Below are 288,358 nucleotides of genomic sequence, written 5' to 3'. Positions count from 1 at the left end.
CTTCCGGCTCTCCTGCTGCTGCCGACACGCGCAGCTTCCCGGGCACTGTGCTTAGGGCGCACGCACGCTCCCTCCCTCTTAAAGGGGCTGCGCGCGCCGTCCTAAGGAGTCCCCGGCCTTCTCATATAAAAGGCACCTCCTCCAAAATGGAGGTGCCCGTGCAAAGTTGTAGCTTTGTGTTCTAAACTCTGCTTCAGCCCTCAGGTCCCGCTGCTAGCCTGACTACCAGTCCAGTCTGCCAGCCTGACTACCAGTCCAGTCTGCCAGCCTGACTACCAGTCCAGTCCGCCAGCCTGACTACCAGTCCAGTCCGCCAGCCTGACTACCAGTCCAGTCCGCCACCCTGACTACCTGTCTCCGCCAGCCAAGTGCACTCTCCAGCCCGACGGTCTGCCTAACCCCCCAGTCTGTTTATGGGCCAGGCTTGCCTGCCTACCCGGAGAACGTACCTGTTACCTGCCGTGCCTACCAGCCAGCCTACCTGGAGGCTCCTACCAGTTACCTGCCGTGCCTATCAGCCAGCCTACCTGAAGGCTGCTGCCAGTTACCCATGGGAGTCACCTGCTCTCCTACAAGGACTGGCCCAGAGTAGCACCTGGTCCCTCTGCTCGGTCCTTCCCTGGTTCACGGAGTCGATTGAGCCGCCGTGCGACCTTGGTCACTCGGAGTTGATACCTAGTTACGCCCCTCTGGTCCCTCCTTGCACCGCAGCACAGAGGTTCCACCACTCAGATCCATAACAATAAGCCAGACATTTATATTTGCTAATCCAAGAGAAATACACTATTATCTTTCTGTTGACTTCTGAATGTATGTGTATTTTTGTGCCTGGTCAATAAGACAAACCAGTATTTGTATAACCCTGATTGTTATCTCCTCTTGGATTTGGAAACAATTATGTTTGCTAATATGCTAATTACATATTGTACTAAAAGCCAGCTAGATGTTTATTTAAAGAGCCCACTGTATACCAACTATGTAAATTGATTAGCTCAAACATTGAGACCTGAGTGAGCCCTACACCTTTACCCCTGACCTGTGACTGCTGACCTTAATATGTAAATATAAAAAGGGTTTTTCTATCCTGCTGCTAAGAGACTTAAAACAGAGAATCAAGGAGAAGCAAGAGGACACTCAGACTCTCTGAGAACATCAGTTTGGAAGTATGGCTTTACCCAAAGAGACACAGATTTGGATTCTACATGATTCTGGTCTAAGGGTATATAGCTCTGACTGGAAAGATACGGATCTGCTCCATTAACCATCAAAAAGACCATGGATACATTTGGGGAGACTAGGTTGGGACAATGAAGTCATCTGGCCTCATGGATATGTTATTTGGGATTGCCAGGAGGGACCCACCGGTTGCCTGGAACCCATGCAGACATTCGGAGAAGCCAGATTGGGACCAGCAGGTCATCTGGCCCCATGGAAACTCTCAGAGAGGCCAGGATGAGACCCTCGGGTGGACTGCTAGCTTCCTAAGCTTGCCGCTATATTCTCTCTGTGGGGGCCCACCAGAAGCCCTTAAGTGCAACCTTGCGCATTAAGTGCAGATCTCGCGGTTAACCCCTTGAGCGCCAGAACTTGCACATTAAGCACAGAACTTGTGCATTAAGCGCAACCTCGCGGTTAGCCCCTCGAGCGCCAGAACTTGCGCATTAAGTGCAACCTTGTGTATTAAGCGTGTTAAGAGCAGAATTCTCGCATTAAGCGCAACCTCGCAATCAACCCTTCGAGCACCAGAACTCACTCATTAAGTGTATTAACCCCTCGAACGTCAGAACTCACACATTAAGCCCAACCTTGCAGATAACCCCTCGAGCGCCAGATTTCATGCATTAAGCGCATTAACCACTGGAACGCCAGAACTCGTGCATAAAGCGTAACCTCGCGGTTAACCCCTCAAGCACCAGAACTCGCGCATTAAGCCCAACCTTGCAGTTAACCCCAAGAGCGCCAGAATTCATGCATTAAGCGCAACCTCGTGCAGTAATTGCATTAAGCTCAAAACTCACGCATTAAGTGCAACCTCACGATTAACCCCTCGAACACCAGAACTCGGGCATTAAGTGCAACCTTGTGGTTAACCCCTCGAGCGCCAGAACTCCGGCATTAAGCGCAACCTCGCACATTAAGCGCATTAAGTGCAGAACTCGCAAATTAAGCGTAACCTCGCGGTTAACCCCTCGAGTGCCAGAACTCGCGTATTAAGCCCAACCTTGCGGATAACCCCTTGAGCGCCAGATTTCATGCATTAAGCGCATTAACCCCTCGAATGCCAGAACTCGCGCATTAAGCCCAACCTTACAGTTAACACCTCGAGGGCCAGAACTTGTGCATTAAGCGCAACCTCGTGCCGTAAATGCATTAAGCGCAGAACTCACGCATTAAGTGTAGCCTCACGCATTGTGCGCAGTTAACCCCTTGAGCGCCAGAACTTGTGCATTAAGTGCAACCTCGCGCAGTAAGTGCAGTAAACGTATTAAGCGCAGAACTCACGCATTGGGTGCAACCTCACGCATTAGGTGCATTAAGCGCATTAAGCTCAAAACACGCGCATTAAGTGCAACCTCATGATTAACCCCTCCAGCACCAGAACTCTTGCATTAAGCGTAACCTCGCGCAGTGAGAGCTTAAGCGCAGAACTCGCACATTAAGTGCAACCTCGCGGTTAACCCCTTGAGCGCCAGAACTCACGCATTAAGCACAACCTTGCACATTAAGCGCATTAAGTGCAGAACTCGTGCATTAAGCTCAACCTAGTGATTAACCCATTGAGCGCCACAACTCTCGCATTAAGTGCAGAATTCGTGCATTAAGCGCAACATCGCGGTTAACCTCTCGAGCGCCAGAACTCACGCATTAAGCACAAATATATAGATTCGGGCTTCTTGCCCCGCCAGCTTCAAGCGGGACAAGAGAAGATCGCATGTAGAAATGCTCAAATATTTGAGCAGCCACGGTTACACGAAGGCGATGGTGGGAAAGCGAAATTACTGTCGCAAGAGGTGGATGATGATGGTGAGAACCAATTGCCATAAAGTCAGGAGGAGGACCAGGATGCGGAAGTGAAAGACAAGGTGGTGGACGATGAAGTCATTGACCCAACCTGGCAAGGGCGAGGACAGCAGCACACAGTGGGAGGGAGGCATAAGCATCCTAACAGGTAGGAACAAGCAGTGTGGTGGCCACAGACCGGAACACCAACACAATGGAAGTTGCCAGTACAATTGTTAGATCTTCCCGAGTCTAGATGTTTTTTAAAGACTGTCCAGATAACCCCAAAAAGGCCATTTGCAACATTTGCCAGGCCAGCATCTGCAGGGACAGCAAAACTATCAGCCTGACCACAACAAGCATGCTCAGGCACATGACAGCTAAGCACCCGACTAGGTGGGCTGAATGCTAGTGTCCAGAAACAGTGTCTGTGGGTGACACCACTGCTTGTTCCACTGTTGTGCGTGCAAGCCAATACCCTGGCCAATGCGCATGTGAAGATGCCTCACGCCTTGCACCTGTCGTTGCACACTCACAACTACTACCATCAGGAACCACGCCCACGTCCTTGTCCCAGTTCAGCGTTCAGTTGTCCCTACCCCAGTCCTTGGATCACAAGCGCAAATATGCAGCCACCCACCCACAGGCCACAATACTAAACTCACACATTTCGCAAATTCTTGCGCTGGAAATGTTGCCTTTTAGGCTCGTGGAGACGGGAGCTTTCCGCAACCTGATGGCGGCGGCCGTCCTTCGGTACTCGGTCCCCAGCTGCCACTATTTCTCCTGGTGTACCATCACCGCATTACGCAAGCACGTGTCCCACAACATTAGCCGTGCCATCAACAATGCAGTTACTGGGAAGGTCCACCTAACCATGGATATGTGGACAAGTGCTTGTGGGCAGGGAAGGTACATCTTGCTGATGGCACACTGGGTTAATGTAGTGGAAGCTGGGACCCAGTCAGACCTTGGGACGGAACACGTCCTCCCAATGCCGAGGATTGCGGGCTCTGGGTCAATCAGGGTTGTCCCCATATTCTACAGCTCCTGCACCTCCTCCTCCTCTTCAGCCTCCATCTTCGAAATGACCAAATCAGTCAGAATCTGGAAGCACTGCAGTGCTGCTTCGGCCAAGCGGCAACAGGCTGTGCTGAAGGTAATATGCTTAGGTGACAAACCGCTGTTGTTGATAGCTCTAAAAGAGCAGGCAGATCTGTGGCTGTCACCACTGAACCTACAGCCAGGCATGGTCGTGTGTGACAATAGCCGGAACCTGATGGCGGCTCTGAAGCGAGGCGAGCTCACACACGTACCATGCCTAGCCCATGTGCTCAACCTAGTGAGTTAGCAGTTTCTCAAAACCTACCCGGATCTGCCAGATCTGCTTGTCAAAGTACGCCGCATGTGTGCCCATTTTAGAAAGTCATCTACAACTTCCGTGTCCCTTGCCGTGCTTCAGCAGCATTTGTAGCTTCCAGTTCACTGACTGGTGTTGTCACACCAGGTGTGAGTGCAACACAGAAGGGAAAGGGAGCCCAGACACTAGCGAAAGGAGGAAGAGGTGACCTCCTAATCTGAACTAGTGTCACCCTGTCTCCCCCTAACGTCCCTATACACCCTCCACAGCTGTCGCCGATCACGTGCCTCACCCTACTATCCCTGGCGTAAGGCTATAGCTGAGGAAGGAAGGAGATGAGCACTAGTCAACCTCTGCTAGCACTCTAAAGACAAAAGGGGAAGATAACACAGGGGAACAACAACTCAGCTTTAGAAGAACTCTAACAGGGCACACGGCCTCAAGACTCCAGGGAGGACGTGATGCTGCTCAGCCAAGTTCCAAGTAGAAATGAGTATAACCGGCGACGCCCACCTAGCCACACCAGGTATATATACTCCCAGACTAAAGGGAGGTAGTCGCTGGGTCCTAAACACAGCATCCTATCTAGGCAGCTGTCTGCATTGCCAAACGTGGAGATCTCCTGCAAACCATTGCAAGGCGACTGTCTGTCACCTCTGACACACCCGTGACAGGTGTGTGATGTCCCCACACGTTGGAACTCAACATTGCATATATTGGGAAGGATTTGTGAGCAGCAAAGGGCAGTTGTTGAGTACCAGCTTCAAAACATCCGTCGGTATTCAGGTCAGCCTCTGCACATAAGAGGTCAGGAGTGGGCATGGATGTCAGACATCTTTGCCGTCCTCCAAAACTTTGAGCACTCCACCAAGATGGTGAGCGGTGATGACGCCATAATTAGCATCACTATCCCGCTTCTCTGTCTTCTGAAACAATCGCTGCTCACAATTAAAGAGGAGGCATTGCAGTCAGAGCATGATGAGATAGAGCAAGGAAACATACAGGGTGATTCCACACAGCCCAGCCTCTACTCATCCCAACGTGGACTGGGTGATAATGAGGAAGAGGAGAAGGAGGAAGAACAGGAGCTAGTTTCCTGCGTTATAGACGGTATTACCCAACCAACTGTCATACCGTCTATTCAGCGTGGATGGCCTGAGGAGAGGGAGGAGGAGGAGAGCATGGTCACTCGTCCTCTTGGTGAGGACACGGAAGTCTTGCCTATTAGCAGTCTGGCACACATGGCTGAGTATATGTTACGCTGCCTTTCCCATGACCCTCGCATTCTCTAAATTTTTGATGACAGTCAGACCCATGCTACAAGGAGAACTTTCTATCTCTCATTCCTGCGGCGGACAGGTCTACTAAAATGGTGCAGTACCAAAAGGCCCTTTTTGCAGAATTATTAAAAAAAAACTAACTGAAAACGCTGGCGGCAGAGGTCACAGTTCGTTGGACAACCAAGGAGCACAGGTGAGAGACACACAAATACGATCCAGCAGAAGCAGGGGAACACTGTCAAAGGTCTGGGAGAGTTTTCCCACCAGACTCTCCCATCACACAGGCCCTGATGCGCGGGGTACTCTCACAAGGAGGGATAATTTTACGAAGATGCTGAAGAAGTACCTTGCCGACCGTACCAAAGTCTTCCGTGATTCCTCTGTGCCTTATAATTATTGGGTGTGACGATACAGCCTAAAATCATAATTATACCAGACATACTGTCTGATGGCAAGAGCAGTATACCTTTATTTTTATGTTGTCTTTTTAACCTATGTTTTTCTTTAGTTGATTAATACAGACCAGTATTTGTATAACTTTAATTGATGTCTCCTCTTTTATTCTGAAACAATGATGTTGATTTAAAGAGCCCCCTACTATACCAACTATGTAAATAGATTAGCTCAAATAATGAGAGCTGAGCCATGTGAGTAATGCCCTCCCTAACCCCTTACATGTGTATTTGCAAGGACAACTGTAACTATTTTTAATGGATATGTGTTTCTGTAGCAGTCAGACTTGAGACTTGAATTAAGGAGCATCAGAAAGACTTTACAAGGAGAATGAGAGACATCCTTCAGGACAGCAGATGGATTGCATGGCATCTTCATCCAAAGAAACACAGATTTGGATTCTTATATATACCTAAGGGTATCGGCCCTGACTGGAAAGATACGGATCTGCTCCATTAACCATCAGAGAAAACTGAAAATATGTCTTATATTCTAGATTCTTCAAAGTAGCCACTTTTTGCTTTGATGACTGCTTTGCACACTCTTGGCATTCTCTTGATGAGCTTCAAGAGGTAGTCACCGGAAATGGTCTTCCAACAATCTTGAAGGAGTTCCCAGAGATGCTTAGCACTTGTTGGCCCTTTTGCCTTCACTCTGCGGTCCAGCTCACCTCAAACCATCTCGATTGGGTTCAGGTCTGGTGACTGTGGAGGCCAGGTCATCAGGCGTAGAACCCCATCACTCTCCTTCTTGGTCAAATAGCCCTTACACAGCCTGGAGGTGTGTTTGGGGTCATTGTCCTGTTGAAAAATAAATGATGGTCCAACTAAACGCAAACCGGATGGAATAGCATGCCGCTGCAAGATGCTGTGTTAGCCGTGCTGGTTCAGTATGCCTTCAATTTTGAATAAATCCCCAACAGTGTCACCAGCAAAGCCCCCCCACACCATCACACCTCCTCCTCCATGCTTCACGGTGGGAACCAGGCATGTAGAGTCCATCCGTTCACCTTTTCTGCGTCGCACAAAGACACGGTGGTTGGAACCAAAGATCTCAAATTTGGACTCATCAGACCAAAGCACAGATTTCCACTGGTCTAATGCCCATTCCTTGTGTTCTTTAGCCCAAACAAGTCTCTTCTGCTTGTTGCCTGTCCTTAGCAGTGGTTTCCTAGCAGCTATTTTACCATGAAGGCCTGCTGCACAAAGTCTCCTCTTAACAGTTGCTTTAGAGATGTGTCTGCTGCTAGAACTCTGTGTGGCATTGACCTGGCCTCTAATCTGAGCTGCTGTTAACCTGCGATTTTGGAGGCTGGTGACTCGGATAAACTTATCCTCAGAAGCAGAGGTGACTCTTGGTCTTCCTTTCCTGAGGCGGTCCTCATGTGAGCCAGTTTCTTTGTAGCGCTTGATGGTTTTTGCAACTGCATTGGGGACACTTTCAAAGTTTTCCCAATTTTTCGGACTGACTGACCTTCATTTCTTAAAGTAATGATGGACACTCGTTTTTCTTTACTTAGCTGCTTTTTTCTTGCCATAATACAAATTCTAACAGTCTATTCAGTAGTACTATCAGCTATGTATCCACCAGACTTCTGCACAACACAACTGATGGTCCCAAACCCATTTATAAGGCAAGAAATCCCACTTATTAACCCTGACAGGGTACACCTGTGAAGTGAAAACCATTTCTGGTGACTACCTCTTGAAGCTCATCAAGAGAATGCCAAGAGTGTGCAAAGCAGTCATCAAAGCAAAAGGTGGCTACATTGAAGAACCTAGAATATAAGACATATTTTCAGTTGTTTCACATAATGAATTGGGGTGGAGGGGGCATGTAAACATACTGAATCAGTGAAACGCTAGGTACAGAGTGGAGGACATTGAGGATGCAGGAGTGTGACTGGTAATGAACTGGGGAAAAGATTACAGGTGCTAATTATTTTATGTATTTATTAGGTGGGGAAAGTGGCTGTGATGAAACAGCAACAGGGAGACCCCGCAGAATCTCGCTGTTGCCACCGCTTGTGATGGATCCACACCCCGCCTCCCGTCTGACGTCACAATTATGTCAGACGGAGCACATGGTACGGACCTGCCCTCTGAACCTACAGGATGTTCTGCACCCCGTCGAGGATGCGTAAGGTCAGATTGGTACAGTTCTGCACAGACACCTCCTGTCTGTACGGGTAAAGGGAGGCACCAGGGAGTGAGAAGAGGTGGCACCACACTTGCCCACATCCCTGACAGGCTGAGAGGCTCAGTTCGCTAGCTCCAGTGAAGCAGAGCCTGGTCGGCCTGGGAGAGCTGCCACCAGTTTCTATTTGATATAACAGACTTATATTGGGCTAGAAACCAGCCCGTTAGCGTGTTCGTTGGACCGAACAAATGATGTGAGGATCGTGCATTGAGATAAATAAACAGCCCAAGGTTAAATTATATATTTAATCGCCATAAGGGTACACTAAACTATACACTATATATACATAAGGGTTACACATACACAGTGGTCAGAGGTGCAGACACAAAAGCATGGTTACAAAAGATATAAAGCAGTTGTTACAAGTCAGTTACTGGTTTAGATGGAAAGGCCTGGCTTTAGGGGGATGGGCTGCCACATGGGAGGCGTGCGGGCCCTCTGGTTGTTGCAGGACTTTCCCCACACAACTTGACGTCCCGACTTCCCCAGGGAAAGAAAATAGGCTCTAGCTACAGAGACCTTTAAACTCTCTGGGTCACTCCCCCTACTACCCCCTGCTCAAGCTCAAGTCTCCACCCCGGTTCTCTCCCAGCAACAGATTCCCAAAAACTAAAATGGGCTATACCTCATTACTGGACGATCAAGCATTCCGGTCGTACCATCACTTCTGGTCGGCCTGCGCTAGCGTCATATTGTCGTGCACCAGCTGCGCTAAGGCCTGCATTTTGTCACGGAAGCGCATAACATATTCGATGACCGACACTCCAGGGGTGGTGTGACGATACAATCATAAAATCTTAATTATGCCAGACATACTTTCTGATGGCAAGAGCAGCATACTTTTATTGTTATGTTGACTCTTTAATCTGTGTTCTTCTTTAGTTGATTAACACAGACTATTATTTGTATAACCCATGTTATCTGCACTTTGATTCTGAAACAATGATGTGTATTTACAAGAGCCCCTGTGATACTAACTATGTAAATTGATTAAGCTTGGTGTGGACTCTGTGGCTTGTTGACTCACCAGACAGGAGGACAGACTATGTAAATAGATTAGCTAGACTAATGATTGTTTGCTAGATATGTTACATTCCCTTGTAGGGTGTTTGCCAGTCAATCTTGGGGGAAGAGCTGTGGATACTTGAGCCCTGCACCTTTACCTCTTACCTGTGCCTGATGACCTCACACAGATGTAAATATAAACAGTAGTGATGAGCGAGCATGCTCGCTACTGCTCGGTGCTCGTCCGAGCATCTCACTGCTCGAGAAGCTCGGTGCTCGCCGAGTATTTCCGGGGTTGCTCAGCGGGAGCTCGGGTCCCCTCCCTGCATTTTTGGCGCTCTTTACAAAGCCAATGAACATGCAGGGATTGTCTGCCACTCACTGTAATGCCGCAGCCATGTTGGTTACAATAATTGGCTGGCCGCACAGCATCATCAGGCCTATATCAGACCGTGCGTCGCCATGCTCGTCACAGTCACTCCGGAATCAGACAGTGTAGGGAGAGGTGCTGCTGAGCTAGGGAGAGATTTGCTTGTTTCTAGTTAGTGTAGGTATACCAAATTATATTAGAGACACATATCCATCTCAGAAAACAGTCCTTCTGAGGACTAATCAATCTGCAGAGATATCAGGCAGGCAGTGTATATAGGCAGGCAGGGTATATAGTAAGGCAAGCAGTGTATATAGCAGACTGCAGTGCACATAGCACAAGAGGCTCCATTCCAGGTTTGACTGCTGCTGCTGTTAGATATTTCTAGACATAGCCCCAGGTCTCAGGGGCCAGAAATATTTTTTTTTGGGATCTTAATCCTTATTATTTGCTTAAAAAGCAATCCAGAGAACAACGTTTTTCTGCACTATTTGCTTGTTTGCACTGCAGAATACAGCCAGGTACTTTCCATATTACAGCGTTAAATATCCAGCTATTTAAAACTGTGGTTTGTCTGTCACCCGGATCACATATAATTGTGCTGAAAATACTGCCATTTCTGGCCTCCATTAAAAATTTGTTTCAGTGTGTCAGTGAAGCTATTTACACCAGTTTGCTGTTCAAAATAGTTACCTACAGGCAAGGTATTTAAAACTGTGTTTTCTCCGTCACACGGATCACATATACGTTTTCCAAAAATGCTGCCATTTCTGGCCTCCATTAAACATTTGTTTCACTGTGTCAGTGATGCTATTTACACCAGTTTGCTTTTCAAAATAGTTACCCACAGGCTGTTACGCTCACGCCCGGACTGACTGGCGTGAGCGTGGTTAGTGGTCCCACTGGGCCATGAACCGAGGAGTGCCTGGAGGAGCATGACTAGGGGCCTCGCCAGATCCGACCACGCACACACGGTGGATTAATCGACTCCGTGGTCTGAGGATGGACGTGGGAGGTGGCCCAGGTGCTACTCCAGGACAGACCCCAGTGGATGATATAGTAGCTCACCCAACCTGGTTGGAGGACATGCAGAGCAACTAGAGCAGCACACAGGGGGAGGGAGGCAGTGCACCCCAACAGTCAGGAAGAAGCAGTGTTGTGGCTGCAGACAGAAGGCAGGCAACCGTTCCCCGTAGCACCAACACGAAGGAAGTTGCCAGTACAACTGTTAGGTCTTCCTGAGTCTGGTTGTTTTTTATAGACTCTACCGATAACCCCAAAAAGGCCATTTGCACCACTTGCCAGGCCAGCATCAGAAGGGGTGGTAAAAAAACCAGCCTGACCACCACCAGCATGATCAGGCACATGGCAGCAAAGCACCTGACTTTGTGGGCCGAACCCCAGGGTCCAGGAACAGTGTCTGTGGGTGGCACCACTGCTTCTTCCGCTGTTGTGTGTGCAAGCCAATCCCCTGTCCATTGTGCATGCTAAGATGCCTCCTGCCCTGCACCTGTCATTGCACACTCTCAAGTAGCAGCATCAGGAAGCACGTCCACGTCCTTGTCCCAGCGCAGCGTTCAGTTGTTCATACCCCAGTCCTTGGAACGCAAGCGCAAGCCTATGCCCCACAGGCTGCACTACTAAACTCCCACATTTGGCGACTGCTCGCGCTCGAAATTTTGCCTTTTAGGCTTGTGGAGACGGAAGCTTTCCGCAACCTGATGGCGGCGGCCGTCCATTGGTACTCGGTCCCCAGCCGCCACTATTTCTCCCGGAGTGCCATCCCCGCATTACACAAGCACGTGTCCCAAAACATTAGCAGTGCCCTCAACAACGCAGTTACCGGGAAAGTCCACCTAACCATGCACACATGGACAAGTGCTTGTGCGCAGGGACAGTACATCTCGCTGACGGCACACTGGGTTAACATAGTGTAAGCCGGGGCCCAGTCGGACCTTGGGACAGAACACGTTCTCCCGACGCCAAGGATTGCAGGCCCTAGGTCAATCAGGGTTGCCCCCACAGTCTACAGCTCCTGCACCTCAACCTCCTCAGCCTCCTCCTCCTCTTCAGCCTCCATCTCCAAAATGACCACATCAGTCACAAGCTGGAAGCACTGCAGCACTGCCTCGGTCATGTGGCAACAGGCTGTGTTGAAGCTAATATGCTTAGGTGACCAACCACACAATGCTGAAGTTGTGGACAGCTCTGAAAGAGCAGGCAGATCTGTGGCTCACATCACTGAACCTACAGCAAGGCATGGTCGTGTGTGACAATGGCCGGAACCTAGTGGCGGCTCTGAGGCGAGGCGAGCTCACACACATACCATGCCTGGCCCATGTGCTTAACCTCGTGGTTCAGCGATTTTTCAAATCCTACCCAGAGCTGCCGGATCTACTTGTTAAAGTACGCCGCCTGTGTGCCCATTTTAGAAAGTCACCTACAGCTTCTGCCGCCCTTGCCGTGTTTCAGCAGCGTTTGCAGCTTCCGGCTCACAGACTGGTGTGTCATGTCCCCAAGCATTGGAACTCTACACTGCAGATGTTGGGAAGGATTTGTGAGCAGAAGAGGGCAGTTGTTGAATACCAGCATCAACAAGGCCGTCGGTATTCAGTTCAGACTCCACATATAAGACCTCAGGAGTGGACATGGATGTCAGATATTTGTACCATCCTCCAAAACTTTGAGGACTCCACCAAGATGGTGAGCGGCGATGAAGTCATAATTAGTGTCACAGTCCCGCCTCTCTGTCTTCTGAAACGCTCTCTGCTCTCAATTAAAGAGGATGCATTGCAGGTGGAGCACGATGAGATGGAGCAAGGAACCATACAGGGCGATTACACACAGCCCAGCCTCATCTCATCCCAACGTGGATTGGGTGACAATGAGGAAGAGGAGGATGAGGAGGAAGAACAGGAGGTAGTTTCACGCGCTATAGACGGTACTACCTGCATAACTGTCATACTGTCTGTTCAGCGTGGATGGCCTGAGGACAGAGAGGAGGAGGAGAGCATGGTTACTCGTCCTCTTGGTGAGGACACGGAAGTCTTGTCTGTTAGCAGTCTGGCACACATGGCCAGGGTGGATAAAAATCAATGTTTTTTTTAAAAAAAATCAAAAAAATCTGATTTTTTTGATTTAAATCGGATTTTTTTGATTTAAATCGGATTTTTTTCAATAAACTGCTTTTTGAGGAAAATATTTTACCATCCAAAGGTTCTTCCATCATGAGATAAAGCTGAGTTGTTTAACTCAGTAGAATAAAGGCTGTATATGTGTAACATTCACAATGCCATGCTCTTCCAGAGGTTTCTGTAGGATTAGTGGGCAGTTTCTCTCCTATATTATCACAGACGCTCGCTTTACTTACGCAGTTCTCAAAACTGAATTTGACTCCGCAGAGGTCCCAGCCTCTTCTTCACGGCAAAAATGTTACAACATGAACAGAGTTGAGAAAAAGACCTTAATCCTATTGTTCTACAAACTTATGAATACAGAATCAACCCCTTCAGTGCCAAGTCCAAGAAGTTAGACAATATGTTTCTGATTGTTTGGAGTGGAATAGATCTGCACAACACAAGAAGAATGTGAATCTAAGTGTGAGGAGGAGGAAGGGCAAGCAGACAAGAAAATGAAAGTGAAACTTTGAGCACAATACTGCAGCATAGCCACAGACAGACAAGTCTGGATCTGTTTGTGCGTACGATCTGAGGTTTATTACATTCTTTCCTTATAATGGTAGCAGGCCGTAAAAGAGACCCAGTTTGGGAATATTTTAATGAAGCTCCTTCGCCTATCGGTAAGGCAGGCATGCGTGCAAAATGCAAACGATGCAACAAAGAGATGCAAGGCCTGGTGGCGCGAATGAGGCAACATCATGAGAAGTGCGGTGATGAAGATGACCAAAGAAACACTTCTGAACAGGCCGGATCTGTTGGTAAACATTTTTATTGAATCCTGTTTCTAAAGACTGAACTGTCATGTGTGAGAAAAATTATATTTCTTATTATTACTGCATGTTACTGTCATTTGGTACAGTTATGAAGAAAAACAAATATTCCTTTTGGGGCAGGGGCAGTGATGTGTTGTGTACAATAAGCAGAAATTGTATAAACAATAAAATAACAGCATTGACTTTTTTCGTTTAGGGGAATTCATGGATTCTGGAAACTATCCACCTCCAAGATCACCATCATCCTGTTCTACAGTTTCAGAGTTATCCATCCAGGATAGTGCTTCATTAGCAGCAGCATCATCATCAGACACCCACAGCCACATATCACCATCACCCAAAAGGAAGAAAAAACCTTTACCTCCTGGAACCACCAGAGATAGGTTTGTGATAAGAACTAGCAGATTAGAAAAAGAGTTGATTGATGAAAAAATTGCCCAGTTTATTTATGCAACAAACTCTTCTTTCCATCTGACTGAGAACCCACATTTCATTAATATGGTTCAGTCACTGAGACCAGGATACAGTCCACCCAGCAGAGCTGATGTTGCAGGGAAACTGCTGGATCAAGTGTATGACAGAGAAATGGAGCAATGTGCAACAGCTCTGGAGGGTAAAATTGTTAACCTAAGTATTGATGGGTGGAGTAATGTCCACAATGATCCTATTGTATGTGCTTGTATAACAACAGAAGAAGGTAAAGTCTTCCTTGCACAAACAACTGATACGTCAGGAAATGCACACACAGCAGAATACTTACAAGAAGTGGCAGTAAAAGCTATAACAACATGTGAACAAAAATTCAAATGTCTAGTACGCAGTTTGGTCACTGACAATGCTGCAAACGTATCCAAGATGAGAAGAAATTTAGAAGAGCAGGGAGGGAATACAAAGCTGCTAATAACATATGGTTGCAGTGCTCATTTGCTGCACCTCTTAGCCAAAGACTTAAGTGTTCCAGAAATAAAGGCTAATGTTGTTGAAATTGCTAAATACTTCCGTAATAATCATTTTGCTGCAGCAGCTCTGAAAAGGATGGGTGGAACCAAGCTAACGCTCCCTCAAGATGTTAGATGGAACTCTGTGGTGGACTGTTTTGAGCAGTATATCAAAAACTGGCCTATTCTGATGACACTTTGTGAAGAAAATCGAGATAAGATAGATGGCACTGTCACGGCCAAAATCCTCAACATTGGGCTTAAGAGAAATGCAGAACATATGCTGAGCTTCCTGAAACCCATCTCTCAAGCTTTAAACAAAATACAGAAAAATAGCTGTTTTATTGCGGATGCTGTTGAAATTTGGAAGGAACTGAGTGAACACTTAAAAACAGAACTACACATGGACAGAATTAAATTACAAGCAGTAAACAAACGAATGGGACAAGCACTGACTCCAGCTCATTTTTTGGCAAATATTGTCAATATCCAATATCAGGGTCAAAACCTAAGTGCTGAGGAAGAGGAGTTAGCTATGACATGGGTATCCAGCAATCATCCATCTTTAATGCCAACTATAATAAACTTCAGAGCTAAGGGGGAACCATTCAAGAAATATATGTTTGCTGAAGATATTTTAAGGAAGGTCACACCAGTAAACTGGTGGAAGTCACTTAAGCGCTTGGATTTAGAGACTGTCCAAGTAATGATTTCACTTTTAACAGCAGTAGCTTCTTCTGCAGGCGTTGAAAGAATATTCTCTTCCTTTGGACTCATTCATTCTAAATTGAGAAATCGGTTGGGACCCAATAAAGCAGGAAAGCTTGTTTTTCTTTTCCAGATTATGAATAGGAACAAAGAAGAAGATGATGATGAAGATGACGACGAGTGAGCTACAGAGGACAGCAGGGACAATAGTATTTAAGTTTTTCATGTGTCGGCTGGGCTGACAGTCTAAGTTTCTTAAAATATATATATATTTTGTTTAGCCAAATTAGTTAACAAACATGGATGTTTGTTTAAGCAAATAACTTATGCTGTAATGTTGTTATTGTTTCAGTTGAATAAATCTATTTAAATTGTTATTAAGGTCAGGATTATTTTTCTCCTTCCTAAGTACAACAGAACAGTGGTGTCCAAATATGAATGATTAACCCATTAAACTGGGGAGAAAAAAGTAATATAAAAAGTGATTCTAAAAATCTTCATCTACTTGCATGTTAAAGTAAAGTAGCAAGAACTAGTTTAGGTAGAAACTTTGATTTAAATCACTGATTTACATCACATCAAGCCTTACTGACTAGTGATTTAAATCAAATCCACCCTGCACATGGCTGAGTTTATGTTACACTGCCTTTCCCATGACCCTTGCGTTCTCAAAATTTTGGATGATGGGAGAATTTTCTGAGCCCCTCCCATCGCACAGGCCCTGAGGCGGGGGTACTCTACCAAGGAGTGCAAAGTTTGGGAAGATGCTGAGGGAGTACCTTGCCGACCGTACCAACATCCTCCGTGATTCCTCTGTGCCTTATAATTATTGGGTATCCAAGCTGGATACGTGGAATGAACTGGTTCTCTATGCCTTGGAGGTCCTGATCTGCCCTGCCGCCAGCGTTTTATCAGAGCGGGTTTTTAGTGCCGCTGGGGGAATTATAACTGATAAGCGCATCCGCCTGTCAACTGAAAATGCTGACAGGCTGACTCTTATAAAAATGAACAAGGGCTGGATTGGGCCAGACTTCTCATCACCATCGAATGATAGCAGCATAACATAAGCTCAAATCCAGTGTCTTTTTTTGGGAGGTGTATTCCCATGCACCTTTTCACACCCACACATGGGTATATGCTTCCTGATTTTGGCTATTTGCTCTTGTGCTCCTTCTCCTCATCCTCATCCTCCACCATCATATCACCAAGGTGACCGTGGTCTGTGATGCAACACCCACATAATTTTTAAATGGTGTTTATGATGCCCGTAAAAAATTTTTTTTATACAGTATGTTCATGTATACCCCCCAGGGGTAAATGTTTGTCAGCCCATACACTTAGTGCATGGGCATTACAAGTATAGGGGACCCGCTCCTTTCTAATGGGAACATTTTTTTATGAGGCCCTCCTCCACGTCTCTTCCAAGGGACATTGTAGTGTCTCCCAACTTTTGGCAGCCCCTGCATTCACTTCATAGGCCAACACTATGGGAGACCCACTTCCTAATAATGGGAACATTTTTTCATGAGGCCCTCCTCTACGTCTCTTCCAAGGGACATTGGAGTGGCTCAAAATTTTTGGCAGCTTTTGGATTCACTGCATAGGCAAACAATATGGGAGACCCACTTCCTAATAGTGGGAACATTGTTGTTAGGAGGCTCTCTGACCTCTACGTCTCTTGCAAGGGGCATTGGAGTTCCTCCAATTTTTTTGCAGCCGTTGCTTCACTGCATAGGCCAACAGTATGGGAGACCCTCTCCTTTCTAATGGGAATTTGTCGTTACTGTGGCCCTACTCTATCTGCCTTTAACCCTAGAACGCATACCTGGGACCTCGCAGGCCCGCCCTGTTAATTGTTTTCTATTTTCTGCAAGATTACTTTAGTTAGACTTTTGAAACTCTAGGTATTCCTCAGGTATATAGTTGTTTGTCATTTGACTTTGAGTTATTCCATGTTATTTGCACACGGGCCTAAAAGGCCCCAGGTATGTGAAAAAGTAGATTTTTATGGTCATGCGTTCTAGGGTTAAATTGTTAGTGGGGTTTTTCCTAAATTTTGTCAGCCGTTGGACTCACTGCATACCCTATAACTGTATAGCACACCCGCTCCTTTGTAATGGAAGTATGTCATTACTGTGGCCCTGCTCTATGTGTCTTTAAATTGTATATGGGGTTTTTCCCAAATTTTGGCAGCCCTTGCAGTCACATCATGGGCATTACCACTATAGGAGACCCTCTCCTTTCTAATGGGAATTTCTCATTACTGTGGCCCTGCTCTATGTGTCTTTAAATTGTTAGTGGGGTTTTTCCCAAATTTTGACAGCCGTTGGACTCACTGCATACCCTATAACTGTATTGCACACCCGCTCCTTTGTAATGGAAATATGTCATTACTGTGGCCCTGCTCTATATGTCTTTAAATTGTTAGTGGGGTTTTTCCCAAATTTTTGCAGCCCTTGCAGTCACAGCATGTGCATTACCACTATTGGAGACCCGCTCCTTTATAATGGGAACATTTTTTTTACTGAGACCCTCCTCTATGTCTCTTCAAAGGGGTATTGGGTTGCGTCCGAATTTTTGGCAGCCATCGTAGTCACTGGATACGCAATAACAGTATAGGAGACCCACTCGTTAATAATGGGAACAACAAAGCATAGCCGGCTGATGGATGTGTCTGATGATGTGTCACACACCACATGGCCAGATAAGGTTGTAAAATGTTAAAATGACATTTCCCGGTGAATGCATTTGTCTTAAAAAATAATGTAAAAAAAACAAAACACTAGGATCTTTCTTTAGTATAAAAAAAACCGAGTCGCCAATGTAACCTCAATGTAATCACATTGTTCAGCTCCTGCACCTCCTCCTCCTCCATCTCTGAAATGATCACATCAGTCACAAGCTGACAGCACTGCAGCACTGCCTTGGCCAAGCGGCATCAGGCTGTGCTGAAGATAACATGCTCAATACTTAGGTGACAAACCGCCCAGCGCTGCAGAGTTGTTGAAAGCTGTAACACAGCAGCTTGATCTCTGGCTCTCACCGCTAAACATACAGCCAGGCATGGCCGTGTGTGACAATGGGCGGAACCTGGTGACATAGAAATGACAGCCGGAGTAGATACTGTTTCCCTCTATACCAGTCCTTTCACCGAGCTAAAGAATATGGCTGTAGTGAAATACAACTCTCAACAAAAAAGCTGTGGACTGGCTCCGTACCGTCCCTGGCCACATTCACTTTACCACGTGTTTGTGGTTAGGCGGTCCTTCCCAGTAAGTGTACTGGGGAGGCCACGGGTAATGTTGTGGGACCCGTGCATGTGGAAGGCGGAGATGGGACTGGGAGAAATAGTGGCAGCTGGGGACCGTGTATGGACACCCGGCCACCGCCGGCATGAGGTAGTGAAAAGCTTCCACCTCCACGAGCCTAAACGGCCACATTTCAAGTGCAAGTGACTCGCCCCCAGGGCCGTGGGGTACTCGGCAGCTGGGCCTTATGGCTGCTTTTGGCGGAGATCACGGTGGCTGGCCCGGTCCGTGACCCAGGGCGGTCAGTGCAAAAAGGGGATATTTATAGGGGATTTGTCGTGATGCCACCTGTGGTGTCTGGTGAGGATCACCAGCGCAGCGACAGTCCTCTGAGGCATTTGTTAGGGCAGCTGGAGATGGAACGGCTCCCCACATGTGGAGCAGGTCTCAGGGCAGTGAAAACGATGCAGGTTGCGCTGGGCGTTGTGGTGCAGGGGGAGCGATGGTGCAGCAGAAGTAACGGACAGAGACAGGGGATTTGCTTCTTTACCTTTACTGGTGCTGCTGTTAGGTATAGCCCAGGGTACTCCAGGTGAAGGGCGCACTTTTGGACTTCGCCCCAGTGAGCGGGTATAAGGCCTCCTGATCCGTGTTTGTCTCTGTGTATGCTCCTGGCCAGCCTGCAACTGGGCCTAGCTTATGTGTCCTGCTTTTACTTAACCTCTTGTGGAGAAGTCCATCCATGCACCCTTCTGGGTTCTGTGGCACCAATGCACAGCAGGGTGCCACATTCCCCCCTAGTAAAACTCAGTACTCCTGGACTGAAGCATTTTTTTCAGAAACAGGTTAACAATGATAATAACAATTACAATAATAACAATATGGTTACAGCAAGTCCCGTAACCTGGTGTCCTTTTCACCGAAAGTGGATGAGTAGCATGAGGGACCCGTCCAAAAACCCTCAACGTAGGCCCTGGGCGTGGCTGCAGGGCATAAGTGATCCAAGTGATGGACCACGTCTTCGGCCACGCCAAATGGGTTTTTGTTCAGTGGTTACTTACAAGGCACTCCAAGGAGTGCAACTATGTACATGAACAGTTTTTGGGCTGCTCACAGTCCTGAGCCACAGAGTCTTTTTATATATACCCTTATGGGTAACTAAATGCAATGCCAAGTGTCCATGTCACCTAAATTGTCCATTGTAAGGCAAAAACAAATCAATAAGTAAATACATGAAGATTATACACGAATAACATACCCCAGGGGCAACTATTTATACTATCAGAATTTCTCTTTTTACTCTCTGTATCTGAGAGGGGTCTGACCTTGCATGCTACGTGTTGACTTACGTAGTACTGGGATGCGTGTGGTACTGGTGTTTGTACTACCTCCCAATCTGTCAGTTCTAGGTGTGAAGGGGCTGCAAGACTGCCTTAACCTCTCTACGGGACTGGCAAGTGTACCATTGGCTGGGCCTTCTTGCTCTGCTCCAACTGGGGATCCTTCTTCCGGGGATTCTTCCTGAGCAGGCTCTTCTGGGGCACTTACAGGTTCTATTTGCTGTGGAGGGTCTTCTGGCTGTTGGTAAAAGTGGATCACAGGTAGTATCACTGCTCCTCCTACTTGGGGCCAATCTGACGGGAAATCTCCTAATTCAGTATGTATTACTGCTTCTTTAGGCTCCTCCGGTACGATGAGAGGCTCTTCTTCCTGGGGCTTTAGCAGACCTGGACACAACTTCAGATGGTCTCTAGATACCGTTGCAGTCGTTCTTCCTCCGTCCTTGGTAATTAAACAGGTCTTCCTGTTATCAAATCTTGAATTTAACACAGTGTAGGGTTCCCTCTTCCACTGGTCATCAAGTTTGTGGTTTCTTCTTTTTCTCTTTAACACAACCTCTCCAGGTGAAAAGGGTTCTGCTGGTGCACTCTTGTTGTACTGTGCTTCTTGCTTGTCTCTTACCCTATTCAGACTGTCTTCAACACAGGCTTGTACTCTTCTGTACTGCTCCTGTCGAGTCGTATCCCAGTCCTCAGTGGACATATCTGCTTCGGGTTCTACTACACCAAGCTCCAGGTCCATGGGCAACTTTCCGGGTCTTGCTCGCATGAGATATGCTGGAGTACAATTGGTGGAACTCACAGGTATGTGGTTGTACAGATCTACCAGGTCAGGTAGCTTGTCTGGCCACTGGTTTCTTTCTTCTAGCGGTAAGGTCTTCAATAGGTCGATGACGATGTTATTCATCTTTTCACATAACCCATTGGTTTGAGGGTGGTACGGTGTAGTCCGGATCTTCTTACACCCGTACAGATGGCAGAACTCCTTGAACAATTCGGCTTCGAAGGCAGTGCCTTGATCTGTCAGCACCTGCTCCGGGTATCCATGGGGCCTGCAGAAGTATGCCTGAAATGTCTTCGCCGCAGTTTCTGCCGTCAGATCCTTGACGGGGGCGACCACCAGGATCTCCAAGGGTCGAGTTGTCTTGATGGGTTGTAGGGGTGCCTTCTGGCTGGTGTAGTCTTTTCTTCTGAGGCTACAGGGTCCACAATCCTGGCACCATCTCTCCATGGAACTGCGCATTCCAAACCAATAAAACTGACTTTTTAGCAGGGTTTCTAGCTTCTTCCAGCCAAAGTGCCCCGCTTGATCGTGGTAAGCCTCCAACACCATCTGGATGTCCGTCCTGGGCACTACGATCTGCCACACCATCTCATGGGTCCTCGGGTTGATGTACCTTCGGCACAGCTTCTCTCTATAGATAAATAGCCGGCTTCTCTCATTCCACAGCTGCTTGGCTTGTGGAGACGCATCCTTCTCCAGGGAGGAACCTTCTTGGGTTATCAGCTACTTGATGCGGCTGACAACCGGGTCGCTGTCCTGGGTCTCCTTCCAGCTGTGGTGAGGCAAAGGGTTTAATGTCTTACCACGATGCCTCCTGGAGGCTCATTGCTCGTGGACCATTCCATTACGGTGGAAGGCAGGTAACTCAATCTCCTCCAGGTCATCCACTTCTTCTTCAGTGTCCGACTGGTGAGGCATCCTGGACAGGGCATCGGCATTTTTGCGGCCTGCCCGGTACTTAATGGTGAACTGGTAGTTTGACAGTCGAGCCATCCATCGTTGTTCCATGGCTCCTAACTTGGCTGTTTCCAGATGAGTCAAGGGGTTATTATCAGTGTAGGCAGTGAACTTACTGGAGGCTAGGTAGTGCTTGAACCGCTCAGTGATGGCCCAGACCAGGGCCAGGAACTCCAACTTGAAGCTGCTATAGTTCTCTTGGTTCTTCTCGGTCGGGCGGAGCTTTCTGCTTGCATAGGCGATCACCTTCTCTCGGCCATTCTGCTTCTGACTTAACACAGCTCCTAATCCCTCGTTGCTGGCATCAGTGTACAGCAGGAACGGTTGGCTGTAGTCAGGGTAGGCTAGGATCTCTTCGCCGGTCAGGATCTCCTTCATCACCTCAAAGGATTCAGCTTGCTCCTTACTAGAGATGAGCGTTGTTCGACTCGAACTGTTCGCCAATCTCAAATTCGAGCTGTTTTGGGCGGTGTTCGAGCCGTTCGGCGAACACGAACGATTTGAGAAAAATTCGGCTGTTCGAGGTTATGTTCGATAACTGTTCGTGCACCAAAATCATAACTGGATTTTTTCTCAGTAATGATGAAAATTAATGTTAATACGCAGTTTGAGTGTACAGCGGGGTGGGGGGAGGGGCAGGGGATGGATCTCTGCAGGAATAATGAAGATCTCCATTTTTTTTTCTCTTTCCCGCATTTACAGTGGGGAGGTGCAATCTGTCAGCCTATCAGCAGCGCACACACGGAGCGAAGTGCTTTTTTTCACACAAGCAAGGGCATGTGTCATTGGCAGTGTATGTCACATGCCCTTGCCCTATAAGACCCAGCCATTTTCCCCGTCGCCACCAGTTTCTCACTGCTGCAGCTGCGTGTTAGACGGCACCGCTGTTGCTGTGTGCGCTATACCTTGTTAATTTCAAGCCAATTTTCGCACAAATCTACAGATAGCTTGGGAGTAGGGAATAGTTGTGATTGCAGTCCTTTTAAGGACTAGGTTACAGCATTTCCTACGACTTTTATCAGGCAGGTCTGTGCTCTTAAATAGATAGATTGTGGGAGTAAAGACTAATTGTAATTGCAGTCCTTTTCAGGACTAGGTTACATCAGTTCCTATCAGTTTTTGCCAGGCAGGTCTGTGCCAGTGCTGTGCAAGTTTTTTTCACAGCATTTGGCTGAATCTAGCAAAGCTAATCCTTTTTGGCCTATTGCAGAGTGTGTTAGTCAGTGGAGTAGCCTATCTGTGTTGCAAGATATACCACCTGTGTATAGAATACCAATTTTTTTACTGCACCTAGTGAAGTAAAATCTTTTGGGCATAGCATCATTCTATTAGTCCATCTATACTGACCTCCATCAGGTTGCAAATTGAATATAATTTTTTTCTGCATCTAGCTCTGAAAAAATATTTGGGCTTCTAGCAGTGTGTGGGACTTGTTCTATTAGTCCATCTATACTGACCTCCATCAGGTTGCAAACTGAATATAATTTTTTTCTGCATCTAGCTCTGAAAAAATATTTGGCCTTCTAGCTGTGTGTGGGACTTTCTCTATTAGTCCATCTATACTGACCTCCATCAGGTTGCAAATTAAAAATAATTTTTATCTGCATCTACCTCTGAAAAAATATTTGGGCTTCTAGCAGTGTGTGGGACTTTCTCTATTAGTCCATCTATACTGACCTCCATCAGGTTGCAAACTGAATATAATTTTTTTCTGCATCTAGCTCTGAAAAAATATTGGGCTTCTAGCTGTGTGTGGGACTTGTTCTATTAGTCCATCTATACTGACCTCCGTCACGCTGCAAATTCAAAATAATTTTTTGTCTGCATCTAGCTCTGAAAAAATATTTGGGCTTCTACCAGTGTGTGGGACTTGGTCTATTAGTCCATCTATACTGACCTCCATCAGGTTGCAAATTAAAAATAATTTTTTGTGTGCATCTAGCTCTGAAAAAATATTTGGCCTTCTAGCAGTGTGTGGGACTTGTTCTATTAGTCCATCTATACTGACCTCCATCAGGTTGCAAATTAAAAATAATTTTTTGTCTGCATCTAGCTCTGAAAAAATATTTGGCCTTCTAGCAGTGTGTGGGACTTTCTCTATTAGTCCATCTATACTGACCTCCATCAGGTTGCAAATTGAATATAATTTTTTTCTGCATCTAACCCAGCCAATAGTTTTGGCCTAATACCACAGTTTGGCCACTCAGCTCTGCTCGGTTCCCATCCATTGTTTTTTTGTGCAAACAACTCCAGAGTTGTGAATTAGTTAACCACCAAAATGAGTGGAAAAAGGCCTGCTGCTGGTGGAAAGGGGAATAGGCGTGTTGGGAAGGGGAAAAAAGGTTGTGTCCGTGGGGTAGGTGCAGAAGAAAGACCATCTTCCAGCCAAACTAAAATGTCTACTTCTTTTAGCGGACAATGTGATACGATCCCTTTCTTACGGCCACGCCAATCGCTACAAATTTCAGATGAGGCACAAAAACAGCAGGTGCTTCAACGGATATCAAGTGCTCCTTCAAGTGGGCTCTCCTCCACATCAACTTCAACATCACAAATACTCCAGTCCTCAAAGGTGTCACCCCAATCGCACTTGATTCCTCACAGCTCCCAAATCTCCAGCTGCCCGTCTGAGTATGAGGTAGAACAGATGGTTGAGTCTGCAGAGCTGTTTACTCATACTATAGCCTGGGAATCAGAGGTCGACTCCAGCGCTTCTGTGAATCCAGACGAGGAAATGATCTGCACTGATGCCCAGAATCTTTATGAGTCGGATTCAGGACCAGATGAAGAAGGTTCTGACCATAATGTAGACCCTCATTCCCAAACTAACTCCTGTTGGTGGAGACAATGAGGAAGACGATGATGAGACTCAAATACCTGATTGTAGCGACAACTTTAGTTTTTTGTCAGGGCAGGAACAGGTTGGCTCTGAGGACGACGGGTGTAATAACGCACAGGGTGATGATGATGAGGTTGGAGATCCCACTTACTGTCAACCCACAGTCAGCCAAGAGATGAGGTCAGCAGAGGAGGTGGAGGAAGATGCTAGTGACGACGAGGTCAGGTTGCGCCTTCCTGGACAGAGACGTAGTACTGGAAGCACGTCAACAACTGCATCCTCAACCACAACTCTGCCTCTCACCACAAGTCGTGGTGGCTCTTCAGGTCGCATGGGTGCTAAGCCTTGCATAGCATGGGCATTTTTTCAGATCGATAAAGATGACCCAACTCGTGTTATCTGTAACATTTGTCAGCAAAAGCTAAGTAGAGGCCAAAAAATACATAGTTTGAGTACTTCATGCATGAACCGGCACATGGACATGAAGCATAAGTTGCAGTGGGAAGCTCAGTGTGCTACAATGCGGCCTAGCCGGCCGGGCCAACCACCGTCTGCCATATCTTGTGCATCCGCGGCCTCTTCATCCTCTGTGACTGGGGGGACAGCAGTCACACCTGTTTTGGGGCGCAGACCTGCCACCTCTTTACCCGCAACAGCCAGCGTGATTGGCAGGTCATCATTTTCTTTGGAAGTGGTAACACCAGCTGGTGTTGAGCGCTGTCCGACATCGATAGCACCACCTTTGGATCAAGGCAACCTAACATGTCCGCCTGCATCTTCCTCACAGACCGGCAGTTTGCCGGGGACACCCTTATCAACCCCGTCTAAGCACAATAGCCAGCCCTCAGTCCCTCAGATGTGGACAAGTAAAAGACCATTTCCTCCTAGCCATGAGAAAGCTAAGAGGTTGAATTTCACCATCTGCAAGCTCTTGGCTACAGAAATGCTGCCTTTCCGCCTGGTGGACACAGAGGATTTTCGAGACCTTATGTCCGTCGCAGTGCCCCATTACCAGATGCCCAGTCGGCACTACTTCTCAAAGAAAGGTGTGCCTGCGCTCCACCAGCATGTCGCACACAACATCACCGCTTCTTTGAGAAACTCTGTGTGTGACAGGGTGCATTTCACCACAGACACTTGGACGAGTAGGCATGGACAGGGGCGTTACATGTCGCTGACTGGGCACTGGGTAACTATGGTGACAGCAGGACAAGGGGCTGCTGTCCAAGTCTTGCCGTCCCCACGAGTTGTGCGTCAATCCTCTTTATGTCAAAGTTCCTCCACTGCTTCTGCCTCCTCAACCTCCTCTCGGTCTTCCACCTGCACCCAAAGCCTGTCTGGTCATGCCACAAGCTTTCTAACTGCGCAGAAGGGATCCTGCACACCTCCTTACTATGCTGGCAGTAGGGCTCAACGTCATCAGGCGGATTTTACTTTGAAATGTCTGGGAAATGTGAGTCACACAGCTGAGGAGTTGTGGTCAGCTCTGGAGAACCAATTTCATGAATGGTTGTCTCCACTGGACCTGAAACCAGGGAAGGCCGTGTGCGACAATGCTGCAAACCTGGGTGCGGCCCTTCGCCGGGGCAATGTCACACACGTGCCTTGTATGGCTCACGTGTTGAACCTGGTTGTCCAGCAATTTTTAGCCCACTATCCCAGACTAGATGGCCTTCTGCAGAGGGCACGGTCGCTGTGTGCTCACTTCCGCCGTTCGCATCCCGCAGCTCAGCGACTTACATCTCTACAGAAGTCGTTGGGCCTGCCACTTCACCGGCTAAAATGCGATGTGCCTACCCGGTGGAATTCAACTCTGCACATGTTGCAGCGACTGTGGCAGCACCGACAAGCCCTGGTGCAATACATTCTGACGTATAGCCTGGGCCAACGAGATCCAGAGGTGGGGCAAATCACGCTGGAGGAGTGGTCTCAGATCAAGGACCTATGCACCCTTCTGCACAGTTTTGAAATGGCGACGAAGATGTTTAGTGCTGACGATGCCATTATCAGCATGACTATTCCGGTGATTTACATGCTGGAGCACATGTTAAACAGAATTCGGAGTCAGGTGGTGGCACAAGAGGAGGTGGAGGAAGTAGAGGAGGAGGAGTTGTATGCGGAAGGGCTAACATCTGCAAGGTCCAGACGGTCGGCAGCACCAAGGCGGCAGGCATGTGAGGGTGGGGGAGATGGTTTAACCAGGGCGCATGGTAGCAGCCAAACTAGTGAGGAAGGTGCAGGAGCCCAGGAAGAAGTGGAGGACGAACTGATGGAAGACTCATCAGATGAGGGAGACCTTGATCACATTTCTGTTGTGCGAGGTTGGGGGGAGAGGACAGAGGAAGGAAGCATGATTGTTACCTCGCCACCAACACAACAGGGACTTGGTGCTCCTGGATGCGCAACACACATGAGTGCCTTCTTGCTGCACTACCTGCAACATGACCCTCGAATTGTGAGAATTAGAAATAATCCTGACTACTGGGTTGCCACACTGTTAGATCCCCGGTACAAAAGTAAATTTGCAGAAATTATTCCTGCCATAGAAAGGGATGCACGCATGCAGGAGTATCAGCAGAGACTGTTGCAGAATCTTACATGTGCTTTTCCACAAAATACCAGTGGTGCACGTAGTGAATCTCACAGTTCCAACTTGCCAACCGTGGGACCGTCAAGTGTTCAGCACTCAAACCGTAACAGAACCACAGTATCTGCTGGTAACATCAATTTTGCGGAATCATTTCACCACTTTTTTAGCCCATCCTTTGCAAGGCCACAGGAGACAAGAAGTCTGACACATAGTCAACGCCTAGAGACGATGGTACAGGAGTATCTCCAAGTAAACATTGAAGCCACAACTGTGTCACTGGACCCTTGCTCTTTTTGGGCTTCCAATCTGGATAAATGGCCGGAGCAAGCCACTTACGCCTTGGAGATCTTTTCATGCCCCGCAGCCAGCGTTCTGTCTGAACGTGTGTTCAGCGCTGCTGGTGGTGTGCTGACAGATAAGCGCACGCGGCTCTCCACTGATAATGTAGACAGACTCACGTTCATAAAGATGAACAAATCATGGATCCGAAACGACTTTTCTACCCCTGTGTCATCCTGGGGAGAGTAAAAGCTTGATGATTGGTTAAAATCACCCTACCAACCGTTTTAAGCTTTCAAATTACTAATCATGTTTATCTGTATCTTGGCTGGAAAATAATTTGGGCTTTGTAGCAGTGTGCAGCACTGATCCTATTAGGCCATCTATAATAAGCTCCACCAGATTTAAAATTAATAATAATTTTTAGCTGCATCTAGCCCGGAAAATAATTTTGGGGCTCCGAGATGGGCAAGACACATAAGTGCCTTCTTGCTGCACTACCTGCAGCATGACCCTCATATTGTCAGAATTCGAAGTAATCATGACTACTGGGTTGCCACACTCTTAGATCCCCCAAACTTTTCGATCAACCTTTTCATTTTAATAAAGACCAAAAAAATGGTCATTTTTGAAATTATAAGCATTAGCAGGTTATTAGAAACTGAAATCAAACAGTTTTCAACTCAAAACTTTATTCTAGGTGATGTTACATTTTCACATAGGACCCCTTGTTCGAAAGGAGCTTCTGAACTCTCTCGTCCATTGAATTTCTCAGGTTTTGGATGGTTTCTGCTTCAATTGTTTTGCATGAGGACAGAATACCCTCCCAGAGCTGTTGCTTAGATGTGAACTGCCTCCCGCCATCATAGACACTCCTTTTAATGATGCTCCAAAGGTTCTGAATGGGGTAGAGGTCAGGGGAGCATGGGGGTCACACCATAAGTTTGTCCCCTTTTATGCCCATATCAGCCAGAGATGCAGATGTTTTATGTGCAGCATGAGATGGTGCATTATCATGCAGAAAAATGATCTTGCTGTGAAATACACGGTTCTTCTTCTTGAACCATGGCAGGAAGTGCTGTTTGAGAAAATCCACATACATTATGGAGTTCATCTTTAGCGCCTTCAGGGATCCTAAAGGGGCCGACAATCTCTCTCCCCATGATTCCAGCCCAAAACATTACTCCACCTCCTCCTTGTTGGCGCTGTAGCTGTGTTTGCGTGGGGTGTCCATCAACCAGCCATCCTCCACTCCATCCATCTGGACCATCGAGCGCTGCACGGCACTCATCCGTGAACAAAACAGTTTTGAAATCAGTCTTCATGTAATGTTTGGCCCACTGGAGCCGTTTCTGCTTGTGTGAAGTGGATAGAGGAGGTCGACAGGATGGCGTATGCACAGCTGCAAACCTCTGAAGGACCCTGCATCTTGTTGTTCGGGGGACGTTGGAGGCACAAGCAGCTTCAAAAACTTGTCTGCTGCTATGACAAGGCTTTTTTGCCGCTGCTCTTTCAACCTGACGTAATTGCCTGTAGGAAAGAGTCCTCAATTTGCCCTTATCAGCACGCACACGTGTGTACTGTGAATCAGCTACATACTTCTTGATTGCCAAGACACTTCATCCTGATCATCGCACAATGTTGATTGTAGTCATGCCTTGACCTAAACACTCCACAATTTGTTGCTTCTCAGCAGCCGACACATCCTTTTTCTTTCCCATTTTGGCAGAAAATGTAGGCTGCTTAATAATGTGAGAGAGCCTTCTTAAGTAGTCTTGCCTTTATTGGACACACCTGCCAAACTAATTAGCACAGGTGTCTGCAATTGCTTACAGTGATATAAAGAGCCCTGACACACATCACCATCAATGAGTTTAACTGACAAACAAACAAATTCTTCCCTTATCACTCCTAAACACTTTTTGCATAATAATTTGGAACGCAGTGTACATGTGCTTTTCCACAAAACACCAGTGGTTCACGTAGTGAATCTTACAGTTCTAACTTGCCAACCGTGGTCTGTATGGAATTGTTCAATAAAGGGCCCAAAATTAAGATAACATAGACGGGAGAGGTCTCTATGAATAGGAATTCCTAAGTATTTGATACCCTGTGAGGGCCAGGCAAAGGGAAAGTTGGACTGGATGGAATCCTATATGGATTTGGGGAGGGAGACATCGAGGGCCTCAGACTTCGCTGCATTGATTTTAAAATTTTACCATGTAACAAAGTGATCTATTTCAGCCATAACAGCATGGATGGATATATGTGATTGAGTGATATATACTAGGACATCATCAGCAAATAGAGAGCACTTGTACTCGGTGCCTCCCACCTCAATCCACCTAATATTGGGGTTATGGCGAATTGATGAGAGCAGGTGCTCCGTCACTAGGATGTATAAGAGAGGGGACAGAGGACATCCCTGCCTTGTCCCATTGGTGATTGTGAAAGGTGATGAAAATGTTCTGATGCGCCCCCTGGGCCTTGGGACACCCGGAGCCGGACCCTTTTTGGTGGATGCTGGTGGTTGTAGTCTTCGTGGCGGCGACCCGGTTCCGTGGCTCAGGGCGGTCAAACCAGTGGCGGAACTATTTATGTGGTTTTGATGTTTAAATGTCCGACTACGCCACCCGTGGATTGCGGTCAGAGTGAACCGCCGCTACAGGGCAGACCGCTGAGGCTGGTGTTGTGGGTGCAGCAGAGCGTAGCATAACTCCCCACGGGAGGAGTATAGCCTCAGGGCAGTGTATGCGGAGGATGGGGGTGATGGTGCAGGGCAGCAGCAGTAACGACACGGAGTCAGTGATGCAGTCCAGGGCCTTTACTCACAGTTCTTATTATCCAGACCACGTCTGCAGGTAACGGCTGCCCACGTCGTACTGTGCTCACCAGGTGAGGGGCTCAGACAACTCCCAGATAACTTTGGAGCGCTTCACAGGACCCCCTTTGTGTGTCCTTTGTCTGGCCTTTCTTACCAACCCTTCTGTCCGGCTGCCTCGGGCCTCCTCTTGGTAAACTTGGCGCCAGTTTCCCTGACTTTATGTGGTGCCTTCCTAGCGGGTGTAGCGAGGGGCTGCACCACATAAAATGTCACAGCCTCCGGTTTCTAGCTGAGGGTCGTTTCCTGCCTCCACTAGTTTCGGGGACCGGTCTCCCCCTTTGGCCTGACCCCTCCACGCAGGTGGATTCGGGCGTGCGGTGGCGACTCGCCCGTCCGCACCCCTGGGATCCCTTCATTCCTCGTTCCTGGAGCCTTCTCCGCTCCTCTTCCTTCCTTCTCCCTCTTCCAGGCCTGGGCCTCTGTTACTAGGCCCGCCTCCGGAGCAGAGCTCATGCAGAGCCCCTGCTCCCTGCCACTTCTGCTCAGACTTCTCTGCACTGAACTAAGATGGTGCCCACCTTTTATACTCCCTTCTCAATGCACCCAGGAACTGCTTCCTCCCTGCTCCTGCACTACAGGGTTCCCCTTCCTCAGTGTTCCCTCCCCCCACTCCAGCCAGGGACAGGGACTGTCGTGCCCATCTCAGGGGCATATTGGTCGCCCTGCCCCACGGCAATGTGGTGTAATGCATGCAGGTGTCGGGTCCTGATCCACACTCCATCCTTACCTGACAGTGAGATATCACACCTCTGGGTGAGGTGCAATACCTCTGTAGCAACCGAGCCCTCAGGGTGCTACAGTTCCATTTATCTTCAGCCTAGGTGACGTATTGTGATACAGGGCCGTGATTTTGGCTATAAAAGGGTCCCCTAGACCCCTACCCCAAGCTTTTTAAGAGAATCATATATGGCGTGCCAGGAGACTCTATGGAATGCTTTCTCAGCATCCAACGAGAGTATCTAATTACAAATTTTTAACTGCATCTAGCCCAGGAAATACTTTGTGCCTAGTAGCAGTGTCTGCTAGTCAGCGGATTATCCCGGCTGTTAAGCAAGCTACACCACCTGTAGTTTAGACACTTAATTTTTTCAAAGGAAATGCTTCGGGACCATGGGATACTCAGTGAAGAGCATCAGGAGGCACCCCAAGGCATAGGGGCTGGGACTGGCAGTAGGATGCCTTGCGGTGGACAGCCGAGCTCGATCCTTATAAAAGCTTTTTAACTGCAGCAGCTTTAGTGGACGCTACTGGAGCTGGAATTACACGGCTGCTGGCATGAGACTTGCCCTCCAATAGATCCTTGTAAATGGATTTAAAGTGTATTCATTCAAATTAGAGAGACAATTTAAATTAAAAAGCTTAGAGCTGCCTCCACCACAGGGGGGCTCGCTCGACCCACCAGCGGACAGGCACCAGTATTGGGAGAGGGGGGCTGGCCATCAGGGTTCACCGCGGCTCTGGCACAAACCCTGCGACACGGAGGTGGCACGGGCAGGAGCGGACTGGCCGTGTCGGCTTCTCACTTTTTGGATTTTAGAAGGGCATGACATGCCAATGTAGCACCCTGAGGACTCGGCTGCTACAGGGGTATTGCACCTCACTCCAGAGGTGTGGTATTCCACTCCCGGGTAAGGATGGAGTGTGGGACTGAGCTCAGTAGGCTGCATGCACTACATACATCCCATTTCCGGGGGACAGAACTACGGTACTCCCACCAGTTAAATGTGCAGGTACGACAGCGTCTGTCCCTGGCTGGAGTGGGAGGGGGGGTGGAACATCCCAGTAGTGTAGGGGCAGATAGGGGGAGTACTCTGGGTAAAGCTAGGAGCCCAGTGGGTGCTGGTCACCTGGGCTCACACATAGAGGGAGTATATAAGGTGGGCACCATCTAGAGATAGGGTCTTTTTAGTCAAGTTCAGCCTGAGGAGAAGCAGAGCAGAGGAGCTCAGCCAGGAGGGCTGACAGGGAGCTGTGGCTCCGGCTGGGCCCAGCTCCAGGGCCAAGCATGAAGAAAGAGGAGGAAGAAGGACCCAGAGAGGCAGAGCCAGAGGGAACCCTAAGATCCCAGAATCAGACCAAAAAGGGTGAAGGGTTGGCAGAAAAGGGCACCGGATCCCAAGCTGGCGGAGGCAAAAGTAACCCTTAGCCAGGAACCGGAGGTCGTGGGCAAGCTTTGCCACGACCCTCACCACATCCACCAGGAAGGTACACCAAGAGTAGGGTCAGGAAAGCCAGAGAAGGTTTTGCCATCAGAAGGCCCAAGGGAACCGGACAAAGGTGGATCCCTGGTGGGGACGGCCAGCAGAAAGAGAGAGAGAGGGGAGCTCAGGACCACGCTCCGGAACTGCCTGGGGGTTAGCCGAGCCCCGCACCTGGTGGACGCAGCACGGCTCGGGTGGTCACTCAAGGCCAGAGTGACTAAAGCAACATCAGTGAGTAAAAACCCTGAAACTGCATCCCACGACTCTGTGCCTCCTTACCGCACCATCACAACTTCCATCATCTACTCCTGCTGCCCTGAGGCCATACCCCTCCCGTTGGGGGTTATACCATCCCTGCTGCACCCATACCACCGGCCTCAGCGGACTGTTTTGCAGCGGCGGCCTTGTGACCGCAAATCAACGGGTGGCGTAGTCGACATACATTCTAACATCTACTGCTAATAGACTCGCCGCTTAGTTTGACTCCCTGGGCACGGACCGGGTCACCGCCACGAGACTACTACCCCCATCTGATCCGGCTCCGGGTAAGCCCCCGTGCGCGCGATGCCGCACGACACAGAAGGCCCAGGGGCGCGTCAACATTGGCGTAGTCGGCAGGATCACATGCCCGCAACCACCGGGTACTGCGTGCCTGAAGAAAAGTTTATCTGTACCGTAAAAAGAAGTCTCCCGCCAATTCCGGAGGGTCCCCGCCATCGGACGTCGTCCGGAGTCGTTTCCCGCCGGTTGCCCGCCATCTGCAGTCTTTTCCCGCCATCCACAGAGTTTCCCGCCATTGGGAAGCGGTTCCCGCCATCTGAGACGATTTCCCGCCCTGGCAGAGCGGACGCCATTATGGGCGTGCCAGAGGGTGGCAAGAGGCCACCTCCCATCGTGGGCCAGGACCAAGAATGGCGCCAAAAACGAAGACCGCCCCCACCAGCAGAGACTGCAATGATTGAGATGTCCGTCAGCGTGGGGGGTCTGCCCCTGGAACTGACAATCACCAAGTTGCCCCAGGACCGCCCTCAAAGTAGGCGGATCAAGAACAAAAGAGAGAGGATGGGTGCAGCCTGGAGGAGTCTGGAGAAGCCGTACCCGGAGATGGAGGGAGAGTCAGGCAGCACCGACCCTGAGGTCAGGAGCCTGTTGCAAGCTACCACCCCACAAGACCTGGTGGAGATCCTGGCACAGCTCCCCCGAGACCGGGAGCGTGCACAGACCGCGCTGGAGGGCCTCGCACGGAGGATGGCCCAGGTGCAGCAAGAAACGCTGACTGCGTGGAGCAGGGAGATGGCCCAGCAGGCTGGAACCCGCCCGCGGAGCACGCCACCCGAGACGAGGAGTCTGACCGCCTCTGAGGATGGTGCGGGAGGAATGAAGGCCGGAGACGACGCCGTGGAAGGAGCTGAAGAGACGGAGGCAGGTAAAGGGGACGTCACTACCCCAAGCCTAGAAACCGCGAGCCTGCCCCAGCTCCCCGTCACAGAGCCCGAAATTTCCCCTACCGTGCCCGTCGCTGCACCGCCACCGCTCCAGACTAGGCCTCAAGCAGGAGCCGCGACCACGCCCCCTGTGACGTCACGCGCCTCAACTCCGAGCGCGACCAAGCAGGAGACGCCACCGGCCTGGTCGCAGGGCCGAGTACCCCCGGGCGCCGCCGTCCCCGCTGTGCCCTTTACCTTCAGGGTGCCCCCAGCCTGGTCGCAAGGCCTGGTGAACCCGGACGCCGCTGCCACCACCGCGCCCTCAACCCACAAAGTCCTACCCCTGGGTGAAGACTTGTTCACCCAACATACTTGCCCGGATGGGCAGCCCTTTGAGTGGCCACCGGAGTACTACCATCCCCGACTCCGGAAGGAAAGGCCCCTGGATGAGCCCCTGATTCCGGCTCCGGCGCCTGTCAAGATCGTCCCGCTCCCGCTGGAGGAGGCCCAATTTGAATGGGACCCCACCGGGGAAAACCTCATCGGCTTCACCCAAGAGACCCGGGCGGCCGCAGCCCAGCGAGCAGAGTGCTGCCGGCAACAGCTGGAGGTCTTCGACCGGGAGCGGCGAGAGAGGCGGGTCCGCAAGGAGCGGCTGCAAGTGCAGAGTGCAGAACAGAAGAGCCGGACCCGACAGAACCCCCGTGCAGCCCACGGTCCCCGTGCCACCGGGACTGTAATCAAATTCCAACTGCAGCACGGATGGGGCTTCATCCGGGATCACCGCACCCCCGGCGACGTCTTCGTGACCCGCAGAGATGTCGAGTCCCACCTGCCGGAGGGACACAGAGGACGAGATCTGTACCTGGGTGATGAGGTCACTTTCAGCCGGCATCAATGTGCCAAAGGTCCATATGCTCTCCATGTACACCGACTGACCGAGAGAGAGCTACAGTGCGAGGAGGAACAAGAGAACCCGGACGGGTTTGAAGGTCACCCGCGAGAAGGAGCAGGAGGATGCCGTTACTGAAGTACGGTAAAGTGGAACTGTACATAGTTACCCGTAAGGGTACAAGAACTGTTACAAGTACTGCTGCTAAGTAAAGTATAGTCCCCGTTGGGACCAGCAAACTGTTACCCGTGTGTCCCTATCCCTTAACAGGCTGAGGACTGTGAGCAGCCATCCCTTATCCCCACTGGCTGAGGACTGAGAGCGGCCATACCCCTTGTAGATAGTTGCGCTTCCTAAAGCGCCCCCTACTGGTTTTATAGAAGAACTGTTTTTCTTCAAGTGACTGTTGCACTTTTACCTGGTCACAATTTGCACAGTGGCCAGGAAGAACAAGAATATTTTATAAGAAGAGTTTTATATCAAAAAGTCTTATAATATAAGAAGTTACCTGTAATGTTATGTTGCTGATAATGTTTATAATGTTTTATATATTCGTGTATGTTTTGAAAAAATTTTGTATGTTTGCATGTTTTGCTCTTTTACAGCCCGAGGACGTGCTGTGATTTACCAGGGGGGAATGTAGCACCCTGAGGACTCGGCTGCTACAGGGGTATTGCACCTCACTCCAGAGGTGTGGTATTCCACTCCCGGGTAAGGATGGAGTGTGGGACTGAGCTCAGTAGGCTGCATGCACTACATACATCCCATTTCCGGGGGACAGAACTACGGTACTCCCACCAGTTAAATGTGCAGGTACGACAGCGTCTGTCCCTGGCTGGAGTGGGAGGGGGGGTGGAACATCCCAGTAGTGTAGGGGCAGATAGGGGGAGTACTCTGGGTAAAGCTAGGAGCCCAGTGGGTGCTGGTCACCTGGGCTCACACATAGAGGGAGTATATAAGGTGGGCACCATCTAGAGATAGGGTCTTTTTAGTCAAGTTCAGCCTGAGGAGAAGCAGAGCAGAGGAGCTCAGCCAGGAGAGCTGACAGGGAGCTGTGGCTCCGGCTGGGCCCAGCTCCAGGGCCAAGCATGAAGAAAGAGGAGGAAGAAGGACCCAGAGAGGCAGAGCCAGAGGGAACCCTAAGATCCCAGAATCAGACCAAAAAGGGTGAAGGGTTGGCAGAAAAGGGCACCGGATCCCAAGCTGGCGGAGGCAAAAGTAACCCTTAGCCAGGAACCGGAGGTCGTGGGCAAGCTTTGCCACGACCCTCACCACATCCACCAGGAAGGTACACCAAGAGTAGGGTCAGGAAAGCCAGAGAAGGTTTTGCCATCAGAAGGCCCAAGGGAACCGAACAAAGGTGGATCCCTGGTGGGGACGGCCAGCAGAAAGAGAGAGAGAGGGGAGCTCAGGACCACACTCCGGAACTGCCTGGGGGTTAGCCGAGCCCCGCACCTGGTGGACGCAGCACGGCTCGGGTGGTCACTCAAGGCCAGAGTGACTAAAGCAACATCAGTGAGTAAAATCCCTGAAACTGCATCCCACGACTCTGTGCCTCCTTACCGCACCATCACAACTTCCATCATCTACTCCTGCTGCCCTGAGGCCATACCCCTCCCGTTGGGGGTTATACCATCCCTGCTGCACCCATACCACCGGCCTCAGCGGACTGTTTTGCAGCGGCGGCCTTGTGACCGCAAATCAACGGGTGGCGTAGTCGACATACATTCTAACATCTACTGCTAATAGACTCGCCGCTTAGTTTGACTCCCTGGGCACGGACCGGGTCACCGCCACGAGACTACTACCCCCATCTGATCCGGCTCCGGGTAAGCCCCCGTGCGCGCGATGCCGCACGACACAGAAGGCCCAGGGGCGCGTCACCTATATCTGTGTCTCCCCCTCCTTTTACTCCTCCACCTCTTTTATTTTCGCATGACTATATGTACTTGTCACTTTTCCATGTGTTAGTTATGTCTTCTGAGCAGTTTGTCAGCTTTTGGACACCTTTGAAGGTGTTTTCTATGTGTTTCTATGTGTTTTTGTTTGCCTGCCATTGGTTTTAACGGTGTTCGAAGGTGTTCGACGAACAGTTCGACGAACAGTTCGGCGAACACACGGGTGTTCGACGAACCGAACCGAACTCGAACACTACGGGGGTGGCTCAACACTACTCCTTACCCCACTGGAACGGGGGGTTTCTTCCTCTCCCGGACTGTCCTACCAGGAGATCTTGCAAAGGCGCCACTTTCTTGGTATAGTCCTTCACAAACCTCCGGTAATACCCGACTAGTCCCAGGAACTGACGTACCTCCTTGAGGCTCTTCGGCTCCGGCCATTTCTGGATGGCAGTGACCTTCTCTGGGTCCGGTGCTACTCATTCTGGACTGACGATGTGCCCCAGGTACTGTACCATTCGCTTGAGCAGGTGGCACTTAGAGGGCTTCAGCTTCATCCCATACCGGGACAGCGACTCAAATACCGCTGCCAGGTGATTCAAATGGTCCTCATACGTTTTGGAGTACACTATCACGTCATCCAGGTATAGCAGTACAGTCTCGAAGTTGCGGTGTCCCAGGCAGCACTCCATCAATCTCTGGAACGTTCCAGGGGCATTGCAGAGTCCAAACGGCATACTGTTGAACTCGCAGAGTCCCATCGGGGTAGTGAAGGCCGTCTTCTCCCGATCCTCCTCAGCAACAGCTACTTGCCAGTACCCACTAGTGAGGTCAAGGGTGGAGAAGTAATTTGCAGACTTTAATGCAGCCAGGGATTCCTCTATACGTGGTAAAGGGTATGCATCCTTGTGTGTTATGCAATTTACCTGTCTGTAATCTACACACATTCTCATGCTTCCATCCTTTTTCCTGACTAGGACCAGGGGAGCTGCCCAGGGACTACAGCTATCCCTTACTACCCCTGCCTTCTTCATGTCGTGCAACATCTCCTTCGCCTTCTGGTACTGTGCTGGTGGTATGGGCCTGTAACGTTCTTTGATCGGTGGATGGTCACCTGTGGGTATATGGTGTTGTACCCCTTTAATCCTCCCAAAGTCAAGTGGGTGTTTACTGAATACCTGCTTGTATTCCTGAACCACCCGGTGTACACACTGCTTCTGATGGGCAGGAGTGGTGTCTGTCCCAACATGGAGCTGTTGACACCAATCCTCCACCTGGGTTCCCGGGTCATTATCCTCCACTTCGTCTGGTGAGGTTAAGGACTCCGCCGTGTGTATGGAGTTGTTATCTACTGTGTACAGTTTGGCAACAGTGGCGTAGCGTGGTAATCTAATCTCGTCCTCCCCATAGTTTAGGAGGCGTACATCCACTACCCCTCTGGCAGTCAAGAGTGTAGGTCTATGCTCCGAGCTAAGGGGCTCTACTTCCGCTCCGTCCTTTGAGACCTATTGCTGCTCTGCACCAAATCAGCATCTCACTCATCGGGTGGATCACAATGGGTATCGGGTCTGTCACCGGTACATTACCAATCTCACCACCTGTTAGCTTTACCTGTTGCTGGTACATAAGGGCTCGGATCTCTTTCTGGAGCACCCTCCTCTGCCCTGGTTTGGCAGTGTCGGCCACCTGTTGGAGCAAGAACAACACTTCTCCCAAACAGTTACCGACAATATTTGTGCCAAGTACCATATACAAGTCTGTATCATCAGGATTAGTCTCTACTACAATTAGTCCCTGGTCCTTCAGTTCCACTCTTCCCACTTTTACTGCAACATCCTTAACCCCGACTAGGTTAAGGGGAAGGCCATTGGAGGCATACACGGAAAGGTTTGGAGCTGGGGGGTGAAGTTCGTCTATGGACCAGAACCTTTTGTAGAGGACATCAGGCATGATGGTTACCTGAGATCCTGTGTCCAGCAGGGCAGGTGTCGCGATGCCGTCCAGCACAATGGACAGGAAAGGTCTTCCTCCCACGAACCGGCAGTACCAGTTTGATGGGCCTGGTGGGTCTACTCCTGGGTGTCGGCCCTCGGCCCCAGGGTTTCCTCTTTTAAAGGGCAGGTCCGCGTGGTGTGGCCTGCTTTATGGCAGAGGTAGCAGATGAAGTCTTCTGGAGGGCGCCGTTGGTCGTTGGTCCTCCCACAGGGTGGCATTGTCCTCCTCCGGGGCGGCGTTGTCCTCCTACGGGGTGGCATTGTCCTCCTTCTTCTTCTCATCCAGGGGACATCCTCAGGGCTGTCGGCTAGCAGGATCCTTCCTTCCGGCTCAGGCTCCGTCTGTAGCTGCAGGGTGCTCATGACAGTGGCCAGGGTTTTATTTAACTGGCGCACTTCAGAGCGTAAGCTGTCCAGCTCGCTAGGGGGCACTGTTTGCATCCTTGTTTCAACCATTAATGGAGGAGCAGTGGGTGCTGCAGGCACTGGGGTGGCCCCACCCTGGTAACGCTGGATAGCAGTGTCTGTTGTTTCCAGGGACTGCAGGCCCTTTATAGCCATGTCCTTAAGGGTGTCAAAGGTGGCATCTGGATGGTCTAAGGCCCACCACCGTACAGTTCTGCTCTCTTCCTGGGACTTCAACCCCCGGATGAATTGTTCTGTCAGCATTTTATTTTCCTCATGGATGCTGGCTGGACCAACTTGTTTCAGGGCCCGCAGGGCCTCCTGTAAGCGCCAGGCATAGTCCCGGATACTGTCCTCGGGTTTCTGGACACACTGGTAGAACCTCATCTGGAGATCTGTCTCAGTGCGGTTTTCAAACGCTGTTTGCAATCTTTTAAAGATGATGGACACTGATTCTTGGTCTGCGGCTGGCCAGGTTTCAACTTCTCGCTCAGCGGCACCAGTCAATTGTCCTAACACTACAGCGGCTCTCTGCTTGCCAGTCATAGAATACATATCCAGTATGCCGCATATTTTCCTCTTGAATACAGACAGTGTGTCTGGTTTACCATTATACTGGGGGAACCACTTTGCTCCAGGGATATACGGCAGGGCCATAGGTATCAACGGAGTTACGACCCCTGCTGGTGGAGCGGCCGCTACGGCCTGTGCGGCGCCATGCGCAGGTTGGGGCTCACGAGCGCTAACCGGCGCTCCGGCGGCTTGCTGGTCGTCGGCCATGGTTGCGCCCCCCCTAGTGAACCGGAGCCTACCTTCTTCACTTTCTTTTCAGGTAGGCCGCAGATCCGCGGGCGACGGTCTTCTTTCAGGACCTTGCGTCGCTCACGTCTGACGTCAGAGCGTCCTCTGGCTCCTTCCAGGACCTGACGCTTCCTGGTACGACGTCAGGGGCGGGGCGTGTCCTCCACTTCGCGCGCTTCCAGCGGTTACAGAAAAATGGCGGATAATGGCGGGAAACCTCAGGAATGGCGGGAAAACTTCACCACAGTGAGTATTACAGTCTCTTAAGGCGCACAGTACCCGGTGGCTACGGGCACGGGATCCTGTTCGTGACGCCAAGATCTGACTCGCCCCCAGGGCCGTGGGGTACTCGTCAGCCGGGCCTTATGGCTGCTTTTGGGGGATATCACGGTGGCTGGTCCGGTCCATGACCCAGTGCGGTCAGTGCAAAAAGGGGATATTTATAGGGGATTTATCGTGACGCCACCTGTGGTGTCTGGTGAGGATCACCAGCGCAGCGACAGTCCTCTGAGGCAGGTGTTAGGGCAGCTTGATGTGGAACGGCTCCCAACAGGTGGAGCAGGCCTCAGGGCAGTGAAAACGATGCAGGTTGCGCTGGGCGTTGTGGTGCACGGGGAGCGATGGTGCAGCAGAAGTAACGGACAGAGACAGGGGATTTGCTTCTTTACCTTTACTGGTGCTGTTGTTAGGTATAGTCCAGGGTACTCCAGGTGAAGGGCGCACTTTTGGACTTCGCCCCAGTGAGCGGGTATAAGACCTCCTGATTCGTGTTTGTCTCTGTGTATGCTCCTGGCCAGCCTGCAACTGGGCCTAGCTTATGTGTCCTGCTTTTATTTAACCTGTTGCTCCGAAGTAGGACCTCCGGTTGGTAACCACTTTCCCTGGACGTCGGGGCCTTCGTGGTTCCTGGTCATGTATGTGTCTAGCTTCAGGTTTGCCAGGGACTTGTAGTCCTCCTGGGATTCCGGTTATCCCTACTGGGTGTGAAGAGTCCCTGTAGGCTCGGACCCGGTGTCCAGTTTGTATAACGGGGTGAGCTTACTATGCTCCTCTATCCCCTTAGCTCCACTCTCCTTTTCTCTTCGCCGTCGACCACACTCGGGGCCCTCACTTCTCGGCAGCTGGCGTGCTGCGTCTTCACCGATCTCTGAGCGTTGGCACGCTTTCAGACACCCTCTGTCTGACTAGCCACTAACTCCAACTGAGCTGCCTGGCTCCACTTTCCCTTTTTATATCCCTAACGGGCTGCCTCTGCTGGTATGAGGTGGAAGGTGGAGGTGTGTGAATGTAGTGAGGGCCTCCTGTGGAGAAGTCCATCCATGCACCCTTCTGGGTTCTGTGGCACCAATGCACAGCAGGGTGCCACACAAGCAGTTTTAGAGGACTTCCTGGGAGAAATGACATCTGGAGTAGATATGGTTTCCCAAGTCCTTTCACCAAGATACGGTTTCCCTCTATACCAGTCCTTTCACCGAGCTAAAGAATATGGCTGTAGTGAAATACAACTCTCAACAAAAAAGCTGTTGACTGGCTCCGTACCATCCGTGGCCACATTCACCTGTCCACATGTTTGTGGGTAGGCGGTCCTTCCCAGTAAGTTCACTGGGGAGGGCACGGGTAATATTGTAGGACCCATTCTTGTGGAAGGCGGAGATGACACTGGGACAAATAGTGGCGGCTGGGGACCGAGTATGGATACCCGGTCGTCGCCTCCATAAGGTTGTGGACAGCTTCCGCCTCCACGAGCCTAAAAAGCCACATTTCAAGTGCAAGCAGCTGTCAAAAAATTGGCAGTATAGTATTGCAGCCTGTGGGTGGGTTAGGGTTAGGGAGTCAGAGATGCTTCCATGGTCTTCCCCATGCTGTTCCCATGTCTTTTCAGCACTGTATGCATGTGTCTGATGTGTCACACACCACATGGCCAGATAAGGTTGTAAAATGTTAAAATGACATTTCCCAGTGAATGCATTTGTCTTGGTTGAAAGCAATGCAAAAGTGAAAAAACGCATCAAAAACGCTACATGTGAACATAGCCCAAGGTGTGGAGGAGTATTTTTGGTTTTGGTTATTTATTTTGCCTTATATACAAGTCATTACCCTGGAAAGGATGTTCCTTCACTTATTTCCCAGGAAAATCCATTTTGGTTTCGTTTTTGTATGTTTTATTGTAAGTCCATAAAAGTGGCCTAACCCTAACCCTAATACCTCTGACAACGTTGTTGACAGCAGTGACCTGAGAGTCAGAAATGCTTCCAGGGGTCTTCCCCATGCTATTCCCATGTCATTTGAGCACTGTTCCCATCGATTTGGGCAATTTTTAAGCCCTCTGCAGACCGCCGGGGGGAGCTGCCTGAAAAATGCTCGAGTTTCCCATAGATTTACATTGGGCTCGTTGCTTGGGTCGAGCACCCGAGTATTCCAATGTGCTCGACCTGAGCATCGAGCACCCAAGCATTTTAGTGCTCGCCCATCACTAATAAACAGGGTTGTCTGTAGTGCTGTGGGACAGAGAATCAGAAGGACTTTGGAAGGAGAATGGGAGACATCCTTCAGGAAAGTAGATGGATTGCATGGCATCTAAAGAGACACATATTTGTATTCTACATGATTCTAGTCTAAGGGTACCGGCCCTGACTGGAAAGATTTGGATCTGCTCCATTAACCATCAGAGACACATGAATACATTTTGGGGAGCCCAGTAGAGGACGAAGAAGTCACCTGGCACCATTGATATGTTGTTTTGGGGTTGCTAGGAAGGACCCACCGGTAGCCTAGAACACATGGAGATATTTGGAGTTGCCAGGAGGGACCCACCAGTCGCCTGGCCCCATGGAAACTCTCGGAGAGGCCAGATTTGGACCCTCGGGTCTCCTGGTCTTGTACCTCGATGGACTGCTAGCTTCCTAAGCTTGCCGCTACCTCCTCTCTGTGGGGGTCCGCCAGAAGCAGGGGGCCACTGGTTGAGGTAGTCGGTCCTGGAAGTCGTAGCTGTTCTATCCCAGGCGGGCGGAGTGGAAGGGTGAGACTGTGTAATGTTGTACCATCTTGGGTATTTGCTGGGACTATTGTGTGTGTTTATTGTCCGCTTTGTGGTTCAATAAAGTATTGCCTCGCTGTTTCACCCTCACCCTGCGTTGTCTGAGTAGCGTTACGCCCATGGAAGACCCCAGGTCTTCACAGGTGGCTAAGTCCCCTTCCCAGACCTCCTTCACCAGAGCCAGAGGGTCCCGTGCACGCCGGCCGTATAGGAGTTTAAAGGGAGAGAACCCCGTTGGGGCCTGTGGAACCTCTTGGTAGGCAAATAGCAGGTGTGGGAGGTACCGCTCCCAGTCGCACCCGTGGGAGTCGACCAACATCTTAAGCATCTGCTTCAGGGTACCATTGAACCATTCGCACAGGCCGTTGGTCTGTCGGTGGTACGAGCTGGTCACCAGATGTTGCACCTGTATTTGCTTACAGAGGGACTCCATCAGCTGTGACATGAACTGGGTCCCCCGGTCCGTGAACATTTCCTGGGGAAAACCCACTCAGGAGAAAATCTCCAGTAAGGCGGTGGTCACCTTGTCAGCCCGAATGGACGACAAGGCTACCGCTTCCGGATACCGGGTGGCATAGTCTACTACCGTCAGTATGAAGTGTTTCCCGGAGCTGCTGGGAGTGGCCATCAGGCCAATCAAATCCACAGCCATCCACCTGAAAGGCTCTTCAATGATGGGCAGAGTTAACAGTGGGGCTTTGGGGCGTCGCCCCGCCTTCCCCACCGCCTGACAGGTGTCGCACGACAGGCAGTAGGCAGCCACCTCGGCCCCCTTTCTTGGCCAGTAGAAATGCTGGGCTAACCTGGCCTTGGTCTTATGGATCCCTAAATGTCCAGCCATCAGAATCTCGTGCGCCATCCGCAACAAATTTGCCCTGAACGGATAGGGTACCACTAACTGTCGGTCCCTTGGCCACACCTCCGGTGAACCTCGCGGGACCTTTACCCGGTACAGCTGTCCTTGATCCCAGACCACCCGCTCGAGGTCTGATGGAGGCTGTGCTGCCTGCTCCTTAAGAGCTTTCAGGCTGTCGTTAGTCTCTAACGCCGCCTGAAACCCCTGACTGGACGTGGTCAGAATAGACAAAACTGCCACGTTTTCTGTCAGTTCCCTGGGACCTGTCTCCTGACCTCCATCTGACCCGACAGCCACTTGGTCGGAAGGGGAAAAGCCATCAGACTCCCGAGGGGCCCCTGGGGCCTGGGTGCCACCACTGCGCGTGACAGCGGCCACGGCCGATGGGACCGCGGGTAGTGCCCGCTTCTCCTCCACTTCTGACCAAACCTCCGGTCTAAGGACTACTCTGGTACCCTGAAATCCCAGTTGTGGGGGAACCCTGCCATGCGGCCTTTCCTGAGAGACCTACTTTTCCTGGGACTGCCCTGCCCTCCATGGCATGCTCCTCCTCCGCATCTGTTTGCCCCCTGTCTGTCACCTCTATGACAACTTCACAGGACAAATTGTTCCAGCCTGCCGGCTGGCCACCCTCTAGTGCCTTATCACAACCAACTTGATTAATCTCCCCCCCCCCCCCGGAGGGGAGAGGGACACAGTACATCACCTACCCCCACATCCCCATCAGTAGGCATGTTGATAACATTAGCAGCAATAGGGGTGGACATGACATTGCCTGGAGAGTTATGCCTTGGGGGTTCAGTGGCCACATAGTGGAACACTAGCCGCCCCAAGTCTCTCCCAAGTAAAACACTTGGGAATGTTCGGAGTTACCCCCACCTCCCGCACTCCCCTCCCGGCGCCCCAGTCCAAATACACCTTGGCGACAGGCATCGCCGGCTGACGCTTCCAATCCGGAGATGGCAAGAGTCTTCCCAGGTATAAAATCCTGGGGTGACATCAGTTCAGGCCGCACAAGAGTCATCTCAGCGCCAATGTACCTCAGTCCCATGGCCCTGGCCAGGCCTATAGTGACCGTCTGAAGGTTGTCAACGGACCTCCCACTAAACCCACTCACACCACAAAACAGTCGACAGTTTCTGGGACGGGCCCTTCTGGCGCTGGGGACACATGGCTTTGAAGTGGCCCGGCTGTCTGCAAAGGTGACACAGTTGGGGTTCCCCTACTGGTGTTGAGAGGAAAGCATGGGTGGGTGGCCCCTTGGGCCGGGGGGCAGGGACAACAGGCACTGTGTTTGTCTTACTCCCCCACCCGCCAGCAGGTTTCTTGGCCTCTGGAGTCTTGTTGTTGAAGTACTCATCAGCAAGTGTCGCTGCTGCAGAGGTCCCCTTTGGCTTCTGGTGACGGAGGTACTGTTGGAGGTCCTCCGGGCAGTTCCACAGAAACTGCTCAGTCGTGATGAGCTCCTTCAGCTGCTGGACGCTGGTGAGCTCCAGTCTCGTGGTCCATTGATCAACGGCTCTCAATGGGGCTCACATGTGATCAACGCAGCTGACTGTCGGACCCCGCTGCAGACTCCTGAGCTTCTTCCGTTACGTCTCAGGGGTCAAGTTGTACTGCCGGACCAGAGCCTGCTTGATGTCCTCATAGTTCAGGGTGGTCTCACTGGGCAGGTACCCAAAGATTTCCAGGGCCTTACCCCTAAGGCGAGGGGTTAAGATCTGGACACACTGGTCCTCAGGCAGATGGTACTGATGGCAGGTTTTTTCAAATGCCAGCAAGAACGTGTTCAAGTCCCTCCCTTTGTCCTGCAGGGGAAGTCCTCTGCCCGTAGCTTCGGTACTCGGATCTCAGGGCACTCGCGACTGGCTGGGGCCTGCAGCTGGAGCTGAAGCATTTTCTCCTGTTGCTCGCGCGCCCGCTGAAGTTCTGCTGCGGCCGATGCCTCGCGACGTTCCACTGCGACTGTGAGGGCCTCATAGGTGGCCTTGTTCCCAGCCAAGAGACGGGCAAAGGCAGCTTGTACAAGGTCATCCAAGCCTGCCTGGCTGGGGAGATGGGCAGTTGGTGGGTGGTCCACTGCGGGACCAACCTCTAGCGACTCTCTCCCTGGGGGCCTGAGTTGGACTCCCCTTCTCTTACAGCGACCTCGTCTTCCACCTCCTCAACACCATCTGGAGCACTGGACATCTCATTGGATTTGCTCCTGGTGCCACTGGCCATCCTTGCACTCTATGGTAACTGACAAGGAACTGCAACCTGATACACCCACACACCTTACAGTATTTGCACTCTGACTGTCTAGTGCTGAGCTAATATTAAGACCCCAGCAGCAAAAGCTACTACTGGCAGTCCTTATTCCTTGATCCAACACCGCTTGCCACCAATGTGATGAAACAGCAACAGGGAGACCTCGCTTGTGATGGATCCACACTCCGCCTCCCACCTGACGTCACAATTACTTCAAAAGGAGCACGTGATACGGACTTGCCATCTGCACCTATGTGATGTTCTGCAGCCCCTCGAGGACGCGTAAGGTCAGATTAGTACAGTTCTGCACAGACACCCCCTGTCCGCACGGGTAAAGAGACGCACCAGGGAGTGAGCAAAGGTGGTCCACTCAGTCACTGACGTGGCACCACACTTGCTCACACCCCTGACAGGATGAGAGGCTCTGTTCGCTAGCTCCAGTGAAGCAGAGCCTGGTCGGCCTGGGAGAGCTGCCACCAGTTTCTATTTGATATAACAGACTTATATCGGGCTAGAAAGCAGCCAGGTAGTTTGTTCGTAGGACCGAATAAATGATGTGAGGTCCGTGGATTGAGATAAAAGAACAGCCCAAGGTTAAATTACATATTTAATCGCCGTAAGGGCACACTAAACTATACACTATATACATAAGGGTTACACATACACAGTGGTCAGAGTTGCAGACACAAAAGCATGGGTACAAAGATATAAAGCAGTTGTTACAAGTCAGTTACCAGTTTACATGGAAAGGCCTGGCTTTCGGGGGATGGGCTGCCACATGGGAGGCATGCAGGCCCTCTGGTTGTTGCAGGACTTTCCCCACACAACTTGACGTCCTGACCTCCCCAGGCAAAGACAATAGGCTCTAGCTACAGAGACCTTTAAACTCTCTTGGTAACTCCCCCTACTGCCCCCTGCTCAAGCCCAAGTCTCCACCCCGGTTCTCTCCCAGCTACAGATTCAAAAAACCTCCTTTCTGGACGATCCTAGGGAGCCGGTTCTGGTATGCTACGGGTGGAGACCAAACTCAGTGGCTGTCACGCTGTCTCTGTGTACTGGAGGTAGGGGGCCTAAGCTGACCCTAAGCTGGGGCCCTGACTAATCCCTCTACCTGGAGGTACTGTTAAAGGTACAGAGGTCCAGGCCGCCAGCGTAACCCCTACCTCCTGAGGATCCCTGCACCTAAGTAATCTAGTCCTGAGAAGGACCCCGATCACAACAAAAGGGGACAGGTAATTATATGCCAACACTCAGTACTTAGACGAACGAGACAGTACAAGGGTAAAACCAAAACCACCTTGCATACAAAAACTACACAACAACAACAGAGGGAACACCAACGGGAAAGGAGATAAATGATAAAGCGAGGAAGGGAAAAAACACTCCAAATACACTTAGCTCTGAAACTCCAAATACCACGATCCGCTCTGTTAGTCTGCATGAAATGCTTTCACCGACAACTTCCCTAACAGATCAGCAGACATATGAAGGAATCTCACTATTGCAGAATTGATTGCAGCTGGGTGAGGCTGGACCTTGTCTAGCACAGAGAGAGAGAGTTAACTCCCTCACTGCCGAAAAGCACAAAGCACCAAAAACTCAGCTGCGAGAAGTCAGGCTGTGCAATCGTGACGATCTTCGTGGCGACACAACCATGACAGTACCCCCCCTTCCACGAGGGGCCTCCGGACCCTCAGGGCCAGGTTTATCCGGGTGAGTCGTGTGGAAGGCCCGAATTAACCGGTCTGCATTAATATCTGACGCAGGAACCCACATCCTCTCCTCAGGACCATACCCCTTCCAATGAACCAGGTACTGAAGGGACCGACGATTAAAGCGTGAATCGATGACCTTCGATACTTGGAACTCCAAGTTACCATTGACCACCACTGGAGGCGGAGGTAAAGGTGACGGTATCACCGGCGCCACATACCTCTTAAGCAACGATCTGTGGAACACGTTGTGAATTTTAAACGTAGGGGGGAGATCAAGACGGAATGCCACTGAATTAATTATAGAACTGATCCTGTACGGCCCGATGAACCTGGGACCCAGTTTCCAGGAAGGAACCTTAAGTTTTATATTCTTAGTAGACAACCATACCAGATCGTTCACACTTAGGTCCGGACCAGACACTCTCCTCCTGTCAGCCATACGTTTGTAACGGTTCCCCATAGTACTCAGATTATTCAGTACCCCTCTCCATACAGAAGCGAGTGATGACGAAAATCGTTCCTCCTCAGGAACCCCCGAAGAGCCCCCTCTACTGAAAGTACAAAACTGGGGGTGAAAACCATATGCCCCAAAAAACGGGGACTTACCAGTGGACTCGCTCCGCCTATTATTAAGAGCAAACTCCGCCAGAGGTAAGAAAGAAGCCCAGTCCTCCTGGTTCTCGGACACAAAACACCGGAGATATGTCTCCAAACTCTGGTTCAGACGTTCCGTCTGACCATTGGTCTGAGGATGAAAAGCCGATGAGAACGACAAATGCATCCCCCGCCGAGTACAAAATGCCTTCCAGAACTTGGACAAAAACTGAGACCCCCGATCCGACACCACATCGGAGGGTACCCCGTGAAGCCTCACAATCTCCCCAATGAACACCTGCGCAAGAGTTTTAGCATTAGGAAGAGCAGGAAGAGCGATAAAATGTGCCATCTTGCTGAACCTGTCCACTACAACGAGAATGACAGTTTTACCCGAAGACGGCGGGAGGTCTGTAATAAAGTCCATAGACAGATGAGTCCAAGGACGCTCCGGGATCTTCAAAGGTAAGAGGGCCCCAGACGGACGGGTATGTGGGGTCTTAGAGCGCGCACAAACCCCACAGGACGCAACAAAAGTTACCACCTCCTTATGTAAATTAGGCCACCAAAACCGACGCGAGAGGAGATCCACAGTTGCTTTACTCCCTGGGTGTCCTGCTAAAGCTGAGTTATGGTGTGCCTCGATCAGCTTTTGTCGTAGCTGATCTGGAACAAACAGTCTCCCTGGAGGTCCAACAGGGGCGTCCCCCTGAGCCTCCAATACCTCCTCCTCAAGCTCAGAGCATACTGCCGACACCACCACCCCCTCTTGAAGGATAGGAACCGGGTCATCCGTATTCCCGGCCCCAGGGAAACTACGAGATAAGGCATCCGCCTTCACATTTTTTGACCCAGGACGAAACGTAACGACAAAATTAAACCTGGTAAAAAACAACGACCACCTGGCTTGTCTGGGATTCAGACGTTTTGCGGACTCCAGATAAAGCAGGTTCTTGTGATCGGTGATGACGATGACCGGATGGACTGCCCCCTCCAAAAAATAGCGCCACTCCTCAAAAGCTAACTTAATGGCCAAGAGTTCCCTATTGCCGACATCGTAATTCCTCTCGGCGGACGACAATTTTTTAGAGAAAAAGGCGCACGGATGCCACTTACCAGGGGACGAACCTTGTGACAACACTGCTCCCACCCCTACCTCAGAAGCGTCTACCTCTACAATGAATGGCTGTGACGCATCAGGTTGAATGAGTATGGGTGCCGAGGCAAAACATTTTTTCAAGGAGGAGAAAGCTTGACAAGCCTTGTCAGACCACCTAGAAAAATCCGTCCCCTTTTTTGTCATGTCAGTGAGAGGTTTAACCATGGACGAGAAATTACGAATGAACTTCCGGTAATAATTAGCAAACCCCAGGAAACGTTGTAGTGCCTTAAGATTCTCAGGCAGATCCCACTCAAGAACTGCCCGCACTTTCCCAGGGTCCATACGAAAACCGGACGCTGAAACCAGGAAGCCTAAGAACTGGAGTTCCTGTACGGCGAACACACACTTTTCCCATTTAGCATACAGTTTATTATCCCGCAAGATCTGTAACACCTGCCTAACGTGCTCCTGATGAGACACCAGATCAGGTGAGTAAATTAAGATATCATCCAGATATATGACAACAAACTGTCCCACCAGGCGGCGAAAAATGTCATTAACAAAGTGTTGGAACACCGCTGGGGCATTAGTCAGACCGAATGGCATGACAAGGTTCTCATAATGCCCCTCCGGAGTGTTAAACGCCGTCTTCCACTCATCCCCCTCCTTCATCCTAATCAGATTGTACGCCCCTCTGAGATCCAACTTAGAGAACCATTTGGCGCCCACGATCTGATTAAAGAGATCGGGAATAAGTGGGAGCGGGTGCGGATCTCGGACCGTAATCCGATTAAGTTCACGGAAATCCAGGCAAGGGCGTAGGCCTCCATCCTTCTTCTTCACAAAGAAGAACCCCGCGGCCACCGGGGAAGATGAAGGTCTAATATGCCCCTTAGCCAGACTTTCAGAAATATAATCCTTCATGGCCTGCCTCTCAGGACCAGAAAGGTTATACAACCTAGATTTAGGTAACTTGGCCTCAGGGAGCAGTTTTACAGAACAGTCATACTCGCGATGAGGAGGTAGTTCCTGACACCCTTTCTCCGAGAATACATCCTCAAAGTCCACCAAAAATCCAGGTAAGACCCTAGGAGTGACAGCACCGACGACCGTATTCATGCAGTTTTTATTACAGAAATTACTCCATTGGCTTATCTCTCTGGATTGCCAATTAATAACCAGGTTATGCTTAGTTAACCAAAGAAGGCCCAACACTATAGGAGTGGGAAGACCCTCCAACACGTAGCAAGACAACAGTTCTTTATGTATCGCCCCCACTTGAAGTTTTACGTTATGCACAACATGCAAAAAACTTCCCTGACCGAGGGGCCTGGCATCGATCGAGAATATGGGGATGGGTTTAGCCAACTCACTCAAATGCATACCTGGAACCCAGGCAAACCAAGCGTCCACCAGATTAGCCCCGGCCCCACTATCTAAAAGAACAGATATCTTCTCAGTTCTCGTACCCACCACCACCTCCGCCGGTACGAGAAACTGAGATCACCCTAGGGACGAAATACCTACTCCCAGATTGCCGTCCACCACACAACCTGGGATTAAAAGTTTTCCGACGACTCTTTACTCTGCAAAGGACGGGATGGACACCCCCCAATAAAATGTCCCTTTCTCCCGCAGAAGAAACACCTTCCAGTCTTGTGGTGTGCCACCGGTCCCCTCCCCCGAAATGATGTCCCTCCTAATTGCATAGGCTCCTCTGGACTGACCAGGGGAACCACCATATGAGGGGACCTTGTAGGAGGTGGAGTCATCACAGGGGGTGGAGTTATCTCGCACCTCTCCCATAGCCGTCTGTCAATGCGAATAGCAAGGGCCATAGCGGCTTCCAGTGACGCGGGAGAGTCATACTGTGCCAACACATCGTTTAATTTGTCGGATAAACCTTGACAAAACTGGCTCCTAAGAGCCGGGTCATTCCACTGGGTGTCAGTGGCCCACCTACGGAACTCCGAACAGAATTCCTCCGCCGGACGATCTCCCTGCTGGATCCTACGTAACTTAGATTCAGCAAGGGAGATCCGATCCGGGTCATCATATACAAGACCCAGAGCAGTAAAAAACCTATCCACTGACTGGAGAGCCGGGGAGCCCGGGGGAAGAGAGAACGCCCAAGATTGTGGGTCCCCTTGTAGGAGCGAGATGACAATTCCCACCCTTTGTTCTTCACTCCCCGATGACCGAGGCCGCAGCCGAAAGTACAACTTGCATGCCTCCCGGAAAACAAAAAACTTGTCCCGCCCCCCAGTGAACCTGTCAGGGAGAGCTACTTTAGGTTCTGGTCCGGCTTGCTCCTGGGGATGCAAAACCTTGGACCTAACGTCCGCCAGCTCCATGGACAAACTCTGCAACTGCCGAGCTAGACCGGCTACTGGATCCATGGTAGCTGGAGAAAATCTAAGTGGTCGGTGAAAATGTCACGCTGTCTCTGTGTACTGGAGGTAGGGGGCCTAAGCTGACCCTAAGCTGGGGCCCTGACTAATCCCTCTACCTGGAGGTACTGTTAAAGGTACAGAGGTCCAGGCCGCCAGCGTAACCCCTACCTCCTGAGGATCCCTGCACCTAAGTAATCTAGTCCTGAGAAGGACCCCGATCACAACAAAAGGGGACAGGTAATATATGCCAACACTCAGTACTTAGACGAACGAGACAGTACAAGGGTAAAACCAAAACCACCTTGCATACAAAAACTACACAACTACAACAGAGGGAACACCAACGGGAAAGGAGATAAATGATAAAGCGAGGAAGGGAAAAAACACTCCAAATACACTTATCTCTGAAACTCCAAATACCACGATCCGCTCTGTTAGTCTGCATGAAATGCTTTCACCGACAACTTCCCTAACAGATCAGCAGACATATGAAGGAATCTCACTACTGCAGAATTGATTGCAGCTGGGTGAGGCTGGACCTTGTCTAGCACAGAGGGAGAGAGTTAACTCCCTCACTGCCGAAAAGCACAAAGCACCAAAAACTCAGCTGCGAGAAGTCAGGCTGTGCAATCGTGACGATCTTCGTGGCGACACAACCATGACAGTGGCCCTAGGGGCTTCTGAAAGGCTGTGCCGCATATCTCCCTATCCTTGCTTGCTGGGCGGTGAAGAAAGGAATGATGAGATTCTCCATTCTTTTATTTTTCCAAAAATCTATTTTATGAATCACTGAGACGTATTGTCTTCCCATAGCTCGCTGTTGAATTATGTTTCTTAAACAAAGGGAGCACATGGTTGGGGGATGGGCCGTCCTGTGCCACTCACTGCTGCTGTGAGGTATCTCACTCCCTGCTTCTCAGCCCCCCCTCCCTCCTGCTCCCTGCAAGAGGTGTCAGATTTGCATATGTAGAGCTCTGTAAAACCCACCTGCCAGTGCACTTTGATTGACAGGGGATTACCTTGAATATCTTCACAGTGGCTATTTATAGTTAGTGGGGGAGCACTGTTGGAGTACAATTTATATTTGGAATGGAGGGTTGCATAATAATTAATTATGTATTGTGACGATACAGCCTATAATCTTAATAAGCCAGACGTTTAGATTTGTTAATCCAAGAGAAATACACTATTATCTTTGTGTATTTATGTGCCTGGTCAATAAGGACAGACCAGTATTTGTACAACCCTTATTGTTACCTCCTCTTGGGCTTGGAAACAATGATGTGTGCTAATATGCTAATTACATATTGTACTAAAAGTCAGCTGAATGTTGATTTAAACAGCCCACTGTATACCAACTATGTAAATTGATTAGCTCAAACAATGAGATCTGAGAGCTTCCCTTTCCCCCAACCTGTGACTAATGGCTTTACACAGATGTAAATATAAACAGGGATGTCTGTAGTACTGCAAACAGAATCAAGGAGAATCAGAAAGACTTTACAAGGAGAATGAGAGACATCCTTCAGGACAGTAGATGGATTGCATGGCGGCTCCATCCAAAGAGACACAGATTTGGATTCTACATGATTCCGGTCTAAGGGTATCAGCCCTGACTGGAAAGATATGGATCTGCTCCATTAACCATCAGAGAGACCATGGATACATTTGGGGAGACCAGCTTGGGACAATGAAGTCATCTGGCCTCATGGATATGTTATTTGGGATTGCCAGAAGACACCCACCGGTCGCCTGGAACCCATGCAGACATTCAGAGAAGCCAGATTGGGACCAGCAGGTCATCTGGCCCTATGGAAACTCTCAGAGAGGCCAGGATGAGACCCTCGGGTCTCCTGGCCTTGTACCTCGATGGACTGCTAGCTTCCTAAGCTTGCCGCTATCTTCTCTCTGTGGGGGCCCGCCAAAAGTGGGGGCCACTAGTTGAGGTAGTTGGCCCTGGAAATCCCAAAGTCACAGCTGTTCTATCCCAGGAGGGCGGAGCATAAGGGTGAGACTGTTTAATGTTGTACCATCTTGGGGATTTGCTCGGACTGTTCTATGTGTTTATTGTCCTATCTTGTGGTTCAATAAAGTATTGCCACACTGTTTTACCCTCACCCTGTGTTGTCTGAGTTGTGTTACGCCCATGGAAGACCCCCGGTCTTCACATATATTAATGGTGAATGCACGTCTGTATTCAGCTGCGTAGTATAGAAGTTGGGTAAAAAGTGGGGAATGTGCTCTAGATAACTGTGTGTTATTTTATGCAGAGACGAGTCCTGGCTGGAAGAAGTGATGGTGGTCTGTGCTGGATGAAGGAGAAACCCGGCCCCACTATCAGTATTTGGTCAGTATTTTTTCTCAGGAGTGGGTGATAAATGCCGAATTGGTGACTTGTTTCTATTATACATTTTCTTTGATTGTTCCTCATCTGGTTTTGGCTCCCACTCCTGAAAAAAATACTGACAAAATACTGATAGTGGGGCCGTGGCTTAACCTGTACACTGACACTACACACTATGTACAGAGCTCCTGTGTATAATGTCACTCGTGATCACTGTATTACCTGTACACTATACACAGAGCTCTTATGTATAATGTCACCAGTGACCATTGTATTACCTGTACACTAACACTACATACAGAGCTCCTGTGTATAATGTCACTGGTGATCACTGTATTACCTGTATACTGACACTATATACAGAGCTCCTGTGTATAATGTCACTGGTGATCCCTGTATTACCTGTACACTGACACTATATACAGAGCTCCTGTGTATAATGTCACTGGTGATCACTATATTACCTGTACACTGACACTATATACAGAGCTCCTGTGTATAATGTCACTGGTGATCACTGTATTACCTGTACACTATATACAGAGCTCCTGTGTATAATGTCACTGGTGATCACTGTATTACCTGTACACTATACACTATATACAGAGCTCTTGTGTATAATGTCACTGGTGATCACTGTATTACCTGTACACTGACACTATGTACAGAGCTCCTGTAACATCCCTGGTGGCGTGCTTGCATAGTGCACCACCTCCCACTATGCAAGACCGCAATCTTACCTGTCTGTCCTGTCTGCTATTCCTGCTCCAGTTCATGCTGTGTGCATGTCCCTTGACTGACTGCTTAGGGCGACGGCCCGGTTACTTCCTGATTCTTATAGCTGCTGTGGGCGCACCCCTAATGCGTCTCCAGCCCATTGCTGTGAGTCACTGGATATTTAAACCCCCTCCACCCGGTAGGAGGTGCCTGAGCAACTACTTCACTCAGTTTGTCTTTGCAACTGTATTGCCAGGTCCTGTCCTGTTATCTCTGACTTCTAGTCTGTTTCCGCCACTCTGGGGGCTGCATTCCCAGACCTGTTATCTCTGACTTCTAGTCTGTTCCTGCTACTCTGGGGCCTGTATACCCAGGCCTGTTACCTGTGACTTCTAGTCTGTTTCCGCCTCTGGGGGCCTATTCTTGTATCTCCTTGCAGTAGCAGTTCCTGTCTGAACTACATCCTAGCCTGTTATCTGTTTGTCTCTATGTCCGTACCTTCCCTTTTCCTGCAGTGTCTGAACCTGCACCTAACTCCAACTTGTTGTCTCTGTACTTCTATTTGTGAGTTTTGTGTCCACTCGCTACTTCATAGTAAGTACCTTGTGTGTATCTGGTTCTGCTTGTCCCTTTTCCCTTCCTCCGTATCTTTCTGTAATTTCCAGTCTGTTCCATGTGAACAGAGCCCTGTCCTCTCTGCCTTGTCCACTGCACCTGCGGTTTCGCTCCGCTCTGTCTTGCCCACCACTCCGGCGGTTTCTCTCTGCTCTGACTTGTCCACCGCTCCGGCGGTTTCCCTCTGCTGTGACTTGCCCACCACTCCAGCGGTTTCTCTCTGCTCTGACTTGCCCACCGCTCCGGCGGTTCCCCTCTGCTCTGCCTAGCCCACCGCTCTGGCGGTTCCTCTCTGCTCTGCCTTGCTCACTGCACCTGCGGTTTAGTTCTGCTCTGCTTGCTCACCGCTCCGGCGGTTCCCCTCTGCTCTGCCTAGCCCACCGCTCCGGCGGTTCCTCTCTGCTCTGCCTTGTTCACCGCACCTGCGGTTTAGTTCTGCTCTGCGTGCTCACCGCTCTGGCGGTTCCCCTCTGCTCTGCCTAGCCCACCGCTCCTGCGGTTCCTCTCTTCTCTGCCTAGCCTACCGCTCCGGCGGTTCCTCTCTGCCCAGCCTTGTTCACCACACCTGCGGTTCTGCTCTGCTCTGCCTTGTCCTCCGCTCTGGTGGTTTTCGCTTTACTCTGCTTGTCTACCACATCTGCGGCTCTGTTCCTGCCTCCCAGTCTGTACTGGACTCTATCCAGCCTGCGCTCCAACCTGCTAGTACCCCCCTGTCTGCATACCAGCCGTGCTTGCCAGCACCCACCTGTCTGCATACCAGCCGTGCTTACCAGTATCCACCTGTCTGCATACCAGCCGTGCCTGCCAATATCCACCTGTCTGTATGCCAGCCTAACCTGCCTGTTCCTGCATTCCTCGGCGTGGGTCAACAGCTGTGACCGGGGTCTGACCTGGAGTGGCACCTGGTCCCTCTGCTCGGTTCCTCCTTGGTTCACGGAGTCGTTAGCCGCCGTGCGACCTTGGTCAGATCAGGTAGATACTTAGTTACGCCCCTCCAGTCACTCCTCGGTTCATGGTACAGTGGGATCACTAATCACGCTCACGCCAGTCAGTCCGGGCGCGAGCGTAACAGATCCTGTGTATAATGTCACTGGTGATCACTGTATTACCTGTACACTATATACAGAGCTCTTGTGTATAATGTTACCGGTGACCACTGTATTACCTGTACTGTACACTGACACTATGTACAGAGCTCCTGTGTATAATTTCACTTATGGAAACATTAGTATTGTGTTTTTTTGTTAATGATTAGTGATAGGCACTAAAATGCTCGGGTGCTTGATGCTTGGGTCGAGCAAATTGGAATGCTCGGGTGCTCGACCCGAGCAACGAGCCCAATGTAAGTCTATGGGAAACTCAAGCATTTTTCAGGCGGCTCTCCCCAGCGGTCTGCAGAGGGCCTAAAAATTGCCCAAATCGATGGGAACAGTGCTCAAATGACATGGGAACAGCATGGGGAAGACCCCTGGAAGCATTTCTGACTCCCAGGTCACAGCTGTCAACAACGTTGTCAGAGGTATTATGTCACTTTTACGGACTCACAATAAAACGAAACCAAAATGGATTTTCCTGGGAAATATGTTAAGGAACATCCTTTCCAGGGTAATGACTTGTATATAAGGCAAAATAAATAACCAAAAACAAAAATACTCCTCCACACCTTGGGCTATGTTCACACGTAGCGCTTTTGACTCGTTTTTACATTTTTGCATTGCTTTCAACCGTGACAAATGCATTCACCGGCAAATGTCATTTTAACATTTTACAACCTTATCTGGCCATGTGTTGTGTGAGACATGATCAGACACATCCTGTTTCATTTATGAAGGAGGGACTCTGAAAGTCACAAAGCCTATTTTTATAGGGCCATCAGACGGCCTTTACTATTCTTAAAGGGACAGCAGTCAGCCCTCACTATGGTTAGAGAGCCATCAGCCGGCTATGCTTTGTTGTTCCCAATACTAAAGAGTGGGTCTCCTATACTGTTATTGCGTATGCAGTGAGTGGCAGGGCTGGCCAAATTTGGATGCACCCCAATACTACTTTGGAAATTTGGTCACACCCCAATACCCCTTTGAAGAGACTTAGATGAGGGCCTCCTGAAAACAATGTTCCCATTATTAGGAAGTGGGTCTCCCATACTGTTTGCCTATGCAGTGAATTTAAGGGCTGCCAAAAATTTGGACCTACTCCAATGCCCCATGGAAGAGATGTAGAGGAGGGTCTCCTGAAATAAGATGTTCCCATTAGTAGGAAGTGGGACTCCCATTGTGTTTGCCTATGCAGTGAATGCAAGGGTTGTCAAAAATTTGGAGGCACTCCAATGTCCCTTGGAAGAGAGGTGGAGGAGAGTCTCCTGAAAACAATGTTTTCATTATTAGGAAGTGGGTCTCCCATTGTGTTTGCCTATGCAGTGAATGCAAGGGTTGCCAAAAATCTGGAGGCAGTCCAATGTCCCTTGGAAGAGACATGAAGGTCAGAGGGCCTCTTGAAAACAATGTTCATATTATTAGGAAGTGGGTCTCCCATAGTGTTGGCCTATGCAGTGAATGCAAGGGCTGCCAAAAATTGGGAGGCACTCCAATGCCCCTTGGAAGAGACGTAGATGTTAGAACCCTCCTGTTTGTTTTTTCCATCTTGTGTTTTGCGGTCACGTGACCATTTGCCTTTATATTCCAGCTCTGCCCTTTTGGCTGTGCTGGACTTCAGTGTTGTTTGACTGTTTTGCTAGCCAGGTGCTTCTGTGCCTATCTCTGTCAGTTTGCTTGGTCCTTCTGGGACCTCTAGTACCTTTTTGTCTGTTTATCTTTTTGTGTTCTGCAACAACCTTCTCTGTTCAGGAGGTGTCCCATTTTGTTCCAGTCCTTAGTTCTTTTAGGGACCCCTTCCCTTTATGCTATAGGTCTTCGTTCAGACTAGCTGAGGACTAAGGCTGGTCTGTTCGCAAGGAACAGGCAGCCCGCTACATCGTAGGGATTCAGCTTAGTCTTACTGTAGGGACAGCTTTCTCCTTTCTTTCCTTAGTACTTGTTGCAGATCATAACAGTAGAGGGCCTCATGAAAAAATGTTCCCATTATTAGGAAGTGGGTCTCCCATAGTGTTGGCCTATGCAGTGAATGCAAGGGCTGCCAAAAATTGGGAGGCATTCCAATGCACCTTCGAAAAGACGTGGATGAGGGCCTCATAAAAAAACGTTCCCATTAGAAAGGAGCGGGTCTCCTGTACTTGTAATGCCCATGCACTAAGTGTATAGGCTGACAAACATTTAACCCTGGGGGGTATACATGAACATACTGTATAAAAAAAAATTTTTACGGGCATCATAAACACCATTTAAAAAAGTTATGTGGGTGTTGCATCACGGACCACGGTCACCCTGGTGATATGGTCGTGGAAGATGAGGAGAAGGAGGAGGACAAGAGCAAATAGCCAAAATCAGGAAGCGTTTACCCATGTGTGGGTGTGAAGAGGTGCATGGGAATACACCTCCCAAAAAAAGACACTGGATTTGAGCTTATGTTACGCTGCTATCATTCAGTGGTGTTGAGAAGTCTGGCCCAATCCAGCCCTTGTTCATTTTTATAAGAGTCAGCCTGTCAGCATTTTCAGTTGACAGGCGGATGCGCTTATCAGTTATAATTCCACCAGCGGCACTAAAAACACGCTCTGATAAAACGCTGGCGGCAGGGCAGGCCAGGACCTCCAAGGCGTAGAGAGCCAGTTCATTCCACGTATCCAGCTTGGATACCCAATAATTTTAAGGCACAGAGGAATCACGGAGGACGTTGGTACGGTCGGCAAGGTACTTCTATGACGCGCCCCCTGGGCCGTGGGGTACTCGGTAGCCGGGCCAGTCCTGTATCGGGGTAGTCACGGTGGCAGTGACCTGGTCCGTGACCCAGGGTGGTCAATTAAAGGGGGTAAAGTAAAAGGGGAATAAGTTTTTTTAGATAATGTTCGTGACGCCACCTGTGGTATGCAGCTATATGGGGCCGCCGCTGCAGTGCAGATCCTCTGGAGCTGATGGTGACGCAGCAGAGTTGGTTCAGCTCTCCACAGGCAGAGCTTAGCTCCAGGGCAGGATATAGTGATCCTATGAGGTAGATGTTGCTATGCTGTGTAGAGCAGGGATGGTGATGGCACAGCAATAATTCGAGGACACAGTGGGGTGCAGTCTTCAAGATTTACTCACAGTTATCACGCTGCTCCAGGTTACAACTGCCAGCTTATAACCACCCACGTCATCCTGCGTTCACCAAGGAAAGGGTTCAGCAGCTCTCAGGTATTTCAGGAGTACTTAAACGGGACCCCGTTCTATGTTCCTTCCTCAGTCGTCTTCCTGCGCTGGCTCTCACCATCCTGCCCTGCGCCTCACAGTCAGTGTCCCAAGCCGGTAGCCTCGGATCTTGTCGGGCGACCTGCAATCCCCTGTACTCTATGCGGCCACCTTTTCGGCGATATAATTGTGGTAGTGGGCAGCTGCACCTTGAAAGTACAGTAGCCTCCGGTTATCTAGCTAAGCCTGATTCTTCTCCACTAGTCTAGGGGCCAGTCTCCTCTGCGGCCTGATCCCTCCATGTCCGTGTAGATTCGGACGCACGAGTGGCTTCCTGCACTCACCATGCCCCTGGGATCCCCTCTGTCTCTGGAGCCTTCCCTCTGCTCCTGTCCTCTCTCACTCTCTCTCCTGGGCCTCTCAGACTAGGCCCGCTCTCCTCTCTCTTGAACAGAGCTCCTTCTGAGCTCCCACTCCAGCTCTCTCCTCAGACTGCATTCCTGCTCCCAGCACTGGAGCAGGAGACTGGCCTGTTCTAGAACCTTCTACCTTCCTTTTATACTCCTCCCTGACGGTGCTCCCCTGATCTACTTCCTCCACCGACACCCACTACATGGTTCCCCCCCTTCCAACCAGAGACAGGGCTCAGCATTGTACACGTGCATCTTGCCCTGCCTGCTGGTCTGGAGTGGTGTAGTGTTGGATATAGGTGGGTGGGTCCCGGGTAGTACTCCCTCCTTACCTGAGAGTGGGATACCACACCTCTGGGTGAGATGCAGTACCTCTGTGGCGACTGAACCCGCAGGGGCGCCACACTCTCTCAGCATCTTCCCAAACTTTTCACTCCTGCGATGGGAGGGGCTGAGAAAACTCTCCCAGAAGTTTGACAGTGTTCCCCTGCCTCTGCTGGATTTGAGTTGTGTCTCTCTCGCCTGTACTCCTTGGTTGTCCAATTAACTGTGACCTCTGCCACCAGTGTTTTCAGATGGGAATCTTTTTAATAGTTCCGCAACAAGGGCCTTCTGCTACTGCCCCATTTTTGTAGACCTGTCCGCCTCAGGAATAAGAGATAAAAAGTTCTCCTTGTAGCGTGGGTCTAGAAGTGTCACCAACAAGTAATGACTGTCACCCAAAATTTTGAGGTGATTTACGAGGGTGACAGGAAAGGCAGCGTGTAATATCCCTGGCGGCGTGCTTGCATAGTGCACCACCTCCCACTATGCAAGACCGCAATCTTACCTGTCTGTCCAGTCTGCTATTCCTGCTCCAATTCATGCTGTGTGCATGTCCCTTGACTGACTGCTTAGGGCGGCGGCCCAGTTACTTCCTGATTCTTATAGCTTCTGTGGGCGCACCCCTAATGTGTCTCCAGCCTATTGCTGTGAGTCACTGGATATTTAAACCCCCTCCACCCAGTAGGAGGTGCCTGAGCAACTCCTTCACTCAGTTTGTCTTTGCAACTGTATTGCCAGGTCCTGTCCTGTTATCTCTGACTTCTAGTCTGTTTCTGCCACTCTGGGGGCTGCATTCCCAGACCTGTTACCTGTGACTTCTAGCCTGTTTCCGCCTCTCTGGGGGCTGCATTCCCAGACCTGTTATCTGTGACTTCTAGTCTGTTTCCGCCTCTCTGGGGGGCTGCATTCCCAGACCTGTTACCTGTGACTTCTAGTCTGTTTCCGCCTCTCTGGGGGCTGCATTCCCAGACCTGTTACCTGTGACTTCTAGCCTGTTTGTCCGCCATTCTGGGGGCCGTATACACAGACTCGCTCCTGTATCTTGTTGCAGTGTCAGTTCCTGTCTGAACACTCTCCTAGCCTGTTTGTCTCTGAGTCCGTACCTTCCCTTTCCCTGCAGTATCTGAACCTGCACCTAACTCCTACTCGTTGTCTCTGTACTTCTGTTGTGAGTTTAGAGTCCACTCGCTACTTCATTGCAAGTACCTTGTGTGTATCTGGTTCTGTTCGTCCCTTCCAGTCTGTTCAGTGTGAACAGAGCCCTGTGCTCCCTGCTCTGCCTTGCTCACCGCTCCGGCGGTTCCTCTCTGCTCTGCCTTGCTCACCACTCTGGCAATTCCGCTCTGCTCTGCCTTGCTCACCGCTCTGGCAGTTCCTCTCTGCTCTGCCTTGCTCACCGCTCCGGCGGTTCCTCTCTGCTCTGCCTTGCTCACCGCTCCGGCGGTTCCTCTCTGCTCTGCCTTGTGCACCGCTCCGGCGGTTCCGCTCTGCTCTGCCTTGTTCAACGCTCCGGCAGGTTCCTTCCTGCTCTGCCTTGCTCACCGCTCCGGCGGTTCCTCTCTGCTCTGCCTTGCTCACCGCTCCGGCGGTTCCTTCCTGCTCTGCCTAGCTGACCGCTCCGGCAGTTCCGCTGTGCTTGGTTTTGCTCACCGCTCCGGCGGTTCCGCTCTGCTTGGTCTTGCTCACCGCTCCGGCGGTTCCTCTCTGCTCTGCCTTGCCCACCGCTCCGGCGGTTCCTCTCTGCTCTGCCTTGCTCACCGCTCCGGCGGTTCCTCCCTGCTCTGCCTTGCTCACCGTTCCGGCGGTTCCTCTCTGCTCTGTCTTGCTCACCGCTCCGGCGGTTCCTTCCTGCTCTGCCTAGCTCACCGCTCCGGCGGTTCCGCTCTGCTCTGCCTTGTTCTCCGCTCCGGCGGTTTCGCCTTACTCTGCTTGTCTACCGCATCTGCGGCTCTGTACCTGTCTCCCAGTCTGTACTGGACCCTATCCAGCCTGCGCTCCAACCTGCTAGTACTTCCCGGTCCGCACTCCAGCCGTGCTTGCCAGTATCTCCCTGTATGCATACCAGCCGTACTTGCCAATACCCACCTGCCTGTATGCCAGTCTACCTGCCTGTTCCTGCATTCCCCGGTGTGGGTCAACAACTGTGACCGGGGTCTGACCTGGAGTCGCACCTGGTCCCTCTGCTCGGTTCCTGCTTGGTTCACGGAGTCGTTAGCCGCCGTGCGACCTTGGTAAGATCGGGTAGATACTTAGTTACGCCCCTCCAGGCACTCCTCTGTTCATGGTACAGTGGGATCACTAATCACGCTCACGCCAGTCAGTCCGGGCGCGAGCGTAACACAGCGTAACATAAACTTAGCCATGTGTGCCAGACTGCTAATAGGCAAGACTTCCGTGTCCTCACCAAGAGGGCAACTGACCATGCTCTCCTCCTCCTCCCTGTCCTCAGGCTATCCATGCTGAACAGACGGTAGTACCGTCTATAGCGCATGAAACTAGCTCCTGATCTTCCTCCTCCTCCTCCTCTTCCTCATTGTCACCCAATCCACGTTGGGATGAGATGAGGCTGGGCTGTGTGTAATCACCCTGTATGGTTCCTTGCTCCATCTCATCGTGCTCCGCCTGCAATGCATCCTCTTTGATTGTGAGCAGAGAGTGTTTCAGAAGACAGAGAGGCGGGACTGTGACACTAATTATGACTTCATCGCCGCTCACCATCTTGGTGGAGTCCTCAAAGTTTTGGAGGATGGTACAGATGTCTGAAATCCATGTCCACTCCTGAGGTCTTATGTGTGGAGTCTGAACTGAATACCGACGGCCTTGTTGATTCTGGTAGTCAACAACTGCCCTCTTCCGCTCACAAATCCTTCCCAACACCTGCAGTGTAGAGTTCCAACTTGTGGGGACATCACACACCAGTCAGTGAGCTGTAAGCTGCAAACGCTGCTGAAGCACAGCAATGGCGGCGGAAGCTGTAGCTGACTTTCTAAAATGGGCACACAGGCGGCGTACTTTGACAAGCAGATCCTGCAGCTCCTGGTAGCTTTTGAGAAACAGCTGAACCACGAGGTTAAGCACATGGGCCAGGCATGGTACATGTGTGAGCTCGCCTCATCTCAGAGCCGCCACCAGGGTCCGGCCATTGGTACATAAGACCATGCCTGGCTGTAGGTTCAGCGGTTACATACATAGTTACATAGTTACATAGTTTATAAGGCCGAAAAAAGACAAGCGTCCATCCAGTTCAGCCTATTTCTTGTGCACTGCAGCTATTCCGCAGCGTTGATCCAGGGGAAGGCAAAAAAAAACCCATGCGGTATAGGCCAATTTACATCATTGAGGAAAAATTCACTTCCCGACACCAATCTGGCAGTCAGATTAAATCCCTGGATTAATTAACTATCACTAAGCATAAGATGTAATTTTATTGTTCTCAAGAAAGGCGTCCAGGTCTCTCTTGAACTCATTAAGTGAGTTGGACATCACCACTTCCTCTCCCAGAGAGTTCCAGAGTCTCACGGCTCTGACCGTAAAGAATCCCCTTCTATGCTGGTGCAGGAACCTCCTTTCCTCCAGACGCATAGTGTGCCCCCTCGTCTTTGTCACCATCCTTGGTATAAACAGGTCATGGGAGAGATCTCTGTACTGCCCCCTGATGTATTTATACATGTTTATCAGGTCTCCCCTAAGCCTTCTCTTTTCCAATGTAAATAGGCCTAATTTTGACAACCTCTCTGGGTATTCTAGTCCCTCCATTCCCTTTATTACCTTAGTCGCCCTCCTTTGTACCCTCTCTAGCTCCAATATGTCTTTCCTGAGCACCGGAGCCCAGAACTGTGCACAATATTCTAAGTGCGGCCTTACCAGCGCTTTATACAGAGGAAGAACAATGTTCTCATCATATGCCCCTATTCCTCTACTGATGCATGCCATGACTCTATTTGCCTTCGCAGCTGCTGCCTGACACTGGGCACTCCAATTTAATTTGCTATTAACCAAGACGCCCAGGTCCTTCTCCATGTCAGATTTCCCCAACGGTTTCCCATTTAATATGTATGGGTGACTGCTGTTTTTCTTTCCCATGTGCATGACCTTACATTTATCGGCATTGAACCCCATTTGCCATTCTTTGGCCCAACTCCCCAATTTATCTAAATCCTCCTGTAGCTGTGCCCTATCCTCATCTGTATTAACTATTTTACAAAGTTTAGTATCATCTGCAAATATTGCTATTTTACTATGCAACCCTTCCACTAGATTATTAATAAATATATTAAATAATATAGGGCCCAAGACAGACCCTTGAGGCACCCCGCTAGTAAGCCACAGATCTGCCTGCTCTTTCAGAGCTGTCCACAACTCTTCAGCCTTATGCGGTTTGTCATCTAAGCATATTAGGTTCAGCACAGCCTGTTGCCGCTAGGCCAAGGCAGTGCTTCCAGCTTGTGACTGATGTGGTCATTTCGGAGATGGAGGCTGGAGAGGAGGAGGCTGAGGAGGATGAGGTTCAGGAGCTGTAGACTGTGGGGGCAACCCTGATTGACCTAGGGCCCGCAATCCTCGGTGTGGGGAAGATGTGTTCTGTCCCAAGGTCCGACTGGGTCCCGGCTTCCACTATGTTAACCCAGTGTGCCGTCAGCGAGATGTACCGTCCCTGCCCACAAGCACTTGTCCACATGCCCGTGGTTAGGTGGACTTTCCCTGTAACTGCATTGGTGAGGGCAATGTTGTGGGACACGTGCTTGTGTAATGCAGGGATGGCACACCGGGAGAAATAGTGGCAGCTGGGGACCGAGTACCAAGGGACGGCCGTCGCCATCAGGTTGCCGAAAGCTTCTGTCACCACAAGCCTAAAAGGCAACATTTCGAGCGCAAGTAGTCGCAAAATGTGTGAATTTAGTAGTGTGGCCTGTGGGGCGTTGGCTGCATATTTGTGCTTGCGTTCCAAGGACTGGGGTATGGACAACTGAACGTTGCGCTGGGACAAGGACATGGACGTGCTTCCTGATGCTGCTACTTGAGAGTGTGCAACGACAGGTGCAGGGCAGGAGGCATCTTCACATGCACCATGGACAGGGGATTGGCTTGCACGCACAACAGCGGAAGAAGCAATGGTGCACCCGCAGACACTGTTCCTGGACCCTGGGGTTCGGCCCACAAAGTCGGGTGCTTTGCTGCCATGTGCCTGATTATGCTGGTGGTGGTCAGCAGGCTGTGGTCAGGCTGTTAGTTTTGCTACCCCTGCTGGCCTGGCATGTGATGCAAATGAATGAGAAGACTCCTGAGGGTCATCAGCCAGGTCATATAATTATTAACTTTTATTATTCCTTCCACTATTCTTTGATCACTCTTATTCTCTTATGCTTCAGATGACCTTCTATTTTTATGGTCTTATGGAGGTGCTAGCATCTTGTGATTCAATTGATTGCACTTTATATGAATGACAGCTTATTTGCACACTGGTTTATATTCACTTTATATGAATTATATTCTGCACTTGCAATATCTGTGGCCTTGAGAAGGTGCTTGCATAATTTGCACTATTAATTGCACCTTGAAATTGTAGCTCATTTGCACATTTGCCCACATGCACTTTGTGATTTCTTTCTGCACTTGCAGTATTTGTGGCCTCGAGGTGGTGCTTATTCTCTTTGCACTATTAATTTGCACCTTATATAAATGGTAGTTGATTTGCACTATAGCCAATAGCACTTTATGTGATCTGATTTGTTTATATATATATATATATATTTATATTGGTAAATTACCTAGTATATTTTTCAATTCCTAAAATCTAATATATTTAATCAACATAATGATGGTTCAGTGATTTTTGTGATTTAGAGCACTTGCTCCATATGGTGGACATATCATGACATGACTGGTTTGTGTAGTTTTTTCTGTTCTAGTTTCTTTCCCACTTTTTATGTATTTTATTTGGATTTTAATTATATGTCAATAAAAATCTATTTTATTCTACTGGCGCTAATCTTCCAATTGTTTATAGGTTGATAATGCATTATATGGAAGTGCTTTTGAAACTTTTGGGCTAAAAAATCTTTTTCGGATTATTTATACAGTTTTAAATATCTGGATTTCTATCGTGTAATATGGAAAGGACCTGGCTGTATTCTGCAGCGCCAACAAGCAAATGGCGCAGAAAAAAACGTGTTCTCTGGATTGCTTTTTAAGCAAATAATGAGGATTAAGATGCAAAAAAAGTATTCCTGGCCCCTGAGACCTATGTCTAGAAATATCTAACAGCAGCAGAAGGCAGAACTGGAAGCCTCTTGTGCTATATGCACTGCAGTCTGCTGTATACCCTGCCTGCCTGCCTATATACACTGCCTGCCTGATATCTCTGCAGATGGATTAGTCCTCAGAAGGACTGTTTGTTAAGATGGATATGTGTAATGTACGGTTTTTCTCCTTACACTACCTAATACACAAGCAAATCTCTCCCTAACGCAGCAGCAGCAGCTCTCCCTACACTGTGTGATCCGGAGTGACTGTGACGAGCATGGCGGCGCCAGGTCTGATATACACCTGATGACGCTGTGCGGCCAGCCAATCACTGTAATGCCACAACCAACATGGCTACAGCATTACAGTGTGTGGCAGGCAACCCCTGCATGTTCTAAAGAGCGCCAAACATGCAGGGAGGGGACCCGAGCTCCTGCCGAGCAACCCCTGCAAGTGCCAAGCAGTAGCGAGCATGTTCGCTCATCACTATTAATGATCAGTATTGCAGTATTTGGTCACTATGTGGTGGTAATATGTGGTCATAGTGTGGCGGTATTTGTTCTTTGTATGTGATATTATTGGTCATTTTAGAAAATCTGTGACAGGAGCGGACACTGGAACACCTCATTACTGTAGAGATACGGCTGTTCTGCACCAGTCCAGGTCATTTCTCTCCAGGTCTGACAATTTGGATCCCGGTTATTTGGCTCTAGTCCTAACAGCAGCAGTCCCGGTAGTTTGTGCCCACACAGCAGAGCTCCATTATTCCTCCAGTACGACTAAGTGCAGCACAGTGGAGGACGGATACAGTACATACGATAGAGCGGCAGGTGGCGCTCGAGAAGACTAAAGAAAAAGGAAAACCAAAGCACGGGGCGTGTCTGTACGGGGCGTGTCTGTACGGGGCGTGTCTCTACGGGGCGTGTCTGTACGGAGATTGTCTGTACGGGGTGTGTCTGTGCGGGGCGTGTCTGTACGGGGCGTGTCTGTATGGAGATTGTCTGTGCGGGGCGTGTCTGTACGGAGATTGTCTGTACGGAGATTGTCTGTACGGGGCGTGTCTGTACGCAGATTGTCTGTGCGGGGCGTGTCTGTACGGGGCGTGTCTGTACGGGGCGTGTCTGTGTGGGGCGTGTCTGTACGGAGATTGTCTGTACGGAGATTGTCTGTACGGGGCGTGTCTGTACGGAGATTGTCTGTGCGGGGCGTGTCTGTGCGGGGCGTGTCTGTACGGGGCGTGTCTGTGTGGGGCGTGTCTGTACGGAGATTGTCTGTACGGAGATTGTCTGTGCGGGGCGTGTCTGTACGGAGATTGTCTGTACGGAGATTGTCTGTACGGAGATTGTCTGTACGGAGATTGTCTGTACGGAGATTGTCTGTACGGAGATTGTCTGTACGGAGATTGTCTCTATGGAGATTGTCTGTGCGGAGATTGTCTGTGCGGAGATTGTCTGTACGGAGATTGTCTGTACGGAGATTGTCTGTACGGAGATTGTCTGTGCGGAGATTGTCTGTACGGAGATTGTCTGTACGGAGATTGTCTGTATGGAGATTGTCTGTACGGAGATTGTCTGTATGGAGATTGTCTGTACGGAGATTGTCTGTACGGAGATTGTCTGTACGGAGATTGTCTGTACGGGGCGTGTCTGTACGGAGATTGTCTGTACGGGGCGTGTCTGTAGGGAGATTGTCTGTACGGGGCGTGTCTGTACGGAGATTGTCTGTACGGGGCGTGTCTGTACGGAGATTGTCTGTACGGAGATTGTCTGTACGGAGATTGTCTGTATGGAGATTGTCTGTACGGAGATTGTCTGTACGGAGATTGTCTGTACGGAGATTGTCTGTACGGAGATTGTCTGTACGGAGATTGTCTGTACGGGGCGTGTCTGTACGGAGATTGTCTGTGCGGAGATTGTCTGTACGGAGATTGTCTGTATGGAGATTGTCTGTACGGAGATTGTCTGTATGGAGATTGTCTGTACGGAGATTGTCTGTACGGAGATTGTCTGTATGGAGATTGTCTGTACGGAGATTGTCTGTACGGAGATTGTCTGTACGGAGATTGTCTGTACGGAGATTGTCTGTACGGAGATTGTCTGTACGGGGCGTGTCTGTACGGAGATTGTCTGTACGGAGATTGTCTGTATGGGGCGTGTCTGTGCGGGGCGTGTCTGTACGGGGCGTGTCTCTATGGAGATTGTCTGTACGGGGCGTGTCTGTACGGGGCGTGTCTGTACGGGGCGTGTCTGTGCTGGGCGTGTCTGTACGGAGATTGTCTGTATGGGGCGTGTCTGTGCGGGGCGTGTCTGTACGGAGATTGTCTGTACGGGGCGTGTCTGTACGGAGATTGTCTGTACGGAGATTGTCTGTGCGGGGCGTGTCTGTACGGCGATTGTCTGTACGGGGCGTGTCTGTATGGAGATTGTCTGTACGGAGATTGTCTGTACGGGGCGTGTCTGTATGGAGATTGTCTGTACGGAGATTGTCTGTACGGAGATTGTCTGTACGGGGCGTGTCTGTATGGAGATTGTCTGTACGGAGATTGTCTGTACGGAGATTGTCTGTACGGGGCGTGTCTGTACGGAGATTGTCTGTACGGAGATTGTCTGTACGGAGATTGTCTGTATGGAGATTGTCTGTACGGAGATTGTCTGTACGGAGATTGTCTGTACGGGGCGTGTCTGTACGGAGATTGTCTGTACGGGGCGTGTCTGTACGGAGATTGTCTGTACGGGGCGTGTCTGTACGGAGATTGTCTGTACGGAGATTGTCTGTACGGAGATTGTCTGTACGGAGATTGTCTGTACGGAGATTGTCTGTACGGGGCGTGTCTGTACGGGGCGTGTCTGTACGGAGATTGTCTGTACGGAGATTGTCTGTACGGAGATTGTCTGTACGGGGCGTGTCTGTGCGGAGATTGTCTGTGCGGAGATTGTCTGTACGGAGATTGTCTGTACGGAGATTGTCTGTATGGAGATTGTCTGTATGGAGATTGTCTGTACGGAGATTGTCTGTACGGAGATTGCCTGTACGGAGATTGTCTGTACGGAGATTGTCTGTATGGAGATTGTCTGTATGGAGATTGTCTGTATGGAGATTGTCTGTACGGAGATTGTCTGTACGGGGCGTGTCTGTGTGGGGCGTGTCTGTACGGGGCGTGTCTGTACGGGGCGTGTCTGTACGGAGATTGTCTGTACGGAGATTGTCTGTACGGAGATTGTCTGTACGGAGATTGTCTGTGCGGAGATTGTCTGTGCGGAGATTGTCTGTACGGAGATTGTCTGTACGGAGATAGTCTGTGCGGAGATTGTCTGTGCGGAGATTGTCTGTACGGAGATTGTCTGTACGGAGATTGTCTGTACGGAGATTGTCTGTACGGAGATTGTCTGTGCGGAGATTGTCTGTGCGGAGATTGTCTGTACGGAGATTGTCTGTACGGGGCGTGTCTGTGCGGAGATTGTCTGTACGGAGATTGTCTGTACGGGGCGTGTCTGTACGGAGATTGTCTGTGCGGAGATTGTCTGTACGGAGATTGTCTGTACGGGGCGTGTCTGTGCGGAGATTGTCTGTACGGAGATTGTCTGTACGGGGCGTGTCTGTACGGAGATTGTCTGTACGGGGCGTGTCTGTACGGGGCGTGTCTGTACGGAGATTGTCTGTGCGGAGATTGTCTGTGCGGAGATTGTCTGTACGGGGCGTGTCTGTACGGGGCGTGTCTGTACGGAGATTGTCTGTGCGGAGATTGTCTGTACGGAGATTGTCTGTACGGAGATTGTCTGTGCGGAGATTGTCTGTGCGGAGATTGTCTGTGCGGAGATTGTCTGTACGGAGATTGTCTGTGCGGAGATTGTCTGTGCGGAGATTGTCTGTGCGGAGATTGTCTGTACGGAGATTGTCTGTACGGGGCGTGTCTCTATGGAGATTGTCTCTATGGAGATTGTCTGTACGGAGATTGTCTGTACGGAGATTGTCTGTGCGGGGCGTGTCTGTACGGAGATTGTCTGTGCGGAGATTGTCTGTGCGGAGATTGTCTGTGCGGGGCGTGTCTGTACGGAGATTGTCTGTGCGGAGATTGTCTGTACGGAGATTGTCTGTGCGGGGCGTGTCTGTACGGAGATTGTCTGTACGGGGCGTGTCTGTACGGAGATTGTCTGTACGGGGCGTGTCTGTACGGAGATTGTCTGTACGGAGATTGTCTGTGCGGGGCGTGTCTGTACGGAGATTGTCTGTGCGGAGATTGTCTGTACGGAGATTGTCTGTGCGGGGCGTGTCTGTACGGAGATTGTCTGTACGGGGCGTGTCTGTACGGAGATTGTCTGTATGGAGATTGTCTGTACGGAGATTGTCTGTACGGAGATTGTCTGTACGGAGATTGTCTGTGCGGGGCGTGTCTGTACGGAGATTGTCTGTACGGAGATTGTCTGTACGGAGATTGTCTGTACGGAGATTGTCTGTACGGAGATTGTCTGTACGGAGATTGTCTCTACGGAGATTGTCTGTGCGGAGATTGTCTGTGCGGAGATTGTCTGTACGGAGATTGTCTGTGCGGAGATTGTCTGTATGGAGATTGTCTGTACGGAGATTGTCTGTGCGGAGATTGTCTGTATGGAGATTGTCTGTACGGAGATTGTCTGTACGGAGATTGTCTGTACGGAGATTGTCTGTACGGAGATTGTCTGTACGGAGATTGTCTGTACGGAGATTGTCTGTGCGGAGATTGTCTGTGCGGAGATTGTCTGTGCGGAGATTGTCTGTACGGAGATTGTCTGTACGGAGATTGTCTGTGCGGAGATTGTCTGTACGGAGATTGTCTGTACGGAGATTGTCTGTGCGGAGATTGTCTGTACGGAGATTGTCTGTGCGGAGATTGTCTGTATGGAGATTGTCTGTACGGAGATTGTCTGTACGGAGATTGTCTGTACGGGGCGTGTCTGTACGGAGATTGTCTGTACGGAGATTGTCTGTACGGAGATTGTCTGTACGGAGATTGTCTGTGCGGAGATTGTCTGTACGGAGATTGTCTGTACGGAGATTGTCTGTATGGAGATTGTCTGTACGGAGATTGTCTGTGCGGAGATTGTCTGTACGGAGATTGTCTGTGCGGAGATTGTCTGTATGGAGATTGTCTGTACGGAGATTGTCTGTACGGAGATTGTCTGTGCGGAGATTGTCTGTACGGAGATTGTCTGTACGGAGATTGTCTGTGCGGAGATTGTCTGTACGGAGATTGTCTGTGCGGAGATTGTCTGTACGGAGATTGTCTGTGCGGAGATTGTCTGTATGGAGATTGTCTGTACGGAGATTGTCTGTACGGAGATTGTCTGTATGGAGATTGTCTGTACGGAGATTGTCTGTGCGGAGATTGTCTGTACGGAGATTGTCTGTGCGGAGATTGTCTGTACGGAGATTGTCTGTGCGGAGATTGTCTGTATGGAGATTGTCTGTACGGAGATTGTCTGTACGGAGATTGTCTCTATGGAGATTGTCTGTGCGGAGATTGTCTGTACGGAGATTGTCTGTACGGAGATTGTCTGTACGGAGATTGTCTGTACGGAGATTGTCTGTACGGAGATTGTCTGTGCGGAGATTGTCTGTACGGAGATTGTCTGTGCGGAGATTGTCTGTACGGAGATTGTCTGTACGGAGATTGTCTGTACGGAGATTGTCTGTGCGGAGATTGTCTGTACGGAGATTGTGCGGAGATTGTCTGTATGGAGATTGTCTGTACGGAGATTGTCTGTGCGGAGATTGTCTGTATGGAGATTGTCTGTACGGAGATTGTCTGTACGGAGATTGTCTGTACGGAGATTGTCTGTACGGAGATTGTCTGTACGGAGATTGTCTGTGCGGAGATTGTCTGTACGGAGATTGTCTGTACGGGGCGTGTCTGTACGGAGATTGTCTGTACGGAGATTGTCTGTACGGAGATTGTCTGTACGGAGATTGTCTGTACGGAGATTGTCTGTGCGGAGATTGTCTGTACGGAGATTGTCTGTGCGGAGATTGTCTGTATGGAGATTGTCTGTACGGAGATTGTCTGTACGGAGATTGTCTGTACGGGGCGTGTCTGTACGGAGATTGTCTGTACGGAGATTGTCTGTACGGAGATTGTCTGTACGGAGATTGTCTGTGCGGAGATTGTCTGTATGGAGATTGTCTGTACGGAGATTGTCTGTATGGAGATTGTCTGTACGGAGATTGTCTGTGCGGAGATTGTCTGTACGGAGATTGTCTGTGCGGAGATTGTCTGTATGGAGATTGTCTGTACGGAGATTGTCTGTACGGAGATTGTCTGTACGGAGATTGTCTGTGCGGAGATTGTCTGTACGGAGATTGTCTGTACGGAGATTGTCTGTGCGGAGATTGTCTGTACGGAGATTGTCTGTGCGGAGATTGTCTGTGCGGAGATTGTCTGTGCGGGGCGTGTCTGTACGGAGATTGTCTGTGCGGAGATTGTCTGTACGGAGATTGTCTGTGCGGGGCGTGTCTGTACGGAGATTGTCTGTACGGGGCGTGTCTGTACGGAGATTGTCTGTACGGGGCGTGTCTGTACGGAGATTGTCTGTACGGAGATTGTCTGTGCGGGGCGTGTCTGTACGGAGATTGTCTGTGCGGAGATTGTCTGTACGGAGATTGTCTGTGCGGGGCGTGTCTGTACGGAGATTGTCTGTACGGGGCGTGTCTGTACGGAGATTGTCTGTATGGAGATTGTCTGTACGGAGATTGTCTGTACGGAGATTGTCTGTACGGAGATTGTCTGTGCGGGGCGTGTCTGTACGGAGATTGTCTGTACGGAGATTGTCTGTACGGAGATTGTCTGTACGGAGATTGTCTGTATGGAGATTGTCTGTACGGAGATTGTCTGTACGGAGATTGTCTGTACGGAGATTGTCTGTACGGAGATTGTCTGTGCGGAGATTGTCTGTGCGGAGATTGTCTGTACGGAGATTGTCTGTGCGGAGATTGTCTGTATGGAGATTGTCTGTACGGAGATTGTCTGTATGGAGATTGTCTGTACGGAGATTGTCTGTACGGAGATTGTCTGTACGGAGATTGTCTGTACGGAGATTGTCTGTACGGAGATTGTCTGTGCGGAGATTGTCTGTGCGGAGATTGTCTGTACGGAGATTGTCTGTACGGAGATTGTCTGTGCGGAGATTGTCTGTACGGAGATTGTCTGTACGGAGATTGTCTGTGCGGAGATTGTCTGTACGGAGATTGTCTGTGCGGAGATTGTCTGTACGGAGATTGTCTGTACGGAGATTGTCTGTACGGAGATTGTCTGTACGGGGCGTGTCTGTACGGAGATTGTCTGTACGGAGATTGTCTGTGCGGAGATTGTCTGTACGGAGATTGTCTGTGCGGAGATTGTCTGTATGGAGATTGTCTGTACGGAGATTGTCTGTACGGAGATTGTCTGTGCGGAGATTGTCTGTACGGAGATTGTCTGTACGGAGATTGTCTGTGCGGAGATTGTCTGTACGGAGATTGTCTGTGCGGAGATTGTCTGTACGGAGATTGTCTGTGCGGAGATTGTCTGTATGGAGATTGTCTGTACGGAGATTGTCTGTACGGAGATTGTCTGTATGGAGATTGTCTGTACGGAGATTGTCTGTGCGGAGATTGTCTGTACGGAGATTGTCTGTGCGGAGATTGTCTGTATGGAGATTGTCTGTACGGAGATTGTCTGTACGGAGATTGTCTCTATGGAGATTGTCTGTGCGGAGATTGTCTGTACGGAGATTGTCTGTACGGAGATTGTCTGTACGGAGATTGTCTGTACGGAGATTGTCTGTACGGAGATTGTCTGTACGGAGATTGTCTGTACGGAGATTGTCTGTACGGAGATTGTCTGTACGGAGATTGTCTGTGCGGAGATTGTCTGTACGGAGATTGTCTGTGCGGAGATTGTCTGTACGGAGATTGTCTGTACGGAGATTGTCTGTACGGAGATTGTCTGTACGGAGATTGTCTGTACGGAGATTGTCTGTGCGGAGATTGTCTGTACGGAGATTGTGCGGAGATTGTCTGTATGGAGATTGTCTGTACGGAGATTGTCTGTGCGGAGATTGTCTGTATGGAGATTGTCTGTACGGAGATTGTCTGTACGGAGATTGTCTGTACGGAGATTGTCTGTACGGAGATTGTCTGTACGGAGATTGTCTGTACGGAGATTGTCTGTACGGGGCGTGTCTGTACGGAGATTGTCTGTACGGAGATTGTCTGTACGGAGATTGTCTGTACGGAGATTGTCTGTACGGAGATTGTCTGTACGGAGATTGTCTGTATGGAGATTGTCTGTACGGAGATTGTCTGTACGGAGATTGTCTGTACGGAGATTGTCTCTATGGAGATTGTCTGTACGGAGATTGTCTCTATGGAGATTGTCTGTACGGAGATTGTCTGTGCGGAGATTGTCTGTACGGAGATTGTCTGTACGGAGATTGTCTCTATGGAGATTGTCTGTACGGAGATTGTCTGTACGGAGATTGTGCGGAGATTGTCTGTGCGGAGATTGTCTGTGCGGAGATTGTCTGTGCGGAGATTGTCTGTACGGAGATTGTCTGTGCGGAGATTGTCTGTGCGGAGATTGTCTGTATGGAGATTGTCTGAACGGGGCGTGTCTGTACGGAGATTGTCTGTACGGAGATTGTCTGTACGGAGATTGTCTGTGCGGAGATTGTCTGTATGGAGATTGTCTGTGCGGAGATTGTCTGTACGGAGATTGTCTGTACGGAGATTGTCTGTGCGGAGATTGTCTGTACGGAGATTGTCTGTGCGGAGATTGTCTGTATGGAGATTGTCTGTATGGAGATTGTCTGTGCGGAGATTGTCTGTACGGAGATTGTACGGAGATTGTCTGTACGGAGATTGTCTGTATGGAGATTGTCTGTACGGAGATTGTCTGTACGGAGATTGTCTGTACGGAGATTGTCTGTACGGAGATTGTCTGTACGGAGATTGTCTGTATGGAGATTGTCTGTACGGAGATTGTCTGTACGGAGATTGTGCGGAGATTGTCTGTGCGGAGATTGTCTGTGCGGAGATTGTCTGTACGGAGATTGTCTGTACGGGGCGTGTCTGTACGGAGATTGCCTGAACGGGGCGTGTCTGTACGGAGATTGTCTGTGCGGAGATTGTCTGTACGGAGATTGTCTGTATGGAGATTGTGCGGAGATTGTCTGTACGGAGATTGTCTGTGCGGAGATTGTCTGTACGGAGATTGTCTGTACGGAGATTGTCTGTACGGAGATTGTCTGTACGGAGATTGTCTGTATGGAGATTGTCTGTACGGAGATTGTCTGTACGGAGATTGTGCGGAGATTGTCTGTGCGGAGATTGTCTGTGCGGAGATTGTCTGTACGGAGATTGTCTGAACGGGGCGTGTCTGTACGGAGATTGCCTGAACGGGGCGTGTCTGTACGGAGATTGCCTGATCGGGGCGTGTCTGTACGGAGATTGTCTGTACGGGGCGTGTCTGTACGGACATTGTCTGTGAGGGGCGTGTCTGTACGGGGCGTGTCTGTACGGAGATTGTACGGGGCCGTTATAGTGGGTGGAGCTCTGTGTAGCTGTCTCCGGTCCTTATACTTTCAACGGGAGCAAGATGGCGCCTAGAGGGACGAGTACGGGGGTCCTGGTCCTGCTGCTGCTGCTGCTGCACGGTGAGGAGCGGGGGCCATTGTGTGTTGTGCTCTGTGCAGAGCATCCTCCTACTTCACAGAGATGAGTGTACTGTGTATAAGCTGTACTGTCTGTATACAGATATGTGTACTGGGTATATACTGATATATGTGACGTAGAGAGGACACGGGATGTGAGTGTATAGATGTATACTCCGTGTATGTGACGTAGAGAGGACACGGGGTGTGAGTGTATAGATGTATGCTCCGTGTATGTGACGTAGAGCGGACACGGGGTGTGGGTGTATAGATGTATACTCCGTGTATGTGACGTAGAGAGGACACGGGGTGTGAGTGTATAGATGTATACGCTGTGTATGTGACGTAGAGCGGACACGGGGTGTGAGTGTATAGATGTATGCTCCGTGTATGTGACGTAGAGAGGACACTGGGTGTGAGTGTATAGATGTATACTCCGTGTATGTGACGCAGAGAGGACACGGGGTGTGAGTGTATAGATGTATACTCCGTGTATGTGATGTAGAGAGGACACGGGGTGTGAGTGTATAGATGTATACTCCGTGTATGTGACGTAGAGAGGACACAGGGTGTGGGTGTATAGATGTATACTCCGTGTATGTGACGTAGAGAGGACACGGGGTGTGAGTGTATAGATGTATACTCCGTGTATGTGATGTAGAGAGGACACGGGGTGTGAGTGTATAGATGTATGCTCCGTGTATGTGACGTAGAGAGGACACGGGGTGTGAGTGTATAGATGTATACTCCGTGTATGTGACGTAGAGAGGACACGGGGTGTGAGTGTATAGATGTATGCTCCGTGTATGTGACGTAGAGCGGACACGGGGTGTGAGTGTATAGATGTATACTCCGTGTATGTGACGTAGAGAGGACACGGGGTGTGAGTGTATAGATGTATGCTCCGTGTATGTGACGTAGAGAGGACACGGGGTGTGAGTGTATAGATGTATCCTCCGTGTATGTGACGTAGAGAGGACACGGGGTGTGAGTGTATAGATGTATACTCCGTGTATGTGACGTAGAGCGGACACGGGGTGTGAGTGTATAGATGTATGCTCCGTGTATGTGACGTAGAGAGGACACGGGGTGTGAGTGTATAGATGTATACACCGTGTATGTGACGTAGAGAGGACACGGGGTGTGAGTGTATAGATGAATGCTCCGTGTATGTGACGTAGAGCGGACACGGGGTGTGAGTGTATAGATGTATACTCCGTGTATGTGACGTAGAGAGGACACGGGGTGTGAGTGTATAGATGTATACGCCGTGTATGTGACGTAGAGAGGACACGGGGTGTGAGTGTATAGATGTATACTCCGTGTATGTGACGTAGAGCGGACACGGGGTGTGAGTGTATAGATGTATGCTCCGTGTATGTGACGTAGAGAGGACACGGGGTGTGAGTGTATAGATGTATACTCCGTGTATGTGACGTAGAGCGGACACGGGGTGTGAGTGTATAGATGTATACGCCGTGTATGTGACGTAGAGAGGACACGGGGTGTGAGTGTATAGATGTATACTCCGTGTATGTGACGTAGAGAGGACACGGGGTGTGAGTGTATAGATGTATACGCCGTGTATGTGACGTAGAGAGGACACGGGGTGTGAGTGTATAGATGTATACTCCGTGTATGTGACGTAGAGAGGACACGGGGTGTGAGTGTATAGATGTATACTCCGTGTATGTGATGTAGAGAGGACACGGGGTGTGAGTGTATAGATGTATCCTCCGTGTATGTGACGTAGAGAGGACACGGGGTGTGAGTGTATAGATGTATGCTCCGTGTATGTGACGTAGAGAGGACACTGGGTGTGAGTGTATAGATGTATACTCCGTGTATGTGACATAGAGAGGACGCGGGCTGTGAGTGTATAGATGTATACTCCGTGTATGTGATGTAGAGAGGACGCGGGCTGTGAGTGTATAGATGTATGTGATGTAGAGAGGACACGGGGTGTGAGTGTATAGATGTATGCTCCGTGTATGTGATGTAGAGAGGACGCGGGGTGTGAGTGTATAGGTGTATCCTCCGTGTATGTGACGTAGAGAGGACACTGGGTGTGAGTGTATAGATGCATGTGACATAGAGAGGACACGGGGTGTGAGTGTATAGATGTATACTCCGTGTATATTATGTAGAGAGGACACGGGGTGTGAGTGTATAGATGTATACTCCGTGTATATTATGTAGAGAGGACACGGGGTGTGAGTGTATAGATGTATGCTCCGTGTATGTGACGTAGAGAGGACGCGGGCTGTGAGTGTATAGATGTATACGTCGTGTATGTGACGTAGAGAGGACACGGGGTGTGAGTGTATAGGTGTATGTGACGTAGAGAGGACACGGGGTGTGAGTGTATAGATGTATACGCCGTGTATGTGACGTAGAGAGGACACGGGGTGTGAGTGTATAGATGTATACGCCGTGTATGTGACGTAGAGAGGACACGGGGTGTGAGCGTATAGATGTATGTGACGTAGAGAGGACACGGGGTGTGAGTGTATAGATGCATGTGACGTAGAGAGGACACGGGGTGTGAGTGTATAGATGTATACTCCGTGTATGTGACGTAGAGAGGACACGGGGTGTGAGTGTATAGATGTATACGCCGTGTATGTGACGTAGAGAGGACACGGGGTGTGAGTGTATAGATGTATACTCCGTGTATGTGACGTAGAGAGGACACGGGGTGTGAGTGTATAGATGTATACGCCGTGTATGTGACGTAGAGAGGACACGGGGTGTGAGTGTATAGATGTATACGCCGTGTATGTGATGTAGAGCGGACACGGGGTGTGAGTGTATAGATGTATGTGACGTAGAGAGGACACTGGGTGTGAGTGTATAGATGTATACGCCGTGTATGTGACGTAGAGAGGACACGGGGTGTGAGTGTATAGATGTATGCTCCGTGTATGTGATGTAGAGAGGACACGGGGTGTGAGTGTATAGATGTATACGCCGTGTATGTGATGTAGAGAGGACATGGGGTGTGAGTGTATAGATGTATGCTCCGTGTATGTGACGTAGAGAGGACACGGGGTGTGAGTGTATAGATGTATACGCCGTGTATGTGACGTAGAGAGGACACGGGGTGTGAGTGTATAGATGTATACGCCGTGTATGTGATGTAGAGAGGACACGGGGTGTGTGTGTATAGATGTATACGTCGTGTATGTGACGTAGAGAGGACACGGGGTGTGAGTGTATAGATGTATGTGACGTAGAGAGGACACGGGGTGTGAGTGTATAGATGTATATGCCGTGTATGTGACGTAGAGAGGACACGGGGTGTGAGTGTATAGATGTATACGTCGTGTATGTGACGTAGAGAGGACACGGGGTGTGAGTGTATAGATGTATACTCCGTGTATGTGACGTAGAGAGGACACGGGGTGTGAGTGTATAGATGTATACGCCGTGTATGTGATGTAGAGGGGACACGGGGTGTGAGTGTATAGATGTATACGCCGTGTATGTGACGTAGAGAGGACACGGGGTGTGAGTGTATAGATGTATACGCTGTGTATGTGACGTAGAGAGGACACGGGGTGTGAGCGTATAGATGTATGTGACGTAGAGAGGACACGGGGTGTGAGTGTATAGATGCATGTGACGTAGAGAGGACACGGGGTGTGAGTGTATAGATGTATACTCCGTGTATGTGACGTAGAGAGGACACTGGGTGTGAGTGTATAGATGTATACTCCGTGTATGTGACGTAGAGAGGACACGGGGTGTGAGTGTATAGATGTATACGCCGTGTATGTGATGTAGAGAGGACACGGGGTGTGAGTGTATAGATGTATACTCCGTGTATGTGACGTAGAGAGGACACGGGGTGTGAGTGTATAGATGTATACGCCGTGTATGTGACGTAGAGAGGACACGGGGTGTGAGTGTATAGATGTATACTCCGTGTATGTGACGTAGAGAGGACACGGGGTGTGAGTGTATAGATGTATACGCCGTGTATGTGATGTAGAGAGGACACGGGGTGTGTGTGTATAGATGTATACGTCGTGTATGTGACGTAGAGAGGACACGGGGTGTGAGTGTATAGATGTATGTGACGTAGAGAGGACACGGGGTGTGAGTGTATAGATGTATACGTCGTGTATGTGACGTAGAGAGGACACGGGGTGTGTGTGTATAGATGTATACGTCGTGTATGTGACGTAGAGAGGACACGGGGTGTGAGTGTATAGATGTATATGCCGTGTATGTGACGTAGAGAGGACACGGGGTGTGAGTGTATAGATGTATACGTCGTGTATGTGACGTAGAGAGGACACGGGGTGTGAGTGTATAGATGTATACTCCGTGTATGTGACGTAGAGAGGACACGGGGTGTGAGTGTATAGATGTATACGCCGTGTATGTGATGTAGAGGGGACACGGGGTGTGAGTGTATAGATGTATACTCAGTGTATGTGACGTAGAGAGGACACGGGGTGTGTGTGTATAGATGTATACGTTGTGTATGTGACGTAGAGAGGACACGGGGTGTGAGTGTATAGATGTATATGCCGTGTATGTGACGTAGAGAGGACACGGGGTGTGAATGTGTAGATGTATACGTCGTGTATGTGACGTAGAGAGGACACGGGGTGTGAGTGTGTAGATGTATACGTCGTGTATGTGACGTAGAGAGGACACGGGGTGTGAGTGTTTAGATGTATACTCCGTGTATGTGACGTAGAGAGGACACTGGGTGTGAGTGTGTAGATGTATACGCCGTGTATGTGACGTAGAGAGGACACGGGGTGTGAGTGTGTAGATGTATACGCCGTGTATGTGATGTAGAGAGGACACGGGGTGTGAGTGTGTAGATGTATACGTCGTGTATGTGACGTAGAGAGGACACGGGGTGTGAGTGTGTAGATGTATACGCCGTGTATGTGATGTAGAGAGGACACGGGGTGTTAGTGTATAGATGTATACTCCGTGTATGTGACGTAGAGAGGACACTGGGTGTGAGTGTATAGATGTATACGCCGTGTATGTGATGTAGAGAGGACACTGGGTGTGAGTGTATAGATGTATACGCCGTGTATGTGACGTAGAGAGGACACGGGGTGTGAGTGTATAGATGTATGTGACGTAGAGAGGACACGGGGTGTGAGTGTATAGATGTATACGCCGTGTATGTGATGTAGAGAGGACACGGGGTGTGAGTGTATAGATGTATGTGACGTAGAGAGGACACGGGGTGTGAGTGTATAGATGTATACGCCGTGTATGTGACGTAGAGAGGACACGGGGTGTGAGTGTATAGATGTATACGTCGTGTATGTGACGTAGAGAGGACACGGGGTGTGAGTGTATAGATGTATGTGATGTAGAGAGGACACGGGGTGTGAGTGTATAGATGTATATGCCGTGTATGTGATGTAGAGAGGACACGGGGTGTGAGTGTATAGATGTATGTGACGTAGAGAGGACACGGGGTGTGAGTGTATAGATGTATACGCCATGTATGTGACGTAGAGAGGACACGGGGTGTGAGTGTATAGATGTATACGCCATGTATGTGACGTAGAGAGGACACGGGCTGTGAGTGTATAGATGTATACGCCATGTATGTGACGTAGAGAGGACACGGGGTGTGAGTGTATAGATGTATACGCCGTGTATGTGACGTAGAGAGGACACGGGGTGTGAGTGTATAGATGTATACGCCGTGTATGTGACGTAGAGAGGACACGGGGTGTGAGTGTATAGATGTATACGCCGTCTATGTGACGTAGAGAGGACACGGGGTGTGAGTGTATAGATGTATACGTCGTGTATGTGACGTAGAGAGGACACGGGGTGTGAGTGTATAGATGTATACGTCGTGTATGTGACGTAGAGAGGACACGGGGTGTGAGTGTATAGATGTATACGCCGTGTATGTGACGTAGAGAGGACACGGGGTGTGAGTATATAGATGTATACGTCGTGTATGTGACATAGAGAGGACACGGGGTGTGAGTGTATAGATGTATACGTCGTGTATGTGACGTAGAGAGGACACGGGGTGTGAGTGTATAGATGTATGTGACATAGAGAGGACACGGGGTGTGAGTGTATAGATGTATACGTCGTGTATGTGACGTAGAGAGGACACGGGGTGTGAGTGTATAGATGTATGTGACGTAGAGAGGACACGGGGTGTGAGTGTATAGATGTATGTGATGTAGAGAGGACACTGGGTGTGAGTGTATAGATGTATGTGACGTAGAGAGGACACGGGGTGTGAGTGTATAGATGTATACGCCGTGTATGTGACGTAGAGAGGACACGGGGTGTGAGTGTATAGATGTATGTGACGTAGAGAGGACACTGGGTGTGAGTGTATAGATGTATACGCCGTGTATGTGACGTAGAGAGGACACTGAGTGTGAGTGTATAGATGTATACGCCGTGTATGTGACGTAGAGCGGACACGGGGTGTGAGTGTATAGATGTATACGCCGTGTATGTGACGTAGAGAGGACACGGGGTGTGAGTGTATAGATGTATACGCCGTGTATGTGACGTAGAGAGGACACTGGGTGTGAGTGTATAGATGTATACGCCGTGTATGTGACGTAGAGCGGACACGGGGTGTGAGTGTATAGATGTATACGCCGTGTGAGTGTATAGATGTATGTGACGTAGAGAGGACACGGGGTGTGAATGTATAGATGTATACGCCGTGTATGTGACGTAGAGAGGACACTGGGTGTGAGTGTATAGATCTATACGCCGTGTATGTGACGTAGAGAGGACACTGGGTGTGAGTGTATAGATGTATACGCCGTGTATGTGACGTAGAGAGGACACGGGGTGTGAGTGTATAGATGTATTCCCTGTGTATGTGACGTAGAGAGGACACGGGGTGTGAGTGTATAGATGTATACGCCGTGTATGTGACGTAGAGAGGACAAGGCGTGTGAGTGTATAGATGTATACGCCGTGTATGTGACGTAGAGAGGACGCGGGGTGTGAGTGTATAGATGTGTATAGATGTATGTGACGTAGAGAGGACACGGGGTGTGAGTGTATAGATGTATACGCCGTGTATGTGACGTAGAGCGGACGCGGGGTGTGAGTGTATAGATGTGTATAGATGTATGTGACGTAGAGAGGACGCGGGGTGTGAGTGTATAGATGTATACTCCGTGTACGTGATGTAGAGAGGACACGGGGTGTGAGCTTGTAGATGTATACGCCGTGTATGTGACGTAGAGAGGACACGGGGTGTGAGTGTATAGATGTATACTCCGTGTATGTGATGTAGAATGGACACGGGGTGTGAGTGTATAGATGTATACGCCGTGTATCTGACGTAGAGAGGACACGGGGTGTGAGTGTATAGATGTATATGCCGTGTATGTGACGTAGAGAGGACACGGGGTGTGTGTGTATAGATGTATACGTCGTGTATGTGACGTAGAGAGGACACGGGGTGTGTGTGTATACATGTATATGCTGTGTATGTGACGTAGAGAGGACACGGGGTGTGAGTGTATAGATGTATACATCGTGTATGTGACGTAGAGAGGACACGGGGTGTGAGTGTATAGATGTATATGCCGTGTATGTGACGTAGAGAGGACACGGGGTGTGAGTGTATAGATGTATACGCCGTGTATGTGACGTAGAGAGGACACGGGGTGTGAGTGTATAGATGTATGTGACATAGAGAGGACACGGGGTGTGAGTGTATAGATGTATACGCCGTGTATGTGACGTAGAGCGGACGCGGGGTGTGAGTGTATAGATGTATACGCCGTGTATGTGACGTAGAGAGGACACGGGGTGTGAGTGTATAGATGTATACGTCGTGTATGTGACGTAGAGAGGACACTGGGTTTGAGTGTATAGATGTATACGCCGTGTATGTGACGTAGAGAGGACACGGGGTGTGAGTGTATAGATGTATTCCCTGTGTATGTGACGTAGAGAGGACACGGGGTGTGAGTGTATAGATGTATACGCCGTGTATGTGACGTAGAGAGGACAAGGCGTGTGAGTGTATAGATGTATACGCCGTGTATGTGACGTAGAGAGGACGCGGGGTGTGAGTGTATAGATGTGTATAGATGTATGTGACGTAGAGAGGACACGGGGTGTGAGTGTATAGATGTATACGCCGTGTATGTGACGTAGAGCGGACGCGGGGTGTGAGTGTATAGATGTGTATAGATGTATGTGACGTAGAGAGGACGCGGGGTGTGAGTGTATAGATGTATACTCCGTGTACGTGATGTAGAGAGGACACGGGGTGTGAGCGTGTAGATGTATACGCCGTGTATGTGACGTAGAGAGGACACGGGGTGTGAGTGTATAGATGTATACTCCGTGTATGTGATGTAGAATGGACACGGGGTGTGAGTGTATAGATGTATACGCCGTGTATCTGACGTAGAGAGGACACGGGGTGTGAGTGTATAGATGTATATGCCGTGTATGTGACGTAGAGAGGACACGGGGTGTGTGTGTATAGATGTATACGTCGTGTATGTGACGTAGAGAGGACACGGGGTGTGAGTGTATACATGTATATGCTGTGTATGTGACGTAGAGAGGACACGGGGTGTGAGTGTATAGATGTATACATCGTGTATGTGACGTAGAGAGGACACGGGGTGTGAGTGTATAGATGTATATGCCGTGTATGTGACGTAGAGAGGACACGGGGTGTGAGTGTATAGATGTATACGCCGTGTATGTGACGTAGAGAGGACACGGGGTGTGAGTGTATAGATGTATGTGACGTAGAGAGGACACGGGGTGTGAGTGTATAGATGTATACGCCGTGTATGTGACGTAGAGCGGACGCGGGGTGTGAGTGTATAGATGTATACGCCGTGTATGTGACGTAGAGAGGACACGGGGTGTGAGTGTATAGATGTATACGTCGTGTATGTGACGTAGAGAGGACACGGGGTGTGAGTGTATAGATGTATACTCCGTGTATGTGACGTAGAGGGGACACGGGGTGTGAGTGTATAGATGTATGTGACGTAGAGAGGACACGGTGTGTGAGTGTATAGATGTATGTGACGTAGAGAGGACACGGGTTGTGAGTGTATAGATGTATGTGACGTAGAGAGGACACGGGGTGTGAGTGTATAGATGTATACGTCGTGTATGTGACGTAGAGAGGACTCGGGTGTGAGTGTATAGATGTATATGCTGTGTATGTGATGTAGAGAGGACACGGGGTGTGTGTGTATAGATGTATACGTCGTGTATGTGACGTAGAGAGGACACGGGGTGTGAGTGTATAGATGTATACTCCGTGTATGTGACGTAGAGAGGACACGGGGTGTGAGTGTATAGATGTATACGCCGTGTATGTGACGTAGAGAGGACACGGGGTGTGAGTGTATAGATGTATACGCCGTGTATGTGATGTAGAGAGGACACTGGGTGTGAGTGTATAGATGTATACGCCGTGTATGTGATGTAGAGAGGACACGGGGTGTGTGTGTATAGATGTATACGACGTGTATGTGACGTAGAGAGGACACGGGGTGTGAGTGTATAGATGTATACGTCGTGTATGTGACGTAGAGAGGACACGGGGTGTGAGTGTATAGATGTATACGCCGTGTACGTGATGTAGAGAGGACACGGGGTGTGAGCGTGTAGATGTATACGCCGTGTATGTGACGTAGAGAGGACACGGGGTGTGAGTGTATAGATGTATACGCTGTGTATGTGATGTAGAGAGGACACGGGGTGTGAGTGTATAGATGTATACGTCGTGTATGTGACGTAGAGAGGACACGGGGTGTGAGTGTATAGATGTATGTGACGTAGAGAGGACACGGGGTGTGAGTGTATAGATGTATATGCCGTGTATGTGACGTAGAGAGGACACGGGGTGTGAGCGTATAGATGTATACGCCGTGTATGTGACGTAGAGAGGACACGGGGTGTGAGTGTATAGATGTATACGCCGTGTATGTGACGTAGAGAGGACACGGGGTGTTAGTGTATAGATGTATGTGACGTAGAGAGGACACGGGGTGTGAGTGTATAGATGTATACGCCGTGTATGTGACGTAGAGCGGAAGCGGGGTGTGAGTGTATAGATGTATACGCCGTGTATGTGACGTAGAGAGGACACGGGGTGTGAGTGTTAAGATGTATGTGACGTAGAGAGGACATGGGGTGTGAGTGTATAGATGTATACGCCGTGTATGTGACGTAGAGAGGACACGGGGTGTGAGTGTATAGATGTATACGCCGTGTATGTGACGTAGAGAGGACGCGGGGTGTGAGCGTGTAGATGTATGTGACGTAGAGAGGACACGGGGTGTGAGTGTATAGATGTAAATTCCGTGTATGTGACGTAGAGAGAACGCGGGGTGTGAGTGTATAGATGTATACGCCGTGTATGTGACGTAGAGCGGACACGGGGTGTGAGCGTATAGATGTATACGCCGTGTATGTGATGTAGAGCGGACACGGGGTGTGAGTGTATAGATGTATGTGATGTAGAGAGGACACGGGGTGTGAGTGTATAGATGTATACTCCGTGTATGTGACGTAGAGAGGACACGGGGTGTGAGTGTATAGATGTATACGCCGTGTATGTGACGTATAGCGGACACGGGGTTTGAGTGTATAGATGTATACGCAGTGTATGTGACGTAGAGAGGACACGGGGTGTGAGTGTATAGATGTATGTGACGTAGAGCGGACACGGGGTGTGAGTGTATAGATGTATACGCCGTGTATGTGATGTAGAGAGGACACGGGGTGTGAGTGTATAGATGTATACGCCGTGTATGTGACGTAGAGAGGACACGGGGTGTGAGTGTGTAGATGTATACGTCGTGTATGTGACGTAGAGAGGACACGGGGTGTGAGTGTATAGATGTATACGTCGTGTATGTGATGTAGAGAGGACACGGGGTGTGAGTGTATAGATGTATACTCCGTGTATGTGACGTAGAGAGGACACGGGGTGTGAGTGTATAGATGTATACGCCGTGTATGTGATGTAGAGAGGACACGGGGTGTGAGTGTATAGATGTATACGCCGTGTATGTGACGTAGAGAGGATACGGGGTGTGAGTGTATAGATGTATACGCCGTGTATGTGACTTAGAGAGGACACGGGGTGTGAGTGTATAGATGTATACGCCGTGTATGTGACGTAGAGAGGACACGGGGTGTGAGTGTATAGATGTATACGCCGTGTATGTGACGTAGAGAGGACACGGGGTTTGAGCGTATAGATGTATACGCCGTGTATGTGACGTAGAGAGGACACGGGGTGTGAGTGTATAGATGTATGTGACGTAGAGAGGACACGGGGTGTGAGTGTATAGATGTATACGCCGTGTATGTGACGTAGAGAGGACACGGGGTGTGAGTGTATAGATGTATGTGACGTAGAGAGGACACGGGGTGTGAGCGTATAGATGTATACGCCGTGTATGTGATGTAGAGAGGACACGGGGTGTGAGCGTATAGATGTATACGCCGTGTATGTGATGTAGAGAGGACACGGGGTGTGAGTGTATAGATGTATACTCCGTGTATGTGACGTAGAGAGGACACGGGATGTGATTGTATAGATGTATACTCCGTGTATGTGATGTAGAGAGGACGCGGGGTGTGAGTGTATAGATGTATGCTCCGTGTATGTGATGTAGAGAGGACGCGGGGTGTGAGTGTATAGATGTATACTCCGTGTATGTGACGTAGAGAGGACACGGGGTGTGAGTGTATAGATGTATACGCCGTGTATGTGACGTAGAGAGGACACGGGGTGTGAGTGTATAGATGTATACTCCGTGTATGTGACGTAGAGAGACACTGGGTGTGAGTGTATAGATGTATACTCCCTGTATGTGACGTAGAGAGGACACGGGATGTGAGTGTATAGATGTATACTCCGTGTATGTGACGTAGAGAGGACACTGGGTGTGAGTGTATAGATGTATACGCCGTGTATGTGACGTAGAGAGGACGCGGGGTGTAAGTGTATAGATGTATACTCCGTGTATGTGACGTAGAGAGGACACGGGGTGTGAGTGTATAGATGTATACTCCGTGTATGTGACGTAGAGAGGACACGGGGTGTGAGTGTATAGATGTATACTCCGTGTATGTGATGTAGAGAGGACACGGGGTGTGAGCGTATAGATGTATACGCCGTGTATGTGACGTAGAGAGGACACGGGGTGTGAGTGTATAGATGTATACTCCGTGTATGTGACGTAGAGAGGACACGGGGTGTGAGTGTATAGATGTATACGCCATGTATGTGACGTAGAGAGGACACGGGGTGTGAGTGTATAGATGTATACGCCGTGTATGTGATGTAGAGAGGACACGGGGTGTGAGTGTATAGATGTATGTGACATAGAGAGGACACGGGGTGTGAGTGTATAGATGTATAAGCCGTGTATGTGACGTATTGAGGACAAGGGGTGTGAGTGTATAGATGTATACGCCGTGTATGTGATGTAGAGAGGACGCGGGGTGTGAGTGTATAGATGTATGTGACATAGAGAGGACACGGGGTGTGAGTGTATAGATGTATGTGACGTAGAGAGGACACGGGGTGTGAGTGTATAGATGTATGCTCCGTGTATGTGACGTAGAGAGGACACGGGGTGTGAGTGTATAGATGTATACTCCGTGTATGTGATGTAGAGAGGACACGGGGTGTGAGTGTATAGATGTATACGCCGTGTATGTGACGTAGAGAGGACACTGGGTGTGAGTGTATAGATGTATACGCCGTGTATGTGACGTAGAGAGGACACTGGGTGTGAGTGTATAGATGTATGTGACGTAGAGAGGACACGGGGTGTGAGTGTATAGATGTATACTCCGTGTATGTGACGTAGAGAGGACACGGGGTGTGAGTGTATAGATGTATACTCCGTGTATGTGACGTAGAGAGGACTCGGGGTGTGAGTGTATAGATGTATACTCCGTGTATGTGACGTAGAGAGGACTCGGGGTGTGAGTGTATAGATGTATGCTCCGTGTATGTGATGTAGAGAGGACGCGGGGTGTGAGTGTATAGATGTATACTCCGTGTATGTGACGTAGAGAGGACACGGGGTGTGAGTGTATAGATGTATACGCCGTGTATGTGACGTAGAGAGGACACGGGGTGTGAGTGTATAGATGTATACTCCGTGTATGTGACGTAGAGAGACACTGGGTGTGAGTGTATAGATGTATACTCCGTGTATGTGACGTAGAGAGGACACGGGATGTGAGTGTATAGATGTATACTCCGTGTATGTGATGTAGAGAGGACGCGGGGTGTGAGTGTATAGATGTATGCTCCGTGTATGTGATGTAGAGAGGACGCGGGGTGTGAGTGTATAGATGTATACTCCGTGTATGTGACGTAGAGAGGACACGGGGTGTGAGTGTATAGATGTATACGCCGTGTATGTGACGTAGAGAGGACACGGGGTGTGAGTGTATAGATGTATACTCCGTGTATGTGACGTAGAGAGACACTGGGTGTGAGTGTATAGATGTATACTCCGTGTATGTGACGTAGAGAGGACACGGGATGTGAGTGTATAGATGTATACTCCGTGTATGTGACGTAGAGAGGACACTGGGTGTGAGTGTATAGATGTATACGCCGTGTATGTGACGTAGAGAGGACGCGGGGTGTAAGTGTATAGATGTATACTCCGTGTATGTGACGTAGAGAGGACACGGGGTGTGAGTGTATAGATGTATACTCCGTGTATGTGACGTAGAGAGGACACTGGGTGTGAGTGTATAGATGTATACGCCGTGTATGTGACGTAGAGAGGACGCGGGGTGTGAGTGTATAGATGTATACTCCGTGTATGTGACGTAGAGAGGACACTGGGTGTGAGTGTATAGATGTATACGCCGTGTATGTGACGTAGAGAGGACGCGGGGTGTGAGTGTATAGATGTATACTCCGTGTATGTGACGTAGAGAGGACACGGGGTGTGAGTGTATAGATGTATGTGACGTAGAGAGGACACGGGGTGTGAGTGTATAGATGTATGTGACGTAGAGAGGACACGGGGTGTGAGTGTATAGATGTATGCTCCGTGTATGTGATGTAGAGAGGACACTGGGTGTGGGTGTATAGATGTATACTCCGTGTATGTGACGTAGAGAGGACACGGGGTGTGAGTGTATAGATGTATACTCCGTGTATGTGACGTAGAGAGGACACGGGGTGTGAGTGTATAGATGTATGTGACGTAGAGAGGACACGGGGTGTGAGTGTATAGATGTATGTGATGTAGAGAGGACACTGGGTGTGGGTGTATAGATGTATACTCCGTGTATGTGACGTAGAGAGGACACGGGGTGTGAGTGTATAGATGTATACGCCGTGTATGTGACGTAGAGAGGACACTGGGTGTGAGTGTATAGATGTATACTCCGTGTATGTGACGCAGAGAGGACACGGGGTGTGAGTGTATAGATGTATACTCCGTGTATGTGACGTAGAGAGGACGCGGGGTGTGAGTGTATAGTTGTATACTCCGTGTATGTGACGTAGAGAGGACTCTGGGTGTGAGTGTATAGATGTATACTCCGTGTATGTGACGTAGAGAGGACACGGGGTGTGAGTGTATAGATGTATACTCCGTGTATGTGACGTAGAGAGGACACTGGGTGTGAGTGTATAGATGTATACTCCGTGTATGTGACGTAGAGAGGACACGGGGTGTGAGTGTATAGATGTATGTGACGTAGAGAGGACACGGGGTGTGAGTGTATAGATGTATACTCCTTGTATGTGACGTAGAGAGGACACGGGGTGTGAGTGTATAGATGTATGCTCCGTGTATGTGATGTAGAGAGGACACGGGGTGTGAGTGTATAGATGTATGTGACGTAGAGAGGACACGGGGTGTGAGTGTATAGATGTATACTCCTTGTATGTGACGTAGAGAGGACACGGGGTGTGAGTGTATAGATGTATGCTCCGTGTATGTGATGTAGAGAGGACGCGGGGTGTGAGTGTATAGATGTATGCTCCGTGTATGTGATGTAGAGAGGACGCACGGTGTGAGTGTATAGATGTATGTGACGTAGAGAGGACGCGGGGTGTGAGTGTATAGATGTATGTGACGTAGAGAGGACACGGGGTGTGAGTGTATAGATGTATGCTCCGTGTATGTGATGTAGAGAGGACACTGGGTGTGAGTGTATAGATGTATACGTCGTGTATGTGACGTAGAGAGGACACGGGGTGTGAGTGTATAGATGTATACTCCTTGTATGTGACGTAGAGAGGACACGGGGTGTGAGTGTATAGATGTATGCTCCGTGTATGTGATGTAGAGAGGACACGGGGTGTGAGTGTATAGATGTATACTCCGTGTATGTGACGTAGAGAGGACACGGGGTGTGAGTGTATAGATGTATACGCCGTGTATGTGACGTAGAGAGGACACGGGGTGTGAGTGTATAGATGTATGTGACGTAGAGAGGACACGGGGTGTGAGCGTATAGATGTATACGCCGTGTATGTGATGTAGAGAGGACACGGGGTGTGAGCGTATAGATGTATACGCCGTGTATGTGATGTAGAGAGGACACGGGGTGTGAGCGTATAGATGTATACGCCGTGTATGTGACGTAGAGAGGACACGGGGTGTGAGTGTATAGATGTATACTCCGTGTATGTGATGTAGAGAGGACACGGGGTGTGAGCGTATAGATGTATACGCCGTGTATGTGACGTAGAGAGGACACGGGGTGTGAGTGTATAGATGTATACTCCGTGTATGTGACGTAGAGAGGACACGGGGTGTGAGTGTATAGATGTATACGCCATGTATGTGACGTAGAGAGGACACGGGGTGTGAGTGTATAGATGTATACGCCGTGTATGTGATGTAGAGAGGACACGGGGTGTGAGTGTATAGATGTATAAGCCGTGTATGTGACGTATTGAGGACAAGGGGTGTGAGTGTATAGATGTATACGCCGTGTATGTGATGTAGAGAGGACGCGGGGTGTGAGTGTATAGATGTATGTGACATAGAGAGGACACGGGGTGTGAGTGTATAGATGTATGTGACGTAGAGAGGACACGGGGTGTGAGTGTATAGATGTATGCTCCGTGTATGTGACGTAGAGAGGACACGGGGTGTGAGTGTATAGATGTATACTCCGTGTATGTGATGTAGAGAGGACACGGGGTGTGAGTGTATAGATGTATACGCCGTGTATGTGACGTAGAGAGGACACTGGGTGTGAGTGTATAGATGTATACGCCGTGTATGTGACGTAGAGAGGACACTGGGTGTGAGTGTATAGATGTATACTCCGTGTATGTGACGTAGAGAGGACACGGGGTGTGAGTGTATAGATGTATACTCCGTGTATGTGACGTAGAGAGGACACGGGGTGTGAGTGTATAGATGTATACTCCGTGTATGTGACGTAGAGAGGACTCGGGGTGTGAGTGTATAGATGTATGCTCCGTGTATGTGATGTAGAGAGGACGCGGGGTGTGAGTGTATAGATGTATACTCCGTGTATGTGACGTAGAGAGGACACGGGGTGTGAGTGTATAGATGTATACGCCGTGTATGTGACGTAGAGAGGACACGGGGTGTGAGTGTATAGATGTATACTCCGTGTATGTGACGTAGAGAGACACTGGGTGTGAGTGTATAGATGTATACTCCGTGTATGTGACGTAGAGAGGACACGGGATGTGAGTGTATAGATGTATACTCCGTGTATGTGATGTAGAGAGGACGCGGGGTGTGAGTGTATAGATGTATACGCCGTGTATGTGATGTAGAGAGGACGCGAGGTGTGAGTGTATAGATGTATACTCCGTGTATGTGACGTAGAGAGGACACGGGGTGTGAGTGTATAGATGTATACGCCGTGTATGTGACGTAGAGAGGACACGGGGTGTGAGTGTATAGATGTATACTCCGTGTATGTGACGTAGAGAGGACACGGGATGTGAGTGTATAGATGTATACTCCGTGTATGTGACGTAGAGAGGACACTGGGTGTGAGTGTATAGATGTATACGCCGTGTATGTGACGTAGAGAGGACACGGGGTGTGAGTGTATAGATGTATACTCCGTGTATGTGACGTAGAGAGGACACGGGATGTGAGTGTATAGATGTATACTCCGTGTATGTGACGTAGAGAGGACACTGGGTGTGAGTGTATAGATGTATACGCCGTGTATGTGACGTAGAGAGGACGCGGGGTGTAAGTGTATAGATGTATACTCCGTGTATGTGACGTAGAGAGGACACGGGATGTGAGTGTATAGATGTATACTCCGTGTATGTGACGTAGAGAGGACACGGGGTGTGAGTGTATAGATGTATACGCCGTGTATGTGACGTAGAGAGGACACGGGGTGTGAGTGTATAGATGTATACTCCGTGTATGTGACGTAGAGAGGACACGGGGTGTGAGTGTATAGATGTATACTCCGTGTATGTGACGTAGAGAGGACACGGGGTGTGAGTGTATAGATGTATACGCCGTGTATGTGACGTAGAGAGGACGCGGGGTGTGAGTGTATAGATGTATACTCCGTGTATGTGACGTAGAGAGGACACTGGGTGTGAGTGTATAGATGTATACGCCGTGTATGTGACGTAGAGAGGACGCGGGGTGTGAGTGTATAGATGTATACTCCGTGTATGTGACGTAGAGAGGACACGGGGTGTGAGTGTATAGATGTATGTGACGTAGAGAGGACACGGGGTGTGAGTGTATAGATGTATGTGACGTAGAGAGGACACGGGGTGTGAGTGTATAGATGTATGCTCCGTGTATGTGATGTAGAGAGGACACTGGGTGTGGGTGTATAGATGTATACTCCGTGTATGTGACGTAGAGAGGACACGGGGTGTGAGTGTATAGATGTATGTGACGTAGAGAGGACACGGGGTGTGAGTGTATAGATGTATGTGATGTAGAGAGGACACTGGGTGTGGGTGTATAGATGTATACTCCGTGTATGTGACGTAGAGAGGACACGGGGTGTGAGTGTATAGATGTATACGCCGTGTATGTGACGTAGAGAGGACACTGGGTGTGAGTGTATAGATGTATACTCCGTGTATGTGACGTAGAGAGGACACGGGGTGTGAGTGTATAGATGTATACGCCGTGTATGTGACGTAGAGAGGACACGGGGTGTGAGTGTATAGATGTATACTCCGTGTATGTGACGCAGAGAGGACACGGGGTGTGAGTGTATAGATGTATACTCCGTGTATGTGACGTAGAGAGGACGCGGGGTGTGAGTGTATAGTTGTATACTCCGTGTATGTGACGTAGAGAGGACTCTGGGTGTGAGTGTATAGATGTATACTCCGTGTATGTGACGTAGAGAGGACACGGGGTGTGAGTGTATAGATGTATACTCCGTGTATGTGACGTAGAGAGGACACTGGGTGTGAGTGTATAGATGTATACTCCGTGTATGTGACGTAGAGAGGACACGGGGTGTGAGTGTATAGATGTATACTCCGTGTATGTGACGTAGAGAGGACACGGGGTGTGAGTGTATAGATGTATGTGACGTAGAGAGGACACGGGGTGTGAGTGTATAGATGTATACTCCTTGTATGTGACGTAGAGAGGACACGGGGTGTGAGTGTATAGATGTATGCTCCGTGTATGTGATGTAGAGAGGACGCGGGGTGTGAGTGTATAGATGTATACTCCTTGTATGTGACGTAGAGAGGACACTGGGTGTGAGTGTATAGATGTATACGCCGTGTATGTGATGTAGAGAGGACGCGGGGTGTGAGTGTATAGATGTATGTGACGTAGAGAGGACGCGGGGTGTGAGTGTATAGATGTATGTGACGTAGAGAGGACACGGGGTGTGAGTGTATAGATGTATACGCCGTGTATGTGATGTAGAGAGGACACGGGGTGTGAGTGTATAGATGTATGCTCCGTGTATGTGATGTAGAGAGGACACTGGGTGTGAGTGTATAGATGTATACGTCGTGTATGTGACGTAGAGAGGACACGGGGTGTGAGTGTATAGATGTATACGTCGTGTATGTGACGTAGAGAGGACACGGGGTGTGAGTGTATAGATGTATGCTCCGTGTATGTGATGTAGAGAGGACACGGGGTGTGAGTGTATAGATGTATACTCCGTGTATGTGACGTAGAGAGGACACGGGGTGTGAGTGTATAGATGTATACGCTGTGTATGTGACGTAGAGAGGACACTGGGTGTGAGTGTATAGATGTATGCTCCGTGTATGTGACGTAGAGAGGACACGGGGTGTGAGTGTATAGATGTATATGCCGTGTATGTGACGTAGAGAGGACACGGGGTGTGAGTGTATAGATGTATATGCCGTGTATGTGACGTAGAGAGGACACGGGGTGTGAGTGTATAGATGTATGCTCCGTGTATGTGACGTAGAGAGGACACTGGGTGTGAGCGTGTAGATGTATGTGACGTAGAGAGTACACGGGGTGTGAGTGTATAGATGTATACTCCTTGTATGTGACGTAGAGAGGACACTGGGTGTGAGTGTATAGATGTATACTCCGTGTATGTGACGTAGAGAGGACACGGGGTGTGAGTGTATAGATGTATACTCCGTGTATGTGACGTAGAGAGGACACGGGGTGTGAGTGTATAGATGTATACGCCGTGTATGTGACGTAGAGAGGACACGGGGTGTGAGTGTATAGATGTATACTCCTTGTATGTGACGTAGAGAGGACACTGGGTGTGAGTGTATAGATGTATACTCCGTGTATGTGACGTAGAGAGGACACGGGGTGTGAGTGTATAGATGTATACTCCGTGTATGTGACGTAGAGAGGACACGGGGTGTGAGTGTATAGATGTTTGCTCCGTGTATGTGATGTAGAGAGGACGCGGGGTGTGAGTGTATAGATGTATGTGACGTAGAGAGGACACGGGGTGTGAGTGTATAGATGTATACTCCTTGTATGTGACGTAGAGAGGACACGGGGTGTGAGTGTATAGATGTATGCTCCGTGTATGTGATGTAGAGAGGACACGGGGTGTGAGTGTATAGATGTATACTCAGTGTATGTGATGTAGAGAGGACACGGGGTGTGAGTGTATAGATGTATACGCTGTGTATGTGACGTAGAGAGGACACGGGGTGTGAGTGTATAGATGTATATGCCGTGTATGTGATGTAGAGAGGACACTGGGTGTGAGTGTATAGATGTATACTCCGTGTATGTGACGTAGAGAGGACACGGGGTGTGAGTGTATAGATGTATACGCTGGGTGTGAGTGTATAGATATATACTCAGTGTATGTGACGTAGAGAGGACACGGGGTGTGAGTGTATAGATGTATACGCTGGGTGTGAGTGTATAGATATATACTCAGTGTATGTGATGTAGAGAGGACACGGGGTGTGAGTGTATAGATGTATACGCTGTGTATGTGACGTAGAGAGGACACTGGGTGTGAGTGTATAGATGTATGCTCCGTGTATGTGACGTAGAGAGGACACGGGGTGTGAGTGTATAGATGTATGCTCCGTGTATGTGACGTAGAGAGGACACGGGGTGTGAGTGTATAGATGTATGCTCCGTGTATGTGATGTAGAGAGGACACGGGGTGTGAGTGTATAGATGTATGCTCCGTGTATGTGACGTAGAGAGGACACTGGGTGTGAGCGTGTAGATGTATGTGACGTAGAGAGTACACGGGGTGTGAGTGTATAGATGTATACTCCTTGTATGTGACGTAGAGAGGACACGGGGTGTGAGTGTATAGATGTATGCTCCGTGTATGTGATGTAGAGAGGACGCGGGCTGTGAGTGTATAGATGTATACTCCTTGTATGTGACGTAGAGAGGACACGGGGTGTGAGTGTATAGATGTATCCTCCGTGTATGTGACGTAGAGAGGACACGTGGTGTGAGTGTATAGATGTATACTCAGTGTATGTGATGTAGAGAGGACACGGGGTGTGAGTGTATAGATGTATCCTCCGTGTATGTGATGTAGAGAGGACACGGGGTGTGAGTGTATAGATGTATACGCTGTGTATGTGACGTAGAGAGGACACTGGGTGTGAGTGTATAGATGTATACGCCGTGTATGTGATGTAGAGAGGACGCGGGCTGTGAGTGTATAGATGTATACTCCTTGTATGTGACGTAGAGAGGACACGGGGTGTGAGTGTATAGATGTATGCTCCGTGTATGTGATGTAGAGAGGACGCGGGCTGTGAGTGTATAGATGTATACTCCTTGTATGTGACGTAGAGAGGACACGGGGTGTGAGTGTATAGATGTATACTCCGTGTATGTGACGTAGAGAGGACACGGGGTGTGAGTGTATAGATGTATACGCTGTGTATGTGACGTAGAGAGGACACTGGGTGTGAGTGTATAGATGTATACGCCGTGTATGTGACGTAGAGAGGACACGGGGTGTGAGTGTATAGATGTATGCTTCGTGTATGTGATGTAGAGAGGACACGGGGTGTGAGTGTATAGATGTATACTCCGTGTATGTGACGTAGAGCGGACACGGGGTGTAAGTGTATAGATGTATACGCCGTGTATGTGACGTAGAGAGGACACTGGGTGTGAGTGTATAGATATATACTCCGTGTATGTGACGTAGAGAGGACACGGGGTGTGAGTGTATAGATGTATACGCCGTGTATGTGATGTAGAGAGGACACGGGGTGTGAGTGTATAGATGTATGCTCCGTGTATGTGACGTAGAGAGGACACTGGGTGTGAGTGTATAGATGTATACTCCGTGTATGTGACGTAGAGAGGACACGGGGTGTGAGTGTATAGATGTATACGCCGTGTATGTGACGTAGAGAGGACGCGGGCTGTGAGTGTATAGATGTATACTCCGTGTATGTGACGTAGAGAGGACACGGGGTGTGAGTGTATAGATGTATACGCCGTGTATGTGACGTAGAGAGGACACGGGGTGTGAGTGTATAGATGTATACGTCGTGTATGTGACGTAGAGAGGACACGGGGTGTGAGTGTATAGATGTATATGCCGTGTATGTGACGTAGAGAGGACACGGGGTGTGAGTGTATAGATGTATATGCCGTGTATGTGACGTAGAGAGGACACGGGGTGTGAGTGTATAGATGTATGCTCCGTGTATGTGACGTAGAGAGGACACGGGGTGTGAGTGTATAGATGTATGTGACGTAGAGAGGACACGGGGTGTGAGTGTATAGATGTACACTCCGTGTATGTGACGTAGAGAGGACGCGGGGTGTGAGTGTATAGATGTATACTCCGTGTATGTGACGTAGAGAGGACACGGGGTGTGAGTGTATAGATGTATACTCCGTGTATGTGACGTAGAGAGGACACGGGGTGTGAGTGTATAGATGTATACGCCGTGTATGTGATGTAGAGAGGACACTGGGTGTGAGTGTATAGATGTATACTCCGTGTATGTGACGTAGAGAGGACACTGGGTGTGAGTGTATAGATGTATACTCCGTGTATGTGACGTAGAGAGGACACGGGGTGTGAGTGTATAGATGTATACTCCGTGTATGTGACGTAGAGAGGACACGGGGTGTGAGTGTATAGATGTATACGCCGTGTATGTGACGTAGAGAGGACACGGGGTGTGAGTGTATAGATGTATACTCAGTGTATGTGATGTAGAGAGGACACGGGGTGTGAGTGTATAGATGTATACGCCGTGTATGTGATGTAGAGAGGACACGGGGTGTGAGTGTATAGATGTATACTCCGTGTATGTGACGTAGAGAGGACACGGGGTGTGAGTGTATAGATGTATACTCCGTGTATGTGACGTAGAGAGGACACTGGGTGTGAGTGTATAGATGTATGCTCCGTGTATGTGACGTAGAGAGGACACGGGGTGTGAGTGTATAGATGTATACTCAGTGTATGTGATGTAGAGAGGACACGGGGTGTGAGTGTATAGATGTATACGCTGTGTATGTGACGTAGAGAGGACACGGGGTGTGAGTGTATAGATGTATGCTCCGTGTATGTGACGTAGAGCGGACACGGGGTGTGAGTGTATAGATGTATACTCAGTGTATGTGACGTAGAGCGGACACGGGGTGTGGGTGTATAGATGTATGCTCCGTGTATGTGACGTAGAGAGGACACGGGGTGTGAGTGTATAGATGTATACGTCGTGTATGTGACGTAGAGCGGACACGGGGTGTGAGTGTATAGATGTATACGCCGTGTATGTGACGTAGAGAGGACACGGGGTGTGAGTGTATAGATGTATACGCCGTGTATGTGACGTAGAGAGGACACCGGGTGTGAGTGTATAGATGTATACGCCGTGTATGTGACGTAGAGAGGACACGGGGTGTGAGTGTATAGATGTATGTGACGTAGAGAGGACACGGGGTGTGAGTGTATAGATGTATACGCCGTGTATGTGACGTAGAGAGGACACGGGGTGTGAGCGTATAGATGTATGCTCCGTGTATGTGACGTAGAGCGGACACGGGGTGTGAGTGTATAGATGTATACGCCGTGTATGTGACGTAGAGAGGACACGGGGTGTGAGTGTATAGATGTATGCTCCGTGTATGTGACGTAGAGAGGACACGGGGTGTGAGTGTATAGATGTATACTCCGTGTATGTGACGTAGAGAGGACACGGGGTGTGAGTGTATAGATGTATGTGACGTAGAGAGGACACGGGGTGTGAGTGTATAGATGTATACGCCGTGTATGTGATGTAGAGAGGACACGGGGTGTGAGTGTATAGATGTATACGCCGTGTATGTGATGTAGAGAGGACGCGGGGTGTGAGTGTATAGATATATACTCCGTGTATGTGACGTAGAGAGGACACGGGGTGTGAGTGTATAGATGTATGCTCCGTGTATGTGACGTAGAGAGGACACGGGGTGTGAGTGTATAGATGTATACTCCGTGTATGTGATGTAGAGAGGACACGGGGTGAGTGTATAGATGTATACGCCGTGTATGTGACGTAGAGAGGACACGGGGTGTGAGTGTGTAGATGTATACTCCGTGTATGTGATGTAGAGAGGACACGGGGTGAGTGTATAGATGTATACGCCGTGTATGTGACGTAGAGAGGACACGGGGTGTGAGTGTGTAGATGTATACGTCGTGTATGTGACGTAGAGAGGACGCGGGGTCTGAGTGTATAGATATATACGCCGTGTATGTGACGTAGAGAGGACACGGGGTGTTAGTGTATAGATGTATACGCCGTGTTTGTGACGTAGAGAGGACACGGGGTGTGAGTGTATAGATGTATACTCCGTGTATGTGATGTAGAGAGGACACGGGGTGTTAGTGTATAGATGTATACGCCGTGTATGTGACGTAGAGAGGACACGGGGTGTGAGTGTATAGATGTATACTCCGTGTATGTGATGTAGAGAGGACACGGGGTGTGAGTGTATAGATGTATACGCCGTGTTTGTGACGTAGAGAGGACACGGGGTGTGAGTGTATAGATGTATACTCCGTGTATGTGACGTAGAGAGGACGCGGGCTGTGAGTGTATAGATGTATACGCCGTGTATGTGACGTAGAGAGGACGCGGGGTGTGAGTGTATAGATGTATACGCCGTGTATGTGACGTAGAGAGGACACGGGGTGTGAGTGTATAGATGTATACGCCGTGTATGTGACGTAGAGAGGACGCGGGGTGTGAGTGTATAGATGTATACGCCGTGTATGTGACGTAGAGAGGACACGGGCTGTGAGTGTATAGATGTATACGCCGTGTATGTGACGTAGAGAGGACGCGGGGTCTGAGTGTATAGATATATACGCCGTGTATGTGACGTAGAGAGGACACGGGGTGTTAGTGTATAGATGTATACGCCGTGTATGTGACGTAGAGAGGACACGGGGTGTGAGTGTATAGATGTATACTCCGTGTATGTGACGTAGAGAGGACACGGGGTGTTAGTGTATAGATGTATACGCCGTGTATGTGACGTAGAGAGGACACGGGGTGTGAGTGTATAGATGTATACTCCGTGTATGTGATGTAGAGAGGACGCGGGGTGTGAGTGTATAGATGTATACGCCGTGTTTGTGACGTAGAGAGGACACGGGGTGTGAGTGTATAGATGTATACTCCGTGTATGTGATGTAGAGAGGACACGGGGTGTGAGTGTATAGATGTATACTCCGTGTATGTGATGTAGAGAGGACACGGGGTGTGAGTGTATAGATGTATACTCCGTGTATGTGATGTAGAGAGGACACGGGGTTCGAGTGTATAGATGTATACGCCGTGTATGTGACGTAGAGAGGACGCGGGGTGTGAGTGTGTCTCTCTGTCTCTCTAATCGTAGTATTTTTCTATCTGCTGGTGAACATGGTACGGAGAGCTTTTTTCCTGTATCATACCTAATACCGCAGTCATACGCAGGATACTTGTAGATCTCATTATGTTCTATTTCTTATGCTTTATTTTTTTTGCTTTTCTGTCATTGATGATTGTTGCCGTCTCCTAATCCTTTCTAGTATCAGTTGTTTTCTATATTTGGATTCCTTTTGAATTCATCAGGTCGCTGCGTCCATCATGATGTCTATTTTCTTGCACTTCAGTGCGCATTATTGCGTAAATAGATGATTACTGTTCCATGACTTATTCCTATATATTATATAAGTATTCTTCTACACACTGTCTTCATTAGCACCTTGACAACCATGACTCCTAACTAAAAAGTGATTTGCTCCTATTTTTTGGCCCATGACTCCTTCATACATACAAACATCCCCTGTGAAGATCTGAGGTTGTGAGTTATAAGTAATCACCTCGGCAGGTTAATGATGCACCAATATTCTATTAATCACATCCATGGTAATAAAGCAGTTCCAGGTAAATGGCCAAAATCCAGTTCTTTCAGTCCTCAAGTTCCCAATCTGGGTTCAGTAGTTCCACTGCCTTTGTATCAGGCCATACTCACTGTCTCCCAACTTGTGGTTGGCCACAGATTTCGTATCTCCAGCCTGTATAGTCCGTAGTCAGTGTCCACGATCATCCAGACGGCAGATAAAACGATGGAAGCACAGGTATCCAGCAGCAACAGTCCTTCAAGAAAGTTTATCAAATCCAGACGACAGATCCACACTGTAGCACGTTCATCCAGCCCAGTAGGTACTGATCTCCATATCACATCGATCCATTCATGGTCCAGAACCACAGTCTCCCTCCTATTCCTTCTATGTCCTTGCACACTACACCTCACTAAAACGTGTCCTTCTTCCTCCCTGGGGTCAGCCCCCTCCCAAAAAGGTCAGAAGTGATGACACCCTCCCCCTCAAGCATTTACTTTTGCTGAAACAATGAAGAATAATCCAAGAGCCTTCACCTGAGACTGCATGTAAGACCGCCTATGGTGACGGCTCCACTGTGTCCACAATCAACACTCACACAATGGGCCTATTCGCTGCTTGGACAATGAGCTAAGGCTCCTGAGATACTGATGAGATTATTGTAATTCTGGACACTTCACAAGTGAAACTAGTGTACATACACTGACGAGCAAGCAGAACATTAATAAAAAACAGCCAGCAAATCTCTAATAAAACACAATAATATCAATGGAAACGTAGCTCAGTGTTGGAAAAGTAACCGTGTTTAGTAAGTGGGCAGCTCCTAACATCTCCACATCTCCCATTTACAGTAGGGTTGGGCAGCCTGTAGCAGAACCTGGTAATATAACGACTGCTAGAAGCATCCTGTCCGCCTTTGGGGAATCCCCGATCCTGCCCGTGGGGAAGCCCCGATCCGCTCATACACATGTTGTGGAATTCTAATGATTTTTTTTTTTACATAAATATTGTTCTAATGATCTAGGTTCACTGCTTTTAGAAGGATCTTATTTTTTAGATGTTGACGTCTTATTAATCTTTGTCTACCCTCTGTAATTAGATTTTTTTGTACCTAACCATAACTGATTGGTCCGACCTCAGTCTTTGGCTCCTTTTTCTTTCTTAATGTGGTTTGAATACAGGTTCTCAGGCACCCCATGAAGGAACCGGTTCTGCCCTGAAACACGTAGTGTGTTTTTTCTTTTTATATAATAAAGTTCCTTGTGCCTGAAGCTGTGACCAGTGGAAGCTCCATCTAGGACCCGGCCGCAGCAGGACTGTTCTCCTGTTTTCCTACGTGGCCATCAGTCACATTGAGCTTCCAAAGCAGAAGTTCCTTGGATCAATGTCATATCACAGGATCTAGTTCCCGTAACCTGTAATATTATTTTCATCAAGAAAGGCCTCCAGGTCCTTTAGTGAATCTACCATGTTGTGGCAAAGCATCCCATAGTCCTAACACTTGCGCGGTGAGGAATCCATGGTCTCATTACTGTCCTGTCACCTGCTCTTTAGTCTGACAGAGGTCCTTCACAGCATGGAGGTGGTCAGTACCACACCGTGACCCCATTTGTTCTTCTGTAACTTGCAATGTTGCTGAATTCTGTACATTATTTGAAAATATTCTCATCTAGCAGACATGGCTGAGCAGTTTGCAGTAGAAGCCCCCAGATTGTAATATGCACATGGCGTCCATGTGTAGGTGGATGGCAGAGGGGCCTGGTGATATTGGAGTCATTCGAGAAGGGCAACATGGCAGTGGATGGCAGAGGGGCCTGGTGATATTGGAGTCATTCGAGAAGGGCCACATGGCAGTGGATGGCAGAGGGGCCTGGTGATATTGGAGTCATTTGAGAAGGGCCACATGGCAGTGGATGGCAGAGGGGCCTGGTGATATTGGAGTCATTCGAGAAGGGCCACATGGCAGTGGATGGCAGAGGGGCCTGGTGATATTGGAGTCATTCGAGAAGGGCCACATGGCAGTGGATGGCAGAGGGGCCTGGTGATATTGGAGTCATTCGAGAAGGGCCACATGGCAGTGGATGGCAGAGGGGCCTGGTAATATTGGAGTCATTCGAGAAGGGCCACATGGCAGCTAGGTCTCATGCTGAGGGTTAAGCTGTCGGTTCTCATTATGTCCAAGGCAGTCTAGTGCCAGGAATTTGCTGGCAGAGTGAGACGTGTTCTGGTCTACTCCAAAGGCTTTTGTTTGGTCTCCCACAAACATCATCTTCCTTAATTGCTGTCTTTTTCTGGGAGAGAGGTTGTTGTTGTTGTTGTTCGGCTGGACCTGGGGCTGTTCTGACAATCCTGGGCGCTAGAGCCCAGTCTAGCAGACGGCCTTATCAGCTTAAAATGTCTTTCACACCTGTATCATCACCTGCGTAATCCACAAACAAATCCGCAATACTAAAATCAAATTGCAAAATTTTCAGTTCCGTGTAAGTCAAGTGGAGTGAACGCGTTATGTACCTGTATATCCTGTAAACTGTGAGCAACACACTTAGTTTTATATTCTGCCATCTGGGGAAAATAAATGGAAATTGTAAATCCGTACCAACATTTATATACTGTCATGGCTGAAAGTGTTGGCACCCTTGAAATTGTTCCAGAAAATTATTGCAATTACACACGTTTATTTCTTTTGTGTGTATTGGAACAGCACAAAGTCAAATTGGACATAATTTCACACACAACCCCAAAAATGGACCGTACAAAATTGTTGGCACCCTGAACTTAATATTTGGTTGCACCCTTTGAAATAAATGACTGCAATCAATCGCTTCCTGTAACGATCAGTTTCTTACACCGCTCACCTAGAATTTTGGACTCTTCTTTTGCAAACTGCTCCAGGTCTCTCATATGTGAAGGCGTCTTCTCCCAACAGCAATTGTAAGATCTCTCCACAGGTGATCAATGGGATTTAGATCCAGACTCATTGCTGCCTCTTCAGAACTCTCCAGCGCTTTGTTTCCATCCATTTCTGGGGGCTTCTTGAAGTGTATTTGGGGGTCATTGTCCTGCTGGAAGACCCATGACCTAGGAGGCAAACCCTGCTTTCTCGCGCATTGCCACCCAAAATCTTTTGGTAATCTTCAGATTTCATGAGGTCTTGCACACAGTCAAGGCACCAAGTGCCAAAGGCAGGAAAACAACCCCAAAGCATCTGTGAACCTCCACCATATTTGACTGTAGGTACTGTGTTCTTTTCTTTGTAGGCCTCATTCGGTTTTCAGTAAACAGAGTGATGTGTTTTACCAAAAAGCTCTAACTTGGTCTCATCTGTCCACAAGGCTCTTTCCCTGAAGGATTTTGGCTTACTCATGTACATTTTGTCAAACATGTTTTATGTCTCTGTGTCAACAGTGGGGTCCTCCTGGATCTCCTGCCATAGTGTTTCAGTTCATTCACATGTCGATGGATAGTTTGCGCTGACACTGATGCATCCTGAGCCTGCAGAACAGCTTGAATTTCTTTGGAACTTGATTGGGGCTTATCCACCATCCATATTATCTTGCTTTGCAACCTTTCATCAATTATCTGCCATCCATGTCCAGGGAGATTAGCTACAGTGCCATGGGTTGTAAACGTCTTGATTATGTTGCACACCATGGACAAAGGTCCATGATCTCTGGAGATTGTTGAACAATTTCAACAATTTTGGTTCTCAAGTCCTCAGACAGTTCTCTTCTCTCTCTGCCGACAATTTTGTCCAGCCCAATTTTGGGGTTTTATGTGAAATTATGTCAAATTTTCCCTTTTCTGTTTTCTTTAGTGTTCTAATACATCCAAAGGAAATAAACGTGTATAACAATACATCTGTCATTGCAATACTTTTCTGGGAGAAATACTTTATTAATTTTCTGGAATAATTTCAAGGGTGCTCACACTTTTGGCCATGATTGTAACCACATAGACCTTACTGACTTAAGAGTCACTTGTTATTAAAACTGATGTTCGCAAACTGTGCAATGATGGGTTAAATCCATTCCAGTCCTTCCTGTGTGAACTCAACCTAAGATTAGTTTTCCATGGTGTTTCTGTTCAGTCGCCTCATTGTGGATGAGTTATTGCTGAATCTCATGGACGTGCCGAGGAGAGAATTGTAGGTTAAGTTGACTGCAAAGAGAACAATGTGCGGCCATTCCACATCATTTCATGGATCTGCAGACCCCTAACCCATGGAAACAAGGGGTCCGATTCATCAAAGCTGGAATTCTGGCAGAAGAGCTTTGAAAAATTCCAAAATGTTGCCGTTTTCACAGCAGTTTCTCCCATCTCCGACAACATGGATGGAGACTGGATCGCACAGCTTGACTAATTCATGACAAGCTGTGGCGTTCCCTACGGTAGAAACGTCTCTCCAATATCTGACTGGAGTAAGATTTCTGGAGTGGCGCACACCACTCATTACTCAGCTCTTCATCAATTGGGAGCATCTGACTCCAGCATGCCCCCTCATGAAGAGCGGAGGGGATGAAGCATACGCCAGGGGCTGCCCTGTCAGGAAAGCGCTGGGCAGTGATGGTCATGTGTCACCTGTGATCAGAAGTAGAAAAATCACTGCAAAACAGTCGTCCCTGTATAAAGTTATCACTTCCAAATCCACATTGATGGACTTTAACACGTGAAGCAGCACATTGCAGATGCCGTCCAATCTGCAGTCATGATGACCGAGCTCCAGGAGCGGAGTGATTGATGGGTAGCTTTGTGGGGAAAGCTTCAGTATAACCTGCATTGTATTATTTTCTCCCCCAACCCTCTATACATCTTCATGACCAGGTAATAACTCTAGAACGCTTCAACGGATCCCCCGGATTCTGAGATTGTTTTTTCGTGACATATTGATCATGGTAAAACTTATTTGATACGACTTGAGTTTATTTGTGAACAACAAAAAATTTAAAATTTTAGCAATTTTAAAACTTTTCATTTTTATGCACTTAAATCAGTAACTTATGTCACATAAATTAGTTAATAAATAACATTTCCCACATGTCTACTTTTACATCAGCAACATTTTTGAAAAATATATATATATATTTTTTTAGGAATTATAAGGGTTAAAGGTTGAGCAGCGATTTCTCATTTTTCTAACAAAATGTACAAAACCCTAACCCTTCAGGTGCTTCACAGGAATTAATAGAAAAACTTTAGACCCAAAGGTTTCAATTTTCATAAGGGTAACAGGAGAAAATAGACCCCAAAATTTGTTGTGCAATTTCTCCTGAACACACAGATACCCCATATGTGGGGGAAAACTATTGATTGGGCGCACGGCAGGGCTAAGAAAGGAAGCGGTGATGTTTTACACTGCAGTCTTTGATGGAATGGTCTGCGGGTGTCATGTCGTGTTTGGAGACCCCCTGATGTGCCTAAACAGTGGAAAACCCCGACCCCATTTTAGAAACTAGACCCCTCAAGGAATTTATCTAGATGTGTGGTGAGCCCCTTAAATCCACAGGTGCTTCACAGAATATTACAACCTGGATCTGTAGAAATAAAAAAAATTTCCACAAAAATGTTGTTTTAGCCCTAAATTTTTCATTTTCACAAGGATAGCCGGAGAAAATGGACCCCCAAAATTTGTTGTGCAATGTTTCCTGTGTACGCTGATACCCTATATGTGATCAAAAACAACTTTTGAGGCACAGTGCAAAGCTCAGAAGGGAAGAAGCACCATATTGGAGTTCAGACTTTGCTGAAATGGTTTGAGGGTACCATGTAACATTGGCAGAGCCCCTGAGGTGCCAGAACAGCAGGACCCCCCTCCCCCCACTTAAGTGGCCCCATTTTACAAACTACACCTCTCAGTGAATTCATCTAGGGTTGCAGTGATCATATTGACACCACAGGTTTGTCACAGAATTTTTTATACAGTGATGAAAAAAATAATTACATTTTTACCACCAAAATTTTGTTTTGGTCCCAGATTTTCACTGGGAAATGGGTAAAAATGGCACCAAAATTTGTCCCACAAATTCTGCTGAATGTAGAAATACCCCATATGTGGCTGTACAGTACTGCTTAGTCGCACAGCGAGACTCGGGAGGGACAGAGCGCTATTTGCCTCCTGGAGCGCAGATTTTCCTAGAATAGTATGCAGACTCTGTACACAGAGACCCTAAGTACTAGAAGAGCAGAATCCCCCCTCAATTGATTCTATTTTGGGAATTTATCTACAGGTGTAGTAACTATTTTGATTCCATGGGTGTTGTCCAGAAACCAGCAGCAGTGGATGTTGGTAAGTGAAGATTGCAAACTGCTGTTGAAGTGACCAGTATGTTGTAGTGACCAGTACGTTGTGCCCAGCTCATGCTTCTGGAGACATACACCTGTAAATTAGGCAGGTTCTCATCGCTACAGGAATGCCAAACATGTGGACGCTAACTGCGGTTTAGGCACACTAGGGCTCAGAATAGAGGGGGGTATTTGGATTTGGGGAGAGCAGAATTTGCTGAATCTAGAGTTTTAGCCCTCTTCCTCTCTGTTGAGAAATTTACACGAAATCCCGGATAAATGTGAGCCATGCCTAACTGCGATCTTTGGGAGGTAGAATGAACAAATCAGCAGCAGGTGAAGAATTGGTTTTATTTATTTTTTACGCCGTTCCTCGTGCGGTATAAGTGATTAGACGATTTTTTTCTTCGGGTCGGTGCGATTGCAGCGATACCAGATTCATATCGGGGTTTTTTTGATTGACAGCTGTCACACACTAAGAGATGCGTTTTTTTTTTTTTTTTTGCAAAAACTAGTTTTTGCATCTCCGTATTGTGATGGCTATAATTTTTCCAGATTTCTGCCGACAGTCATGTGACGGCTTGTTTTTTGCTGGACGAGTTGCCGTTTTTATTGGTAAATGACATTTTTTGATCGCTTTCTATTCCGATCTTTGGGAGGCAGAATGAACAAAAACCAACAATTCAGGAATTGTGTGTTTGTTTTTTTTTTTGCATTTCTGCGTGTGGTAAAATTGATCAGGCAGCTTTATTCTAAGGGGTCAGTACGATTACAGCGATACTACATTTTATATAATTTTTTATGTTTAAGCACTTTTACGCAATAAAAACTATTTTATAAGAAAAAATATTTTTGTACTGCTTTAGACCACGGCCCCACTATCAGTATTTGATCAGTATTTGGTCAGTATTTTTTCTCAGGAGTGGGAGCCAAAGCCAGGAATGGGTGATAAATGCAGAATTTTCTGTTCCTCACCTGGTTTTGGCTCCCACTCCTGAGAGAAATTACTGACCTAATACTGATAGTGGGGCCGTGGGCTTATACTGATAGTGGGGCCGTGGGCTAATACTGATAGTGGGGCCGTGGGCTAATGCTGATAGTGGGGCCGTGGGCTAATGCTGATAGTGGGGCCGTGGGCTAATGCTGATAGTGGGGCCGTGGGCTTATACTGATAGTGGGGCCGTTGGCTTATACTGATAGTGGGGCCGTGGGCTAATGCTGATAGTGGGGCCGTGGGCTAATGCTGATAGTGGGGCCGTGGGCTAATGCTGATAGTGGGGCCGTGGGCTAATGCTGATAGTGGGGCCGTGGGCTAATACTGATAGTGGGGCCGTGGGCTAATGCTGATAGTGGGGCCGTGGGCTAATGCTGATAGTGGGGCCGTGGGCTAATGCTGATAGTGGGGCCGTGGGCTAATGCTGATAGTGGGGCCGTGGGCTAATACTGATAGTGGGGCCGTGGGCTAATACTGATAGTGGGGCCGTGGGCTAATACGGATAGTGGGGCCGTGGGCTAATGCTGATAGTGGGGCCGTGGGCTAATGCTGATAGTGGGGCCGTGGGCTAATGCTGATAGTGGGGCCGTGGGCTTATACTGATAGTGGGGCCGTGGGCTTATACTGATAGTGGGGCCGTGGGCTAATGCTGATAGTGGGGCCGTGGGCTAATGCTGATAGTGGGGCCGTGGGCTAATGCTGATAGTGGGGCCGTGGGCTAATGCTGATAGTGGGGCCGTGGGCTAATGCTGATAGTGGGGCCGTGGGCTAATGCTGATAGTGGGGCCGTGGGCTAATGCTGATAGTGGGGCCGTGGGCTAATGCTGATAGTGGGGCCGTGGGCTTATACTGATAGTGGGGCCGTGGGCTTATACTGATAGTGGGGCCGTGGGCTAATGCTGATAGTGGGGCCGTGGGCTAATGCTGATAGTGGGGCCGTGGGCTAATGCTGATAGTGGGGCCGTGGGCTAATGCTGATAGTGGGGCCGTGGGCTAATGCTGATAGTGGGGCCGTGGGCTAATGCTGATAGTGGGGCCGTGGGCTAATGCTGATAGTGGGGCCGTGGGCTAATGCTGATAGTGGGGCCGTGGGCTAATGCTGATAGTGGGGCCGTGGGCTAATGCTGATAGTGGGGCCGTGGGCTAATGCTGATAGTGGGGCCGTGGGCTTATACTGATAGTGGGGCCGTTGGCTTATACTGATAGTGGGGCCGTGGGCTAATGCTGATAGTGGGGCCGTGGGCTAATGCTGATAGTGGGGCCGTGGGCTAATGCTGATAGTGGGGCCGTGGGCTAATGCTGATAGTGGGGCCGTGGGCTAATGCTGATAGTGGGGCCGTGGGCTAATGCTGATAGTGGGGCCGTGGGCTAATGCTGATAGTGGGGCCGTGGGCTAATGCTGATAGTGGGGCCGTGGGCTAATGCTGATAGTGGGGCCGTGGGCTAATGCTGATAGTGGGGCCGTGGGCTAATACTGATAGTGGGGCCGTGTGCTAATACTGATAGTGGGGCCGTGGGCTAATACTGATAGTGGGGCTGTGGGCTAATACTGATAGTGGGGCTGTGGGCTAATACTGATAGTGGGGCCGTGGGCTAATACTGATAGTGGGGCTGTGGGCTAATACTGATAGTGGGGCTGTGGGCTAATACTGATAGTGGGGCCGTGGGCTTATTCTGAGAGCTATAACTTTGTAGTTTTTCAGCTGATGGAGCTGTATGGGGCTTGTTTTTTGCGGGACACGGTGACGTTTTCAGAGATACCATATTTATTTCCATTCGTCTTTGATTGTTGTGGAGACACTGGGTCTCCCGTGGACGTAAGGCTATGTGCCCACGATGCAGAAATACTGCAGATTTTTTCTGCATCTCCCTGGCAGGAAAAACGTATGCGGATTTTACATGCGTTTTTCCTGCCAGGTAGAAGCGTTTTTGCATGCGGATTATCAAGCTCTTTTCAAAGTGATTTTAGCATTACTTGGAAAGTGCTTGACAACTCGGTCACACTATATAAATGCATGCAACCGGCAACCGGCATATATAGTGTTATCAAGTTCATAGTTAAAAAAAAAGAATAAACATGGTAAAAAAACAAACAAAAAAACCCCATTATACTCACCTTCTGATGGCCCGCGGTCTTCTCTCCAGTGCGTCCAGTCTCTTGTACAGCTCACGGTGGTGTAACAGGACCTTCCATGACATCTTTTAGTCATGTGACAGGTCACGCAACCGCCGACGTGAGCGGTCGCGTGACCTGTCACATGACTAAATAGCATCATGGAAGGTCCTTTTACACCATCACGAGCCAGCCGGGGAGCCAGGACGGACCGTACAGGAGACCGGGGGCCATCAGAAGGTGAGTATAATGTATATTTTTTATTTTCAATTCTTTTTTTTAACAGGTATCATGGTACCCGGGTCTGGATGAGAGTCTCCTCTTCTCCAGACCCAGGTACCATCCGCACATTGAATCACTGAATATCCGCATGTGCACATGTACTCATGTGGATATTAAGCGATTCAATGCAAGTCAATGGCGGCGATTACGCTGCGTGTCCGCAAAATTAATGGACATGCTGCAGATTTTTCCACAAAGATAATACGCAGCGGAAATTTCCGCAGCATGTGCACAGCACAGCGGATTATCATTGGGGACATGGGGCACGGATTACCAAGCGTTTTATAAGCGTTTTCACTGCGGAAATTCCGAGGCAAAAACGCTTGAAAAAAGCATAGTGGGCACACAGCCTTACACTACTCAGACAACACAGGGTGAGGGTAACACAGCGTGGCAATACTTTACTGAACCACAAGGCGGACAATAACGTATCGAACAGTCCCAGCAAATACACAAGATGGTGCAAGTTACACAGTCTCACCCTTCCGCTGACAGCCGGTGACCTGATTGTCACAACCCTGAATTCCTTCAGAATCCGGTCTGAGAGTTCAGCGATATTCAATGGAACAGATCTGTATTCCTCTTGATGTCTCCCGTAGACAGAGCAATACGCATGCGCAGAGGGCTCTGCTGCGTTCACCTCTGTGGATGTCTCCCGTAGACAGAGCAATACGCATGCGCAGAGGGCTCTGCTGCGTTCACCTCTGTGGATGTCTCCCATAGACAGAGCAATACGCATGCGCAGAGGGCTCTGCTGCGTTCACCTCTGTGGATGTCTCCCGTAGACAGAGCAATACGCATGCGCAGAGGGCTCTGCTGCGTTCACCTCTGTGGATGTCTCCTGTAGACAGAGCAATACGCATGCGCAGAGGGCTCTGCTGCGTTCACCTCTGTGGATGTCTCCCATAGACAGAGCAATACGCATGCGCAGAGGGCTCTGCTGCGTTCACCTCTGTGGATGTCTCCCATAGACAGAGCAATACGCATGCGCAGAGGGCTCTGCTGCGTTCACCTCTGTGGATGTCTCCCGTAGACAGAGCAATACGCATGCGCAGAGGGCTCTGCTGCGTTCACCTCTGTGGATGTCTCCCGTAGACAGAGCAATACGCATGCGCAGAGGGCTCTGCTGCGTTCACCTCTGTGGATGTCTCCCATAGACAGAGCAATACGCATGCGCAGAGGGCTCTGCTGCGTTCACCTCTGTGGATGTCTCCCGTAGACAGAGCAATACGCATGCGCAGAGGGCTCTGCTGCGTTCACCTCTGTGGATGTCTCTCATAGACAGAGCAATACGCATGCGCAGAGGGCTCTGCTGCGTTCACCTCTGTGGATGTCTCCTGTAGACAGAGCAATACGCATGCGCAGAGAGCTCTGCTGCGTTCACCTCTGTGGATGTCTCCCATAGACAGAGCAATACGCATGCGCAGAGGGCTCTGCTGCGTTCACCTCTGTGGATGTCTCCCGTAGACAGAGCAATACGCATGCGCAGAGGGCTCTGCTGCGTTCACCTCTGTTGATGTCTCCCGTAGACAGAGCAATACGCATGCGCAGAGGGCTCTGCTGCGTTCACCTCTGTGGATGTCTCCCGTAGACAGAGCAATACGCATGCGCAGAGGGCTCTGCTGCGTTCACCTCTGTGGATGTCTCCCGTAGACAGAGCAATACGCATGCGCAGAGGGCTCTGCTGCGTTCACCTCTGTGGATGTCTCCCGTAGACAGAGCAATACGCATGCGCAGAGGGCTCTGCTGCGTTCACCTCTGTGGATGTCTCCCGTAGACAGAGCAATACGCATGCGCAGAGGGCTCTGCTGCGTTCACCTCTGTGGATGTCTCCCATAGACAGAGCAATACGCATGCGCAGAGCTCATATGCGCTCTCCACTGGGGATACCCATTGAGGGCAGAAGAATACAATTTCATATGTCCAGAGGGTCTGTACTCATCCCCGCACCCCCACCACCCCCCGTGCCTGAATACAGAGCACCAATAGAGGGATGCATAGTGAACAACCAAGGAAGATTGTGAGACTGCATCAAAAAATTCCTTCGTTCATTCACACAATATGACGCCTGTATCCACGGAATATGTACAAATATGTGGATAAATTAGTCAAATCTGCAGCTGTCAGAGAATTTGTGCTTCTTTTTGACACTCAATATCTGTGCGGCATGTATGGACTAAGTGTGGACCATGGACAAGATGGTGACGACAAGTATCTCCATATTAGGTATGACAAAATCAAATCTAAGAATAAAATCTAACAAACATATTACAAGAATACGGACACCCTCACCTGTGTAATGTGGGAGTACCACCCCATATAAGCAGAGATGCGTGAATGAAGTGCATTTATGGTGGTTCAATCTCTTTTCTTTACGACCTTTGCCAATATTAGGTTTATTTTAGATTTTGATCATTTGGGACTTTTATGGATGTGGAGATATTTTATTATATGTGTTTGTGTGTGTTTTTTATTTCTTTATTGTTAAAGGGCCTCTGTAAGGACCGAATGACTGTGCAAGCAAAGCTCAGCGCACAAAGGTGCAGCCACTCTCTTAAATACACCTGCCCACCTACTTGTAATTCCCTCTATCTCCACCCCCTCTTCTTTGATTGACAGCTCTGGCTTCAAAAAGCAGAGAAGGGTGGAGATAGATGAAAAACGAGTAGGTGGGAAGGTGAATATAAGGGATTGGCCGCCATGGTTCACCGAATGCTTGTACTTGGTGTGATTCGAACTTTTATATATGTATGTAGTGTCTGCTGTAACCGTGCCCCCGGCCTGACTGACAGCCGGTCCCAATGTAGAGCGAGTGTCAGTCAGTGCCAGAGCGCGGTTACAGCAGACACTCCCTATACTCAGAGCGGTGACTGAAACCCAAACACTACTGGAGGGGAATAAAGTTCAATTTCTCCCCGCAGCATTCGGCTAAGTACGGGCGCCCGGCAGGTTCACACTTCTATTAACCTGCAGGTTAATAGCTTTTTTTTCTGGTGACACGTGCACATGTGTAATTGGAAGTCCAGCTGCAGGGATACAATGAAGTCCTATTCTCCCTGCAGCCACTCGCTCCCAGTCTTCGAGTTGGTACTGTGGCGGTGTAGATGTCAATGTGCTCAACTGCTTGTGCTTTGTTACATGCAGGTTGGACTGCTTTTATACTGTGGCAGGTTCCTTCTCAGGTTAACATAAGTCCATAGATGCGGGTGTCCAAGTCCTAACCCTAAGGCTAATTCCCATGACTGTACAGTGGCCATATTTTCTCATTTGTATGATGGCCAAAAGTACCTGCTGGACTGAGAGCCTCTTAGATGGCAGGTTTGGGTTATAAGAACCACAGTCTAGCAAATTATTGTGACTGCACAAGAAAATACAGCTGCTCCAAGGTCATGAGAATTAGCCCTAGCTTTGCGTTACTATGAAGCCCCTATAGAATTGCATATATTCTCTGGTGGTCCCATCCACACCTGTTTATCAGGCTTACAGTTTAGAGTAGTGCAGCTGTCAGGAGCCTAATGGTGGCAGCTGCTCAGAACCTCTTGTGTCCAGCACAGGACAGCGTCTGTCTAACACATCCTAGAGATGAAACGTGCAACAACTGATTGAAATCCACTGGTGTCCTGCAGCAAGAGGAGGGGTCCTGGCTGGTGCTAAAGACACTCTTTATACTGGATTTCTCTATAGACTGCTCCGCCATGTGTCGCTGCAGATAAGAGGCATTTTTGTTTACTCTTCTGCCATTTGTCACTGTAGGGGGGGTAGCACTTTACACTATGGGATCCTCCTCCATGCATCATAGTAGGTAGGGTAAACTTTGGTTCATATGCTCTTCTGCTGTGTCACTGTAAGTAGGGGGTGCTTTTCTTTGTAGCCTCCTCCACGTGTCACTGTAGATGAGGGGCACGCTTCTCTATGGGGTACTACTTCTGAGGATAGATGGGTTACATCGTACTCTACATCTGAGGATGGATGGGTTACATCGTACACTACGGCGGAGGATGGACGGGTTACATCGTACACTGCGGCGGAGGATGGACGGGTTACATCGTACTCTACATCTGAGGATGGACGGGTTACATCGTACACTGCGGCGGAGGATGGACGGGTTACATCGTACTCTACATCTGAGGATGGACGGGTTACATCGTGCACTGTGGCGGAGGATGGACGGGTTACATCGTACACTGCGGCGGAGGATGGACGGGTTACATCGTACTCTACATCTGAGGATGGACGGGTTACATCGTGCACTGTGGCGGAGGATGGACCGGTTACATCGTACACTGCGGCGGAGGATGGACGGGTTACATCGTACACTGCGGAGGATGGATGGGTTACATCGTACACTGCGGCGGAGGATGGACGGGTTACATCGTACACTGCGGCGGAGGATGGACGGGTTACATCGTACACTGCGGCGGAGGATGGATGGGTTACATCGTACTCTACATCTGAGGATGGATGGGTTACATCGTACACTGCGGCGGAGGATGGACGGGTTACATCGTACTCTACATCTGAGGATGGACGGGTTACATCGTACACTGCGGCGGAGGTTGGACGGGTTACATCGTACTCTACATCTGAGGATGGACGGGTTACATCGTACACTGCGGCGGAGGATGGACGGGTTACATCGTACACTGCGGCGGAGGATGGACGGGTTACATCGTACACTGCGGCGGAGGATGGACGGGTTACATCGTACACTGCGGCGGAGGATGGACGGGTTACATCGTACACTGCGGCGGAGGATGGACGGGTTACATCGTACACTGCGGCGGAGGATGGACGGGTTACATCGTGCACTGCGGCGGAGGATGGACGGGTTACATCGTACACTGCGGCGGAGGATGGACGGGTTACATCGTACACTGCGGCGGAGGATGGACGGGTTACATCGTACACTGTGGCGGAGGATGGACGGGTTACATCGTACACTGTGGCGGAGGATGGACGGGTTACATCGTACACTGCGGCGGAGGATGGACGGGTTACATCGTACACTGCGGCGGAGGATGGACGGGTTACATCGTACACTGCGGCGGAGGATGGACGGGTTACATCGTACACTGCGGCGGAGGATGGACGGGTTACATCGTACACTGCGGCGGAGGATGGACGGGTTACATCGTACACTGCGGCGGAGGATGGACGGGTTACATCGTACACTGCGGCGGAGGATGGACGGGTTACATCGTACACTGCGGCGGAGGATGGACGGGTTACATCGTACACTGCGGCGGAGGATGGACGGGTTACATCGTACACTGCGGCGGAGGATGGACGGGTTACATCGTACACTGCGGCGGAGGATGGACGGGTTACATCGTACACTGCGGCGGAGGATGGACGGGTTACATCGTGCACTGCGGCGGAGGATGGACGGGTTACATCGTGCACTGCGGCGGAGGATGGACGGGTTATACGAAACTGTGTGGTGCAGATGACTTGCAGAAAGCACAGGGGGCAATAGTAGGTGGAGAAAACAAAGTGAGCATTGTCGTATAAGTAGCTTGATAAGTGATTAGGGATGTAGAGGAGGTTTAAGGGCCTGAGCCCAACAAATGCATGGTTTTGCACCAAGGGGCTATTTTGCCTGCTGCCTGTGTGTTTTTTATTTGGTAAATCTATTGTCTGAGCTATATGAGGATTTCTTTCCCAGGTTAATGGTGCAGTGTGGTATATAGCGTACATACAACCCCTGGCAAATTTATGGAATCACCGGGCTCGGAGGATGTTCATTCAGTTGTTTAATGTTGTTGAAAAAAAGCAGATCACAGACATGGCACAAAACTAAAGTCATTTCAAATGTTTAGAAACACTAAAAGAAATCAAGATTAAAAATGTGGTACTCAGTAAGGGTAATTTTTTTTCAGACCAAGCAGATGGAAAAAATGATGGAATCACTCAATTCTGAGGAAAAAAATATGGAATCACCCTGTAAAATTTCATTTCCAAAACTAACACCTGCATTAAATTAGATCTGCTCGTTAGTCTGCATGTAAAAAGGAGTGATCACACCTTGGAGAGCTGTTGCACCAAGTGGACTGACATGAATCATGGCTCGAACACGAGAGATGTCAATTGAAACAAAGGAGAGGATTATCAAACTCTTAAAAGAAGGTAAATCATCACGCAATGTTGCAAAAGATGTTGGTCGTTCACAGTCAGCTGTGTCTAAAATCTGGACCAAATACAAACAACTTGGGAAGGTTGTTAAAGGCAAACATACTGGTAGACCAAGGAAGACATCAAAGCGTCAAGACCGGAAACTTAAAGCAATATGTCTCCAAAACAGGAAATGCACAACAAAACAAGTGAGGAACGAATGGGAGGAAACTGGAGTCAATGTCTGTGACCGAACTGTAAGAAACCGCCTAAGGGAAATGGGAGTTACAGAAAAGCTAAACAAAAGCCATCATTAAGACCTAAACAGGAAAAAACAACGTTACAATGGGCTAAAGAAACGCAATTGTGGACTGTGGATGACTGGATGAAAGTGTTAGAACCCTCCTGTTAGTTTTTTCTATCTTGTGTTTTGCGGTCATGTGACCATCTGCCTTTATATTCCAGCTCCGCCCTTCTGGTTTTGCTGGACTTCAGTGTTGTTTGACTGTTTTGCTAGCCTGGTGCTTCGGTGCCTATCTCTGTCAGTTCGCTTGGTTCTCTGGGACCTCTAGTACATTTTTGTCAGTTTGTCATTTGTGTTCTGCAACACCTTCTGTTTAGGAGGTGTCCCATTTTTGTCCCAGTCCTTAGTCCTTTTAGGGACCCCTCCCTTAATTCTATAGGTCTTCGTTCAGACTAGCCGAGGACTAAGGCGGGTCCGTTCACTAGGAACAGTCAGCTCGCTACATCGTAGGGATTCAGCTTAGTCTTACTGTAGGGACAGCTTTCCCCTATCTTTCCTTAGTACATGTTGCAGATCATAACAGTAAGTCCAGCCCAAAAAACTAAAGGAAAGAAATTCGGGGATCAGTATAGTTTCTGTCCAGGATTTGGCTCAACGCCTGCACGGATTGTCTCTGAAGGTGGCCGAGCTTCAGCAACACGTGAGTAGCTGTTCTAGAGCGCATTTTGTCGAACCCAAGGTTGGACTGCCTGATGTTTTTTATGGTAAACAGCAAGATTTTTTTTCCTTTAAAAATGCTTGTTTGTTATATTTTCGTTTGAGGCCGAGGTCCTCTGGGAATGAATCACAGCGCATTGGTTTTATTATGTCACTTTTGCGCAAAGAACCACAGGAGTGGGCCTTTTCTCTCTAACCTAATGATCCGTGTTTAAGGTCTGTTGAAGAATTTTTTTCTGCTATGGGGCTATTATATGACGATCCTGATCGAATCTCATCTGCTGAATCAGAACTTAAACGTTTGAATCAGGGGTCTGATGATGTTGAAAATTATTGCACACACTTCAGGAGATGGGCCTCAGAAGTTAAATGGAATGATTATGCGCTGAGATGTTTATTTCTTGCTGGTCTGAGTGAAAGGGTTAAGGATTTGCTAATTGCATTCCCTATACCTGAGACTCTGCAGGAAGCTATGCAGTTAGCTCTTCGTGTGGACAGGAGACTGAGGTCCAGGGTGAATGATGTAAAAACTCCTGTAACGTCAGGTCCTAGTTCCCAGAAAATCTGCTCTGACAGCGGAGAACCAATGGAGGTGGGGGCAATGTCACTCCGCTCTCAGGAAAGAGGCCGGAGATTCGCCGAAGGTTTGTGTCTTTATTGTGGTAAAGCTGACCATTTGATTAAGTATTGTGAGCATGGTTTAAGTAAAGGAAAAAAAAAAAAAGGTCAGTTACGCCCGTATAGCTGGTTTACGCTCTGCAGGAGTGTTTCTTTCTGGGAGTACTACTCTGCAGGGAGATTTGATTGAATTTTAGGTATTTGTGGATTGTGGTTCAACACTTAATGTGATTGATAAAGGGTTTTTGGAAAAACTTAAATTGTAATCCAAACCTTTGTCATCACCTATTTCTGTGGTTGCAATTGATAACACTCCTTTGAAATGTATTACTCACAAGACTGCTGCATTTCCTCTCACTATCAATGGAGATCACCAAGAAATTTTGGACTTGGTTGTTTTGGATAATTTACCCTTTCCAGTTGTTCTAGGATTGCCTTGGTTAAGACTGCACAATCCTTTACTGGACTGGTCTATTAATGTGATTAAGTCTTGGAGTCCGAAGTGCTATGATAAATGTTGTAATGGTCGCATTGCGGCTGTGGAAAAGGGGGAATTACCTGTACCTATTCAAGATTTTTGGAGGTGTTTTTCGGAGGAGGAGTCGCAAGTTTTACCTCCTCATAGGGATTATGATTGCACCATTGAGTTTATTCCGGGTGCTACTCTTCCCAAAAGTCGCTTGTTTAATCTGACTATCCCTGAAAGAAAGGCCTTGGAGGAATACATAGAGACTAGCCTGGCTGCTGGTCACATTAGACCTTCTAAGTCGCCTGTGACAGTTGGATTCTTCTTTGTTTAAAAAAAAAAAAAGGACGGTGGTTTACGTCCCATGTCTGGATTTTTGTGAAATTAATAAGATTACTGTACACAATTCCTACCCATTGCCGTTAATTCCTGACTTGTTTAACCAGTTAGTGGGGGCCAAGTGGTTCTCTAAGATTGATCTCCGGGGGGCATATAATTTGTTACGTGTGAAGGAGGGTGATGAATGGAAAACTGCTTTTAACACTCCGGTAGGTCATTTTGAGAATCTGGTTATGCCTTTTGGTCTTACCAATGCACCAGCGTTTTTTCAGAACCTTATTAATGACATCCTGAGACCTTTGATTGGTAAGAATGTGGTTGTGTATTTGGATGACATTTTGATTTATTCACCAGATCTGGAGTCTCATTGGCGGAGTGTACGTGAAGTGTTGCAGTTATTGAGTGATAATTCACTCTTTGCTAAGCTGGAGAAATGTGAGTTCGCTGTACAGAGGATTAGTTTTTTGGGCTACATGGTCTCCAGCGAGGGCTTTGAGATGGACCCGGTGAAGGTTCAGGCTGTGCAGGAATGGCCTAGGCCTATTGGTTTGAAATCTATACAGAGATTTTTGGGTTTTGCCAATTATTACAGGAAATTCATTAAGAATTTTTCTGTAATTGTTAAACCTCTAACCGATCTCACCAGGAAAGGTGCGAATACGGCCCAGTGGACTACTGAGGCCATTGAAGCGTTTGAGTATCTCAAAGAGAGGTTCAGTTCTGCCCCTATCCTTATACAGCCTGATGAGACCAAGCCTTTTTTGGTCGAGGTCGATGCTTCTTCGGTGGGGGTCGGAGCAGTTTTGTCTCAGGAGAACAGGGATGGAGTACATCCTTGTGCCTTCTTTTCGAGGAAATTTTCGGAAACCGAACTGAATTATGATGTTGGAAATCGGGAGTTGCTGGCTATTAAACTCGCGTTTGAACATTGGCGTCATTTTTTGGAAGGTGCTAGATTTCCTATTCAGGTTTTCACAGATCATAAGAATTTGATCTATCTGGATGCTGCCAAGCGCTTGAATGCCCGTCAAGCTAGATGGGCACTTTTTTTTCTCGGTTTTATTTTTCTGTTACCTATATCCCTGGTACTAAGAATGTTAAAGCCGATGCTTTATCTCGCAGCTTCTCTCCTACGGTCGGTGCCGAGGAGGAGGAGAGCATTTTACAGGAAGGAGTTGTGGTGGCGGTATTGGACTCCGTTTTGGAGAATGGGATTCTGAAAGCTCAAGATGATGCCCCATCTAACACTCCCCATGGGAGGTTTTTCGTGCCTAGAGCCTTTAGGAGAGATTTGTTTGTGGAGTGTCATGAGTCTCGGTTGGCAGGTCATCCAGGAGTTTCGGAGACTAAGACTTATCAGTCGCAGTTTTTGGTGGCCTGGATGGCAGAAGGAAGTCATCAAGTGGGTGCGTCAGTGTACTGTGTGTGCTAGGTCAAAGGCTTCCCATACTCCTGCTGCGGGGTTGCTTTGCCCTCTGGAGGTTCCTAGTGCGCCTTGGACGCATCTCACTATGGATTTTGTTACTGATCTGCCTGTGTCCGAGGGTTTTACTGTCATCTGGGTGGTCGTGGACCGTTTTAGTAAGATGTGTAATTTGGTTCCATTCATTAAGTTGCCCTGCGCCAGGACACTCGCTAAGGCGTTTGTTAAGGAGATTGTCAAGCTCCATGGCGTTCCCACGGATATTGTTTCTGATAGGGGACCTCAGTTTGTGGCTCGCTTTTGGCGTGCTTTTTGTGACAGTTCATTTGTCATTTTCGTCTGGGTATCATCCTGAGTTGAATGGACAGACTGAAAGGAAGAACCAGGATGTTGAACAGTTCTTGCGTTGTTTTGTAGCGGACAATCAAGAAGTGTGGTCTGAGTTTCTGCCTCTCGCAGAATTTGCTCTTAACAACCATACATCCTCCTCTGCTGGGTGTTCTCCTTTTTTTTGTTGTACTGGGAGACATCCGTCTTTTGGTTCGTTCTCCAAATTGGGGTCGGCGGTGCCAGAGGAGGAGAATTTCTCCGGTGATTTGGAGAGAGCTTGGACTAATGTATGTTGTAACCTTCAAGAGGCTAACAAGAAGTCCAAGAAGTATTTTGACAGTAAACGTAAAGAGGTTTTGTTTACTGTGGGTGACATGGTTTGGTTGTCCTCGAAGAACCTGCGGTTGAGGATTCCCTCTAAAAAACTGGGTCCTAAGTTTGTGGGTCCATTTAAAGTACTTCAGGTTGTTAACCTGTCTGCTGTTAGGTTGGATGTCCCTACTTCATGGAAGATTAATCCTGTGTTTCATGTTTCCTTGTTGAAAAAGGCTGATGTATCTGATAGGGACGCCACTGTCACAGTTCCTCCTGTGGTGGAAGATGGCGAATATGAAATTTCGCGTATCTTGAATTCTAGATGGCATAGAGGGAGATTACAGTATCTCGTCTCCTGGAAGGGTTTCGGTCCCGAAGATAACTCCTGGGTAAGGACGGATGATGTCTCTGCTCCTAGGCTTGTTAGAACTTTCCACAAAAGGTTCCCGGATAGGCCTGGGCCTGGAGGATCCAGAGGATCCTCATAGAAGAGGGGGTACTGTTAGAACCCTCCTGTTAGTTTTTTCTATCTTGTCTTTTGCGGTCACATGACCATCTGCCTTTATATTCCAGCTCCACCCTTCTGGCTTTGCTGGACTTCGGTGTTTGATTGTTTTGCTAGCCTGGTGCTTCGGTGCCTATCTGTCAGTTCGCTTGGTCCTCTGGGACCTCTAGTACATTTTTGTCAGTTTGTCTTTTGTGCTCTGCATCTACTTCTGTTCAGGAGGTGTCCCATTTTTGTCCCAGTTCTTAGTCCTTTTAGGGACCCCTCCCTTAATTCTTTAGGTCTTCGTTCAGAATAGCCGAGGACTAAGGCGGGTCTGTTCACAAGGAACAGGCAGCCCGATACATCGTAGGGATTCAGCTTAGTCTTACTGTAGGGACAGCTTTCCCCTATCTTTCCTTAGTACATGTTGCAGATGATAACAGAAAGTCATATTCAGTGATGAATCGCGAATCTGCATTGGGCAAGGTGATGATGCTGGAACTTTTGTTTGGTGCCGTTCCAATGAGATTTATAAAGATGACGGCATGAAGAGAACATGCAAATCTCCACAGTCATTGATGATATGGGGCTGCATGTCAGGTAAAGGCACTGGGGAGATGGCTGTCATTACATCTGCAATAAACGCCCAAGTTTACATTGATACTTTGGACAGTTTTCTTATCCCATCAATTGAAAGGATGTTTGGGGATGATGACATCATTTTTCAAGATGATAATGCATCCTGCCATAGAGCAAAAACTGTGAAAACATTCCTTGAAAGAAGACACATAAGGTCAATGTCATGGCCTGCAAATAGTCCGGATCTCAATCCAATTGAAAATCTTTGGTGGAAGTTGGAGAAAATGGTCCATAAGGCTCCAACCTGCAAAGCTGATCTGGCAACATCAATCAGAGAAAGTTGGAGCCAGATTGATGAAGAGTACTGTTTGTCACTCATTAAGTCCATGCCTCAGAGACTGAAAGCTGTTATTAAAGCCAGAGGTGGTGCAACAAAATACTAGTGATGTATTGGAGTGTTCTTTTGTGTTTTGTTTTTCATGATTCCATAATTTTTTCCTCAGAATTGAGTGATTCCACAACTTTTTCCCTCTGCTTGGTCTGAAAAAAATTACTCTTTACTCAGTACCACATTTTTAATCTTGATTTCTTTTAGTGTTTCTTAAAGCCCTAAAGTTGCCATTGGAAATGACTTTAGTTATGTGCCATGTCTGTGATCTGCTTTTTTTTCAACAACATTAAACAACTGAATGAACATCCTCCGAGCCCGGTGATTCCAGAATTGTTGCCAGGGATTGTATGTCAGGAGGCAATGGAAGGTGTTTTTCCCTATTTTCCTTCCTCCTTTACAAACTAAACGGCAGTCGTGTCTGGAGCATAACTTTTATTATAGTAAACTGATGTCACCCAGACAGGAAGGAAGGACAAAGCTTTGCTCCGAGGTCATTTCCTTGTGTACTGCATGTGATTCTCATGGTTCTATTTTGTGTTCAGCTAGCCTGTCCTTGTGATATATGGCCACCCCATGAAATCAAAGTCTTCGTCCTGCTGAAGCCCATAGAGGCATCAGGCAACAGTGACATGACCCTTGGAGCAGATCTCTCATCAGATTTCACAACACAAACTGTATTTATTACTAAATAGGTCTCCTGGTCCTGAGGAAGATGGTACATTTACATTGAAATTCCATGTCAGAATGGCTGTATAATCCTTTCTGAAAGTTTAATCAAGTTCCCCAGTAGACTGACTAACAACTCCAGTTTTTTCTCCCTGCTACTGCTGAATCTCAATCCACCTACCCAGATAGACCGCTGCTTGTGGTCCCTCCCTCTTATTGAATCTTCACCCACCTATCCTGATGACGTCCCCTCAATGTCCCTCCTCCCCAGCCATGGAATCTTCACCCACCTATCCTGATGACGTCCCCTCAATGTCCCTCCTCCCCTGCCATTGAATCTTCACCCACCTATCCTGATGACTTCCCCTCAATGTCCCTCCTCCCCAGCCATTGAATCTTCACCCACCTATCCTGATGACGTCCCCTCAATGTCCCTCCTCCCCTGCCATTGAATCTTCACCCACCTATCCTGATGACGTCCCCTCAATGTCCCTCCTCCCCTGCCATTGAATCTTTACCCACCTATCCTGATGACGTCCCCTCAATGTTCCTCCCCCCCCCCAGCCATTGAATCTTCACCCACCTATCCTGATGACTTTCCCTCAATGTCCCTCCCCCCCGCCATTGAATCTTCACCCACCTATCCTGATGACTTCCCCTCAATGTCCCTCCTCCCCTGCCATTGAATCTTCACCCACCTATCCTGATGACGTCCCTTCAGTGTCCCTCCTCCCCTGCCATTGAATCTTCACCCACCTATCCTGATGACTTCCCCTCAGTGTCCCTCCTCCTTCTTATTGAATCTTCACCCACCTATCCTGATGACTTCCCCTCAGTGTCCCTCCTCCCCTGCCATTGAATCTTCACCCACCTATCCTGATGACTTCCCCTCAATGTCCCTCCTCCCCTGCCATTGAATCTTCACCCACCTATCCTGATGACGTCCCCTCAATGTTCCTCCCCCCCCAGCCATTGAATCTTCACCCACCTATCCTGATGACTTTCCCTCAATGTCCCTCCCCCCCAGCCATTGAATCTTCACCCACCTATCCTGATGACTTTCCCTCAATGTCCCTCCTCCCCTGCCATTGAATCTTCACCCACCTATCCTGATGACTTCCCCTCTATGTCCCTCCTCCCCTGCCATTGAATCTTCACCCACCTATCCTGATGACGTCCCTTCAGTGTCCCTCCTCCCCTGCCATTGAATCTTCACCCACCTATCCTGATGACTTCCCCTCAATGTCCCTCCTCCCCAGCCATTGAATCTTCACCCACCTATCCTGATGACGTCCCCTCAGTGTCCCTCCTCCCCTGCCATTGAATCTTCACCCACCTATCCTGATGACTTCCCCTCAATGTCCCTCCTCCCCTGCCATTGAATCTTCACCCACCTATCCTGATGACGTCCCCTCAATGTCCCTCCTCCCCTGCCATTGAATCTTCACCCACCTATCCTGATGACTTCCCCTCAATGTCCCTCCTACCCTGCCATTGAATCTTCACCCACCTATCTTGATGACGTCCCCTCAATGTCCCTCCTACCCTGCCATTGAATCTTCACCCACCTATCTTGATGACGTCCCCTCATTGTCCCTCCTCCCCTGCCATTGAATCTTCACCCACCTATCTTGATGACGTCCCCTCAGTGTCCCTCCTCCCCTGCCATTGAATCTTCACCCACCTATCTTGATGACGTCCCCTCAGTGTCCCTCCTCCCTCTTATTGAATCTTCACCCACCTATCCTGATGACGTCCCCTCAGTGTCCCTCCTCCCTCTTATTGAATCTTCACCCACCTATCCTGATGACTTCCCCTCAATGTCCCTCCTACCCTGCCATTGAATCTTCACCCACCTATCTTGATGACGTCCCCTCATTGTCCCTCCTCCCCTGCCATTGAATCTTCACCCACCTATCTTGATGACGTCCCCTCATTGTCCCTCCTCCCCTGCCATTGAATCTTCACCCACCTATCTTGATGACGTCCCCTCATTGTCCCTCCTCCCCTGCCATTGAATCTTCACCCACCTATCCTGATGACGTCCCCTCAGTGTCCCTCCTCCCCTGCCATTGAATCTTCACCCACCTATCCTGATGACGTCCCCTCATTGTCCCTCCTCCCCTGCCATTGAATCTTCACCCACCTATCTTGATGACGTCCCCTCATTGTCCCTCCTCCCCTGCCATTGAATCTTCACCCACCTATCCTGATGACGTCCCCTCAATGTCCCTCCTCCCCTGCCATTGAATCTTCACCCACCTATCTTGATGACGTCCCCTCAGTGTCCCTCCTACCCTGCCATTGAATCTTCACCCACCTATCCTGATGACTTCCCCTCATTGTCCCTCCTCCCTCTTATTGAATCTTCACCCTCCTATCCTGATGACGTCCCCTCAATGTCCCTCCTCCCCAGCCATTGAATCTTCACCCACCTATCCTGATGACGTCCCCTCAGTGTCCCTCCTCCCCTGCCATTGAATCTTCACCCACCTATCCTGATGACGTCCCCTCAGTGTCCCTCCTACCCTGCCATTGAATCTTCACCCACCTATCTTGATGACGTCCCCTCAGTGTCCCTCCTCCCTCTTATTGAATCTTCACCCACCTATCCTGATGACGTCCCCTCAATGTCCCTCCTCCCCTGCCATTGAATCTTCACCCACCTATCCTGATGACGTCCCCTCAATGTCCCTCCTCCCTCTTATTGAATCTTCACCCACCTATCCTGATGACTTCCCCTCAATGTCCCTCCTCCCCTGCCATTGAATCTTCACCCACCTATCCTGATGACGTCCCCTCAATGTCCCTCCTCCCTCTTATTGAATCTTCACCCACCTATCCTGATGACGTCCCCTCAATGTCCCTCCTCCCTCTTATTGAATCTTCACCCACCTATCCTGATGACTTCCCCTCAATGTCCCTCCTCCCCTGCCATTGAATCTTCACCCACCTATCCTGATGACGTCCCCTCAATGTCCCTCCTCCCTCTTATTGAATCTTCACCCACCTATCCTGATGACGTCCCCTCAATGTCCCTCCTCCCTCTTATTGAATCTTCACCCACCTATCCTGATGACGTCCCCTCAATGTCCCTCCTCCCTCTTATTGAATCTTCACCCACCTATCCTGATGACGTCCCCTCAATGTCCCTCCTCCCCTGCCATTGAATCTTCACCCACCTATCCTGATGACTTCCCCTCAATGTCCCTCCTCCCCTGCCATTGAATCTTCACCCACCTATCCTGATGACGTCCCCTCAATGTCCCTCCTCCCTCTTATTGAATCTTCACCCACCTATCCTGATGACTTCCCCTCAATGTCCCTCCTCCCCTGCGGCTGAAATCTCTCACTGTGTAGTACAATTTGCAGCATTCAGTCAGTTTGTGATAGAGGAGATAGACAGACAGCCTTTATTTCATCTCATGCAGTGTTTCAGCTTCTGTGAGCCTTTTAGAAGCATAGCTGATGTGCGTCCATGCTGAATATTTCCCCCCTGCATCGGGCTTCCACCATGTAACAATCTAATATATATAATTGTCTTCCGTCTGTCTGTCTGTCTGTCCAGGAAATCCCGCATCGCTGATTGGTCCGGCCGCGGCCAATCAGCGACGCTGGATTTTAGAAAAAAGATGGCGGCCGTTAGCGGTGATGCAGCCGGGAGATGACTGTCACCAGCAGAACTACCCCGACCGGCGGCGCCGCTCACCTCCATGCGGCTAACGTCGGGAGATCAGTGGCTAGGACCGCTGATCTCCCGACGGTAAGTGTGAAGGGAGGACCGGGGAGCGGTGCCGCCGTTCCGGATGATTCTGCTGCGAGCAGCTGGTCCTCTCCCAGCTGCTCGCAACGGAAGTACCCATCACAAGCAGCGCTGCTCCTGGGCCCACACTAATACGACGCTGATTGGTCGTGCCGTCAGCAGCGACCAATCAGCGATATTGGCGGCAAATTTAAAAACCGCTGTGGTCAGCGGCGATGCAGCCGATGCAGGATCATAGCTGACTATGTAAGATAGAGCGCCCCCCACAGGCCGCCCCGGATCACAAGCATATCATTATCTCCAAACTGAAAGTAAAGATTACACAAGAACCACAGGGCGGATTTCATCCCCCAGGTGTCATATTAATCAGTGTAATGTCACCCACCTGACAGTGTATGTAGATTACTGAGCACAATCCTGCTGACAGCTGCGCTATAATATCCCTCTGTGCTGTACACATACTGGCGGGTGATCGGTTCATGCAGCGTTATGTGAACACCCTATTTATTATCGTGATGGATCGTACAATACAAGCACTTTTTACCATTTACCTTTCATGTCTCCCTGAGCATGAGCCCCACACAGCCTCCCTATATACAGCATGAGCCCCACACAACCTCCTATATACAACACGAGCCCCACACAACCTCCCTATATACAGCATGAGCCCCACACAACCTCCCTATATACAGCATGAGCCCCACACAACCTCCTATATACAGCACGAGCCCCACACAACCTCCCTATATACAGCATGAGCCCCACACAACCTCCCTATATACAGCACGAGCCCCACATGACCCCCTATATACAGCAGGAGCCCCACACAGCCTCCCTATATACAGCATGAGCCCCACACAGCCTCCCTATATACAGCATGAGCCCCACACAGCCTCCCTATATACAGCATGAGCCCCACACAGCCTCCTGTATACAGCACGAGCCCCACACAGCCTCCTGTATACAGCACGAGCCCCACACAGCCTCCTATATACAGCATGAGCCCCACACAGCCTCCTATATACAGCATGAGCCCCACACGGCCTCCTATATACAGCATGAGCCCCACACGGCCTCCTATATACAGCATGAGCCCCACACGGCCCCCTATATACAGCAGGAGCCCCACACAGCCTCCCTATATACAGCATGAGCCCCACACAGCCTCCTATATACAGCATGAGCCCCACACAGCCTCCTATATACAGCATGAGCCCCACACAGCCTCCTATATACAGCATGAGCCCCACACAGCCTCCTATATACAGCATGAGCCCCACACAGCCTCCTATATACAGCATGAGCCCCACACAGCCTCCTATATACAGCATGAGCCCCACACAGCCTCCTGGATACAGCACGAGCCCCACACAGCCTCCTATATACAGCATGAGCCCCACACAGCCTCCTATATACAGCATGAGCCCCACACAGCCTCCTATATACAGCATGAGCCCCACACAGCCTCCCTATATACAGCATGAGCCCCACACAGCCTCCTATATACAGCATGAGCCCCACACAGCCTCCCTATATACAGCATGAGCCCCACACAGCCTCCTATATACAGCACGAGCCCCACACAGCCTCCCTATATACAGCATGAGCCCCACACAGCCTCCCTATATACAGCATGAGCTCCACACAACCTCCTATATACAGCATGAGCCCCACACAGCCTCCCTATATACAGCATGAGCCCCACACAGCCTCCCTATATACAGCATGAGCCCCACACAGCCTCCTATATACAGCATGAGCCCCACACAGCCTCCTATATACAGCAGGAGCCCCACACAGCCTCCTGGATACAGCAGGAGCCCCACACAGCCTCCTATATACAGCATGAGCCCCACACAGCCTCCTATATACAGCATGAGCCCCACACAACCTCCCTATATACAGCATGAGCCCCACACAGCCTCCTGGATACAGCACGAGCCCCACACAGCCTCCTATATACAGCATGAGCCCCACACAGCCTCCTATATACAGCATGAGCCCCACACAGCCTCCCTATATACAGCACGAGCCCCACACAGCCTCCTATATACAGCACGAGCCCCACACAGCCTCCCTATATACAGCATGAGCCCCACACAGCCTCCCTATATACAGCATGAGCTCCACACAACCTCCTATATACAGCATGAGCCCCACACAGCCTCCTATATACAGCATGAGCCCCACACAGCCTCCCTATATACAGCATGAGCCCCACACAGCCTCCTGGATACAGCACGAGCCCCACACAGCCTCCCTATATACAGCATGAGCCCCACACAGCCTCCCTATATACAGCATGAGCCCCACACAGCCTCCTGTATACAGCATGAGCCCCACACAGCCTCCCTATATACAGCATGAGCCCCACACAACCTCCTATATACAGCATGAGCCCCACACAGCCTCCCTATATACAGCATGAGCCCCACACAGCCTCCCTATATACAGCATGAGCCCCACACAGCCTCCTGTATACAGCATGAGCCCCACACAGCCTTCCTGTATACAGCATGAGCCCCACACAGCCTCCCTATATACAGCATGAGCCCCACACAGCCTCCCTATATACAGCATGAGCCCCACACAGCCTCCCTATATACAGCATGAGCCCCACACAGCCTCCCTATATACAGCATGAGCCCCACACAACCTCCTATATACAGCATGAGCCCCACACAGCCTCCCTATATACAGCATGAGCCCCACACAGCCTCCCTATATACAGCATGAGCCCCACACAGCCTCCCTATATACAGCACGAGCCCCACACAACCTCCCTATATACAGCATGAGCCCCACACAACCTCCTATATACAGCATGAGCCCCACACAGCCTCCTATATACAGCATGAGCCCCACACAGCCTCCTGGATACAGCATGAGCCCCACACAGCCTCCCTATATACAGCACGAGCCCCACACAGCCTCCTATATACAGCACGAGCCCCACACAACCTCCTATATACAGCATGAGCCCCACACAGCCTCCCTATATACAGCACGAGCCCCACACAACCTCCTATATACAGCATGAGCCCCACACAGCCTCCTATATACAGCATGAGCCCCACACGACCCCCTATACACAGCCTCCCCCGCACTCCCAATCCATTCTAAAACCCCCCAACCTTTAGTATAAGATGAATGAGGATTTCCACGACCTCCACTGCTGGGAGCTAAGTGCATGCTGCTTTTACAGTGCACGTGTTAGTGGCGGTGTGCTGACGCATTCTGCTTCTCTGTATATTGGTGCAGCGCCTTGTTCACCTGCGCATTCATCGCATTCCCTGCGCCGTTATTACTCTAGCGCCATCGTCTGTTCATTGTTGCGCAGCACATTCCTGCTGTGATTGATGGCGGATCGCGCATTCATTCTGTGTTATGACTCGCGCTCTTCCTGTCAGCACCGATTCTTCATCAGCTTCCTCCATTTACAAATGGTAAAGACATGATTTACATCTGAGCGCAGTGAGGCATCTGGTTTTGCAGGATCGGATACAAGAATCAAGTGGCTACGTGTCTCACGCAATCGGGATGACGCGTGACAGTCGCACATGTCACATCACTGGTGACCGGGTGGTGATGGCATCTTAGGTCCTTATGCCATGGACTTCAATCCTCCCAGCAGAGCTGATGAGGCCTGGAGAAACGGACTAAACGTCAGCGCTCCGGTCCGTGCTCGGCGCTCCGGTCAGTGTTTGGCGCACCGGTCAGTGTTTGGCGCACCGGTCAGTGTTTGGCGCACCGGTCAGTGTTTGGCGCTCCGGTCAGTGTTTGGCGCTCCAGTCCGTGTTTGGCGCACCGGTCCGTGTTTGGCGCTCCGGTCCGTGTTTGGCGCTCCGGTCCGTGTTTGGCGCTCTGGTCCGTGTTTGGCGCTCCGGTCCGTGTTTGGCGCTCCGGTCCGTGTTTGGCGCTCCGGTCCGTGCTCGGCGCATCTTTTTAAGGAAGATTCCTCCTGAAATAGCCATTAAAAATGAACAGCAGCACGACATGATGTGACCTTTTCAGCCTTGTTCCATGACCTGACCATTCTCAGGGTGGCTTCTGTTTTACTTAAATACTGTTTGGTTAAAAAAAAGATGGCGGTAGCAAAGATGCCGCAAAAATGACCAAAAAGACACTTCAGTAAAAAGTCGTCAATGTTTGTTCTGAAGAGTCAGCAGGTTGTGCGCACAACTGCACGCCGATCAGTCCTAAGCGCGTATTTACCCTCATTGTGGCACCAATGTACCCCCCAAGAGTAATTAAAGGAAACCGGGGACAAGATGGACTGACCAAGCGTGGCCCACCACACATTCAGGTTTGGCTCTGATCACGTTGTCTCTTTCATTCTGAAGTGGTCTACCTGTAGCATAATACAATATGTGACATGAACTCCCTGCTCTGGGGGCCGGGTGCACCTTATTAGCCGGGGGCCGCTTTGTGCCTCTGGAGCCTCCTGTTAGGGTACGTGCCCCCAATGCAGATTTGATGCCGAGCGTTTTATGGATGGATTTATATTGTGTGACCGACTTGTCAAGCACGTGATGCTCAAAGCGCTTGGAAAAAACGCATGCGAAAACGCTGAAAAAAAGCTTCTCCCCGGCAGAAATAGATGCATGTAAATCTGCATTGTGGGCACTTACCCTAATTTAAGCGCAGTAAATCCACATATACCTGCTGCTTCGCTGCGTTTCAATGTTCCTCCATGGCCGCGAATTTGCAGCGTAATCGCAGTAGAAATGGTCATGCTGCGTTTTGCAATGTGAATTTGGCGCGCTGATTAGCGCATCGTGCACAGCACATCCGAATTCACATTGCTTTGCATGGCAGATGGTTTTACAAGAAGGCTACGTGGTCCCACAGCCTTAGGAGAGTGTTCAGGCTGCAGACACTGCCAGGATTAGCCCCTGTGCACTGGGGGCTGGGAAGGGATTTGGAGAATTGTTCATCTGTCTCCCATTCTGACTGATTCCAGTCTGTCCACTGATACAAAGCCCTCCATGCTCCAAGCGCCTGGACTGTGATCTCCCCGGCTGGTACCTCGGCCATGAGGTCGCTGGCAGGAGGTCACTGGCAGCTGCTCCATCTTCTCTCATTCTCTCTGGTGTGTGCAATGATCATGGTGAACATCTGGAATAAGAATCTCACACCTCTAATCATCAGCTCCTGCACTTCTACAACTCTCTGATGGACTTTGGGGCCAATTCTTCCCTTTTTTTAAACCATTTTTGAAAAGTTGCAACTTTTTCCACAAATCAAATAGGAAGTGTCTGAGGTTCAGGCAGATAGAGTGTACTGTATATAGGGCAGCACGGTGTACTGTGTATAGGGCCGCACGGTGTACTGTGTATAGGGCCGCACGGTGTACTGTGTATAGGGCAGCACGGTGTACTGTGTATAGGGCAGCACGGTGTACTGTGTATAGGGCAGCACGGTGTACTGTGTATAGGGCCGCACGGTGTACTGTGTATAGGGCCGCACGGTGTACTGTATATAGGGCCGCACGGTGTACTGTGTATAGGGCAGCACGGTGTACTGTGTATAGGGCAGCACGGTGTACTGTGTATAGGGCCGCACGGTGTACTGTGTATAGGGCAGCACGGTGTACTGTATATAGGGCCGCACGGTGTACTGTATATAGGGCAGCACGGTGTACTGTGTATAGGGCCGCACGGTGTACTGTGTATAGGGCCGCACGGTGTACTGTGTATAGGGCCGCACGGTGTACTGTGTATAGGGCCGCACGGTGTACTGTGTATAGGGCCGCACGGTGTACTGTGTATAGGGCAGCACGGTGTACTGTGTATAGGGCAGCACGGTGTACTGTGTATAGGGCAGCACGGTGTACTGTGTATAGGGCAGCACGGTGTACTGTGTATAGGGCAGCACGGTGTACTGTGTATAGGGCAGCACGGTGTACTGTGTATAGGGCAGCACGGTGGCTTAGTGGTTAGCGGTGTGCTGTGTATAGGGCAGCACGGTGGCTTAGTGGTTAGCGGTGTACTGTGTATAGGGCAGCACGGTGGCTTAGTGGTTTAGCGGTGTGCTGTGTATAGGGCAGCACGGTGGCTTAGTGGTTAGCGGTGTACTGTGTATAGGGCAGCACGGTGTACTGTATATAGGGCCACACGGTGGCTTAGTGGTTAGCGGTGTACTGTGTATAGGGCAGCACGGTGTACTGTGTATAGGGCAGCACGGTGTACTGTGTATAGGGCAGCACGGTGTACTGTATATAGGGCAGCACGGTGGCTTAGTGGTTTAGCGGTGTACTGTGTATAGGGCAGCACGGTGGCTTAGTGGTTAGCGGTGTACTGTGTATAGGGCAGCACGGTGTACTGTATATAGGGCCACACGGTGGCTTAGTGGTTAGCGGTGTACTGTGTATAGGGCAGCACGGTGTACTGTGTATAGGGCAGCACGGTGTACTGTGTATAGGGCAGCACGGTGTACTGTATATAGGGCCGCACGGTGGCTTAGTGGTTAGCGGTGTACTGTATATAGGGCCGCACGGTGGCTTAGTGATTAGCGGTGTACTGTGTATAGGGCAGCACAGTGGCTCAGTGGTTAGCGGTGTACTGTGTATAAGGCAGCACGGTGGCTTAGTGATTAGCGGTGTACTGTGTATAGGGCAGCACTGTGGCTTAGTGGTTAGCGGTGTACTGTGTATAAGGCAGCACGGTGGCTTAGTGGTTAGCGGTGTACTGTGTATAAGGCAGCACGGTGGCTTAGTGGTTAGTGTACTGTATATAGGGCAGCACGGTGGCTTAGTGGTTAGCGGTGTACTGTGTATAGGGCAGCACGGTGGCTTAGTGGTTAGCGGTGTACTGTGTATAGGGCAGCACGGTGTACTGTATATAGGGCCGCACGGTGGCTTAGTGGTTAGCGGTGTACTGTATATAGAGCAGCACGGTGGCTTAGTGGTTAGCAGTGTACTGTGTATAGGGCAGCACGGTGGCTTAGTGATTAGCGGTGTACTGTGTATAGGGCAGCACGATGACTTAGTGGTTAGCGGTGTACTGTGTATAGGGCAGCACGGTGTCTTAGTGGTTAGCAGTGTACTGTGTATAGGGCAGCACGGTGGCTTAGTGGTTAGCAGTGTACTGTGTATAGGGCAGCACGGTGGCTCAGTGATTAGCGGTGTACTGTGTATAGGGCAGCACGGTGGCTTAGTGGTTAGCAGTGTACTGTGTATAGGGCAGCACGGTGGCTTAGTGGTTAGCAGTGTACTGTGTATAGGGCAGCACGGTGGCTTAGTGGTTAGCAGTGTACTGTGTATAGGGCAGCACGGTGGCTCAGTGATTAGCGGTGTACTGTATATAGAGAAGCACGGTGGCTTAGTGGTTAGCGGTGTACTGTTTATAGGGCAGCACGGTGGCTTAGTGGTTAGGGGTGTATAGGGCCGCACGGTGGCTTAGTGGTTAGCGGTGTACTGTGTATAGGGCAGCACGGTGGCTTAGTGGTTAGCGGTGTACTGTGTATAGGGCAGCACGGTGGCTTAGTGGTTAGCGGTGTACTGTGTATAGGGCAGCACGGTGGCTTAGTGGTTAGCGGTGTACTGTGTATAGGGCAGCACGGTGGCTTAGTGATTAGCGGTGTACTGTGTATAGGGCAGCACGGTGGCTTAGTGGTTAGCGGTGTACTGTGTATAGGGCAGCACGGTGTACTGTGTATAGGGCAGCACGGTGTACTGTGTATAGGGCCGCACGGTGTACTGTGTATAGGGCCGCACGGTGTACTGTGTATAGGGCCGCACGGTGTACTGTGTATAGGGCCGCACGGTGTACTGTGTATAGGGCAGCACGGTGTACTGTGTATAGGGCAGCACGGTGTACTGTGTATAGGGCAGCACGGTGTACTGTGTATAGGGCAGCACGGTGTACTGTGTATAGGGCAGCACGGTGTACTGTGTATAGGGCCGCACGGTGTACTGTGTATAGGGCCGCACGGTGTACTGTGTATAGGGCCGCACGGTGTACTGTGTATAGGGCCGCACGGTGTACTGTGTATAGGGCCGCACGGTGTACTGTGTATAGGGCCGCACGGTGGCTCAGTGATTAGCGGTGTACTGTGTATAGGGCCGCACGGTGTACTGTATATAGGGCCGCACGGTGGCTCAGTGATTAGCAGTGTACTGTGTATATAGGGCCGCACGGTGTACTGTGTATAGGGCAGCACGGTGTACTGTGTATAGGGCAGCACGGTGTACTGTATATAGGGCCGCACGGTGTACTGTGTATAGGGCCGCACGGTGTACTGTGTATAGAGCAGCACGGTGTACTGTATATAGGGCCGCACGGTGGCTTAGTGATTAGCGGTGTACTGTGTATAGGGCAGCACAGTGTACTGTATATAGGGCAGCACGGTGGCTTAGTGGTTAGCGGTGTACTGTATATAGAGCAGCACGGTGGCTCAGTGGTTAGCGGTGTACTGTGTATAAGGCAGCACGGTGGCTTAGTGGTTAGTGTACTGTATATAGGGCAGCACGGTGGCTTAGTGGTTAGCGGTGTGCTGTGTATAGGGCAGCACGGTGGCTTAGTGGTTAGCGGTGTACTGTGTATAGGGCAGCACGGTGTACTGTATATAGGGCCACACGGTGGCTTAGTGGTTAGCGGTGTACTGTGTATAGGGCAGCACGGTGTACTGTGTATAGGGCAGCACGGTGTACTGTATATAGGGCCGCACGGTGGCTTAGTGGTTAGCGGTGTACTGTATATAGAGCAGCACGGTGTACTGTGTATAGGGCCGCACGGTGTACTGTGTATAGGGCAGCACGGTGTACTGTGTATAGGGCCGCACGGTGTACTGTGTATAGGGCCGCACGGTGTACTGTGTATAGGGCAGCACGGTGTACTGTGTATAGGGCAGCACGGTGTACTGTGTATAGGGCAGCACGGTGTACTGTGTATAGGGCAGCACGGTGTACTGTGTATAGGGCAGCACGGTGTACTGTGTATAGGGCAGCACGGTGTACTGTGTATAGGGCCGCACGGTGTACTGTGTATAGGGCCGCACGGTGTACTGTGTATAGGGCCGCACGGTGTACTGTGTATAGGGCCGCACGGTGTACTGTGTATAGGGCCGCACGGTGGCTCAGTGATTAGCGGTGTACTGTGTATAGGGCCGCACGGTGTACTGTATATAGGGCCGCACGGTGTACTGTATATAGGGCCGCACGGTGTACTCTATATAGGGCCGCACGGTGGCTCAGTGATTAGCAGTGTACTGTGTATAGGGCCGCACGGTGTACTGTGTATAGGGTAGCACGGTGTACTGTATATAGGGCCGCACGGTGTACTGTGTATAGGGCCGCACGGTGTACTGTGTATAGAGCAGCACGGTGTACTGTATATAGGGCCGCACGGTGGCTTAGTGATTAGCGGTGTACTGTGTATAGGGCAGCACAGTGTACTGTATATAGGGCAGCACGGTGGCTTAGTGGTTAGCGGTGTACTGTATATAGAGCAGCACGGTGGCTCAGTGGTTAGCGGTGTACTGTGTATAAGGCAGCACAGTGGCTTAGTGGTTAGTGTACTGTATATAGGGCAGCACGGTGGCTTAGTGGTTAGCGGTGTGCTGTGTATAGGGCAGCACGGTGGCTTAGTGGTTAGCGGTGTACTGTGTATAGGGCAGCACGGTGGCTTAGTGGTTTAGCGGTGTGCTGTGTATAGGGCAGCACGGTGGCTTAGTGGTTAGCGGTGTACTGTGTATAGGGCAGCACGGTGTACTGTGTATAGGGCAGCACGGTGTACTGTATATAGGGCCGCACGGTGGCTTAGTGGTTAGCGGTGTACTGTATATAGGGCCGAACGGTGGCTTAGTGATTAGCGGTGTACTGTGTATAGGGCCGCACGGTGGCTCAGTGGTTAGCGGTGTACTGTGTATAGGGCAGCACAGTGGCTCAGTGGTTAGCGGTGTACTGTGTATAGGGCAGCACTGTGGCTTAGTGGTTAGCGGTGTACTGTGTATAGGGCAGCACGGTGGCTTAGTGGTTAGCGGTGTACTGTGTATAGGGCAGCACGGTGGCTTAGTGGTTAGCGGTGTACTGTGTATAAGGCAGCACGGTGGCTTAGTGGTTAGTGTACTGTATATAGGGCAGCACGGTGGCTTAGTGGTTAGCGGTGTACTGTGTATAGGGCAGCACGGTGGCTTAGTGGTTAGCGGTGTACTGTGTATAGGGCAGCACGGTGTACTGTATATAGGGCCGCACGGTGGCTTAGTGGTTAGCGGTGTACTGTATATAGAGCAGCACGGTGGCTTAGTGGTTAGCAGTGTACTGTGTATAGGGCAGCACGGTGGCTTAGTGATTAGCGGTGTACTGTGTATAGGGCAGCACGATGACTTAGTGGTTAGCGGTGTACTGTGTATAGGGCAGCACGGTGGCTTAGTGGTTAGTAGTGTACTGTGTATAGGGCAGCACGGTGGCTTAGTGGTTAGCGGTGTACTGTGTATAGGGCAGCACGGTGGCTCAGTGATTAGCGGTGTACTGTGTATAGGGCAGCACGGTGGCTTAGTGGTTAGCAGTGTACTGTGTATAGGGCAGCACGGTGGCTTAGTGGTTAGCAGTGTACTGTGTATAGGGCAGCACGGTGGCTTAGTGGTTAGCAGTGTACTGTGTATAGGGCAGCACGGTGGCTCAGTGATTAGCGGTGTACTGTATATAGAGAAGCACGGTGGCTTAGTGGTTAGCGGTGTACTGTTTATAGGGCAGCACGGTGGCTTAGTGGTTAGGGGTGTATAGGGCCGCACGGTGGCTTAGTGGTTAGCGGTGTACTGTGTATAGGGCAGCACGGTGGCTTAGTGGTTAGCGGTGTACTGTGTATAGGGCAGCACGGTGGCTTAGTGGTTAGCGGTGTACTGTGTATAGGGCAGCACGGTGGCTTAGTGGTTAGCGGTGTACTGTGTATAGGGCAGCACGGTGGCTTAGTGATTAGCGGTGTACTGTGTATAGGGCAGCACGGTGGCTTAGTGGTTAGCGGTGTACTGTGTATAGGGCAGCACGGTGGCTTAGTGGTTAGTGTACTGTATATAGGGCAGCACGGTGGCTTAGTGATTAGCGGTGTACTGTGTATAGGGCAGCACGGTGGCTTAGTGGTTAGCGGTGTACTGTATATAGGGCAGCACGGTGGCTTAGTGGTTAGTGTACTGTATATAGGGCAGCACGGTGGCTTAGTGGTTAGCCGTGTACTGTGTATAGGGCAGCACGGTGGCTTAGTGGTTAGCGGTGTACTGTGTATAGGGCAGCACGGTGGCTTAGTGGTTAGCGGTGTACTGTGTATAGGGCAGCACGGTGGCTTAGTGGTTAGTGTACTGTATATAGGGCAGCACGGTGGCTTAGTGATTAGCGGTGTACTGTGTATAGGGCAGCACGGTGGCTTAGTGGTTAGGGGTGTATAGGGCCGCACGGTGGCTTAGTGGTTAGCGGTGTACTGTGTATAGGGCAGCACGGTGGCTTAGTGGTTAGCGGTGTACTGTGTATAGGGCAGCACGGTGGCTTAGTGGTTAGCGGTGTACTGTGTATAGGGCAGCACGGTGGCTTAGTGGTTAGTGTACTGTATATAGGGCAGCACGGTGGCTTAGTGGTTAGCAGTGTACTGTGTATAGGGCAGCACGGTGGCTCAGTGGTTAGCAGTGTACTGTATATAGGGCAGCACGGTGGCTCAGTGGTTAGCAGTGTACTGTGTATAGGGCAGCACGGTGGCTCAGTGGTTAGCAGTGTACTGTGTATAGGGCAGCACGGTGGCTCAGTGGTTAGCAGTGTACTGTGTATAGGGCAGCACGGTGGCTTAGTGGTTAGCGGTGTACTGTGTATAGGGCAGCACGGTGGCTCAGTGGTTAGCAGTGTACTGTGTATAGGGCAGCACGGTGGCTTAGTGGTTAGCGGTGTACTGTGTATAGGGCAGCACGGTGGCTTAGTGGTTAGCGGTGTACTGTGTATAGTGCATCACGGTGGCTTAGTGGTTAGTGTACTGTATATAGGGCAGCACGGTGGCTTAGTGGTTAGTGTACTGTATATAGGGCAGCACGGTGGCTTAGTGGTTAGCGGTGTACTGTATATAGAGCAGCACGGTGGCTTAGTGGTTAGCAGTGTACTGTGTATAGGGCAGCACGGTGGCTCAGTGGTTAGCAGTGTACTGTATATAGGGCAGCACGGTGGCTTAGTGGTTAGCAATGTACTGTGTATAGGGCAGCACGGTGGCTCAGTTGTTAGCGGTGTACTGTATATAGGGCAGCATGGTGGCTTAGTGGTTAGCGGTGTACTGTGTATAGGGCAGCACGGTGGCTCAGTGGTTAGCGGTGTACTGTGTATAGGGCAGCACGGTGACTTAGTGGTTAGCGGTGTACTGTGTATAAGGCAGCACGGTGGCTTAATGGTTAGCGGTGTACTGTGTATAGGGCAGCACGGTGGCTTAGTGGTTTAGCGGTGTGCTGTGTATAGGGCAGCACTGTGGCTTAGTGGTTAGCGGTGTACTGTGTATAGGGCAGCACGGTGTACTGTATATAGGGCCACACGGTGGCTTAGTGGTTAGCGGTGTACTGTGTATAGGGCAGCACGGTGTACTGTGTATAGGGCAGCACGGTGTACTGTGTATAGGGCAGCACGGTGGCTTAGTGGTTAGCGGTGTACTGTATATAGGGCCGCACGGTGGCTTAGTGATTAGCGGTGTACTGTGTATAGGGCCGCACGGTGGCTCAGTGGTTAGCGGTGTACTGTGTATAGGGCAGCACAGTGGCTCAGTGGTTAGCGGTGTACTGTGTATAGGGCAGCACTGTGGCTTAGTGGTTAGCGGTGTACTGTGTATAGGGCAGCACGGTGGCTTAGTGGTTAGCGGTGTACTGTGTATAGGGCAGCACGGTGGCTTAGTGGTTAGCGGTGTACTGTGTATAAGGCAGCACGGTGGCTTAGTGGTTAGTGTACTGTATATAGGGCAGCACGGTGGCTTAGTGGTTAGCGGTGTACTGTGTATAGGGCAGCACGGTGGCTTAGTGGTTAGCGGTGTACTGTGTATAGGGCAGCACGGTGTACTGTATATAGGGCCGCACGGTGGCTTAGTGGTTAGCGGTGTACTGTATATAGAGCAGCACGGTGGCTTAGTGGTTAGCGGTGTACTGTGTATAGGGCAGCACGGTGGCTTAGTGATTAGCGGTGTACTGTGTATAGGGCAGCACGATGACTTAGTGGTTAGCGGTGTACTGTGTATAGGGCAGCACGGTGGCTTAGTGGTTAGTAGTGTACTGTGTATAGGGCAGCACGGTGGCTTAGTGGTTAGCAGTGTACTGTGTATAGGGCAGCACGGTGGCTCAGTGATTAGCGGTGTACTGTGTATAGGGCAGCACGGTGGCTTAGTGGTTAGCAGTGTACTGTGTATAGGGCAGCACGGTGGCTTAGTGGTTAGCAGTGTACTGTGTATAGGGCAGCACGGTGGCTTAGTGGTTAGCAGTGTACTGTGTATAGGGCAGCACGGTGGCTCAGTGATTAGCGGTGTACTGTATATAGAGAAGCACGGTGGCTTAGTGGTTAGCGGTGTACTGTTTATAGGGCAGCACGGTGGCTTAGTGGTTAGGGGTGTATAGGGCCGCACGGTGGCTTAGTGGTTAGCGGTGTACTGTGTATAGGGCAGCACGGTGGCTTAGTGGTTAGCGGTGTACTGTGTATAGGGCAGCACGGTGGCTTAGTGGTTAGCGGTGTACTGTGTATAGGGCAGCACGGTGGCTTAGTGGTTAGCGGTGTACTGTGTATAGGGCAGCACGGTGGCTTAGTGATTAGCGGTGTACTGTGTATAGGGCAGCACGGTGGCTTAGTGGTTAGCGGTGTACTGTGTATAGGGCAGCACGGTGGCTTAGTGGTTAGTGTACTGTATATAGGGCAGCACGGTGGCTTAGTGATTAGCGGTGTACTGTGTATAGGGCAGCACGGTGGCTTAGTGGTTAGCGGTGTACTGTATATAGGGCAGCACGGTGGCTTAGTGGTTAGTGTACTGTATATAGGGCAGCACGGTGGCTTAGTGGTTAGCCGTGTACTGTGTATAGGGCAGCACGGTGGCTTAGTGGTTAGCGGTGTACTGTGTATAGGGCAGCACGGTGGCTTAGTGGTTAGCGGTGTACTGTGTATAGGGCAGCACGGTGGCTTAGTGGTTAGTGTACTGTATATAGGGCAGCACGGTGGCTTAGTGATTAGCGGTGTACTGTGTATAGGGCAGCACGGTGGCTTAGTGGTTAGCGGTGTACTGTATATAGGGCAGCACGGTGGCTTAGTGGTTAGCAGTGTACTGTGTATAGGGCAGCACGGTGGCTCAGTGGTTAGCAGTGTACTGTATATAGGGCAGCACGGTGGCTCAGTGGTTAGCAGTGTACTGTGTATAGGGCAGCACGGTGGCTCAGTGGTTAGCAGTGTACTGTGTATAGGGCAGCACGGTGGCTCAGTGGTTAGCAGTGTACTGTGTATAGGGCAGCACGGTGGCTCAGTGGTTAGCAGTGTACTGTGTATAGGGCAGCACGGTGGCTTAGTGGTTAGCGGTGTACTGTGTATAGGGCAGCACGGTGGCTTAGTGGTTAGCGGTGTACTGTGTATAGGGCAGCACGGTGGCTTAGTGGTTAGCGGTGTACTGTGTATAGTGCATCACGGTGGCTTAGTGGTTAGTGTACTGTATATAGGGCAGCACGGTGGCTTAGTGGTTAGTGTACTGTATATAGGGCAGCACGGTGGCTTAGTGGTTAGCGGTGTACTGTATATAGAGCAGCACGGTGGCTTAGTGGTTAGCGGTGTACTGTATATAGAGCAGCACGGTGGCTTAGTGGTTAGCGGTGTACTGTGTATAGGGCAGCACAGTGGCTTAGTGGTTAGCAGTGTACTGTATATAGGGCAGCACGGTGGCTTAGTGGTTAGCAATGTACTGTGTATAGGGCATCACGGTGGCTTAGTGGTTAGTGTACTGTATATAGGGCAGCACGGTGGCTTAGTGGTTAGTGTACTGTATATAGGGCAGCACGGTGGCTTAGTGGTTAGCGGTGTACTGTATATAGAGCAGCACGGTGGCTTAGTGGTTAGCGGTGTACTGTATATAGAGCAGCACGGTGGCTTAGTGGTTAGCAGTGTACTGTGTATAGGGCAGCACGGTGGCTCAGTGGTTAGCAGTGTACTGTATATAGGGCAGCACGGTGGCTTAGTGGTTAGCAATGTACTGTGTATAGGGCAGCACGGTGGCTCAGTTGTTAGCGGTGTACTGTATATAGGGCAGCATGGTGGCTTAGTGGTTAGCGGTGTACTGTGTATAGGGCAGCACGGTGGCTCAGTGGTTAGCGGTGTACTGTGTATAGGGCAGCACGGTGGCTTAGTGGTTAGCGGTGTACTGTGTATAGGGCAGCACGGTGGCTTAGTGGTTAGCGGTGTACTGTGTATAGGGCAGCACGGTGGCTTAGTGGTTAGCGGTGTACTGTGTATAGGGCAGCACGGTGGCTTAGTGATTAGCGGTGTACTGTGTATAGGGCAGCACGGTGGCTTAGTGGTTAGCGGTGTACTGTGTATAGGGCAGCACGGTGTACTGTGTATAGGGCAGCACGGTGTACTGTGTATAGGGCCGCACGGTGTACTGTGTATAGGGCCGCACGGTGTACTGTGTATAGGGCCGCACGGTGTACTGTGTATAGGGCCGCACGGTGTACTGTGTATAGGGCCGCACGGTGTACTGTGTATAGGGCAGCACGGTGTACTGTGTATAGGGCAGCACGGTGTACTGTGTATAGGGCAGCACGGTGTACTGTGTATAGGGCAGCACGGTGTACTGTGTATAGGGCCGCACGGTGTACTGTGTATAGGGCCGCACGGTGTACTGTGTATAGGGCCGCACGGTGTACTGTGTATAGGGCCGCACGGTGTACTGTGTATAGGGCCGCACGGTGTACTGTGTATAGGGCCGCACGGTGTACTGTGTATAGGGCCGCACGGTGTACTGTGTATAGGGCAGCACGGTGTACTGTGTATAGGGCAGCACGGTGTACTGTGTATAGGGCAGCACGGTGTACTGTGTATAGGGCAGCACGGTGTACTGTGTATAGGGCCGCACGGTGTACTGTGTATAGGGCCGCACGGTGTACTGTGTATAGGGCCGCACGGTGTACTGTGTATAGGGCAGCACGGTGTACTGTGTATAGGGCAGCACGGTGTACTGTGTATAGGGCCGCACGGTGTACTGTGTATAGGGCCGCACGGTGTACTGTGTATAGGGCCGCACGGTGGCTCAGTGATTAGCGGTGTACTGTGTATAGGGCCGCACGGTGTACTGTATATAGGGCCGCACGGTGGCTCAGTGATTAGCAGTGTACTGTGTATATAGGGCCGCACGGTGTACTGTATATAGGGCCGCACGGTGTACTGTGTATAGGGCAGCACGGTGTACTGTATATAGGGCCGCACGGTGTACTGTGTATAGGGCCGCACGGTGTACTGTGTATAGAGCAGCACGGTGTACTGTATATAGGGCCGCACGGTGGCTTAGTGATTAGCGGTGTACTGTGTATAGGGCAGCACGGTGGCTTAGTGGTTAGCGGTGTACTGTATATAGAGCAGCACGGTGGCTCAGTGGTTAGCGGTGTACTGTGTATAAGGCAGCACGGTGGCTTAGTGGTTAGTGTACTGTATATAGGGCAGCACGGTGGCTTAGTGGTTAGCGGTGTGCTGTGTTTAGGGCAGCACGGTGGCTTAGTGGTTAGCGGTGTACTGTGTATAGGGCAGCACGGTGTACTGTATATAGGGCCACACGGTGGCTTAGTGGTTAGCGGTGTACTGTGTATAGGGCAGCACGGTGTACTGTGTATAGGGCAGCACGGTGTACTGTATATAGGGCCGCACGGTGGCTTAGTGGTTAGCGGTGTACTGTATATAGAGCAGCACGGTGTACTGTATATAGGGCCGCACGGTGTACTGTGTATAGGGCAGCACGGTGTACTGTGTATAGGGCCGCACGGTGTACTGTGTATAGGGCCGCACGGTGTACTGTGTATAGGGCAGCACGGTGTACTGTGTATAAGGCAGCACGGTGTACTGTGTATAGGGCAGCACGGTGTACTGTGTATAGGGCAGCACAGTGTACTGTGTATAGGGCAGCACGGTGTACTGTGTATAGGGCAGCACGGTGTACTGTGTATAGGGCCGCACGGTGTACTGTGTATAGGGCCGCACGGTGTACTGTGTATAGGGCCGCACGGTGTACTGTGTATAGGGCCGCACGGTGTACTGTGTATAGGGTAGCACGGTGTACTGTATATAGGGCCGCACGGTGTACTGTGTATAGGGCCGCACGGTGTACTGTGTATAGAGCAGCACGGTGTACTGTATATAGGGCCGCACGGTGGCTTAGTGATTAGCGGTGTACTGTGTATAGGGCAGCACAGTGTACTGTATATAGGGCAGCACGGTGGCTTAGTGGTTAGCGGTGTACTGTATATAGAGCAGCACGGTGGCTCAGTGGTTAGCGGTGTACTGTGTATAAGGCAGCACAGTGGCTTAGTGGTTAGTGTACTGTATATAGGGCAGCACGGTGGCTTAGTGGTTAGCGGTGTGCTGTGTATAGGGCAGCACGGTGGCTTAGTGGTTAGCGGTGTACTGTGTATAGGGCAGCACGGTGGCTTAGTGGTTTAGCGGTGTGCTGTGTATAGGGCAGCACGGTGGCTTAGTGGTTAGCGGTGTACTGTGTATAGGGCAGCACGGTGTACTGTATATAGGGCCACACGGTGGCTTAGTGGTTAGCGGTGTACTGTGTATAGGGCAGCACGGTGTACTGTGTATAGGGCAGCACGGTGTACTGTATATAGGGCCGCACGGTGGCTTAGTGGTTAGCGGTGTACTGTATATAGGGCCGAACGGTGGCTTAGTGATTAGCGGTGTACTGTGTATAGGGCCGCACGGTGGCTCAGTGGTTAGCGGTGTACTGTGTATAGGGCAGCACTGTGGCTCAGTGGTTAGCGGTGTACTGTGTATAGGGCAGCACTGTGGCTTAGTGGTTAGCGGTGTACTGTGTATAGGGCAGCACGGTGGCTTAGTGGTTAGCGGTGTACTGTGTATAGGGCAGCACGGTGGCTTAGTGGTTAGCGGTGTACTGTGTATAAGGCAGCACGGTGGCTTAGTGGTTAGTGTACTGTATATAGGGCAGCACGGTGGCTTAGTGGTTAGCGGTGTACTGTGTATAGGGCAGCACGGTGGCTTAGTGGTTAGCGGTGTACTGTGTATAGGGCAGCACGGTGTACTGTATATAGGGCCGCACGGTGGCTTAGTGGTTAGCGGTGTACTGTATATAGAGCAGCACGGTGGCTTAGTGGTTAGCAGTGTACTGTGTATAGGGCAGCACGGTGGCTTAGTGATTAGCGGTGTACTGTGTATAGGGCAGCACGATGACTTAGTGGTTAGCGGTGTACTGTGTATAGGGCAGCACGGTGGCTTAGTGGTTAGTAGTGTACTGTGTATAGGGCAGCACGGTGGCTTAGTGGTTAGCAGTGTACTGTGTATAGGGCAGCACGGTGGCTCAGTGATTAGCGGTGTACTGTGTATAGGGCAGCACGGTGGCTTAGTGGTTAGCAGTGTACTGTGTATAGGGCAGCACGGTGGCTTAGTGGTTAGCAGTGTACTGTGTATAGGGCAGCACGGTGGCTTAGTGGTTAGCAGTGTACTGTGTATAGGGCAGCACGGTGGCTCAGTGATTAGCGGTGTACTGTATATAGAGAAGCACGGTGGCTTAGTGGTTAGCGGTGTACTGTTTATAGGGCAGCACGGTGGCTTAGTGGTTAGGGGTGTATAGGGCCGCACGGTGGCTTAGTGGTTAGCGGTGTACTGTGTATAGGGCAGCACGGTGGCTTAGTGGTTAGCGGTGTACTGTGTATAGGGCAGCACGGTGGCTTAGTGGTTAGCGGTGTACTGTGTATAGGGCAGCACGGTGGCTTAGTGGTTAGCGGTGTACTGTGTATAGGGCAGCACGGTGGCTTAGTGATTAGCGGTGTACTGTGTATAGGGCAGCACGGTGGCTTAGTGGTTAGCGGTGTACTGTGTATAGGGCAGCACGGTGGCTTAGTGGTTAGTGTACTGTATATAGGGCAGCACGGTGGCTTAGTGATTAGCGGTGTACTGTGTATAGGGCAGCACGGTGGCTTAGTGGTTAGCGGTGTACTGTATATAGGGCAGCACGGTGGCTTAGTGGTTAGTGTACTGTATATAGGGCAGCACGGTGGCTTAGTGGTTAGCCGTGTACTGTGTATAGGGCAGCACGGTGGCTTAGTGGTTAGCGGTGTACTGTGTATAGGGCAGCACGGTGGCTTAGTGGTTAGCGGTGTACTGTGTATAGGGCAGCACGGTGGCTTAGTGGTTAGTGTACTGTATATAGGGCAGCACGGTGGCTTAGTGATTAGCGGTGTACTGTGTATAGGGCAGCACGGTGGCTTAGTGGTTAGCGGTGTACTGTATATAGGGCAGCACGGTGGCTTAGTGGTTAGCAGTGTACTGTGTATAGGGCAGCACGGTGGCTCAGTGGTTAGCAGTGTACTGTATATAGGGCAGCACGGTGGCTCAGTGGTTAGCAGTGTACTGTGTATAGGGCAGCACGGTGGCTCAGTGGTTAGCAGTGTACTGTGTATAGGGCAGCACGGTGGCTCAGTGGTTAGCAGTGTACTGTGTATAGGGCAGCACGGTGGCTTAGTGGTTAGCGGTGTACTGTGTATAGGGCAGCACGGTGGCTCAGTGGTTAGCAGTGTACTGTGTATAGGGCAGCACGGTGGCTCAGTCGTTAGCGGTGTACTGTGTATAGGGCAGCACGGTGGCTTAGTGGTTAGCGGTGTACTGTGTATAGTGCATCACGGTGGCTTAGTGGTTAGTGTACTGTATATAGGGCAGCACGGTGGCTTAGTGGTTAGTGTACTGTATATAGGGCAGCACGGTGGCTTAGTGGTTAGCGGTGTACTGTATATAGAGCAGCACGGTGGCTTAGTGGTTAGCGGTGTACTGTGTATAGGGCAGCACGGTGGCTCAGTGGTTAGCAGTGTACTGTATATAGGGCAGCACGGTGGCTTAGTGGTTAGCAATGTACTGTGTATAGGGCAGCACGGTGGCTCAGTTGTTAGCGGTGTACTGTATATAGGGCAGCATGGTGGCTTAGTGGTTAGCGGTGTACTGTGTATAGGGCAGCACGGTGGCTCAGTGGTTAGCGGTGTACTGTGTATAGGGCAGCACGGTGACTTAGTGGTTAGCGGTGTACTGTGTATAAGGCAGCACGGTGGCTTAATGGTTAGCGGTGTACTGTGTATAGGGCAGCACGGTGGCTTAGTGGTTTAGCGGTGTGCTGTGTATAGGGCAGCACTGTGGCTTAGTGGTTAGCGGTGTACTGTGTATAGGGCAGCACGGTGTACTGTATATAGGGCCACACGGTGGCTTAGTGGTTAGCGGTGTACTGTGTATAGGGCAGCACGGTGTACTGTGTATAGGGCAGCACGGTGTACTGTGTATAGGGCAGCACGGTGTACTGTGTATAGGGCAGCACGGTGTACTGTATATAGGGCCGCACGGTGGCTTAGTGGTTAGCGGTGTACTGTATATAGGGCCGCACGGTGGCTTAGTGATTAGCGGTGTACTGTGTATAGGGCCGCACGGTGGCTCAGTGGTTAGCGGTGTACTGTGTATAGGGCAGCACAGTGGCTCAGTGGTTAGCGGTGTACTGTGTATAGGGCAGCACTGTGGCTTAGTGGTTAGCGGTGTACTGTGTATAGGGCAGCACGGTGGCTTAGTGGTTAGCGGTGTACTGTGTATAGGGCAGCACGGTGGCTTAGTGGTTAGCGGTGTACTGTGTATAGGGCAGCACGGTGGCTTAGTGGTTAGCGGTGTACTGTGTATAAGGCAGCACGGTGGCTTAGTGGTTAGTGTACTGTATATAGGGCAGCACGGTGGCTTAGTGGTTAGCGGTGTACTGTGTATAGGGCAGCACGGTGGCTTAGTGGTTAGCGGTGTACTGTGTATAGGGCCGCACGGTGGCTTAGTGGTTAGCGGTGTACTGTATATAGAGCAGCACGGTGGCTTAGTGGTTAGCGGTGTACTGTGTATAGGGCAGCACGGTGGCTTAGTGATTAGCGGTGTACTGTGTATAGGGCAGCACGATGACTTAGTGGTTAGCGGTGTACTGTGTATAGGGCAGCACGGTGGCTTAGTGGTTAGTAGTGTACTGTGTATAGGGCAGCACGGTGGCTTAGTGGTTAGCAGTGTACTGTGTATAGGGCAGCACGGTGGCTCAGTGATTAGCGGTGTACTGTGTATAGGGCAGCACGGTGGCTTAGTGGTTAGCAGTGTACTGTGTATAGGGCAGCACGGTGGCTTAGTGGTTAGCAGTGTACTGTGTATAGGGCAGCACGGTGGCTTAGTGGTTAGCAGTGTACTGTGTATAGGGCAGCACGGTGGCTCAGTGATTAGCGGTGTACTGTATATAGAGAAGCACGGTGGCTTAGTGGTTAGCGGTGTACTGTTTATAGGGCAGCACGGTGGCTTAGTGGTTAGGGGTGTATAGGGCCGCACGGTGGCTTAGTGGTTAGCGGTGTACTGTGTATAGGGCAGCACGGTGGCTTAGTGGTTAGCGGTGTACTGTGTATAGGGCAGCACGGTGGCTTAGTGGTTAGCGGTGTACTGTGTATAGGGCAGCACGGTGGCTTAGTGGTTAGCGGTGTACTGTGTATAGGGCAGCACGGTGGCTTAGTGATTAGCGGTGTACTGTGTATAGGGCAGCACGGTGGCTTAGTGGTTAGCGGTGTACTGTGTATAGGGCAGCACGGTGGCTTAGTGGTTAGTGTACTGTATATAGGGCAGCACGGTGGCTTAGTGATTAGCGGTGTACTGTGTATAGGGCAGCACGGTGGCTTAGTGGTTAGCGGTGTACTGTATATAGGGCAGCACGGTGGCTTAGTGGTTAGTGTACTGTATATAGGGCAGCACGGTGGCTTAGTGGTTAGCCGTGTACTGTGTATAGGGCAGCACGGTGGCTTAGTGGTTAGCGGTGTACTGTGTATAGGGCAGCACGGTGGCTTAGTGGTTAGCGGTGTACTGTGTATAGGGCAGCACGGTGGCTTAGTGGTTAGTGTACTGTATATAGGGCAGCACGGTGGCTTAGTGATTAGCGGTGTACTGTGTATAGGGCAGCACGGTGGCTTAGTGGTTAGCGGTGTACTGTATATAGGGCAGCACGGTGGCTTAGTGGTTAGCAGTGTACTGTGTATAGGGCAGCACGGTGGCTCAGTGGTTAGCAGTGTACTGTATATAGGGCAGCACGGTGGCTCAGTGGTTAGCAGTGTACTGTGTATAGGGCAGCACGGTGGCTCAGTGGTTAGCAGTGTACTGTGTATAGGGCAGCACGGTGGCTCAGTGGTTAGCAGTGTACTGTGTATAGGGCAGCACGGTGGCTCAGTGGTTAGCAGTGTACTGTGTATAGGGCAGCACGGTGGCTTAGTGGTTAGCGGTGTACTGTGTATAGGGCAGCACGGTGGCTTAGTGGTTAGCGGTGTACTGTGTATAGGGCAGCACGGTGGCTTAGTGGTTAGCGGTGTACTGTGTATAGTGCATCACGGTGGCTTAGTGGTTAGTGTACTGTATATAGGGCAGCACGGTGGCTTAGTGGTTAGTGTACTGTATATAGGGCAGCACGGTGGCTTAGTGGTTAGCGGTGTACTGTATATAGAGCAGCACGGTGGCTTAGTGGTTAGCGGTGTACTGTATATAGAGCAGCACGGTGGCTTAGTGGTTAGCGGTGTACTGTGTATAGGGCAGCACAGTGGCTTAGTGGTTAGCAGTGTACTGTATATAGGGCAGCACGGTGGCTTAGTGGTTAGCAATGTACTGTGTATAGGGCATCACGGTGGCTTAGTGGTTAGTGTACTGTATATAGGGCAGCACGGTGGCTTAGTGGTTAGTGTACTGTATATAGGGCAGCACGGTGGCTTAGTGGTTAGCGGTGTACTGTATATAGAGCAGCACGGTGGCTTAGTGGTTAGCGGTGTACTGTATATAGAGCAGCACGGTGGCTTAGTGGTTAGCAGTGTACTGTGTATAGGGCAGCACGGTGGCTCAGTGGTTAGCAGTGTACTGTATATAGGGCAGCACGGTGGCTTAGTGGTTAGCAATGTACTGTGTATAGGGCAGCACGGTGGCTCAGTTGTTAGCGGTGTACTGTATATAGGGCAGCATGGTGGCTTAGTGGTTAGCGGTGTACTGTGTATAGGGCAGCACGGTGGCTCAGTGGTTAGCGGTGTACTGTGTATAGGGCAGCACGGTGGCTCAGTGGTTAGCGGTGTACTGTGTATAGGGCAGCACGGTGACTTAGTGGTTAGCGGTGTACTGTGTATAAGGCAGCACGGTGGCTTAATGGTTAGCGGTGTACTGTGTATAGGGCAGCACGGTGGCTTAGTGGTTAACTGTGTACTGTTTATAGGGCAGCACGGTGGCTCAGTGGCTAGCAGTGTACTGTATATAGGGCTGCACGGTGGCTTAGTGGTTAGCGGTGTGCTGTGTATAGGGCAGCACGGTGGCTCAGTGGCTAGCAGTGTGCTGTATATAGGGCTGCACGGTGGCTCAGTGGCTAGCAGTGTGCTGTGTATAGGGCAGCACGGTGGCTCAGTGGCTAGCAGTGTGCTGTATATAGGGCTGCACGGTGGCTCAGTGGCTAGCAGTGTACTGTATATAGGACAGCACAGCTTAGTGTAACGTAACATAATTAATAAATCTAGAAGTAATTGTAGCAGTATGTAAACCTTTTTAATCCTCTAAAATCAATACTTTTATTAAATTCACTAAAAAACACCAATACCCGTGTAGTGAAAAATAGAAAGTGGACGAACGGTCATCCTAAATGGCATCTCTCTCTCTCTCTCTCTCTCCATCTCATCCCCATCCTGGTGTACATGGCCTCCATCTCATCCCCATCCTGGTGTACATGGCCTCCATCTCATCCCCATCCTGGTGTACATGGCCTCCATCTCATCCCCATCCTGGTGTACATGGCCTCCATCTCATCCCCATCCTGGTGTACATGGCCTCCATCTCATCCCCATCCTGGTGTACATGGCCTCCGTCTCATCCCCATCCTGGTGTACATGGCCTCCGTCTCATCCCCATCCTGGTGTACATGGCCTCCGTCTCATCCCCATCCTGGTGTACATGGCCTCCGTCTCATCCCCATCCTGGTGTACATGGCCTCCGTCCCATCCCCATCCTGGTGTACATGGCCTCCGTCCCATCCCCATCCTGGTGTACATGGCCTCCGTCCCATCCCCATCCTGGTGTACATGGCCTCCGTCCCATCCCCATCCTGGTGTACATGGCCTCCGTCCCATCCCCATCCTGGTGTACATGGCCTCCGTCCCATCCCCATCCTGGTGTACATGGCCTCCGTCCCATCCCCATCCTGGTGTACATGGCCTCCGTCCCATCCCCATCCTGGTGTACATGGCCTCCGTCCCATCCCCATCCTGGTGTACATGGCCTCCGTCCCATCCCCATCCTGGTGTACATGGCCTCCGTCCCATCCCCATCCTGGTGTACATGGCCTCCGTCCCATCCCCATCCTGGTGTACATGGCCTCCGTCCCATCCCCATCCTGGTGTACATGGCCTCCGTCCCATCCCCATCCTGGTGTACATGGCCTCCGTCCCATCCCCATCCTGGTGTACATGGCCTCCGTCCCATCCCCATCCTGGTGTACATGGCCTCCGTCCCATCCCCATCCTGGTGTACATGGCCTCCGTCCCATCCCCATCCTGGTGTACATGGCCTCCGTCCCATCCCCATCCTGGTGTACATGGCCTCCGTCCCATCCCCATCCTGGTGTACTTGGCCTCCGTCCCATCCCCATCCTGGTGTACATGGCCTCCGTCCCATCCCCATCCTGGTGTACATGGCCTCTATCCCATCCCCATCCTGGTGTACATGGCCTCTATCCCATCCCATTCCCATCCTGGTGTACATGGCCTCTATCCCATCCCATCCCCATCCTGGTGTACATGGCCTCTATCCCATCCCCTCCCCATCCTGGTGTACATGGCCTCTATCCCATCCCATCCCCATCCTGGTGTACATGGCCTCTATCCAACCCATCCCCATCCTGGTGTACATGGCCTCTATCCCATCCCCATCCTGGTGTACATGGCCTCTATCCCATCCCATCCCCATCCTGGTGTACATGGCCTCTATCCCATCCCATCCCCATCCTGGTGTACATGGCCTCTATCCCATCCCATCCCCATCCTGGTGTACATGGCCTCTATCCCATCCCCATCCTGGTGTACATGGCCTCTATCCCATCCCATCCCCATCCTGGTGTACATGGCCTCTATCCCATCCCATCCCCATCCTGGTGTACATGGCCTCTATCCCATCCCATCCCCATCCTGGTGTACATGGCCTCTATCCCATCCCATCCCCATCCTGGTGTACATGGCCTCCGTCCCATCCCCATCCTGGTGTACATGGCCTCCGTCCCATCCCCATCCTGGTGTACATGGCCTCCGTCCCATCCCCATCCTGGTGTACTTGGCCTCCGTCCCATCCCCATCCTGGTGTACATGGCCTCCGTCCCATCCCCATCCTGGTGTACATGGCCTCTATCCCATCCCATCCCCATCCTGGTGTACATGGCCTCTATCCCATCCCCATCCTGGTGTACATGGCCTCTATCCCATCCCATCCCCATCCTGGTGTACATGGCCTCTATCCCATCCCATCCCCATCCTGGTGTACATGGCCTCTATCCCATCCCATCCCCATCCTGGTGTACATGGCCTCTATCCCATCCCATCCCCATCCTGGTGTACATGGCCTCTATCCCATCCCATCCCCATCCTGGTGTACATGGCCTCTATCCCATCCCATCCCCATCCTGGTGTACATGGCCTCTATCCCATCCCATCCCCATCCTGGTGTACATGGCCTCTATCCCATCCCCTCCCCATCCTGGTGTACATGGCCTCTATCCCATCCCCTCCCCATCCTGGTGTACATGGCCTCTATCCCATCCCCTCCCCATCCTGGTGTACATGGCCTCTATCCCATCCCCATCCTGGTGTACATGGCCTCTATCCCATCCCATCCCCATCCTGGTGTACATGGCCTCTATCCCATCCCATCCCCATCCTGGTGTACATGGCCTCTATCCCATCCCATCCCCATCCTGGTGTACATGGCCTCTATCCCATCCCATCCCCATCCTGGTGTACATGGCCTCTATCCCATCCCATCCCCATCCTGGTGTACATGGCCTCTATCCCATCCCATCCCCATCCTGGTGTACATGGCCTCTATCCCATCCCATCCCCATCCTGGTGTACATGGCCTCTATCCCATCCCATCCCCATCCTGGTGTACATGGCCTCTATCCCATCCCCTCCCCATCCTGGTGTACATGGCCTCTATCCCATCCCCTCCCCATCCTGGTGTACATGGCCTCTATCCCATCCCCTCCCCATCCTGGTGTACATGGCCTCTATCCCATCCCATCCCCATCCTGGTGTACATGGCCTCTATCCCATCCCATCCCCATCCTGGTGTACATGGCCTCTATCCCATCCCCATCCTGGTGTACATGGCCTCTATCCCATCCTGCAGCGGCTGGGCAACCACATGTGCCCGCTATTAATGAGAATGAAAATTCACTGCTCTCCACTCTTAGTCCCGCCCACCTCCTAGGCTCAGGCTTCAGTGTATGGAGGTGGGCTGGACTATGGGCATGGGGAACAGTGAATATTCTTTTTTTTTTTAACAGTTGGCACAGTGTTGGCCGCATCAGCTGGCTCCTGCCTCCTATGAACCACTCCTCCAACTCTGCCGCCCCCCCCCCCCCCTCAGCCAGACTATAAGGTACATCCCCATGTACCTCCAAAATTTTGGAGGAAAAAAGTGCATTTATAGTCTGAAAAATACGGTAAGTGGTGGAAGAGTTTACGAATTACAGCTTTTTAATATGGAGCAGCCTCTTTTTCAAGGGACCGAAAGTAATTGGACAATTTTTCTCAAAAGCTGTCTAATGGGCTGCTTGGGATTTTCCCTCATTAATCGATCATCAATTAAGTAGGTAAAAGGTCTGGAGCGGATTCCAGGTGTGGCATTTGGAAGCTGTTGCTGTGAACCCACAACGTGCGGTCAGAGGAGCTCTCAATGGAAGAGAAACAGATCACCATTAGGCTGAAAAAAAAAGAATAAATCTATCGGAGAGCAGAAATGTTAGGAGCGGCCAAATCAACAGTTTGGTGCATTCTGCAAAAAAGAAAAAAAAGCTCCCTGGTGAGTGTGGGAACTCAAAAACGCCTGGACGTCCCCGGGAGACACCAGTGGCAGATGATCGCAGAATCCTTCCTATGGTGAAGAAAATCCCTTTCACAACATCCCCCAAGTGAAGACCACTCTCCAGGAAGTTGGAGTCTCAGTATCTAAGTCCACCCTAAAGAGAAGATGTCTTGAGAGCAAATACAGAGGGTTCACCACGAGATGTAAACCATTAATCAAACGGGAAATAAAAAGGCCACATTAGACTTTGCCAAAAAAATCATCTAAAGAAGCTGTCCAGTTCTGGAAAAGCAAAACGAAGATCAACCTGTACCATAATGATGGGAAGAAGAAAGTCTGGAGAAGGCTTAGAGCGGCTCCTGATCCCCGGCAGATCCTGTGTAACGCGTGGTGGAAGCAGAGTGATGGCGCAGGCATGCATGATTTCCAATGGCGCCGGGTCACTAGTGGTTATTGATGATGAGACTGAAGACAGAAACAGCCGAATGAATGCTGTGTACAGGACGATACTTTCTGCTCAGATCCAACAAACACGGCAAGATTGATTGGACGACGCTTCACCGGACAGATGGACAATGACCAAAAACATCCTGCAAAAGTAAAGAAAAGGAATATTCTACATTGGCTGAGTCATCACCAGATCTCAGCCCATAAAGCCACTGTCACTGTACAGTTTCAGAATATTGCAGGGCAAGGGGCTCCTTCCCTATCCCTCAAGCTAGGGGGCACCCTAGTCTATCCCTGTCCCCCAGATCACTTCTGATGATGAAGACGCCGGGGTCACGTGCCTTGCTATGCTCCTGTATCAACACTTATCTGTCCCCTCCCCCACCCAGGAAGGTGGGAAGCTGAAGTGTATAGAAACATACTAACCAGACAAACAAGGGAAGATGGACAGGGATAAATGAATGTACCAAACATACATAATGCACTCAGAAAACAACAATGTGGAACACTGCAAAGTTAAAGGAAGGAGAAACCAAATAGGAGAGGATGAGGATGTGCACATAAAAATTTCAAGCAACAGTCCTCTGAACAAATCTCCAAACGCCACCTTAAACCACGAGCTACACCTCCAACTCCAGGACGAGGCAATAAGAACTAACACTAGCGATCCATAAGTGCCAGAGGGGAGTGGCCAACACTGAACATCTGAGACCATCTAAGCAGGACAGCTTCAGGAGCTTCAACTGAACAGATTAACCCTGCACTGTTTAATACAATGAGGAAGTTTTCCTAACCAGTGCAGGAGTACGTGAACTCCTAACCCGTGACTGACTCATTTCGTAGACTTAAGACAAAACTGAAGGCAGAAAGAGCCACAAACAAGTGAGAACCGAAGTCCCTGCAGTAAAGTCGGCAAAGACTCACACAGGAGGAAACTAGTGATGGTGACGTCCGTGGCCTTCAGACTTCAGGCCATCATTGCTGCAAAGGATTCTCTACAAAGGGTTAACATGGACATTTTATTTCTGGGAAAGTGAATTTGTCCACTTACTTCTGAATTCCTGAAATGAGGAGAGTTCCACCCCTTTAATTAAACCTGAAAGTCTCCACTTCAATGGAATCTCCTGTGTTTTATTTTAAATCCAAAATAGTGGACTGCAGAGCTGAAATCGCAAAGATTCGTCACTGGCCAAACTGTATATAGTGCAGCACAGTGACTCAGTGGTTAGCACAGTAGCCTGGCAGTTTTGGGGTCCTGAATTAAAATCCCACCAAGGACAACATCTGCAAGGAGTTTGTATGTTCTCCCCGTGTTTGCCTGGGTTTACTCTGGGTTCTCCGGTTTACTCCCACACTCTAGACATTTTGATAGGGAATCTAGATTGTGAGCCCCAATGGGGACAGTGCTGCGGAATATGACGGCACTATATAATAAGAAAATAATTTTAGGTTGTGGTACATGGGCAGATTAAAGATGCATCAAATTCAGAAAGACGTCTGCACCTCCTTAAGGGCTCTCTCACATTGTCGTGTAAATCGGTCCCATCCTTCTCCAGGAGAGGGGGGCCATTTTCTTCTCACTTGTTATGTGTGTACAATCTGTTTTTTTTTTTTTTTTACTCCGCTTCTATTAATCTTTTACACAACAATTTACAGTTTCCAATACTACAGAATTGTAATATATCCCTAACAATTGGATGCTTTACTGATCACAGCATAGAATCTAGTAAAGAAAAAATACACTGATCTGCGCTGTCTCATTGATGCACTGGTCTGCTCTGTCTCATTGATGCACTGGTCTGCTCTGTCTCATTGATGCACTGATCTGCTCTGTCTCATTGATGCACTGATTTGCGCTGTCTCATTGATGCACTGGTCTGCTCTGTCTCATTGATGCACTGGTCTGCGCTGTCTCATTGATGCACTGATCTGCTCTGTCTCATTGATGCACTGATTTGCGCTGTCTCATTGATGCACTGGTCTGCTCTGTCTCATTGATGCACTGATCTGCGCTGTCTCATTGATGCACTGGTCTGCGCTGTCTCATTGATGCACTGGTCTGCTCTGTCTCATTGATGCACTGGTCTGCGCTGTCTCATTGATGCACTGGTCTGCGCTGTCTCATTGATGCACTGGTCTGCTCTGTCTCATTGATGCACTGATCTGCTCTGTCTCATTGATGCACTGATCTGCTCTGTCTCATTGATGCACTGATTTGCGCTGTCTCATTGATGCACTGGTCTGCACTGTCTCATTGATGCACTGGTCTGCGCTGTCTCATTGATGCACTGGTCTGCGCTGTCTCATTGATGCACTGGTCTGCTCTGTCTGATTGATGCACTGGTCTGCGCTGTCTCATTGATGCACTGGTCTGCTCTGTCTCATTGATGCATTGGTCTGCTCTGTCTCATTGATGCACTGATCTGCGCTGTCTGATTGATGCACTGATCTGCGCTGTCTGATTGATGCACTGATCTGCGCTGTCTGATTGATGCACTGATCTGCGCTGTCTGATTGATGCACTGATCTGCGCTGTCTGATTGATGCACTGATCTGCACTGTCTGATTGATGCACTGATCTGCGCTGTCTGATGCACTGGTCTGCGCTGTCTCATTGATGCACTGGTCTGCGCTGTCTCATTGATGCACTGATCTGCACTGTCTGATTGATGCACTGATCTGCGCTGTCTGATGCACTGGTCTGCGCTGTCTCATTGATGCACTGGTCTGCGCTGTCTCATTGATGCACTGATCTGCGCTGTCTCATTGATGCACTGATCTGCGCTGTCTCATTGATGCACTGATCTGCGCTGTCTCATTGATGCACTGATCTGCGCTGTCTCATTGATGCACTGATCTGCGCTGTCTCATTGATGCACTGATCTGCGCTGTCTCATTGATGCACTGATCTGCGCTGTCTCATTGATGCACTGATCTGCGCTGTCTCATTGATGCACTGATCTGCGCTGTCTCATTGAGGATCATTGCTCCACGTGCCATTCGATTATTGATTTTTATCGGATTTCTATGTGAGCCAGGCCTAATGCTTCTTCACGCGCCTCCTGCGCCAGGACTCGTACCCAGCCTGCAGCGGCATCTTCTACCAGTTCTATCCGTCCACTCTCCAAACAGTCCGCGCTGGGGAAAAATTTGTGTAGCGGACTTGTTTGCCTCATGGACAATCCTCTAGACCAGGGGTGGGCTCTTAATTTTCCCAAGGGTCCACATGACAGACCGTGTTGTGAAGGGCTGAACCAACAAGCCGAACTTAATAAGAATGAGAATTAGAATTATTTAGTATTAATTGTAATCATTAATTCTGCTGAATGATGGTGACTATCTGCTATTGGTAATACATGTTCTTCTAGGGTTTATTGTCATTTGTATTCTTATCAGTATACATGATCATCAAAACTATAGAACTTACTGCTTTTTATAAAGTTTATCAAAAAACACTGTAAAACATACTGCTTCTTTTGTTCCTTCCTTGTAACTTTTTCAATAGCTCCCAACACAATTTGATGCCCCCACAGTCCCCCAAAGAGTATGATGTTCCCACACAGCGCCTCCACCAGTGTGATACCCTATCAAACCTGTATCCATGTCTGCACCGTTCCCATAAGTATTGACAATAGAAGTAAAAAATAAAACTACTAACCTAAACTTGTTCTCGCACTTCTCCGGTGTGTACAGTATCTTGATGTCGAGACTTCGCCAGGCTCCATAGTGGAAGCTGACGCTCCCTTTTCCATCATTGTGTGAATCCAGAGGAGGCAGATACCAGTGAACTTGAGATGCTGAGTGGAGCAGAACGTCACGGCTTCCAGCCCCTCCGCTGTCTCCGTCCGCGGTCTTGGCAGGGAATGCCAGTGGGCCACATGTGGCTCATTGGCTGCACATGTGGCCCATTGGCTGCACATGTGGCCCATTGGCTGCACATGTGGCCCATTGGCTGCACATGTGGCCCATTGGCTGCACATGTGGCCCATTGGCTGCACATGTGGCCCATTGGCTGCACATGTGGCCCATTGGCTGCACATGTGGCCCATTGGCTGCACATGTGGCCCATCGGCTGCACATGTGGCCCATCGGCTGCACATGTGGCCCATCGGCTGCACATGTGGCCCATTGGCTGCACTTTGCCCAGTTCTGACCTAGACTTGTGCTCTAAAGCCTCAGCTGTTGGCTGTAAAGCAGTTTTAATGGTCACTGACCACAGCCTGTTAAAAATTGAAAATGAAACACACAATTTCTGGAAAGATGTAATTACTGCGATTACTCTCAGTATAAAGGTGCAGTAGAGACACTTATTATAGAGCCATAGTAGGGCTCTGATCTTCCAGCAGACGGTGACGTACGGTCAGAGCTGTGCACAACATGTCGCCATTATATAAGCATGGGTGGGAGCGTGAAGATGGGGAAGGAATAAGCCTGTAAGCGGATGAATGAAGCGAAGACTGAAGTGAAAAGACCCTGATTACTAGAGGATCAGGCTGAGAATCATCCCTGTGTAGAGGGGACACTCGGGAAGATCACTCTGTCTTCTAAAGTCTTACATATCCATGTTCTGCTTTTTTTCTGGGGTTTGGATGACCAGTGGGATGTGTCCAAGCTTCTTAAAATCCAAGCGTCATCGCTAAAATATTAAATAATTTCCCATCCATGATATCTCCCCTTCTGATCATCTGAATTATTGAAGTAATGGACACGGCTTCTTGTCGCTGTGGTGCACGGTGGATGGAAGATTCTGCCCCGGCACATTATGAGATATGACTACTAGCTGACCATGGACATGGCGAATAGAAATAAGTAACTGAACACCATTGTGAAGACCCGGGGTCTTCCGAGGGCATAATACCACTCAGACAACTCAGGGTGAAGGTAAAACAGTGTGGCAATACTTTATTGAACCACAAAGTGGACAATAAACACATAGGACAGTCCCAGCACGATGGTGCAACATTACACAGTGTCACCCTTCTTCTCCGCCCGCCTGGGATAGAACAGCTGTGACTTTGGGACTTCCAGGACCAACTACCTCAACCAGTGCCCCCACTTCTGGCAGCCCCCACAGAGAGGAGGTAGCGGCAAGCTTACGAAGCTAGCAGTCCATCGAGGTACAAGGCCAGGAGACCCAAGGGTCCCACCCTGGCCTCTCCGAGAGTTTCCATGGGGCCAGATGACCGGAGGGTCCCAATCTGGCTTCTCGGAATGTCTCCATGGGCTCCAGACGACCGGATGGTCCCACCTGGCAACCCCAAATAACATATCCATGGGGCCAGGTGACTTCATCGTCCCAACCTGGTCTCCCCAAAATGTATCCATGGGCTCTCTGATGGTCAATGGAGCAGATGCCTATCTTTCCAGTCAGGGCCGTACCCTTAGGCCGGAATCATGTAGAATCCAAATCTGTGTCTCTTTGGGTAAAGCCATCCTTCCAAGTTGATTGTGTGACAGAATCTGAGTGTCCTCTTGATTCTCTGTCCCAAGTCTGACTGCTACACAAGCACATACCCCTCAAAATAGTTACAATTGTCCTTGCAAGTACACATTCACAGGTAAGGGGTTAGGGCCTCATGTCTCATTGTTTGTGCATTTAATGAATTTGTTTAGTTTGTCCTCCAGTCTTGTGAGTCAATAAGCCACAGGGTCCACAAACGTTAATCAACATAATTAGCAAACATTCATTGTTCCCAAACGAAGATAAGTCAACATTCAGTTTTATACAAATAGTATGATATTCTTGACCAGCCACACATACAAAGATAATAGTGTATTTTTCTTGACTTAACAAATCTAAACAACTGGCTTATTAAGATTATAGGCTGTATCGTCACAACCATCAGCCCCAAAAGCCCATGCTAAGTGCTGAATGTTTCAATCAGGGTTGGGGATTTGGGGTTGGGCCTGGGTTTAGTGTTGGGGATTTGGAGTTGGAACTGGTGTGAAGAGCCAGGTTCTTCCGTGGGCGTAATACTACTCAGACAACACAGGGTGAGGGTAAAACAGTGTGGCAATACTTTGTCCATTTTGTCGTTCAATAAACAGATAGAGCAGTCCCAGCAAATACTCAAGATGGTACCACATTACAGTCTCACCCTTCCACTCCGCCCGCCTGGGATAGAACAGCTGCGACTTTGGGAACTTCCCGGGCCAACTACCTCAACCAGTGGCCCTCCGCTTCTGGCGGGCCCACACAGAGAGAAGTTAGGGTTAGGAAGCTAGCAGTCCATCGAGGTACAAGGCCAGGAGACCCGAGAGTCCCACCCTAGCCTCTCCGTGAGTTTCCATGGGGCCAGATGACCGGCTGGTCCCAGTCTGGCTTCTTCGAATGTCTCATTGGGTTCCAGGCGACCGGAGGGTCCCACCTGGCAACCCCAAACCACATATCCATGGGGCCAGGAGACTTCATCATCCCATCCTGGTCTCCCCAAATGTATCCATGTCTCTCTGATGGTCAATGGAGCAGATCCGAATATTTCCAGTCAGGGTCTCGTACCCTTAGACCGGAATCATGTAGAATCCAAATCTGTGCCTCTTCAGTTAAAGCCATGTTTCAAGCTGATTGTGTGACAGAGTCTCTCATCTTTTCCTTCTCCTTGATTCTCTCAAGTCTGACTGCTCCAGAATCATATCTCCTTTTTAAATCCACATCCACAGGTTGGGGGGAAAGGTCAGCACTCGGGTCTCATTGTTTGAACATTTAATGATTTTGCTTAGTTTGTCCTCCTGTGTTGTGAGTCAATAAGCCACAGGGTCCACAAAGGTTAATCAACTTAATTAGCAAACATTCATTGTTTCACAGACCAATAGAAGTCAACACAAAGATAATAGTGTATTTCTCTTGGATTAATAAATCTAGACATCTGGCTGATTTAAGATTTTAGGCTGTATAGTCACACCTGGGTTTAGTGTTGGGGATTTGAGTTTGGGGCTGGGTTTAGTGTTAATAATAATATATTTTTATTTCTATAGCGCCAACATATTCCGCAGCACTTTACATTTTAGAGGGGACTTGTACAGACAATAAGACATTACAGAACAACACGCACATAAATCAACAGATATGAGGAGGAGATAGGGCCTTGCCCGCAAGCTTACAATCTATGAGGAAATAGGGGAGACACGAAAGGTGGATAACTTCTTGTATCGTACGGTCAACCATCAGTGTAATAAAAAGGGTAATCATTTAATGCTAAATGAACCAGTCACAAACCAGTATTTGAACAAGTACAGACACAGTAGTCTACTAAGTTATGGGATGTGTGAACAGAAGATACGAGGGAACTGATTTGGAAGGAAGTTTTGTATGGGGGGGGGGGGGGGATAGTTAGATAGGTGAGTTGATACGCCAGTCTAAAGAAATGCGTTTTTAGGGCATTCTTAAAACTGTGGGTATTGGGGATTAATCGAAGAGTCCTGGGTAGTGCATTCCAAAGAATTGGTGCAGCATGCGAGAGACGGGAGTGGGAGGTCCAGATTATTTAGGATGTTAATCTTAGGTCGTTAGCAGAACGGAGGGCACGGGTAGGGTGGTAGACTGAGGCGAGAGAAGAGATGTAGGGCGGTGTTGAAGCATGGAGCGCTTTGAGGGTGATGAATTTAGATTGAACTCTAGTGGATGGGTAACTAGTGCAACGACTGGCACAGGGAAGAGGCATCGGTGTAGTGGCTGGTGAGGAATATGATCCTGGCTGCTGCATTTAGGACAGATTGGGGAGGGGAAAGTTTAGTAAGAGGGAAACCGATTAGTAGAGATTTGCAGTAGTCCAGACGAGAATGAATCAGAGCAACAGTAAGAGTTTTAGCAGAGTCAAAGGTAAGAAAAGGTTGAATTCTAGAAATGTTTTTGAGGTGTAGCTGACCTGAGCAGGCGAGTGACTGGATCTGGCGAGAGAAGGAAAGATCTGAATCAAGTATGACCCCAAGACAGCGGGCTTGTTGCTGGGGAGTAATGGTGGAGCCACACACAGAGATGGAAATATTGTGCATAGGTAGTTTAGTGGAGGGAGGAAAGACGAGGAGTTCAGTTTTTGCCGGGTTCAGTTTCAGATAGAGGGAGGACATGATGTTAGAGATGGCTGAAAGACAATCATTGGTGATGTGTAATAATTCAGGGGTGAGGTTAGGAGACTGTGTATAATTGGGTGTCATCCGCATAGAGATGGTACTGAAAGCCGAATCTACTAATTGTTTGTCCAATAGGAGCAGTGTATAAGGAGAAGAGGACCTAGGACCGATCCTTGAGGAACCCCAGCAGTAAGGGGAAAAGGGGAGGAAGAGGAGCCAGCAAAAGATACTGTGAAGGAGCGGTCAGAGAGGTAGGAGGAGAACCAGAAGAGAACAGTGTCCTTGAGGCCGATAGAGCGGAGCATAGTGAGGAGGAGCTGGTGATCCACAGTGTCGAATGCTGCAGAGAGATCCAGGAGATCAGCAGGGAGCAGGGACCATTAGATTTAGCTGTTAGTAGGTCATTAGAGACTTTAGTGAGGGCAGTTTCATTGGAGTGTATACAGGAGAAACTGGATTGTAGAGGGTCAAGAAGAGAGTTATCTGAGAGATAGCGGATTAGACGGGCATAGACCAAGCGTTCCAGGAGTTTAGAGATGAAGGGGAGATTTGACACAGGTCTGTAGTTAGCAGCTCAGTTTTGGTAGAGGGATGGCTTTAATGGATATATGCTGGAGTGTTTAAACTAGGAGGGAAAAATACCAGATGAGAGGGAGAGATTTAAATATTTCAGTTAGGTGAGTGGTGACAGCTGGGGAAAGGGACTGAAGTAGATGTGAGGGAATAGGGTCACTGGTGCGGGTGGTAGGGCGAGAAGATTCAAGGAGCCTCAGCACTTCTTCCCTGACTGGTTCAAAGACAGAGAGTGAACTAGATACAATGAGAGAGGGAGGATCGTGCATGGTATTAGGGGATTGGGAGAAAATTTCCTGTCTGAATGGTCTTTGAAATAATTAGCCTAATCGTCAGCGCTGAGGTCGGTAGTCGGGGCTTTCAATCTTTGTTGGAGGAGGGAATGAAAAGTGTCAAAGAGGCGTTTAGGATCTTTGGAAAGTGAGGTGCTGAGGGTATTGAAATAGGTTTGTTTGGAGAGGTGAAGGGCGAGTTGTATGTTTTAACCATAAATTTATGATGGATGAAGTTTTTGGCTAGATTAGATTTTCTCCACTGACACCTGGAGCACCGCTGGAGGAAACGTGTTTGCAGCGTGTGCCCGGGTTGTCGCCGTGTTTGCAGCGTTTGCCCGGGTTGTCGCCGTGTTTGCAGCGTGTGCCCGGGTTGTCGCCGTGTTTGCAGCGTGTGCCCGGGTTGTCGCCGTGTTTGCAGCGTGTGCCCGGGTTGTCGCCGTGTTTGCAGCATGTGCCCGGGTTGTCGCCGTGTTTGCAGCGTGTGCCCGGGTTGTCGCCGTGTTTGCAGCGTGTGCCCGGGTTGTCGCCGTGTTTGCAGCGTGTGCCAGGGTTGTCGCCGTCTGAGCTGAGTTGTTCTGTGTGTAGGAGGAGCAGCTTCATCCCGGGTGCTCTGCAATGTATCATTATAATGTCTCAGTGCAGAGTCCGGACATGAGAGGGAGGAGATCGGGGCTAATGACCACTGCAACTTCTTGACAAGTTTCTGGGTGTTAATGGCGCGTATATTTCTATAGGTGTGGTAAGTAGGGGTGTCCTGAGTGGAGCGACAGTTACTGAAGGAGAATGACAGAAGGTTGTGGTCAGAAAGCGGAGAGGGGAGTTAGTAACATCATTCCCTGAGCAGAGTTGGGAGAAGATCAGCTGCAGCGTATTTCCATCTTTGAGTAGGAGAGTTAGTAACATCATTCCCTGAGCAGAGCCGGGAGACGATCAGCTGCAGCGTATTTCCATCTTTGAGTAGGAGAGTTAGTAACATCATTCCCTGAGCAGAGTCGGGAGAAGATCAGCTGCAGCGTATTTCCATCTTTGAGTAGGAGAGTTAGTAAAGTCATTCCCTGAGCAGAGCCGGGAGAAGATCAGCTGCAGCGTATTTCCATCTTTGAGTAGGAGAGTTAGTAACATCATTCACTGAGCAGAGCCGGGAGACGATCAGCTGCAGCGTATTTCCATCTTTGAGTAGGAGAGTTAGTAACATCATTCACTGAGCAGAGCCGGGAGAAGATCAGCTGCAGCGTATTTCCATCTTTGAGTAGGAGAGTTAGTAACATCATTCACTGAGCAGAGCCGGGAGACGATCAGCTGCAGCGTATTTCCATCCTTGTGAGTAGGAGAGTTAGTAACATCATTCACTGAGCAGAGCCGGGAGACGATCAGCTGCAGCGTATTTCCATCTTTGAGTAGGAGAGTTAGTAACATCATTCACTGAGCAGAGCCGGGAGACGATCAGCTGCAGCGTATTTCCATCTTTGAGTAGGAGAGTTAGTAACATCATGCACTGAGCAGAGCCGGGAGACGATCAGCTGCAGCGTATTTCCATCCTTGTGAGTAGGAGAGTTAGTAACATCATTCACTGAGCAGAGCCAGGAGACGATCAGCTGCAGCGTATTTCCATCTTTGAGTAGGAGAGTTAGTAACATCATTCACTGAGCAGAGCCGGGAGACGATCAGCTGCAGCGTATTTCCATCCTTGTGAGTAGGAGAGTTAGTAACGTCATTCCCTGAGCAGAGCCGGGAGACGATCAGCTGCAGCGTATTTCCATCTTTGAGTAGGAGAGTTAGTAAGCTGTGAATTGGGGTTGTTTCTGGGTTTAATGTTGGAGATTTGGGGAATTAGGATTCAGTGTTGAGGATTTAGTTTATGATCACTCAAAAGGAATCTGTCACCAGGTTTTTGCCACCTAATCTGAGAGCAGCTTAATGTAGAGAACGAGACCCTGATTCCAGCTATGTAACTTACCGGGCTGCTTGCTGTACTTGTGATAAAATCACATTTTTATCAGAAGAAGATAATCACTAAGGGACTTGTAAACATGCTGCAATGTAGACTTCCATATTCACGAGCTCTGTATAGCCCTGCCCCAACCATTGCTTGGCAGCTTTCTGCCTATGCACAGTGTACACAGAAAGTGGTGTGGGTGCGGTTATACCGAGCTCAGTACTTGTAGAAAGTTTAGATCAGCCACTTAGAAAACAGGGATTTTATCAAAGTTAGTCAATCCAGCCAAGTAAGTGACACATTGCTGGTCTCGGGGTCTCTGCCCCTACATCATTCTGCTCTAGGATGGAGCAGGAAAGCGGCATTGGGAAGAACAGAAGACCGCTGCCAAGTATTTTACTACAGGCCGGGAGCAGAGATTAGTGATACTGCTCCAGGGGTGAAAGAAAACAAAACTCCTGCTCCTTGGCGCGCACGCTTCTCTACTTTCTTACAACGGATCAGGGTTTTGTGGTTTGAGCCGTCCTGGCCAGAGGTTTCCCGGGTGTCCTCTTTGTTCTTGGTGTGATCAGTCTTGATGTAGAGAATGTGAGATGTTGGACCCCAGTTTTATTTCTATCCATGAATGTGTTCATTGTCCTGATTAGCTGCAGCGTTCTGATAACTAATGCCTGGGACAGATGAAGGATCACAGCTGCCAGGAACCTTCCAGTAGGCTCGCGTCTCGCTGTCCAGGAGCCCCCAGTACCTGTGAGGGAGTGCGGTGACAGCAATGAACGCTGTCAATCTCTGAAGACTTGCCCAAATTCCTTCATTTTACTATGGCCACCAAAAATGTCTGACGTTTTCTGATTGGGCCAAACTTTTGATCTCAAGGAAACTAACCCATTACCAGAAGGCCAATGCCTCTCAGCTGCATATTCCCATCCGTCTGGTCAGGACATAATAGGGTTAGCATCTGGGTACGGAGAAGAGGCGTCATCACTTGCCCACCAGAGAAAGGGATTCCAAAACTGGTCTAACAATTCCTTCCTTCAGGGAGAGGTGGCGGGTTTTATCCCGGGGGCAGAAGGTCATAAAATTCGGACTTTGAGCCAATTTTTAAATTGATTTAATAAAGGCAAATGGTCTGATGTCTAAAGAACAAGCAGCAGCTCTTAATGCAGCACATCCTGACTGGGTCAGTTACAAGTGGAGGGGTCACAGATGAGAGTGGGGTACCACAGAGGTCAGTATTGGAGGAGTCAGATAACCATGAGGTACCACAGGGGACTGTAATGGGGGGGTCACAGATAACAGTGGGGTACAACAGGGGTTAGTACTGGAGGGGTCACAGATAACAGTGGGGTACCACAGGGGTTAGTACTGGAGGGGTCACAGATAACAGTGGGGTACAACAGGGGTTAGTACTGGAGGGGTCACAGATAACAGTGGGGTACCACAGGGGTCAGTACTGGAGGGGTCACAGATAACAGTGGGGTACAACAGGGGTTAGTACTGGAGGGGTCACAGATAACAGTGGGGTACCACAGGGGTTAGTACTGGAGGGGTCACAGATAACAGTGGGGTACAACAGGGGTTAGTACTGGAGGGGTCACAGATAACAGTGGGGTACCACAGGGGTTAGTACTGGAGGGGTCACAGATAACTGGGGTACAACAGGGGTTAGTACTGGAGGGGTCACAGATAACAGTGGGGTACAACAGGGGTTAGTACTGGAGGGGTCACAGATAACAGTGCGGTACCACAGGGGTTAGTACTGGAGGGGTCATAGAGAACAGTGAGGTGCCACAGGGGTCAGTATTGGGGGGGTCACAGATAACAGGGGTACCACAGGGGTCAGTATTGGGCCCTTTTATTTTTATTACATAGGTTGTCCACTACGTGACAGCCACTTTTCAATGCCTTCAGGGTGCCGATGTCACGGGTGTATCAGAGGTGACAGACAGTCGCCCTGCAGGAGATCTCTACTTTTGGCATTATACACATCTTAGAGGAGAGGCTGTCTCTAGGACCTAGCGGCTACCTCCCTCTGGTAATTAGCTCCCTGTCCTGGGTGTATATATACCTGGTGTGTCTGAGAGGGAGTCGCCGGCTATATTCATTTCTACTTGCGAAGGCTTAGCAAGAGCAGTACTTCATCCTCTCTGGAGCTTGAGGCCGAGTTCGCATTTGTCTGGAGTCGTATAAAGCTAAACATTCTCCCCGTTTGTCTACCCTTGTTGTCTATAGAGTTTAGTGGAGATCCACTAGTGTTCATCTCCTCCCATCCCTAGCCTTAGCCATACGCCAGGGAAAGACAGGGCGAGGCACGCGTGCGGCGATTACTGAAGAGGCAATATAGGGACGGTAGTTGAGACAGGGTGACGCTAGACCAGACTAGGAGGTCTCCACTTTCCCCCTTTCCTTAGTGTCTGGGCTCCTTTTCCCCCTTCTCTCTGTGTTGCACTAAGTCTTCCCCACACCTGGCGTGACAGCCGAATAAAGTAAGTAAAAAAACAAAAGTACACTATCCTACTGGACCGCACCGTTCTTTTGCTCCAAGCTCCGTGTCACCCAGAGATCTAGTGATATTGTGATGTCACGTGAAAGCTGCAGCCTATCAGGGGCCACTGATTAGTTGCAGTTGTCACATGACATACTGTCACTTGAATGTCGGGAATGTCAGCACCAACATCATTGGAACAGCAATGGTCTGAGAAAGTGGGAAAAAAGCACATTATCTGGAGGACTTTAGCATTAAGAAGGAGGGATGCCAGTAATCCTAATGCCTTCAAACTCTTAGCGTATAATGTTTCTGGACTGGAACAAATTTACATTTTGGACCATAATTGGGTGGTAACATTAGCGGTTAAAGTGGTATTATTCTCTCCAACAGAGTAGAAAGAATGAAGCCGTCTGCTGTCCTTGGACCTACTGCACATTAGTCATTTATTGATGATGTGACTTCATGCAGTCATTCTAGTGAGGAGAAGCGTCTCACAGTCCATATTATCATGTTTGGCCGATGTCCGGCTTCTTCAGGAGTTCTAGGGCTGTAGCATAGAGATGTCATTCAGTGGAGTTTATAATACCCCAGTAGGTCGGTGACCCCAATTTCTACAGCCCAGCTGTATGGACCGCCTTGCCATAGGGCTCGTCATTTTCGGTTTTGTTTTCAGAAGGGAGGTTGTATCCGCTGGTTTGAGGACATTGAGTTCCTTCTTCACACATTGTGCTTCCATGCCGATATTGGTTTACAGTAAAATCACATTTTTTACTTCAACCAGCTCCTAGCGTGTTTTCTTTTTTATTTGCAGGTTGCACAGTGATGGCCGTAGACTTATATTCCTCCAACACAAATCCAGAAGTGCAAGAATTTCAGAGTAAGAATCTAACTCCTGAACCACAGCCAGATTGCTCAGAACAGTTAAAAATGTGTCCTCACCAGCCTCGCTCACTCTGTGCACGGGCCTGCTCGTGGCCTCGCTCTGTGCGCGGGCCTGCTCGTGGCCTCGCTCTGTGCGCGGGCCTGCTCGTGGCCTCGCTCTGTGCGCGGGCCTGCTCGTGGCCTCGCTCTGTGCGCGGGCCTGCTCGTGGCCTCGCTCTGTGCGCGGGCCTGCTCGTGGCCTCGCTCTGTGCGCGGGCCTGCTCGTGGCCTCGCTCGTTCGCTCTGTGCGCGGGCCTGCTCGCTCGTTCGCTCTGTGCGCGGGCCTGCTCGCTCGTTCGCTCTGTGCGCGGGCCTGCTCGCTCGTTCGCTCTGTGCGCGGGCCTGCTCGCTCGTGGCCTCGCTCTGTGCGCGGGCCTGCTCGTGGCCTCGCTCGTTCTCTCTGTGCGCGGGCCTGCTCGTGGCCTCGCTCGTTCGCTCTGTGCGCGGGCCTGCTCGCTCTTTCGCTCTGTGCGCGGGCCTGCTCGCTCGTGGCCTCGCTCTGTGCGCGGGCCTGCTCGCTCGTGGCCTCGCTCTGTGCGCGGGCCTGCTCGCTCGTGGCCTCGCTCGTTCGCTCTGTGCGCGGGCCTGCTCGCTCGTGGCCTCGCTCTGTGCGCGGGCCTGCTCGTGGCCTCGCTCGTTCGCTCTGTGCGCGGGCCTGCTCGCTCGTGACCTCGCTCGTTCGCTCTGTGCGCGGACCTGCTCGCTCGTTCGCTCTGTGCGCGGGCCTGCTCGCTCGTGGCCTCGCTCTATGCGCGGGCCTGCTCGTGGCCTCGCTCGTTCGCTCTGTGCGCGGGCCTGCTCGCTCGTTCGCTCTGTGCGCGGGCCTGCTCGCTCGTGGCCTCGCTCTGTGCGCGGGCCTGCTCGTGGCCTCGCTCGTTCGCTCTGTGCGCGGGCCTGCTCGCTCGTGGCCTCGCTCTGTGCGCGGGCCTGCTCGCTCGTGGCCTCGCTCTGTGCGCGGGCCTGCTCGCTCGTGGCCTCGCTCTGTGCGCGGGCCTGCTCGCTCGTGGCCTCGCTCTGTGCGCGGGCCTGCTCGTGGCCTCGCTCGTTCGCTCTGTGCGCGGGCCTGCTCGCTCGTGGCCTCGCTCTGTGCGCGGGCCTGCTCGCTCGTGGCCTCGCTCTGTGCGCGGGCCTGCTCGTGGCCTCGCTCATTCGCTCTGTGCGCGGGCCTGCTCGCTCGTGGCCTCGCTCTGTGCGTGGGCCTGCTCGCTCGTGGCCTTGCTCTGTGCGCGGGCCTGCTCGTGGCCTCGCTCGTTCGCTCTGTGCGCGGGCCTGCTCGTGGCCTCGCTCGCGCCCTCGCTCGCTCTGTACTCTAACTCTGCACCATTTCGGTAGAGATCCTTCTTTTCTCTTGGGATTTGGTGTCTGCATCTCAAGTAAAATAGAAGCCATGAAGGTGGGTCGGTTGTTGCTGAAACCGTTCTCTGTCTCCAGGGGTGGAGCTGTCATGTCAGATCAAGCAAACGTATACAGAGAATCCGCGCATCGAGTGGAAGAAGATTCGGAACGGCGACACGTCTTACGTCTACTTTCATGGTGTGATTCAAGGTTTGTGTGTACGCCGCGCCGCGGCTTCCTGCAGGTTACCCCATGGCTTGGGGGGCTTAGCTCATTCACTGATGTACACCCTGAGATTCTCTCTCGCTCTCAGCATAAACACACTAAGATTTTTCTATTTTATTAGGTGACTTGAAAAATCGGGCTGAAATCAAGGATGGGATTTCCCTGGTTATTTATAATGCCACCCGAACAGACAATGGGAAATATCGCTGTGAAGTGGCTGCAGCGGATGACCCGAAGCGGTTTGCAGAAATCACCATCAACCTAACAGTGACAGGTGAAGGACCGACGGGAGACACCGTTGTGGCCTAGACGTCCGCATCAGGGTTATTGTAGACTGAACACTGGAATCTGCAGGGAACTGCTGCACATGTCTGTCTGCACGCACAACCACTAAACCATGGCGGAGTATCAACCGGGATCATTGTAGAAATTGACATTTTCCCATTGCTTTGGTTGATTATCCATTTCACAGCATCAACAGGGGCCCTCAGACTGATCACATATATACAGCGTCCCCGGGGGAAGAATACGGTATAATCACCCTCTGACTGATCATATATATACAGCGTCCCCGGGGGAAGGATACTGTGTAATCACCCCTCTGATCACATATATACATCGTCCCCGGGGGAAGGATACGGTATAATCACCCTCTGACTAATCACATATATACAGCGTTCCCGGGGGAAGGATACTGTGTAATCGCCCCTCTGACTGATCACATATATACATCGTCCCCGGGGGAAGGATACGGTGTAATCACCCCTCAGACTGATAACATAAATACAGTGTCCCCGGGGGAAGGATACTGTGTAATCGCCCCTCTGACTGACCACATATATACAGCGTCCCCGGGGGAAGGATACTGTGTAATCACCCCTCTGACTGATCACATATATACATCGTCCCCGGGGGAAGGATACAGTAATCACCCACTGATCACATATATACAGCGTCCCCGGGGGAAGGATACCGTGTGATCACCCCTCTGACTGATCACATATATACAGCGTCCCCGGGGGAAGAATACGGTATAATCACCCTCTGACTAATCACATATATACAGCGTCCCCGGGGGAAGGATACTGTGTAATCGCCCCTCTGACTAATCACATATATACAGCGTCCCCGGGGGAAGGATACTGTGTAATCGCCCCTCTGACTGATCACATATATACATCGTCCCCGGGGGAAGGATACGGTGTAATCACCCCTCTGACTGATCACATATATACAGCGTGCCCGGGGGAAGGATACGGTGTAATCACCCCTCAGACTGATCACATAAATACAGTGTCCCCGGGGGAAGGATACTGTGTAATCGCCCCTCTGACTGACCACATATATACAGCGTCCCCGGGGGAAGGATACTGTGTAATCGCCCCTCTGACTAATCACATATATACAGCGTCCCCGGGGGAAGGATACTGTGTAATCGCCCCTCTGACTGATCACATATATACATCGTCCCCGGGGGAAGGATACGGTGTAATCACCCCTCAGACTGATCACATAAATACAGTGTCCCCGGGGGAAGGATACTGTGTAATCGCCCCTCTGACTGACCACATATATACAGCGTCCCCGGGGGAAGGATACTGTGTAATCACCCCTCTGACTGATCACATATATACATCGTCCCCGGGGGAAGGATACAGTAATCACCCACTGATCACATATATACAGCGTCCCCGGGGGAAGGATACCGTGTGATCACCCCTCTGACTGATCACATATATACAGCGTCCCCGGGGGAAGAATACGGTGTAATCACCCTCTGACTAATCACATAGATACAGCGTCCCCGGGGGAAGGATACTGTGTAATCGCCCCTCTGACTGATCACATATATACATCGTCCCCGGGGGAAGGATACGGTGTAATCACCCCTCTGACTGATCACATATATACAGCGTGCCCGGGGGAAGGATACGGTGTAATCACCCTCTGACTAATCACATAGATACAGCGTCCCCGGGGGAAGGATACTGTGTAATCGCCCCTCTGACTAATCACATAGATACAGCGTCCCCGGGGGAAGGATACTGTGTAATCGCCCCTCTGACTGATCACATATATACATCGTCCCCGGGGGAAGGATACGGTGTAATCACCCCTCTGACTGATCACATATATACAGCGTGCCCGGGGGAAGGATACGGTGTAATCACCCCTCAGACTGATCACATAAATACAGTGTCCCCGGGGGAAGGATACTGTGTAATCGCCCCTCTGACTGACCACATATATACAGCGTCCCCGGGGGAAGGATACTGTGTAATCACCCTCTGACTAATCACATAGATACAGCGTCCCCGGGGGAAGGATACTGTGTAATCGCCCCTCTGACTGATCACATATATACATCGTCCCCGGGGGAAGGATACGGTGTAATCACCCCTCTGACTGATCACATATATACAGCGTGCCCGGGGGAAGGATACGGTGTAATCACCCCTCAGACTGATCACATAAATACAGTGTCCCCGGGGGAAGGATACTGTGTAATCGCCCCTCTGACTGACCACATATATACAGCGTCCCCGGGGGAAGGATACTGTGTAATCACCCCTCTGACTAATCACATATATACATCGTCCCCGGGGGAAGGATACGGTGTAATCACCCCTCTGACTGATCACATATATACATCGTCCCCGGGGGAAGGATACGGTGTAATCACCCCTCTGACTGATCACATATATACAGCGTCCCCGGGGGAAGGATACGGTGTAATCACCCTCTGACTGATCACATATATACATCGTCCCCGGGGGAAGGATACGGTGTAATCACCCTCTGACTGATCACATATATACATCGTCCCCGGGGGAAGGATACAGTAATCACCCACTGATCACATATATACAGCGTCCCCGGGGGAAGGATACCGTGTGATCACCCCTCTGACTGATCACATATATACAGCGTCCCCGGGGGAAGGATGCGGTGTAATCACCCCTCTGACTGATCACATATATACAGCGTCCCCGGGGGATGGATACGGTGTAATCACCCCTCTGACTGATCACATATATACAGCGTCCCCGGGGGAAGGATACTGTGTAATCACCCCTCTGACTGAAAACATATATACAGCGTCCCCGGGGGAAGGATACAGTGTAATCACCCTCTGACTGATCACATATATACAGCTTCCCCGGGGGAAGGATACGGTGTAATCACCCTCTGACTAATCACATATATACAGCGTCCCCAGGGGAAGGATACGGTGTAATCACCCTCTGACTAATCACATATATACAGCGTCCCCGGGGGAAGGATACGGTGTAATCACCCCTCTGACTGATCACATATATACAGCGTCCCCAGGGGAAGGATACGGTGTAATCACCCTCTGACTAATCACATATATACAGCGTCCCCGGGGGAAGGATACTGTGTAATCGCCCCTCTGACTAATCACATATATACAGCGTCTCCGGGGGAAGGATACAGTAATCACCCCTCTGACTGATCACATATATACAGCGTCCCCGGGGGAAGGATTCGGTGTAATCTCCTCTCTGACTGATCACATATATACAGCGTGCCCGGGGGAAGGATACGGTGTAATCACCCCTCTGACCACATATACAGCGTCCACGGGGGAAGGATGCGGTGTAATCACCCTCTGACTAATCACATATATACAGCGTCCCCGGGGGAAGGATACGGTGTAATCACCCCTCTGACTGATCACATATATACATCGTCTCCCGGGGAAGGATACAGTAATCACCCCTCTGATTGATCACATATATACAGCGTCCCCGGGGGAAGGATACGGTGTAATCACCCCTCTGATCACATATATACAGCGTCCCCGGGGGAAGGGTACTGTGTAATCACCCCTCTGATCACATATATACATCGTCCCCGGGGTGAAGGATACTGTGTAATCACCCCTTTGATCACATATATACAGCGTCCCCGGGGGAAGGATACGGTGTAATCACCCCTCTGATCACATATGTACAGCATCCCCGGGGGAAGGATACGGTGTGATCACCCCTCTGACTGATCATATATATACATAGTCCCCGGGGGAAGGATACTGTGTGATCACCCCTCTGACTGATCATATATATACATAGTCCCCGGGGGAAGGATACTGTGTGATCACCCCTCTGATCACATATATACAGCGTCCCCGGGAGAAGGATACGGTGTAATCACCCCTCTGACTGATCACATATATACAGCGTCCCCGGGAGATGGATACGGTGTAATCACCCCTCTGACTGATCACATATATACAGCGTCCCCGGGGGAAGGATACGGTGTAATCACCCTCTGACTGATCACATATATACAGCGTCCCCGGGGAAAGGATACGGTGTAATCACCCTCTGACTGATCACATATATACAGCGTCCCCGGGAGAAGGATACTGCATAATCACTGTCTGACTAATCACATATATACAGCGTCCCCGGGGGAAGGATACGGTGTAATCACCCTCTGACTGATCATATATACATCGTCCCCGGGGAAAGGATACAGTAATCACCCTCTGACTAATCACATATATACAGCGTCCCCGGGGGAAGGATACAGTATTCACCCCTCTGACTGATCACATATATACAGCGTCTCCGGGGGAAGGATACGGTGTAATCACCCTCTGACTGATCACATATATACAGCGTCTCCGGGGGAAGGATACGGTGTAATCACCCCTCTGACTGATCACATATATGCAGCGTCCCCGGGGGAAGGATACGGTGTAATCACCCTCTGACTGATCACATATATACAGCGTCCCAGGGGGAAGGATACAGTATAAACCCCTCTGACTGATCACATATATACAGCGTCCCCGGCTGAAGGATACTGTGTAATCACCCTCTGACTAATCACATATATACAGCGTGCCCGGGGGAAGGATACGGTGTAATCACCCCTCTGACTGATCACATATATACAGCGTCCCTGGGGGAAGGATACGGTGTAATCACCCCTCTGATCACATATATACATCGTCCCCGGGGGAAGGATACAGTGTGATCACCCCTCTGACTGATCACATATATACATCGTCTCCGGGGGAAGGATACAGTAATCACCCCTCTGACTGATCACATATATACATCGTCTCCGGGGGAAGGATACAGTAATCACCCCTCTGACTGATCACATATATACATCGTCCCCGGGGGAAGGATACAGTAATCACCCCTCTGACTGATCACATATATACATCATCTCCGGGGGAAGTATACGGTGTAATCACCCCTCTGACTGATCACATATATACATCGTCCCCGGGGGAAGGATACGGTGTGATCACCCCTCTGATCACATATATACAGCGTCCCCGGGGGAAGGATACGGTGTAATCACCCCTCTGACTAATCACATATATACAGCGTCCCCGGGGGAAGGATACGGTGTAATCACCCTCTGACTAATCACATATATACATCGTCTCCGGGGAAAGGATACAGTAATCACCCCTCTGACTGATCACATATATACATCGTCCCCGGGGGAAGGATACAGTAATCACCCCTCTGACTGATCACATATATACATCATCTCCGGGGGAAGGATACGGTGTGATCACCCCTCTGATCACATATATACAGCGTCCCCGGGGGAAGGATACGGTGTAATCACCCCTCTGACTAATCACATATATACAGCGTCCCCGGGGGAAGGATACGGTGTAATCACCCTCTGACTGATCACATATATACATCGTCTCCGGGGGAAGGATACAGTAATCACCCCTCTGACTGATCACATATATACATCGTCCCCGGGGGAAGGATACAGTAATCACCCCTCTGACTGATCACATATATACATCATCTCCGGGGGAAGGATACGGTGTGATCACCCCTCTGATCACATATATACAGCGTCCCCGGGAGAAGGATACTGTGTAATCACCCTCTGACTGATCACATATATACAGCGTCCCCGGGAGAAGGATACGGTGTAATCACCCCTCTGACTGATCACATATATACAGCGTCCCCGGGGAAAGGATACAGTAATCACCCTCTGACTAATCACATATATACAGCGTCTCTGGGGGAAGGATACGGTGTAATCACCCCTCTGACTGATCACATATATACAGCGTCTCCGGGGGAAGGATACGGTGTAATCACCCTCTGACTGATCACATATATACAGCGTCTCCGGGGGAAGGATACGGTGTAATCACCCTCTGACTGATCACATATATACAGCGTCCCCGGGGGAAGGATACGGTGTAATCACCCCTCTGACTAATCACATATATACATCGTCCCTGGGGGAAGGATACGGTGTAATCACCCTCTGACTGATCACATATATACAGTGTACCCGGGGGAAGGATACGGTGTAATCACCCTCTGACTGATCACATATATACAGCGTCCCCGGGGGAAGGATACAGTAATCACCCCTCTGACTGATCACATATATACAGCGTCCCTGGGGGAAGGATACGGTGTAATCACCCTCTGACTGATCACATATATACAGCGTCCCTGGGGGAAGGATACGGTGTAATCACCCTCTGACTGATCACATATATACAGCGTCCCTGGGGGAAGGATACGGTGTAATCACCCCTCTGATCACATATATACAGCGTCCCCGGGGGAAGGATACTGTGTAATCACCCCTATGACTGATTACGTATATACAGCGTCCCCGGGGGAAGGATACGGTGTAATCACCCCTCTGACTGATCACATATATACAGCGTCCCCGGGGGAAGAATACAGTAATCACCCCTCTGACAAATCACATATATACAGCGTCCCCGGGGGAAGGATACGGTGTAATCACGCCTCTGATCACATATATACAGCGTCCCCGGGGGAAGGATACGGTGTAATCACCCCTCTGATCACATATATACAGCGTCCCCGGGCGAAGGATACTGTGTAATCGCCCCTCTGACTGATCACATATATACAGCGTCCCCGGGGGAAGAATACGGTGTAATCACTCTCTGACTGACTGATCACATATATACAGCGTCCCCGGGGGAAGAATACTGTGTAATCACCCTCTGACTGATCACATATATACATCGTCCGCGGGGGAAGGATACGGTGTAATCACCCCTCTGACTGATCACATATATGCAGCGTCCCCGGGGGAAGGATACGGTGTAATCACCCTCTGACTGATCACATATATACAGCGTCCGCGGGGGAAGGATACGGTGTAATCACCCCTCTGACTAATCACATATATACAGCGTCCCCGGGGGAAGGATACGGTGTGATCACCCCTCTGATCACATATATACAGCGTCCCCGGGAGAAGGATACTGTGTAATCACCCTCTGACTGATCACATATATACAGCGTCCCCGGGAGAAGGATACGGTGTAATCACCCCTCTGACTGATCACATATATACAGCGTCCCCGGGGAAAGGATACAGTAATCACCCTCTGACTAATCACATATATACAGCGTCTCTGGGGGAAGGATACGGTGTAATCACCCCTCTGACTGATCACATATATACAGCGTCTCCGGGGGAAGGATACGGTGTAATCACCCTCTGACTGATCACATATATACAGCGTCTCCGGGGGAAGGATACGGTGTAATCACCCTCTGACTGATCACATATATACAGCGTCCCCGGGGGAAGGATACGGTGTAATCACCCCTCTGACTAATCACATATATACATCGTCCCTGGGGGAAGGATACGGTGTAATCACCCTCTGACTGATCACATATATACAGTGTACCCGGGGGAAGGATACGGTGTAATCACCCTCTGACTGATCACATATATACAGCGTCCCCGGGGGAAGGATACAGTAATCACCCCTCTGACTGATCACATATATACAGCGTCCCTGGGGGAAGGATACGGTGTAATCACCCTCTGACTGATCACATATATACAGCGTCCCTGGGGGAAGGATACGGTGTAATCACCCTCTGACTGATCACATATATACAGCGTCCCTGGGGGAAGGATACGGTGTAATCACCCCTCTGATCACATATATACAGCGTCCCCGGGGGAAGGATACTGTGTAATCACCCCTCTGACTGATTACGTATATACAGCGTCCCCGGGGGAAGGATACAGTAATCACCCCTCTGACAAATCACATATATACAGCGTCCCCGGGGGAAGGATACGGTGTAATCACGCCTCTGATCACATATATACAGCGTCCCCGGGGGAAGGATACGGTGTAATCACCCCTCTGATCACATATATACAGCGTCCCCGGGCGAAGGATACTGTGTAATCGCCCCTCTGACTGATCACATATATACAGCGTCCCCGGGGGAAGAATACGGTGTAATCACTCTCTGACTGACTGATCACATATATACAGCGTCCCCGGGGGAAGAATACTGTGTAATCACCCTCTGACTGATCACATATATACATCGTCCGCGGGGGAAGGATACGGTGTAATCACCCCTCTGACTGATCACATATATGCAGCGTCCCCGGGGGAAGGATACGGTGTAATCACCCTCTGACTGATCACATATATACAGCGTCCGCGGGGGAAGGATACGGTGTAATCACCCCTCTGACTAATCACATATATACAGCGTCCCCGGGGGAAGGATACGGTGTAATCACCCCTCTGATCACATATATACAGCGTCCCCGGGGGAAGGATACGGTGTAATCACCCTCTGACTGATCACATGTATACATCATCCCCGGGGGAAGGATACGGTGTAATCGCCCCTCTGACTGATCACATATATACAGCGTCCCCGGGAGAAGGATACTGCGTAATCACCCCTCTGACTGATCACATATATACAGCGTCCCCGGGGGAAGGATACTGTGTAATCACCCCTCTGACTGATCACATATATACAGCGTCCCCGGGGGAAGGATACGGTGTAATCACCCCTCTGACTGATCACATATATACAGCGTCCCCGGGGAAAGGATACAGTAATCATCCTCTGACTAATCACATATATACAGTGTCCCTGGGGGAAGGATACGGTGTAATCACCCTCTGACTGATCACATATATACAGCGTCCCCGGGGGAAGGATACGGTGTAATCACCCCTCTGACTGACCACATATATACAGCGTCCCCGGGGAAAGGATACGGTGTAATCACCCCTCTGACTGATTACGTATATACAGCGTCCCCGGGGGAAGGATACAGTAATCACCCCTCTGACAAATCACATATATACAGCGTCCCCGGGGGAAGGATACGGTGTAATCACGCCTCTGATCACATATATACAGCGTCCCCGGGGGAAGGATACGGTGTAATCACCCCTCTGATCACATATATACAGCGTCCCCGGGCGAAGGATACTGTGTAATCGCCCCTCTGACTGATCACATATATACAGCGTCCCCGGGGGAAGAATACGGTGTAATCACTCTCTGACTGACTGATCACATATATACAGCGTCCCCGGGGGAAGAATACTGTGTAATCACCCTCTGACTGATCACATAAATACAGCGTCTCCGGGGGAAGGATACGGTGTAATCACCCTCTGACTGATCACATATATACATCGTCCCCGGGGGAAGGATACGGTGTAATCACCCCTCTGACTGATCACATATATACATCGTCCCCAGGGGAAGGATACAGTAATCACCCCTCTGACTAATCACATATATACAGCGTCCCCGGGGGAAGGATACGGTGTAATCACCCCTCTGATCACATATATACAGCGTCCCCGGGGGAAGGATACGGTGTAATCACCCCTCTGATCACATATATACAGCGTCCCCGGGCGAAGGATACAGTAATCACCCCTATGACTGATCACATATATACAGCGTCCCCGGGGGAAGGATACGGTGTAATCACCCCTCTGACTGACTGATCACATATATACAGCGTCTCCGGGGGAAGGATACGGTGTAATCACCCCTCTGACTGATCACATATATACAGCGTCCCCGGGGGAAGGATACGGTGTAATCACCCTCTGACTGACTGATCACATATATACAGCGTCTCCGGGGGAAGGATACGGTGTAATCACCCCTCTGACTGATCACATATATACAGCGTCCCCGGGGGAAGGATACTGTGTGATCACCCCTCTGATCACATATATACAGCGTCCCTGGTGGAAAGATACGGTGTAATCACCCCTCTGATCACATATATACATCGTCCCCAGGGGAAGGATACGGTGTGATCACCCCTCTGATCACATACATACAGCGTCCCCGGGGGAAGGATACTGTGTAATCGCCCCTCTGACTAATCACATATATACAGTGTCCCTGGGGGAAGGATACGGTGTAATCACCCTCTGACTGATCACATATATACAGCGTCCCCGGGGGAAGGATACGGTGTAATCACCCCTCTGACTGACCACATATATACAGCGTCCCCGGGGGAAGGATACGGTGTAATCACCCCTCTGACTGATCACATATATACAGCGTCTCCGGGGGAAGGATACGGTGTAATCACCCTCTGACTAATCACATATATACAGCGTCTCCGGGGGAAGGATACGGTGTAATCACCCCTCTGACTGATCACATATATACAGCGTCCCCGGGGGAAGGATACGGTGTAATCACCCCCTGACTGATCACATATATACAGCGTCCCCGGGGGAAGGATACAGTAATCACCCCTCTGACTGATCACATATATACAGCGTCCCCGGGGGAAGGATACGGTGTAATCACCCCTATGACTGATTACGTATATACAGCGTCCCCGGGGGAAGGATACTGTGTAATCACCCCTCTGACTGATCACATATATACAGCGTCCCCGGGGGAAGGATACCGTGTGATCACCCCTCTGACTGATCACATATATACAGCGTCCCCGGGGGAAGGATACAGTAATCACCCCTCTGATCACATATATACAGCGTCCCCGGGGGAAGGATACGGTGTAATCACCCGTCTGACTGATCACATATATACATCGTCCCCGGGGGAAGGATACGGTGTGATCACCCCTCTGATCACATATATACATCGTCCCCGGGGGAAGGATACAGTAATCACCCACTGATCACATATATACAGCGTCCCCGGGGGAAGGATACGGTGTAATCACCCCTCTGATCACATATATACATCGTCCCCGGGGGAAGGATACAGTAATCACCCACTGATCACATATATACAGCGTCCCCGGGGGAAGGATACGGTGTAATCACCCCTCTGACTGATCACATATATACAGCGTCCCCGGGGGAAGGATACGGTGTGATCACCCCTCTGATCACATATATACATCGTCCCCGGGGGAAGGATACGGTGTGATCACCCCTCTGATCACATATATACATCGTCCCCGGGGGAAGGATACAGTAATCACCCACTGATCACATATATACAGCATCCCCGGGGGAAGGATACGGTGTAATCACCCCTCTGACTGATCACATATATACATCGTCCCCGGGGGAAGGATACGGTGTGATCACCCCTCTGATCACATATATACATCGTCCCCGGGGGAAGGATACAGTAATCACCCACTGATCACATATATACAGCGTCCCCGGGGTAAGGATACGGTATAATCACCCTCTGACTGATCACATATATACATCGTCCCCGGGGAAAGGATACGGTGTGATCACCCCTCTGATCACATATATACATCGTCCCCGGGGGAAGGATACGGTGTAATCACCCCTCTGACTGATCACATATATACATCGTCCCCGGGGGAAGGATACGGTGTAATCACCCTCTGACTGATCACATATATACATCGTCCCCGGGGAAAGGATACGGTGTGATCACCCCTCTGATCACATATATACAGCGTGCCCGGGGGAAGGATACGGTGTAATCACCCCTCTGACTGACCACATATACAGCGTCCCCGGGGGAAGGATACGGTGTAATCACCCTCTGACTGACCACACATACAGCGTCCCCGGGGGAAGGATACTGTGTGATCACCCCTCTGACTAATCACATATATACAGCGTCCCCGGGGGAAGGATACGGTGTAATCACCCCTCTGACCACATATATACAGTGTCCCTGGGGGAAGGATACGGTGTAATCACCCCTCTGACTGACCACATATACAGCGTCCCCGGGGGAAGGATACGGTGTAATCACCCTCTGACTGACCACATATATACAGCGTCCGTGGTGGAAGGATACGGTGTAATCACCCTCTGACTGACCACATATATACAGCGTCCCCGGGGGAAGGATACGGTGTAATCACCCTCTGACTGACCACATATATACAGCGTCCGCGGGGGAAAGATACGGTGTAATCACCCCTCTGATCACATATATACAGCCTCCCCGGGGGAAGGATACGGTGTAATCACCCCTCTCACTGATCACATATATACAGCGTCCCCGGGGGAAGGATACGGTGTAATCACCTTTCTGACTGATCACATATATACAGCGTCCCCGGGGGAAGGATACGGTGTAATCACCCTCTGACTGATCACATATATACATCGTCTCCGGGGGAAGAATACGGTGTAATCACCCCTCTGATCACATATATACAGCGTCCCCGGGGGAAGGATACGGTGTAATCACCCCTCTGACTAATCACATATATACAGCGTCCCCGGGGGAAGGATACTGTGTAATCACCCCTATGACTGATTACGTATATACAGCGTCCCCGGGGGAAGCATGCGGTCTAATCACCCCTCTGATCACATATATACAGCGTCCCCGGGAGAAGGATACTGTGTAATCACCCTCTGACTGATCACATATATACAGCGTCCCCGGGAGAAGGATACGGTGTAATCACCCCTCTGACTGATCACATATATACAGCGTCCCCGGGGAAAGGATACAGTAATCACCCTCTGACTAATCACATATATACAGCGTCTCTGGGGGAAGGATACGGTGTAATCACCCCTCTGACTGATCACATATATACAGCGTCTCCGGGGGAAGGATACGGTGTAATCACCCTCTGGCTGATCACATATATACAGCGTCTCCGGGGGAAGAATACGGTGTAATCACCCTCTGACTGACTGATCACATATATACAGCGTCCCCGGGGGAAGGATACGGTGTAATCACCCCTCTGACTAATCACATATATACATCTTCCCTGGGGGAAGGATACGGTGTAATCACCCTCTGACTGATCATATATATACAGTGTACCCGGGGGAAGGATACGGTGTAATCACCCCTCTGACTGATCACATAAATACAGCGTCTCCGGGGGAAGGATACGGTGTAATCACCCTCTGACTGATCACATATATACATCGTCCCCGGGGGAAGGATACGGTGTAATCACCCCTCTGACTGATCACATATATACATCGTCAACGGGGAAAGGATACAGTAATCACCCCTCTGACTAATCACATATATACAGCGTCCCCGGGGGAAGGATACGGTGTAATCACCCCTCTGATCACATATATACAGCGTCCCCGGGGGAAGGATACGGTGTAATCACCCCTCTGATCACATATATACAGCGTCCCCGGGCGAAGGATACAGTAATCACCCCTCTGACTGATCACATATATACAGCGTCTCCGGGGGAAGAATACGGTGTAATCACCCTCTGACTGACTGATCACATATATACAGCGTCTCCGGGGGAAGGATACGGTGTAATCACCCCTCTGACTGATCACATATATACAGCGTCCCCGGGGGAAGGATACTGTGTGATCACCCCTCTGATCACATATATACAGCGTCCCTGGTGGAAAGATACGGTGTAATCACCCCTCTGATCACATATATACATCGTCCCCGGGGGAAGGATACGGTGTGATCACCCCTCTGATCACATACATACAGCGTCCCCGGGGGAAGGATACTGTGTAATCGCCCCTCTGACTAATCACATATATACAGTGTCCCTGGGGGAAGGATACGGTGTAATCACCCTCTGACTGATCACATATATACAGCGTCCCCGGGGGAAGGATACGGTGTAATCACCCCTCTGACTGACCACATATATACAGCGTCCCCGGGGGAAGGATACGGTGTAATCACCCCTCTGACTGATCACATATATACAGCGTCTCCGGGGGAAGGATACGGTGTAATCACCCTCTGACTAATCACATATATACAGCGTCTCCGGGGGAAGGATACGGTGTAATCACCCCTCTGACTGATCACATATATACAGCGTCCCCGGGGGAAGGATACGGTGTAATCACCCCCTGACTGATCACATATATACAGCGTCCCCGGGGGAAGGATACAGTAATCACCCCTCTGACTGATCACATATATACAGCGTCCCCGGGGGAAGGATACGGTGTAATCACCCCTATGACTGATTACGTATATACAGCGTCCCCGGGGGAAGGATACTGTGTAATCACCCCTCTGACTGATCACATATATACAGCGTCCCCGGGGGAAGGATACCGTGTGATCACCCCTCTGACTGATCACATATATACAGCGTCCCCGGGGGAAGGATACAGTAATCACCCCTCTGATCACATATATACAGCGTCCCCGGGGAAAGGATACGGTGTGATCACCCCTCTGATCACATATATACATCGTCCCCGGGGGAAGGATACAGTAATCACCCACTGATCACATATATACAGCGTCCCTGGGGGAAGGATACGGTGTAATCACCCCTCTGACTGATCACATATATACATCGTCCCCGGGGGAAGGATACGGTGTAATCACCCTCTGACTGATCACATATATACATCGTCCCCGGGGAAAGGATACGGTGTGATCACCCCTCTGATCACATATATACAGCGTGCCCGGGGGAAGGATACGGTGTAATCACCCCTCTGACTAATCACATATATACAGCGTCCCCGGGGGAAGGATACGGTGTAATCACCCCTCTGACTGATCACATATATACAGTGTCCGTGGTGGAAGGATACGGTGTAATCACCCTCTGACTGACCACATATATACAGCTTCCCTGGGGGAAGGATACGGTGTAATCACCCTCTGACTGACCACATATATACAGCGTCCGCGGGGGAAGGATACGGTGTAATCACCCCTCTGATCACATATATACAGCTTCCCTGGGGGAAGGATACGGTGTAATCACCCTCTGACTGACCAAATATATACAGCGTCCCCGGGGGAAGGATACGGTGTAATCACCCTCTGACTGACCACATATATACAGCGTCCGCGGGGGAAAGATACGGTGTAATCACCCCTCTGATCACATATATACAGCCTCCCCGGGGGAAGGATACGGTGTAATCACCCCTCTCACTGATCACATATATACAGCGTCCCCGGGGGAAGGATACGGTGTAATCACCTTTCTGACTGATCACATATATACAGCATCCCCGGGGGAAGGATACGGTGTAATCACCCTCTGACTGATCACATATATACATCGTCTCCGGGGGAAGAATACGGTGTAATCACCCCTCTGATCACATATATACAGCTTCCCCGGGGGAAGGATACGGTGTAATCACCCTTCTGACTGATCACATATATACAGCGTGCCCGGGGGAAGGATACGGTGTAATCACCTTTCTGACTGATCACATATATACAGCGTCCCCGGGGGAAGGATACGGTGTAATCACCCTCTGACTGATCACATATATACATCGTCTCCGGGGGAAGGATACGGTGTAATCACCCCTCTGACTGATCACATATATACAGCGTCCCCGGGGGAAGGATACGGTGTAATCGCCCTCTGACTGATCACATATATACAGCGTCCCCGGGGGAAGGATACGGTGTAATCACCCCTCTGACTGATCACATATATACAGCGTCCCCGGGGGAAGGATACGGTGTAATCGCCCTCTGACTGATCACATATATACAGCGTCTCCGGGGGAAGGATACAGTAATCACCCCTCTGACTGATCACATATATACAGCGTCCCCGGGGGAAGGATACTGTGTGATCACCCCTCTGACTGATCACATATATACAGCGTCCCTGGGGGAAAGATACGGTGTAATCACCCCTCTCACTGATCACATATATACATCGTCTCCGGGGGAAGAATACGGTGTAATCACCCCTCTGATCACATATATACAGCTTCCCCGGGGGAAGGATACGGTGTAATCACCCTTCTGACTGATCACATATATACAGCGTGCCCGGGGGAAGGATACGGTGTAATCACCTTTCTGACTGATCACATATATACAGCGTCCCCGGGGGAAGGATACGGTGTAATCACCCTCTGACTGATCACATATATACATCGTCTCCGGGGGAAGGATACGGTGTAATCACCCCTCTGACTGATCACATATATACAGCGTCCCCGGGGGAAGGATACGGTGTAATCGCCCTCTGACTGATCACATATATACAGCGTCCCCGGGGGAAGGATACGGTGTAATCACCCCTCTGACTGATCACATATATACAGCGTCCCCGGGGGAAGGATACGGTGTAATCGCCCTCTGACTGATCACATATGTACAGCGTCTCCGGGGGAAGGATACAGTAATCACCCCTCTGACTGATCACATATATACAGCGTCCCCGGGGGAAGGATACTGTGTGATCACCCCTCTGACTGATCACATATATACAGCGTCCCTGGGGGAAAGATACGGTGTAATCACCCCTCTGATCACATATATACAGCGTCCCTGGGGGAAGGATACGGTGTAATCACCCTCTGACTGACCACATATATACAGCGTCCCCGGGGGAAGGATACGGTGTAATCACCCTCTGACTGACCACATATATACAGCGTCCGCGGGGGAAGGATACGGTGTAATCACCCCTCTGACTGATCACATATATACAGCGTCCCCGGGGGAAGGATACAGTGTAATCACCCCTCTGATCACATATATACAGCTTCCCCGGGGGAAGGATACTGTGTGATCACCCCTCTGATCACATATATACAGCCTCCCCGGGGGAAGGATACGGTGTAATCACCCCTCTGACTGATCACATATATACAGCGTCCCCGGGGGAAGGATACGGTGTAATCACCTTTCTGACTGATCACATATATACAGCGTCCCCGGGGGAAGGATACGGTGTAATCACCCTCTGACTGATCACATATATACATCGTCTCCGGGGGAAGAATACGGTGTAATCACCCCTCTGATCACATATATACAGCTTCCCCGGGGGAAGGATACTGTGTAATCACCCCTATGACTGATCACATATATACAGCGTCCCCGGGGGAAGGATACGGTGTAATCACCTTTCTGACTGATCACATATATACAGCGTCCCCGGGGGAAGGATACGGTGTAATCACCCTCTGACTGATCACATATATACATAGTCTCCGGGGGAAGGATACGGTGTAATCACCCCTCTGACTGATCACATATATACAGCGTCCCCGGGGCAAGGATACGGTGTAATCACCCTCTGACTGATCACATATATACAGCGTCTCCGGGGGACGGATACAGTAATCACCCCTCTGACTGATCACATATATACAGCGTCCCCGGGGGAAGGATACTGTGTGATCACCCCTCTGACTGATCACATATATACAGCGTCCCTGGGGGAAAGATTCGGTGTAATCACCCCTCTGATCACATATATACAGCGTCCCTGGGGGAAGGATACGGTGTAATCACCCCTCTGATCACATATATACATCGTCCCCGGGGGAAGGATACGGTGTAATCACCCCTCTGACTGATCACATATATACATCGTCCCCGGGGGAAGGATATGGTGTAATCACCCTCTGACTGATCACATATATACATCGTCCCCGGGGGAAGGATACGGTGTAATCACCCCTCTGACTGATCACATATATACATCGTCCCTGGGGGAAGGATACGGTGTAATCACCCCTCTGATCACATATATACATCGTCCCCGGGGGAAGGATACAGTAATCACCCACTGATCTCATATATACATCATCCCCGGGGGAAGGATACAGTAATCACCCCTCTGACTGATCACATATATACATCGTCCCCGGGGGAAGGATACGGTGTAATCACCCCTCTGATCCCATATATACAGCGTCCCCGGGGGAAGGATACGGTGTAATCACCCTCTGACTGATCACATATATACATCGTCCCCGGGGGAAGGATACAGTAATCACCCACTGATCACATATATACAGCGTCCCCGGGCGAAGGATACAGTAATCACCCCTCTGACTGATCACATATATACAGCGTCCCCGGGGGAAGGATACAGTGTAATCACCCCTCTGATCACATATATACAGCGTCCCCGGGCGAAGGATACAGTAATCACCCCTCTGACTGATCACATATATACAGCGTCCCCGGGGGAAGAATACGGTGTAATCACCTTTCTGACTGATCACATATATACAGCGTCCCCGGGGGAAGGATACGGTGTAATCACCTTTCTGACTGATCACATATATACATCGTCCCTGGGGGAAGGATACGGTGTAATCACCCCTCTGATCACATATATACAGCGTCCCCGGGGGAAGGATACGGTGTGATCACCCCTCTGATCACATATATACAGCGTCCCCGGGGGAAGGATACTGCGTAATCACCCCTCTGACTGATCATATATATACAGCGTCTCCGGGGGAAGGATACGGTGTAATCACCCTCTGACTAATCACATATATACAGCGTCTCCGGGGGAAGGATACGGTGTAATCACCCCTCTGACTGGTCACATATATACATCGTCCCCGGGGGAAGGATACAGTAATCACCCACTGATCACATATATACATCGTCCCAGGGGGAAGGATACGTTGTGATCACCCCTCTGATCACATATATACAACGTCCCCGGGGGAAGGATACGGTGTAATCACCCTCTGACTGATCACATATATACAGCGTCTCCGGGGGAAGGATACGGTGTAATCACCCCTCTGACTGATCACATATATACAGCGTCTCCGGGGGAAGGATACGGTGTAATCACCCTCTGACTAATCACATATATACAGCGTCCCCGGGGGAAGGATACGGTGTAATCACCCTCTGACTGATCACATATATACAGCGTCCCCGGGGGAAGGATACGGTGTAATCACCCCTATGACTGATCACATATATACAGCGTCCCCGGGGGAAGGATACGGTGTAATCACCCCTCTGACTGATCACATATATACAGCGTCCCCGGGGGAAGGATACCGTGTGATCACCCCTCTGACTGATCACATATATACAGCGTCCCCGAGGGAAGGATACGGTGTAATCACCCCTCTGATCACATATATACATCGTCCTCGGGGGAAGGATACGGTGTAATCACCCCTCTGACTGGTCACATATATACATCGTCCCCGGGGGAAGGATACAGTAATCACCCACTGATCACATATATACATCGTCCCAGGGGGAGGGATACCGTGTAATCACCCCTCTGACTGATCACATATATACATCGTCCCCGGGGGAAGGATATGGTGTAATCACCCTCTGACTGATCACATATATACATTGTCCCCGGGGGAAGGATACGGTGTAATCACCCCTCTGATCCCATATATACACCGTCCCCGGGGGAAGGATACGTTGTGATCACCCCTCTGATCACATATATACAGCGTCCCCGGGGGAAGGATACGGTGTAATCACCCTCTGACTGATCACATATATACAGCGTCTCCGGGGGAAGGATACGGTGTAATCACCCCTCTGACTGATCACATATATACAGTGTCCCTGGGGGAAGGATACGGTGTAATCACCCTCTGACTGATCACATATATACAGCGTCTCCGGGGGAAGGATACGGTGTAATCACCCCTCTGACTGATCACATATATACAGCGTCTCCGGGGTAAGGATACGGTGTAATCACCCTCTGACTAATCACATATATACAGTGTCCCTGGGGGAAGGATACGGTGTAATCACCCTCTGACTGATCACATATATACAGCGTCTCCGGGGGAAGGATACGGTGTAATCACCCTCTGACTAATCACATATATACAGCGTCCCCGGGGGAAGGATACGGTGTAATCACCCTCTGACTGATCACATATATACAGCGTCCCCGGGGGAAGGATACGGTGTAATCACCCCTATGACTGATCACATATATACAGCGTCCCCGGGGGAAGGATACGGTGTAATCACCCCTCTGACTGATCACATATATACAGCGTCCCCGGGGGAAGGATACCGTGTGATCACCCCTCTGACTGATCACATATATACAGCGTCCCCGAGGGAAGGATACGGTGTAATCACCCCTCTGATCACATATATACATCGTCCTCGGGGGAAGGATACGGTGTAATCACCCCTCTGACTGATCACATATATACATCGTCCCCGGGGGAAGGATACGGTGTAATCACCCCTCTGACTGATCACATATATACATCGTCCCCGGGGGAAGGATACGGTGTAATCACCCCTCTGACTGATCACATATATACATCGTCCCCGGGGAAAGGATACGGTGTAATCTCCTCTCTGACTGATCACATATATACAGCGTGCCCTGGGGAAGGATACGGTGTAATCACCCTCTGACTGATCACATATATACATCGTCCCCGGGGGAAGGATACGGTGTAATCACCCCTCTGACTGATCACATATATACAGCGTCCCCGGTGGAAGGATACGGTGTAATCACCCTCTGACTGATCACATATATACAGCGTCCCCGGGGAAAGGATACGGTGTAATCACCCTCTGACTGATGACATATATACATCGTCCCCGGGGGAAGGATACGGTGTAATCGCCCCTCTGACTGATCACATATATACAGCGTCCCCGGGAGAAGGATACGGTGTAATCGCCCCTATGACTAATCACATATATACATCGTCCCCGGGGGAAGGATACGGTGTAATCACCCTCTGACTAATCACATATATACAGCGTCTCCGGGGGAAGGATACGGTGTATTCACCCCTCTGACTGATCATATATACAGCGTCCCCGGGGAAAGGATACAGTAATCATCCTCTGACTAATCACATATATACAGCGTCTCCGGGGGAAGGATACGGTGTAATCACCCTCTGACTAATCACATATATACAGCGTCTCCGGGGGAAGGATACGGTGTAATCACCCTCTGACTAATCACATATATACAGCGTCTCCGGGGGAAGGATACGGTGTAATCATCCTCTGACTAATCACATATATACAGCGTCTCCGGGGGAAGGATACGGTGTAATCACCCTCTGACTAATCACATATATACAGCGTCTCCGGGGGAAGGATACAGTGTAATCACCCTCTGACTGATCACATATATACAGCGTCCCCGGGGGAAGGATACAGTAATCACCCCTCTGACTGATCACATATATACAGCGTCCCCGGGGGAAGGATACGGTGTAATCACCCTCTGACTAATCACATATATACAGCGTCTCTGGGGGAAGGATACGGTGTATTCACCCTCTGACTGATCACATATATACAGCGTCCCCGGGGGAAGGATACATTAATCACCCCTCTGACTGATCACATATATACAGCGTCCCCGGGGGAAGGATACCGTGTGATCACCCCTCTGACTGGTCACATATATACAGCGTCCCCGGGGGAAGGATACAGTAATCACCCCTCTGACTGATCACATATATACAGCGTCCCCGGGGGAAGGATACCGTGTGATCACCCCTCTGACTGGTCACATATATACATCGTCCCCGGGGGAAGGATACTGTGTGATCACCCCTCTGATCACATATATACATCGTCCCCGGGGGAAGGATACGGTGTAATCACCCCTCTGATCACATATATACAGCGTCCCCGGGGGAAGGATACGGTGTAATCACCCTCTGACTGATCACATGTATACAGCGTCCCCGGGAGAAGGATACGGTGTAATCACCCCTCTGATCACATATATACAGCGTCCCCGGGGGAAGGATACTGTGTAATCACCCCTCTGACTGATCACATATATACAGCGTCCCCGGGGGAAGGATACTGTGTAATCACCCCTCTGACTGATCACATATATACAGCGTCCCCGGGGGAAGGATACTGTGTAATCACCCCTCTGACTGATCACATATATACATCGTCCCCGGGGGAAGGATACAGTAATCACCTCTCTGACTAATCACATATATACAGCGTCCCCGGGGGAAGGATACGGTGTAATCACCCTCTGACTGATCACATATATACAGCGTCCCCGGGGGAAGGATACAGTAATCACCCCTCTGACTAATCACATATATACAGCGTCCCCGGGGGAAGGATACGGTGTAATCACCCTCTGACTGATCACATATATACATCGTCTCCGGGGGAAGGATACGGTGTAATCACCCCTCTGATCACATATATACATCGTCCCCGGGGGAAGGATATGGTGTAATCACCCCTCTGACTGACTGATCACATATATACAGCGTCCCCGGAGGAAGGATATGGTGTAATCACCCCTCTGACTGACTGATCACATATATACAGCGTCCCCGGGGGAAGGATACGGTGTAATCACCCCTCTGATCACATATATACATCGTCCCCGGGGGAAGGATATGGTGTAATCACCCCTCTGACTGACTGATCACATATATACAGCGTCCCCGGAGGAAGGATACGGTGTAATCACCCTCTGACTGATCACATATATACTTCGTCCCCGGGGGAAGGATACGGTGTAATCACCCTCTGACTGATCACATACAGTACAGACCAAAAGTTTGGACATACCTTCTCATTTAAAGATTTTTCTGTATTTTCATGACTTTGAAAATTGTACATTCACACTGAAGGCATCAAAACTATGAATTAACACATGTGGAATTATATACTTACCAAAAAAGTGTGAAACTACTGAAAATATGTCTTATATTCTAGGTTCTTCAAAGTAGCCACCTTTTGTGTTGATGACTGCTTTGCACACTCTTGGCATTCTCTTGATGAGCTTCAAGAGGTAGTCACCGGAAATGGTCTTCACTTCACAGGTGTGCCCTGTCAGGTTTAATAAGTGGGATTTCTTGCCTTATAAATGGGGTTGGGATCATCAGTTGCCTTGTGCAGAAGTCTGGTGGATACACAGGTGATAGTCCTACTGAGTAGACTGTTAGAATTTGTATTAAGGCAAGAAAAAAGCAGCTAAGTAAAGAAAAACGAGTGGCCATCATTACTTTAAGGAATGAATGTCAGTAAGTCCGAAAAATTGTGAAAACTTTGAAAGCGTCCTCAAGTGCAGTTGTAAAAACCATCAAGCGCTACAAAGAAACTGGCTCACATGAGGACAGCCCCAGGAAAGGAAGACCAAGAGTCACCTTTGCTTCTGAGGATAAGTTTATCCGAGTCATCAGCCTCAGAAATCGCAGGTTAACAGCAGCTCAGATTAGAGACCAGGTCAATGCCACACAGAGTTCTAGCAGCAGACACATCTCTACAACAACTGTTAAGAGGAGACGTTGTGCAGCAGGCCTTCATGGTAAAATAGCTGCTAGGAAACCACTGCTAAGGACAGGCAACAAGCAGAAGAGACTTGTTTGGGCTAAAGAACACAAGGAATGGACATTAGACCAGTGGAAATCTGTGCTTTGGTCTGATGAGTCCAAATTTGAGATCTTTGGTTCCAAACACCGTGTCTTTGTGCGATGCAGAAAAGGTGAACGAATGGACTCTACATGCCTGGTTCCCACCGTGAAGCATGGAGGAGGAGGTGTGATGGTGTGGGGGGCTTTGCTGGTGACACTGTTGGGGATTTATTCAAAATTGAAGGCATACTGAACCAGCATGGCTACCACAGCATCTTGCAGCGGCATGCTATTCCATCCGGTTTGCGTTTAGTTGGACCATCATTTATTTTTCAACAGGACAATGACCCCAAACACACCTCCAGGCTGTGTAAGGGCTATTTGACCAAGAAGGAGAGTGATGGGGGGCTACGCCAGATGACCTGGCCTCCACAGTCACCAGACCTGAACCCAATCGAGATGGTTTGGGGTGAGCTGGACCGCAGAGTGAAGGCAAAAGGGCCAACAAGTGCTAAGCATCTCAGGGAACTCCTTCAAGATTGTTGGAAGACCATTTCCGGTGACTACCTCTTGAAGCTCATCAAGAGAATGCCAAGAGTGTGCAAAGCAGTCATCAAAGCAAAAGGTGGCTACTTTGAAGAACCTAGAATATAAGACATATTTTCAGCTGTTTCACACTTTTTTGTTAAGTATATAATTCCACATGTGGTAATTCATGGTTTTGATGCCTTCAGTGTGAATGTACAATTTTCATAGTCATGAAAATACAGAAAAATCTTTAAATGAGAAGGTGTGTCCAAACTTTTGGTCTGTACTGTATATACAGCATCCCCGGGGGAAGGATACGGTGTAATCACCCTCTGACTGATCACATATATACAGCGTCCGCGGGGGAAGGATACTGTGTGATCACCCCTCTGACTGATCACATATATACAGCGTCTCCGGGGGAAGTATACGGTGTAATCACCCCTCTGACTAATCACATATATACATCGTCCCCGGGGGAAGGATACTGTGTAATCACCCCTCTGATCACATATATACATCGTCCCCGGGGGAAGGATACGGTGTGATCACCCTTCTGATCACATATATACAGAGTCCCCGGGGGAAGGATACGGTGTGATCACCCCTCTGATCACATATATACAGCGTCCCCGGGGGAAGGATACTGTGTGATCACCCCTCTGATCACATATATACAGCGTCCCCAGGGGAAGGATACTGTGTGATCACCCCTCTGACTGATCATATATATACATAGTCCCCGGGGGAAGGATACTGTGTGATCACCCCTCTGACTGATCATATATATACATAGTCCCCGGGGGAAGGATACGGTGTAATCACCCTCTGACTGATCACATATATACAGCGTCCCCGGGGGAAGGATACGGTGTAATCACCCTCTGACTGATGACATATATACATCGTCCCCGGGGGAAGGATACGGTGTAATCACCCCTCTGATTGATCAAATATATACATCGTCTCCGGGGGAAGGATACGGTGTAATCACCCTCTGACTGACCACATATACAGCGTCCCCGGGGAAAGGATACGGTGTAATCACCCTCTGACTGACCACATATACAGCTTCCCCGGGGGAAGGATACTGTGTGATCACCCCTCTGACTAATCACATATATACAGCGTCCCCGGGGGAAGGATACGGTGTAATCACCCCTCTGACTGATCACATATATACAGTGTCCCTGGGGGAAGGATACGGTGTAATCACCCCTCTGACTGACCACATATACAGCGTTCCCGGGGGAAGGATACGGTGTAATCACCCTCTGACTGACCACATATATACAGCGTCCGCGGGGGAAGGATACGGTGTAATCACCCCTCTGATCACATATATACAGCTTCCCTGGGGGAAGGATACGGTGTAATCACCCTCTGACTGACCACATATATACAGCGTCCGCGGGGGAAGGATACGGTGTAATCACCCCTCTGGTCACATATATACAGCTTCCCTGGGGGAAGGATACGGTGTAATCACCCTCTGACTGACCACATATATACAGCGTCCCCGGGGGAAGGATACGGTGTAATCACCCTCTGACTGACCACATATATACAGCGTCCGCGGGGGAAGGATACGGTGTAATCACCCCTCTGACTGATCACATATATACAGCGTCCCCGGGGGAAGGATACAGTGTAATCACCCCTCTGATCACATATATACAGCTTCCCCGGGGGAAGGATACGGTGTAATCACCCCTCTGACTGATCACATATATACAGCGTCCCCGGGGGAAGGATACGGTGTAATCACCTTTCTGACTGATCACATATATACAGCGTCCCCGGGGGAAGGATACGGTGTAATCACCCCTCTGACTGACCACATATACAGCTTCCCCGGGGGAAGGATACGGTGTAATCACCCCTCTGACTGATCACATATATACATCGTCTCCGGGGAAAGGATACGGTGTAATCACCCCTCTGACTGATCACATATATACATCGTCTCCGGATAAAGGATACGGTGTAATCACCCCTCTGACTGATCACATATATACATCGTCCCCGGGGGAAGGATACGGTGCAATCACCCTCTGACTGATCACATATATACAGCGTCCCCGGGGGAAGGATACGGTGTAATCACCCTCTGACTGATCACATATATACATCGTCTCCGGGGAAAGGATACGGTGTAATCACCCTCTGACTGATCACATATATACAGCGTCCCCGGGGGAAGGATACGGTGTAATCACCCTCTGACTGACCACATATATACAGCGTCCGCGGGGGAAGGATACGGTGTAATCACCCCTCTGATCACATATATACAGCTTCCCTGGGGGAAGGATACGGTGTAATCACCCTCTGACTGACCACATATATACAGCGTCCCCGGGGGAAGGATACGGTGTAATCACGCCTCTGATCACATATATACAGCTTCCCTGGGGGAAGGATACGGTGTAATCACCCTCTGACTGACCACATATATACAGCGTCCCCGGGGAAGGATACGGTGTAATCACCCTCTGACTGACCACATATATACAGCGTCCGCGGGGGAAGGATACGGTGTAATCACCCCTCTGACTGATCACATATATACAGCGTCCCCGGGGGAAGGATACGGTGTAATCACCCTCTGACTGATCACATATATACAGCGTCCCCGGGGGAAGGATACGGTGTAATCACCCTCTGACTGATCACATATATACAGCGTCCCCGGGGGAAGGATACGGTGTAATCACCCTCTGACTGACCACATATATACAGCGTCCGCGGGGGAAGGATACGGTGTAATCACCCCTCTGATCACATATATACAGCGTCCCCGGGGGAAGGATACGGTGTAATCACCCCTCTGACTGATCACATATATACAGCGTCCCCGGGGGAAGGATACGGTGTAATCACCACTCTGACTGATCACATATATACAGCGTCCCCGGGGGATGGATACGGTGTAATCACCCTCTGACTGACCACATATATACAGCGTCCGCGGGGGAAGGATACGGTGTAATCACCCCTCTGATCACATATATACAGCTTCCCTGGGGGAAGGATACGGTGTAATCACCCTCTGACTGACCACATATATACAGCGTCCCCCGGGGAAGGATACGGTGTAATCACCCCTCTGATCACATATATACAGCTTCCCTGGGGGAAGGATACGGTGTAATCACCCTCTGACTGACCACATATATACAGCGTCCCCGGGGGAAGGATACGGTGTAATCACCCTCTGACTGACCACATATATACAGCGTCCGCGGGGGAAGGATACGGTGTAATCACCCCTCTGACTGATCACATATATACAGCGTCCCCGGGGGAAGGATACAGTGTAATCACCCCTCTGATCACATATATACAGCTTCCCCGGGGGAAGGATACGGTGTAATCACCCCTCTGACTGATCACATATATACAGCGTCCCCGGGGGAAGGATACGGTGTAATCACCTTTCTGACTGATCACATATATACAGCGTCCCCGGGGGAAGGATACGGTGTAATCACCCTCTGACTGATCACATATATACATCGTCTCCGGGGGAAGGATACGGTGTAATCACCCCTCTGACTGATCACATATATACAGCGTCCCCGGGGGAAGGATACGGTGTAATCACCCCTCTGACTGATCACATATATACATCGTCTCCGGGGAAAGGATACGGTGTAATCACCCCTCTGACTGATCACATATATACATTGTCTCCGGATAAAGGATACGGTGTAATCACCCCTCTGACTGATCACATATATACATCGTCCCCGGGGGAAGGATACGGTGCAATCACCCCTCTGACTGATCACATATATACATCGTCCCCGGGGGAAGGATACGGTGTAATCACCCTCTGACTGATCACATATATACAGCGTCCCCGGGGGAAGGATACGGTGTAATCATCCTCTGACTGATCACATATATACAGCGTCCCCGGGGGAAGGATACGGTGTAATCACCCTCTGACTGACCACATATATACAGCGTCCACGGGGGAAGGATACGGTGTAATCACCCCTCTGATCACATATATACAGCGTCACCGGGGGAAGGATACGGTGTAATCACCCCTCTGACTGATCACATATATACAGCGTCCCCGGGGGAAGGATACGGTGTAATCACCACTCTGACTGATCACATATATACAGCGTTCCCGGGGGAGGGATACGGTGTAATCACCCTCTGACTGATCACATATATACAGCGTCCCCGGGGGAAGGATACGGTGTAATCACCCTCTGACTGATCACATATATACAGCGTCCCCGGGGGAAGGATACGGTGTAATCACCCTCTGACTGACCACATATATACAGCGTCCACGGGGGAAGGATACGGTGTAATCACCCCTCTGATCACATATATACAGCGTCCCCGGGGGAAGGATACGGTGTAATCACCCCTCTGACTGATCACATATATACAGCGTCCCCGGGGGAAGGATACGGTGTAATCACCCCTCTGACTGATCACATATATACATCGTCCCCGGGGGAAGAATACGGTGTAATCACCCCTCTGACTGATCACGTATATACATCGTCCCCGGGGGAAGGATACGGTGTAATCACCCCTCTGACTGATCACATATATACAGCGTCTCCGGGGGAAGGATACGGTGTAATCACCCCTCTGACTGATCACATATATACAGCGTCCGCGGGGGAAGGATACGGTGTAATCACCCTCTGACTGACCACATATACAGCGTCCCCGGGGGAAGGATACGGTGTAATCACCCTCTGATCACATATATACAGCGTCCCCGGGGGAAGGATACTGTGTAATCACCCTCTGACTGATCACATATATACATAGTCCCCGGGGGAAGGATACGGTGTAATCACCCCTCTGACTGATCACATAAATACAGCGTCCCCGGGGGAAGGATACGGTGTAATCACCCTCTGACTGATCACATAAATACAGCGTCCCCGGGGGAAGGATACCGTGTGATCACCCCTCTGATCACATATATACAGCGTCCCCGGGGGAAGGATACGGTGTAATCACCCCTCTGATCACATATATACATCGTCCCCGGGGGAAGGATACGGTGTAATCACCCCTCTGATCACATATATACAGCGTGCCCGGGGGAAGGATACGGTGTAATCACCCCTCTGACTGACTGATCACATATATACAGCGTCCCCGGGGGAAGGATACGGTGTAATCACCCCTCTGACTGATCTCATATATACAGCGTCCGCGGGGGAAGCATACGGTGTAATCACCCTCTGACTAATCACATATATACAGCGTCCGCGGGGGAAGGATACGGTGTAATCACCCTCTGACTGACCACATATACATCGTCCCCGGGGGAAGGATACGGTGTAATCATCCTCTGATCACATATATACAGCGTCCCCGGGGGAAGAATACTGTGTAATCACCCTCTGACTGATCACATATATACAGCGTCCGCGGGGGAAGGATACGGTGTAATCACCCCTCTGATCACATATATACAGCGTCCCCGGGGGAAGGATACGGTGTAATCACCCTCTGACTGATCACATATATACAGCGTGCCCGGGAGAAGGATACGGTGTAATCACCCTCTGACTGATCACATATATACAGCGTCCCCGGGGGAAGGATACCGTGTGATCATCCCTCTGACTGATCACATATATACAGCGTCCGCGGGGGAAGGATACGGTGTAATCACCCTCTGACTGTTCACATATATACAGCGTCCGCGGGGGAAGGATACGGTGTAATCACCCTCTGACTAATCACATATATACATCGTCTCCGGGGGAAGGATACGGTGTAATCACCCTCTGACTGATCACATATATACAGCGTCCCCGGGGGAAGGATACGGTGTAATCACCCTCTGACTGATCACATATATACAGCGTCCCCGGGGGAAGGATACGGTGTAATCACCCTCTGACTAATCACATATATACATCGTCTCCGGGGGAAGGATACGGTGTAATCACCCTCTGACTAATCACATATATACATCGTCTCCGGGGGAAGGATACGGTGTAATCACCCTCTGACTGATCACATATATACAGCGTCCCCGGGGGAAGGATACGGTGTAATCACCCTCTGACTGATCACATATATACAGCGTCCCCGGGGGAAGGATACGGTGTAATCACCCTCTGACTGATCACATATATACAGCGTCCCCGGGGGAAGGATACGGTGTAATCACCCTCTGACTGATCACATATATACAGCGTCCCCGGGGGAAGGATACGGTGTAATCACCCTCTGACTGATCACATATATACAGCGTCCCCGGGGGAAGGATACGGTGTAATCACCCTCTGACTGATCACATATATACAGCGTCCCCGGGGGAAGGATACGGTGTAATCACCCTCTGACTGATCACATATATACAGCGTCCCCGGGGGAAGGATACGGTGTAATCACCCTCTGACTGACCACATACTGTTGCTGCCGTCACTCCTCCCGTTCATGGGATTTTGTGCTTTATGATTGTTGTAATGGACAGAGAGAAATCTTATAAATTATTACATACAGTAGATAAGATGAATCCAGCGCTCGGCTCAAGATTCAATCAAGAATTGCCAATTATTCGATTCATTAGAAATCAACAATACAAAATTTTTTAAAAAAGAGTCCAGGTGTGTAGAGCATGACGCATTTCACTTCCCAGCTATGATGATCGTGCTCTGGGATGTGACACGTGGATCAATCTACAGACATGAACTTTTTTTTCTGTTTTTGTTCTGCTTATTTTTAATGAATGTAATAAGTGGCGTTTTTTATTCTGCCTGGGTCTGGGCGCAGCTTCTCTCCTTTCTTTGGTCCTGCGGCCTGCTCCATTCCTGCATCACTGGCTGATCGGAGTAGGAGGATGAGCTACAATTGCATTTCTCTTTCATCGAGTCTTACAATCTGCATGAAGTGATGGTGGGCACGGTGCGGGGCATGACGGAGCTGTGACAATCTGTAGTCACCCAGTTTACTGCTGCAGTCGTGTAACTTTGCCTGATGTCAGGATGTGCCATTATTTGGTGATGAGGGTTCGCGCTGACATCTTGTGACGCGTGTTCCTGTGACGCGTGTTCCATGTGACGCGTGTTCCATGTGACGCGTGTTCCATGTGACGCGTGTTCCATGTGACGCGTGTTCCATGTGACGCGTGTTCCTGTGACGCGTGTTCCTGTGGCGCGTGTGGCTGTGGCGCGTGTGGCTGTGGCGCGTGTTGCTGTGGCGCGTGTTGCTGTGGCGCGTGTTGCTGTGGCGCGTGTTGCTGTGGCGCGTGTTGCTGTTTCGCGTGTTGCTGTTTCGCGTGTTGCTGTTTCGCGTGTTGCTGTTTCGCGTGTTGCTGTTTCGCGTGTTGCTGTTTCGCGTGTGGCTGTTTCGCGTGTGGCTGTTTCGCGTGTGGCTGTTTCGCGTGTAGCTGTTTCGCGTGTGGCTGTGACGCGTGTTCCATGTGGCGCGTGTTCCTGTGACGCGTGTTCCTGTGACGCATGTTCCTGTGACGGTTTCCAGGGCGTTGTGGATGGAGGCTTGTGGGGCTCGCTCTCAGTCATCCTGTGGTTTAATGTGGGTAGTTGTTTTTCTGCTTTTATTGCTGTTATATTTTAATTTATTACATTTTCTTCTTTGTTCACTTAGTAAAACCTGTAATTCCCCAGTGCCGAGTGCCCAAATCTGTGCCTGTGGGGAAATCTGCTGTTCTGCATTGCCGAGAAAGTGAGGGATTCCCCAGTTCTGTTTATCGCTGGTACCGCAACAGTGACGCCCTTCCCGAAGAGTCTAGAAGCAGCCCCAAGTTCCTGAACTCGACCTTCACTGTGAATATGAGCAGCGGGACTCTGGTGAGTGGCAGTGCGACGTGGCAGCATGCTTATGGCAGTGTGACGTGGCAGCACGCTCGTGGCAGTGCGACGTGGCAGCATGCTTATGGCAGTGTGACGTGGCAGCACGCTCGTGGCAGTGTGACGTGGCAGCACGCTCGTGGCAGTGTGACGTGGCAGCACGCTTATGGCAGTGTGACGTGGCAGCACGCTCGTGGCAGTGTGACGTGGCAGCACGCTCGTGGCAGTGTGACGTGGCAGCACGCTCGTGGCAGTGTGACGTGGCAGCACGCTCGTGGCAGTGTGACGTGGCAGCACGCTCGTGGCAGTGTGACGTGGCAGCACGCTCGTGGCAGTGTGACGTGGCAGCACACTTAGCGTAGTGTGACGTGGCAGCACGCTTATGGCAGTGTGACGTGGCGGCACGCTCGTGGCAGTGTGACGTGGCGGCACGCTCGTGGCAGTGTGACGTGGCGGCACGCTCGTGGCAGTGTGACGTGGCAGCACGCTCGTGGCAGTGTGACGTGGCAGCACGCTCGTGGCAGTGTGACGTGGCAGCACGCTCGTGGCAGTGTGACGTGGCAGCACGCTCGTGGCACTGTGACGTGGCAGCACGCTCGTGGCAGTGTGACGTGGCAGCACGCTCGTGGCAGTGTGACGTGGCAGCACGCTCGTGGCAGTGTGACGTGGCAGCACGTTCGTGGCAGTGTGACGTGGCGGCACGCTCGTGGCAGTGTGACGTGGCGGCACGCTCGTGGCAGTGTGACCTCGGGCCCTATGACACAAGCTGACGCTCTTCTCCTTTCAGGTATTTGCTGCTGTGAATAAGAGAGACATGGGCCAGTATTACTGTATCGCCAGCAATGCCGCCGGGTCTGCCCGCTGTGACGCGCAGCTTCTGGAAGTTTGTAGGTTCCTGGCGTCTTGTGTAGTGCCCTGGTGTTGGCGCCGTGTCAGGTTGTGATGAGATGGGCGCTTCCGTGGCGGGTTCCTCCTTTGCGGTAATATCTGTCTTTTACCCTCAGATGACTTGAACATTGGTGGCATTGTTGGAGGCGTCCTGGTTGTGGTGTTGGTGCTCGTCCTCATTACTGTCGGCATGTGCTGTGCCTATCAGAAGGGTTACTTTGTACACAGCGGCAGGCCCAATGCTCCAAGGTAAGGCCCACCAGGTTTGACCACCCAGCCTGCCGCGCTCCGCCATCGGCCACTTCTCTGGAGTGGGGGCATTATGTATATTTTCATTTGGTGGATTTATAAAGTAGTTCCGGAGCGTTCAGAAGGCCGTGTATGTGGATGGCGTGCAGAGGCCCAGCTCATGGCGGCCCACCAGTGCTTTATTCTCAGGCATGAAAGAAGGATGGAAAACTAGAGGAGTAAGAGGAACATAGGAAACAATTTACATACAAGACGATGAAGTCAGGCATTGTAGGGTAGCGAGATGTAGACCTTCCAGAAAGCCACCGCTACTGCGGGCATCATGGCGGCATACCTGCATCAGCGAGGCCTCCGGAGGGTCCAGCACACATGGCCGTCACCACACATGGCCGTCACCACACATGGCCGTCACCACATCGTCTGCTTTTCTCAGGTCCTAGTGAGGCTCGTGCTCTGTAATGATAGGATTTCCCTTCACGTCTCCATTTTACTCACTCTTCCTCCTTTTATCCTGCAGTTTCATGAACTCTTCAAAAACAGACGGTATGAACTACCTGCGGACCAGTGAGGAGGTGACTGCGGCGCTCGCAGCGTTACTCTAGCCGGGGACCCTCCGCCGGGTGCCTTACATTTGGTGATGAATGAATGTAGGGTGCTGAACCTTTAAACACATTATCAAATACTCCCTCCATCGAGCGGTGCTTTTCTAACTACAGCGCCCCCTATCTGTCGAGATGTCGTGTTTCATGATCATATTCATCATAGTCCTGTATTTGGCTTCAGAAACCTCTAGTAATAATAATGGCATTATTCCAGGACTACCATTATATTGAATGCAGCAGATGAAAAAAAAAATTTAAATTATGGGGCAGCACAGTGGCTCAGTGGTTAGCAGCTCAGTGGTTAGTGGCTCAGTGGTTAGCAGCTCAGTTTTTAGTGGCTCAGTGGTTAGCAGCACAGTGGCTCAGTGGTTAGCAGCTCAGTGGTTAGCAGCACAGTGGCTCAGTGGTTAGCAGCACAGTGGCTCAGTGGTTAGCAGCACAGTGGCTCAGTGGTTAGCAGCACAGTGGCTCAGTGGTTAGCAGCTCAGTTTTTAGTGGCTCAGTGGTTAGCAGCACAGTGGCTCAGTGGTTAGCACTGTTGCTTTGTATCTCTGGGGTCCTACGTTTAAATTCCACCAAAAACTTACGTTGGTTTCCTCCCACACTGTAAAAACATACTGATAGGAAATTTAGCTTGTGAGCCCCAATGGGGACAGTTACGTCTGTAAATTGCCTAGCCATGATCCGCCCGGGACATAGAGGGGGTCATACAGGCTGTGTGCAGTCTCCTCTAGAGGGGTGCATTCCATATTTCAGCTTGTGAGCGCCCCCTGCTTGCAGCTGTGCGACTCTTCTTGTCTCTTTCTAAGTAAGGGATTTGAGCTCTGTATCAGAGGAACAAAGTTCGAAAACGCTGATCAGATGAGGAGAGCGGCTTCCATGGGGCAGCGCCTCAGTATGTGGTTATTGCAAGGAGGGCTGCCCTCCCAGAAGTTTCTAGCTGACGTCTTGAGCGCACACCACCTTCCCCCCACATCAGAGTCTTCTGTAAGCATTGCAGACCTTGCTGCTAATTGATAGAGGTTGTTACACTCAAGCCCCCTGACCCCAATGTCATGAGATTCAGGTATACAAGAAGCAGATCTGCTCAGATGTAGACGTGACCGATGAGCGCAGATCTGCTCAGATGTAGACGTGACCGATGGGCGCAGATCTGCTCAGATGTAGATGTGACCGATGGGCGCAGATCTGCTCAGATGTAGACGTGACCGATGGGCGCAGATCTGCTCAGATGTAGACGTGACCGATGAGCGCAGATCTGCTCAGATGTAGACGTGACCGATGAGCGCAGATCTGCTCAGATGTAGACGTGACCGATGAGCGCAGATCTTCTCAGATATAGACGTGACCGATGAGCGCAGATCTTCTCAGATGTAGACGTGACCGATGGGCGCAGATCTGCTCAGATGTAGACGTGACCGATGAGCGCAGATCTGCTCAGATGTAGACGTGACCGATGAGCGCAGATCTTCTCAGATGTAGACGTGACCGATGGGCGCAGATCTGCTCAGATGTAGACGTGACCGATGAGCACAGATCTGCTCAGATGTAGACGTGACCGATGGGCGCAGATCTGCTCAGATGTAGACGTGACCGATGGGCGCAGATTCAGCTTCTTGTCACTCGTCTGTCTGATCTGACTCCTGTTTTCTCTTTTCCTGCAGGGAGACTTCAGACACAAATCGTCCTTTGTCATCTGATATATTAGATGTATTTATGAAGACCTTGCACTGCAGAGTGTGAAGCCCCCCACGTAACGACCAATCTGCCAAAGTATAACTTGACAACATCCGCCGACTACCACGTCCAAGAACTTTAGGGCTGTGGCGTCAGATTGTGAGAGTGTTAGAGGGCCACGTCCAAGTCACAGTATGAATACACTGCCAAATCCTCCATCTTTTTATGGTCAACGCTGGAGACGTTTTCTATCAGCTTTTAATCTGGGATGAAGACAGTTTTTACTTTTTTTTATTATCCATAAGCACAGAAGTTTTAGCACTAAACAAACTGAATCAAAGGGTTAATTTCCGTTGTTTTAGTCGCAAAATGTGGTGAAGATTTCATTGCATTTTTCATGTTCAGGGTCCTCCATTGTCTGGGCACATTACTGATTCTTCTACAGTGAAACGACTGCAACACGAGAATGGCGCTGGTGTCATCCGCAGCTGTGGAGTATAGCCGAGCCCCCCGCCTCTGGGAGACCTCCACAGTCCTCTCCATGGGGTCACAGCTGGTTGTACATGTCAGTGTGCCGTGGACGATCTATTTCCAGGTCAGATATGACGCCAGCCGCTCCACATCATTGTAATAATATCACTCCAAGAACTTTTCTATTGTTTGTATGAAGCCGCTTTCTTCTTCTGCGCGCTCCTCACAAGTCTCTGCGTCCCGCCGAGCCCCAGGCTCTGCGTCCGGCCGAGCACCAGGCTCTGCGTCCGGCCGAGCACCAGGCTCTGCGTCCGGCCGAGCACCAGGCTCTGCGTCCGGCCGAGCACCAGGCTCTGCGTCCGGCCGAGCACCAGGCTCTGCGTCCGGCCGAGCACCAGGCTCTGCGTCCGGCCGAGCACCAGGCTCTGCGTCCGGCCGAGCACCAGGCTCTGCGTCCGGCCGAGCACCAGGCTCTGCGTCCCGCCGAGCACCAGGCTCTGCGTCCGGCCGAGCACCAGGCTCTGCGTCCCGCCGAGCACCAGGCTCTGCGTCCCGCCGAGCACCAGGCTCTGCGTCCGGCCGAGCACCAGGCTCTGCGTCCCGCCGAGCACCAGGCTCTGCAGGACTCTGCCTTGAATCAGACTTCTACTCTGTTTCTCTGGAGTCCCATAAACAATAAATGGAGCCGAGACCGAATATGTGCACCTCAACTATATTCAAGATGGGGCTCTGCAGAACCTGATACTCTGGCTACAGAGCCTTGTTCGTGAAATCTCTGGGGGTCCCAGCGATCAGTAAGTTATCACTATCCTATCTGTACAGTATAACTTTCAATTCTGGGAAAATCCCTTTAAACAATTCTATAAAGGATGGTCCAGGATGAAACAAATATGTCTGATTTCTTGTAGAATCAGCAACACTTGTCCACAATTGCGTTTGGTTTTGGGAGAAAGTAACCATATTGCCTATTGATGGGCAGAATATTACCGATCTAATATATCCGTGCCGATCTAATATATCCGTGCCGATCTAATATATCCGTGCCGATCTAATATATCCGTGCCGATCTAATATATCCGTGCCGATCCTGGCAGTTGGCATCTGTGTGGATCTGAAGAGATCTTTTATGTGTATGTATGTGACTAGTGCTGTGTAGGAAGGGGGATGACTGACAAAGTAGCTGGTGTACCTACTGAAATGAGCACAGTCGACATAGACAGTTAACTCCAAAATCTAAGCCAGTCTGTTTAACAGTCAGCCAGCCCCCTTTATACACAACACTGGTCGTATGCTGACATTTGTGAGCACCGACCAGGACCAGCACTGATATCTTCATAGCCAAGCGCTTTTCTTAAACTGGATGTCCACTACTTGGACAACCCCTTTTCAATTTCTGTTTGTTTCCTTCCAGTAAAATAAAAACACCAATACTCACTTCCAGTGCCAGCACAGTTCTAGCAGTGTCGGCATTGTCATGTCATACAATCACTGCAGCCAGTCAGTGCTGGCTTCACTCTCCCCTCCTAGTGCCAGCACAGTTCTAGCAGTGTCAGCATTGTCATGTCATACAATCACTGCAGCCAGTCAGTGCTGGCTTCACTCTCCCCTCCTAGTGCCAGCACAGTTCTAGCAGTGTCGGCATTGTCATGTCATACAATCACTGCAGCCAATCAGTGCTGGCTTCACTCTCCCCTCCTAGTGCCAGCACAGTTCTAGCAGTGTCGGCATTGTCATGTCATACAATCACTGCAGCCAATCAGTGCTGGCTTCACTCTCCCCTCCTAGTGCCAGCACAGTTCTAGCAGTGTCAGCATTGTCATGTCCTACAATCACTGCAGCTAGTCAGTGCTGACTTCACTCTCCCCTCCTAGTGCCAGCACAGTTCTAGCAGTGTCAGCATTGTCATGTCATACAATCACTGCAGCCAGTCAGTGCTGGCTTCACTCTCCCCTCCTAGTGCCAGCACAGTTCTAGCAGTGTCGGCATTGTCATGTCATACAATCACTGCAGCCAATCAGTGCTGGCTTCACTCTCCCCTCCTAGTGCCAGCACAGTTCTAGCAGTGTCGGCATTGTCATGTCATACAATCACTGCAGCCAATGAGTGCTGACTTCACTTTCCCCTCCTAGTGCCAGCACAGTTCTAGCAGTGTCAGCATTGTCATGTCATACAATCACTGCAGCCAATGAGTGCTGACTTTACTTTCCCCTCCTAGTGCCAGCACAGTTCTAGCAGTGTCAGCATTGTCATGTCATACAATCACTGCAGCCAATGAGTGCTGACTTCACTTTCCCCTCCTAGTGCCAGCACAGTTCTAGCAGTGTCAGCATTGTCATGTCATACAGTCACAGCAGCCAATGAGTGCTGACTTCACTCTCCCCTCCTAGTGCCAGCACAGTTCTAGCAGTGTCGGCATTGTCATGTCATACAATCACTGCAGCCAGTCAGTGCTGGCTTCACTCTCCCCTCCTAGTGCCAGCACAGTTCTAGCAGTGTCGGCATTGTCATGTCATACAATCACTGCAGCCAGTCAGTGCTGGCTTCACTCTCCCCTCCTAGTGCCAGCACAGTTCTAGCAGTGTCGGCATTGTCATGTCATACAATCACTGCAGCCAGTCAGCACTGGCTTCACTCTCCCCTCCTAGTGCCAGCGCAGTTCTAGCAGTGTCGGCATTGTCATGTCATACAATCACTGCAGCCAATGAGTGCTGACTTCACTTTCCCCTCCTAGTGCCAGCACAGTTCTAGCAGTGTCGGCATTGTCATGTCATACAATCACTGCAGCCAATGAGTGCTGACTTCACTTTCCCCTCCTAGTGCCAGCGCAGTTCTAGCAGTGTCGGCATTGTCATGTCATAAAATCACTGCAGCCAGTCAGCACTGGCTTCATTCTCCCCTCCTAGTGCCAGCGCAGTTCTAGCAGTGTCGGCATTGTCATGTCATACAATCACTGCAGCCAGTCAGTGCTGGCTTTACTCTCCCCTCCTAGTGCCAGCGCAGTTCTAGCAGTGTCGGCATTGTCATGTCATACAATCACTGCAGCCAATCAGTGCTGGCTTCACTCTCCCCTCCTAGTGCCAGCACAGTTCTAGCAGTGTCAGCATTGTCATGTCCTACAATCACTGCAGCTAGTCAGTGCTGACTTCACTCTCCCCTCCTAGTGCCAGCACAGTTCTAGCAGTGTCAGCATTGTCATGTCATACAATCACTGCAGCCAGTCAGTGCTGGCTTCACTCTCCCCTCCTAGTGCCAGCACAGTTCTAGCAGTGTCGGCATTGTCATGTCATACAATCACTGCAGCCAATCAGTGCTGGCTTCACTCTCCCCTCCTAGTGCCAGCACAGTTCTAGCAGTGTCGGCATTGTCATGTCATACAATCACTGCAGCCAATGAGTGCTGACTTCACTTTCCCCTCCTAGTGCCAGCACAGTTCTAGCAGTGTCAGCATTGTCATGTCATACAATCACTGCAGCCAATGAGTGCTGACTTTACTTTCCCCTCCTAGTGCCAGCACAGTTCTAGCAGTGTCAGCATTGTCATGTCATACAATCACTGCAGCCAATGAGTGCTGACTTCACTTTCCCCTCCTAGTGCCAGCACAGTTCTAGCAGTGTCAGCATTGTCATGTCATACAGTCACAGCAGCCAATGAGTGCTGACTTCACTCTCCCCTCCTAGTGCCAGCACAGTTCTAGCAGTGTCGGCATTGTCATGTCATACAATCACTGCAGCCAGTCAGTGCTGGCTTCACTCTCCCCTCCTAGTGCCAGCACAGTTCTAGCAGTGTCGGCATTGTCATGTCATACAATCACTGCAGCCAGTCAGCACTGGCTTCACTCTCCCCTCCTAGTGCCAGCGCAGTTCTAGCAGTGTCGGCATTGTCATGTCATACAATCACTGCAGCCAATGAGTGCTGACTTCACTTTCCCCTCCTAGTGCCAGCACAGTTCTAGCAGTGTCGGCATTGTCATGTCATACAATCACTGCAGCCAATGAGTGCTGACTTCACTTTCCCCTCCTAGTGCCAGCGCAGTTCTAGCAGTGTCGGCATTGTCATGTCATACAATCACTGCAGCCAGTCAGCACTGGCTTCATTCTCCCCTCCTAGTGCCAGCGCAGTTCTAGCAGTGTCGGCATTGTCATGTCATACAATCACTGCAGCCAGTCAGTGCTGGCTTCACTCTCCCCTCCTAGTGCCAGCGCAGTTCTAGCAGTGTCGGCATTGTCATGTCATACAATCACTGCAGCCAATCAGTGCTGGCTTCACTCTCCCCTCCTAGTGCCAGCACAGTTCTAGCAGTGTCAGCATTGTCATGTCCTACAATCACTGCAGCTAGTCAGTGCTGACTTCACTCTCCCCTCCTAGTGCCAGCACAGTTCTAGCAGTGTCAGCATTGTCATGTCATACAATCACTGCAGCCAGTCAGTGCTGGCTTCACTCTCCCCTCCTAGTGCCAGCACAGTTCTAGCAGTGTCGGCATTGTCATGTCATACAATCACTGCAGCCAATCAGTGCTGGCTTCACTCTCCCCTCCTAGTGCCAGCACAGTTCTAGCAGTGTCGGCATTGTCATGTCATACAATCACTGCAGCCAATGAGTGCTGACTTCACTTTCCCCTCCTAGTGCCAGCACAGTTCTAGCAGTGTCAGCATTGTCATGTCATACAATCACTGCAGCCAATGAGTGCTGACTTTACTTTCCCCTCCTAGTGCCAGCACAGTTCTAGCAGTGTCAGCATTGTCATGTCATACAATCACTGCAGCCAATGAGTGCTGACTTCACTTTCCCCTCCTAGTGCCAGCACAGTTCTAGCAGTGTCAGCATTGTCATGTCATACAGTCACAGCAGCCAATGAGTGCTGACTTCACTCTCCCCTCCTAGTGCCAGCACAGTTCTAGCAGTGTCGGCATTGTCATGTCATACAATCACTGCAGCCAGTCAGTGCTGGCTTCACTCTCCCCTCCTAGTGCCAGCACAGTTCTAGCAGTGTCGGCATTGTCATGTCATACAATCACTGCAGCCAGTCAGTGCTGGCTTCACTCTCCCCTCCTAGTGCCAGCACAGTTCTAGCAGTGTCGGCATTGTCATGTCATACAATCACTGCAGCCAGTCAGCACTGGCTTCACTCTCCCCTCCTAGTGCCAGCGCAGTTCTAGCAGTGTCGGCATTGTCATGTCATACAATCACTGCAGCCAATGAGTGCTGACTTCACTTTCCCCTCCTAGTGCCAGCACAGTTCTAGCAGTGTCGGCATTGTCATGTCATACAATCACTGCAGCCAATGAGTGCTGACTTCACTTTCCCCTCCTAGTGCCAGCGCAGTTCTAGCAGTGTCGGCATTGTCATGTCATACAATCACTGCAGCCAGTCAGTGCTGGCTTCACTCTCCCCTCCTAGTGCCAGCACAGTTCTAGCAGTGTCAGCATTGTCATGTCATACAATCACTGCAGCCAGTCAGTGCTGGTTTCACTCTCCCCTCTTAGTGCCAGCACAGTTCTAGCAGTGTCGGCATTGTCATGTCATACAGTCACAGCAGCCAGTCATCACTGGCTTCACTCTCCCCTCCTAGTGCCAGCGCAGTTCTAGCAGTGTCAGCATTGTCATGTCATACAATCACTGCAGCCAGTCATTGCTGGCTTCACTCTCCCCTCCTAGTGCCAGCGCAGTTCTAGCAGTGTCGGCATTGTCATGTCATTCAATCACAGCAGCCAATCAGTGCTGGCTTCACTCTCCCCTCCTAATGCCAGCGCAGTTCTAGCAGTGTCAGCATTGTCATGTCATACAATCACTGCAGCCAATCAGTGCTGGCTTCACTCTCCCCTCCTAGTGCCAGCGCAGTTCTAGCAGTGTCGGCATTGTCATGTCATACAATCACTGCAGCCAATGAGCGCTGACTTCACTCTCCCCTCCCCTTCCAAGCGACGAGATACTGCAAACTCCCTCTATACCGTCTAGAATTTAGGATGCGGGAAATTTCATATTCCCCGTCCTCCACCACCGGAGGAACAGTGGCAGAGGCGTCACCATCCGACACATCAGCTTTTTTTAACAGAGAAACATGAAACACCGGGTTAATCTTCCAGGACGTAGGAACCTCCAACCTAACAGCAGATTGGTTAACTATCTGAAGCACCTTAAAGGGCCCTACGAACTTGGGACCCAATTTTTTAGAAGGAATCCCCAATCGCAGATTCTTAGAGGACAACCAAACCAGGTCACAAAACCTCTTGCCGTTTCCTATCAAAGTACCTCTTAGATTTTTTGTTAGCCTCCTGAAGATTGCCACGCACATCCGTCCAAACTCTCTCCAAATCACCGGAAAAACTCTCCTCCTCAGGCACAGCCGAAACCAATTTGGAGAATGACCCAAAAGACGGATGTCTCCCAGAACAACAAAAAAAAAGGCGAACACCCAGCAGAAGAGGATGTATGGTTGTTAAGAGCAAATTCAGCAAGAGGCAGAAACTCAGACCACCCCTCTTGATTGTCTGCCACAAAACAACACAAGAACTGCTCAACATCCTGGTTCTTCCTTTCTGTCTGGCCATTAGACTCAGGATGATATCCGGATGAAAACGACAAATGGACTCCCAACCTGTCACAAAAGGCACGCCAAAAACGAGCCACAAACTGAGGTCCCCTATCAGAAACAATGTCAGTAGGATCACCATGTAGTCTGACAATTTCCTTGACAAAGGCCTTAGTGAGTGTCTTAGCGCAGGGCAGTTTGATGAAGGGAACCAAGTGACACATCTTGCTAAAACGGTCCACGACCACCCAGATGACCGTGAAACCTTCAGAGGGAGGAAGGTCAGTAATAAAGTCCATAGCCAGATGTGTCCAAGGTGCACTAGGAACCTCCAGAGGGAAAAGCAACCCCGCAGCAGGAGCATGCGAAGACTTGGATCTAGCACACACAGTACATTGGCGCACCCACTTAATGACTTCCTTCTGCCATCCAGGCCACCAAAAACTGCGACCCACAAGTCTCTTGATCTCAGAAATTCCTGGATGACCTGCCAACCGAGACTCATGACACTCAACAAACAAATCTCTCCTAATGGTCCTAGGCACAAACAACCTCCCATGGGGAGTGTTAGATGGGGCATTCTCCTGAGCTTTAAGAATCTCATCCTCCAAAACGGAGTCCAAAGCAGCAATCACAACACCTTCTTGTAAAATGCTCTCCTCCTCCTCCTCAGCACCGACCATGGGAGAAAAGCTGCGAGACAAAGCATCCGCTTTAACATTCTTGGTACCTGGGATGTAAGTAACGGAAAAATTAAACCGCGAGAAAAAAAGTGCCCACCTAGCCTGACGGGCATTCAGGCGCTTGGCAGCATCAAGATATATCAGATTTTTATGATCAGTGAAAACCTGAATGGGAAATTCAGCACCTTCCAAGAGATGACGCCAGTGTTCAAATGCGAGTTTAATAGCCAGCAATTCCCGATTACCAATATCGTAATTAAGTTCAGTCTCAGAAATTTTTTTGAAAAAAAGGCACAGGGATGTACTCCATCCCCGTTATCCTGAGACAACACCGCACCGACCCCCACAGAAGAAGCATCAACGTCAACCAAAAACGGCTTAGTCACATCAGGCTGCATAAGGATGGGAGCAGAGGTGAACCTCTCCTTGAGATACACAAAAGCTTCAATGGCCTCAGAAGACCACTGAACCGCATTAGCACCTTTCCTGGTGAGATCGGTCAGCGGTTTGACAATAATAGAAATTTTTTTTATGAATTTTCTGTAATAATTGGCGAAACCCAAAAACCTCTGTATCGATTTCAAACCAATAGGCCTAGGCCATTCCTGCACAGCTTGAACTTTCACCGGGTCCATCTCAAAGCCCTCGCTGGAGATAATGTAGCCCAAAAAACTAATTCTCTGTACAGCGAACTCACATTTCTCCAGCTTAGCAAAAAGCGAATTGTCAATTAATAACTGTAATACCTCACGTACGCTCCGCCAATGAGACTCCAGATCAGGCGAATAAATCAGAATGTCATCCAAATACACAACCACATTCTTACCGATCAATGGTCTTAGGATGTCATTAATAAGATTCTGAAAAAATGCAGGAGCATTAGTAAGACCAAAAGGCATAACCAGGTTCTCAAAATGACCCACAGGAGTGTTAACAGCAGTCTTCCATTCATCACCCTCCTTCATGCGCAACAAATTGTATGCCCCCCGGAGATCAATTTTAGGGAACCACTTGGCCCCCACTAACTGGTTAAACAAATCAGGAATCAATGGCAGTGGGTAAGGATTGCGTACAGTAATTTTATTAATCTCACGAAAGTCCAGACAAGGACGTAAACCGCCATCTTTTTTTTTTACAAAAAAAATCCAACAGCCACAGGAGACTTGGAAGGCCTAATGTGACCAGCGGCCAAGCTTGTCTGTATGTATTCCTCCAAAGCCTTCCTCTCAGGAATAGTAAGGTTAAATAAACGACTTTTAGGAAGAGTCGCTCCAAGGACAAATTCAATGGTACAATCATAGTCTCTATGGGGAGGCAAAATTTGTGACTTCTCCTCAGAAAAAACTCTCCAAAAATCCTGAATAGGTACAGGTAATTCTCCTTTATCCACAGCAGCAATGCGCCCGTTACAACACTTGTCATAACACTTAGGGCTCCAGGACTTAATTTCATTGGTAGACCAATCCAGTACAGGATTGTGCAATTTTAACCAGGGTAACCCCAATATTACTGGAGAAGGCAAATTATCCAATACCACCAAATCCAAATTTTCTTGGTGAATACCATTAATAGTGAGGGGAAATTCACAGACCTTATGAGTAACACTCTTCAAGGGAGAGCCATCAACAGAAACCACAGCAATAGGGGATGACAAAGTTTTAGGTTCTAATCTAAGTTTTTCCAAGAATCCCCCATCAATCACATTCAGAGTAGAACCACAATCCACAAATACCCGAAATTCAATTAATTCATCCTGAGCAGCAGTAGTGGCAGGTAGGAATACTCCCTTAGAATTTAAACAGGCAATACGGGCATAACTGACCATTTTTTTTTTCTTTCTTCATACGAAACACACAGTTCTTAATAAAATGACCAGAATTTCCGCAATAGAAGCACAAGCCTTCAGAAAGCCTGCGGTCTTTTTCCTGAGAGCGGGGTGTCATCGCCCCAATCTCCATCGGCTTTCCATTGTCAGCACAGACCCTCTCAGGACTCGGAGCTGACATAGCAGAGCATTTGCTCTAATTAACCCTTGCACGCAGTCTCCTGTCCACCCGTATAGCTAATTGCATTGCCTCCTGCAAGTTTCCAGGTGTGGGATAAGCAATCAGTAAATCCTTAACCCTTTCACCTAGCCCTGCAAGAAACAAGCTTTTCAAAGCTGAATCGTTCCACCCCACCTGGGCAGACCACCGACGGAAGTGAGAACAATATTTTTCCACATTACCTGATCCCTGCCTCAAACGTCTCAATTCAGACTCAGCAGATGAGACACGATCAGGATCATCATACAACAAACCCAAAGCAGAAAAAAAAACTATCCACTGATCTAAAGCACGGATCACTAGGTTGGAGAGAGAAGGCCCATCCCTGAGGATCTTTGTGCAAAAGTGACATTATGAACCCTATGCGCTGTGATTCATCACCAGAGGATCTGGGTCTCAAACGAAAATACAATAAACAAGCATTTTTAAAAGAAAAAAAAATTGTTGTTCGCCAAAAAATAGATCAGGCAAACGTACCTTAGGTTCCATAAAATGCGCTCGAGAACAGCTACTCACGTGTTGTTGGAGCTTGGTCACCTCCAGAGAGAGTCCCTGCAAGCGTTGAGCCAAATCTTGAACCGAGACCATGATGGAAAACTGGAGGTCTTTCCTTAGAGAAAATTTTTTTTTCTTTTAGGGCTGGACTTACTGTTATGATCTGCTACTAGCACTAAGGAAAGACAGGAGAACTGTCCCTACAATAGAACTAAACTAGATCCCTACGATGTAACGGGGAACCTGATCCTGCGATCAGACCCGCTAAAGTCCTTGGCTAGTCTGTACGAAGACCTATAGATGTGAGGGAGGGATCCCTACAAGAACTAGGGACTGGGATAAGTTGGACACCTCCTAGCAGAAATAGTAGCAGTCAAAGACAAACACACAACAAAAAGCATAGAGGTCAGAAGACCTAGCAAAACTAACAGAGAACGGCAACAGAGCACCAAGCTAGCTCAAGAGTAGTAAATACAATGAAGTCCAGCAAGACCAGGAGGGTGGAGCAGGATTAAATAGGCAAAAATGGTCATGTGACCAGCAAACTAAAAAAAAACTAACAGGAGAGTTCTAACACCTAGTGCCAGCGCAGTTCTAGCAGTGTAGGCATTGTCATGTCATACAATTGCTGCAGCCAGTCAGCACTGGCTTCACTCTCCCCTCCTAGTGCCAGCACGGTTCTAGCGGTGTCTGCATTGTCATGTCATACAATCACAGCAGCCAGTCAGTGCTGGCTTCAGTCTCCCCTCCTAGTGCCAGCGCAGTTCTAGCGGTGTCGGCATTGTCATGTCATACAATCACAGCAGCCAGTCAGTGCTGGCTTCACTCTCCCCTCCTAGTGCCAGCGCAGTTCTAGCAGTGTCAGCATTGTCATGTCATACAATCACTGCAGCCAGTCAGTGCTGGCTTCACTCTCCCCTCCTAGTGCCAGCACAGTTCTAGCAGTGTCAGCATTGTCATGTCATACAATCACAGCAGCCAGTCAGTGCTGGCTTCACTCTCCCCTCCTAGTGCCAGCACAGTTCTAGCAGTGTCAGCATTGTCATGTCATACAATCACAGCAGCCAGTCAGCTCTGGCTTCACTCTCCCCTCCTAGTGCCAGCACAGTTCTAGCAGTGTCAGCATTGTCATGTCATACAATCACAGCAGCCAGTCAGTGCTGGCTTCACTCTCCCCTCCTAGTGCCAGCGCAGTTCTAGCAGTGTCAGCATTGTCATGTCATACAATCACTGCAGCCAGTCAGCGCTGGCTTCACTCTCCCCTCCTAGTGCCAGCGCAGTTCTAGCAGTGTCAGCATTGTCATGTCATACAATCACTGCAGCCAGTCAGCACTGGCTTCACTCTCCCCTCCTAGTGCCAGCGCAGTTCTAGCAGTGTCAGCATTGTCATGTCATACAATCACTGCAGCCAGTCAGTGCTGGCTTCACTCTCCCCTCCTAGTGCCAGCACAGTTCTAGCAGTGTCGGCATTGTCATGTCATACAATCACTGCAGCCAGTCAGCACTGGTTTCACTCTCCCCTCCTAGTGCCAGCACAGTTCTAGCAGTGTCAGCATTGTCATGTCATACAATCACTGCAGCCAGTCAGTGCTGGCTTCACGCTCCCCTCCTAGTGCCAGCGCAGTTCTAGCAGTGTCGGCATTGTCATGTCATACAATCACAGCAGCCAGTCATTGCTGACTTCACTCTCCCCTCCTAGTGCCAGCGCAGTTCTAGCGGTGTCAGCATTGTCATGTCATACAATCACAGCAGCCAATCAGTGCTGGCTTCACTCTCCCCTCCTAGTGCCAGCACAGTTCTAGCGGTGTCGGCATTGTCATGTCATAGTCACTGCAGCCAATCAGTGCTGGCTTCACTCTCCCCTCCTAGTGCCAGCACAGTTCTAGCAGTGTCGGCATTGTCATGTCATACAGTCACTGCAGCCAATCAGTGCTGGCTTCACTTTCCCCTCCTAGTGCCAGCACAGTTCTAGCAGTGTCGGCATTGTCATGTCATAGAGTCACTGCAGCCAATGAGTGCTGGCTTCACTCTCCCCTCCTAGTGCCAGTGCAGTTCTAGCAGTGTCAGCATTGTCATGTCATACAGTCACTGCAGCCAGTCAGTGCTGGCTTCACTCTCCCCTCCTAGTGCCAGCACAGTTCTAGCAGTGTCGGCATTGTCATGTCATACAATCACTGCAGCCAGTCAGCACTGGCTTCACTCTCCCCTCCTAGTGCCAGCACAGTTCTAGCAGTGTCGGCATTGTCATGTCATACAATCACAGCAGCCAATCAGTGCTGGCTTCACTCTCCCCTCCTAGTGCCAGCACAGTTCTAGCAGTGTCGGCATTGTCATGTCATACAATCACAGCAGCCAATCAGTGCTGGCTTCACTCTCCCCTCCTAGTGCCAGCACAGTTCTAGCAGTGTCGGCATTGTCATGTCATACAATCACAGCAGCCAATCAGTGCTGGCTTCACTCTCCCCTCCTAGTGCCAGCACAGTTCTAGCGGTGTCGGCATTGTCATGTCATAGTCACTGCAGCCAATCAGTGCTGGCTTCACTCTCCCCTCCTAGTGCCAGCACAGTTCTAGCAGTGTCGGCATTGTCATGTCATACAATCACAGCAGCCAATCAGTGCTGGCTTCACTCTCCCCTCCTAGTGCCAGCACAGTTCTAGCAGTGTCGGCATTGTCATGTCATACAATCACAGCAGCCAATCAGTGCTGGCTTCACTCTCCCCTCCTAGTGCCAGCACAGTTCTAGCGGTGTCGGCATTGTCATGTCATAGTCACTGCAGCCAATCAGTGCTGGCTTCACTCTCCCCTCCTAGTGCCAGCACAGTTCTAGCAGTGTCGGCATTGTCATGTCATACAATCACAGCAGCCAATCAGTGCTGGCTTCACTCTCCCCTCCTAGTGCCAGCACAGTTCTAGCAGTGTCGGCATTGTCATGTCATACAGTCACTGCAGCCAATCAGTGCTGGCTTCACTCTCCCCTCCTAGTGCCAGCACAGTTCTAGCAGTGTCGGCATTGTCATGTCATAGTCACTGCAGCCAATCAGTGCTGGCTTCACTCTCCCCTCCTAGTGCCAGCACAGTTCTAGCAGTGTCGGCATTGTCATGTCATACAATCACAGCAGCCAATCAGTGCTGGCTTCACTCTCCCCTCCTAGTGCCAGCACAGTTCTAGCAGTGTCGGCATTGTCATGTCATACAATCACAGCAGCCAATCAGTGCTGGCTTCACTCTCCCCTCCTAGTGCCAGCACAGTTCTAGCAGTGTCGGCATTGTCATGTCATACAATCACAGCAGCCAATCAGTGCTGGCTTCACTCTCCCCTCCTAGTGCCAGCACAGTTCTAGCGGTGTCGGCATTGTCATGTCATAGTCACTGCAGCCAATCAGTGCTGGCTTCACTCTCCCCTCCTAGTGCCAGCACAGTTCTAGCAGTGTCGGCATTGTCATGTCATACAATCACAGCAGCCAATCAGTGCTGGCTTCACTCTCCCCTCCTAGTGCCAGCACAGTTCTAGCAGTGTCAGCATTGTCATGTCATACAATCACTGCAGCCAGTCAGTGCTGGCTTCACTCTCCCCTCCTAGTGCCAGCGCAGTTCTAGCAGTGTCGGCATTGTCATGTCATACAATCACTGCAGCCAGTCATTGCTGACTTCACTCTCCCCTCCTAGTGCTAGCGCAGTTCTAGCGGTGTCAGCATTGTCATGTCATACAATCACAGCAGCCAATCAGTGCTGGCTTCACTCTCCCCTCCTAGTGCCAGCACAGTTCTAGCGGTGTCGGCATTGTCATGTCATAGTCACTGCAGCCAATCAGTGCTGGCTTCACTCTCCCCTCCTAGTGCCAGCACAGTTCTAGCAGTGTCGGCATTGTCATGTCATACAATCACAGCAGCCAATCAGTACTGGCTTCACTTTCCCCTCCTAGTGCCAGCACAGTTCTAGCAGTGTCGGCATTGTCATGTCATAGAGTCACTGCAGCCAATGAGTGCTGGCTTCACTCTCCCCTCCTAGTGCCAGTGCAGTTCTAGCAGTGTCAGCATTGTCATGTCATACAGTCACTGCAGCCAATCAGTGCTGGCTTCACTCTCCCCTCCTAGTGCCAGCGCAGTTCTAGCAGTGTCGGCATTGTCATGTCATACAATCACTGCAGCCAGTCAGTGCTGTCTTCACTCTCCCCTCCTAGTGCCAGCACAGTTCTAGCAGTGTCGGCATTGTCATGTCATAGTCACTGCAGCCAATGAGTGCTGGCTTCACTCTCCCCTCCTAGTGCCAGCGCAGTTCTAGCAGTGTCAGCATTGTCATGTCATACAGTCACTGCAGCCAATCAGTGCTGGCTTCACTCTCCCCTCCTAGTGCCAGCGCAGTTCTAGCAGTGTCGGCATTGTCATGTCATACAATCACTGCAGCCAGTCAGTGGTGGCTTCACTCTCCCCTCCTAGTGCCAGCGCAGTTCTAGCGGTGTCGGCATTGTCATGGCATACAATCACTGCAGCCAATCAGTGCTGGCTTCACTCTCCCCTCCTAGTGCCAGCACAGTTCTAGCAGTGTCAACATTGTCATGTCATACAATCACAGCAGCCAATGAGTGCTGGCTTCACTCTCCCCTCCTAGTGCCAGCGCAGTTCTAGCAGTGTCGGCATTGTCATGTCATACAATCACTGCAGCCAGTCAGTGCTGGCTTCACTCTCCCCTCCTAGTGCCAGCACAGTTCTAGCAGTGTCAGCATTGTCATGTCATAGTCACTGCAGCCAATCAGTGCTGACTTCACTCTCCCCTCCTAGTGCCAGCGCAGTTCTAGCAGTGTCGGCATTGTCATGTCATAGTCACTGCAGCCAATCAGTGCTGGCTTCACTCTCCCTTCCTAGTGCCAGCGCAGTTCTAGCAGTGTCGGCATTGTCATGTCATAGTCACTGCAGCCAATCAGTGCTGACTTCACTCTCCCCTCCTAGTGCCAGCGCAGTTCTAGCAGTGTCGGCATTGTCATGTCATAGTCACTGCAGCCAATCAGTGCTGGCTTCACTATCCCCTCCTAGTGCCAGCACAGTTCTAGCAGTGTCGGCATTGTCATGTCATACAATCACTGCAGCCAGTCAGTGCTGGCTTCACTATCCCCTCCTAGTGCCAGCGCAGTTCTAGCAGTGTCGGCATTGTCATGTCATACAATCACTGCAGCCAGTCAGTGCTGGCTTCACTCTCCCCTCCTAGTGCCAGCGCAGTTCTAGCAGTGTCAGCATTGTCATGTCATACAATCACTGCAGCCAGTCAGCACTGGCTTCACTCTCCCCTCCTAGTGCCAGCACAGTTCTAGCAGTGTTGGCATTGTCATGTCATACAATCACTGCAGCCAGTCAGCACTGGCTTCACTCTCCCCTCCTAGTGCCAGCACAGTTCTAGCAGTGTTGGCATTGTCATGTCATAGCCACTGCAGCCAATCAGTGCTGGCTTCACTTTCCTCCTCTTCAGACAAATCAAGAGATCTGGAGGAAGTGAGAGAGCAGTCGCAGCTGTGATTTTCTCTGGATATCAATTACGTCTATAGGAGAGTGAAGCTAATGCTGATTGGAAACAGGGATCGCGAGACATAACAGTGTGACACAGCGCCGGCATCGGAGGAGAGTATAAGTGTTACTTTACTGGAGGGAAATATAGGGATTGAGAAGGGATTTTCGAGAAGTGGATGGAATTTAGCTATTCTGTCCCTCCCTTTCCTTTCTTTCCCTTCCTTCTGCTTTCTGGGGTGCATGCTTATATGTGTCTGTAACGATGGCGGCAATTGGCCGATGTGTACCAATAATGTTCCGCTTCTGGCCAAATTAGATCACCCAAAATATAGCACATGTGGATAACAAGTATTTTACAGCTGCTCTTAGCCGTGTCTCATCGGAGACTTGCCTGAAATGCTGGTTACTTCTTGTCATGGCTGTGGAGTCTTCAACTCCCCGAGAACAAAACCATGAGGCGACGGCGCGGTCAGAAGCCGCGGCTGGAATTCATAGCGCCAGGTGCCTCCGTTGATTCCCACTGGTGTCGTTTTTAGGGTACTTATTTCAATTAATCTTCCCTGTAAAACGATTGAATCTCATGAATCCCAGAGAGATGATGTCAATTTACCCCACCAATCACAAAGTCAGAGATTCCGTGATTCCACAAGTTATATATCACACACGATCTCATTCTAAACGGACAACATTCAAATCCATATATCAGAATTTTAAAAAATTCCGACATTGGCCCTATTAATCCCATAAGGACCAAGTGTTGTAGATTAACCCTGTGAGGTACAAACGCCTGCTATTTAGCGGGAGCCGATGTCAGACACAGCTGTGGATCCTGCAGAGGAGGCATAAGTGAGATAATACTACTATTTCGCCATCTCCCATGAATAGAAGCAGGGGCACTGCCGATGCTTCTGTAGGATCAATCGATCACATGATCACCAGGTATCTGCTGGCATAGCACAGCTGCAGGCTCCTAGCGTTCTCGGATCAGCTCTGCCCAGGGCTTATCTCACTAGTGGGAGCCATTTTCCTATGGATTTCCTGTTGCAGTAGAAAAAATAATCATAAAAGATTATTTGGAACATTTGTTTTCCCACTTTATTGATCTTTGGGGAACAAATTGTGTCAAATTTATATCAGATCCTTTACAATTAGGTCCAGAAATATTTTGCCAGTAACACAAGTTTTGCCATTTTATCTGTTTACCAAAACATTCAAGATCCAGTTCTATAATCAATTGGGGCGTAAAAATTTCCGACTCTCCACTTTAATTTGAGGGGCTTCACATCCTAATTGGAGGAAGGGTTTAGGAATTACAGCTCTTTAATATGGAGCTGTCTCTTTTTAAAGGGACCAAAAGTAATTGGACAATTATCTCAGAAGCTCTTTAATGGGCAGCATTGGTTTTTCCCTTGTTAATCCATCATCAATTAAGCAGGTAAAAGGTCTGGAGTTGATTCTAGGTGTGGCATTTGCATTTGGAAGCTGTTGCTGTGAACCCACAACATGCTGTCAGAGGAGCTCTCCATGCAAGAAAAACAGACCATCATTAGGCTAAAAAAATAAGAAATCCATCAGAACGATAGCAGAAATGTTAGGAGTGGCCAAATCAACAGGTTTGTGCATTCTGCAGAAAAAAAGGGCACACTGGTGAGCGTGGGAACTCAAAAAGGCTTGGACAATAGCAGTGGATGATTGCAGAATCCTTCCCATGGTGAAGAAAAACCCCTTCACAACATCCCCCAAGTTAAATCCACTCTCCAGGAAGCCGATGTCTCAGTATTTAAGTCCACCATAAAGAGAAGACTTCATGAGGGCAAATACAGAGGGGTCACCACAAGGTGCAAACCATTAATCATCCTGAAAATAAAAAGGCCGGATTAGACATTGCCAAAGAAAAAAACATCTGAAGAAGCCAAAAGATCAACCTGTGCCATAATGATGGAAGAAGAAAGTCTGGAGACATCTTGGAGCGGCTCCTGATCCCCGGCAGATCCTGTGTAACACATGGTGGAGGCGGTGTGATGGTGCAGACATGCACGGCTGCCAATGGAACCTGGGCACTAGTGGTTATTGATTTGACAGAAGCAGCCGGATGATTCCTGTGTGTACAGGGCGATACTTTCTGCTCAGATTCACCCAAATGCAGCAAGGAAGATTGGACGGCGCTTCACAGGACAGATGGACAATGACCCGAAACATCCTGCTTCCAGACTTCAGGCCGTCATTGCCGTAAAGGCTTCTCTACAAAGGATTAAAAATGAACATTTTATTTATGAAAAAGTTAATTTGTCAAATTACTTTTGAGCCCCTGAAATGAGCAGACTTTGTAGAAAAATGGCTTCAATTCCTAAACGTTTCACAGGAGATTTTTCTTCAACCCTTTTAATTAAACCTGAAAGTCTCCACTTCAATCGCATCTCTTGTTTAATTTTAAATATAAATTTTTGGCATGCAAAAATTACAAAAATTCTGTGCAAATATTTCTAGACCTTACTATATGAAAGTCTGGAAAAGACAAATCCTGCAGGGGCCTATATAGAAATCATTGGGCCCTATAGCAAAAGTCCTAATTGGGCTTCTCCCCTCCAACCCCATCACCCCCCAAAAAATGTGTGTGTGTGTGTGTGTGTGTGTGTGTGTGTGTGTGTATATATATATATATATATATATATATATATATATATATATATATATATATATATATATATATATGTATATATAGGCTCAGTCAAAGAAAGGCAAACCTCACAAGAAATAGAAGGACGTAATCTGGCGCACAATAATTGTGCCCCTATTAGTGTCCCTTAATGTAGGTGACAAAATACCGCACACTTGGAGAGTGGTGGTGCTCAAGTAGGGTCCAAAGCCAGTAATATGTAAAGAAAAACGTACTCCGATAAAATGAAATAATCTTGAATTTTAATGATGATAAAGTAGTACAAAGGCCCGGACGTTTCGGTCTAGTAAGCCCTTCATCAGTGTATGCAATGTTAAGTGTCATCCCGCCACTGTGCTGACCGATTACCAGTTCCAGTGAGAGAGGGATGCGGCGGTGTGAATGTGGCATCCACCGTTTGTTCAATGGCACTTAATAGGTTCTGATTCAGCCATTTTGGGAGGAGATTTTGAAGACAGAATGTGACACGGAAGCATCAAGCATTTTTCCTTAGACTGTTCTTTAACCCCTTCACTACCTGACAACTTTTCGTTTGTTTTTTTTTCGTTTTCATCTTTTCCTCCTCTTCCAAGAGCCATAACACTTATTTTTCAGGCCATATATATGAGGGCTTGATTTTTTCCAGGACGATTTGTACTTTTGAATGACACCATTCGTTTTACCATATAATGTACTGGTAAAGGGGAAAAAATCCCAAGTGTTTGCAAATTGCAAAACAATAAGAAATCCCACAATTGTTTTGGCGTTTTTATTCACCATTTTCCCTATTTGGTAAAACTGACGAGGCAATATGATTCTCCAGGTCAAGTACGCGGATACCAAACATTTTTTTTTATTTAGGTGGTAAAAAAAAAAAAAATCGGAAATTTGTAAAAAAAAAATATAAATAAATAATAATTTTTGCTTTTGCCGCCATTTTCCGAGACATGTAGTATTTTCATTTTTCCAGATATGGGGCTGTGTAAGGGCTTATTTTTTGCACCCCGAGCTGACTTTTTTACTGACACCATTTTCAGGTAGATTTTATTGCAATGTTGTGGCGAACATAAAAAACGGAATTCTGGCGTTTTAAGGGTTTTTTTTCGATACCCCGTTTACCGATCGTATTAATTTCATTTATATTTTGTTAGATCGGACATTTCTGCAGCAATACCAAATATGTGTATTTTTATTTTTTTTTATTGTTTTATTTTTAATGGGGCAAAAGGGTGATTTTTAACGTGTTTTTTTTTGTTTGTTTTTTTCATATATTATTTTTTGATGACTTTTTTAATAGTCCTCTTAGGAAACTTGAAGCTGTGATCATCCAATCGCTTGTGCTATACATAGCAAGGCCTTCACAGGAGGGTCGTAATGACAGGCACGGGGGGGGGATTTCAGGAGCAGACCCTTGGCTGTCATTACAACTCACCGGTGCCCTGATAGCCCTGGCATTTAAGTGGTTATTAGCTGCGGGCAGAGCACCACTAAACCCATGGCTGTTAGAGACACTTGATGACTGATTAAATCAACCATCAGGTGCGGGGAGAGATGTGGACTCTGTGTGTGTGAGCCCACATCAAAGGCATGGACACTACTTTTGATGTACAAGTACGTCAAAGGTAGTGAAGGGGTTAAAACGCAAGTCTACTTGGGTGGAAAGGGAAATCAAATCATCAAAGGTAGAAGGCAAATCTCTGCCAGCGACTTCATCTTTGATCCGACTGGATAAGCCGGCATAGAAAACAGCCAGGAGAGCGTCATTGTTCCAGGTCAGTTCTGCTGCTAGAGTGCATGATATCCCACCGAGATGGTCCCCTGTCTTAGCTGCAGTATGGAGTCAGCGGTGGAGCTTTCACTAGTTGCATTACCAGTCCCGGCAAATCATCCATAACCCACGGCAACGGTGTTGTTGCTGCTGCATCTTTTGGGATCCATGGCCTTCAGATTTTTTTAGGCTCACTTTTTGAAATGGACCCACTAAGCCCCAGGTTCGGGTGGGTACACAGTCCTGGGCGCCGATGCAGCTGGCAGGATGGCACATGGGGAGCGAGGACATGGTACACTCGGGAGTCTTAGAAGCAACAGCACGGATGCAATGAAGTCCGCACGGAAAGAAGCACAAGAGATGGAGAAAACCAAACGAGTTTTGAAATCCCAATCAACAGGCAAAGGTTTGTGTCATTGAGTCTTAAATAGGTCTAGGGAGGTGATGTTACAGATCCACACTGGCCAACCTGCTGCAAAACCCAATGTGGAGCACAACAGCGCATCGGATGCATGAGAAGGGAGCGGATCTCGGCATACCCGGGACAGGTATGTAACAGAATGGCCCCATAGCCTACACAATATGATGCCTCCTACAGCTTCTCACACACTAAGGTGGCACAAAGAATAATAGCCCCCACACACACAGCCTGATGGCCCCCCACTGCACTGAATGATCGTTCTTACAACCCCCTACATAGGATAGCCCCTCCTACAGTGATGCCCTATAGCCCCCCAATCAGTATGGTGGAATTCGCAGCCACCTTTTCCTTCCACACTCGCACAATATAATGGTCTTACTCCACACAATATGATGTGCTCACAGCCCCACTACACAGAATGATGCAACCCACAAAAAAAGATGCCCCCTCAGAAGGATACACCTCCAGGAGGGGTCACGCTGAACCCACCACGGTTACCACTTTGTCACAGATGATATCGGAGAGATCACACAGCTGCCACCAGTTGTCAATTAGACGCAACTCCTCTGCCTCCAATCATCAGGACAATCACACAATTGTCTGCCGAGTGATGGAAGAGACCACGGCTGCTTCCACTATTAGGCCTGTTATTGGGGAACTAACAGTGAGTGTATGGTATATACACCTCCGATTCCCGAACGGTCACTGCCAGCTCCATAATAACTAAAAAGGAACCACTAGCTAGCTGCCACCACCAATTGTTTATATATAGGCCAATAGCCTATGGCTTCAGGGGTTAACAGAGCTATTACATTTTATATTGAATCCGGAAAGATGAGCAGTGTTTATAAAAATGTACAAGATGATACAGAATGGGAACAAAACACTATGATATATACAATTACATAAAATAAGGGATATCTAAAGAAACTTGGTAAAGCTGGTCACAAATGTCTGAGAGCTTAGCCCGTTTGTTCGCTGTGGAGGTTCTGACCATTTTCTCAATCAAAGTCTTCCAAGGGCTGACAAAGACCCAAACCCAGTTTCTGCTTTTTATTAGCTCTACGTTACACCCACTCACCTCCCCTTGATGACCTCACGTGGGGGGCTGCTTGTGGAATGTTTTCAGCCCTTCAGGATTTTATCACTTCCCCAACTTTACAAGGTCCCAGACATTACACATTTACGTCATATTTTCTTTTGTGACTTTACCGTTACATAGGGACCAACATGACCTGGTTTGCAACATCTATGCGTTCAACTCGTCCCTCGTGACGAAAATCTATATCCCATAAGTGTCAGATTGATACAAACCCCAATATTCCTATCTGAACCCCGGAGACTTGAGTGTCTACGAAAGATGCTTTGATGTAACTTGTGTTCTCCTTTGTGTAAACTGATCTCATGTTGGTATCTGGTTCCCAGACAATAGTTTTCATGTTTAATTACCTGGACACTGCAGGGAGTCGCTGCTTCAAAAGAAGCTTGAAGCTTGCACTTCCTATGATTTAATTAGTTTTTCTCACTTGTCCATATGTTCAATGTGAGCTCCTGCTTCCAAAAAGAGCTTGAATTGTAAGCTCTTCTCCCTTCTCTCGAGATGACTTATGGATTTAAATTTTTGCTATGTCACCCCCCACAGTACATTCTCCTTCACACACAAAGATGGCCCCCAACACAGTATTAAGACCCCCAGACGGAATGTTAACCCCCACATACAGTTGATGACATCCACAATTCCCCTCACATAACAGAATAATGGCTCCCAGAGCTGACCTCAAACGCTATGATGTCCCCTCAGTCCTGGACCCCTCAGACAGTAAGATCCCAAACACACAGTATGATGGTCCCAACAGCCCTTCCAAACAATATGATGGTTCCTTTCATCATGTCCAAACAGCCCCTCGTCTGCAATATGATGCCGCCACAGAATCAATGCCCCTTCAACAGTGTGATGACTCTCACAGCTAAACAGTATGATGGCCCAACAGACCTGCACAGTATTATTGCCCCTACATACAGTTTGATGACTCCACAACATCCCACCTCCAGACAGTATGACGTTCCCATAGCTTTCCCTCACATTATGATGGCCCCCATAGCTTCCCTCATACAGTATAAAGGCCCTTCTACACAGAGTATGATGGCCCCCATAGTCCCCTACCCCACACACAATATGATGGGTGAAGGATGAGAGTCCAGAAAATCAAGGTGCAAAATTAAAAATATTTTCATGAATAACACATTTCGAAGCTGATCTAACTTCCTCTGTTACCGGTAACTGGACATGACCTTTGATCTTAAACACCAAGATAATGACGTAATGATAACAAATGATCAAATATTTAAGGGTTAGGGTTACATGTTCATGTATTACATCTGTTCTTTAGCTTAATGTTGTTACACATTTGAAAAACCTTGTTATCGTAAACCATATAAATATGAATATATGATATAAAGGAGTTAAAACTTTCTTGCATTATAGTAACAAGTATTTTCTATAGTTGTGTTTTAAACATCTATGGCCAAAGTGCACAGTTTAACATTTTATTCAAAGATTCTCGATTAATCATTCAATCTCTGGAATCGATACACAGCTTTTGAAGGGATTTATTCTAATATTGTCAAGCGGAGACTAAGATCATTTTCAGGTTGAATGCCGAAACATTGCTCAGCATTGACACTTTCAAATTCTACATCTTAACCCCTTCACCCCCGAGGGTGGTCTGCACGTTAATGACCAGGCGAATTTTTACAATTCTGACCACTGTCACTTTATGAGGTAATTACTCTGGAGCTTCAACGGATCCCCCTGATTCTGAGAATGTTTTTTCGTGACATATTGTACTTCATGATTGGGGTAACATTTCTTCTATATCACTTGCGTTTATTTATGAAAAAAATGGAAATTTGGTGAAAATTTAGCAATTTTCTAAATTTGAATATTTATGCCCTTAAATCAGAGATACAGTACAGACCAAAAGTTTAGACACACCTCATTTAAAGATTTTTCTGTATTTTCATGACTATGAAAATTGTACATTCACACTGAAGGCATCAAAACTATGAATTACCACATGTGGAATTATATACTTAACAAAAAAGTGTGAAACAACTGAAAATATGTCTTATATTCTAGGTTCTTCACAGTAGCCACCTTTTGCTTTGATGACTGCTTTGCACACTCTTGGCATTCTCTTGATGAGCTTCAAGAGGTAGTCACCGGAAATGGTCTTCCAACAATCTTGAAGGAGTTCCCAGAGATGCTTAGCACTTGTTGGCCCTTTTGCCTTCACTCTGCGGTCCAGCTCACCCCAAACCATCTCGATTGGGTTCAGGTCTGGTGACTGTGGAGGCCAGGTCATCTGGCGTAGCCCCCCATCACTCTCCTTCTTGGTCAAATAGCCCTTACACAACCTGGAGGTGTTTGGGGTAATTGTCCTGTTGATAAATAAATTATGGTCCAACTAAAGGCAAACCGGATGGAATAGCATGCCGCTGCAAGATGCTGTGGTAGCCATGCTGGTTCAGTATACCTTCAGTTTTGAATAAATCCCCAACAGTGTCACCAGCAAAGCCCCCCCCCCCACACCATCACACCTCCTCTTCCATGCTTCAATGTGGGAACCAGGCATGTAGAGTCCATCCGTTCACCTTTTCTGCGTCGCACAAAGATCTCAGATTTGGACTCATCAGACCAAAGCACAGATTTCCACTGGTGTAATGTCCATTCCTTGTGTTCTTTAGCCCAAACAAGTCTCTTCTGCTTGTTGCCTGTCCTTAGCAGTGGTTTCCTAGCAGCTATTTTACCATGAAGGCCTGCTGCACAAAGTCTCCTCTTAACAGTTGTTGTAGAAATGTGTCTGCTGCTAGAACTCTGTGTGGCATTGACCTGGTCTCTAATCTGAGCTGCTGTTAACCTGCGATTTCTGAGGCTGGTGACTCGGATAAACTTATCCTCAGAAGCAGAGGTGACTCTTGGTCTTCCTTTCCTGGGGCGGTCCTCATGTGAGCCAGTTTCTTTGTAGCGCTTGATGGTTTTTACAACTGCACTTGGGGACACTTTCAAAGTTTTCCCAATTTTTCGCACTGACTGACCTTCGTTTCTTAAAGTAAAGATGGACACTCGTTTTTCTTTACTTAGCTGCTTTTTTCTTGCCATAATACAAATTCTAACAGTCTATTCAGTAGGACTATCAGCTGTGTATCCACCAGACTTCTGCACAACACAACTGATGGTCCCAAACCCATTTATAAGGCAAGAAATCCCACTTATTAAACCTGACAGGGCACACCTGTGAAGTGAAGACCATTTCCGGTGACTACCTCTTGAAGCTCATCAAGAGAATGCCAAGAGTGTGCAAAGCAGTCATCAAAGCAAAAGGTGGCTACTGTGAAGAACCTAGAATATAAGACATATTTTCAGTTGTTTCACACTTTTTTGTTAAGTATATAATTCCACATGTGGTAATTCATAGTTTTGATGCCTTCAGTGTGAATGCACAATTTTCGGAGTCATGAAAATACAGAAAAATCTTTAAATGAGAAGGTGTGTCCAAACTTTGTCTGTACTGTATGTCACACAAAATAGTTAATAAATAACATTTCCCACATGTCTACTTTACATCAGCACAATTTTGGAACCAACATTTTTTTTTGTTAGGGAGCTATAAGGGTTAAAGTTTGACCAGCGATTTCTCATTTTTCCAACAAAATTTACAAAACCATTTTTTTAGGGACCACATCACATTTGAAGTGACTTTGAGGGTCTTTATGACAGAAAATACCCAAAAGTGGCACCATTCTAAAAACTGCACCCCTCAAGGTGCTCAAAACCACTTTCAAGAACTTTATTAACCCTTCAGGTGCTTCACAGGAATTTTTGGAATGGGGAAGAAAAAAATTAACATTTAACTTTTTTCAGAAAAATGTTACTTTAGACCCATTTTTTATTTTTTTTTCGCAGAGGTAACAGGAAAAAATGGACCCCAAAACTTGTGCAATTTCCCCTGAGCACGCAGATACCCCATATGTGGGGAAAAAACACTGTTTGGGCGCACGGCAAGGCTCGGAAGGGAAGGAGTGCCATTTGACTTTTTGATTGTAAAATTTGCTTGAATAATTAGCGGACGCCATGTTGCGTTTGGAGAGCCCCTGATGTTCCTAAACAGTGGAAACACCCCACAAGTGACACCATTTTGGAAACTAGACCCCTCAGGGAACTTATCTAGATGTGTGGTGAGCACTTTGAACCTCCAGGTGCTTCACAGAAGTTTATAACATTGAGCCGTAAAAATAAAATTTTCACAATTTTCCCACAAAATTGTTTTTCAGCCTCCAATTTTGCATTTTCATAAGGGTAATAGGAGAAATTGCACCATGCAACTTGTGCAATCTCTGAGTAAGCAGATACCCCTTATGTGGGGAAAAAACACTGGGCGCACGGCAGGGTTCGGAAGGGAAGGAGCGCCATTTGTCTTTTTGATTGTAATATTTGTTTGAATAATTAGCGGACGCCATGTTGCATTTGGAGAGCTCCTGATGTGCCTAAACAGTGGAAACCCCCCCACAAGTGACACCATCGTGGAAACTTGACCCCTCAGGGAACTTATCTAGATGTGTGGTGAGCACCCTGAACCCCCAAGTGCTTCACAGAAGTTTATAACATGGAGCCGTGAAAATAAAAAAATCAAACTTTTTCCACAAAAATTATGTTTTAGCCCCAATTTTTTTTATTTTCACAAGGATAAGAGGAGAAAATGGACCCCAAAAACTTTTGTGCAATTTCTCCTGAGTACGCCAATACCCCATATGTGGGGAAAATACAGTGTTTGGGCGCACGGCAGAGTTCAGAAGGGAAGGAGCACTGTGTGACTTTTTGAACGCAAAATTGACTGGAATCGAGAGCGGACGCCATTTCGCTTTTGGAGAGCCCCTGATGTGCCTAAATAGTGGAAACCCCCCACAAGTAACCCCATTTTGGAAACTACACCCCTCAAGGATTTTATCAAGGGGTATAGTGAACATTTTGAACTCGGAGATACGACACAGAATTTGATAACATTAGGTCATCATATTGAATAAGTTGTCATTAGTCTTGAGCGCAATTGCTCGCTACTTGAGTTTGCATCGGGTACTCAGGTATGCACCATGTATTGTGGGTGCTCGAGTGACACCCAAAAAAAACATGCGGAGATCGCTCGTGCATGGCAGGCAATTCCCGCGAGTTTTTTTTGGCCGCGAAGCATATTGGGCGGAGACTCGAGCACCCGCGATACTCAGTGCATACCCGATGCAAGCTCAAGTAGCGAGCATTTGCGCTCAACACTAGTCACCATATCGTCATCTTTTTTTTCTTTACTTTTGAAAAAAATCCCAACTCTAACCCTAGCCCAACCCCGACCCTAACCCTAGCCCTAGCACAACCCTAATCCTAACCCCAACTCTAACCCTAGCCTCTAGCACAACCCTAACTCCAACGTTTATTTTTTATGCTGTTCCTCGTGTGGTATAAGTGATTAGACGACTTTATTCTTCGGGTCGGTGCGATTACAGCAATACCAGAATCATATGGGGTTTTTATGATTGACAGCTGTCACACACTAAAAGACGCATTTTTTTGTAAAATCTAGTTTTCCATCGCCATATTTTGAGAGCTATAATTTTTCCATATTTTGGCCGACAGAGTCATGTGATGGCTTGTTTTTTGCGGGATGAGTTGATGTTTTTATTGGTACCATTTTCAGGCACGTGACATTTTTTGATCGCTTTCTATTCCGATTTTTGGGAGGCAGAATAAACAAAAACCAACAATTCAGGAATTGTTTTTTTTTTACATTTTTTTATGCTGTTCCGCGTGTGGTAAAATTGATCAGGCAGCTTTATTCTTCGGGTCAGTGCGTTTACAGCGGTACCACATTTATATTGTTTTTCTGTGTTTCGGTGCTTTTACACAATAAAAGCTATTTTATAGAAAAAAATCTTTTTTTGCTTCGCTTTATTCTGAGAGCTATAACTTTTTTATAGCTGATGGAGCTGTATGGCGGCTTGTATTTTGTGGGACAAGACGTTTTCAGCGGTACCATTTTTATTTATATTTGTCTTTTTGATCGCGTTTTATTCCATTTTTTCTTTGGCGGTATGATGATAAAGCATTGTTTTTTGCTTCTTTTTTTTTTTTTTTTTTTTTTTTTTTTTTTTTTTTTTTTTTTTTTTTTTTTTTTTACAGTGTTCACTAAAGGGGTTAACTAGTGGGACAGTTTTATAGGTCAGGTCATTCCGGACGCGGCGATACCAAATATGTGTACTTTTATTGGTTTTTTTTTTTGGTTTTTTTTCATAATATTTATTGATGGGTACATTTATATTTTTATTTTTGGTGGATTATTTTTTTATTTTTTTAAATTTTTACAATTTTTTTTATTCTTTCACTTTCTGACACTTTTTTTAACTTTTATTCTTTGTCCCACTATGGGACTTTCACTTTTTTTATTCTGATTGCCTGCATAGCATAGAGATGGAGCACCATCCCTGTGCTATACAGGCTGTCAGTGCTGCAGATGCAGAAGATACTTTGGTCATGCGCAGTGCTTGATCAAAGTATCTTCCTGCTGTCTGGTGACCCGGATGTTGTTATCGCATCGCAGCATTGTGGGGGTTAATGTGTCGGGAGCGGTGCAGGACCACTTCCTGCACATTTCAATGGATGTTAACTGTGACAATCAGCTGACACCCGGAGGCGATCGCGCCCGCACAGCCTGTGTGCGGGCGCGATCTCAAAGACATACTAATACATATCAGGCTCTTAAAGCCCAGGGTGCAGATACGTATTAGTACATTTTGGGCTTTAAAGGGGTTAAAGATCCTTTTAGATTTGGCAAAAAAAGACAAACTGGATATTTTAGTGAATGAACTTATTTTATTTCTAACCGATCTAATACAATTAGGTGCTAGATGATTTTTCAAATTGTTATTGCGCCTAAATACAATATTGGGCTGACTGGACTGAATGATTCTTGATAATATAGGGTCATTCTGAATAATTGGCCAATGCCTAGTTAGCATGTTTCTAATGTTCACATGTGATGTATTACAGGTGGTAATGAAATAATTAAACTGTTGTCAACATTTGGGGTGCATGCTATTTTTTTGTAATTTTTTTTGTAGTCTTTTTCGGCACTCTAAATTGTTACGAATTTTAGTTCTTTTAAAAGCATCGTTGAGGATGTCATTGGATACCAATTGACATTGGATTTTTTGTTCAAAAAAATGGATTGTTTTGTTGTTGTTTTTTTTTAACTATCTGATTGTTGTAGAATTTGATATCACATGTACGATTCTTAGGGATACGCCAGTACTAGCCATAGGGTACATTTTTTAATCCACTTAAGGAAGTGACTGCTCCCAAAATCAAGATAACTGTTTGTCAACATGTGTGAAGTGAGTGGCCATAAAGATACTACGATCATTGTCTATTATATTAATAAATCTAAAAAATCAGTGTGAGTTTCTGAGTAATTAATACAAAAAAATGAAGGTAGAACATCATCCTAGCCGTCTCCGCTTGACCATATTGTAACAAATTCCTTTAATGATTGTGATTTTTAAAATGTATACTCTGGCCCCAGAAGGTTTAAATAAAACCATAGAAAGTACTCTTTAATGTAATGCAATATAGCTTAACTTCTTTCTACACATTTATTTATTATATATTCGTGATTATATAGTTTATATTAATATTGCACATTTTTAATAGGGTTATAACATTTAAGATGTGCTCATATTAAATCTATTTGTTTTTAAACTGACTATGCTAATTAAAGTTGATCAGGTGAAATCATAACTTCATGGTCATCTCCGTATATAACATCAAAGTTCATTTCCTGTTACCTGTACTTGATGAGGGAGTTAGATCAACTCTAAAATGTGGTGCCCAATAAAGTATTTTTAATCTTAGACCTTGATCTTCTGGACTCGGGCAGCACCCAAATAAACCATACTTTTCTTTCCTTGACCCACAATCTACATTGAGCCTGTAGTTCTCAGGTGTGGCGGTGAGCGATCAACCATATCCAGTGGATAGTTCGCAATTAGTGGTGGATGGACCCGTGGAAGTGTGAGTCCGGCTGGACTTTAAAATTTTTTTTTAATTCAGACCCAATAGAGACCCGAACTGAACTTCAGGCTGTAAAATGTTCAAAGCAACCATTAGGGTGGGGGGGGGTAATGTGTGTAAAAGCAGGACAATTGCCATGCATACACACAGAGATTGTGGAATAGCAAAAAAAATGAAATGGGGTCCCCCTTATTTTTGGTAGCCAGCATAGGTGAAACAGATAGCTGTGGGCTGCAGCCCTGAGCTGTCTAGCTGTCTGCTTTATCTTGGCTGGTTATCAAAAATAGAGGGGCCCCCATGCAGTTTTTTTTAAATTATTTAAATACATAGGTAAATCAGACAGCTAAGGGCTGGTATTCTAAGGCTCGGAAGGTCCATGGTTATTGGGCCTTTTCCAGCCTAAAAATAGCAGCCCATAGCCGCCCCAGAAAACGTGCATCCATTAGATTCGCCAATTCTTTGCACTTTGTCCTGCTCTTCCCGCTTGCCCTGTTGCATTGGCAAATGGGGTAATATTTTGGGGATGATGTCAGCTGTGAAAAGACAGCCGACATCAAGCCCAGAGGTTAGTAATGGGGTGGCATCTTTCATACACCCCCATTACTAACCTGGTAATTGAATAGTTAAAAAAAAAATAGACACACAGGAAAAAAAAACACTTTATTTGATCCCAATACACACTGGTCCCTAGCTGTCTGTTTCCTGAATACATTTAGCCTCTGTGTCATAAAATTACTCCCCCACCCCCCACCCATGCTTTTGTGAGCAGTCTTCCTGCGGCTCCTGCACACCTGACCCACCTCATGTGTTGGCCAGAGCTCCATAAATCAAGCGAGCCAAGTCTGACTTTTAAAGGGTTGCTTTTTAAGGGGCTGAAAATGAAATATTCCAGAAGTGACCAGAAGGTACGGATAACTATCTACTATTTGTACTTAGATTCTCTTTCTTATTCTCCCTTACACTTTCATCATGCTTACATATGCCCTTACTGTTTTTGCCCCACTAATCCTCACTCTCCTTCGCTATCCCCAAACCCCGGCACCCTCTTACCAAATCATCATCTCTCCTTCCCTCTTACCTCCCCACCTGACCTAATCTACAGACTTGCTCCTCAACCTCAGATCGATCCTCCCAAAACATAACACAAGCCGGACACTCTCCTTCTCCCACCTGCTCTCCCTCTCTCTGCTTCTCCTCACTGCTCACTTCTCCCAATCCTGGACCCCCACAGCTTGCACCTTCCACCAATTCCCCCACCTATCGCATCAAGCCAACTGCAAACTACCGCAACCTCTCTTGCGCAAAACTGGTCTCCCTAATGCCCACCCCGCTGCTCCCTCTCTCTGGAGCACTCTGGAATGCCCGCTCTGTCTGTAACAAGCTCCATTTTGTCCACAACCTCTTTATCTCTCATTATCTCTCCTTTCTGGGCATCACAGAGACATGTCTGGCACCCTCCGTCACTGCCTCCCCTGCTGCGCTGTGTTACGATGGCTTGCACTTCACCCATACTCCTCGCCCTGGTAACAGACCTGGTGGAGGAGAGTGGGTCTTCTCTTTTTTAACAACTGCACCTTTAGCCCTACTCCTCCTCTACCCTCTCTTATTCTCCCTTCTTTTGAAGTCCACTCTGTCCGCATCTACTCTCCCTCCAACCTCCAAGTGGCTGTCATATACTGACCTCCAGGCTCGGTCACTGCTTTTATTGACCAATTGACCTGGCTTCTTTACTTTTGCTGTGCTGACATTCCCACCATCATCATGGGCGATTTCAACATCCCCACTGACACTCATCAATCAGCAGCATCCAAACTCCTGTCGCTTACTTCATCCTTTGGAGTTACTCAGTGGTCCTCCTCAGCCACCCACATAGACGGACACACACTAGACCTCATCTTCACCCGACTCTGCTCCCTATCTAACCTCCCCTTATCTGACCACCATCTACTCACTTTCTCATCCCTATCCTCTTCACCTGTCACCCATGTCCAGCAACTAGCACACTCCCGCAGAAACCTTGCACATCTAGACTCCCACACAGTCTCTGACTCTATTCTACCACTGACATCCATATCTTCACTTCATGACACAGACAGCGCCACTGCTTTCTACAATGCCAATCTTGCATCAGCTATTGACTCGGCCGCCCCTCTTATGCATGGCAGAGCGCGACGAGTCAATAGGCAACCCTGGCACAACAACCTCCCTAAACAGCTTCAACAAGCGTCCAGGGTTGCAGAGTGGCTTTGGAAGAAAACACATTCTCAAGATAATTTCACTGCATTCAAACAAGCAACACTTGCATTCAAATCAGCACTTACCTCTGCTAAACAGGCCTACTTCACAACCCTCATATCTTCCCTATCTTACATCCCCAAACAGCTATTCAACACTTAACTCTCTCCTCTGTCCTCCACTGCCCCCTCCGACCTCCATCATCTCTGCTGAGGAGTTTGGTCAATCTTGTTTTTGAAGTGAGTGGCAAACAGCAAGTCTTTACTGTCCGACCACCACAACCCCTTTGTTTTCCACACCATTGCCCTACCCCCATAACCTCCCTTTGCAACATCACGGTAAGGGACCTTACTCGTCTCCTCTCCAAATCATACTTCACAACTTGTGCACTCGACCTCATCCCAACCCAACTCCTCCCCAACCTCACCCCCACACTCATCCCATCCCTAACCCATCTCTTCAACCTATCACTATCTTCTGGCACCTTCCCCGCTGCCTTAAAACATGCCACAATCATGCCAATCCTCAAAAAGCCATCCCTCGACACAACTGCCTTGTCCAGCTATCGACCCATATCGCTGCTCCCATTTGCCTCCAAACTCCTTTAGCAACACGTTCATGCTGAACTTTCCTCCCACTTCTCATCTAACTCTCTCTTTGACAAACGACAATCCGGCTTCTGCCCCCATCATTCCACCGAAACTGCCCTTTCCAAAATCACCAATGACTTACAGCCAAAGCTAACAGACAATTCTCTGTATTCCTTCTTCTTGACCTGTCCTCTGCTTTCGATATAGTTGACCACTGCCTCCTACTACAGATCCTCTCTTCCTTTGGCGTCAAAGACCTTGCCCTATCTTGGATCTCCTCATAACTTTCCAACCGCACATTTAGTGTCTCCCACTCCCACACTACCTCCTCACCCCGCCCCCTCACTGTTGGAGTCCCTCAAGGCTCTGTCCTAGGACCCCTACTCTTCTCAATCTATACCCTTGGCCTGGGATGGCTCATAAAATCCCTTGGCTTCCAGTACCATCTGTATGTTGATGACACCCAGATCTACCTCTCTGGCCCAGATGTCACCTCTCTGCTGTCCAGAATCCCAGTATGTCTAGCAGCCATATCCTCCTCCTTCTCCTGCTTCCTCAAGCTCAATGTGGACAAAACTGAACTCATCATCTTTCCCCCATCTCTCATATCTTCCCCACCTGATCTTTCTATCACAATAAATTACATCTCTTTCCGCTGTACCGACAATCCGCTGCCCTGTCCTTCAAACCCCACACCCATGCTCTCATCGCCTCCAGCTCAAAAATATTTCCAGAATCCGTCCTTTTCTCAACCCTCAATCTACTAAACTGCTTGTGCATGCCCTCATCATCTCCCGCCTCGACTACTGCACCATCCTCCTCTGTGGCCTACCTGCTTGCCCTCTTGCACCCCTCCAGTCCATCCTTAACTCTGCTGCGCGACGGGTTCATCTCTCGCCTCGCTATTCCTCTGCTTTGCAATTCCCTTCACTGGCTCCCAATTGCCCAGCGTATCAAGTTCAAACTACTAACACTGACCTACAAAGCCGTCCATAACCTCTCTCCTCCGTACATCTCTGAACTAATCTCCCGATATATTCCCTCACATAATATCCTGTCCTCCCAAGACCTCCTTCTCTCCTCCACACTTATTTGTTCCTCACGCAATCACTTCCAGGATTTCTCCCGAATATCCCCCATCCTATAGAATTCTGTGCCTCAACACGTCTGATTATTCGCCACACTTGGATCCTTCAGACGGAACTTGAAAACCCATCTCTTCAAACAAGCTACAGCCTGCCATGACCTTGCTTGCTGCCACCTCAACAACACTGAAGCTACTGCAACCCCTCAACCTACTTCTTTGGAAGTGCACTGAGCTGTAGGTTGGATTGCTGCTTAAGGGAATTATATATTATATATAAATAATAATAATAATTTGAATAAGACTCCCCCACACTCCCTTGTTCACCAATTTCTTATTAAAAATTGTCCCATGAAGCTCCAACGGTAATCCAATAAGGAATAAGGACTCCCCCACTCCCTCATTTACCAATCTATAAATTAACAAAACCAGGAAGTTCTGACGGTAATCCAAGAGTGTAATGTCCCACGACGCCCATCGAATCCTATGGAGTCTTCTTCTGAGAACTTTCTCAGAACGAGACTTCATCGTTCACTCCCGTTCTGCGATAGTCGCTGAAATTCTCACACTCTTGCCTACCGCTGACCGCGAGTAACCCTATTGAACCTCGTTCTGAGAATATTCCCAAAATATCACCCTGATTGCCAATGCATCAGGGCAAGCGGGAAGAGCTGGGCAAAGCTCCAGAATTGGCGCATCTAGTGGATGTTTCTTTTCTGGGCCGGCTACGGGCTGCTATTTTTAGGCTGGGAAAGGCCCAATAACCAAAAACCTTCCTAGCTTGAGAATACAAGCCCCCAGCTGTCTGATTTACCTTGGCTGGTTATCAAAAATGGGGGGGGACCCCACACAGTTTTCTAAAATTATTTAATGTCCCACACTGACTTGAACATGGTCACCTTGCCATTGGTGGGATGGCTTTTATGCTTTCTTTTTTTATCAAAGACCGTGTTACTAAGAACCCTCTGTTCATTAAATGCACTTTTGCTCTTTACTTATTTAGTTATAGCAGGTTTTATACTCATTTTGTTTCTTGTAGGTTTTGTCTGTTTCATGGCCATTGTGAACATGCATTTATATACTGCATGTATACTAACTCAAACCCCAGCTCAATGTTATTATTACTATTTATTATTATAGCGCCATTTATTCCATGGCGCTTTACATATGAAAAAAGGGTTATACTTACATGAACAATTACAATGATCTTTTTTAAATCAAATATTTTTTATTGTTAAAACTTTTTTTGTAACACAACAGTAAAACCAATAAAACAATCCAACCAAAGAAGGGACCCCGTCCCTATTCTGTCCCTTCCCCCACAACACATCGCCCTTTCAAACAAAACATTTTGAGTTAAATGTTCCACAGAAATTAACAATCTTACAGTCTGAATAGTCACAGATCTATTAAGGGCTATCTAACTCTTGCTTTGGAGCAGTTATATACATGTCTAAAGCAGTCCAATGTATGATTTTGCACCTGTCAAGTAATCTATACACCAATCATAGCAGATCGAAATCTCTGCAGTTCTCTGGATGCTAGGCCGGAGCCGTCAATCCATGGAGCCCATATTTTTTCAAATTTAGAGATGGCCTTCCTTTTCAGATATATACTTTTTTCCAGATTTAATAACCAATTAATCTTATTTATAAATTCCGTCACCGTGGGCGCCTGTTCTGATAACCAATGTTGGGCTATTAGTTTCCTAGCCATGTATAACTTGTGTGCCACCGCTATTTTGCCATGTTCATCAGTGCTCAGATCTTCTATATATCCCAGTATACATACTAATGGTGAGGGATCTGAATCGACTGAGTATGTTCTATCAATGATCGCTATTACAGAGCAGGGCAGGTCCACATCATATGAAGCATGTTAGCCGGGGATGTTTTACATCTAGCACATAGGGGGTCTGGTCGAAGCCCTATATTGTGGAGAAATTGGGGTGTTCTATATGACTGGTGCAGCACCTGTAAGTGGGAGAATCTATGGGACTCACTCAGAGATAACTGGGGAACTCTTTCCAGTATTTCGACCACAGCCCCTCTTCAATAGGGCCTATCAAGCCCTCCCATTTTTCGTTTGATCTTATGGGGTGTTTTGCTAATACCAGGTCCTGCAGACCCCTATAAAGCAATGAGATTAGCCCCCCAGAATTATGTGAGCTAGCCATTCTCTGTATTATAGCATTTTGAGGAACTCCATTATTTAGGACAAGACCCTCTGCCTGATATGCATGTCGTAACTGAAGGTACTTATAAAATTCGGTGTTGGGCAGTCCATATTCATTTTGTATCTGTGAAAACTCCTTGAGTGAATCTCCCGCTAAAACATGAGTGAATCTTTCTAGTCCTTTTAGACTCCAATTTTTAAACCCTTCCAATTTATATACAGTTATATGAAAAAGTTTGGGCACCCCTATTAATCTTAAGCTTAATGTTTTATAAAAAATGGTGTTTTTGCAACAGCTATTTCAGTTTGATATATGTAATAACTGTTGGACACAGTAATGTTTCTGCCTTGAAATGAGGTTTATTGTACTAACAGAAAATGTGCAATCTGCATTCAAACAAAATTTGACAGGTGCATAAGTATGGGCACCTCACCAGAAAAGTGACATTAATATTTAGTAGATCCTCCTTTTGCAAAAATAACAGCCTCTAGTCGCTTCCTGTAGCTTTTAATGAGTTCCTGGATCCTGGATGAAGGTATTTTTGACCATTCCTCTTTACAAAACAATTCCAGTTCAGTTAAGTTTGATGGTCGCCGAGCATGGACAGCCTCTTCAAATGATCCCACAGATGTTCAATGATATTCAGGTCTGGGGACTGGGATGGCCATTCCAGAACATTGTAATTGTTCCTCTGTATGAATGCCTGAGTAGATTTGGAGCGGTGTTTTGGATCATTGTCTTGCTGAAAGATCCATCCCCTGCGTAACTTCAACTTTATCACTGATTCTTGAACATTATTGTCAAGAATCTGCTGATACTGAGTTTAATCCATGCGTCCCTCAACTTTAACAAGATTCTCGGTGCCGGCATTGGCCACACAGCCCCAAAGCATGATGGAACCTCCACCAAATTTTACTGTGGGTAGCAAGTGTTTTTCTTGGAATGCTGTGTTTTTTTGCCGCCATGCATAATGCCTTTTTGTATGACCAAAAGACTCAATCTTGGTTTCATCAGTCCACAGGACCTTCTTCCAAAAAGAAATTGGCTTCTCCAAGTGTGCCTTTGCATACCTCAGCCGACTCTGTTTGTGGCGTGCTTGCAGAAACGGCTTCTTTCGCATCACTCTCCCATACAGCTTCTCCTTGTGCAAAGTGCGTTGTATAGTTGACCGATGCACAGTGACACCATCTGCAGCAAGTTGATGCTGCAGCTCTCTGGAGGTGGTCTGAGGATTGTCCTTGACTGATCTCACCATTCTTCTTCTCTGCCTTTCTGATGTTTTTCTTGGCCTGCCACTTCTGGCCTTAACAAGAACTGTCCCTGTGTTCTTCCATTCCCTTACTATGTTCCTCACAGTGGAAACTGACAGGTTAAATCTCTGAGACAGCTTTTTGTATCCTTCCCCTGAACAACTATGTTGAATAATCTTTGTTTTCAGATCATTTGACAGTTGTTTTGAGGAGCCCATGATGCAGCTCTTCAGAGGAGATTCAAACAAGAGAACAACTTGCAAGTGGCCACTTTAAGTAGCTTTTCTCATGATTGCATACACCTGGCTATGAAGTTCAAAGCTCAATGAGGTTACAAAACCAAAAAAAGTGCTTTAGTAAGTCAGTAAAAACTAGGTAGGAGTATTTAAAACAAGAAAATGATAAGGGTGCCCATACTTATGCACCTGTCAAATTTTGTTTGAATGCAGATTGCACATTTTCTGTTAGTACAATAAACCTCATTTCAAGGCAGAAACATTACTGTGTCCAACAGTTATTACATATATCAAACTGAAATAGCTGTTGCAAAAACACCAATTTTTATAAAACATTAAGCTTAAGATTAATAGGGGTGCCCAAACTTTTTCATATAACTGTAGGTTAGGGAGCCATGGCGTTTCCCACAGTGATGTAAATTGTGAGATCCCTTGTATCCCCTGTAATTTCCTCACTGCCCACCAAAGTTTGTGTATTAACAGCGTAGTTGGGGTTCTACAAGAGGGTGTCTTAAATTTGTGAGCCTCCAATGCTTCATAGTCTGAGTGATTTAAGATGTGATTGGAGTAGAAGACGTTGAGCCCCCCCTCCCCCTCCAGGGTCGTCCCACCCACGAATATGCTGGAGCTGAGCTGCCATATAATAAACCCACGGATTTGGGACAGCAAGGCCACCCATTGTTTTATCTCTTTGCAAAGTTTCCAGTTTAATTCTTTGAGCTTGTTTTCCCCAGATTAAGTCCCTGAACATGCTGTTTGCTTTAAGGAAATATCTCTGGGGAATCCATATTGGAGAATTATGCAATACATATAGCAATTGTGGCATCCAGATCATCTTGACCAAGTTAGTGCGGCCCACCATTGACGGTGGCAATTTAGACCACGCGTCCAGTTTACACTTGAATCTGGCCAGTATTGGGTTGAGGTTTAGTTTCTCATAGTCAGTGACTTTAGATGTTACATTAATACCCAAATATTTAAATTCATTGACCACTTGTAAGCCCGAGTCAGTATAGTGAGGTGTATTAATGTTCCCATTATCTATTGGAAGCAGTACTGACTTAGTCCAATTAATCACCAAACCTGAAAATTTCCCAAACTTCTCGATTGTCTCCATAGCTGCAGATAATGTTTTGGAGGCTTCCGCTAAAAATAGTAGTGCATCGTCAGCATAAAGCGCAATTTTCTCCTCTATATTCCCTCTGCGAAATCCCATTATGCCAGGGTGCATCCTGATAGCCGCAGCTAGTGGTTCAATGGCCAGTGCGAACAGTAAAGGGGACAACGGGCAGCCCTGCCGGGAACCCCTCCCCAGTTCAAAGGCTGAAGTAAGACGCCCATTTACCCTTAATCGTGCCAATGGCCTCTCATATAGTAGCTTGATCCATGAAATAAATCCAGCGCCCATACCAAATTTCTCCAAAACTACCCATAGATATTCCCATTCAACAGAGTCAAATGCTTTAGCAGCGTCTAGCGAGCAAATAACCCTGTCTCCTGCATTGTCCACTGGCAGTTGAAGATGAAGAAATAGTCTACGGATATTAACGGCTGTAGACCTAGCTGGCATGAAGCCCGGTTGATCACTATATATAACATTAGATATTATGTTATTTAACCTGGAGGCCAGAACTTTTGCTATAATTTTAATGTCCGTAGGTAGCAGGGATATAGGCCTATAGGATTCGGGAAGCAATGGATCCTTACCCGATAACTGCTTTCCTCATTGAGAGGGGCAGAATGCCTTCCCTGGCTGCCTCCTGGAAGGTGCACAGCAACTGAGGTAGTAATATATCCCCAAATTTTTTGTATATTTCCATAGGGAACCCGTCCAACCCTGGTGATTTACTGTATTATTGGCCATTGAAGCTGTGGCCATTTGTAACTCCTCTAATTGCAGGGGATTATTTAAGTATTTTTTATCTGCTTCAGAGATAGCTGGAAGATCAATACCCTCCAAATAAGTCAGGATTTGTTCTCTGCTAAACCCTGTTTTGGTTCTGTATAAGTCCTGATAAAATTCTCTGAAAGTATTTGATATTTGATCTGGCTGATTAACCATTGCACCTTCCTTATTTTTTACAGCACCTATAAAGGATGTCCCTATTTGAGCCCTTTCAATCATAGCCAGTAAATGCCCGGCCTTTTCCCCTTCTTCATAATAATGTGTTTGGGAGAATAGTCACTTATTCTTGGCCTTCTCCCTAATGTGTGTGGAGTATGCCTCCTGCGCCTCTTTCCAGGTCATTAGGTCCTCCTCTGTACCTGATTGGACACATCTATTTTCCTTGAGTCTAACCCTGTCTTGCAAGAATTCCCCAAATTGGTTAGTTTTAGTCTTGGATCTATTGCTAGCTTGTATCAGGACCCCCCTCAGACAGGCCTTCATAGCGTCCCATAGTGAGTTCTGCATCACAGAGCCGTGATTTTTCTATAAAATAGTTTTGAAGAGCTGATGTAATCAAATTTATGTCTATGATTTGCAACCAAAAGGGATTCATGGACCATCTAGTAAGGGTAGCTTCCAATCTGGGCAAAAGACATAGGCTCATCATCAGGGGTGAGTGGTCCGACAGTACTCTAGGTAAATATTCCACCCTTTCCACTAAAGGGAGAATGTGTTCTGTTCCCAGTACTGAATCTATGCGGGAGAGGGTGTTATGTGATTTAGAGTAACAGGAGAACTGTTGTGTTTTGGGATATTTAAGACGCCATATATCAGTCAAGGATAACTCTCATAGGAGCTCACCAATCTTAGTTATGGGGGTAGCCTCTGTAGCTGTGTCTGATCTGAATCTATCCCAGTATGGGTGTACAATATTGTTAAAATCTCGCATGCATAGCACAGGGACCCCCGGTACTTTGTCTATGAGTGACGCAATTTCCTTCATAATATTATTATTATAGGGAGGGGGAATGTAGACTGCCACTAGTAATAATTCTCTGGTGAATATTCTACAATTAATCCCAATGAATCTGCCCTCCTCATCCACCTTAGCAGATATCCATTCAAAAGGGATAGATCTATGTACTAAAATACTGACGCCCCTCGAGTAACTTGAAAAGGTAGAATGAAAACTATGGCTGATCCATGAACGCTTCAGGACCGCTATATTACTTTTTCCTAGATGCGTTTCCTGCAGACATACCACTGCTGGTGAATTTCCCCGTATATATTCCATGACAGCCGTCCTCTTTAAGGGGTCTCCCAACCCTCTCACGATCCAAGAAAGGAATTTTGCTTGGTTAGCCATTAGGATATAACGCATAGGGGATGGACAGGATACATATGACAAGTATTAAGATAACTCCGGTTCCCAAATACAAGGCTATGATAATACCCCCTTTTCTATACAAGATCACTGTAATCCATACGAGTGGCAGAACTGCGCAGCACAATCTATAAACCTACAACTTACAAAAACATACAAACAGAAAAATACCGATCCATCCAGAAAAATCAGATGGATGGGGGTACCAGTCCAACTCGCATCCGCACATGAAGCAAGCGAGCAACCTAAGAGAGAAAAATAAACGTTTCTTGGGAGCCTGCCATTTTAGGATAATAGACAGAATATCCATTTTCCACTGGGCCGTGGGTTACTTGGTAAGAATTATGACTCCAACAGACAATCAGATATCTTCTGATGGCACATGACTTAAGTTATACGTCTTCATTCAACGTTGTGGGTTCTGGCGAAGTTGCTGTTCATTTAGATCAAGCCAGCGGAGTGCTTCCTTAGGATTTTCAAAAAAGGAGGTCCCTCCCAGGGCGGCCACTCAGTTTCGCTGGGTAAAGCATGGAGTATGGTATTTGTAGCTGGCATAGCCGGCGTTTCACATCCTCAAATTGTGCCCTGCGTTTTGACACTTCAATGGAGTAGTCAGGGAAAAAGGACACCTTTTGGCCGTTGACGGTCATGTCCCCTTTATCACGAGCTGCCTTAAGGATGTCGTCACGGTCCTTATAGTGGAGCAGCTTCATTAGGACTGGCCGCGGCGGGGCTCCGGGTAACAGCCGAGTAGGAACTCTGTGCGCCCTTTCCACAGCAAATAGAGGGGTCAGGTGTTCTGCCCCAAACAGGGAGAGCAGCCATTTCTCAAAATACTCAGTAGGTTTATTGCTCTCGGTTTTTTCAGGGATGCCAATCACCCTTTTATTATTCCGCCTGAGTCTGTTCTCCAGATCGTCAGTTTTAGCTAGCAGTGCCAGGATCTGTTGGTCATGTCTGCGATTGTCACTGATAATTTGGGGCTGTTTATCCTCCAAATCACCAATTCTCCTCTCAGCTGCTGTGGTGCGATCTGTCACTTTCTGCAGCCCCTGTCTCATGTAGGAAAGTGCTTCCTTAATCTCACCCATTTGATTACTAAGTGAGGACAGGACAGATCCATACTGTGTAACCACCATGAAAACATCCTTAATTGTAGGGTCTTCTGTCTGCTGGGTTGAGAGAGTGCTGAAGGGGTTAACCTCTGGCCGAAGCTGCAGGCTGTTATCTGAGGTGTTAGTCTTATCTGTATTGTCACAATCTCCTGGGAGAGCAGAGAAGCCATTAGCCATCCCCTTCATCTGTGTGGGCACAGTATTACTCAAGGGGGCTGCTCTGTTTGTCCTAGCATATCTAGCTAGTTTAACTGCAGCGTTCATGGAAGAAGACTTGCCTGGTGCATCAGGGGATGTGGAAAGCTTCGGCTTCTCGGCCATCTTGAGATTGTCTGTCTGCTCCTGCAGTCACCTCATGGTGCCTTCTGCCTGCCTTCCCAGCCATAAAAAACTCCTCTGTTGTGCACCTATGGTTACAGGAGCTCAGAGGGAGATGTTATCTCTGGTTTTATTACTATTTAGGGCCCAGTGGAGAATTTTACAGGCTATTGCTCCTGGAGCTGATCTGTCCTGCAACCGCTCACATGTCCAGCCAAGCCACGCCCTAATTACAATGATCTTTAACAAAACGTGACGGCGACTGGTCTAGGAGGAGCGAGGACCCTGCCCGCTAGGGCTCACAGTCTACAAGGGATGGGTGAGGATACAGTAGGTGAGGGTAGAGCTGGTCGAGCAGCGGTATGGTGGAGCGAGGACCCTGCCCACGAGGGCTCACAGTCTACAGGGGATGGGTGAGGATACAGTAGGTGAGGGTAGAGCTGGTCGTGCAGCGGTATGGTGGGGAGAGGACCCTGCCCGCGAGGGCTCACAGTCTACAGGGGATGGGTGAGGATACAGTAGGTGAGGGTAGAGCTGGTCGTGCAGCGGTATGGTGGAGCGAGGACCCTGCCCGCGAGGGCTCACAGTCTACAGAGGATGGGTGAGGATACAGTAGGTGAGGGTAGAGCTGGTCGTACAGCGGTATGGTGGAGCGAGGACCCTGCCCGCGAGAGCTCACAATCTACAGGGGATGGGTGAGGATACAGTAGGTGAGGGTAGAGCTGGTCGTGCAGCGGTATGGTGGAGTGAGGACCCTGCCCGCGAGGGCTCACAGTCTACAAGGGATGGGTGAGGATACAGTAGGTGAGGGTAGAGCTGGTCGTACAGCGGTATGGTGGAGCGAGGACCCTGCCCGCGAGAGCTCACAATCTACAGGGGATGGGTGAGGATACAGTAGGTGAGGGTAGGGCTCGTCTTGCAGCGGTATAGTGGAGTGAGGACCCTGCCCGCGAGAGCTCACAATCTACAAGGGATGGGTGAGGATACAGTAGGTGAGGGCAGAGCTGGTCGTGCAGCGATGTGGTGGAGCAATGGTTACTGCAGGTTGTAGGCTTGTCATAAGAGGTGAGTCTTCAGGTTCTTTTTGAAGATTTCCATGGTAAGCGAGAGTCTGATATGCTGAGGTAGAGAGTTACAGAGTAGGGGGGGATGCACGGGAGAAATCTTGTATGCGATTGTGGGAAGAGAAGATAAGAAAGGAGTAGAGCAAGAGATCTTGTTAGGTTGCGTGCAGGTATGTACCGGGAGACTAGGTCACAGATATAAGGAGGAGACAGGTTGTGGATGGCTTTGTATGCCATGGTTAGGGTTTTGAACTGGAGTCTCTGGGTAATGGGGAGCCAGTGAAGGGATTGACAGAGAGGAGAGTCCGGGGAATAGCGTAGAGACAGGTGGATTAATCGGGCAGCATAGTTTAGGATGGATTGGAGGGGTGCGAGAGTGTTAGAGGGGAGGCCACAGAGCAGGAGGTTGCAGTAGTCGAGGCGGGAGATGATGAGGGCGTGCACTGTTGTTTTTGCAGATTCGTGGTTGAGGAATGTGCGGATCCGGGAGATATTTTTGAGTTGGAGTCGGCAGGAAGTAGAAAGGGATAGGATATGTGGTTTGAAGGAGAGGTCAGAGTCCAGGGTTACCCCAATGCAGCGAGCTTGCCGGACTGGGGAGAGTGAACAGCCATTGATAGATAGGTTAGGTGGGGGGGTGAATGAGATGGTGGAAAGACGATGAGTTCTGTTTTATCCATGTTAAGTTTTAGAAATCTGTCAGAGAAGGATGAGATAGCGGACAGACATTGTGGGATTTTGGTTAGTCGGGAGGAGATATCGGGTCCTGAGAGGTAGATCTGTGTGTCGTCAGCATAGTCTCACGGCTTTCAGTACCACCTCTATGAGTTGTCCCAGGCCAAAGGTGTAGATGGAGAAGAGCAGGGGTCCTAGGACTGAACCTTGGGGGATATTGACAGATAGGGGGCGAGATGAGGAGGTGGTGTGTGAGTGGGAGACACTCAGTGTCCTGTCTGTTAAATATGAGGAGATGCAAGATAGGGCCAAGTCTTTGATGCCAAGAGATGAGAGAATCTGTAGTGAGAGGGAATGGTCCACTGTGTCGAAGGCAGATGACAGGTCTAGGAGGAGGACAGAGTAGTGTCGGCTGGATTTGGCGGTTAGTAGGTCGTTGGTGACTTTAGTCAGGGCAGTTTCAGTAGAATGGTCGGTCGAAAGCCAGATTGGAGGCAGTCAAAGAGAGCAGGAAGAGGGGTGGGAGGATAGTTCAAAGTGGACATGTTCCAGAACTTTTGAGGCATAGGTGAAGAGTGATATGGGGCGATAGCTAAACAAAAAGGGTGAGTCGAGGGATGGCTTTTTGAGTCTTTTTTTTCGAAGCATGAGGGGAAAACACCAGTTAGTGACAGGTTGAAAAGGTGGGTTAGGGTCGGGATGACGTGGGACAGGATTGGGTCAAGTTCACAGGTGGTGAGGTGTGATTTGGAGAGTAAAGAGGAAACTTGATCTTCCGTAATGGTGGAGAAGCTGGTTTTGGAGGAGGAGGATTGAGTAGGTGTGAGGGGGGCCTGGGGGGACTTTAGGCAAAAGCTTTGTCTGATGGTGTCAGTCTTCTGCTTGAAGAATGAGGCAAAGTCTTCGACTGAGATGAGAGGAGAGGGAGGAGGCGCTGGGGGACAGAGGAGAGAATTGAAGGTGTTGAATAGTTTGGGGTTGTGTGACAGGGAGGATATGAAAGATGAGAAGTATGTTTGTTTTGCAGCAGTGAGTGTGGACTTAAAAGTAGTGAGGGACTGTTTTGAATGCGATGAAGTGCTCTTTGGAGTGGGACCTTTTCCATCTATGCTCAGCAACCCTGGAGGCGCGTCACAGCTCTTTGGTTAGGCTGGTGTGCCAGGGTTGCCTGTTGATTGTGTGAGCTTTGGTATGTGTGAGGGGACGACCGAATTGAGGTCTGCAGCTGTTGTGGTGTTATATAAAGCGGCAGCAACATCCGCGTCATGTAAGGAACTGATGTCTATAAGAGGGAGGAGGGATTCAGAGAGTGAGTGTAGATCAAGGTGTTTAAGATTTCTGCAAGGGTGTGCAAGTTTTTGGAGTGGGGATTGTTGCCCTGGAGAGGAGAGAGTAGTGAATGTAAGTAGGTTGTGGTCAGAAAGAGGGAGAGGTGAAGATGAGGTCCAGTGTGTGGACATCTTTGTGAGTGGGGGCAGAACACCATTGAGCAAGGCCGAAGGAGGAAGTGAGGGATAGAAGCTGAGAGGGAACTGTCAATGTGGATGTTGAAGTCACCCATGATGATGGTGGGGATGTTAGCGGAAAGGAAATGAAGTAGCCAGGTGGTGAAATGGTCTAGGAATGTGGTGGCTGGTTCTGGGGGGGCGGTAGTTGACGGCCAGTTGGAGGTTGGAGGGAAAGTAGATGCGCATACAGTGCACCTCAAAAGAGGGGAGAGTAACGGAGGGTGGCAGTGGGATTTGGGTGAAGGAGCAGTTTGTCTGATATGAGAAAACCTACTCCTCCACCATGCTTGCCATTGGGGCGGGGGGGTGTGGGAAAGGTGGAATCCACCATATGAAAGTGCAGCTGGAGAGGCAGTGTCAGAGGGGTGAGCCAGGTTTCAGTGACGCTGAGGAAGGAAAGTTTGCTAGTCGTGAAAAGATCATTGATGTAGGAAAGTTTGTTACAGACGAAGCGGGCGTTCCATAGAGCTCCTGCTCGTGCAACTGGGGAAGTGGGGGCTGGGCGGATGTGTATGACGTTAGAAGGGTTGTGAGAGTTTGTGATAGATCGTGGATAGGGGATGGAAGTGACTGTGGGGATGTGGTGAGGAGGGCCAGGATTTGGGGAGATGTCGCCATCAGGGAGGAGGAGAAGAGAGTGTTAGTAGGTGGGAGCAGGAGAGAGCATGAGGTGGCTGTCTGTGCTTAGAGACACAGGATTGAATGTTGAGGAATAGTTCAGAGGAAGAGGTGAGATGAGTGGGAGGATGGAGGGAGAAATGAAGAGTTCGTTTCTGGGTGTAGGGATTAGGGGGTGGTTGTAAAAAGTGAAGGAGGTGAGAGTGAAAACAAACACAAGCATTGTTTACAGTGTCCAGAATCCAGTTACCTTCCCTTCCAATTCAGATCTCACACTTAAGCAATAGGACACTTAAGGTGATGTACTGCAGACCACTTGTTTAGCAGACTCTTTGCTCACAATATGTGTTTTTTTTATTGGATCTGCTTTCCCTGCTACACACAGCATAACCCCACAGTCACCCCCCACACACACACACCCATGGTGCCACGTGCTCACACACTGTTTGGTCCCACATCCCCTGTGACACACAGTATTATAGCTCCTCTTTCCCCATGCACAGATGGTCTACTCACACAGAATGATGGGTCCACCTCACAGCCACATTATATGATGGCCAAACAGCTTCCCCTACACAGTACAATGCCCCACACACACAGTGAAATGGTTCCCTAGCCCCACTCACAGACAGTGTGATAGCCCACATCCCCCTCCTCCTCGCCACCCACACACAATATAATTGCCCTCAAAGTCTTTCCACAGAGTAGGATGCTTCAACAGTCTATCCACCCCCACAATAGGATGGTTGTCACATCCACCACACAGTATGATGGCCCCAAACCCACAGCCTTCTCCCCCATGTATATTGCCCCCACAACCCCTCCACACACAGTATGATGGCCCCATAGCCCCACCAGAAACAGTATAATGGCTCCACATCCCCTGACAAACAGTAACAAGGCTCCCACAGCCCTCCTATCCCAACAGTTTGATGGCTTCATAGATCCCAAACACTGTATGATTTCCCCAGCTCTCCTTTACAGTTGGATAGTCCCACAACCCCAAAACACAGTATGATTGTTCCACAGCCCCCACTACACACAATAGTAGCCCTCCACACATCCCAAATATTAGTTCCACAGCTCCCCAAAGCAGTATGATGCACACACCCACTATGATGGCCCCACCTCCCTCTCCACACATTATACTGCGTGTGTGTGAGAATACGATGCAGTCATAATGTCCCCACAGCCCCCTCACACACAGTATGATGGCCCTACAAAAGAGGGTGCTGACGGCAATGATCTATATGTGGTGATAAATTTCTGAAAAGTCACATGTAAAACAACCTCTAATGATGCGGTTCCAGCCATGGGTGGAGGTTAGGGTGTTGCTTTATCTCTATCTGGAGCACCCTGACCCCCGCTGTGTGCACTGCAGAGCAGAGGCGGAGAAGTGACAAGCTCAGCACAGCTGGACGTTGCGATTCGTGATATTAATGTAGTACGGTGTCAGCTCTCGTGTTGTGAGCAGTGTCATCTGTCGCTCCTCTACATCTGTGACTGTGGGATGTTACAGTCATAATGTATGGCCATGACTCACGGGGAAAAGTTGCTTGTTATTCTGCTCTGCTGCATGTGATCAAGGTAGTCATCTCAATCCACATTGTGAGAGCCAGAAGATGCACTGCAGGTCCTGGAAAGACCAAGTCATCTCTGATACTTCAAAGATCGCCTGGAGCCATAAGACATCAAACCTCACAGGCCTCTATGCAGCCTCCTACACTTTATACCAGGCTGCATCAGGAAACACGGGTTGGCAGGTAATGCAGGCAAAATATAGGCTAAAGCGGAGTAAGTGAGGACAGGCTGCAAGGTACAAGACTACAGACCGGTCCATAACTAGAGTGTTATGGGTCCAATGCAAGCTTGGGACCTGAGCACACCAACAGTATCTTAATACTTGGGTGTCACAGTTATACTGCTCCTTTCCTGCTTCCACATGTTAATAAATTAATGGCCTGATTCTGTGCCTCTACATGATAATGGACACGTCATTATCCTGCAAAACCATTTACTACAGCGGTGGGAGAGGAGACGTCACCGTCCTCCAATACCACATGTTACAGGGGAGGGAGAGGAGACGTCGCCGTCCTCCAATACCACATGTTACAGAGGAGGGAGAGGAGACGTCGCCGTCCTCCAATACCACATGTTACAGAGGAGGGAGAGGAGACGTCGCCGTCCTCCAATACCACATGTTACAGAGGAGGGAGAGGAGACGTCGCCGTCCTCCAATACCACATGTTACAGAGGAGGGAGAGGAGACGTCGCCGTCCTCCAATACCACATGTTACAGAGGAGGGAGAGGAGACGTCGCCGTCCTCCAATAGCACATGTTACAGAGGAGGGCGAGGAGACGTCGCCGTCCTCCAATACCACATGTTACAGAGGAGGGCGAGGAGACGTCGCCGTCCTCCAATACCACATGTTACAGAGGAGGGAGAGGAGACGTCGCCGTCCTCCAATACCACATATTACAGAGGAGGGAGAGGAGACTTCACCGTCCTCCAATACCACATATTACAGAGGAGGGAGAGGAGACGTCGCCGTCCTCCAATAACACATGTTACAGAGGAGGGAGAGGAGACGTCGCCGTCCTCCAATACCACATGTTACAGAGGAGGGAGAGGAGACGTCGCCGTCCTCCAATACCACATGTTACAGAGGAGGGAGAGGAGACGTCGCCGTCCTCCAATACCACATGTTACAGAGGAGGGAGAGGAGACGTCGCCGTCCTCCAATACCACATGTTACAGAGGAGGGAGAGGAGACGTCGCCGTCCTCCAATACCACATGTTACAGAGGAGGGAGAGGAGACGTCGCCGTCCTTCAATACCACATATTACAGGGGAGGGAGAGGAAACGTTGCCGTCCTCCAATACCACATGTTACAGAGGAGGGAGAGGAGACATCGCCGTCCTCCAATACCACATGTTACAGAGGAGGGAGAGGAGACGTCGCCGTCCTCCAATACCACATGTTACAGAGGAGGGAGAGGAAACGTCGCCGTCCTCCAGTACCACATGTTACAGGGGAGGGAGAGGAGACGTCGCCGTCCTCCAAAACCACATGTTACAGAGGAGAGAGAGGAGACGTCACCGTCCTCCAATACATGTTACAGAGGAGGGAGAGGAGACGTCACCGTCCTCCAATACCACGTTACAGAGGAGGGAGAGGAGACGTCACCGTCCTCCAATACCACATGTTACAGAGGAGGGAGAGGAGACGTCACCGTCCTCCAATACCACATGTTACAGAGGAGGGAGAGGAGACGTCACCGTCCTCCAATACCACATGTTACAGAGGAGGGAGAGGAGACGTCACCGTCCTCCAATACCACATGTTACAGAGGAGGGTGAGGAGACGTCACCGTCCTCTAATACCACATGTTACAGAGGAGGGCGAGGAGACGTCGCCGTCCTCCAATACCACATGTTACAGAGGAGGGAGAGGAGACGTCGCCGTCCTCCAATACCACATGTTACAGAGGAGGGAGAGGAGACGTCACCGTCCTCCAATACCACATGTTACAGAGGAGGGAGAGGAGACGTCGCCGTCCTCCAATACCACATGTTACAGAGGAGGGAGAGGAGACGTCGCCGTCCTCCAATACCACATGTTACAGAGGAGGGAGAGGAGACGTCGCCGTCCTCCAATACCACGTTACAAAGGAGGGAGAGGAAACGTCGCCGTCCTCCAATACCACATGTTACAGAGGAGGGAGAGGAGACGTCGCCGTCCTCCAATACCACATGTTACAGAGGAGGGAGAGGAGACGTCGCCGTCCTCCAATACCACATGTTACAGAGGAGGGAGAGGAGACGTCGCCGTCCTCCAATACCACATGTTACAGAGGAGGGAGAGGAGACGTCGCCGTCCTCCAATACCACATGTTACAGAGGAGGGAGAGGAGATGTCACCGTCCTCCAATACCACGTGTTACAGAGGAGGGAGAGGAGACGTCACCGTCCTCCAATAACACATGTTACAGAGGAGGGCGAGGAGACGTCGCCGTCCTCCAATACCACATGTTACAGAGGAGGGAGAGGAGACGCCGCCGTCCTCCAATACCACATGTTACAGAGGAGGGAGAGGAGACTTTACCGTCCTCCAATACCACATATTACAGGGGAGGGAGAGGAAAAGTCACCGTCCTCCAATACCACATATTACAGAGGAGGGAGAGGAGACGTCACCGTCCTCCAATAACACATGTTACAGAGGAGGGAGAGGAGACGTCGCCGTCCTCCAATGCCACATGTTACAGAGGAGGGAGAGGAGACGTCGCCGTCCTCCAATACCACATGTTACAGAGGAGGGAGAGGAGACGTCGCCGTCCTCCAATACCACATGTTACAGAGGAGGGAGAGGAGACGTCGCCGTCCTCCAATACCACATGTTACAGAGGAGGGAGAGGAGACGTCGCCGTCCTCCAATACGACATGTTACAGAGGAGGGAGAGGAGACGTTGCCGTCCTCCAATACCACATGTTACAGAGGAGGGAGAGGAGACGTCGCCATCCTCCAATACCACATATTACAGGGGAGGGAGAGGAAACGTCACCGTCCTCCAATACCACATGTTACAGAGGAGGGAGAGGAGACGTCGCCGTCCTCCAATACCACATGTTACAGAGGAGGGAGAGGAGACGTCGCCGTCCTCCAATACCACATGTTACAGAGGAGGGAGAGGAGATGTCACCGTCCTCCAATACCACATGTTACAGAGGAGGGAGAGGAGACGTCGCCGTCCTCCAATACCACGTTACAAAGGAGGGAGAGGAGACGTCGCCGTCCTCCAGTACCACATTACAGAGGAGGGAGTGGAGACGTCGCCGTCCTCCAATACCACATGTTACAGAGGAGGGAGAGGAGACGTCACCGTCCTCCAATACCTCATGTTACAGAGGAGGGAGAGGAGACGTCACCGTCCTCCAATACCACATATTACAGAGGAGGGAGAGGAGACGTCACCGTCCTCCAGTACCACATATTACAGGGGAGGGAGAGGAAACGTCACCATCCTCCAATACCACATATTACAGAGGAGGGAGAGAAGACGTCACCGTCCTCCAATAACATGTTACAGAGGAGGGAGAGGAGACGTCGCCGTCCTCCAATACCACATATTACAGAGGAGGGAGAGGAGAGGTCGCCGTCCTCCAATACCACATGTGACAGAGGAGGGAGAGGAGACGTCGCCGTCCTCCAATACCATATATTACAGAGGAGGGAGAGGAAACGTCACCGTCCTCCAATACCACATGTTACAGAGGAGGGAGAGGAGACTTCACCGTCCTCCAATACCATATATTACAGAGGAGGGAGAGGAAACGTCACCATCCTCCAATACCACATGTTACAGAGGAGGGAGAGGAGACGTCACCGTCCTCCAATACCACATGTTACAGAGGAGGGAGAGGAGACGTCGCCGTCCTCCAATGCCACATGTTACAGAGGAGGGAGAGGAGACGTCGCCGTCCTCCAATACCACATGTTACAGAGGAGGGAGAGGAGACGTCGCCGTCCTCCAATACCACATGTTACAGAGGAGGGAGAGGAGACGTCGCCGTCCTCCAATACCACATGTTACAGAGGAGGGAGAGGAGACGTCGCCGTCCTCCAATACGACATGTTACAGAGGAGGGAGAGGAGACGTTGCCGTCCTCCAATACCACATGTTACAGAGGAGGGAGAGGAGACGTCGCCATCCTCCAATACCACATATTACAGGGGAGGGAGAGGAAACGTCACCGTCCTCCAATACCACATGTTACAGAGGAGGGAGAGGAGACGTCGCCGTCCTCCAATACCACATGTTACAGAGGAGGGAGAGGAGACGTCGCCGTCCTCCAATACCACATGTTACAGAGGAGGGAGAGGAGACGTCACCGTCCTCCAATACCACATGTTACAGAGGAGGGAGAGGAGACGTCGCCGTCCTCCAATACCACATGTTACAGAGGAGGGAGAGGAGACGTCGCCGTCCTCCAATAGCACATGTTACAGAGGAGGGCGAGGAGACGTCGCCGTCCTCCAATACCACATGTTACAGAGGAGGGCGAGGAGACGTCGCCGTCCTCCAATACCACATGTTACAGAGGAGGGAGAGGAGACGTCGCCGTCCTCCAATACCACATATTACAGAGGAGGGAGAGGAGACTTCACCGTCCTCCAATACCACATATTACAGAGGAGGGAGAGGAGACGTCGCCGTCCTCCAATAACACATGTTACAGAGGAGGGAGAGGAGACGTCGCCGTCCTCCAATACCACATGTTACAGAGGAGGGAGAGGAGACGTCGCCGTCCTCCAATACCACATGTTACAGAGGAGGGAGAGGAGACGTCGCCGTCCTCCAATACCACATGTTACAGAGGAGGGAGAGGAGACGTCGCCGTCCTCCAATACCACATGTTACAGAGGAGGGAGAGGAGACGTCGCCGTCCTCCAATACCACATGTTACAGAGGAGGGAGAGGAGACATCGCCGTCCTTCAATACCACATATTACAGGGGAGGGAGAGGAAACGTCGCCGTCCTCCAATACCACATGTTACAGAGGAGGGAGAGGAGACATCGCCGTCCTCCAATACCACATGTTACAGAGGAGGGAGAGGAGACGTCGCCGTCCTCCAATACCACATGTTACAGAGGAGGGAGAGGAAACGTCGCCGTCCTCCAGTACCACATGTTACAGGGGAGGGAGAGGAGACGTCGCCGTCCTCCAATACATGTTACAGAGGAGGGAGAGGAGACGTCACCGTCCTCCAATACCACGTTACAGAGGAGGGAGAGGAGACGTCACCGTCCTCCAATACCACGTTACAGAGGAGGGAGAGGAGACGTCACCGTCCTCCAATACCACATGTTACAGAGGAGGGAGAGGAGACGTCACCGTCCTCCAATACCACATGTTACAGAGGAGGGAGAGGAGACGTCACCGTCCTCCAATACCACATGTTACAGAGGAGGGTGAGGAGACGTCACCGTCCTCTAATACCACATGTTACAGAGGAGGGCGAGGAGACGTCGCCGTCCTCCAATACCACATGTTACAGAGGAGGGAGAGGAGACGTCGCCGTCCTCCAATACCACATGTTACAGAGGAGGGAGAGGAGACGTCGCCGTCCTCCAATACCACATGTTACAGAGGAGGGAGAGGAGACGTCACCGTCCTCCAATACCACATGTTACAGAGGAGGGAGAGGAGACGTCGCCGTCCTCCAATACCACATGTTACAGAGGAGGGAGAGGAGACGTCGCCGTCCTCCAATACCACATGTTACAGAGGAGGGAGAGGAGACGTCGCCGTCCTCCAATACCACGTTACAAAGGAGGGAGAGGAAACGTCGCCGTCCTCCAATACCACATGTTACAGAGGAGGGAGAGGAGACGTCGCCGTCCTCCAATACCACATGTTACAGAGGAGGGAGAGGAGACGTCGCCGTCCTCCAATACCACATGTTACAGAGGAGGGAGAGGAGACGTCGCCGTCCTCCAATACCACATGTTACAGAGGAGGGAGAGGAGACGTCGCCGTCCTCCAATACCACATGTTACAGAGGAGGGAGAGGAGATGTCACCGTCCTCCAATACCACATGTTACAGAGGAGGGAGAGGAGACGTCACCGTCCTCCAATAACACATGTTACAGAGGAGGGCGAGGAGACGTCACCGTCCTCCAATACCACATGTTACAGAGGAGGGAGAGGAGACGCCGCCGTCCTCCAATACCACATGTTACAGAGGAGGGAGAGGAGACTTTACCGTCCTCCAATACCACATATTACAGGGGAGGGAGAGGAAAAGTCACCGTCCTCCAATACCACATATTACAGAGGAGGGAGAGGAGACGTCACCGTCCTCCAATAACACATGTTACAGAGGAGGGAGAGGAGACGTCGCCGTCCTCCAATGCCACATGTTACAGAGGAGGGAGAGGAGACGTCGCCGTCCTCCAATACCACATGTTACAGAGGAGGGAGAGGAGACGTCGCCGTCCTCCAATACCACATGTTACAGAGGAGGGAGAGGAGACGTCGCCGTCCTCCAATACCACATGTTACAGAGGAGGGAGAGGAGACGTCGCCGTCCTCCAATACGACATGTTACAGAGGAGGGAGAGGAGACGTTGCCGTCCTCCAATACCACATGTTACAGAGGAGGGAGAGGAGACGTCGCCATCCTCCAATACCACATATTACAGGGGAGGGAGAGGAAACGTCACCGTCCTCCAATACCACATGTTACAGAGGAGGGAGAGGAGACGTCGCCGTCCTCCAATACCACATGTTACAGAGGAGGGAGAGGAGACGTCGCCGTCCTCCAATACCACATGTTACAGAGGAGGGAGAGGAGACGTCACCGTCCTCCAATACCACATGTTACAGAGGAGGGAGAGGAGACGTCGCCGTCCTCCAATACCACGTTACAAAGGAGGGAGAGGAGACGTCGCCGTCCTCCAGTACCACATTACAGAGGAGGGAGGGGAGACGTCGCCGTCCTCCAATACCACATGTTACAGAGGAGGGAGAGGAGACGTCACCGTCCTCCAATACCTCATGTTACAGAGGAGGGAGAGGAGACGTCACCGTCCTCCAATACCACATATTACAGAGGAGGGAGAGGAGACATCACCGTCCTCCAATACCACATATTACAGAGGAGGGAGAGGAGACGTCACCGTCCTCCAGTACCACATATTACAGGGGAGGGAGAGGAAACGTCACCATCCTCCAATACCACATATTACAGAGGAGGGAGAGAAGACGTCACCGTCCTCCAATAACATGTTACAGAGGAGGGAGAGGAGACGTCGCCGTCCTCCAATACCATATATTACAGAGGAGGGAGAGGAGAGGTCGCCGTCCTCCAATACCACATGTGACAGAGGAGGGAGAGGAGACGTCGCCGTCCTCCAATACCATATATTACAGAGGAGGGAGAGGAAACGTCACCGTCCTCCAATACCACATGTTACAGAGGAGGGAGAGGAGACTTCACCGTCCTCCAATACCATATATTACAGAGGAGGGAGAGGAAACGTCACCATCCTCCAATACCACATGTTACAGAGGAGGGAGAGGAGACGTCACCGTCCTCCAATACCACATGTTACAGAGGAGGGAGAGGAGACGTCGCCGTCCTCCAATGCCACATGTTACAGAGGAGGGAGAGGAGACGTCGCCGTCCTCCAATACCACATGTTACAGAGGAGGGAGAGGAGACGTCGCCGTCCTCCAATACCACATGTTACAGAGGAGGGAGAGGAGACGTCGCCGTCCTCCAATACCACATGTTACAGAGGAGGGAGAGGAGACGTCGCCGTCCTCCAATACGACATGTTACAGAGGAGGGAGAGGAGACGTTGCCGTCCTCCAATACCACATGTTACAGAGGAGGGAGAGGAGACGTCGCCATCCTCCAATACCACATATTACAGGGGAGGGAGAGGAAACGTCACCGTCCTCCAATACCACATGTTACAGAGGAGGGAGAGGAGACGTCGCCGTCCTCCAATACCACATGTTACAGAGGAGGGAGAGGAGACGTCGCCGTCCTCCAATACCACATGTTACAGAGGAGGGAGAGGAGACGTCACCGTCCTCCAATACCACATGTTACAGAGGAGGGAGAGGAGACGTCGCCGTCCTCCAATACCACGTTACAAAGGAGGGAGAGGAGACGTCGCCGTCCTCCAGTACCACATTACAGAGGAGGGAGGGGAGACGTCGCCGTCCTCCAATACCACATGTTACAGAGGAGGGAGAGGAGACGTCACCGTCCTCCAATACCTCATGTTACAGAGGAGGGAGAGGAGACGTCACCGTCCTCCAATACCACATATTACAGAGGAGGGAGAGGAGACATCACCGTCCTCCAATACCACATATTACAGAGGAGGGAGAGGAGACGTCACCGTCCTCCAGTACCACATATTACAGGGGAGGGAGAGGAAACGTCACCATCCTCCAATACCACATATTACAGAGGAGGGAGAGAAGACGTCACCGTCCTCCAATAACATGTTACAGAGGAGGGAGAGGAGACGTCGCCGTCCTCCAATACCATATATTACAGAGGAGGGAGAGGAGAGGTCGCCGTCCTCCAATACCACATGTGACAGAGGAGGGAGAGGAGACGTCGCCGTCCTCCAATACCATATATTACAGAGGAGGGAGAGGAAACGTCACCGTCCTCCAATACCACATGTTACAGAGGAGGGAGAGGAGACTTCACCGTCCTCCAATACCATATATTACAGAGGAGGGAGAGGAAACGTCACCATCCTCCAATACCACATGTTACAGAGGAGGGAGAGGAGACGTCACCGTCCTCCAATACCACATGTTACAGAGGAGGGAGAGGAGACTTCACCGTCCTCCAATACCACATATTACAGGGGAGGGAGAGGAAAAGTCACCGTCCTCCAATACCACATATTACAGAGGAGGGAGAGGAGACGTCACCGTCCTCCAATACCACATGTTACAGAGGAGGGAGAGGAAAAGTCACCGTCCTCCAATACCACATATTACAGGGGAGGGAGAGGAAAAGTCACCATCCTCCAATACCACATATTACAGAGGCGGGAGAGGAGACGTCACCGTCCTCCAATAACACATATTACAGAGGAGGGAGAGGAGACGTCACCGTCCTCCAATACCACATGTTACAGAGGAGGGAGAGGAGACGTCACCGTCCTCCAATACCACATGTTACAGAGGAGGGAGAGGAGACGTCACCGTCCTCCAATACCACATGTTACAGAGGAGGGAGAGGAGACGTCACCGTCCTCCAATACCACATGTTACAGAGGAGGGAGAGGAGACGTCGCCGTCCTCCAATACCACATGTTACAGAGGAGGGAGAGGAGACGTCACCGTCCTCCAATACCTCATGTTACAGAGGAGGGAGAGGAGACGTCACCGTCCTCCAATACCACATATTACAGAGGAGGGAGAGGAGACATCACCGTCCTCCAATACCACATATTACAGAGGAGGGAGAGGAGACGTCACCGTCCTCCAGTACCACATATTACAGGGGAGGGAGAGGAAACGTCACCATCCTCCAATACCACATATTACAGAGGAGGGAGAGAAGACGTCACCGTCCTCCAATAACATGTTACAGAGGAGGGAGAGGAGACGTCGCCGTCCTCCAATACCATATATTACAGAGGAGGGAGAGGAGAGGTCGCCGTCCTCCAATACCACATGTGACAGAGGAGGGAGAGGAGACGTCGCCGTCCTCCAATACCATATATTACAGAGGAGGGAGAGGAAACGTCACCGTCCTCCAATACCACATGTTACAGAGGAGGGAGAGGAGACTTCACCGTCCTCCAATACCATATATTACAGAGGAGGGAGAGGAAACGTCACCATCCTCCAATACCACATGTTACAGAGGAGGGAGAGGAGACGTCACCGTCCTCCAATACCACATGTTACAGAGGAGGGAGAGGAGACGTCACCGTCCTCCAATACCACATGTTACAGAGGAGGGCGAGGAGACGTCACCGTCCTCCAATACCACATGTTACAGAGGAGGGCGAGGAGACGTCACTGTCCTCCAGTACCACATATTACAGGGGAGGGAGAGGAAACTTCACCGTCCTCCAATACCACATATTACAGAGGAGGGCGAGGAGACGTCACCGTCCTCCAATAACACATGTTACAGAGGAGGGAGAGGAGACATCGCTGTCCTCCAATACCATATATTACAGAGGAGGGAGAGGAGACGTCACCGTCCTCCAGTACCTCATATTACAGGGGAGGGAGAGGAGACGTCACCGTCCTCCAATAACACATGTTACAGAGGAGGGAGAGGAGACGTCGCCGTCCTCCAATACCATATATTACAGAGGAGGGAGAGGAGACGTCACTGTCCTCCAATACCACATATTACAGAGGAGTGAGAGGAGATGTCACCGTCCTCCAATACCACATATTACAGAGGAGGGAGAGAAGACGTCACCGTCCTCCAATACCACATATTACAGAGGAGGGATAGAAGACGTCACCGTCCTCCAATACCACATATTACAGAGAAGGGAGAGGAGACGTCACCGTCCTCCAATACCACATGTTACATAGGAGGGAGAGGAGACGTCACCGTCCTCCAATAACACATGTTACAGAGGAGGGAGAGGAGACGTCGCCGTCCTCCAATACCACATATTACAGAGGAGGGAGAGGAGACGTCACCGTCCTCCAATACCACATGTTACAGAGGAGGGAGAGGAGATGTCACCGTCCTCCAATACCACATATTACAGAGGAGGGAGAGGAGACGTCACCGTCCTCCAATACCGTATATTGCAGAGGAGGGAGAGGAGACATCACGGTCCTCCAATACCATATATTACAGAGGAGGGAGAGGAGACATCACCCTACTCCAAAACAGGGTTGAGTTGGAGTGAGGAGCATATGTTCCCCAGGCTGGTACACTAAACAGCAGTAGTGGGCTGCTAAACCACCTACGGCTTCATTGTCAGGTCGTCACTGTGACTGCTGTCAATCACGACTGCTGCATCTAAGTGTTTAAAAGGGGGTTAAAATACCTCTTTTAACACTCTCGGCCCCCGCAATTATAAGCACAGATGCTGATAGTTGCTATGGCAACCTGAGGTAGTCTGATGACTTCATGAGTACAGAGGGCCTGTTAGATCATGTGTTACACGCACACTGCTAGGTTCAGATAGGGGCGAGACTGGTTACATGAATTCTTTGGAATCCTGGGGAAACAGTTACCCAGGGCGACCATAGTCCATGTGCTGCCGCTTCTCTCAGTCATACAGGGGTATGGACCCTCAGGAACAGACAGGTAGATGGATTCACTTGCTGACCAGACACATTTGACAAGAGTCCTCATAAACGGTAGAACACTAGTATTTCATATGATGCCGCACGGCCAGTGCAATTTAAGTCTCTTGAGCAACAGGCCCCAGTAACAAACAGTACAATTTCTTCTTAAAGCACAAGAATAAACAGTCTTTCCAATATCACAGTACAGCACAGATCAAGTCTCTTTAGCAGCATACTTCTATGCACCCACAACCACAGGCTTTTCCTTCACAAAGGCACAGTAGTACACAGCATTCTTTATCCTGCATTGAGATGGAGGTTGGGAGGGTTTGATGAGGGAGATGATCCCTGTCACACAATTCATTCCAGTCCTTATCTTTCTGTCCGATAATACTCTGCACTGTTAGTTCAGGAAGTCTATCTGACCTGTGCTTAGATTCACTCCTGATCTGAATCCTGTTCACTTCCCGGGGCACTTCTGTGAGATACAGATCACACACACACCACCTTTCCCTTCGGCTCCAGCAGGACTAATAAACAAGTTCCTCACAATACCCCTGGGCTCAGCTAACCACTCCCTGTCTCCTGTGACTGTGTTAACCCCTCTAGTTGCTGGATGCTTCTGAAGCACAACACTTCCTGTCTCCTATGATTGTGTTAACTCTAATAGTTGCTGGATGCTTTTGAAGCAAGAGCACTACTTCAGCACTACTTCTGCATTTAACACTCTTCCCTCCTTTTTGAATGTCATCCTCGACATTCGCCTTAATTAGTCAATCTGACCAATTCTGAGACAGTGGTTAAAGTTGAGTAACTTTAAGCACAAATGGGCATTGTCAAATTGGCATAACATTTATAAACATATAGAACAACCTATTCTACGACCTTTTTCTTGCAGTACTCCTGTAAGAAATAAACACCACAATCAGCGTCTCTTCAGCTGGAGCTTTTCATACATCTTCAACCAGCTCTATCTCTCACTAAGCCTTAACAGTTCTTTGTTTCTACAAAGTCTTTTAAGGAAAATCAAAGCTTGAAAACAAGTCTTTCCACCAGGCAACATCTTCCATACGGTGGTGAATATCACTCAAGTGGGCTTACCTGGTCAGCAGGCAGAGATACCTGTTTCCAGTCGACAGTCCTTGGCACTTGACTCGGTTCACCAAGTAATTACTCAAAAATCTATATATGACTATAATCAGACGTTCATGTGTCTGCCACTACAATATAACCTACATATACGACACAAGAACTGGGGTGTCATAAAATATAACATTTATTGATGAATAAAAATACAATAAGAATATGTGTACGGGAAAAGTGACACAACAAAAAAGTCAGATGGGGGTAGGGTTAGGGTTAGGATTAACCTAACCCTAACCCAAAATTCCAATACCAGACCAAGAAATATATAGAGGCATACATAAAATGTGTAACAGGGTCACTAGATAAATTACAAAGTAACGTGCATAGTGCTGGATGTAAAACCTGTAGAGACCAGTATATAGTTACACTGTCATTAGTAACATAATTAGTAGTGCATTCATTTAGTTAATATAGAATAAACTGACACAGTCATGTGTTGAAGGAATGGTATGTTGCAGATGCATGTATGAAAAGATAAAAGGTAAAATAGCCAATACTGACCCCCAAGTGACCGGATCCAACGCGCGTTTCGCCAGGGGCACTGACGAGGATATGATGTCAGAGCATAAACAGGAGGTATTTAACAGGAATTGGGCCAATCATGGATGTGCACGATAAGTGACTGATAGGTCTCATGTGTTTAAGCATGGCGCCATGCAGATTGAGCCAATCATCGCCTCCCTGGGGTGAGCTGCAACTCAGTGGAGCGCAGGGCATCCGGAGAAGACGGCGTCAGTGTGCGTGTCACCGTGGAACGCGGAAGCCGAAATGACGCATATAGCGTCATTGAAGTGGGCGGAGTTAATGTGCGCTCCACAGTTGGAACGTATACGAATCAGGGAAGAAGACGGTGTAGTGTGAGTCAATGAGTATGAATGGAAGTACAGGAAATGAGTGAGAAATGGATGGCAGAAGAATGAAATGAAAAAATAGAAATTAGAAAATACAGAATGTGCAACAATAGTATACCGCGGAAAGTGACAATGTGCATGAATAAAAAACAATAAACAGATCAATAAACATAATGTGCATAATTGATCAATAAATACTATTGTACAAAATATATATATATATATATATATATATATATATATATATATATATATATATATAATTACACAAAATGGCATGAATTTAATGCCATAAAGTGATAGGTGCTATGATTAAAAATAGAAATAAATGATGAAAATAAATAATGCAAATAAATATGAAAATTATCCATAAACAGGATGTGCATAAATTGCAAAGTGTGCAAAAAATGCAAAAGTGCAAACGTGGCATTAATTGATGTCACAAAGTGACAAGTGCTTTATGACAAAAATTAAAAACAAAATAATGGAAAAATAAAATAAAGATAAAAATAAAAAAATATTATTGAGATATGTGCAAAAAAATGCAGATAGTGCAGAGTTGCAATGATTAAAGTCATAAAGTGACAAGTGCTTATGAATAAAGAAAATGAAAGTGCATGGCTGTGCACATGATTGTCAATAAAAATTACACATAAACCCTCTACAAAAATGTACCTACATGAAAAAATAATACGACAAAAATATATAAATTGACATGACACAAAAAGGAAATAAATAAATAATGAAGAATATGGAAGAAGATGGCCAACTCCTGGGATAGATGGACACAAGATATACCGTCAGGCGAAAGAACTAAAAAGCAAACAAACAAAGAAAAGAGGTAAGAATAAAATATTAATATTAAAATATTTGAAGGACCATATATAAACTATTGTCAACGACTCTCTCCAAACTTAAAGAAATGAAACAAAACTATTTGTTTCATTGAGGCCATGAGGGGGGTCAAGGTGTTCAAAATGGTGATCCACATTGCCTCCTTCTGTGCCAAAATCTTTCTCCAGTTGCCGCCTCTGATTCCTGGATAAACCCTATCTATGCCACTTACCTGAAGACCAGAAGTGTCACAATCATGGAATTGTTTGAAGTGGCGGGGCAGGGTTTTTAAATGATCCAAGTTATCAATGTCCTTGGCTGCCTTGATGTCGAGGACATGTTCCCTAGTCTGCCTCCGAAGTTCTCTTGATGTAAGGCCAATATACTTCTTGCCACATGGACATTTGGCACAATAAATCACCCCAACAGTGGTGCATGTGATGGTGTGAGTAATCTTAAACTCTTTCGTTTGATCAAAGTTGGTGAAGACTTTTGTAGACTCAATGTTGATGCAAGCCACACATGAACCACATGGACGGCATCCCCAGTTTGGGCCCTTTGACCCAAATAGACCCTTAGTTTTGGGAGCCTCTATGTGACTATGAACCAAGAGATCTTTCAGATTCTTAGAACGTCTATATGTTATTGCAGGATTAGATGGTATGTAAGTGGTGAGGGACTGGTCAAGTTGTAAAATTCTCCAATGTTTTTTTAAAGCTTGCCACATTTCACCATTTTTTGCATTGTAAGTGGAAATAAATCACACAGTGTCGTCATTATTTCTTCCTCTGGTATGGTATAAAAGATATTTTCTTCTGGAACATTTTGCTCTACGATAGCCCTGGTAGATGACTTTATCATTGTATCCCCTGTTTTGAAACCTTGTTTTCAAATCTGAGGCCTGACGTTCAAATTTAGAGTCATTAGAACAAATACAACGCATTCTCAAAAACTGTCCAGTAGAAATACCTTTAATGAGATTTTTTGGGTGCGAAGATTCCGCATGAAGAAGTGTGTTGGCAGAGGTGGGTTTGCGATAGACGTCCGTTTGGATAAAACCATTGGAGTCAATGTCTAGTAAGACATCCAAAAAATCCATTTTCTCTCTTCCTGTCTTGAAAGTAAGTTTAATATTCAATTCATTCCCATTGAGCGTATTGATGAGAGATGTGACGTTCTCAATAGAGCCCTGCCACAAAAAAATATGCCATCTATATATCTACCCCAATATAGGATGTTATTAATTTTGGGTAGCGGTTTTGTCATAAAGATCTCCCTCTCCACAGCCCCAGGAATAAATTAGCATAAGAGGGGGCACAGGCCGCCCCCATAGCAGTGCCCCGGAGCTGTAGGAAGAAGGAGTCCTGAAACAGAAAAAAATTATGGCTTAGTGCAAAACGTAGCAATTTCATGACTAAATCCCTCAGATTACCATTCCAGTTAGACATGGTCAGGAATGTGTCTACCGCCCTGAGACCATCTTCGTGATCAATCGAGGTGTAGAGTGATTCTACATCACACGTGACCATTAGGACATCATCATCCACATGAATGCCATCCACCCTGCTAAGTAAATCTGTTGTGTCTTGAAGATAAGAGGGGAGCGTTTGAAAGAAAGGGAGTAATAGGTGGTCAATGAATTTGCATATTGGTTCGCAGAAATTCTCAACACCCGAGACAATGGTCGCATTCTCGTGAATCTTGGGGATCAGGTAGAGCGTAGCTCTATCTTCAAGACACAACAGATTTACTTACTTTAATTATGTGTGTGATGCATCACAGACCACAGTCACCCTGGTGATATGGTGGTGGAGGATGAGGATGAGGAGAAGGATGAGGATAAGAGAAAATAGCCAAAATAAAGGAAGCGCATCACGGACCATGGTCACCCTGGTGATGTGGTGGAGGATGAGGAGAAGAAGGACAAGAGCAAATAGCCAAAATAAGGAAGCGTATACACATGTGTGGGTGTGAAAAGGGGCATGGGAATTCACCTCTCAAAAAAGACACTGGATTTGAGTTTATGTTACGCTGCTATCATTCGGTGATGTTGAGAAGTCTGGCCCAATCCAGCCCTTGTTCATTTTTATAAGAGTCAGCCTGTCAGCATTTTCAGTTGACAGGCGGATGCTCATATCAGTTATAATTCCACCAGCGGCACTAAAAACCCGCTCTGATAAAACGCTAGCGGCAGGGCAGGCCAGGACCTCTAAGGCATAGAGAGCCAGTTCATTCCACATATCCAGCTTGGATATCCAATAATTATAATGCACAGAGAAATCACGGAGAACGTTGGTACGGTCAGCAAGGTACTCTCAGCATCTTCCCAAACTTTGCACTCCTTGTGAGAGTACCCTGCGCCTCAGGACCTGTGAAATGGGAGGGGCTGAAAAAACCCTCCCAGAACTTTGACAGTGTTCCCCTGCCTCTGCTGGATTGGAGTTGTGTCTCTCTTGCCTGTACTCCTTGGTTATCCAACGAACTGTGGCCTCTGCCGCCAGCCTTTTCAGATGGGAATTTTTTTAATAGTTCTGCAACAAGGGCCTTCTGGTACTGACCCATTTTTGTAGACCTGTCCGCATCAGGAATAAGAGATATAAAGTTTTCCTTATAGCGTGGGTCTAGAAGTGTCACCAACCAGTAATGACTGTCACCCAAAATTTGAACGCGAGGGTCACGGGAAAGGCTGCGTAACATAAACTCAGCCATGTGTGCCAGACTGCTAACAGGTAAGACTTCTGTGTCCTCACCAAGGACTGACCATGCTCTCCTCCTCCTCCCTGTCCTCAGCCCATCGACACTGAACAGACGGTATGACAGTTGTGCAGGTAGTAACGTCTATAGTGCATGAAACTAGCTCCTGTTCTTCCTCCTCCCCTTCCTCATTGTCACCCAATCCACGTTGGGATGAGATGAGGCTGGGTTGTGTGTAATCACCCTGTATGGTTCCTTGCTCCATCTCATTATGCTCCCTCTGCAATGCATCCTCTTTGATTGTGAGCAGAGAGCATTTCAGAAGACAGAGAAGCGGGATGGTGACGTTAATTATGGCGTCGTCGCCACTCACCATCTTGGTGGAGTCTTCAAAGTTTTGGAGGATGGTACAAGTGTCTGACATTCATGTCCACTCCTGAAGTCTTATGTGTGGAGTCTGAACTGAATACCGACGGCCTTGTTGATGCTGAAAGTCAACAACTGCCCTCTTCTGCTCATAAATCCTTCCCAACATCTGCAGTGTAGAGTTCCAACGCGTGGGGATATCACACACCAGTCGGTGAGCCAGAATCTGCAAATACTGCTGAAACACAGCAAGGGCGGCGGAAGCTGTAGCTGACTTTCTAAAATGGGCACACAGGCAGCGTACTTTAACAAGCAGATCTGGCAGCTCCGGGTAGGTTTTGAGAAACTGCTGAACCATGAGGTTAAGCACATGGGCCAGGCATGGTACATGTGTAAGCTCGCCTCAGAGCCGCCACCAGATTCCGGCCATTGTCAAACACGACCATGCCTGGCTGTAGGTTCAGCGGTGACAACCACAGATCTGCCTGCTCTTTCAGAGCTGTCTACAACTCTTCAGCATTGTGCGGTTTGTCACCTAAGCATATTAGCTTCAACACAGCTTGTTGCCGCTTGGCCGAAGCAGTGCTGCAGTGCTTCCAGCTTGTGACTGATGTGGTCATTTCAGAGATGGAGGCTGAAGAGGAGAATGAGGTGCAGGAGCTGTAGACTGTGGGGGCAACCCTGATTGACCTAGGGCCCACAATCCTTGGCGTCGGGAGGATGTGTTCTGTCCCAAGGTCCGACTGGGTCCCGGCTTCCACTATGTTAACCCAGTGTGCCGTCAGCGAGATGTACCGTCCCTGCCCACAAGCACTTGTCCACGTGTCCATGGTTAGGTGAACTTTCCCTGTAACTTCATTGTTGAGGACACGGCTAATGTTGTGGGACACGTGCTTGTGTAATTCGGGGATGGCACACCGGGAGAAATAGTGGTGGCGGGGGACCTAGTACCGAGGAACGCCATCAGGTTGCGGAAAGCTTCCGTCTCAACAAGCCTAAAAGGCAACATTTCTAGCACGAGCAGTCGCGAAATGTGTGAATTTAGTTGTGTGGCCTGTGTGGTGTTGGCTGCGTATTTGCGCTTGCGTTCCAAGGACTGGGGTATGGACAACCGAATGGTGCACTGGGACAAGGATGTGCTTGCTGATGGTGCCAGTTGAGAGTGTACAACGACAGGTGCAGGGCAGAAGGCATCTTCGCATGCACTATGTTGCATGCACAACAGCGGAAGAAGCAGTGGTGTCACCCACAGACACTGTTCCTGGACCCTGGGGTTCGGCCCACAAAGTCGAGTGCTTTACTGCCATGTGCCTGATCATGTTGGTTTTGGTCAGGCTGGTAGTTTTGCTACCCCTGCTGATGCTGGCCTGGCAGGTGGTTCAAATGGCCTTTTTAGGGTTATCGGCAGAGTCTTTAAAAAACAAGACCTAACAATTGTACTGGCAACTTCCGTTGTGTTGGTGTTACGGGGAACAGTTGCCCACCTTATGTCTGCAGCCACCACACTGCTTCTTTCTGCCTGTTGGGGTGCTCTGTCTCCCTCCCCCTGTGTGCTGCTGTCCTCGCTCTGCATGTCCTCCAGCCAGGTTGGGTCAGTTACTATATCATCCACCACCTCATCTTCCACTTCCGCACCCTGGTCCTCCTGACTTTCTGGCAATTGTGTCTCATCATCGTCCACCTCTTGTGACACTTTCCCACCGTCGCCTTTGTATGACCATGACTGCTCAAATATTTGGGCATTACTACATGCGATCTCCTCTTGCCCAGCTTCAAGTGGACCAGGCGAGAGGTCCCAATCTATAAATGTTTCCATTTATAGTGAACAGCTCTTCGGAGAGTCCAAGTGTGGGATCAGTTGTCTCTGGGCACTCGGCATGGTGGGAGGAAGGAGGATCAGGGTGAGGAATATGAAGCCCAGACTCACTGAGACTTGACCGTGTGGAAAACAGGGTGGTGGTGGCTAAGTGACTGGAAGCATTATCTGCTATCCAACCAATAACCTTTTCACACTGCTCTGTGTTCAATAGTCGTGTTCTGCGGTCCCCTATTAATTGGGACAGGAAGGTCGAGCGAGAACATGTGGGTGTTTGTTGTGGCACAATTTCAGCTTGCCCACGGTCTCGGCCTCCGCATGCACCATCACGTCCAGTTCCCCGTCCCTTGCCACATGCCTTTCCCATTTTAAATGGAGGACAATACCTTCCACGCTCACTACAAATGACTGAATTTGGAGCGAAATTATATGTGATCCGTGTGACGGATAAACCAAAGTTTTAAATAGCAGGCCTGTAGGTAACTATTTTTAACAGGGCCGACCTCGTGTCAATAAGTTCACTGACACACTGCAACAAAATTTCAATGGAGGCCAGAAATAGCAATATTTTCAGCGCAATTATATGTGATCCGTGTGACGGACAAACCACAGTTTTAAATAGCTGGCCTGTAGGTAACTATTTTTAACAGCGCCGACCTCGTGTCAATAAGTGCACTGACACACTGCAACAAAATTTCAATGGAGGCCAGAAATGGCAATATTTTCAGCGCAATTATATGTGATCCATGTGACGGACAAACCACAGTTTTAAATAGCTACATTTTTAGCGGAAAGGACCTGGCTGTATTCTGCAATGTCAACAAGCAAATGGCGCAGAAAAACGGTGTTCTCTGGATTGCTTTTTAAGCAAATAATCAGGATTAAGATAAAAAAAAATTGTTCCTGGCCCCTGATACCTGGGGCTATTTCTACAAATATCTGTAAAAGCACCAGCAGACAGAACTGGAATGGACCCTCTTGCTATGTGCACTGCAGTCTGCTATATACCCTGCCAGCCTGCCTATCACTGATATCTCTGCAGCTGGATTAGTTCTCAGAAGGACTGTTAGTTGAGATGGATATGTGTCTCATATATAGTCTGGTATACCTACACTAACTAGAAACAAGCAAATCTCTGCCTAGCTCAGCAGCACCTCTCCCTACACTGTCTGATTCCGGGGTGACTGTTACGAGCATGGCGGCGCCAGGTCTGATATAGACCTGATGACGCTGTGCTGCCAGCCAATCACTGTAATGCCACAAACAACATGACTGCAGCATTACAGTGTGTGGCAGACAGTCCCTGCATGTTGATTGGCTCTCTAAAGAGCGCCAAACGTGCAGGGAGGGGACCCGAGCTCCCGACGAGCAACCCCCGGAAATACTCGGCGGGCGCCGAGCATCTCGAGCAGTGAGACGCTCGGGCGAGCACAGAGCAGTAGCGAGCATGCTCGCTCATCACTAGCTCCAAACAATTGCAAACTGAGATCTCCCCTACTGTATCATGTTAGTAACAGAAGAAAGTATTTTTTCTCCTTTATGGAGAAAAATATTTGCACCAAAAGATCAAATATAGCCTGTAGTGATGAGTGAGCATGCTCGTCACTGCTCGGTACTCGCCAGAGCATCTCACTGCTCGAGATGCTCGGCACTCGGTGAGTATTTCCGGGCTGCTCAGGCAGGAACTCGGGTCCCCACCCTGCATTTTTGACGCTCTTTAGAGCGCCAATGAACATGCAGGGATTGTCTGCCACTCACTGTAATGCCGTAGCATTCTTGGTTGTAGCATTACAATGATTGGCTGGCCGGATAGCACCACCGGGTCTATATAAGACCTGGTGACACTATGCTCATCACAGTCTAACCTTCAGACAGGCAGAGTAGGGAGAATTGGCGGTGTAATAGTTAGTTCAAATGGATATGTATCCTGGTGTGAAATACCTATATCTAACAGTCCTTCTGAGGACTAATCCAGCTGCATATATTCAGTGGTGATAGCAGGAGTTAGGCAGGCAGAGAAATTTGTGAACACTATACAGCACAATATAGTGTCCATTGCACATTCTGCCTGCTGCTGCTGCCTGTTACAGATAGCCATTGGATTAGATATCAGGGCTTTTTTTTGCTCTTAATGCTGATTATTTTCTAAAAAAGTAATAGCGTCCAACATTTTACTGCTCCATTTGCTTGTTAGCACTGCAGAATACAGCCAGATCTTTTCCATCACTAGACGTGATCCCATATTATTGCGGTACAAATCCAGCCATTTGTAAGGATCGTGCAAAATATTATCCTCCTTTTACAGTTAGGCAGCAGTGTGTCGGTGAAGCTATTCACAGGAAACTACAAGGCCCGTATTTAAAACCGTGGGCATCTGTCAGACGTATCCCATAACTGAGGTACAAATACAGCCATTTGTAGGGACCGTGAAAAATACTATCCTCAATTTAAAATGGGCAAGCGACGGGGAAGTGGACGTGATGGTGCATGCAAAGGCCGAGGCCGTGGGCAAGCTGAAATTGTGCCACAACAAGCACCCACATCTTCCTGTCCCAATTACTAGGGGACCGCAGCACACCATTATTGAACCCAAAGCAGTGCCAAAAGGTTGTTGGTTTGATAGCAGATAATGCTTCCAGTCACTTTGCTGCCACCACCACCCTGTCTTCCACACGGTCAAGTCTCAGGAGCCATGAGTCTGGACCACATATTCCTCACCCTGATCCTCCTTCCTTCCACCATGCTGAGTGCCCGGAGATAACTGATCCCACACTTGGACACTCTGTAGAGCTGTTCACTTTTCCATTTATAAATTCAGGCCTCTTAATCGGCCAACTTCAAGTGGGGCAAGAGGAGATCGCATGTAGTGATGCCCAAATATTTGAGCAGCCACGATCACACGAAGGCGACAGTGGGAAAGTACATTTACTGTCACAAGAGGTGGATGATGATGAGACACAATTGCCAGAAAGTCAGGAGGAGGACCAGGGTGCGGAAGTGGAAGATGAGGTGGTGGATGATGAAGGCACTGACCCAACCTGGTAAGGTGACATGTAAAGCGAGGACAGCAGCACACAGGGGGAGGGACGTGTAGCACCACAACAGGCAGGAACAAGCAGTGTGGTGGCCATAGACAGAAGGCGGGCAACCGTTCCCCGGAACACCAACACAACGGAAGTTACCAGTACAACTGTTAGGTCTTCCCAAGTACGGTTGTTTTTTTAAAGATTTGGCAGATAACCACAAAAAGGCCATTTGCAACATTTGCCAGGCCAGCATCAGCAGGGGTAGCAAAACTAGCAGCCTGACCACCACCAGCATGCTCAGGCACATGACAGCAAAACACCCGACTAGGTGGGCCGGGGTCCAGAAAAAGTGTCTGCAGGTGACACCACAGCCTGTTCTGCTGTTGTGCGTACATGGCAATCCCCTGTCCATGGCGCATGCGAAGATGCCTCCCGCCCTACACCTGTTGTTGCACACTCGCAACTACAACCAACAGCAACCGCATCCACGATCTTGTCAAAGCGCAGCGTTCAGTCGTCACTACCCCAGTCCTTGGAACACAAGTGCAAATACGCAGCTAACGCCCCATAGGCCACACTATTAAACTCACACATTTCGCAAATACTTGCACTCGAAATGTTGCCTTTTAGGCTCATGGAGACGGAAGCTTTCCGCAACCTGATGGCGGCGGCCGTCCCTCGATACTCTGTCCCAGCTGCCTCTATTTCTACCGGTGTGCCGTCCCCGTATTACATAGGCACATGTCTCAGAACATTAGCCGTGCCCTCAACAATGCAGTTACTAACCCTAAGGTCCACCTAACCATGGACACGTGGACAAGTGCTTGTGGGCAGGGACGGTACATCTCGCTGATGGCACACTGGGTTAATATAGTGGAAGCCGGAACCCAGTCGGACCTTGGGACGGGACACGTCCTCCCGACACCAAAGATTGTGGGCCCTGGGTCACTCAGGGTTGCCCCCACATTCTACAGATCCTGCACCTCTTCCTCCTCTTCAGCCTCTATCTCCCAAATGACCACATCAGTGGGAAGCTGGAAGCAATGCCTCAGCCAAGCGGCAACAGGCTGTGCTGAAGCTAATATGCTTTGGTGACAAACCGCACACCGCTGAAGAGTTGTTGACAGCTCTAAAAGAGCAGGCAGATGTGTGTCTGTCACTGCTGAACCTACAGCCAGGCATGGTCGTGTGTGACAATGGCCGGGAACCTGGTGGCAGCTGTGAAGCGAGGCGGGCTCACACACGTACCATGCCTGGCCCATGTGCTCAACCTATTGGTTCAGCGGTTTCGTAAAACCTACCCGGATCTGCTTGTGAAAGTACGCCGCATGTGTGCCCATTTTAGAAAGTCAGCTACAGTGTCACGGAAGGTGTGAGAAAGACTAGTGCAACACAAAGGGAAGAGGGAAAGAGAGCCCAGACTCTAGGGAAAGGGGGGAAGTGGAGACCTCCTAGGTTGATCTAGAGTCACCCTGTCTCCCCTAACGTCCCTGTATTGGCTCTTCACCAATCGCCACACTCGTGCCTCGCTCTGTCTTTCCCTGGCATATGGCTAAGGCTAGGGAAGGGAGGAGATGAGCACTAGTCGATCTCCACTAAACACTACAGACAACAAGGGGGAAATTGCTTAGCTTTAGATGACTCCAGACAAATGTGCACACGTCCTGAAGCTCCAGAGAGGATGAAGTACTTTTCTTGCTAAAGCCTTCACAAGTAGTAATGAATATCGCCGGCACCTCCATCTGAAACACAGCAGGTATTTATACACCCAGGCAGGGTGTTAATTAGCCAGAGGAAGGTAGCCGCTGGGTCCTGGAGACAGCCTCTAAGAAGATGTCTGTAATGCCAAACTTGGAGATCTCCTCCAACCAACTGCAGGGCGACTGTCTGTCACTTCTGACAAACCCGTGACAGTATTCACTCTACGAGTGGCCTCCAGACACTCAGGACCGGGTTTCTCAGGATAAGAGGTGTGGAATGAGAGAACCAACCTGGCAGTGTTCACCTCTGACGCTGAAACGCACATCCTCTCCTCTGGACCATAGCCTTTCCAGTGCACCAAGTATTATAGAGAACGACGTTGGAGACGAGAATCTACAATTCTTAAAATCTGGACACCAGATTACCATCAACCATTGCTGGGGGTGGTGGTAGAGGTGAGGGCTCAAGAGGTTCCACATACTTTTTGAGTAAGGACCTGTGGAACACGTTGTGAACCTTAAGGGCCTAATGAAGTTAAAAAGGAAACGCTGCTGGGTTAATGACGGCAGTTATTTTATAGGGAACAATAAACCTAGGTCCCAGCTTCCAAGAAGGAACTTTCAATCTTATATTCCTGGTAGACAACCACACTAAGTCATTAACATTCAGGTCCAGACCTGGCAAGCGTTTTCTGTCAGCCATACGTTTATACCTGTCTCCTATGATCTTTAAATTACTCAGAAAACCCTGCCATACTGAGGAGAGCGACAAAGCAAACCGTTCCTCCTCAGGAACTCCTGAACCTCCTCCCCCACTAAAGGTACCAAAGTGTGGGTGATAACCATATGCACCGAAGGACGGTGACCTGCCAGTGGATTCTTGACGAAGATTAGAAATGGCAAATTCTGCCAGCATTAGGTAGGATGCCCAATCCTGATTTTTGGAGACAAAACACCTGAGGTAGGTCTCCAAATTCTGATTGACACGCTCCGTCTGACCATTCGACTGAGGGTGGAAGGCAGAGGAGAAGGTCAGCTGCACCCCCAGTCGAGAAAAGAATGCCTTCCAGAACATGGAAACAAACTGGGTCCCCCTGATCTGACACCACATCGGAGGGAACACTGTGAAGCTTCACAATCTCATTTATGAACACCTGAGCAAGTGTCTTGGCATTTGGAAGCGCAGGCAATGTGACCAAGTGAACCATTTTACTGAACCTATCTACTACCACCAAAACCACCATTTTGCCTGCAGAAACCGGTAAGTCAGTAATAAAATCCATGGACAAGTGTGTCCATGGCCTACTAGGGATAGGTAGCGGAAGAAGGGTACCAGACGGACAGGTATGTGAAACCTCAGAACCTGCGCAAATACTACCAGCAGCTACGTGTTCAATCACATCCTGATGCAACCCCGGCCACCAAAAACGACGAGAGAGGAGGTCCGCGGTTGCCTTACTGTGGCGCACCTGCGGGTTCAGTCGCCACAGAGGTACTGCATCTCACCCAGAGGTGTGGTATCTCACTCTCAGGTAAGGATGGAGTACTGCCCGGGACCCACCCACCTGCATCCAACACTACACCATTCCAGAACAGCAGGCGGGGCAAGATGCACTGGCTTAATGCTGAGCTCTGTCCCTGGTTGGAAGGAGGCGAACCAAGAGAGGGGGAACCATGTAGTGGGTGTGGCTGGAGGAAGTAGTTCAGGGGAGCACCTTCAGAAGGAGTATAAAAAGTAATGGAAACATCTAGAAGCAGATCAGTCTGAGGGGAGAGTCAGGAGAGAGAGAGAGTGTTGGGAGCAGGGGCTCTGTAGGAGCTCTGCTCAGGAGGAGAGGAGGAAGGAGCGGGCGAAGACAGAGAGGCCCAGGAGGACAGGCTGAGAGAGGACGGGAGCAGAGGGAAGGCTCCAGAGAGACAGAGGGGATCCCAGGGGCACGGGAAGTGTATTAAGCCACCCGTGCGCCCGAATCTACACAGACGTGGAGAGATCAGGCCGCAGAGGAGACTGGCCCCTAACTAGTAGAAAACTACAAGGTTCAGCTAGAAAACCGGAGGCTACTGTACTTTCAAGGTGCAGCTGCCACTACCACAAATATATCGCCGAAAAGGTGGCCGGATAGAGTCCAGGGGACTGCAGGTTGCCCGACAAGATCCGAGGCTACCGGCTTGGGACACTGATTGTGAGGCGCAGGGCAGGAGGGTGAGAGCCAGCGCAGGAAGATAACCAAGGAAGGAACATAGAACGGGGTCCAGTTTGAGTACTCCTGAAATACCTGAGAGCTGCTGAACCCCTTCCTTGGTGAACGCAGGATGACGTGGGTGGTTATAAGCTGGCAGTTGTAACCAGGAGCAGCGTGATAACTGTGAGTAAAATCTGAAGACTGCACCCCACTGTGTCCTAGAATTATTGCTGCGCCATCACCAGCCCTGCACTACACAGCACCAGCAACATCTACCTCACAACATCATCATATCCTGCCCTGGGGCTAATCTCTGCCTGTGGAGAGCTGAACCAACTCTGCTGCGTCACCATCAGCTCCAGAGGATCTGCACCGCAGCGGGCGGCCCCATATAGCCGCATACCACAGGTGGCGTCACAAACTTTATCTCTAAAAACTTCATTCCCCTATTACTTTATTTCCCTTTTATTGACCGCCCTGGGTCACAGACCGGGTCACTGCCACTGTGACATCCCCAGCATCGACCGGCCCGGCTACTGAGTACCCCACGGCCTAGGGGGCGCGTCAATACCACCTGGATGCCCAGCTTGCACAGAGCCATGATGTTCCTTAATTACTTTGCGGCGCAGATTAAATGGTACGAATAACCTTCCTAAAGGGCAGGATGCAGGGGAGTCCCCCTGAGCCTCCAACACCTCACCCTCTAGTTCAGGATACAGTGCCAAAATGACTACCCCTTTCTGTAATATTGGGGCAGGGTTCTCATGGTCACCACCACCAGGGAAGCTCCGGGACAAAGCATCAGCCTTGACATTTTTGACCCCAGGACGAAAAGGGACAATAAAATTGAACCTACTAAAAAACAGGGACCATCTGGCTTGCCTAGGTTTGAGACGTTTAGCTGACTGGAGATATGACAGGTTCTTATGGTCAGTAATAACAGTAATAGTAACAGTAATAGGATGGACAGCCCCCTTCAACCAATGTCACCATTCCTCGAATGCCAATTTGATCGCCAAAAATTCCCTATTACAAGTCATAATTTCTCTCAGCCGAAGACAATTTTTTAGAAAAGAAGGCGCATGGACGCCATTTACCAGGGGACAAATCCTGAGACAACACAGCCCCAACCCTGACATCCGACGCATCAACCTTAACAGTTAAGGGTTGGGAAACATCGGGTTGACCGAGTATAGGTGCAGTAGCAAAATGATTCTTTAAGGAAGAAAAAGCCTGGAGGGAGGCATCCGACCATTTTGAAAAATCAGACTCCTTCTTAATCATGTCAGTAAGGGGTTTCACAATAACAGAGAAATGTTGGATGAATTTTCTGTAAAATGTTGTAGAGCCTTCAGGTTCTCGGGACGTTCCCAGTCAAGGACTGCACGGATCTTCTCTGGATCCATCCGAAAACCCAAAGATGACAACAAGTACCCCAAAAACTGCACCTCCTGAACAGTGAAAACACATTTTTCCAGTTTGGCATAAAGTTTGTTATCCCCTAATATCTGGAGCACCTGCTTAACATGCCCCCGATGAGTCTTAAAATCAGGTGAGTAAACCAAAATATCGTCCATATAGACCACCACAAACCTCCTCACCAAATCATGGAAAATATCGTTTATGAAATGCTGGAATACAGCAGGTGGATTGGTCAAACCAAAAGGGGTAACCAAACTCTCGAAATATCCTTCCGGGTATTGAACACCGTTTTCCATTCGTCCCCTTCTCTGATTCTAACCAGATTGCCGGCTCCCCTTAAATCCAACTTGGAGAATACCTTAGCTCCTACAACCTGGTGAACAAATCAGGAATCAGAGGAAGAGGGTATGGATCACGGATGGTAATTAGATTTAATTCCCGGAAATCTAAACAGGGACGTAAACCGCCATCTTTTTTCTTCACAAAGAAGAACCATGCCACCACGGGCGAAGATGAGGGTCTGATATGTCCCTTCTCCAGACTTTCTGCAATGGCTTGTCTCTCAGGGCCCGAAAAATTATACAGTCTGGATTTTGGTAGTTTAGCTCTGGGGGTCAGGTTAATAGGACAGTCATAAGCATGATGAAGAGGCAAATCCTGACACCCTTCTCAGAAAAAACGTCCTTAAAACCAGACAGAAAAGCAGGTAATATTTCCGTAGAGACAGTAGCAAGGGAAATATCTAAACAGTTCTCATGGCAGTAATCTCCCCAATAATCTCCCCATTCAATAATCTCCCCAGTTTGCCAATCCACCAACGGATTATGTTTAACAAGCCAGGGAATACCCAAAACAATCGGTGACATAGCAAGGAATTATTTCACAATGAACTGACCCCACCCTCAGTTTTACATTATGTACAATCTGAGTAAATGCTTTCTGTGCAAGTGGCGCCGAGTCAATGGCAAAGATGGAAATAAGTTCAGCTAAAGCACAGCAAGCAAGACCATGAGTTTTCACAAACTCAACATCAACCATGCTGACTCTGGTTCCACTGTCAACAAACACAGAAATGTTCTTGATTTTGATCTCTAGCACCATCTCTTCTGACAGGACAAAGCGGGAACTGCAGGTTGGTAACAAATGCACCCCTTGTTAATCCAACTCCAGACTACCAAGAGTTAATTCGAGACTCCTTTTCTTTAGGAATTACAGGACAGATCCCAACAAAATGTCCCTTTTTCCCACAAAAAAAACATACGCCTCTTTTCTTGCGAATCTCCGGGGAGATGTATGATGTAGAGACACCCCATAACTGCATGTGTGGCACCCCAGGAGTCCGGTTGCCACAGTGGCATTTCCTCCCTCACAAGGGGGTGATGCCATTCCTGGAAGCAAGGAGGGGTCCCCTAATCAGGTTTTGCTAGCATGCAACACTTTCCTGGCTCCAGATCAGCAAGGGGAGCTCCTCCCCTTAGCAACTGGGATCTGGAGGCGGGGTTAGTTAGTGTGAGGAGAACAGGCAGGAGTTGAAGTCAGGACGTCGACGAGGAAAGACCTTGGGAGTGGAGCTGCGCCGCAGTTCACCCCTGAGGATAGGAGCACGGAAGAACCGGACACCGGAGTCCAAGGTTGTGGGGCACCGAAGGTCCAGCAGCAGAAACCGGAGGGCAGGAGACTGCAGGTCTCTTGGCCCCATCAGACGCCCGGAGGCTCAGCAGCACGATAGGGCCCAGCACCACCACGTGGGAGCGACACTCCAGGTAGGCCCGAGCTGCCTGCCATACGGATGAGCACAAGGACGTTGTACTCAGGGACGAGGGCTACAGCACAGCTACAAGAAGCCGGGCCAGAGAGATTAGTGCAAAAGGGAAGGCCTACAACTCCACCTGGCGAGGTGGATTCCTTACTTGCCTCCAGGCTGCCCGGACTTCCACTTCTAGCCAGCACCCATGTCCCGGTCTGCCTAATCATCGCAAGCAAACATAAGAGGAAACCGCCATTGAGTTGTGGACTGATTATTAACTGCGCCATCACCCCTGCACTACACCGCCCAGCATCATCTACTTCACTACAACATCCACACTGCCCTGGAGCCAAGCTCTACCTGTGGAGAGCCAAACCAACTCTGCTGCATTAAACACCAGCTTCAGAGGACCTGCGCTGCAGCGGCAGCTACCTATAGCTGCATACCACAGGTGGCGTCACGAATTGCATACATAAAAAACTATAAAATTCCCCTTTTTACTGACCGCCCTGGGTCACGGACTGGGTCACCACCACTGTGACATCTCCCCTAGCTACGACCGGCCCGACACCGAGTACCCCACAGCCCAGGGGGCGCGTCACATGGGTTCCTCCACCTCCTCCAGTACTGGATCAACCCCAGACCACTTCCCCGGCAGAGGTACACAACCCCGACAAGAAGGCCCCGGAGAAGATGGTCTAACCGTCTATCCTGAAGGCGTCTATCAAGACGTATGGCCAACGACATGGCAGCCTCCAAGGACCGAGGGGTTTCATATACTGCCGAGGCATCTTTCAACTTTTCAGTAAGCCCCTCACAAAATTGACTTCAAAGGGCTGATTCATTCCATTTGGAATCCGTTGCCCATCTGCGAAATTCAGAACTGTACGTCTCCACTGACCGATTCCCCTGCTAAAGGCGATGTATCCTAGACTCAGCCAAGGCGACTCGGTCAGGGTCATCATAGAAAAACCGAAAAAAACCCTCTACAGACTGGAGACAAATCAAGTCCTGCGGTAAAGAACATGCCCACGACTGAGGATCTCCCTGCAGTAGAGAGATCACAATACCAACCCGTTGCTCCTCATTTCCGGAGGAGTAAGGACTAAGTTTAAAATACAGTTTGCAGGCCTCCTTGAAAACAAAAAACTTGTCCCTACCTCCTGAAAACCTATCCGGGAGGGCAACCTTGGGTTCAGGCTGGGTAGGCCTACCTGCAGAGACCCCCACATTAGCTACCAGTAGCCACTGATGCTGCTGCTGAACCTCACAGCGGATATCATTCACCTCCAGGGACAGACAGTGGAACTGCTCTGCGAGCTCTGCAACAGTACCAACCAAGGGAGAAAGAAAAAAAAAGTCCACTCCCAAAAACACACAGGAAAAAAAAAACAAAGTGTCAGTCCCCCCCCCCCCCCTTTTCAAAATGTGCTTGGCCGGCGATAATGTCACGCAAGGTGTGGAAAAGACTTAGTGCAACACAAAGGGAAGAGGGAAAGGGAGCCCAGACTCTAGGGAAAGGGGGGGGGGAGTGGAGACCTCCTAGGTTGATCTAGCGTCACCCTGTCTCCCCTAACGTCCGTGTATTGGCTCTTCAATCGCTGCACGCGTGCCTCGCCCTGTCTTTCCCTGGCGTATGACTAAGGCTAGGGAAGGGAGGAGATAAGCACCAGTCGATCTCCACTAAACACTATAGACAACAAGGGTACACAAACAGGGAGAAATTGCTTAGCTTTAGACAAACTCCAGACAAATGCACACATGTCCTCAAGCTCCAGAGAGAATGAAGTACTGCTCTGGATAAAAGCTTTCACAGGTAGTAATCAATATCGCAGGCACCCCCCTCTGAAACACAGCAGGTATTTATACACCCAGGCAGGCTGTTAATTAGCCAGAGGGAGGTAGCCGCTGGGTCCTAGAGACAGCCTCTAAAAATATGTCTGTAATGCCAAACGTAGAGATCTCCTGCAACCAACTGCAGGGCGACTGTCACCTCTGACACACTCGTGACAAGGAATCTCTGGGGTCTTCCTTAATTATGGGTTATTTCCCATACAGATATCTCTGGGGTCGCCCCTTTATTATGGGGTATTTCCCATACAGGAATCTCTGGGGTCACCCCTTTATTATGGTGTTTTTCCCATACAGATATCTCTGGAGTCACCCTTTATTATGGGGTATTTCCTATACAGATATCTCTGGGGTCGCCCCTTTATTATGGGGTATTTCCCATAAAGATATCTCTAGGGTCGCCTTTTATTATGGTGTTCTGGGGTTGCCCCTTTATTTTGGTGTATTTCCCATACAGATATCTATGGGGTCGCCCTTTATTATGGGGTATTTCCCATACAGATATCTCTGGGGTCGCCCCTTTATTATGGGGTATTTCCCATACAGATATCTCTGGGGTCGCCTTTTATTATGGTGTTCTGGGGTCGCCCCTTTATTTTGGTGTATTTCCCATACAGATATCTCTGGGGTCGCCCCTTTATTATGAGGTATTTCCCATACAGGAATCTCTGGGGTCGCCCTTTATTATGATGAAATTTATCATTTCCTATTACAGGATGGTGGCTGTCGAGTCCATTTCCGGTGTCTCATAGCCCCTTCATGGCGGTTTAGGAGGTACAGGTTTAGGTTGCAGGAAGTTAAGGTGGACTAAGTTGATCATGTAAAATCTTGTGGTGGTGAACAGATATGGCTATGGGGGGCTCTGCTATGGGGGTCAGACTGAAGGATGTGGTATGGTAACGCTTTCGGCTGTCCGGCCTGGTAGAGTATGTTAGACAGCTGGGATATCACAGTATCCGGGAATCCCTGCGACTGAGGACTCCACCTGACTCCGACTATGGTTGTATAATCCTGTGATTTAAATAAAGTTGTGGCCATTTTAACATCCAAACTCGTGTGCTTTGTACTTATTGGGGTTGAGGTTCACCAGAGTTATAAATAGTTTTATGGGGGAGTGAGGGGCCATCCCGTCCCATATCCATCCGTCATGTGACTCCTGAAATTGTGTAACTGCAGAGACCAAAGACCCTGGAGTCTAACACAGACAGATGTGGCCCCTGTGCACAGGGGCAAATTAAGAACAGCCGGGGCCCTGGGCAATTTAGAAGGTGCAGCCCCCCAGGTACCGGATGCATCACGTGACATGTCACATGATCCCCTTTGATAGATCATGTGATAGGTCATATGAGTAACACACAGATGCTCTGGTGCAGATCTGTGGATGGAAAAAGACAGAGATAGCGCCGCACAGATCTTTCACTTGTGTACAGCACTATACATAACATAGCGCTATATATAATAGAGCAGGGGGAGATTAATGTTCCCGAGGGGCCACATGAGAGACCGTGACTGTTGTGGAGACCGAACCAATAGGCTGAAATAAATTCTGCTCAATATTAATATAGTAATTATAACTATTTTTTTACATTAATTGTATGACTTAATATTGAACAGAATTAAGTATGCTGACATCCCCCTATATACAGTATGAGCCCACACATAGCCCCCTACATACAGCATGAGCCCACACATAGCCCCCTACATACAGCATGAGCCCACACATAGCCACGTATATACAGTATGAGTCCACACATAGCCCCTACATACAGTATGAGCCACCATATAGCCTCCTAGATACAGTATGAGCCCCTGCATAACTCCCTAGATACAGTATGAGCCCCTGCATAGCTCCCTAGATACAGTATGAGCCCCCGCGTAGCTCTTTGCTCTAAATTGAATAAATTTTGAATTTTTAAGTGGATACCTTTGTTAGCTAGTTATTGATAATCCTCGGATATACATCTGTTTTATGTAAATTGGTCCACATGCACATGTAGACACACACAGTTTTGTACAGACACGCAGCAGTCAAGCACACACGCAGTCTTGTACATGTGGTGCCCCTGCGGGTTCAGTCGCCACAAAGGTACTGCATCTCACCCAGAGGTGTGGTATCTCAGGTAAGGAAGGAGTACAGCTCAGGAGCCTAACACCTGCATTCAACACTACACTACTCCAGACCAGCAGGAGGGGCAAGATGCGTCGCTTCCCTGCTGAGCCCTGTCCCTGGCTGGAGTAGGGGGAACCAAAGTGAGGGGGAACCATGTAGTGTGGGTGGAGGAAGTAAATCAGGGGAGCATTGGAAGAAGTGATATAAAAAGAGGGTGGAACATTCTAGAGAGCGTTCAGTGTGTGGAGTCTGAGAGAAGGAGTAGAGGGAGCAGGAGCTCTGCTCAGGAGGAGGAGGGCCTAGAGAGAGGCCCAGGACAGACTGAGGAGGAGAGGAGCAGGAGGAATGCTCCAGGAACGAAGAAGGGATCCCAGGGGTACGGGCAGTGCTGGAGGCCACCCGTACGCCCGAATCTGCCAGGCGGTGGAGGGATCGAGCCGCAGAGGGGACCGGCCCCTAGTCAGTGAGAATTACAAAGTTCAACTGGAAACCGGAGGCTTCTGTACTTTCAGGGTGCAGTTGCCACATCCGCACTCAAGTCGCCAAAAAGGTAACCACATAGGATCCAGGGAACTCCAGGTTGCCCAGAAAGATCCGAGGATACCGGCTTGGGACATTGTGTGGCGAGGCGCAGGGCAAGAAGGGTGAGGGCCAGCGCAGAAAGACGGCTGAGAAGGACATATAGAACGGGGTCCTGTCAGGCACTCTTGAAACACCTGGGAGTTTGCTGAACCCCTGCCTGGTGAACGCATCGTGATGTCGGAGGTCGTAATCCGGAAAGTGCAACCTGAGGAACTTAACAACTGTGAGTAAACTCTGAAGACTGCACCCCACTGTCTCTGTCAATTATTACTGCTGCGCCATCACCCTTGCACTACACAGCAGAACCTACACTGCCCTGGAGCTAAGCTCTACCTGTGGAGAGCTAAACCAACTCTGCTGCATTCACATCAGCTCCAGAGGATCGGCACCGCAGCGGAAGCTCCATATAGCCGTATACCACAGGTGGTGTCACGAACTGTATATAAAAAGAGCTATAAATCCCCTG

The 288,358-nt window shown here is 49.3% G+C and overlaps 2 protein-coding genes across 4 annotated transcripts; both read left to right on the top strand.

Annotated features, from left to right (window-relative positions):
- Positions 1-13,160: 13,160 nt before the first annotated feature.
- Positions 13,161-15,642, top strand: LOC141171851 (uncharacterized). 2 transcript variants are annotated; one of them, XM_073655480.1, is made up of 2 exons: positions 13,161-13,604; positions 13,816-15,642. In XM_073655480.1, exons 1-2 carry the CDS (start codon positions 13,403-13,405, stop codon positions 15,447-15,449), a joined length of 1,836 nt encoding a protein of 611 aa, XP_073511581.1. In that variant the 5' UTR covers positions 13,161-13,402; the 3' UTR covers positions 15,450-15,642. The 2 variants fall into 2 exon arrangements, with proteins under 2 accessions (XP_073511581.1, XP_073511582.1); XM_073655481.1 differs by having other exon boundaries at positions 13,161-13,651.
- A 60,511-nt stretch (positions 15,643-76,153) lies between these two features.
- Positions 76,154-208,281, top strand: JAM3 (junctional adhesion molecule 3). Of its 2 annotated transcripts, XM_073657482.1 has the most exons (10): positions 76,198-76,349; positions 164,199-164,314; positions 170,147-170,212; positions 171,688-171,801; positions 171,938-172,090; positions 203,303-203,505; positions 204,293-204,392; positions 204,510-204,642; positions 205,160-205,214; positions 206,909-208,281. In XM_073657482.1, the coding sequence occupies exons 3-10, from the start codon at positions 170,158-170,160 to the stop codon at positions 206,942-206,944; spliced, it is 849 nt and encodes a 282-aa protein (XP_073513583.1). In that variant the 5' UTR covers positions 76,198-76,349; positions 164,199-164,314; positions 170,147-170,157; the 3' UTR covers positions 206,945-208,281. The 2 variants fall into 2 exon arrangements, with proteins under 2 accessions (XP_073513582.1, XP_073513583.1); XM_073657481.1 differs by lacking the exon at positions 164,199-164,314 and having other exon boundaries at positions 76,154-76,349.
- The last annotated feature ends 80,077 nt before the right edge of the window (positions 208,282-288,358 follow it).

This window comes from Phyllobates terribilis, unplaced genomic scaffold (assembly GCF_046119375.1).
Source record: "Phyllobates terribilis strain yellow unplaced genomic scaffold, ASM4611937v1 Scaffold_12__6_contigs__length_324123572, whole genome shotgun sequence".
In the NCBI taxonomy this organism is placed as follows: domain Eukaryota; kingdom Metazoa; phylum Chordata; class Amphibia; order Anura; family Dendrobatidae; genus Phyllobates; species Phyllobates terribilis.
Note: the sequence above shows the minus strand (reverse complement) of the source record. Positions and strands in the feature narration are given on the sequence as shown.

What these genes read in the sequence shown, in the direction of transcription:
- LOC141171851 (XM_073655480.1), top strand. Translation starts at nt 13,403, where the DNA reads ATGGTAGCAGGCCGTAAAAGAGACCCAGTTTGGGAATATTTTAATGAA. An exon ending in TGAACAGGCCGGATCTGTTG is followed by an intron (nt 13,605 to 13,815) that starts GTAAACATTTTT and finishes TTTTTCGTTTAG; the next exon opens with GGGAATTCATGGATTCTGGA.
- JAM3 (XM_073657481.1), top strand. Translation starts at nt 76,292, where the DNA reads ATGGCGCCTAGAGGGACGAGTACGGGGGTCCTGGTCCTGCTGCTGCTG. An exon ending in GCTGCTGCTGCTGCTGCACG is followed by an intron (nt 76,350 to 170,146) that starts GTGAGGAGCGGG and finishes TTTTATTTGCAG; the next exon opens with GTTGCACAGTGATGGCCGTA. An exon ending in ATATGAGCAGCGGGACTCTG is followed by an intron (nt 203,506 to 204,292) that starts GTGAGTGGCAGT and finishes TTCTCCTTTCAG; the next exon opens with GTATTTGCTGCTGTGAATAA.